At 46.9% G+C, this 288,358-nt stretch overlaps 1 protein-coding gene across 6 annotated transcripts; it reads left to right on the forward strand.

Annotated features, from left to right (window-relative positions):
* The first annotated feature begins 69,884 nt into the window (after nucleotides 1-69,884).
* On the forward strand, nucleotides 69,885-213,111 carry Arnt2 (aryl hydrocarbon receptor nuclear translocator 2). 6 transcript variants are annotated; one of them, XM_041650193.1, is made up of 20 exons: nucleotides 100,374-100,423; nucleotides 100,518-100,580; nucleotides 108,070-108,184; nucleotides 114,764-114,811; nucleotides 121,392-121,605; nucleotides 124,800-125,013; nucleotides 154,138-154,240; nucleotides 159,149-159,214; nucleotides 159,886-159,971; nucleotides 174,285-174,361; nucleotides 175,995-176,129; nucleotides 177,929-178,003; nucleotides 185,233-185,384; nucleotides 191,785-191,857; nucleotides 192,670-192,793; nucleotides 195,586-195,685; nucleotides 197,897-198,035; nucleotides 198,894-199,044; nucleotides 208,209-208,345; nucleotides 210,229-213,111. In XM_041650193.1, exons 3-20 carry the CDS (start codon nucleotides 108,072-108,074, stop codon nucleotides 210,325-210,327), a joined length of 2,106 nt encoding a protein of 701 aa, XP_041506127.1. In that variant the 5' UTR covers nucleotides 100,374-100,423; nucleotides 100,518-100,580; nucleotides 108,070-108,071; the 3' UTR covers nucleotides 210,328-213,111. The 6 variants fall into 6 exon arrangements, with proteins under 6 accessions (XP_041506154.1, XP_041506109.1, XP_041506127.1 ...); XM_041650220.1 differs by lacking the exons at nucleotides 100,374-100,423; nucleotides 100,518-100,580 and adding an exon at nucleotides 69,885-70,119 and having other exon boundaries at nucleotides 208,209-208,377; XM_041650175.1 differs by lacking the exons at nucleotides 100,374-100,423; nucleotides 100,518-100,580 and adding an exon at nucleotides 69,887-70,119.
* The last annotated feature ends 75,247 nt before the right edge of the window (nucleotides 213,112-288,358 follow it).

Genomic DNA, 288,358 nt, shown 5'->3' on the forward strand with positions numbered 1-288,358 from the left:
TAATGCAGTTCAGGAAGACAACACCTCCCTGTCTCCCAACCTGGAGTCCTTTCCAGTCTTCTCTCCCTTCTTGCCTTTGCCTATCAATATGTTTCGAAGGCGCTTAGTTTTCCAAGCAGCAGAAAAAAACCCCTTAGTGCCCAAGTCAGAGAATGCTACTGATTGGCACAGAGATCAGTGGTGGTTTTCATTCCCTTCTAAATGGTTCAGAGCATCCTAAAGGTCACCAGATCCTTCTCCACCCTCTTGTCTTATGCCCCTCCCTCATTCCCACTTCCCCAGCCTATTTGACAGCTGGTAAAGCAATTCCCCTGTCCTCCAGTTTGTTCTCCTCTCTGAGGTTTCCTATTCAGAATGCTCTTCCTCTAGAGAGCCACAAAGCCCGTTCCCTTCCTCACCCAGATGTCACATGACATCCATGATGGTTCTCTTCTACGCAGTCACCCTGTTCTACCTCATCCACCTCACTAGCCTTGCTCCACAGCCCTTCCTGTGTCAAGGGGCACGCTTGCTCATTCACTCTGGTTCTGTCTACCTCGTAAGCAGGTATGCCGGCAAGGGCAGAGATACCAGTCTGATTCTATATCATCAGTGTTGGGTCTGAGGGGAGACCACAAATGTCCCAATGCCGAACACAGCTGTTTCCCAAGGACAGGTGAGGCTCCTAACCCAGGGAAAGCTGAACTTTGGACTTCTCTCCTGTTCGACCGTGTTAGAGCACAGAGCAGCTACAGTGGCCCCATAGAGGCAGGATGAGACAGCCACTTCAGAAAAGAGCTCTCTTTCTCAGCTCATGAGTGGCTTGGTGACCGCACGTTGGATAATCCTGTCTACGCACTGCTTTGAGCCAGTCTTCTACTGTCTTGGTCTCAGTGTTTGCACTGTAGTGGGGTCCAGGCCGTTCTGAGCTTCCTGTTAGTGCTGACTTTCCGTTCCTCCATCCCTGGATGGGGGACAGAGAGGAGGTGGAGGGGCAAGAGACTGCTTTTGAGGGAAGCTTTGGCAAATACCCAGCTGCTGGCTGTTGTTTAGTTCAAGTTGCCATCTCCGCCTCTGTTCTGGGCTCCCTGCCTCTGCCGATGACATAGCATGGCCGCTGTGGGGTCAGCTCCTCCTTCTGCTCATTCCACGGGCTTCAGGGCCACAGTTTCCTGGCTGATTCATGGGCTCCCTTTCAGGAGGCTAGACAGCAGCGAGAAGCAGGCATTGCTGACAGCCCATCCCTCCTCTTTGCTCTTTGGGAGAGCTGATGGATGATACAGCCAGGAAAGGAGACAGTCAAGGGAAAGAGATGGCTGCTGCCTGCTGGACCAGTCTCGTGTGTGCAGGGCTCACTCCCACGCATCCTAGGTACTTCAGCTATCAGCTTACAAGAGGGTAGAGTGGGTGGCAACTGGCACCCGTCTTCAGATGAGGAAACAGAGGCAGAGGTCGGTTAAGTGGCTTAACCAAGGTCTCAAGGCTTCAGTTTCAAGTCCCAGGACTAGTGCTCTAGACTTCTGAGTTCTTGTCTGACAGTTTCTACCGCGTCTTCCTGGAACTCTGTCATACATGGAAACAGAGACTGTTACTGTGTGGTTAAGTAGCACACTCCCTGAGCTAATGCCTCCCTAGGTTCTCTCAAGCTGAGGACTCAGAATATTTAGCTAGCAAGGGAAGACTCAAAAACATAACTGCTTTGAGTCCCTAAGAGCCAACAGCGTAGAGGAGGGAGAAAGATCTGACAGGAGGGGATATATGGAGGCAAACATGAGCTTAGGAACTCTCTCTCATACCAGAAGGGGCATACCATGCCGCCATGGCTGCTACCATTTCCAGTCTTCTGGCTGCACCGTGAGGAGCAGGAACAGAGTGTGAGGCAGAGGACATGGTGTGGGAAGTGCCCATTCACCTGCCCTTGTTACCTTCTCAAGAAGATGGGCTCTTAGTGGTCCATACATCTTGGACTCCCATCTCAGGGTGTGAGAAGAGGAGAGTTGAGCATCGACAGATAGGTGAATTCCTCTGCCTGGGGAAAAGGCGCAGATGCAGTCCGAGGTAGCAGCAGCGAGAGGACAGGGAACAAAGACAGAGAACAAGCTCGCTGGAGAGACGACTGGGAGTTCAGCTCCAAAGGCTTCGGAGTTCTGACTGGAGTAGAGCAGGGAGAACTCTGGAGAGTTGAGACAGTGGCATTTCGGGCCAAAGGAGGTGAGGAGAGAAAGATGCGGCATGATGGGAGCAAGTTCTCAGGAAATCCACAAGTTTTGGGGCAAGTCGTAACATGTCCCCTTCCCTGCAGAGATAACCTTCCCTAATGCTCTACCTTGTCACGAAAACTTCCTGAGATTCTGCTCTGGGGAGGGTCTCACCCTGCCAGCAAGTAGAGGTCATTAGGGGAAGAGGAAGTAGAGGTCATTGGGGGAAGAAGGCAGGAGCAGAGCCCCGAGGCCATGAAATATGCTGAGTGTGAAAATCTGGTATTTGTCATGAATTCTAAATCTGACTCTGCTACCTGCCTGTGAAGAGAGTATGGTCTCTATATTCCTGCCCCAGAGTCTCGGGGTTCTCATCTATAAATTAGGATAGAATGATGTCTTCATTTTAGGGTTGTCATGAGGGTTAAACTGTTTAAAAACAAAACAAACCACCACAACAAAACAGCTCATTTTACTCTATTCAGATGGAAATGAACAAGCAACAAGGCAGTCTACAGTGAGCTGGGTTTCTAACCCACCGGCTTCTACTGCTAGGCCTTGAGATTTCAGCTTTCTAGGCTTTCAAAGCCTGAGATTTATAGCTCGAGGTACTTGAGGCAGAGGCTTATTGCTTTAAGCTTTGAGTACCGATGGTCCAGCACTCAGCAGTTAGTGTAAGAGTTCCTAGCTGCTGGTGTCAAGGCTCTCAGCTCTTAGCCGGAGGCAGATGTCTGGAACCCTTCCGCTGGCGGAGGCCTGCAGTCCTTCCACTTGGATCTTTGTAGTGTTTCCATTGCTACCTTTCCACCCACGGATGCCTGCTCAGCTCCTTCGCCGTCCTTCATCCTCTCCCCAGCTGTCTCCTCTCAGCCGTAGGAGCCCAGGCTTACAGCTGCAGGCACCCTCAGGGCCTTACAACACCAGGAATCACCCTCTTGCCATCATCTATTGCTGTCACCTAAACTGGAAGCCCCAGGGAGGCATTTGTTCTTTGTGCAGCCAGCTCAGTGTATTCTACCTACGATAAGGACAAAAGTCAGCTGTGGATACATGAGACCATTCCAGAGCAGCTTTGCTAAAGATGGGCACAGCAGGTCAACGAGGAGGATGAAAGCCTGAATTGACTCCGAAAGGCCAAGAAGTAGGCTGCTTACATGCCCTCCCCCGAAAAAGGATGGGGTAGAACCATGCACAACTTTCTTGGTTATCAGCCACAAACCTCACATGTGCACAGCTTCCTCTCTGCCAACCACAGGCTTGCTGCTGAGCTACTGGGAGAAGGGCTTCCCAGTGCTCGAGTGGGAATAACTAGGTAACATATGTGGCCACCCAATTCTACTGCAGGCAGGGCTATCTAGAGGTCACCAGGATTTTTTGTGGCTAAGGCATAGTCTCCAGAAGTCAGTGCGAGCCATGTGGAGCACTTGGGACTGGAAAAAGACCTCCTAAGGCAAAGTCCATGACTTCCACAGCAGCCCTAGCCCCTGTGGTCTTTGCAGCCGAAGCAGAATTGTCCTGGAGTGTCCGTGAAATATTCAGAAGTATCCAGAGTGACCAGAATGTCAGGTTGACAATCTGACCGATCATCAAAGTTTGGATGACAGTTTCCTTGCTCAAGGGATCCAAGCACATGGCGAGGAGGGTGATAGCTGTCAATCAAGCAACTAAGTGCCTTATTCCTTTCAGTTTCAATTACCCGGGGGGGGGGGGGCATCAATAACAATTACAACAAAGATTTAATATTTTGTTCAGCAAATTTTGTCCAGCAGTGCTTGTTAAGAAAAAATAATTAAAAAAAAAAAGCGGCTCTGCCAGTGCAAGAAATCCAATTAGGTCAAATCAAACCAAATCAAAATGCCCATCGTTTTATTAAGTAAGATGCTCTCAAGTAGCTGAGTACATGGCGGGGGGACAAGAAAGCAGGGAGCCCATGCAGACCCGAAAACCACTGTTTCTCCTCTGGGAGCCCACTTAAATACCCTGGGGAGGGTCAGGACCTGGCATGCTGGGATTTGGAGTCCAGACCAAAGCAACTCCAAGGCCTGGGGGCTGGGATGGATGCCAGGGGCTGGGGGGGTTATGCTCTCAACTTAACAGTCCTGACCTCTCTCAGCCTAATATCTTTAGTCAGGGCTGGGTCCATCCATCTAACTCAGAAACAGATGATGTATTTTAAGCACCCGAGACTATGCCCTTTATATAGTGAACATAGGACAAACCAGGAACTGAGGTGATTGACAGTTGTTAGGATGATGCTGATGGCGACCATGGAGCTGTGTAAAAAAGGACTTGGCCTTTGATGTAGTGTAACACATAAAGAGAAACATCGATCTCGGTAAAGTTATTTCTACAGAAATATGGAGTGGAGAAGAAAATGATTGAAAACCAAAACCCTTGTCGGAGTGATGGAATTGCAGGGGGATTCTCTAACATGCTTGTCTCTTTGATAAATTGCGTATTTGCAACATTTCATGCTTTGTGCATGTGTGTGTATGTAGAAACGAGTCGGGTGAACATGTTACACTGCAGAGGCGGAGGTCATGCCAAAGAACAGCTTGTGGCAGTCTGCCATGCTGGTCCCAGAAAATTGGCATCAGGACATCAGGCTTGGTGGTAAGCTCCTCTACACAGCTGCAGCCTAAATCGCATGTTTTTGTGCAGTAAGTCCAAAGGAAGAACTGGGCAGTCTTGAGCTTCTGGGAGTGCCTATCTTAGTGATCTTAGTTCTAAGCCACAGTCAGCTCTCCTCTCCTCAGCAAAAACAGAGATTGCACTTGATGTTGTCTCTAGCTAGTGGATTATAATTGTGGTCCTCCCAGGGTCTCTAGCCAGCTGCAGAGCCTTCTTTACTCCTTCTTCCCGTGCCAAATAATAAGACTCCACAGACCTGGATCTTCCAGGGATAGAGCTTCCTGCTGCCCTCTGCTGGTTGTGCAAGGCTTAAGCAAGAAACACCATTTTTTTTCTATTCATTAAATGTACTCATTTATTTTACATCCCAACCACAGTTCCCCCTCCCTCCTCTCCTTCTTCTCCCCACCTTTCCTCCAGCTCCCAATCCACTCCTCCTCTGTTTGTGTTCAGAAACAGGCAGGTCTCCCATGGGTATCAACAGACCATGACTTATTGAATGGGACTAAGCGCCTCCCCTTGTATTAAGGCAACCAGAATGAGGAGTAGGTTTCCAAGAGCCAGTCAAAGTGTTAGGGACAGTCCCTGTTCCCTCTGCTATGAGTCCTACAAGTAGACCAAGCTACACAATTGTCACTCATATGTGGATGGCCTAGGTTGGTCCCATAGAGGCACCCTGGCTGTTGGTCCAGACTCTGTGGGCACCTATGAGCCAAGATTAGTTGTTTCTGTGGGTTCCCTTGTGTTGTCTTTGACCCCCTGGCTCCTACAATCTTTCCTCGCTTTCTTCAGCAGGATTCCTCGAGCTCAGCTAGGTTATAGGTCTGCAACTGTTTCCATCAGTTACTGGATGAAGGCTCTCTGCTCATAATTGGGGTAGCTACTTATCTATGAGTATAGCAGAATATCATTAAGCATCCATTATGTTGACATTTTTTTTTTCTAGTCCTGTTTGGTTTTTTTTTCCCCTAGGTCTTTGGGCCTCTGGGTCCTGTCAGAGATGTGCTCATTCTCATGGGATGGTTCTCAGATTATACCAATCATTGGTTAGCCACTCCCACAATCTCCACTCTAATCCCCTTCTCCTCCGCCCAACCCTCACACTACCCAAAGGCAGGACAGACTGTAGGTCAAAGTTGTATGGCTGGGCTTGTGTTTCAATCCCTCCACTGGAAGTCCCCTGGTCACAGGAGATGGGCAGTTCAAGCTACGCATTCATCTTTGCTAGGAGTCTTAGCTGGGATCATCTTTCACTTGCTTGGTTATAGTTATTCCTAAGATATGTTTTGAGGCTATTGTAAAAGGTATTATTTTCCTTATTTCTTTTTCTGTTTGTTACTCGTATATAGGAAGGCTACTGATTTTTATGAGGTAGTTTTGTATGCTGCTACTTCGCTCTGAGACTTTAAGTACTTTACTGGATATGTGTGGATGAGAGCAGGCATCCTCGTCTTGTTCCTGATTCTAGTGGAAATGCTTTGAGTTTCTATCCATTTAAGTTGATGTTGGTTGTGGGCCAACATCATTGCCTTTATTATGCTGAGGTATGTCCCTTGTATCCCTAGCCCCTCCAGGACTTTTATTATGAAGCATTCTTGAATTTTGTCAAAAGCCTTTTCTGCATCTCCTAATAGGATTATGATGATGTGGGATGTCCTGCTGTATATGTATTGCTTTTATTGGTTGATGAATAAAGCTGTTGCGGCCAATGATTTAGCAGAGTAAAGCCAGGCAGGAAATAGAGAGTAGGCAGAGTCGAAGAGACCATGTAGCTGCCAAAGGAGACAGACTGGATCCTTACCAGTAACCTACAGCCTCATGCCAATACACAGATTAATAGAAATGGCTTAATTCAATATGTAAGAGCTAGCTAGAATACGCCTGAGTCATTGGATGAACAGTGTTGTTATTAATATAGTTTCTGTGTAGTTATTTGGATATGAGCTGCTGGAAATGAATGAGCAGTCTCTGTCTACATTGAGGTTTTTGATTTTCAGTCTGTTTATGTAGTGGATTATTGATTGACATATGTTGAGCCGTCTTTGTACCTCTGGGATGAAGCCTACTCAATCATGGTGGATGATCTTTTTGATGTGTTCTTGGATAGGGTTTGCAAATGTTTTATGAAGAGTTTTGCAATGATATTCATATAGAGAATTGGTCTTTAATTTTCCTTGTTGGGTATTTATGTGGTTTAGGTATTTTTGCCTAAGGTTTTGGCAACCTTACTGATTTTCTTTATTTTGTTGCTTCTTTGTATTGTTTTGTTGTTGTTTTCTAGTTTATTGATTTCTAGTTTATTTCTTCCTGTCTACTCTTTTTGGGTGTCATTTCTTCTTTTTGTTCTAGAACTTTCAGGTTTCCCATTAAGTTGCTAAGTTGATATCACACCAATATTTGAATGTAAGCGGTGAGCGCTATAACTTGCTGCTTAGAACTGCCCTCATGTGTCCCATAGGTTTGGGCATTTCACGTTTTCATTTTCATTCAATTCTAGAAAGTTTTTAATTTCCTTCTTAATTTCTATCTTGATCAATTTTCATTCAGTAATAAGCTGTTCAGTTTCCATGAGTTTGTAAGCTTTCCGTTGTTTCTACTGTTATTGAAATCCAGCTTTAGTCTGTGGTGGTCAGATAAAAGAAAATTGAAATAACATCCTGCATTCAATCTCTTGAGATTTGTTTTGTGTCCCAGAATGTGGTCACAGTTTTGGAGAACGTCCCATAAGCTGCTGAAAAGGGGGTATATTCTTTTATGTTTGGGTGAAATATTTTGTGGATATCTGTTAAGTTCATTTGGTTTATGCTATCGGCGCTAACATTTCTCCATTTAGTTTTCTTAGAGATGACCTGTCTATCGATGAGACTGAAGTATTAAAGTCATCCGCTATCACTGTTCACTGTGTGAGGGCCAATTGCATATTTTAGCAGTAGTAGAGTTTCTTTTGTGCACTCGGGTGCCCTTCTGTCTAGTTTATAGCTGTTTAGAATTAGAATTTCCTCTTGGTGGATGTTTCATTTGATGAGTATGCAGTATCCATCCCCGTCTCTTTTGATCAGGTTTGTTTTGAAGTCTACTCTCTCAGACATTAAAATGGCTACATTTACTTGAAAGATCTTTTTCATCTTTTACCCCGAGGTGATGTCCTACCTTGATATTAAGGTGTGTGTCTCAGATGGAGCAGAAAGATGGATCCTGTTTTTGAATCCAATGTGTTAATCTGTCTTTTTATTGGATTTGAAAACAGGGTCATATTATTTGTAGACTTGGTCTTTTAATAGGTTCCCAGATTTACTGGATGTTTTGTACCTGGATATTTTTAGATTTAACATTTTTTTTTTTTTGCCTGAGGTATTCATTTCTTCTACCTTGTTTTCATTGACTGAGGTTCTCTTTTCCGTGTCTTACACTCTGTTAGTGAGGCTTGCCTGTCTCTGGGGTTTTCGCTTGACTTCCTAAACATTTTTATTTCCAATTTTATCTCAGTTTAGATATTTTCTTTAGTGGTTTTATTTCTACTTTCATGTCTTGAACTGTTTTCATTATTTCATTTCACTCATTGTTTATGTTTTCACAGACTTAAGGAAGACTTAATCAAGGAATTTATTCATAGCCTCTTTAAGTTCCTCAAACAAATTCAGAATACTACCTTGAAGTTCTTGTCTTGTGTTTCAGCTATATAGCATTCCCCAGGGCCTAAGGCAATAGGGTTACTGGCTTTTGGTGAAGACACACTGTCTTGACTGTTAATGTGTGTGATTTTCACTGGTGTCTGTGGTTAGGATGGTCGAGGGGATTCTAGATATTGGCGTCTGGTCTAGTTTTTGTTTTGTGGGTGCTCCATTCCTCGGTTTCTGCTAACCTCTCTGGATCCTAGGAAAGTGTGGTGTCTGCAGTTACCTGTTAGAAAGTGCTTCGGCAGGGCAGTGAGTGGCAGAGAGGAACAGAGAGGAGCTAGGAGAAAAAGCTAAGTCCAGATCTGGTGTGGCTACTGGGGGTCCCAGGCATAAGGTGTTTCTAGGTACCAGGAGGTAATACAAGGAGTGGGAATGGGCTAGAAGGGGGTGCTGAGAGGGTCTGCAGCAATGTTTTGTGGAGTTTTCAGGGGACTGAGGTAGGGTGGGAGGAAAGGCACTAGCAAGCAGGCAGTCTGGGACAGGGCTGGGGATGAGACTAGAGAGATCCTGATGAAGGATCCTTAGTGTTGCTTGCATACATATGCCTTTCAAACTGGCTTCTTGATATCAGATGACCAGTTATGGGCTCGTCCTTGGGGAATGCTGATTCTCCTTCTCTCAGCAGTCAGCAATTGCCAGTAGCTCTTCACCAAGCCCAATTTTTAAAGCCAGCTCAGCTCCAAGGCTCCCTGACCTTGCTGCACGCAGGCTGTTTGGCCATGATTTAGTAATTGCCACACCATTATGTAGTCCTTTCCTCTAGACAGCCCCTACTCTCACTCTTAGGAGTCCCACAAGAAGACCAAGCTATACAACTATAATATATATGCAGAGGGTCTAGGTCAGTCCAATGCACATTCTCTGGTTGCCTGTTCAGTCTATGAGTCCCCATGAGCCCAGGTTAGTGTATTTTGTGGATTTTCTTGGGGTGTCCTTGATCCACCAGGCTCCTACAATCCTTTCTCCCCATCTTCTGCAGGATTCCCCAAACTCTGCCTAATGCTTGGTTGTGGATCTGCATCTATTTCCATAAGTTGTGAGGTGAAGCCTCTCTGAAGACAAATTGCCACCACGGTTTTTGGTGGAGCAACTTCCTGTACCACCCCCATGCTCCCGCAAGGGACCCCAATAAACTCATCAGTTTGCCTCGCTTTCTTTGCTCAGTGCTCTGTCTGGGTCTGAAAGATGTTTGCTCACTTCTCCACGGGAAAAAAATGTATGTAGCACCCACCCTGCCAACCATCCCCTCCCTCCACCCATCTTAATGCACGCACTTGCTCCCCCCCCCCCCCCCCCGTCTCTGCCACTTCGGGCTACAAATCTGTTTGCTGTAGATAAGCACATACCTGTCCCTCAGATTCAATGAGCAGTAACATCTCTCCAGATTTACATTACTGACCTTCTTTTTCTCTTTAACCAGAAAACGCAGAAAGCATATTAGAATCTTTGTGTGCACAGCGTATTAGTTTTGTGTTTGATTCCTGTTTTAGTGCGATTGTCATAATGTATAAGATTTAAATATGGTGACAGCTTGTGCCCCTTTCTACCTCCCAACAGCAGCAATTGAGGCTGTTTAGATACATTTTGCAGACAGGTGTATCTGGCCCTCTCGTACAACTCGACTATAATGGGACCTGGGAAAGAGTAGGGTAATAGAAACATACCAAAGGCCCACATATCTTTCCATGTGCCCCAAATAAGCCATGAGAACCATTCTTTAGGAGATTAGGTTAGGGTTTTTAATCTTAATTTGAGTTGCTGCATTATAATACCTTAATATTGGATAGTTTACCAATAGTATAGACTTATTGGTTCCAGTACAAGCATCCAAAAAGTCAAATATGAAAGCCTCCGTGGGTGGTGTGTGTGCTAAGGATTCATTTCTCTAGGACAGTACCTCCTGTGTCCCCTGTGAGGCAAAAAGGACAGAAGACTTTTCATCCCAATAAGAATATGGAATCCCCATTACTTCCCAATGCCCCTTCCACTTAAACCCAGCACAATGGAAGCTAATTTTGCAGAGATACAGACACTCAAAGGCTCCAAGGTACTACGTGAAGTTGGAGCATGGAGTTGTCTAGATGGTTCTGACTCCACTATGCGTTCCTCTCTATCTTTCCCTAGCAGATCACCCAAGAGATGAGCATGAGATGAAAGGAGGACCCAACCACCTTCAAGATCTGTAATCATTGTGGGAAGAAGAACCTGCAGGCCGTTTCTACCTAGTTTCTGGGCCAGTGGAGCTAAGGGACAATGATCTGCCACCCAGTCCACAGCAACGGCTCTCCCATAGCCGTGGCTGAGCAGCTCTGAGGCTTTAAGGTCTGGACTAGTAAGGATGCCAGGTGTCTTGGTTCTTCTCCATGCTCGCTATCATCACTGGCTGAGCTTATCCCACATCCCGGGGCTCATGGGAGCTGGAATCTTCTCTCTCTGGTTGCTGTCAGCACAGAGCATATCGTGAAAAATCCATGAGTTCTACATGGATGACAGTTTAAGATGCTATAGGGAGCAGTGGGGGGACCCGAGTTCTATTTCCCTGGACCCTGTCTAAACAAGTCATGCTCTCTTGGAATGGTGTGGGATGGTCTCATCCAGACAACACTTGTTATTCAGATAGGTACACCCCACTTCAAAATCTGTTATTGATCATCGCTTATGTGTTAGGTACCACTGGGACCATTGCTAGAACTACCCCTGGCTTTAAAGTGTTAGGGACTGGCTGGAGAGGCAAAGAATTAAATAAATTGTATCAAGAAAGCATTCGGTTCAGATCAAGAAGAATGCATATGGATCAGTGTACCCCCATACTGGCGTATCCCCTCCAAGTCCCTCCAACCTCCCTTTCTTTTTCTTCTTTTTTAAAAACTTGCTTTTAATTATAATTGTTTTCATACAATGTATTTTGATCCCATTCCCCTCCCTCAACTCCTCCCAGATCCTCCCCACCTCCTACCCACCCAACTTTACTTCTTTCTCTTTTCCAAAAATGATCCACTTCTTTTCTTGAGTGTGCTGTCTTTACCTCTGCGCTCTGCGGACCCCACAGGACTTCCCACTTCCTATTGCGCTGCTGCATTCGGTTTTATCCCAACTTGGCTATCAGTGGCCCCAACGGCCCTCAAGTCAGCGGGTGATTTTCCTCTCTTCTTTCTTTTCCTATCAATACTGTTTGAAAAACTCTTACCATCCCACAGTTAATGAACCAGAAATCCAATTAACAATTAGACAGCAGATTTTAGTAGACACTTCTACACACACACACACACACACACACACACAGAGAGAGAGAGAGAGAGAGAGAGAGAGAGAGAGAGACAGAGAGAGACAGAGAGAGACAGAGAGAGAAATAGAGAGAATAACAAACATAAAAATAAGTTTAACATTCTTTGTCAACAGAGAAGTCAAAATCCACAAAGTTTGGTACAACCACGTAGGAGATTGCTAGTTAACCACACAGACCAAGTTATTCATGTAGAGGAATCCTGACTTTATGCCACTAAGACAACTGACTCCAGAGGTCACATGTGTATGCCTATAGACTAGTCCTGTCTATGAGGGCTTATTTAGGGCGGTTTGTGTCTCTGCACTGGGTAAATGGAGGTTGACCGCTAATGAGTATGGCCTTTCCCGGGTAATGAAGATGCGCTGGAATCACCTGGTAGTGATGCTTGCGCAGCTGTGAGCCTACTGCAGCCCACTGAGTTGGGCCAACGCAAGGGTAGATGTCACAGTATGTGGCTTCATAAAGCTACTAGGCACAACAGGGAACAGTGGATAGGACGGTGAGGAGGCAGGCAAGTCACAGAGGGGGGTCTGTGGGAAAACCCTGGGGCCTGTGTGTGTGTGTGACAGTGGCTCCAACAGAATTGTGCCTTGGTAGGGGGTGGTTGCGGGAGGCATGGGAGGTTTAGTAGGGGAGATGAGGATCAGCCTGTGTTGACATGCATCTGCCTGCAGTCACCTGAGTGGCTCCGATGCCGCTCCGTAATTTGGCCTCCACCGCCTCTGCCACAAGCTAAGATGACAGTGCCTCCCAGTCACTGGGAAAGGGGGTCCCCTCCCTAGCTCCTTCTGTCATCAAGTGAGACCATCTGGGCAGTGGCCTAGGTCACAGCTGCTCTCCCTTAGGAAGGATCCCAGTGAGGTTTCGGTTTCATGGGATCTAGCCTTTGATGAATCTGGTCACCCCTGTGCCCAGTGGGAACAACTGACTCTTCTCTGAGATACAGAGTCCTTGCTTTAATTGACCTGCAGCATTGCCTAGAGTGCTGGGCTGTTGGCACTGAATTCCCCTGACGCTGTCCTGGATCAGGTCTATTCTGAACCCTAAAGGCCCAGCTGTTCGTGGCATGAGCTGCCCATGTTCTTCTGCTGGTCCCGTGAGTTGGAGAGCTCCTTGGGGTTCTGACAGTCATGGCTCAGCCCAGGGTGGGCTAGGATAAGTTCACTTTCCAGAGAAGTCCAGCTTCAGGAGTTGTGGTCGTGAAAGAGTCTCTTGGCCCTCAGGAAGGTTTGGGAGATCTTCACGTTCTGATTTGTAGAGACATTCTCCCTCTGGCTCTCCTTGAGGGGTAACTCCATCAGGGCCAGCATGGCACCCCTTCATGAGGAAAGGAATACTGGGCCTGCAGGATGGAAACCATCTCCCCGAGCCAGGAATGCTGTGGCAAAGGATAGGACAAATGCAGTTCTTAGGGGGTCAAGACCATATTCCAGCCTGGCTTGTCACTTCCGTACAGAGTGATGTGCTCAGCGGGCCCAGGTGTGGGTCCCCTATTCTCAGACAGATGCAACCCCTGATAAACAGCAGGTGTCCCAGATTTCATTTCTGCCTCTGTTTTGGGGGAACCCACTGCTAATATCCAGAAGCCAGTGCTGAGTCTGGCGGCAAGGACTCCAGGGTGCAGAACTTCTGCCCCACATGGGGTATGACCTGTCACTGGGTCCTGGTGTGACCAGAAAAAGAGAAAAACAGCAAGTGTTGACCTTCCCTGGCATTCTGCTGCCTCCACAGGCTGCCAAGACCAACGTCCTCAGGAGAGCAGCTGGAGAGAGCAAAGGAGGAGCCCCGACATCTGAAAATCCACCTACCGTGCAGGCTTAAGCCACAAAACATGCAGATGTCGCGGATGTAAGGCAACTGCATGAGGCTCCTGAAGGTTAAACCCAGTCAAGAGACTCCTTCCTTCCACACATCCCAGCCATCCCAGCATGGATCCAAATGTGTAAACACGTGATGTCCCTTCTTCTAAACCATCTCTACTTCCTTTATCAGATGGTATCCATGTGAATCTTCCTGGTTCCTTTCTATCACTTCTCTTAGATTTCAGTGGAGGGAAAGGGAAGAAGAAAAGGAAGGGAGGGAAGAGATGGAAGAAAGGAATGGGGAAGGAAAGAAGGAAAGCTGAGAAGGAGGGATGTGGGTAGTTAGGAACAAGCATGAAGGCAGTGAAAGAACCCAGGAAAAGGGGAAGGAAGCTGCTGAGGCCCACCTGGCAGTCCAGTGTCCTTTTCACTGTGGAATTTATTATATTTCTGTTTTCTTTGTGTAACTTCCTAAGATGATGTTCCCAGGAGGATGGGCTGTTCACTCATCTCAATGAAGGATGAAGGTGAGCCCATCCCCCATCCCTCCTACGGCACATTGTTCCTGCCTCAAGTGCATATGTGTGTGTGGGGGTGGGGCTTCTGTGCCCCATAGCAGACCACAGATAGCGTGGCGAGAGAGTCATCACAAGACTGTGTGGGTGAGTGAAAGAAACAATTTCCACAAGGCTTAGTTTGGTCTAACTAAAAACACGATGATGAGATCTACCATCCCGAGGTGAACGTAGTTATGTTTAGAAGGTTGAAATGGCCTTTCACGGGGTGGGCACCCTTGACTTTTTCTAGCCTAGGAAAGATGTGGCCCCACGCGACAAAGTTTGGGTAGGGCTCACTTATTAATCTTTTTTTTTAATATTTATTTATTTATTATGCATACAATATTCTGTCTGTGTGTACGTCTGCAGGCCAGAAGAGGGCACCAGACCTCATTACAGATGGTTGGGAGCCACCATGTGGTTGCAGGGAATTGAACTCAGGACCTCTGGAAGAGCAGACACTGCTCTTAACCACTGAGCCATCTCTCCAGCCCCCTCACTTATTAATCTTTTGATGACCAATCCAGTAGGAGCTTTAGCTGGAGGGTTCAAAGCCCACCAGCTATGCAGAGTAGGATACAGACGACGGGCTCCACGTAACACTGGTGCCGACGGCTGCAGCCTGGGTAGGACCAAGGGCCTGAGCTATGACTTTGGGCATTGTCTCTAAATGAGTTTGGGTTTAGAAGCCGTGTTTACACTTGTACATCTAAAATATGTTGCTAGAGATAACTTTCCTTCACCCATTCTGGCAGCTTTTGATTTCTTTCCACATACTGGCATCCTGATCCACAAGAGAAGATTGGTTCAAACCCTTCTCAACACTGGGAGGTTTTGGCAAATGATATCGTTATATCAATCTGTCATCAAGTATTCAAATATTCATATAACAACCAGTTGGTGAAAACAGGAACAAGAAACATAGGTTATGCAAATTAGACATTTTGGTCCTTTCAAAATAATTTCCTCTCCATATGGGTCCTGCCATTTTAAGTTCCACCCAAATGATAGAACTTTCCATTGGCTGTGGTGCTATTCACATCTCCGGGTTGCAGAGGCCCGGGAACTATTGAAACAACAACAGGGTCCCTTTGTGCAGGGGGCAGCAGTGCCATGGTAAGAAAATTATTAGCTTTTGAGTGGTTTGTTACCTGATGGTGGATTAGGGCTAGGAGGGAATTTGAATCCTGAACTCCTGAACCAATGTGTATACACTGTTATAATTTATTTTTGAAACAACAGGAAAGGAGTCACACCCTACAACAGGGCTCACATGGGAGGTTTATTGAGAGAGGAGGGAGAAGGGGCAGAAAAGAGGACAGAGAAGAGGGCAGAAAGGGGGGCAGAGACTGGTCCCTGGGGGTGCTGTCAGGACCCCAAGGGCATGCCAGTACAGATGTCTGGATACTAAGAGACATTTTTAGCTCATGTTCTTGTGAGCTTCACCAGCAAAAGCTCATATACTGTCCTGATTTTAGGCCTCCATGTGACAGAGAATATGTGTTCCTGCTGATGGCGGTCCCAATGTGTCACTCTCATGGGCACACTTCCCAGACTTGAAGTCGCTTGACTTGGAGAACCTCTCACCTCTTAATCACCACCTCCCTAGCTCACCTGCCTTTGTTCTAAGCAGCTTGGTCCTGGGACTTGGAGCATGGTCTGATGGCCCGTCTTCCATGGGTATGTGAGATATCATCCACACCCAGGCTCTGGGGATCGTGGAACTGCAGCTCTCCCCTGCATTGGTAGCTTGCCTCTCTCCACCAGGTGGGTCTAAGCAGCTTCCAACTCTATCAGGGCTTTGAGGAGTGAGAGTATGGTGGTGTGCTTGGGCAAATGATGTGTCTCAATGTCAGGGACTGCAGCGGCCTGTTTGTATGAAGGTCAACCAGTGATGTGGGATTCCCCTCTGTAGGCTAGGAATATGTCTTAATCGCCATTGGTTTGTAAAGAAGTTGCTTTGGCCTATGGCAGGGCAAAATGTAGCTAGGCAGGAAAACTAAACTGAATACAGGGAGAAAAAAGGCAGAGTCAGGCAGATGTCATGTAGCCACCCAAGAAGCAAGATGGGACCTCTCTGCTCAGCCTTGTATCTCTCTTTTCTTTCACAGAGTCAGCCATTGGCAGAGCAATAACTCAGCAATATCTTAGGGTCCTACACTGGGGCTCACTGACTAGACCTCTCCATCCCTGTGTTATTCTCCTTTCCCCCACTATGTGCTGCTACTGTCTCCATGTCTTTAGGACTGTCATCTATCTTCCTATCTTTCCTAAGACTGCCACAGCTGTCCTAGGGTCTCCAGCTGCGGCAGGAGCCTAGCACTGAGACTCTCACCGCCTGCGATGACTTTGTGCACTCTCTGTCTTCCTGTAAGTGTTTAGTTATGTGTGTGTCAGCTCTAGAACTGTCAGTCAGTTGCAAACACCTTGGTGAAAGGCACAGGTCTTGCTTCAAAGGGGAGAAGAGCTGGTGTACTCGAAGTCAAATGTGAACGAGTGACGGATAATAACCGTAGCCTGAGAACACAAGTTCAACTTCTCCAAAACAACACAGTATGGCATAGAAACAAAAACATGGGATTTTATTCATTACAGAACAAAGAAAGTCAAAAGCTGAGGCTTTTACCAAGTACAGGTACCAAGAGACCAAGTATGGCGCAGCTGAGAACTCTCTGCTGTAGATTTCAGTTGGTGTCCAATTAAATTCTTAACTTCTGGGTTGTAGACGTGAACGATTTGCTAAGAACACATTCCAAAGGTTTTAGTCATTGCCAGAATGTTAGGCCAGACAAAAAGGTAGATGACAGATGGCTGCCCAATGGCCTAAGAAAACTGGCTCTTGATCGGTAGCATTCTGACCCTCCAAAGCCACGGCCTTCCGATCAGTGGCTCAGCTTTGTGGGTGGCACCTTTCTCCCCAGAGAACATCACTTTACACAATCAGAAGCTCTGTCTTCTATAACTTTGTCTGTGGTCTTCAAGTGTGACTGAGAGCGAAGACCTGCTGAAGCATTCCTTTTGGTGAGCTATACCACCCTCTTGTCTACAGTTTGACCCATGCCTACTTGACTAGACCAACTGTATCCCACCATTCCTGGGATCATGGGTGCAAGTATCAAACCCTCTGACACCAGGTTCTGATCATGGGGCATCATCTCCAGTCAACCACTCTCTCAATTTGCTCAGGTTTAATGGAGCACCGTGTCACAGAGTTCTGTGTAATGATCTGAGCCACAGAGAGGCACAAACAGAGGTGACTGGCTTCAAATGTTCCAAGAGGAGGCTGAATTGTTTAGAAACACATGAGGGGCCTCAGCTGCACAGGTTCCTAGCCCTCCAGCCATCCGGATTTGCAACCCACTCTCACTGCTGCCATGGAACCCTGACTTGAAGTTCACAGAGCCCTTGCGAGGAGTACCAAGGTGTGATCTTGCCATCTATTCAAATGTTGTTTGCTGGATGGAGGGTAAAAATCACTCATCTGCCTGTGAAGGACCAAAGCTAGCCTTCCTCTGCATGGCGTGTGCTGATGATCACAGCCAGCTAGTTGGCTAGTCAGTGTGCTTGGGAATGTATATATGAACCTACTAAAGTATTGATGCAGAGTGTGTGTAACGGTAAGTTCAGTAGAAGAGAGAAAAAGCAGGAAGAGCCCATCAAAGTTACATAGACTGATATTTGTATGCCCCATGAGTATAGGTACATATTCATAGTAGCCAAAAGTGAGAATGGCCCAGGAATCCATTAGGGAAGGAATAACAAGTATCACGTTCCATCAAGTCCATGGAGCATCCCTCATCTGGGAGCACCACTCAGCCCAACAGGAAAGAGGTCTGACAAGAACTATCTCAAGAATGAGCTATGAAGACATGGTGAACTACTCACAAAAGACCTACTACCATGACTAAGTACAACTCACGTGAGCTGCCCGGAATCATCAAGTTCAGGGACTCATAGTGGAAGTGGGGGTGAGGGATGAGGTTTGTTGTTGTTGTTATTGTTGTTTTTATTGTTGTTAAGGGATGCAGAGCTTCAGTGTTATGTGAAAGAGTTCTGGAGATGCATTGTACAACGGTATAGCTGTACTTAATGCGACAGGAAAATCTGCTTACAAATTGGTAAGGAAGACAAGTTTTCTCTTTTTATTGTTTAACCATCATAAAAGAAGTCAAGCAGGCTGTAGAGATATCTGTGGATCATGGCCAGGGTCTGAAGTGTTGAGATTTTAAGAGAAATTTTGAGCACGATTCATTCCAGGTCTTCTGTTTGCGAAGGAATGGGGGGAAACAATGGGGCTTTATATTGCAGCGCAAGGGTCACTGTGTTTGCAAATGGTTGTCTCCAGCTTCTATTTTAAAATGTCTCTCTCTCCACAAGGGATCAACCCACTTACAGATGTAAATATGTATGTAAAGTGAAAATACATAATACATGAATCTGTAGAAATGCTCCCTTTCTGGTGCCTCAGGAAAATGGAAATTCAAACAGAAAGGTCTTCTATCCACACACAGGTCTTCAGTCAGCACATTGGTAAAGCTGCTTGTAGTGATATGTATTGGTAGGTGTATTCTGCTCTCTGAATGAGATTAGGCTGTTACTGTAACTTTGCTCACGGAGCCACCATGACAGCAAGGTTCCTGGCATCACGCCCTGTTGATCCTTGCCTGGGATACATTTGGACAAGTAAATGTGGGTGCTCTTTCTGGGTTTTGCCCTTAAGAGCCTTAGCAGCTTTCTCCCGTCATTATTTTTGAGATCTAGCCTCCCTATAAAGACACTCGGATGAGACAGTTGCATGACGACTTCCTGGAGACGGGCTGGGTAGGGAGGCTCTGACTTGCGCTGACCACCCCAGCCCAGGGAGAGATCAAAAAGACAGATGAATACAGTTACTGAGGGCACAATGAGCTGAAGAGCAGCGCAGCTGAGCCTGGGCAGCTCCTGAGAGTGTGAGGAATATTTTGATCCTTGCCATAGGTGACTAAGTTTTGAGGTGCAGTGGATAGCTATTACATGAAAAACAATTCTGGGGAGCAATTAGTGGTCTCAGTCATGCAAGGCAGGAGCTCCTTTGGACTGGTAGCTTCCTGGCCTAGGCAGAGCCGTCCCGTGCTGGGATAGGCCGCACGTACCAAGATAGTAGTCTAACGTCACCCTGAGCCAGCTGAGGGCCTGAGGCAACTGCCCCCTCACAAGGTGTGTGACATATTCATAAACGGCCACGTACAGGAAGACAGGAACCACCCCGCTTGCCTGGCTCAAATGGACACCTGAAGGGCAAATCTTCTGCTGCCTTTGTGTCTATCCATGGAATACAATAGATACAGACTAGAGAAGGGGACAGGCTTCTGCACTTGGCTCGTAGGGGTTCACTTGGTGTTGTCTCTGTTCTGAGAGTTGGCCAGAGATAGACAAATTTGGGCTGCTTCGGGGGCTAGAAAGATGCTCAGTGGTTAAGAGTACTTGCTGCTCTTTCAGAGAACCTGGGTTTGGTTCCCAGGGCCCACATGCCTACTCACAACCATCTGTAATTAGTTTCAGGGGATCCAATGCCCTCTTCTGACCTCTGAGGGCCACAGACATATGTGGTGTACAAAGGAGCAAACAAACAGAAAATTTAAAAGACTTTTTAAAAAGCATGTTTCAGTATGGTTGGGAGTAACTCAAAGCAGCAGCCAGTATGCAGTGGTTTTCCCTTAGAGTCAGAAAAAGGGATGGCTTTTATCAATGTATTGTGGTTCTTGGAGTGTGGTGGGATTTTGATTCATTTGGCCAATGACTTTTGGGACAGCAAGCCCTAGGGAGTGGTCTTGTCTGCCTCTGTGACAGCCTAACTGAGGAACAGAGTCACACACTCTCTTGTTCTGGTGTTCTCTTGGGTGATCAGAGCTGAGCAGGTGGCAGAGAGATGGCTTGATTGGTACTCTTCGCCCCTGGGCAGAATGACTGGACAAAGGTGGCTGGGTCAGCGGCTGTGTCGAACTGGTTCTGTATTAGTGAGTGCTTGCCCCTCTCCCACACCTAGATAAATTATTGAGACCCTTTAACAAACTCTCATGGCTTCACATAACATTGGCGTTTTCCACCTCTCAGCCAAGAAAAAAAAAAAAAGGAAGCATAATCACGAGAAAGAACAAGAAAAACTATACAGATATTAAAATTCATATTTTTCCTCGCAATAGGCAAATAGAAAATAAACAGACTCCAATTTAGAGAATGCAGAAGGGAAACTTAACAAGGGTGTGTATCTTTATTTTCATAAATGTTCCTTTTCTATCTCCCAAACCACATAAAAACCTGGTTGGGGTAATTGAGGAGATACATCCAGGCAATGGCAGTAATTACCAAGATATGAGTTTTTCCCAAACGAATTTATAGATAAAATATGATTCTAATAAAAAAAACAGAATTATTTTCAGAACTAGTCAAGTAGACCTTACATGCACTTAAATGATAGATATCCAAAAAGAGTCAAGATATTTTTAAGGAAATAAAAATAATGATGGCGGATCTTATGCTCTCAGTATTGATTGAAACCTGCAACAATTAAAATGGTTGATTGAGTTTCAGTAGCAGGCAGAGAGATGGAAAGGACACTACGCGTTTTAACCAAATTAAAATTTGATAGTGATGGCATTTCCCAGCTGTGAATAAAACTAATTTCAAGCAAATAAAGAGAGACGTGCACGTGGGGCACGTTTCAGGTGAAGGAAATATGCGCATGTTGAAATTATTTTTTAAATGAGGCTCACAGGGAAGGGTGTTGCGTGCCATGTGTGTGACTTCTATGGCACCGACCTGCAGGCACTGCCCCCACCAGAGCCTTGACAGCAACTGCAGGGCAACAGTAATGTGCACCAGGGGGAGAATAAATGAATGAGCACGATGCACACTGCCCCAAAGCTTGTGTGACTTCTTCACTGAAGGCCCTGCTGGAAACCACATTTACATTGCATGCAACAAAGGACTAATAGCTTCAGCTCATGAATAAAATTTTAAAATCAACAAAGGGATGATAATCTTCCCCCAATAAAACCGAGATGGTTCTGTCTGCAAAGCGGTTGCAATACAAGCTGGAGGACCTGAATTTGATTCCCGGAGCCCACATTAAAATCAGGTGTAGTAGCATCCAATGGGAAGGCTCAAACAACAGGATGCCCGGAACTCACTGAAGCTCCAGATTTCAGTGAAAGAGTCTGTCAACAGAGAAAAGGAATGAAAGGGAAAGACAGCTCTTACAGAAGCTGTCCAGCTTTTGCTGCTTACGCTGAGTCAGGAAGCCTTCTCTTAAAGAAGCCGCTCCTCTGCTCGCCACCAGCAAACAGAGCCTATCTGGAAAAAAAAATGCAGCTCCCAAGAAGCTGTGCTTAACTTTCTTCTTTTATGTCTAGAATTCCTTCCCAAACTCTCTCAGGTTTTATGTGGATGTAGCTGCCCCACGTTGTGGCGCCATTTTGTAAACAGAAACTGTTTGCTTCCCGACTGCCCAGACCCGAATAATCACACAAATGATAATAATTAAAATGCTGTTTGACCAGTATCTAAGGCGTATTTCTAGCTAGCTCTTACATCTTAAGTTAAGTCATTTCTATTCATCTATGTATCATCACAAGGCTGTGTCCTACTGGTGTCTCTTGTCTCCGCCTACTCTCTCTGTATATCTCTGTTCAGATTTTCTGCCTGGCTTTACTCTGCTAAGCCATTGGCCAAAACAGCTTCTTTATCAATTAATGGTAATAAGACATATCCATAGCATATAGAGGGGAATCCCACATCGGTGTCCTGCTGTAGCTACAGAGCTGAGCAGTTGCTTCAAAGCCTGTGTGGACCATGAGATCTCTGGCTTTTGCAGTTTTCTGAAAGTTGGGCGGTGGGAACTGTGAATCGGTGGGAAGGAGTAGAGACATTGAACGTGAACAGTTGCTAATGGGCTCCCAGAAGGAACAGAAAGAGATGAAGTCATGTTGGGGAATAACAAGATATTCTTAAGCAGATTTTTTTTTCCTTTCTTTAAATGGTGAAGACTTGAGAACCTTCTTATTTTATTGAAAATTAATTTCTCATACATATATATTTCGATTATAGTTTTCCCTTTCCCTACTCCTCCCAGTTCCTCCCCATGTCCCCTTTTCTCTGCATCCACTCTCTTTCTGTGTCTCATTAGAAAAGAATATTCTTCTAAGAGCTAATAACCAAATATGACAATATTATACATAATAAGATAAAGCAAAACTATTATATCAAAGTTGAACAAGGCGAACCAACAGGAGGAAAAGAGCCCTAGAGAAGGCACAAGAATCAAAGACCCACTCATTCTCACACTCAGGTGTCCCATAAAAACACTAGGCTGAAAAGGACCTGGTGCAGAACCTTGCAGGCCCTGCGCTTGCTGCTTCAGCCACTGTGAGTTCATATGCACTTGGCTTAGTTGATTCAGAGAACATTATTCTCCTGATGGCCGCCCTCTGTCTCTTATACTCTTTCTGCTTCTCTTCTTTGGTTTCCCTGAACCCTGAAGGGAGGAATTTGATGGAGATTTCCCACTTAGACTCTATCAGAGTAACATCTGGCTGTGGGTCTCTGAGGAAGCCTCTCTGATGGTAACTGGATAAGTCTCTGACCATATTTATCTTTCTGGGTCTGGGTTACCAGAGGTCAGACAGTTCAGAGACATGGGATTGAAAAAAAATCAATAAAATGATTCCTAATGATATTTTGTTATACTCATAGATCAGTGTCTGACCTAGTCACCAGCAGAGAGGCTTCCTCCGATATCTGAGGGGAGCAGATACAGAGACCCATTGCCAAACATTAGGCGGAGGCCTTCCCAGGGTCCCTTCTCTCGGAGCTCAGGAACCCCATGGAAGAAGCAGGGGAAGAATTGTAGGAGCCCAGAGGGCTCAAAGACACAAGCAGAACAGGGCCCACGGAATCACCTAAGCAGGGCTCATAGTGGCTTACAGACTGAAGTGGCAATCATGGAGCTGCATAGATCTTCTACCCTCTGCAAATACGTTATGGTTGTTAGCTTAGTGTTTGTGTAGGACTCCTAACAGTGGAAGTGGGGATGTCTCTGACTCTCGCTTGCCCTTGCAACCCTGTTCCTATGACTGGGTTGCCTTCCCCAGTTCTGAGAGTTTGTGCCTAGTTTTGTTGTAGAATGCTATATTTTATTCAGTTGATACCCCCAGAAAGTCTGCTTCTTTCTGAAGGGAAACAGAAGAGAAGTAGATCTGGGGGAGAGGAGAGGTGGGAAGGGAAACTGGGAGGAGTGGAGGGAGGAAATGACTTCCACAGGGCTCATGTGCTTGACTATGTGGCCCTTAGATGGGCCTCTATTTTGGAAGGTTGTGAACCCTCCAGTAGGTGGAAGCTCATTGGAAGAAGTCATTGGGGTTGGGCACAAGTTTATAGCCTGGTTCTGCTTGCTGTCCAATACCTGCTTCCTGACCTGTCCACGTGTGAGCAAGAGGTCTCCTGTCCCTGCTGTCACAGCGGAAGCTACTCTTTCCTTTCCTGCCAGGATGGACTGTATCCTCTCAAACTGCAAGCTAAAATAAATCTCTCTTTTCTTAAGTTACTTCTTACAAGCTTTACAAAATCCATTTTTCATAATATGTTCATTTTACATTTCTATTTTGTTATAAACTGGAAAGTGATATTTTATACTATTTGCCTTTGGGGTTAATAGTTTTCTGAGATGAAATTCACATGCCATATAATGTATCTATTTACTTAGTTAAATGTATCATGTAATTAAAGCACAGTCACAGGTGATTATCACTAGGTTCATTTAGAACATTTTAATCATTTCGCCCCTGAACCTGGCTGGGTTGCAGAAGCGACTCCATCTTTACCTCCCCCTCCAAGTCCTAAGCAATAAGTTACCATGTTCTAGCTTCAGAGAGAGCTTTCCACTCAGAGTGGCTTTGCTCCATGGATGACGGGTCTGTTGACTACATATTTACAAGTAGGAACACAGCATATTCTTCTTGCCTTTCTGACGAATTAATTTAACCTTCCTTTCATGAGCTTGACAACCAACGTCTCGGTGACTCCCTGAAAATTGATTTTAATGGGCCCTGCGTATGTTGAAAGTCTATGGAAAGTCTGTGAAAAGTTAGTCTCTACTCCTTGGTGTGGAAAATTGATTCTCACGGTACTGGAATCATTGTTCTTTCCAGTCCAGTGTGGCCTGCAATCTCCTGGTATTGATCATTAATTGAGCTGGACAACTCAGCTGCATTGATGTCTCTTAAGTATTCCAGCTGAGACTAACTACGTCTTATTTGCGCTTGAATGTGAATAGGACGGGCATCGGCATGACCTTCAGAGGCTGCAAAGAGGAGAGGGAAGGCAAGGGAAGGCAGCAGGCGCTGGGAAGGACCATATCCTGTCCACATCGGGGTTTGTGCCTCATGACTGGAAGTGAGCCCTTAAGATACAGAAAAGGTCCTCTGTAGGAGATTCCTGGAGATGACAAACGGAACATCACTATCTTGACAAGTGACACCGTTAGAGAACCAAAGGTAGAGAAGATCGGTGTTTAGGGAAAAATGATTGACAGCTTCAAAATGAACCTGTCCTTTGGCGATAGATCAACATTCTCATTGGAATGAGAAGCACTATAACTCTCATTTCTGTGTTCTCTTCAAATACTTATTTAAAAACTATACTAGCTTTAGAGGTTCTTTAAGGTAGCTAGCCGTCTATCCATCAGTTGTACCCAGATGGGACCAAACACAACTCAAGCTGGCGGTAAGACTCGACAGTGTCATTCACAGAAAGCTGGTTTTTATAGCCATTCAAAAGAGTTCTGGAGATTTTCACCAAGACTTCTTAAAGCCATAAAGACTGGGCAATATGTGGCATTTCTATATTTCCTGCAAGGGAGCCCCCAGTTGGATCATGGCATGAAGCTATGAAGGTAAATCCCGGGTTGCCATGGAAACCCAAGAACGCTGGAGCTACTGGATCTAGAGGACATCTGCCCCAGTAAGCTGATGACACAGAGCGGAGCCAGTCCAGCACAGAGGGCATGCACGCTACAGATGTCACAAATGGAGGACTAGCGCTTCTTCTCAAGGCTGCTAGAGCTTAGGTGATTCTAGCATGAATTCCAGATGCCAGACAGGGAGCTGCAGAATTTGCTCTCTCTGCTGGCTTTGGTTTTAGTCTAGTATTTCCTTGCCGTGGTCCCATCCCTTCCTTTTTTTAATGGAGATGTTTACTCTGTGACATTGTATGTTGGAAGCTTACAACGGGAACTTTTTATTTTACACAGGTCTTCAGTCAAGAGATTGAGTCTTTTGAACACTTTTGGAATTGTTAAGACTTTTGGTCTTTAGCAGATGGGATAAACACATTTTGCAGTGTGAGATGAACGTGAGACTTTAGAGATCGAATGTGGATGTAATGAAGTGAGGGTGATGTTTTGTGTGTTGAGTTGGAGGGGTTGAACTTGGTTGTCTACTTGACAGGATTTAGGATCAGCTGAGAAGCAACCCCCTGGGTATATCTGTGAGGTATTACCAGAGAGGTTTTATGCGATGGAAGATCAGCCTGCCTATGGGTGGAGCATGTCACGGACTGAGGTCCCAGACTCAGTGAAAAGGAGAAAGTGAACTAGTATTCATCTCTACTTTTGGAGTTAGGACACAATGGGAGAAGTCACATGACCTTTCTGCAGCCACAGCTAGGTCTTCTCATGTGTCCTCCCATTCTCTCTCTCTCTCTCTCTCTCTCTCTCTCTCTCTCTCTCTATGACAAACTCTACCCTCAAACCATGATTCTTCCTTCAGTTAACCTGTCAGGTGTGCACACATGAGCACACGCGCACACAACGTGCACACACACATACATATACTCTATAACCGACTCTACACTCAAACCATGATCCTTCCCTTCAATTGACCTGTCAGGTAGTTAGTCACGGTAGTGAGAAAAGTAATTAACTCATTTATCTACATTCTGAGTTCTTGCTACAGTTGATATGACTTATCATGTTCAACATACATGCATTGCCTTCTGTCTATGTGGAGGATAAATCGGTGGGCCTCATGATTCTCAGGTGTCCCCTCCGGATATGGCTATATTTTCAAGGGCAGAGAGACAAACAAAAGAGCTCTCAAAACTGAGAGCTTCTGGTTGCCAGGGGTTCACTCTGCAGGTAGTTTATGTCTGCATACTCCGCGTGCTACCCGTGTCTGCATTTAAAAGGACCAATGGACTTAAAAGAACTGAGCATAGGAAAATGATTGAAAAGAGGAAGGGGACTTGAATTTCTTCAGTTATGCTCTTCATTGTCGTAACTGAACTGTCATTTTCAAAGCTTAAAATTCTGCTGAAGCTAAGGTTTAACAAAACCTTCAAGCTTACTGCTCAGCCCTGTGATGACATGACTCTTATACAGCCGAGCCACTATGTGTTGATGAAATTTTAAATTATCCGCTATGTTTTGTGCTGTATTTTTATTTTATTTTTGTACCCTACCATTTTTTTACTAGTATGATTAATGATGTAGGTCAACTTCAAGAGCAAGAAAAAAAATAACCCTACACTTATTTTCAGATGGCAACCATAGACTTTTGTTTAATTACATTTTTGATACAAATAATTCTTTATTATAACTCATAATAGAAGCTCATAATAACCCAGACATGGTGGCTTATAACTGTAATCCCACCACATAGGACACTGAGGCAGGAGGATTTCCATGAGTTGGAGGACACCTTGAACTACAGAGTGAGATGTCTCAAAAACAAAAATAAGAATGAAATTCGTGATAATTAACATGTATTGAGGAGTGGGTATTTAAGGTGACCTGTTCTGGAGGTCATACTACGCTCTGGACTGTCCCTCAGCAAGGCATCACGGCCCCACCCATTGTCATGGTGCTAAGCCTGCCAATCTGGGTGAGCAATAAAAGATAGCACTGCTGTTTTGCTTCTCTTGTGATAAGGGAGAGGGCCCCTTTGCTACCACATGCCCCCAAGCCCCTTTTATTTCCTCTAGTTTTCTGACCCTGTGGTTTGAGCTATGTGGTTCCTGCAGGACATCCTCCTTGCTTTCTTCTGGGCAGACCTCACTTGACTCAGCCCCACAGAGGGCATCCAAAGCGCTGCAGAGCTCTCTGTAGCCGTGGTACCGGTGGCGGCCTCAAGACGAGGACCATCTGCTGCCTAGTTCTGCACGCTCTGCTTGCGTTACTACAGTGTCGGCAATCATTTGCGGTGCTTTGTCAACTCTTTGGCTGACGATGCGTTTAGAGTCAACCTAACCCTCAATTCCTTTGAATCACACCCTTGGCTAAGATACATGCATTTCTGGATCAAGCAATTAGCTTTTGAACCCACTTGGAAGTGCGTTATCTCTTGAGTGCATTTGTCCTTAGATTTATGCTCTTGGTCCCGTTGGTTGAGGTTATTTTGAGTTTTGCTTTTGGCACCTGTAATGCCTCTAAGGCTGTCAGCATCACATTAAAAGCTAATCTGGAAAATCGTAATAATCCATCCTCATTCTGATCGCTGAAAAAAGACACGGGGTTCTGAATGCCAATGCCAGAGCCCTGGGGCCAATTAGAATGTATTTCCACAAGTGAGCCTGCCATAGAAATGGCCACTGCATACTTTTTGATGTTTTAGCATTATTTAGGATGAGCTGTGTGCTCATTATAGAAAATCACAAAATACAGAAAAATACGAACATAAAATTCAGCTTCCAAAAAAAGAGTTAACGCTGTAGCATCATCATATGAAGTATCTATCTATCTATCTGAATGCATAAATATGTAAGCAAAACCTGCTGAGTTCATTTAATGGGTCTTGTGTATATGTGGTTTCAAGACTACTTTGTATTAGATAACCAGTTAGGGGGCCCATCCCTTGGAGAGGCCAATTCTCCCTCTCTCTGCAGTCATTAGTTGCCTATAGTTCTTTGTCTAGGGGTGGAACCCTATAAGATTTCCCTCTTCCACATTAGCTAGTCTGTTGATATCAGCATTATTTTACAGTCTTGTTTAGGTCACCATAATTTTGAGATATCTTGGAGCTTCCCAGTCACTTCTAGACAACACAGTTTCAGTAAACTACCTGGTCCTCTGGCTCTTACAATCATTCTGACCTCTCTTCAGCAATGTTCCTTGAGCCTTAGATGGAGACATTGTGTTGTAGATATATCCTTTTGTTGTAAAGAGGCCGTTTGTTTCCCAGCTGCCCAGACTCCAGAAATATTCACACAGAAACTATGGTATTTGCAATACTATTTGGCTAATAGCTTAAGCATATTTCTGGCTAACTGTTACATCTTAATTTAGCCCATATCTACTAATCTGTGCATCACCACAAGGTTGTGGCCTACCAGCAAAGTTTCAGTGTGTCTGTCTCCAGCGGAGGCTCCATGGCTTCTCTCTGACTCCACCATTTTTATCCCAGCATTTACCTCAGTCTTTCCCACCTAGCTAAGTTCTGCCTTGCTATAGGTCCAAAGCAGTTCTTTATTAACCAATGGTATTCACAGCATACAGAGGGGAATCCCACATCATTCTTTGGGATGGGCTCCACATGACCCATTGATTTCTACATAATGATCTAAATGGACTCTGTCTGCTGTAAAGAGGAGCTTCTTAGATGAGGGGTGAGAGCTACACTTATCTATGTGCGTGAGGATGAATTTTAAAATGCAGTTGGGATTATTCCTGTCTTAGGGTTTCTATTGCTGTGAAGAGATAACCATGACCAAAACAACTCTTATAAGGAAAACATCCAATTGGGACTGGCTTACAGGTGCGGTTAGTCCATTGTCACCATGGTGGGGAGCATGGCAGCGTGCAGGCAGACATGATGTTGGGGAGGTAGCTGAGAATTTAACATCTGCATCTGAAGGCAGCAGGAAGAACCACTGGGTCTGACTAGAGCTTCTAAAACCTCAAAGCCCATCCCCAGTGAGGTTCACAAGGAAGCAGCTGGCTAGCATATTAGTTCCCATGAATCTGACAGAGCAGACTCCTCATCCGGCTTGGAGATCCCCAAGTCCTCCATAGGGGGCCAGCTGCACCATCATCTCTGCAGTCAGCAGTGGGTCCATTCTGGACTTGACAGACACTGAAGAGGAGACTTGTCCCCTGCTGGTGCCTGTGCCTAACCATGTCTAAATGGGTGTACAGGAAAGAAGTCAACGGAGGTGTGTAGGGACAAGACAGTTTGTCTGGTACCTGAATATACCATCGGTGGCATCTGGACTTTTCAGTCAGGAGTCAATCTATCCTGCTCTCCACCTTTGTCAGCATAAATTTAGCTTCAATTGAGTTTCTGCCACTTGCAGCCCAGAGAGCCCTGACATGGCCATATGTTGTGTGACCTGTGTGGAACCGGATGTTTCAGCTGGTAGGAGGGGAGGGTGGTGGCCCAGCATCTGTAACTGATGGCATCATTCTGCCCACACTGTTAGCTGCCATGAAGCAATAAAACATTTCCTCAGCACTGTTCCCTCCTCACATGCCTCACCCAAACCCCAAATCACTGGTTATGCTGGTGATAAAATAGATAATGCTATTAATTTTAGACAGTCAGTGAGTGCCACCAGCAGAGAGAGAAGCTGCCAACACCAGCAGGGCACGTGTCCAACCAAATTCAAGGACTTGCTTTTCCTTTCCTTATCTCTATAAACACATCCATGCTGCGCACGATAACTGTTAGATATCATACATACTGCCTGGAAGGTCACTTGTAAATTTTTGACTTTCAGGTTGTGTTGAGAACATTCTTCTGGGCCAATAACATTTGAAAATTTAATTCATGATAAATCATGACAATCAATTATATAAATATAATAACATTTTCCCTCCTTTTCAAAAGAATCTGGCAACATGTCACAGAATATTTGATCCCATCTATAACCTCATTGCTGTTAACTGTGAGTATTAGGTGAGCACATTTTGCATCTTAAGATTTAAGGTGAAATTTGATAAATGTAGTAATTTTAATTTGGAAATATGCTATCCTTCAAAAAACAAAGCCTACTCTGTGTATTTGTGTATCTGAGCACACACATGTATGCACACGGAAGTTATAGATGGGACAATGAGTTCAGTACTCAAAATCTCTGATGTCATGTGTTGAATCTGTTTGGCAATGAAGGCCCTGAGCTCCTGACTCGGGTATTAAGAGCCAGTACCTGGCTTTGGAAAAAGCTTTTACAGAATGGAAGTCGACACCCAACTCCATCCTCTGTCAGCCCCCAACATCCAAAATTCTCAGGAAGAGCACAGCTGATGGGGAAGCCTTGTTAGCCAATTATCTTTAAGAGGTGGGTCCAGGTTAAGGTGTGGCTTTCTGGGACCAGGAGAAGATGGGTACATGGCCCAGGTGCTCTCTCTGTGTGATTCCCCCAGGGCACAGCTGAGCTTGGACTTCTCATTCCTGTTTCATGAGTTTTCCCCTTATAATAATGAAAATATAATTGTTTTATCCTTTAGCGAGGCTGGTTATTTCCCGAATCGAGCTAATTTCTACACACAGCTGCAACAAACACCTACGCTGCTCTCTTCAAGCACAGTCTGGAGATAAGGCCCAGACCTCTGCCAACCAAACTACTGCCAAAGCCTTTTTAGAAAGATGACTTAAACTTTGCTGCAATGATGAGCCTGGTAAATTGCTGTAAAGTCCTTGAAGTGATGGTTATTGATCCTCAGCAACATTACAGACAATGTACCAAATTTCAGTTTCTCTCCTTGCATGCCTAATAGGTTCGACTTATGTATTTCATGTCATCATTCTGTCAGGCCTGTTGCACGTTTTGTGCTCACAATGCAGTACTGCTCTAGTTAGTGATTTTCCGTTCCTCACAGTGGATCACTTATCCAGTCATTACCCTGAGTTTCTGATGGAGTTTTCATTGTTTTGCTTTGTATCACTGGGACTGATCCTGTAAACATTGTGTATCATGTGCATATGATGCTGCTATTTGGAGATAGAAGGGATAGATACATAGATAGATGATAGACAAGAGATAATAGATATAGATGATAGATAGATAGATAGATAGATAGATAGATAGATAGATAGATATGTGTGTGCAGGTGCAGCTGCCTGTGCAAACACATGTGGAGGCTAGAGGAGGACTACTAATATCTTCCTCTACTGACTGCTCTTCACTTATTTTTTTTTTTTTTGAGGCTGGGTCTGTCATTGAACCTGGCGCCCCCGTTTCAGCTGGATTGGTTGGCCAGTGAACTTCCCAAGATGTGTGCTAGGCAGGCAGCTCTGCCACAAACCTTCAAGGCCAGCCCTGAAGTCTTCTATTGAATGGACGACCAGCAAATCATTGTAGAGAGGAATCTCTAAGCTCAGTATTATTTTTTCACCTTAGAATTTTTTATTAACTCTTTGAGACTTTTATACACTATTTTTTGGTCATATTCATCCCCTCCCCAGTTTATACCCTTCTCCCACTGACCAAACTCTGTATCCTTAAAATAAATAAAGAAATAAATGCAAGCAAGCCCCTCTAAACCAATTTGAAGCACAGCATTATTTTGTGAAATAGTTGATATTTTATTCATTCAGTAGTGTTTGCCATTTGCCAGATTCTTGCCTGGTCAGTGTGAATACAAAGATGTCTTGACAGCCTCAGTGCAAGTAGGTAGGGGACCAAACTGCTCTGCAAGACCCCTGGTGACTCTGAGAGTAAAGAGTCCTGGGGACAGAAAGGTGGGCTTCCCTGTGTGGGGAACACTCAGTCTGCTGCTTCTTCTCGGGATGGGACTGTCCCTCATCTCCGTGTTCTTGGTGACCAGCAGTAAACATGTCTTTAATATTACAGATGATTCAGTGCACGAGTGGGGCTCAAACTCAGGCCAGAAATAAGAGCTATGAAAATACGGCTTCAGCCCTTCCAGAGAGGAACACGTGGGCTTGTCTGTGGGGCCGCTCACAATGTCCCTGGAGTGTACAGAGCTCTGGACTTCTCTTTGGAATGAGCTCTTTCTATCGCCAACCCAGGGATTAGGATGGTGGCTCTCCAGGTACATGGTGGCAGAGGGTGCCACGTCAAAGGACTGCAATCCTTTTGGCTTGAGCAGCCCTTCATCCTTCATCAGAACATTATAACTTGGAAAGCACTTGAGTTGGGAAGTGGAAAATCAAAGCTGAATGCCTTGTGCCCGCATTGAGGATGATTCATGGTCTTCCATTCTGCTTTTAATTTGAAGTCAGCTTGCCTGCTTTCACACCACCACCATGCTGAAATATTAAGTGTAACTTCATCATCCATTTCTGGCGTTATTGAATAAAGCTGAAGGCTCCACGGCACCTTAGTATGCACGCGATATGGACCGTCTAATGAACGCGGTCTGCGGCATTCATTTTTTAATTAAATCAAGGAAGAACTTGGAACAGATGTGTGTCGTTCAAATGGTCCACTCCAGCTGGGTGCTATGGAAACCCACACTTCAGAAAAGCTTATCTTTTAATTTCCAATTAGAACTAATCTCATTTCTAATTTATTTCCACTTAGACTTTCTACTGAAGTTTCTAATTCTGTGGTCAGTAACACAGAGGCCCAAAGTTGAGATGGAAAAAAATCCCAGAATCCTTAAATTTCAGAGTTAAAAGGATGAGGCCATGACATCATTACATCCTCTGCCTCGTTTCGTAAAGGTGAAAGCTGTAGGGGAGAAGAAATGGACTCAAACTGGACAGTGGTCAGTTCTGCCAGGTCCAGACAATGCTGGGATAGATGTGCTTTAGAAACCAAGCTAGATGTTCAGTCCGAAGGTAAAAGTGAAAAAGAAAAAGCAGACAAACAAAAAACTCAAATTCTGAAACGTTTTGTAGACGATGAGATGTTGGAACAGCTCAAGAAAAATGTTCCTTGAGAAGTCGTTAATTTCCTTCAAGGCCGTTTGTCTTCCCCTTGTAATACTCTCAAGCATGAATTTAATATCTTTGCCCTAAAACAAATAGCTCCTGCAAGGCTCAGAGGACAAGAGGGATGTTACAACTCACCAAGCCCAATAAGATCATTAATTATTTTGCTGGCCATTAAACACTGGTCTTCGGGGATGGTTGAGAAATGATGAGCTGGAGGCTAGAATCTTCAGCACGTCCTGTTGTTCAGCCAGAATCCATTGCCATCCTCAAAATCTGTTACTCATGGGTTAGGTGGGTGCGGGGCCCCCAGAAACTGCTACCAATAAAAAGGGTAGGTGAGTCCTTAGTATCCCTAGTCTTCCCTCTCTCAGAATACAGCTGGGAACTATTTCTTTCTTCTTGACCTTTGTAGGGGGCTCAGCACCCAGGATTTGCCCATGTTTTATTCTTCTAGAAATTTCTCCGGCTTGTCTTGGGTGGGACTCCCATCTCCTGGCCTGACGTTCATTTCAAACTCAAAGATATCTCACCAGATCAGGCCTCACAAAATTTTCCCTTAGAACTCTCTGAGAAACCCCCCAAAGGGTGTCTGTCCCTCCATGCACCACAATGGCCTTTCCCCCCTCCAGTCTGACCTTAAACATCTATTATGGATACACACAGATGCCACAGAGAAATAGCAGAATTGTGCCTGTGACCTGGCTGGCATTTTCCTGCAAGCCAAATGTTAAAACCATAATCCAGAAGATGCCCAATAGTGGCTCCAAAATTTACCCAGGATTGAATAGCTACAGGCACTGTTGGGGTGCAATGGGAAGGAATGGGAGACCACAGAATCCTGGGGAAGCACTCAGCCTCAAACAGTTTTTCCTGTAAGCCTTGTAAGAGTTTCCGCCCCCCCCCCCCCCCGCTTCTTCTTCATAGTTCAATGGCAGCAATAGACATTACAGCAAAGAAGCCAGTTCTCCTCCAATGCAATAAACACCAGAGCTAAGAGCAATGCAAACTCAGATGGGAAAGTTCTGCAGTCAAGGCCGTTTCTGTTCTTGGATTCACGATCAGGGCTCACATTGACCAAAAGGGTCCTCTTCGTTGTCTAGGTTCTCTGCGATTGCAAAGCACCAGTAGAGTTTGGTATCTGATGATGGCTATGAAAGTTATACAATATGGAGTCACTGTCTCACAAAATAGAGTCAAGGGGCCGTAGAAAAAGGCACCCAGACTGTGTACACCTTTAAAAGAGAGAGCTTAGTCCAATCCTAATCATCACGCCAAGACTACAAATTTTACCTAGCAACAAGTGACAGCCACCAATCAGAACTTGCCAGCTCCTGTAAGCCTTTGCAAAGGTCTGTGAACTTTTTCTCAAAGCAGGTTCTGTAACTTATTAATTCAGTGAACCCCTGATCAGTTTCTGTTATCCTCGTATGCACCAGAAACGACTATCCCTATAAGCCCCAAAATGTAATTCTGCATCTTGCATTTTATGCTTTGGCTGGAGACTTAGTTGCTTTGTTTTTATAGCAAGGTGGCAAAACTCAGTTCATCCTTTAAAGGTCATTGAATTCTAGGATGCTTTTTAATTTCTTTATTTCTTCCCTGACCCAGTGGTGATTCAGGTGAGTGTTATTCAGTTTCCATGAGTCTGTAGGCTTTCTGAATTAGTCTTGCTGCTGAATTCTAACTTTAAGGCATGGTGATCCGATGAGATACAGGTGTTTATTTCACTTCTTTTGTATCTATCGAGATTTGCTTTGTGACCATGAATGTGGTCAGTTTTAGAGAGTTCCATGAGGTGCTGAGAAGAAGGTATACCCTTTCGTGCTTGGTGCAATGTTCTATAGATGTCTGTTAAGTCCATTTGAGCCATAACATCTGTTAGTTCTCCTATTTCTCTGTTAATTTTATGTCTGGCAGACCTGTCCATTGGTGAGAGTGGGGTGTTGAAGTCTCCCACTCTTAGTGTTTGGGTTTGATATGATATTTAAGCTTTAGTGACATTTCTCTTACATATGTGAGTGCCCTTATATGTGGGGCATAAATGTTCAGAATTGAGACTTGGTCTTGTTGAATTTTCCCTGTGGTGAATATGAAATCTTCTTCTCTATCTTTATTGATTAATTTTAGTTTGAAGTCTATTCTGTTAGATATTAGGATAGCTATACTGACTTGCTTCTTAGTTCCATTTGATTGGAAAACCTTTCCCCAACCCTTTACTCTGAGGTAATTTCTATCTTTGAGACTGAGGTGTGTTTCTTCTATGCAACAGAAGGACGGAGCCTGTTTTCTTATCCATTCTTTCAGTCTGTGTCTTTTTATAGGTGAAATGAGCCCACTGTTATTAAGGGATATTAATGACCAGGTATTGTTAATCCACAAGGATGACCCCAGTTAAGACTCCTCGCAAAAGTAGAGAGGGTGCCTGAACCGGCAGATTGGTGAATACCCTTCACTGTAGAACCATTATCCCGTAACTGATGGAAGCAGGTGCAGAGATCCACAGTCAAGCAACAGGCAGAGCTTGGCCAATCACAGACTTTGTAATTATTTGTCTTAGATTTCCTGTCATTGCTTAGCTCATCTCTTTAAATGGGCTTGAATGTGATAAACCCTGGTGGTGACCACAGACACTGAACTTTCCAAACCTCTAATTTGTCCATTGAGTTTATGATTTTCAGTCTCCTCTGTGAAAATTGAAATAAAAGCCATCTGCTTTGGAGCTGTCTGTGACATGTGACACCAAGGTATGATACAGTTAGCTCCGCGCCTGCAGGTTCTACCTCTGTGGCTTCAACCAATTGCACATAAAAACAATTTTTAAAAACTCCTACTTCTAATGTAAAAATGATTTCTCTTACTTCCTAAACAACAGAGTAGCAACTACATAAACAGCCTTCACTTCGCATTAACAATCTGAATTAGAGATTCACACGTGGAGGATGCATGTAAGTTCTAGGCATCATTTTGTACAAGGAGAGTGAATATCTTCAGATTTTGGGGTACAGTCTTAGAGATAACACACATGGAGGATGCATGCAAGTTCTAGACACCATTTTGTACAAGGAGCTTGAATATCTTCAGATTTTGGTGTGTGTGTTTGTGTGTGTGCGCGTGTACGTGTGTGTGCAGTGGATGACTATGTTCAACAAATGTTTTTTTCCTTGCAATTTCTGATTTCATTTAAAGATGTTTCCCTAGGTCTGCTTTTGGAGAAATGATGAGCTACACCCACCAGGAACAGTCAGGACTATACATATGACAGTTACTGCTACCCTGCAAAAGTACCCCCAGTGCTCTGAGCAAAACCACAAATGAGCTCACAGCTTTGCTGAGGGCTCCGAGGACCTGCGCTTTGGAATTCTCAAGTCGTCGTCCAGCCAAGGGATGGGGCTTCAGTCACCTTGAGATCGACTAGGAAGACACTGCTTCCCAGCCCATCTGACTGTTGGTGGGTACTAGCTATTGACCACAAGCTATCTCTAGATCCTGCCAGCTGGGCCTCTCCGTAGTGTAGCTCAAGACCAGCTGCTGGCTTCATCAGAGCAGTGAGAACTGGGGGCAGTGCCAGCTTCAAGAGAGGGAAGTCACATTGAAAGTGGCATCACAGTGCTGTGCTCTGGTCTTTAGAAGCCAGGCCAAGCCACACTGTGGAGTTAGTTTTGTGAGGAAGTGAACGCTTGAAGGTAGGAAGCAGGGGTGAGCATCTTGGAGCCCTCTCAGCTTGTGTAAAGAGAACATGACAAAGTATGTATTTCACCCTGAAAAGACAGTGGCAACTTTGTCCTAGAGTAGACATTCCTACTCCAGTTTCCTTTCTGTTCTGTTTTTAAGCTTTAATTGACTGTTTCTTTTTATGCAAGTTGGGGCAAACATGCACAAGTAATATTTTTCACTGTGTATTAATGAATACACCTTTAATAACTAATACCCACGCATAGGCTGAGTGTGGGAACCATTCCATTAAAAGTTCCTGGGTTTCAAACCACATCAGTTCAAGAAGAAATCAACTTCCAGATGCACAAGTGCTCAGCAGGGTCCAGCTCATCTGCTACACATGGGTCTTTATAATCTGATTAAGCCACTCCGGGCTTAGTGAGCCAAGATCCCAGAGCTGGCTCCCTCTCCATTCACTACGCGGAGGTTGTTTGATGTTCTTTTTAAAGCCAATTCATTGACTTTTTAAAATATTTTCATTTAAAAAAATAAATAAGGTTTTAGCCTTTTTGCAAACCACATCAAAATGACACTCTGCTTCGCAACAGGCATGGAAATGTGGGGCTTTCCCGAGCCTCAAGGACTTGAGGGCTCACACTTAGATCTGTATTTTCTTGGGAACTAAATGTCTATTCAAACGCAAAACTAAGAAAGGGCATTCATTAATTAGGCATTTGTAATTTCATTTAGCTGTGCAAATCTCTCTCTATTTGCTAGCTAAAGTTCACAGAGACCAGGGTGAAGTTTTGTTTAGGAGCTGCGTAGGGAAACTAAGCAGAGAGATGATTTGTGTGCAAGTGAGGGGGAATATCCATATTTGGGATGGGTTTTGCTGTACTGGAAGGGAAATTAGGAGACTCGTGAAATATATGGTGAGAGATATTTAATCTGCAGAAAAAGCAGGAATCAATTATGCCACTTCCAATCATTTCAGGAGGATATTTATTCGCACAATTAGGCTTGCACTGTAGACACTGAATAAGCCCAAGAATGACAGATTTATTTCAGATTAAATAGTTGCAAGCTAAAAAGGCATGTTAGAGATTTTGTGTGCGTGTAGTGTATTTGTGTGTCCATATACGCACACAAATGTGTGTGTGCAGAGGCTAAAAGTTACAAGGTGTTTTCATTTGCTGCTCTCCGTCCTGTCTTTTGAGGTGGTATCTCACTGGACCGGTACTGACCAAGTGGTCAGTTAGTTCTAGAGCTCCACCTGTCTCCATCCCTCCAGAGCTGGGATTACAGATGTACTTGTCCTTACCTGACATTTTTACGTGCAGTACCATAGATCTCAACTCAAGTCCTCTGCTGTGAGATTACCCACTGAGACATTTCCCTGGCCCTGAGACGTTCTCAAATGTATGTGTTCTTGATCATCAGATACCTGTGCAACCCATTCTGTCCAGTGCACACATTCGCCCTTTATTCCTCTGTGTGCACGTGCAGGAGTGTGGGCACGAGCATGCGTGATGTGCTTGTGGAGACTGGAGGACAAGCTCTGATAGCAGTCACTGTCATCCACCTCACTCGAGGCAGGGTTTCTCGTTCATCACTGCAGACTGGCTGGCCCATGAGTTCCCAGGTCTCCGCCCATCTCACTGTAGAAGTAGGCTTGCGGACGCTCGCACGCTACCAAGCCCGGCTTTTATGTGGATTCTAGGAACTCAAACTCGGATCCTCACACTTACGCAGCAAGGGCTTCTTAATCTAAACGTGTACCGTGCTGCCCTAGCCGCGCCAATTATGAACTTCGAAGCCCTTTGTGTCCATCTTCCCCTGTCCCATTAGAGCCCTCCCTCTCTTCCTCCCTCCCCTCCGCCGCAGGCATAATCTGCTTCCTTTTTATTTTCCACACATGGGATTATTTAATAGAGTTCTCTCCTGCCGGGCTTCTTCCACCAGCACGCTCACTAGGAGATGCAGCCGTGTTATTGTGTGTGGCCTAGATTTGCTGCTTGTTCGCTGCCGAGTCATTATTTAGGGTATGAATACACAAACCTTGCCCGTCAGTCACCTGGTGGTGAACGCTTGGGTCGTGCTGGCTCTGGAGTAAAAACAGAAGCAGAGTGCGGTTCTGCGGAATGGGCATGCGCGTCCCCTTCTCTCGCGTGAAAAGTGGGAGGGATGACCAGGAAGACCACCTTTAACTGTTTTGTCCCAAGTCCATTTTCTGAGGAGAGAGCATGATTCTACACCTGCATCAGCAGTGGGCGCTGTGCCTCACATCCTGAAAAGGCTCCTGCCTTCCACTAGCACCACCTTGGGGCCTTGAAGGAGCATTTATCCAAACCACAGCCTGCCGGTTTCCTTTTAAGTGGGTAAGACTCAAACACGGAGACATGTGAGCTCTGTCTATTTGCCTGTGTATTGGGAAATAGAGGTACTTTTTTAAATTCATAAAAAAGAACAAAGTCATGGAGTTGGCAAGGAAATAGATACAACTAGAGATCATTATACAGAAAGTGATTTAAGTCGGTCTCAAAAGGGGATAGCATGCGTTTCTTTCATTTGTGGTTCCTAGAGAGACACAAGAGCAGACATGCATATACCAATTTGAAAACAAAGCTAAGCTGTTAAGGGGACAAAGGGAACTAATGGGAGGGGTCAGCAAAAGGAGGGTTGGTGCCATGCAGGGGTGTGTGTGCAACATACAGTAAGCACTAGTCTGAACCCTTCAAACCTCAGAGAAGATTCCTTATAGCTTAAAAGAGTTTTGTCCCTGTGACAAGGGCTGGGGACACTGGGAGTTTGTGCCTTGAAATCAGATTGTCTGATCTGAACTTTAACTGTCACTGGTAACTGTTGCTCAGACTCCTCATTGTAAAACGTGTTAAAGCTAGTTCCAGGACAGGAACCAAAAGCTACAGAGAAACCCTGTCTCAAAAAATAAAAAAAATAAAAATAAAATAAAAATTAAAAAAAAAACTGTCTACCTTATAAGGTTTGGGGAGGTAAACACACTGATGAACATAAGCCATGGTGTGCTGTGCATAAATGTTCCATATATGTAGATGGATCATAATCCCTTCACAGCTCTTAGGAAGAATTTCTTTTAGCATTGATCCTAGGAGTTAAGAGACAGCGTCTCGTAATCATATTTTCATCTTTGCGAACGACTCTTTATTGAATTTCAATAATATATTCGTTATGGAAAATTGGAAATCAGAGCTTTGGCCACATGTCAGGCTGAGCTGTGTGGAGAGAGTCTCCCTACCACAGTAAATGGAAAAGACAGAAGACAAATGAAAAAAACGCACAGCGAAGGCTCTGGAAACGGGGAGCTAGGAAACTTTGATTCATGTTCCTCCTTGGACAATGATCTGTCCTTCCTTCCTCTTTCTTCACCCTGACTTCTGATTTACCCATATACCTATAGACATACTCAAAGCCTTTTTGCATTTTGCAACTGAGTGGCGTTTTGCAGCTGAGGCCCACTATTTACCATTGGAGGGGCTGGCATCAAAAAGCTCCTAGACATGGACATGGGTTTCTGCTTCCACCCTGACTGAGTTCATCTGACAAGGACGCATTCAGGGATTGTCTGCTCAGAAAGGTCATTTTCACCTATTGTTGCTTGTCTAAGGAAGCCTTAGGGAGAGACTATGTGTGAGAGAGCCTTTATGTACCAAACGGTTCTCTACCTCCAGCTGTAAATGCCTCCCCTCAAAAATGGTGGAAGGGGAGTGGCCATGTCTTTGGCTGAGGGCTAGCTGAATTAACTGAGAAAAATCCACTTCCCTACACTGTGTCTCAGAGTGGGCACACACCATAAACATTCTTTGGGTTTTAAAATATTTTCCAAGTGTCCAGAAAATTTATCCAGCCTTAAGCAAAGGTTGCAATAAAGGAATCAGCTTGCCAATCCATGTGACAAAGAGAAAAATCCCTTAATGCGTCAGAGACTAAACACCCATTTCCAGAGTGTGACTTTCCTAAGTCACTGCTGTCACCACTTGCTCTGGGCACAAGGGATGTTTTCTCCCATACTAGGGACTCAGATACTCAGAGGCGTGGAAATATGAAAGATGTGATGGAGATTCCCAGAGGAGGAGGAGGAGAATGGAGTGCACCCCAGCCCTCCTACATCAGGGCTCAGCAGCCTAACGCTAGTGGCAATGTTCGCAGAAGCTTCTGGCTAGAAGACAGGGCCACTCAGTCTTCTGTAGCTGAATGAGTGAACCCGGCTCTTGGCTCCAGAAGATCACAGGAGTGTGGAGAGATCACCATCCTTTACCTCCCCCATCCTCTCTAACAATAGGTGAACGTCACAGAAACATTAAGTCTGTCGCGTGTCCAGTCAAGGATCTGGGTGACAGTTAAGCAGCAAAACACACAGGTGCCAAAAGCTCTTTGTCTGAGCCTCTGAGGCCCTCTTCTCTGCCACGAGCTGTCATAGGGTCCTAGCCCAGTTCTCCGAGCCCCTGCACAAAGCACAAAGCACTAGGCCAACTACATCTAACAACATATAAAGCAGAATCAAGTCAGCTTCAGCAGAGGAATGCAATACTACTTCAGACTATGAAAAATTAATGTAATAAGCCATACTAATAAGATGAAGAGGGAACTCTCATGAGATCATCTCGGTCGATGGAAACTAAAAGGTATTTGGCAAAATGAAATGGTTAACAAACTAGGGGTATTGGATTATTTGTTATATGGATGTCAAGTTTCTTGAGTTCTTTGTGTAATTTGGAGATCAGTCTTCTGTCTGATGTGAGGTTGGTGAAGATCTTTTCCCATTCAATAGGCTGCCTTTTTGTCTTGTTGACAGGGCCCTTTGTTTTACAGAAGCTTCTCAGTTTCAAGAGGTCCCACTTATTAACCGCTGCTCTCAGTGTCTGTGCTACTGGGGTTATATTTAGGAAATGGTCTCCTGTGCCAATGCGTTCAAGTGTACTTCCCACTTTCTCGTCTATGAGGTCCAGTGTGGTTGGTTTCATGTTGAGGTCTTTGATTCATTTGGACTTGAGTTTTGTGCATGGGGATAGATATGAATCTATTTTCACTCATTTACATGTTGATATCCAGTTATGCCAGCATCATTTGTTAAATATGCTCTTTTTCTGTTTTATGTTTTTAACTTCCTTGTCAAAAATCAGGTGTTTGTAGTTGTGTGGATTGATATTCGGTTCTTCAATTCGATTCCCTTGGCCCTCCTGTTTGTTTTTATGCCAATACCATGCTGTTTTCACTACCATAGTTCTTTTTTTTTTTTTCGTTTTTTTTCGAGACAGGGTTTCTCTGTGGCTTTGGAGCCTGTCCTGGAACTAGCTCTGTAGACCAGGCTGGTCTCGAACTCACAGAGATCCGCCTGCCTCTGCCTCCCGAGTGCTGGGATTAAAGGCATGCGCCACCACTGCCCGGCTCACTACCATAGTTCTATAGTAGAATTTGAAGTCAGGGATGATGATGCCTCCAGAAGTTCCTTTATTGTACAGGATTATTTTGACTATCCTGGATTTTTTTTACACAGACAAATCTCAAATGGCTGAAAAACACTTAAGGAAATGCCCAACATCCTTAGCCATCAGAGAAATGCAAATCAAAGCAACTCTGAGATTCCATCTTACACCTCTCAGAATTGCCAAGATCAAAAACACTGATGACAGCTTATGCTGGAGAGGATGTGGGGTAAAGGGAACACTCCTCCATTGTTGGTGGGAGTGCAAGCTGGTCCAGCCCCTTTGGATATCAGTATGGCGATTTCTCAGAAAATTAGGAAGCAATCTACCTCAAGATACAGCAATGCCACTTTGGGGTATACATCCAACGGAAGCTCAATCACATGGCAAGGACATGTGCCCAATTGTGTTCATAGCAGCCTTGTTTGTAATAGAAACTGGAAACAACATAGATGCTCCTCAACCAAAGAACAGATAAAAAAAATATGGTACATTTACACAATGGAGTGTTCCTCAGCAGAAAAAAATAACATCTTGAAATTTGTAGGCAAATGGATGGATCTAGGAAAAAAAAACTATAATGAGTGAGGTAACACAGACCCAGAAAGACACATAAAATATGTACTCATTCAAAAGTGGCTTTTAAACATAAAGCAAAGAAAAACCAGCATATAGGTCACAACCCCAGAGAAACTAGACAACAAAGAGGACCTAAAGAGAGACATACATGGATCTACAAAAGAAGGAGAAAAAGACAAGATCTAAGTAAATTGGGAGTGTGGGAGTCACGAGACAGTGTACAAGGGGAGAGGGGAGAACAAGAAGGGAGAGGACAAAAATGTATAGCTTAATAAAATCAATCAAAGACAACAGACTAGGGGTAGAAGTCGAGCCCATCAACCTGATGACAAACATCTGTAAGAAACACCCACCAATATTCTATTTAACACTATAGGAAAAATTCCCTTTAGCATCAGGAAACAAAGACATGGTTTTGCCACTTTAATATCGGGACAAAAATGGTTTTGGCACTTAAATTCATCATTAGATTGGAAAGTCTAGGCAGGAGAAATTGGCAGAAGAAATGAAAAGCATCCTGCCGAGAAAGGAAAAAAAGCCTCTCCACTTTGTAAGTGATAAATCCTCATGTATATCAAATCTTAAAGAATCCCCAGAAACAACCATTTAGAGGGCAGGGGGAAACTATTAACAAACAAGCCAGCAAGACACCAAGTAAAATCAAATTGTGTTTCTGAATACTTGGAACTTAGCACTTCCTGATTTTAAATTTTGCTACAGAGATACAACAGTCAAGGCAATGTGATGCTGGCGTGTAGATACAGATATAGATCCACAGAACAAAACTGAGTCCAGAATTAGTCCCTCGTGGTTAGAGTCAGCCAGATTTTGGCAAGAGTATCAAGAAAATTCAAGAAGGAAAGAACAGTCTTCCAACAAATGATGCCAGGATAATTGGCGATTGTGTTTGACTCTTGTTCTGTTACAGAATTTGTTACTTTCCTCATTGCTGCAACAAAACACCTGACCAAAAAGCAACTTAAAGGGCTCGGTTCAGCTCACAGTTCAAGAGTACAGTGTCTGGGTAGTGGACAGGTAAAGGCAGCAGGAGCTTCCGGGCATCTGGTCACATTAGGTTCTGGTTAGGGAATCGAGAATGATGGTGATGGCTGTGCTCGGTTAGCTTGATTCCTTTCAAGGACTCCAGAGTCCAAGTCCAGGGAATGGCTCCACCCACTTTTAGAGTAGATCTTCCCACCTTGATGACCCTAATAGAGATAGTCCTAGATCATCCCTCACAGACACACCTCGAGTCTTGTCTTCTAGGGGATTCTAGATCCTGTTCACTCGACAATATCAGAGTTACAAAACACACAAGAAACAAAGGAGGGGTTGGTTCTGCTCATGGGTTCAGAGGTTTCTGTCTGGTGGTCTGGTGGTGTGGTGGTATATTGGTGTGTTGAGAGGTGTGCACTGTAAAGTTCACATCCTGGTAGACACGGAGCAGAGTGGAACGATGGTACAAAAGGCCCAGATCAAGGTAGTGCCCATAAGGACACAATCAGGTGTGTGACCTACTTCCCCCAATCAAGCCCGGCTTGCCACCGACCCTCTACCCCACAGAAAGAGCTGTCTAGTGTTTCATCCATCAATGTATTAAGCTGTTTGTTAGATCAGGGCCCTCATGATCTGTGAGCCTCATCTGCTTCTGGATGAGCTTTACTAAGCTGCTAAGCTGTTTTCAAATCCAATAAAAATGAACCATTACACAGACACACACACACAAATGTGTATATATACAACAAAGAATATAGCCATTCTCTTGTCTCATAGACTATAAAAAATTTCTTCAAATGATCAAGGACTTAAATTATAAGTGATAAAATTATAAAGCTCTCAGAAAAAAAAATCTCTATTTCCTTACCCGAGGCACGGTGACTTAGATATGACATCAGAAAGAGTAATTTAAAAGGTACTTCATTAAGACTAAACCTTTAGTATTTTCCAAAGACTCAATCAAAAGAGTGAAGAGGTGACCTGAAAGGGAAAGAGCTATTTGTAGCTCTCTTTTCAGTGTCTAGTGCTCAGTGTAAATAAGAAATTCTTCTCACCCCTAGTAGCATCACTTAAAATGGGCAAGAGGGTGAAACAGTAGAAACAATCCAAACACTCCTTGTGGCCGTCTGAAAAATAGCCTCTCAGTCATATTCAGGTCAGACACTCAGACAATATTAATAGGATCTCAATCTCTCTTCAGAGAGGAAATTGGTTCCGTTTTAAACCATGAACGATGTTCATTGGGATTCTATCGCTGGAACCTTTTGCTCTTGTTTCCGGCATGTCTAGACTTCCCATTAGAAGCCTTTCCCAGTCCTGAAGGGCATATCAAGTCTGTCCAACCAACCCAAGGTTTTAGAATACTCAGAGACAAAATCTCATCTCAGCTCCAGTCTCTGAAACCATCCTTCTAAATGTCTCCAGATTAATTCTTTCAGAAGGAGACATTTTCATGACACGACTTCCAAAGGAATTGCCATCCTGGCCATTAAGCAATCAGCAATAAAGGATGTTGTTTAGGTTGTGAAGATCATGCCCTGCGTCTCAGGGGACTGGGATGACCCCAGCCATGCTGAAGACTGTCACTGGGAACTCTCACGTAACTTTTTACAGCTCCTCCTTCTCACTGACTGCCCTACCAGGCCAATAGAATTCAGAAAACTCATATTCCACAAGAGCCACCTTAGGTGCTCTCATTTTTGAAGTGTCAAAACACGACTCTCTCCTCTTTGGAAAGGACCCAACTGTGTGGCTTCCCCCTTTTTTTGCTTCCTTACAATGGAGATCCAGGCCTAGTGGAGCTGTTTCTGAGACCCCGTTGTACTTCCAGACTCATGCTTCTGGGACAAAACCCAGTCTTTCTTCTCAGGGAGCTCACAAGGTGCGAGGGGGAGTCCCTCTAAAACAGAGGAGGTCATGGTGAATTGGATCCCTACTGAAGACTGGATGGGTTGCCACGGTCACTGTGCCTGGCATTCTGGAAGCAGAAGGTGGGCATGACAGAGAGCAGTGGACTTGGAGCTGGAGGTTGCTCTCAGATCCAGCTTGGTGGAGAGATGGTCGCTGGTCATTTTGATTCTTCTTTTCCTCATTGGCAACCTGGTGTTAATAAAACTTTATTTAAGAAGTGGGCCTAAGAACAAAGTAAAGGATGTCAAGGTCCTTTTATGGTGCCTATTCAATGCAGTGATACTCTATTTCAATTATGATATACAGAACTCTTTACCTGGGGGAACATTCCTAAGTGACTAGGCGGCAGTGTCTGTACCACACTCACAATAAGAAGCTGCTGAATGTGCCAGGCACCATTGCTGGGTTATCTGTGCTCCTGCAAGCACTTCCTGACTTCTTGCTGCGTGTTAGAAATATATGTAGAAATTGAAGGCAGGGACGACAAACAAGGCGTTAGACGTCCTGTTCGCATGAGAAACAATGAAACGTGGTACCAAGAATGAAATTCACTAGGAGAAAGTCAGGCAACACACCAAAGCATGGAGAGGCTGCCAGTGCCATGTCTAGGCGGGGCTTCTAGAATGTCAGAGCCATATAGGAAATGAGGCCGAAGATGCCACTGTCTGGGGAAGGAAGGATCGAGGCCACTGCAGTATGGCTCATAGGAGATCCCGGAGGCAGGTCCCTCTCACTGGAGAGTCACCAGGTGGAGGCAGAGGAGACAGGAAGATGAGGCTGGGCAGGGGGCAGCCTAGGTCTGGAGGACTCTGGACCCCAACAGGGAGGGGCAGATTCCGTTGGAGCCCATTGAAGGTTGAGAGCAGGGACTGGGCTTGATTTGTTCTTTGAAAAATGTCCCTTTGGTTGTGTGAAGGGAAGGCCAGGACTGAAGAAGGAACTATTGCTGCTAATTGAGGTGGTTTGGAGTCTCGTGGCACAGACAAGGGCCGCGATGGGAGAAAGAAGCTGTCCAGATGGAGTCTTAGCCAAAGGGAGGAGAGAAGAGTGGCGGTCAGAGCAGCTGAGTAGACGACCCTGCAGCGGAGTGAGAAGAGGACCAGCTGGCATAGCGCAGCAACAAGAGGTGGCCATGCAAGGGTTTCTTTTCTGCCCACAAAAAAGTTAAGCCCTCGGATGTAAACGAAGCTATTCGGAAGGGTTGGGGCCACTCAAGTTGGAGACATGAAGCTAGAATCCAATTAATATCCTTTCCTCAGGCTGATAACCTTCTCCACAAACGGAACCACTTGCTCCTCTGCTGTCTCTGTTACAGGTGAGGAAAACAGGCTCAGAGACATTTGAGCTGTTTGGATCAGTTGTGACTCAGGGCCAAAGGACACAATTCATAAAGGAAGTTAGTGTTGGTAGAGGGGGAGAGAGGTTGATCCCATGAAGTCATCGAAGACACCGATGAACGAGACCCCAGGCTGTTTGCTATCCAGACCCCAGAAACAGAAGAGCGCAGGGGGAATAGAACTCAGACACCATAGCTTATACATTCCCATAATTCCTCATTGTTGTCTTCCCTACCATTCCTCCTTTCTACCCATGTTTTCCCCAACCACCAGTCTAAGTGAGGACCTGCTTTCCTGGCTGAGGTCAAAAGGACGAGGAGAAATCACTGTGGGGGTTTCCTCCACAGTCCAAAGTTTTCCTGAACATAGCTGCCTAGAACAGTGTCTTTCCCCTGAAGGCATCCCTCCTGGTAGGCTGTCTGGAAGTAGCGGTGAACTTAGGTGCAGCTTTCTCTAAACCTAGGATTCTATTCTTTATCTGAGTAGAGTTTTAAAGTCAGGAATTGGAAGGAAAAGGCATCTCCTAGACCCTGCAAAACTCCGCTTCATAAAAACTATAGGAGCGAATAGTAGGAGGTGTACGGCTTCTACCCTGCCTGAGCGTTGAAACCTCTCTTTGTGTTTCCCAAAATGTTTTCACTCTGTTCTCACCAGAGAACCTTGGAAACCCACAGCAAGGACATTTTTTTATTAAGTTCTAACTCAGGAGGCTTAATTATTGCCAGGCAGCTTCTCTTCTGACACAGAAACATAATCCTGCTCTCTCCCCTTTTCCCCTCAAGTTCAGGCATTGCACCAGGCTCGTCCTTACACAATATCACAGCAGCTGAGGAGCAAAGGCAGGCTCCCAAGTGCTTTGGTTAGCCCTGCCTCCCAGCCTGCTAAAGTGCCACAGAATTTTCCAGCAATAATCTTTCTTCGTGGCTCAATCTTTCTGAGTCTGGAAGCAGGGAGTGAGGGACCTGAGGCTTGTCAGTCTGACCCAATTCATTTTTTTTTTTTGGTGAGAATTCTCCCATGGGTCAGAGAGGTGGGCAATAGGGAAGCCAGGCCCAAGACAAGAGAAGATGAGCAACAGAGCTGTCTAGATTGTGGAGAGAGATAGGAACAGAACCACAGCTTTACAAAGCCAGGTCAAGGGAGAAAGCTGACTTTTACAAGGACATACAGTCTTTGGAAACCAGGGTCAGGTGCAGCTTCAGGTGTGTGGAGGCTAAATTCTAGTTCTTTCTGACAGAGCTGGAGCCTGAACATCTGATTGATTGACAGCTCTGCCCCGTGTTTCCTGAGGGCGGTAGCGTTAATATTATCAATACCAAAACAAACCTGCTGGGCCTCGCATTTGTGCGGCACTTCAAGGGCCAGCCCTGCTTATTCTTCCTGAACCCACAGTCTGCTGGGTGAAATGAAATGCACAGAGAGGACATGGGGGCTGGAGGGGTGACTCAGTGGTTAGGGCTCTGGCAGAAGGCCTGAGTAATTCCAGCTCCAGGGAGCGCCACACCCTCTTCTGACCTCATTACACACGTATACAACATGGCATCCACACACGCATACCTACAGAATCTTCAGAAAGTCCCAACTAGCACTTAAATAAGAGTAAAAGTAAATCTCTTAAAAAAAGAGAAGAGACATGGATTTCTTTTCCTGTGGTCTATGTAATTTCTAAACCATGAGAAGATGGACCGTTTAGTCATATCATGACATGCAGAGCACAATGCCTGTCTGCGCTCTATGCACTACCATACAGTTCGCGAGCTTCGGGCAAGGGACTGGAGATTGACACACACACAAAGACACAGACAGAGAGACAGAGACACGGACCTCTAGTCACTGGTAAGAAGCCCCCTACTCAGTAGCACCATGGAGGCTTATATACCCAACAGTCAGATGGGCCAACAGGTGAAAACCTTATCCCCTGATCCTCAAGGCCAAGGCAACACGTGCTCGTGAAGCAGAGCTGGTAAACAACTTTGACACAGCTTTCAGTAACTCAAATCAGAAGGAAAGTAAAGATCTCTAGCGGGGAAGAGCAGCTATTGCCACAACTCTATGGTGTTTCAAGGTCCCTGCCAGCAAGCAAGCTACAGCATTCTGCTCACAGACCACAGTTAGTTGTCCTGCCTGCCTGAACGTCAGAGTTTGCCCTGGCAGGACGGCCCAGAAAGCCGGCATTTGAAAGTGCAGCTTTTTTCCTGCTACGGCTGAAAACCGAAAAGCATGCGTTCAGCTTTTCGTCAACACCGTTTAAGTGTTATGTGGCAGGACCTCTTAAAAGAGTTGCAGGGTTTTGCTGCTAAAGCTGAGTCAGGACGTTTGAGGGAAGGCAGCCCATCATGACAGGGAAGGCACGGGGACAGGAGAGGGGTGTGATTGTGACATCATCTCTGCAGACGGAAACAAATACTGGTGTTCAACTCACTTTTTAAAATTCAGTTTGAGCCTCCAGCCCAGGGCACGGTGCTGCCCACACTATGGCAGGTCTTCTCTCCTTGGTTAAATATTTCTAGAATCACCCTCACAGACACACTTAGAAATATATAGTCCGTGGTGACCTTAAATCCTACCAAGGTGACAATAAGGACTGACCATCACGGCAGCAGATTTAAGTTTGTGTGATATCAATGCCAGTATCTATGGCCTTCTAATGTCTGTCCTTCAAATGTTCTGTCTTTTACTTGTCAACTTCTGGGTGGTCAAAACAACTAGCATCAGCCACATGGGGTTTTTGCTGTTTCTGACTTGCCTTGCCCTGTTTGCTTCCCGTCTTATATATCAAAGGTTCTGCTGAGAAAATGACCTCTAACTGTAGGTCGCCTGGAGTTGATGGAGGGCACAGGGCTGAGAATGGGAAGTCTATGGATGGTTTGGAGGTACCACCTGTAACCCCAACACTTGTGAGCGGGAGGACCCCGAGTTCAAGGTCATTTTCAGCTGCTGCCGGTTGAGTCCGAAGGCAGCCCGAGCCACAGGAGACCCCGGCTGGAAAAGGAAAACTCCTGGCACACTATAAAAGGTGGGCTGAAGTCTAGAATTTTCCATGAGGGTTTATTTATTTTGGTCACCTTTTATGTGTTCTGTGTCCTGAGCTCTAGAAATTGGCACCGGTACCTGTTTTCGTTCATAGAGCTCCTCGCTGCAGCGTTCCGGCTTTGATGAAGGCTGCAGCCAGCGAGGGAGCAGCTCACGTGGCGCACAAAAGGTCAGAAAGTGCCCGTGAACGGAGGACTCTGTGTTTACTCTTTTGTCTCATTTTGAATAGTAAGATAAATTTAAGTGTCTTTGGCGTCAACAACCCCAGCCTCTTCAATCAGAAACCAGCACATTGAACACACAGGGCAGCATTAAGCGTTCTCTCCTCTTTGGCTAATTATAAAGCACAGGGCTGAAATCATTCACGTTCATTTACCCAATTTCCTATTGTCAAGCGCTGTGTCTACGCTTGATGTGATTATGTTAATGTGCTAATTAAATTGAATGTTCTTTGTTGAACATTCTGCTCCCAGCAAAACGGGAGACCTCGATGAGAAGTCAGTCTTCCTCCAATGTGGCCTGGAAGAAATAGGGCAAGCAGCCCATGAGAATGGGGAAGGGTGTCTTTGGGGTTGAGTTAACGAAGATAAAATTCAGTTTCAACAGCTGAATGCGTTTATGAGGTTCGTTCAGAAAGAAAAGAAGGGAGTCCGGTTTTGTGGCAAGCCTGGAAGAACTGTCCGCGCGCTTGTACATGGGCCACAGGGGGGCGCCACAGGTACCAAAAGCGGAGTATGGTGAGCTCATTTACGGTACTCAACTCCCTTTGAATAAAGCTGCTATGAACATAGTTGAGAAACGTGTCCTTTAGGTATGATTGAGCATCCTTTGAATACATACTCAAGAGTGGTATATTGATTACCAGTTTTCTGAGGAACCGCCACAGTGGGGCTTCCTGAGTGACTGTACAAGTTTGCACTCCCACGGAGAACGGAGGAGTGTTCCCTTGTTCCACATCCAGCATGAGCGGTCACTTGTGCCTTTGATCCAGGCCGTTCTGACAGGTGTAAGATGGAATCTCAGTCGTTTTGATTTGCATTTCCCTGATGGCTAAGGATGTAGCACAGTTCCTTTAAGCGTTTCTCCATCATCTGAGATTCTTCCTTTGAGAATTCTGTTTAGATCCGTACCCCATTTTTTAATTGGATATTTTGGTTTGTGGATACCTAGTTTCTTGAGTTCCTTATATATGTTGGAAATGAGCCCTCTGTCAGATGTGGGTTGGTGAAGATCGTTTCCCATTCTGTTGCCTGCCGTTGTATGTGTTGTGTCTATTAACGGTGTCCTTTGCCTTACAGAGACTTTTCAGTTGCATGAGGTCCCATTTACTAATTGTCGATCTTAGTGCCTGAACTATTGGTTGGTGCTCTGCTCAAGAAGTTGTCTCCTGTGCCAGTGCATTTGAGATTATTTCCCACTTTCTCTTCTAAGAGGTTCAGTGTATCTGATTTTATGTGAAGGTGTGATAGATAATGCTCTGTTTACATTCTTCTACACGCCAACATCCAGTTAGACCAGTACCATTTGTTGAAGATGCTTATCTTTTTTCCTTTGTATAATTTTGGCTTGTTAAAATCAGGTGTCCGTGGTTGTATGGATGTACATCTGGGTCTTCAATTCCATTGATCCATCTATCTGTTTTTATGACAATACCATGCTCTTTTATTATGATAGCTCTGTAGTAGAGTTTGAAATCAGGGATGGTGATACATCTAGAAGTATGGGGTTTTTTTTCCTTAGATATCCTGAGTTTGTTTTTTTCATATTGAGTATTGTTCTTTCAAGGTCTGTAAGGAATTGTGCTGGGATTTTAATGGGGATTGCAGTTTTGTTTATAATATCCAGAACCTAGAAAAAAACTATATGTCCTTCAGCCAAGAAATGGATTTTTTTTTAAGGTGGTACACAGTGGAGTATTACTCAGCTGTTTAAAACAAGGACACCGGGAAAATTGAAGGCAAATGGATGGAACTAGAAAAAAAAAAAGTAATTCTGAGTTGAGGTAACTCAGACCTAGAAAGACAAGCCTGGTGTGTACTCACTCATAAGTGGATGTTAGCTGTAAAGTAAAGGATAATCATGCTACAGTCCACAGAGACTAGGTAACAAGGAGGATTCATGGAAGGACACCCATACTGTGAAGGGGAAATAGAGATTTCTTGAGTGGACTGAGGGCAGGGTTGGGCGGGAATATGAGCAATCAGGTTAGAGTACAGAAAGGGACTATTGGAAAGAGGGGGGCATCTCTGGGTCAGGTAAAAACCTGGAGCAAGGGGATCTCCCAGGAATCTACAAGATGACCCCAGCTAAGACTTGTAGCAATAGCAGATTGGTAGCCTGAACTGACCATCTCCTGTGACCAGACTGGTGCCTAGCCCAACTGTCTGTCATAAGACAGGCTCCATCCACCAACTGATTGAAATAGATGCAGACTCACAGCCAAACATTAGGTGGAGTTCAGGAAATCTTGTAGCAAAGGGAAGAAAGGATTGCAGGAACCAGAGGGGTCAATCAACTACCCTGGGTTCTGAAGGGCTCAACATAGACAGAACATACAACCAGGGAGCCTACATGGGACTGACCTAGGCGCTCTGTATATATGTGATAGTCCCGTAGCTTGGTCTTCTAGTCTCCCTAACGACGGGAGCAGGGGCTGTCTATGGCTCTTTTACTGGCTTTTGAGACCCTATTCCTCATACTGGGCTGCCTTGCCTAGCCTTAATATAAGGCAAAGTGCTTACTCTTACTGCAACTTGTTAAGCCATGTTTTGTTGATATCCATGGGAGGCCTGCCCTTTTCTAAATTAAATGGAGAAGGAGTGGATTGAGGAACAGAGGGGAGATGGGGATCTGGGAGGAGAGAGGAGGGGAGGGGAAGCTGCAACCAGGATGTTAAATAAAAAAATAAAAATTTATCTTAAAAAAAAGTTTACCTTTGACTAAACTAACTTTGTTCTGTTGATTTCCTGACATAATTTATGTAGACACTTTAGACACAGCCTGGTGTGGCCTCTGTGGAGTCTCAGGTAGAAATTGTTTCTAGGAATCTGCAGCTCACACACACACACACACACACACACACACACACACACTGAAAATGGGATAGAAAGGAAGGCTGAGCTGCTCGCCAGCTTTGCTTCTGTGTTTCCTGCCTGATGCCCAGGTCTTGCCTAAGACAACACAAGGGCTTCTCAAGTCACTTGCTTCAGTTTGCAAACGAAGTGGCATTCCATATTACTGGAAGAGCTCTTTTAGATTTGTTTAGACTCGGATCCGAGTCAACTTTAACTCAGTCTGCGTCTGCATCTCTTCTTCAAGTAGCATTCTCTGGGCTCCCAGAGTGTGGGGGCTGGAGAATGTCCCATGTGAGTATTCTGCTGCTGTCTCTGGAACATTCTGTTGATCTTATGCTTACCTTTTCTTGTATTACACAAAGGGTTATCAAGACTTTCAGTGTAGGTTTTGTACAAAGGATATCAATGGTAACAATTACTGTGACACACACTACTAACCCTCAGCCGCCAGTTTCCAGGGTGTAGACCTCAGACTAGTGTGTGATAACACTTTCCTTGTGGTTGTAAGAGGGCTGGAGCTTAATATGTGCTAAGTAACAGCCGTTAGCAGGTTAAAGTATGTTAACTTGAAAAGCAGTGTGGTGGGGGAGAGTCTTCTGTCTTGTGTTAATTTCATTGGTTAAATAAAGAGACTGCCTTGGTCCTTTAATAGGACATAAAATTAGGTAGGCGAAGTAAACAGAACAGAATGCTGGGAGAAAGAAGCTGAGTCAAGGAGCCGCCATGATTCTCCTACCGGACACAGACGCAGGTTAAGATCTTCCCTGGTAAGACACCTCGTGGTGTTACAGGGATATTAGAAATGGGTTAGATCGATATGTAAGAGCTAGCCAATAAGAGGCTGGAACTAATGGGCCAGGCAGTGTTTAAAAGAATACAGTTTCTGTGTAATTATTTCGGGGCATAAGCTAGCCATGTGGGTGGCCGGGTGCCAGGGACGCAGCTCCGCTGCTCCTAACACAACAGCAGTGATGTCACACAAATTAACTAATTAAGGTAATATATTATACACAGGCTTCGACAAATAAGGGTATTTTGGAATGTCTATTTGACCTTGAGCAAACGGATCACAGAGAGAAAAGTTTAACACAGTGCATGGTTAGTTGAACATCCCTGAGCCCCATCTTAGGAAAAGCTCAGCTATGTTAGTCATGGTTATTAAATAAGGTCACCCCACCAGGAATGAGTTTGGTACACACAATCCCACAGTGTCAAAATCTTGTAGCCACTGTTGCCGTAAGCCCAGACAGATGATCCATGAACTAAGATGTTTGTGTTGTAATAAGAAGCACCATGTCACTACAACACAGCTACCAAAGCGGTGAATGTCTAAACCATGGGCAACCCAAAGTGCTGGGGGAGGCATGGAGCAAGAGCAGCCCTCGTTCACCAGTGGTGGGGATGAGAAATGGTACAAAGGTTTTGGAAGTCAGTGGAGCATCTTTGGAAGAACCTAGATGGACTTCGCTCGACAGCCAGACTCCCTGGCTTACGTTCAAACCCGCTGAAAACTTCTAGCCAAGCAAAAAACCTACACACGGATATTTATAGCCGCTTTATTCCTATCTTCCCGGGCTTGGACGATGTCCCTCTGTGAATGAATAAACTGTGATAAAGCCAGACAATGAAACAGCATTCGGTGCTAAAAGAACTGTTAAGCCATAAAAAGACGTAGAGGAAAATTACATGTGGGTTAGTAACGTGAGAGAAACCAATCTGAACAGCACACAGGATCCCAGTTAGATGGCTGCTGGGACCGTATCTATAATGTTTCTCATTGAAATATCTGTGAGGAGAGAGAAAAGGCCAGTTGTTCTTAGAAGCTGATAGAAGGGCTGATCAGAGGTTCTTAGGGTGAGTGGGTGGAACACAGGATCTGTAGAGCGGGGAAAATATTCCGTGAAGCCAAAATGGTGGATCCACAGCATCCTGTGTTTGTCCAAACAAGAGTGGGCTGTGGATGCCAATGATGTAACAGTGTTGGATCATCATCTGTACCAAATATACTTCCCCATGGAGGATGCTGGCAGTGGGGGGCATGTGGTTGAAGGACAGAGAGTATATGGGGGGTGCCACATTCTTCCCACTCGGCTGTGCTGTGAACTTAAAACTTCCCCAAATATAAAGTCTTTTTAGGAAAAAAAAAAAACAAAAAGCAGAAACATTGCTAGATGAAAGGGGACTGAAAAGAGACAGAGACATGACAGTTAACGTGGCCTGTGGTCCTTGATTTGATCCTGAACCTGAGCTGCTTTTCTCATGAAGGTCACTTTTTAGATAATTAGAAACAAATAAATAAGATTTGGTGGTTGTGTAATTATGTTAAATCAATAATAAGGTCTTAATTTGATAATCAGAATGTGGTTATAGAAGAAAATGCACTTGTTCTTGAGAAGCACACACTGGAGTATTCAGGCAGAAAGGGGTGTGATATCTTCCAAAGGCCAGAAAAACAACACAGACATACACGGAGAAATTATAAGGCAAATGGGATAAGATACTGTTAACTGGGGTATAAGGACTGTGGTAAGTTATTTTTACTGATTATATTTTATAGAAGCTTGCAAAAACTAAAAATGTTTCAAATCTTAAAACAGTATAGAAGCCTGAAGAAACAAAATTACTCCCGAAGGAAGATAGGGCACATAAAGCAGATTTAATTCATTGAAACCATAGACAGAATTATACATTCCCTTATCAACGTTCATTATTGATGTGTGCGAATAAGAAAGTCTTGTTGAAGGGAATCCTTCCTTCTGCCTTTTTCTTTCCTTTTCTTTTTTTCGTTCTGATCCCACTTATCTCCCTGTCCCCTGGCATCCACCCTCTGTCCTTGAACCCAGCCCCCAAAACACCAAACCAAATCTAAAAGAAAAACCCCAAACCAAGCAACACAAAGAAACAAAACAACCAAGTAAAGAAGAAGAATTTTGCCGGGCGATGGTGGCGCACGCCTTTAATCCCAGTACTTGGGAGGCAGAGGTAGGCGGATCTCTGTGAGTTCGAGACCAACCTGGTCTAGAGAGCTAGTTCCAGGACAGGCTCCAAAGCCACAGAGAAACCCTGTCTCGAAAAACCAAAAAAAAAAAAAAAAAAAAAAAGAAGAATTTTGTCAAGGAAGCTGTAGTGTGGCCTTGGGAGTCACACAGTTTACCCTTTAGTCCATCCATCTTGACTTGCAAGTGTTGGTTGCTATGAGTCATTGGTCTGGCTCCAGGCCTCTGGTGTCTGCTACACCACTGTTATTGGGCTCTCTCTAGGGCTCCTCTTAGTTATCCTTTTGTTGTCCTGTGTCATTGAGATCCCGCTGTTTTGGATCTGTAGGTTTGTCCCCTTCGCATGCTTCAAAAGTTCATAGATTTGGTGGATGATGGGGTGAGCCAACTCATAGCCCTGGTTCTGGGCCTGGGTGGTAGCTGAATTTGTCAGCTCACTAGCTTTTTCCCTCATCCTCACTACTGGGGTGAGCTCTCCAGGACTGCCTCCATGAACTCACCCAATGCAGCCTACAGCAAGGAGCTGGACCAGTCCTCCTGCTCTCTGGCCCTTAAATTCCACCATCCCATTCCCTCCAGCACCAACTCTACTGTTTTATCCAGGTAGGGCAGGGCCCTCTCTCCAGATAGGTGTAGGGGCCGGGGATGGGGTGGGGAAGATAGGATTGAGGGGGGCAGGATCAGCTTTCCTGCTCTCATGTCCTCAGGGCTGGTTCACCTGTGTCCCTGACTAGAGGTCAGCTCTAGTGTGCTGCCTAGACAGGAAGCAGAGGCTGCTTTCTCCGGCACTGCAGTCAGTGAGAGTCAGGGCTAGCTCTCCTGGTCTTATGACCCCAGGGCCAGCTCTTTCACCTACCATAACTGCTAACAGGTGAGGGAGGAGGGCATCTTTTCCTCACCCATGCCACCACATGACAGATGAGGGGGGACAGGGTCAACTCCTTTGCTCTCATGCCCTCAGGGATGGCTTACCTGTGTCCCTGACCACAGGGTCAGCTGTAGTGTGCTTCCCAGCTAGGGTGCATGCCCATAGTGAGGAGTGGGGCCATCTTTCTTGAGTGGGGTGGGGGTGAGCTCTCCCCTGAGGGGTAGGGCCAGCTCACCTGCTGCAATATCCAGCCAGCCAGCCCAGGGCCAGTGAAGGGCAGGGATGGCCCAGCAGAACTTGGTTCCCATGGTCCCCATGCTAACACTGGCCATAGATATCACCATAGACCCCAGCTGCAGCAGGGACCATGGACCCAGAATGGTCCTAGCAGCAGCTGAGGCACACGTGCCACCATGGTCCCTCTGGCAGCACACGCCCCTCTGGATCAGCTTGGTCCCAGCAGCAGCATGGTCACTGGGCATCAACATGGTCCCAGGTAGATGGCTAGACCCTGGGCATCCACAGACCTTGCAGTGGCAACTGGAGACATGGTCACCATCACCCCAGACTCCAGCCTTCACAGGGCCAAGCACCCAGACATGGCCCTAAAAAGCGGCCCGTGCCTGGAAGTCTCCATGGTTCCAGGTGGCAGCACCAGCTACCCAAATCAGCATGACCCCAGGTATGGCACAGTTCTCAGACACTCACATGGTCCGAGGTTGGCACATGGCCCTCAGTGACAGCAGGAGCCATAGACATCGACTCAGATCCCCACAGCTATAGGACCACAGACCAAGACATAGCCCTCTGTAGCAGCCCTGGTCCAGGCAATGCCATGGCCCTGGTTGACAGCCCAGGTCACACAGCTCAAGATGTTCCTGGTGGCATCAAGGCCCTTGGCCACTCTTATAGCCACAGGTTGTAACCCAGACCCCAGGCATCTATGTGGCTTTGGCAGCAACATAAGCCATAGATATCAATATAGACCCTGGCTGTGGTAGGACCATGGACCCAGCTGTGGTCCTAGGCAGCAGCGTGGCCCGGATATACCATGGTCCCAGTTCTGCCTGCCTTTTTCTAATCGAGCCATATTTCACACGAGCAATCTCTACAGTAGCAGAGTGCAGAAGCCTGCTGTATTCAAGGGACACCCCCTCCCTTAGTGTGGCTATGTCTGAGGGGCACAGTTGCCTTTTAATTGCTCATTTTTTTCTCGTTATTTATCTCATTTACTAATGATCTAGGGCTTTAAGTCTATTACACAAAAGAATTAAGTATAGCGATAATGCTGTTATTAATTACAACAAGCCCTGTTATTTCCTCTCTTGATTCTTACGCCAGCCCCTGCCTGTCAGGTTCTTATCACAAGAGCATCCACTTCGCTACCGTAGCCGCACAGTGGCCACTTCCGCACAGTGACCCTGTTACCTCCTGTGTCCATTAGTTTATATGTGCGCCTGGTGTGGGATCCTGACCATGGCATTCACTAGCTAGCCATGTGGTCTTCAACCAGCTGACGAATCTCTCAGCTTCTGTTTACCTTTAATTTAAAGTTATTCTTTTCTCTCTCTCTCTCTCTTTTTTTTTTTTTTTTTTTTTTTTTTGGTTTTTCGAGACAGGGTTTCTCTGTGGCTTTGGAGCCTGTCCTGGAACTAGCTCTGTAGACCAGGCTGGTCTTGAACTCACAGAGATCCGCCTGCCTCTGCCTCCCGAGTGCTGGGATTAAAGGCATGCGCCACCATCGCCCGGCTTTAAGTTATTCTTGGAAGCTGGAGAGTACACTAGTGTGAGCCAGTCAAACCACAGATACCTGCTTGGCTGTTCGTCGCTTGGTTCCTCTCTTTACAGAGCTCCCACTGGATCTTATACCAATGACTTTACTCGTTTAACAAGAGAAGTTCCATTTCAGCGTTCTGTGAGAAACAGGGAAGCATGATCATCGGGGGCAGCTCTATTTGCATAAATCAATACTCTGAGATTGAGTGAGCAGGAACATCCAAGCCAGATTGACCTGGGTTCACATATTTAGCTATGCCGCTTATTAGCTTGGCCACGCTTCACCCCTCTGAATATCAGTCGCTGGATAAGGTAGAAATAAAAATAACCGCATTAGAATGTTATAGTCAAGAATGAAGGGTTAAGTAAGATGTGAAATGATTTTGCGATCTTTCGGCCATTTTATAGACATATATATGAAGGTATTGCCTCGTCTAGTTAGGTTTTCATTGCTGAGATAAACACTATGACCGAAGGGCTTACAGGGCTACAGTCCATCAACAGCGCGTGTGCCTAGGCAGACTCGGCTGCAGCTGAAGCAGAGGATACGGAGGAACCCCTCTCTGCTATCTCAAGCACATCAGGGCTCCCTACCTGAGGAAAGCATCACCCACAGGGGGCTGAGCCCTCCCTCAACAATAATTAGTCAAGAAAACGACCCCACAGACTCCCCCCTGCAGGCCACTTTTATGGAGGAATTTTTTCAATTATGGTTCGCTCCTCCCAAATAACTCTTGCTTGTGTTGAGCTGACAGCAAAGCAGGCAGGACATGTATGTTATAGCTATTACACACACGGATACGTTATATGGAAATGCACACACTATAAAGGCGATACAGTGGCTACACAGTGCTGTGATTTAAGTGTGAAATGATCCCCATAAGCTCACGTGTTTGAATAGAGTGTCCCCAGATGGTGGGGCCATTGGTTAAGCGTGTAGAGCCTTTATGGCCCAGCCTCATTTCCAGTTCTCCATTTCCAGAGCTATATGGCCAGCCAGCCTCCTGCTCTTCCCTGCTGCGATCGAATGAACTCCTTTAACCATAGGCCAGAAGAAGCCCTTCCTCCCTTAAATTGCATTGGGCATTTATTTGGTCATTACAGTGGGAAAAATAACTAAAATACACAGTGGGTCCACGAGAACCAGCACTCAAAGAGATAAAGACTCTCTGCGGAGAGCCTGAGTCACACAGGCACTTGGCACAGAGACTTACTTTTGCCCCGTTTTCATCTCTCTAGTAGAAAGCATCAGGCCCCCAGGAACAGACCAGGCTGACCATACACCAGCTGTTTCTACTAGGGGTACCAGAGTGCTTCTGCAGGCTGCTCTGCCCATCACCCTCCAGTGAGAAATTCAAAAGAGATCAGAATGCCCTCTGAAGGCTATAGAGCAACAACCTTCAACCTGGGGGTCATGACCCTCTTGGGGTCTCTAAAGACCCTTTCATAGAGATTGTATATCAGATATCTACATTAGGATTTATAACAGTACAAAATTACAGTTATGAAGGAGCAACAAAAATGATTTTGTTTGTTTTTTGTTTTTCGAGACAGGGTTTCTCTGTAGCTTTGGAGCCTGTCCTGAAACTAGTTTTTGTAGACCAGGCTGGCCTCGAACTCACATAGATCCACCTGCTTCTGCCTCCCAAACAATGGGATTAAAGCCATGTACCACCACCACCCGGCAACGAAAATAATTTTATGGTTGCGGGGGTTTACCATATCATAAAGAAAGTGTATGAAAGGGTCCCAGCATTAGGGACTGTTGTAGAGGATGGTGTGCTTATCCAGATGAGGTCTGAGGCTGAAACTGAGTGGCTGGAGATGACAGAGGGTGCTTTGTGGCTGGGTCACTGCATGCGACAGCCTGTAAGGGGGAACTGGCCACATGTCTTGGGGAGGGGCTCAAGTCCCGGATCCACTGTGTTCTTTGTCATTTCTTTTCCACCGTTCCTTCTGCCTGCTTTCCCATCAGCAGAGGCGTGCCAGAGTCTGCCTCCTCGTTCAGTTTCTGTTTTGTATTATTAATTTTTACCTGTCAATCCCCCTCCAATGCTACTTCACCTGCTTAGGTTTCCTAGGCAATGTTCATTCTGCTTTTGACCCCGAAAGGAAGAGAACAAAAAGGTTATAGAGTTAGTTTCTTCTTTAACAAGTTTCATCTATTTTGCATCGTTTTGAGTTCCCTGCTTTCTGGGAACTTGGGAAGCAGCTCCAGGATCCATCATGGTGATTCATCAAATGGCTCCTTTACTCCCTGGACACTATTAGTAAGTGCTTCTAGAAAGTTCTACTTAGAAACATGCCAAGCCCTAGAAGAAGGGAGAAATGGGCTTCCAAAAATGCTGCTATTAGGGATTCAGAGGTCTTGCACAAACTACATCTTCTGCCAAGCAGGCTGATTAAGAAGTACAGCATCTTGCATACTATTTCCAGGGAAGAAATGGGACAGAGTCAGCAAGAAGCTAATCAAACAACGTTGCACAAAGGGAACACAGGGTATCTCAAGAACATTACAACCAGGGCACACAGTGTCCTTGGAACTGATAGCCTAGCCTCCCCCCTCCCCAGGCGGCAAGAGTTGTGTTCTCAGGATCTGAAGCCACAGCTCCCCCAAGGCCCTAGGCCCCAGGCCATTACCAGCTTGGTCAAGCATGTTTCTGGTTTTAGAGAAGAAGCTGACTTCCTTCTCGAATCATCAGATCCTGGTGTGTGTGCTGGGGGGCGGGGAGCTCCAAGGCCCTGACCTCAGGCTATTAGTAGTTCTGCCAAGCATATTTATGGCTTTGAGAAGGGTTATGTTTCTTCTCCACACACCAGGGCCTCAGGAAAAGCCTTAGTTGATCAGTCCAGCCTTCAGCAAGATTGTCAGCAACTTTCCCTTTCAGAGGTGAGATGAAGCTTTGAGGATGCCACTGACCGATGCCCCTGCCTACTGCGGTGGTCCACTGTTAGCCACGGTCAACCCCACTGTGTTTTCTGACCTTGCCATTAATGGCAAGTCCTTAAACTATGTCCACTTCGAGCTGTTGCAATGCAGAGTTGCAGACAGTAAAAGACATTTGTTCTCAGAGCATTTGGGAGAAAGGATTTGGTTCTATCATCTACCATGTCCACAGTTATTCCAGGAGTCCTGTGACAAGGGGGTGACGGCACACACCATAATGACACTGGGCACAAGAAATCTGAGGATGAGATCATCTTGAAGCATATACGTTCTGGCTTCTTGTCATGGCAAAGGCCAAGGCAAACACAAATGGTTCCCAGGATTTCAGTTGCCAATAATGTATGTGGTCTTTGGGAAGGGGCAAGATGGTCTGAATATTTACAGAAACCGTGAAACACATTGGTTCCAGGAAAGGTAAGGCCAGCAAAAGTGGACGACTCTAAAGGGTTTGTCTTGGGTGCATCTTACCCACCGGACCACTCCTGTGGTCTGGAAGAGTGTATCCACACACATGCTCATAACCCCTACAAGCTCTGTGCTCTCGCCACAGTCCAGTAGGCTGAGGTTTTCATATTCCCTTTCCTATCCCGCTGGACTGCAGTGACATTTATGACTGTGACAAAAAGCCTTAATGCCAACATCCAAAACAAAAGTGAGATGAATATGATTCTATACACAAAAACTGATGTGTAAAATCCATTCATGCGGTGTCAGAAATGATATTCACGGTTAGTGTAGGAAACTGGATTTGAATTTTTTTTTTTCCATCTGTATCCCTTTAGGTGGAGTCTGGGTTGGCTGGCCATTGGTGGAGGCTCTGTCCTTTGGGGAGTTGGATGGAATTGGGTCTGCAGACGTAACCGGCTCTGGCACTTGAATGATGAGGGGTGTGCACACAAATGCAGATGGGGAAGCTGGTGCTGACCCACCTATGTTTGGCTTGATTTGGTATTCTACTGATTGCCGACTTTAGTGTAAGCAGTGGGTAAAAGCTTTGTAAGGGAGGGCCTGATAGCTACTGGAGCTCCTTCTGTGTCTTGCCCCAGGTGCTGAGAGGGTCTGACTGCCCTGGAGTTGTCTGGGGTTCACCTTGGTGTGGCGCTGTGTTCTCCCCACCACGAGGAGCACAGAAATCCACCAGGATTACCAGGGGAGATGGGGGCTGGCTTAGGGAGAAGGTGGTGTTAAACAGGTCAGGGAGTGGCCAACCTGGGTGGCAAGAAGAAATCAAGAAAGATGTGTGGCAAATACAAATTCCTTGAAGACGTCTTGGGAAGGGAGCCTTGTGAAAGACGAAGGTAAGGGATGTGCAATGCTTGAGTGATTGTCCTTTTCCCTGCAACCAACAACTCCTCCCTGACTCAACCACAAAGCGAACATGGTACCAACTTATGTAGCCTCAAACATTTAATCTCCTAATCCATACAGCAAGAAGAATAATGGGGACCTCCATAGAGCCAATCTTACACTGTATCCCAAAGAGTATTGAATGTCCAACTCCCTTAAGCTGCTTTGGCTGTGCTTAAAACAGCCAGATACTCAATACACCAAAACCCAGCCCCCTCCATGACTAGCTGGAGTGTTCTCAAAATGAATTTTCTTACCCAGAAATGTGCTTGGCTTTATCCAACCATGTGTCTCGCAGGAAATCATTGTCACCTGCCCTTTGGTTGTAGACATTTGCATGCTAATGATTAAGCAGTCTCCAGCCAGTCAGTCGGATAATGAACCTGGGCTAGCTGTATTGTATCAGAGTCACCAGTGTGGGTGGCAGCCAAGTGTTGAATATCACTGAGAGAGATTAATTTTTAACCAACCCTATTAATTCTCTTGACACTTGAAAGCAAAGTTACCTCTGTTTATATAATATGAGAAAAGATCAAATACACATATTTGGCATGCGTCACTGAAACACCTAAAGAACCATAGTGAAAAAATAAAATCCGCTCTCCTTTGGGGACTTCCAGTTTGAATGAATGCAATCGGAAAGTAGTTAGCCGTTAAGATCAGCGGTTGAATTGAGTGGATAAAGCGTCTACTGTGCAAGCATGAGAACTGGAGCTTGGGTCCCTAAAGCCCAGCTAAAGCTGTGGGTGGTGGCTCTCATCTTTAATCTCAGTATCCCGACAGCAAGATACGAGGCAGAAGCAAGAGCATCCCCAGAGTTCCGAGAGCCAGCTAACTTGATGCAGGCAGGGGTGACTCTGCCTCGGACATGCCGTGTAAACTACAGGGTGACCAGCTCTTTTTCATGTCACTCTTTGAGTGGAAGAGAGCACGAAACCGCTCTCTAAACATTCCAAGTCTACCTTGAGTTGTGTTCTTCACCACGGGAAAGAAGGCGAACTGGGATCTCAAGACGCAAGGCTAGCCAGAAGAGAAGAAAGGCCAGCCCAGCCGCCATGATGTTCGAGGACCTGGTTCTAGTTTTCCTTGAGTCTTAACTAGATCCCTGCCCTCTGTGTTTTGATTGTTCAACTTTTCTCTGAATGACCTGGGCATTGTAAGCATCTCACTAGGAAGCTCACTACTGAGAGATAGTTTGAAGTAGGACACTTTTATGAACAACAAAACTCCAATCCATTCAAAGATTTTTCAAGATAAATGCTAAGTTCACTTACTTTCTTCTGCCCTTAATAACCATGAATGCGTTTTTCTCCAGATATGGCTACTGATGGACAGGGTCATCATGACGATTTTAAGATTTGTCAGTTGCTGGTTTTAACTTTTTCCTTTCTATTTGCTCTGTGGTGGTTTGAATGAGAGCCGCCCCCTCCCCCCAACACACACAGGAGGTTCATCTGTTTGAACGTCCGGTCCCCAGTTGGTGGCACTCTTTGGAAAAAATCAAGAGGTGTGCCATTATTGAAGGTGTGCCACTGGGAGAAGCCTTTAAGGTTTCAAAAGCCTGGGCCAGTCCCAGTTAGTTCTTTCTGCCTTGTGCTTGGGGATCACATGTAAATTCTCAACTAGTACTCCATAGCCATGTTTGCTTCTCAAGATGACCATGGCCTCTAAGCCTCTGGACCTATGAGCTCCAAATTAAATGCTTTCTTTTATGAGCTACCTTGGTCATGGTGTTTTATAATAGAAAATAACGAAGACGCAATCCATCGCAATCCTAGCTGGGCAACCTTACTTAGCCTCTCTGTAATAATACCAACACATACATCATGCCAACCATATACCAGAGGTTCTCGGCTCCCAGGGTCCTCGGGAAACTCCTCTAGGGTCAGCATTATCATTATCTTTTCTCCACAGAGAAGGGAAACTGAGCTACAGGAAACGACCCACACAGCGGGTCTACTGTGTTTGAGATTTTAACATAGTACTGTGTGGCTCCAGGATCATACTCTGAGAACAGCCAAGTCTGAACTGTTCTAGAGTTGGTGCTCGATATGACAAGGGCCAGCATATAATCCTGCACCCATTGAGGAAGCCAGAGCACAGCAAAGAGCTGTAAATCAGGCGTTAGGGTACCAGTTTCTAGCAAAACTCCCACGAGTTAGACATTTCCAAAAAGTAACGCATAACCACAGCCTTATGAGCCAAAATTGCCTCATCTAGAACCCTAGAACTCAGTCTTAGACACCTGTCTTCCCCCCAGATCTAGGATAATTTTGACCTGCTTTAGAGGAGAGGTTATGTAGAAGGCACAAGGAATAGTTTTACATTCCCTCAATTTGACCTACAGTAAACTATGTGTTTTATATTTAAACTTTATTGCTGTTTCATGGTCTACCAAAGATCCAACTTGGTCAAACTTTCCACCATGTTGTGATTTTTGTCATAGCTACTCCTTAAATATCTGAACAGTTTTGTTATTGCTAACATTCTAAACCCATGTTAAAGGGGTGCAAAGAAGCTTCTAGGTAACAGGAATCCTGTGTGAGGCTCAGGGTTCTTGTCCCTGTAGAACTGCCCTAGGGAGGCTCCTTTTTGGCCCTAAATGAAAAGCAGACCTGGGTCCCTCCATATTTGAGTTTTCTCTCTACTTGTGTGACCAGTCAATCCTTGGAGACTGAGTTCAGAACCTGCAAACCAGGCCCACAGGTTTACTGTGGGTCCATTACCCTTTCCTTCCTCTCCTCCCCAGACCCTTTCTTCTTCTTTCCTCTTCTCCTTTTGTCTCCGCACTCTGCAATAAAGGTTACTATGGTGGCCTCCTGCCTCTCTCCTGGACAGGGACTTGTCACACATCCTCCACCGTGCAATACATCTGCAGCATATTGCCGTCTCTCACGTGCTCATAGCACGTAGATTGTCTCCTTCAGGTTCATCTTCATGATGACTTGGAACAGTAGGCAATGCCGTCCCATTTTATAAGTGATGAAGATGAAGACTTGGCGGGGGGGGAGGTCGATTAGCAAGGTGTCCAGAACAAAAGAATCAGTAACAGTGGAAAACCTGCTTCTCGGGCAGAAAAGGCAAACCTTGCTACATAAGATTAGGTTTTCATCTGCTCCGTCTGTCGAAATCTGTGGTTCTCCCAGAAGAGGAGAGACCTGTTAGAGGGCATAGGCAGGTGCAATGCCTGTCCGGGCAGATTTCGGAGAGGTAGAGTGAAAGACAAGGAGGTGAGAGTGAGCTGGCAGGGGCACAGACATCCTTCTTTCCAGCAAAGAAAACGAAGTAAGAATGGACGAATGAGGAAGAATGAGAGGAATTAAGAAGAAAAGCCTGTCGATCCCAAAACAGATCCTGTGGTGAAGCTTATCCTGAGTCCAGCACACACACTGGTGGGGACGACAGGTCACAGCAAAGGATGGCAAACTCAGCGATAGGTCTCAAGTCCTGTCTGTTTTTCTTTCGGTTTTTGAGACCGAGCCTTCCTCTGTAGCTCAGGCTGGCAGGAACATACTATGTAACCCAGGCTGATGTCAAACTTTCAACACTCTTTCTGCAAGCATTCTCTTAGGACTGAGGTTACAGGCAGGATCCACCACATAGGATCTGATAGTATTATTGGTTTTGAAGTTGATGGAAGCTCCTTTTGTTTTTCTAAGAATATATCCTAAAGGCTTTATTACCTGGTACTGGTAGGGGGTTGGTCGAACATAGAAGTGAGCAATAAATGACTATTAAGGGAATTAAAGATAACCCAAGGTGATCTTGGCTTTCTATCTGCAACATTATAACTCCCCAGTCGCAGAAGTTCCAATCAATCAGTCAATCAGCTGCAGAACCATCAACACAGGTGTGGCTTTTTAAGGGACCATCAGAAATTCTCAAGCCTGAGGTTGGGTTCCTGGTGGCCTGCTGTTTACCCTTTAACTCCTCTTTCCATCAGCAGCCATACACCTTCTTTCAGTCTCTTGCTGACCCCAAGATGAATTTAGAAGGAACTAAACACTCTTCAAATCATTTGATGTCTTGCAGAAGAAGCTCTTTGCGTCTCGAGTCAGGACTCAAAGGATATGAAGCAGAATCAAGTCACAGATTCCTCTTCTCAAGTTGAGAAAGGAATAAATGCTTTGGGATATAGATGTTTATTGGCTGACAAGACCAATGCTGGCCCTTTCTGGAAAACTAGACCCATAATTGTGTGCTATGGGCATGCATTTTAAAAATGTAAATCTCAGCTTCAAGTCTAATGCCTCTTTTGGCATTTGAGAGTTCTGGGTTAAGGTTGAGTGGAATTCCTCAGCCTGCTACTGGTCACAGTCGGCTAACTCTCTTAATTAGCACAGCACCACTGTATTGTATAAGCGCCACCTCTCTGTGCTCTGCAATGACTAACCGCTCCATTCCAGACTGTTTACTTAAGGGGGGGGGCTTTCACCCACAATCAATGTTTCTGGGCATTGAACCTATTTAATTCTGAGAGACAAAGAAAGCTAATGTGGGTCTGGTCCCCTATTCCTCCTCTCCTTCTCCATAGAGTCCATCCTTCTCTGCCCAGTCACCGAATCCTCATGCTGGGGGTGACTCAGCACCAAGTCTCCTCTAGCCATTAAACGGTACAACCTTGATAAATTCACTTCTCTCCTCTGAGTTTATTTCTTCTCTGGAAAGTTAACTGTTGGTACAGGCACTTTCTACCTAAGTGGGTCCGTGTTGGGGAAGATGAAGCACCTCCTAACTTAAGAAATTCACCCCCCAAACCCCAACCCCCAGCACAAGACAGACACCAGACTATAGAAAGCCCAGCTATTGTTCACTTGATAGCTGTCTTTTATTGTAATGGACACTGGCAAGAAGACACGTGGGTGAGATCCAGTATCAGATTTTACAGGGCTAGTGAGATGCTTCTTCATATAAAAAGGCGCTTACCCTGCCTCCAAGCCTTGCTGAATTTGATCCCTGGGACCAGCCTGATGGAAGGGGGAATAGACTACCCCAAGTTGTGCTCTGACCTCCACACAAGTAGCATTGCACTTGTACACACACACACACACACATGCACGGATGGAGTATTTACAGAATAATGTTCAGAAAATGGATAGAGGACAAGAACGTGGCAATAGAAACCTATTGTGCCTGGGTGTGTGTGTATAACAGCTGTGTTTGCTACAATTTTATTCTGGGGGGGGGCCAACTCTTAGGCATATATCTGGGGACAAAATAAGCCTCACGTGACTGAACTTGGTTAGTATGCTGCTACGGATCTGTCAAGGAGGGACACTTGACTACTTTTCAGGTGTGAAGAAAGTTGGAGGAAGGAAAGAACTCAGGGATGATGCTGAGTGTCTTGCATGTGGACCAGAGCTACCCATGGGTAGGGTCCAGACTTTATTTCCCTACCTTAAGAAGCATCATATAGAGATCAGATGAGGTGCTACACACTTGCAATCCAAGCACTCAGGAAGCAGAGGCAGGAGAATTTTACAAGTCCAAGGCTGGCCTTGGCTAAGTAAGGAGAGCCCCCATCTCAAAACAAAACAAGTGTATGGTGTACATTGATTAAGTCCTGGTGGGTATTTGAGAGTGTTCTCTTTGGGGGAATACAGAAGAGAGGCCGAGTCTCATTTGGTTTGCTGTGCGATTTTCAGGACTCTTCAACTTAAACACCCACTGAAGTTTCAGCCCCTGGCTGATATCCCCGTTGGTCTCTCCTTGTTTCTGTCTGGGCCTGGCCTGTCTTGAGTCTGGACGCACAGCGTCCTTGCCTTTCTACTTGACTATATTCTAGTCATTTCCTCAGAGGCAGCTTTCAATGTCACCTCCTCTTTGTCCCTTTCACTCAGCAGTGACCCAGTTTCAGGGGTTCTGTTTAAGCTCCCAGAAGCAGGTGACCCCCAGACAACAGGTGCCTTATAACCCACCTACCCTAAAAGCCCTGCAGGATATGACTCTCTCATGCTCAACACCTAGGTCTGTGCTGGGTGCACAGACCTTTCAATATTTGTCCAATTGATATATTATTAGGGCAGTGGAGACAAACACTGTCCATAGACGAGGTTGGTTTGAAACACATCCCAAGCATTAATTTCCTATCCTGTCCCATGGTTCTTTAGAAATAGTGTGGTATCTTTGGCAGATGGGTCAGTGTTAGAAGCCATACTGTCTTCAGCTGTGACCTGGGAGTGTGGCCAGCCTTCCAATCACACCTTACCAGAGCATCTACTGTGGAACATCCTCTCCAGGAAGCCTAGCGGCTGCCTGGAAAACAAGTTCCCAGCACTTTAATTTCCCCCAGATACTCAGATGGAATCATTAGAAACCTTCTTAAGCCCCCCCCCCCCCCCAGTCTGGAGGTGTGAATAAGGCCCTCGAGAGGACTCAATAATACTGGCAGCGGCCATGTCCTCAAGAAGGCAGAGCTAGACACTGTCATCCTCAAACCCGCTTTGGCTCCTCTCCATTCCTGGGCCAAGCTCCGTGCTGAAGCTGTGTGCGAGTGCCTTAGAGGGACGGTGGCCTCGCACATTTCTGGGCGCCTTCCCGTAGGCCCTCTTCCACAGCCCAGGCTGGGGAGCCCGGGAGCCCAGTGGCGCGGCCTTGGCATGCTAAGTGGCAGTACTGGGCCGCCTTTGTTTCTGAGGCCAGTTATCCTCTGCATTCAAATGGGTCGCTCGCCCACTCGCTCCTCCGCCAGGGGACAGCGCCCCTTGGCGATGTGTCCCCGACACCTGGGGACCCTGCGAAGGCGTATAAGGGGGTGCGCAGAGACCTCCAGCCTGGGCACCTGCGCGGGCTCGAGGGGGTCCCGCTGCCCGCTGGCCCAAGTCTCGCGGTGCTACGGCTCGGACCCGGGAGCCGCGGGCCCGGCACCCCCACCGCACCACAAAGGCTGAACCCGGAGGAGGCCCGGGAAGGGAGGAGGCGCGGGTGCGCGCGGAGGAGCGGGGAGCGCGCGGGGCGCAGCGCGGGCAGGAGCGCGGGGCGCTCTCAGAGCGCGGGAGCGCGGGGAGCACCGCCCGCACCTTCCTTTGTGTGGCGCGGCCGCGGCGGCGCTGGCCCGCCCCGGGTGCCCGTCCCCGCCCCCGCCCGGCGCGCCGGTCCCTCCCGGCAAGATGGCAACCCCGGCCGCCGTCAATCCTCCGGGTGAGTAGCGGCTGAGCGGCAGGCCCAGCCTGAGCCGCGCAGCCCGGGGGTGGGGAGCGGCCGCCGCCCGGCAGCCTCAGCATCAGCACCGGCCGCGGCATCCTCATCCATAAATGGTGCTCAACCTGGTCCCGCCGGCGCCCGCCGCTACCGCGGATGATTCAATGCTCGCCCGCGGGCTCCAGAGCCACAGGAGCTGGTGGATGCCAGGTGTCGCACCGAGCGTGAGAAAAGTTTGGAGCGGGGATTCAACAGGGCAGAACTCCTGGGACTCTTCGCCTGTCGGCCCCGCCTCCCCAGCGCTGGGCTTTGGCGGGGTTTACACCTGGTCACTGTATATCCCAGTCCTTTCTGGACACGAAAAACCTAATTGGTAATAATGTAGACTGGAGCAGCCCTGTCCCTGACCGATTGCCTGCTCTCTCCCAGGGTGCAGCCTGTGACCGCTAGTCTCATGCCGGCGGCTTAGAAAAATGAAAGGAGTTCATGAATGAGTGGGAGTGTTGGGCTGCTGTGGCTGGGGAGCCCTATTTTCGTTGGCAAAGTTCCCTGTGGTTTCATGCGAGCATAGGATATGTGACTGCCCCCCCAAGTTTTAGGTTTTGTTTTGTCTGCTGTGGGCCTGGAGAATCATAGATCACTGTGGCTGAGGTAGGAACAGTCAAAGAACTCAGACCCCAGGAGAGCCCAGTGAAAGAGGTCTTGTGTTGGGGTGCAGACCCGGTGGGGTGAGGAATGTCTTCAAAGTTATGAGTGAAAGATAACTCCATCCAGGGTGGCCGGGAAAGTTGGGGGACATTGGACACTAGCTGGGATCGTGCAGAAGGTACAGTTTGAGAATGCAGAAAGACAGGCAGGCATTGCAGCCCTAAGTCATGAAGTCAGGATGGAGGCCAGTGAGTGAGGTGTGAGAAGGACTTACATTAAGTTCCATGGGTGTGCCCAGGCTCAAGGGGCCTTGAAAGACAAGAGCTGTGACTTCCTCTTCCCACCTTAAGAGAGGGAGCAGAGAAGCCATATGGTCGCTGCTTTCCTGTAAGGTCAATCTGTGAGCTGTGTTGAGGTAACATAAAAGGTAGTGAGACTGCATTGAAAGGAGGCAGAAGAAAGAGGTCAGACTTAGCTGTGGTGGCTCCAACAGAGGAGAATGAAACTACCAGGGGCCAACAGAGTTTGGCCTTCTTTAGATTTGGAGTAAAGGCAAACAGGAAAGAATACACAGAGGCAGGCGCCTGTGGGGGCAAGGAGGTGGGGAACCTTTATAATTCCCAGGAAGGAGGCTGATTAACTGAAGCAGGCCGTCCTAGAAGAGAAGACATGGAGTCCCCCCGTTGGAGCACTGAGTGGGTAGGTGACCAGCTTGGAAGCCCAGCTGCATCATTTTGTTTACCACTGAAGCGCTCTCACCCTGTTCTGCTACCTAGAACTCAATAGCAAATTAATAGATTTAACTGCCATGAGATTAGAAAAAGCAAAGGAAAAAAAAAATGAAGACAGCTGAGCTCAGAATGGGCTTCTGTTGGGAAAAAGAACAAACACTTAGGTGGCTTACATAACTCATCCTCCATGACATCACTGTTGGAAACTGCTCTGTCCATTACATTGCTCTCTATGCTATGTGGGATAAAGACGATACAGTCAGACACCCAGTGCGTGAGAGCCTCAACCTTGGAACGTGGAAGGAGTGTTGACGGTCACTGCCTGGTCAGCTTGATACACTGTGATGTCCAGGTCTTTTCTTAGTAGACATAAATACCAGAGAGCCTGACCCTGGTGAGAGTTTCTCAAAGTGTCTTGCAGTGATTAACTAGTCTATCGCCCACCATCATTTCTTTAGCTGGTCCTCTGTGATGGCTTTTTGGGTCTATAGGGGTCTTGGCCTTGCTCCCTAGAAGGCTTCTGCTTCTTTGGGGCAGAAGAGTTAGTCTCAAGGAATATGGTTAAACATGTGAGTCAAAGAGAGAGATTTCAGATTGTACAAGAAAGTTCTGTTGGGTAGCTGCTCACCCCCGTGAGCAGAAGTCACGTGATGTTTCTTTGGAATTTCTCTTCCCACCTCCACCCTCTCCCGAGATGTTGCTTTGCACAGTAATGAGAGCCTGATAAATACATCTAGATGGATTTAGAGGCAGTACGATTAGTCTCTGATCTGTACTCAGAGGACATGGCCACCTCCCATACCCACCAGCAGACCGCTGCCCTCCAGCTGAACATTTGCAGAGACACTGTGATGTGGTACTTTGGTGTATCCTGGGACCTCAACAATGGCGGATGAAACTAGGTCTTTTCACCTCTAGCATTGCTTCAAACCCTTACTCCGGTCCTTCTCGGCCTCCTGCTTGAGATGTAAGTTAGCATTCTATTCTACCAGTTACCCTCTGGGAACAGAGGTCTCTGGAGGAAGGGGATGACTCCTAGGTATTTCCATAGCTCTGGGTACCTTGCAGCTTCTAAGCCATTCCCACTCTTTTCACTGGTCCCCTACTATTTTAGGGGCTGAATTTCTTCTGTTATTTCTGACCAGGGATGATGTATTCATCTCCTGGAATAGAGAAAGGAGTTCTAGAGCTATGTGTGTGTAGCTTTTAAAGATGATATTCAAGCATTTCTGACTTTATGAACTTGTGCAGGTTTAATTAGCTATGTGCATTCAGGGTGCTTTCTCCTGACAGGGCATAGTCTCAAAGAAGCCTGTGTCGTGAGTCCTTTTTAACTTCAGTGCAAAGAAATCAGGTCCACACTCACTCAGAGCAGTCATTAGCCTCACACATTGACTGGAAATTCTCAGAAATGAGTTTTACAGAATGATTAATAAGACCCGTGATGGTTAAGCTCAATTCTTACAGGGTTAGAATCACCTAGGAGACACTGCTTGGCATATCTGTGAGGGTGTTTCTCAAAAGGCTTAGCTGAGGAGAGAAGACCCATCCTGAAGGTGGCAATGCCATCCTATGGGCAGGGGTCCTGAGCTGAATAAAATGGAAGAAGTGAGCTGGGTACCAGAACCCGTCTCTTTCTGCTTCCTGACTGAAGATGGAACATGACCACCTGTGTCAAGCCCCTGCCCCTGGTCTTCCCCACTGTGATGGGTTGTGTCCCCCCCCTAAACGATGCTTCTGTCACATCTAGAAAGGTGACTAATATAGCTTGTATATGTTAAAGGAATTTAAAGGCATGTTTTAAAGAGATTTAGGGTTTCACTTTTACCACCCCCCTGGATTTAGTCATTATGTCCCTTTGGTATTTTAGGGTGTTATTGAGGACAGAGAGCAGGAAGTTGTTTGGGCAGGTTACTGTGGATGAGGCAGTGTTTGGAATGGTCGGACTTTCTGTTGAATATCTTTGGTGTGTCAAACCCTCTTCAGGATGCAGAGTAACGGATGAGATGAGGAAGAATGTCCCTTGACCTCAGCAAGTTCATAGTCTCAGAAAGGAGCTATATAAACTGGCTAATGTTGTTTATAAAAAGCTGACATAACGGGGTCAGGAAGATGGCACAGTAGACAGGAGTGCGCTTGCTGTGCAAGCTGAACGCCCGAGTTCCAGTGTATAGCATGCATGGGAAAAAGCATGTTGGCAGGGGTGAAGGCTGTGGAGGGGACAAGAAGGACATTGCTGGGGCTTGCTGGCTGCCAACCTAGCTTCAGGGTTAGTGAGAAACTCTGTCTCGAGGGAATAAGGTGGAGAGGATAGGACACTGGAAATCCTCCTGTGACCTCTGAACATTGAATGGATGTGCATGCTCCCATACACATGAACATTCAACAGACACATCAAAAAATTTAAAAAAACACAGTAGAATGAAATGAACGCTGACTCAGTATATATGTATAACAAGGACCCTCTAGTAGCCTCATAGCGAGGTGGCTTCAGAAACCAGGCCTTTTGTAGAGGGACACATTGACTTACAGGAGAAATTCAGAAGGATCGTTTGAACTGGTGTTGGGGGGCTGGGATAGACATATTTGGGAACATACGGGGACTGTCAAGCCATCGTCTCCTTGGTGCCCTTAGGAATCCTGCAGGGCACCCAAGAATATGCAATGGATCGAGAGATTTTGAGAGATGCATGCTGTGCTTATAAAGTGTCCAGCCTCGGGTAAAGTTGGAACACTGAAATAGATGGGCTAGCAAAACGTGTCAATGCTAGGAAGAAACGGTACCCTGAGATAAATAACCAAGGAACTTGAATTAGATGGGACGATTGGTCAAAGCCTTGTGAAGTCGGTGAAGGTCTGTATGAGCCCTTTCAAGAAGGCTTTGAGGGATGAAGAGAAGGGTGCAAAAGAGAACTTGCACCTTCCTGGGCTGACAGGGAGAAGCTCCTACAAAGGGCAGGTGGTAAGAAACATTTAACAGACAGGAGCAACCAGAAAGGACGGTACTGCCAGTCATGAGCAAAGACAAAGGTCGCATGAGAGGCTGAAGGTGTGAGAAGAGGCGGGCTCAGGGAAGGTCATGGATCTTGGTTTCCGGTTCCAGTTTGCTTCGAAAGGTAGTACAAAGCTGTTAAAGGGCATTGAACAGAACAGATGAGAGAGTACAGACAATCAGGTGCTCATCTTAGGTGCTGTGGTAGGCAGGATGAAGTCTTCCGTGAGAGACATGGATAGGAGGTGTGCATGTATACAACAGGAACACTCTGCTGAACAACGCCAGGGCCCCAGTTATGTACTTGTCCTTCTTTGTGGTTGGGCAGGGCATGTTTCTCTTTGGAGCAGAGGCTTCCTGACTTTAGGGAAAGTGTTGGGAGGTTAAGTGATGGGTGAGTCCCAGGCTTCTGTCCTGAGAGCTCGGTGGGTGGAGGTGCCAAGGAGAAGCGAGGTAGCCAATGGGACATCCTGGAGGCTTCCGAAAGAGACATTTGTGTGGAGGGGATCAGTGGAGCTGTCAGAGGGGCCCAGGCATCTGGGCTGAAGACATAAACAGGGATGTTAGGCAAACTAGCACAAGGTGCTTCCCGGGGTTAGAAGGGTCACAGAATACAGAGTATTTGGGCTGAATACGTAATTGTCAATCAGGGCTTCTGGTCACTGTTTTATTATGGCTTTACTGACATGCAGTGTGGTCCAAGTTAAAGGGACACGGCTCCTGCGTCTTTCCCCAAACCACATATTCACTCATTTCCCGTGTGTGTCTATGGTCCAAGACCTGTGCTCGTGTGTGATATAAGGAAGGAGTGAGACAGAGCTTCTAGAAGAATATGCTGTGTGTTAAGGCCCCAAGGTTGCTAGAGCCATGAGCTATTCCTCAGAGGGCACTGATATGAACTGGTCAGGCTGGAAGTTCAGGTCACTACAGGGGCCTTGGTGTTTCAAGGATAAATGCCATTTCCCATTTATCACGATTCTCCTGACAGCGTTGACTGCTGCTGTGTCTGGGCCCCTCTTGGAGTGATGAATTGCTCATCTTTCCTTCCCTGCTCCTGCCCCTCTTCACACCTGGCCATTTCCCTATCACAGCTTTTCCCTCAGCCCTCAGGAGCTCTGTGCCCTCAGGGAAACCCATCTCCAGCGCTTTATCCAGGTGACATATTCATGCCGTGACTTCCTCCAAGGCGTGACTGAGCACCCCTGCTCAGCTGGAATTGAATGGATTATGTGGTTGGATGGATGGTCTCATATCCCTGGTCTGATTGGAAATCCAGAAAGGCAGGAAGTGCACCTGTCCCTATAACCACCAAAGTCTCTGCTGTACTGCTTTTCCTTTATAAAGAGTCATTAGTGAATGGACACCAAGGAATTGTCTTATTCATGTGTGGTTTCTTTACCTGCCTTGAGAGAAAAAAACGCACCTGTATGTCTGGGTCTCTGAGCTCCATAGTCTAGAGCGGACTTTTATTTCTGGTCATTTGGTTTCAGTGTGGACATCCTAGCAGGGTAATCCCTAACCTGACCAGTTCCTCTAGACTTTATATAATAAGGTGAGAAGTTGTGCAGCCCACAGAAACTTACAATTCTTAGTCCAGATGGAGAGGGCGGTGGCTGGAGTGGAAAGATGCTTGGTAAAGCCCCACTGAGGTCCTCTTAAGATCCTTCCTATCTGGGTAAGTAAAGTGGAGCCAAAGGGAGAAGGCGATCTTTCCCACATCAGATACTCAGTGGGACCCTGGGGGATCCACTGTGCCCCTCATTGTCTCTCAGCCTGGTGGGTCATTCTCTTGCCTGGACCTTTGAGTCACCCTAATTGTCACATGGCTGAAGAGAGGCCAGAGAAGCTGCATGGTAATCCCGTGTAACAGGTTGAGATGTAAGAATATTAGCAACTTTTCTCATTGCTGTGATGAAATACCAGACAGAAAGCATTTATTTCGGCTTACGGTTTGAGAGGGTCTACTCTATCATGACAAGGAAGACACGGCTGAGAAGTAGAAGGTTTTTTGCCCTCATCTGGGTAAGACAGCAGAGATGGGATGCCGTTGCCCGGGTGACTTTCTTCTTTTTCCCTTCATGGAGTGATGGCACCCACTTTCAGGGATTGGCCTTCCTCACTCAGTTATCCCTCTACGGAAAGAGCCTAGTAGGCCACCCACATGTGTATCTCACTAATACCCGAGGTGTTTTTAAATTGTGTGTGTGTGTATGCAGGTGTACCTGTGCAATGACATTGTGTGAAGATCAGAGGACGACTCTGTGAAGTTGTCATCTCCTTCACCTCCCTGTGGGTTCCGGGGATCAAACTCAGGTCTCTGGAGTTGCGCAGTACATGCCTATACCCAATGAGCCATCTTCAGCCTGTCTTACATATTTCTTAAACCTAGCAAGTTGACAAAACCAACCATCGTAATGATCTCCTTTCTGTATTTTAGGCCAACAGCAAGAAGTCTAAAGTTAATTTATGTTCCCAATATTTTATTCATAGTTATGCAAAATACATTCCCTTCCTCTTCTTGCACATTCCTGTGAGTCAGATGGACACCTGGGCTCAGAGGTTGCAGGTGCATACTGCATCTCAAATGAGAGCATTTGGAAAGCCTGGAGACATTCTCGCTGGTCCCAGCTCCCAGCATCTCGGATACAGGTTACGATGCTGTTCAGCAGGCTCTCAGGCTCAGGCTGACTGTTTCTTCACACTCACTGGCCACGAGAGAAGTTGATAAAAAGCTCTGACCTATGAGGATAAACTAGTCACAGGCCTCTGGAGGGTGACAGCTGGAAAAAATACAAAAGGTCTCATCATCGCGTGTCATCCATAAAGGGACTGACTTGCAGGAAACATGACAACCTTGAAAGCCAGGAGATACACCTTCCTGTTTTTTTTTTTTTTTTTTTTTTTTTTTTTTAAGATTGGACTTTGCTGTGTTGCTCAGGCTATTCTTAATTTCTCGATCTTCCTGCCTCAGCCTCCTGACTGCTAGGACTCCAGGTGTGTGCCCCCACACCTGACTTTTGATGATGCCTCTGAGATAGTGATGAAAATCCACGCTGGAAGTTCATTTCCGTGTGACAGATACCAGAAGTGCGAGAAGTTTTTCTTATTTTTAGAATGGCATTGGTAATTCTATCGCATCAGCAATCTGAAATGAGGCATAGTCTGGAATCGTTTGCCATAATTTGATATGCCTGATGGATTCCAAGTCCTCCAAAGAATAAAATGAATGAATGTGATCAAGGATCACAGCTGTGCTCTCTCATTTTTTTAAAAAAGCATTTCACACCAGAAAACTTCCAATTCTATTCAGCCAGCTTCCCTGAACACACACCCCCCCCCCCCTTCCCTGAGCAGAGGGCACCGTGCTGGGGGGTAGAGGGCATGAAAGATGCTGATGAAACAGGCTGGCTGCCTGTGGTGTGGACTTAGCTAGTCCCTGCAGCAGGCAGCCTTGGGACAGGTTTATGCAAATTTATGCAAATGATAGTTGTCATTGGTGAGCAGAGGAGATGTGGATTATCCAGATTCTTTCCAGCAGGCATAGGAAGAAAGCTGAAGGAATGGCTTTGGAGTCTCCACGCTGTGGTGGCCAGAGAGAGTGCCTTTTCCTAATCAGTATCCGCAAGGGCGGGTCTGTGTTTCAGCTGCCTGCTGGGTCTGTGGGGTCCCATAGATTCCACAAAGCTTGGGTCTCCCTAGCGTACTCCTCCCCTTGGAATCTCCATGGCTGCTAATGGCACCACGCTCCATTCATTGGTCCAGGCAAGACATTAATTATTTTAATTGCCTATGCACCTAATTAAACAAATATTAATTGAATGCCAACTGTGTGTATTCATCGTGGTGTGCAAACCCAGGCATGGCTTCTTCTTTCCCTGAGCATTGCTGTGTTGCTGGCAAGTTGGCCGTTTACTGAGTGGTCAGATGCACAGGACCCCATTACAAAAGGCCTGGTGAGAGAGGAGTGTCTTTGCTTTCTAGCACAGTGCGAAGCTGTTGGAGTAGGTGTGGCTGGGGTGAGTGATACCCAGGGGTCCCTTCTGAAAAGATCTTTGTGGCAGCTGAGTGAGGAGCATGCGTGGTGGTGGCCACAGGCGAGCCAGGTGAGGAGGTCTGCCGGGAGCTCCTTTGGGGGTCTGGACCAGGTGATGGAGCCTGCAGGTATTTGGGAGAGATCTAGTAGAGCCTGTGGAAGAAACAATGATGAGGAGAGGGTGCAGTGAGCTCCTGGTTTAGCCAGCTAGGAAGTTAGCATCCTTTCCCCCATTGGACCTGAGATTTAGGGTGTTTAAGGGATTCTTGGAGGCTTGGGAGAGGTCCCGAGTCTGGTCTCACTTGTGTGAATGAGGTACCTTGAGCTCAGAGGTGGATCCACCAGAAACCCGAGTTGCTTCATTCCACATCCATCCCACCCACCTTGCGAGCAGGTCTTTTCTCTTTTGTTCTTTCCTTTCCCCCTCTCTTCCTCCCTTCTTCAGTTTCTGCTACATAATTGGTACTTAATAAATGTCTATTGGATGAATGAATGAATTTGGAAAACCTCCTAATTCCCTAAATTTTAAATTTATGAGAAGAGACGTGTCTACTCGAAGGGATTTTTGAGTGGGGTTGGTAACTTCACTCCCTGAGGCCCACAGGCAGTTTTTGGTGCGGCGCAGAGAGCCTTTGAGCTCCCATTTCCGTCCAGTTGCTGATGCTGATAGTTTATGAGTTTCCGCAGCGTTTGAAAGCAAACAGCAGGCAGAATGCAGTTTCTATTTACTTATTTTCCTTACCCCCTTTTATTAAAAATAGATTCTTTTCTCATACAATATATCCTGATTACAGTTTCTGCTCCATCTATGCCTCCCTGTTACTCCCCACCTCCTTACCCCCTCCAGATCCACTCCCTTTCTGTCTCTCGATAGGAAAGAACAGGCTCCTGAGAGATATCAATCAAGTCTGACAAAATAAAATATAATAAAATAAAGCGAAAATCATCCTGTCAGAGTTAGACAAGGCAACCCGACAGAAGAAAGAGAGCCCCAAGAGAAGTCACAAGAAGAGATCCACTCCTTCACACATTCAGGAATCCCAGACGAATACTAAACTGAAAGCTACAGCGTATACGCAGAGGACCTGGTGCAGACCTGAGTAGGCCCTGTGCTTGCTTCAGTCTCCGGATTCATATGAGCTGTGCTCAGTTGATCTAAAGGTCATTGTTCTCCTGGTGTCCTATATCCTCTTTCACTCGTACACCTTTTCCACCTCTTTCTCAGGGTTCTCTGAGCTCTGAGGGAAGAGATTTGATGGAGACATCTCATTTAGAGCTGTATGTTCCAGGGTCTCTATCTCTCTGTGTCCACAGTGTCTGACTGTGGGTCTGTATTTGTTCTCATCGGCTGCAGGAGGAAGCTTCTCTGATGATGGCTGAGTGAGACACTGATGTATGTGTGGGTATAGTAGAATAGATAGAAGTAATTCTATGGTTGCTTGTTTGTTTACTTGTTTGTTTTATAGACCAATAGTATTTGCTTCCACACTAGGTCTCTGGTCTAGTCTCTGGTTCTTAAGCATGTAGCATAATTAATAAAAACCCAGAGACAGATATTGGGGTCAGAAAAGCAAAACAGCCAGCCATTGCTGTCTGAAATGGCGATCCTGCCTCCAGGAAGCTCAGAACGAGACTGTGTCTGAGAGCTGTCTCCTCCCATTTTATATTCTAGGACTGGGATTAAAGGCGTGCACCACTTTCTGCCCAGTTTCTAGGGCAAACTAGTGTGGTTACTGGGATTAAAGGTGTGTGTCACCACTGTCTGGTTTGAAAGGCTGACTGGTGGGGCTGTTTTACTCTCTGATCTTCAGGAAAGCTTTATTTATTGGGATACAAATGAAATATCACTACACAAGCAGTATTGGGTATGGGTTTCATCTTGGAGAGTGGGCCTTAAGTAAAATCAGGCATTGGTTAGTTACTTCCACAAGTTTTTTTTTTAATTGATTTTTATTGAGCTCTACATATTTCTCTGCTCCCTTTCCCTGCCTCTCCCTTCCCCCCTTCAATCCTCTCCCAAGGTCCCCATGCTCCCAGTTTACCCAGGAGATCTTGTCGTTTTCTGCTTCCCTTGTAAATTAGATCTATGTAAGTCTCTCTTGGGGTCCTCATTGTTGTCCAAATTCTCTGGGATTGTGCTTTGTAGACTGGTTTATGTTTATTGTTCTTTGCTTTATGTTTAAAATACTTCCACAAGTTTTATACCACCAATTGCCCTAGCATATTTTGACACAGGACAGATTGTAGATCAAAGGTTTTGTGATTGGGTTGATGTTTACAGATCTTTTGGTAGCGTGCAGAGTACCTTTCTGTACCAAAGAGACTAGAATATAGGAGTAAAGAAAGGTCCTATGTAGGCACCAGTTTGCCCTCTTCTTATTGAGTTGTGGGTGTTGTCTTCAACAATGGGACCTTGCTGTCAGTTTGTGGAGGGCAATCTATTGTCTTAGCAACAGCCTGGGTTGTTTGGAGATTTCCGCAGGACCCTTTCAGCCAGCAACCCAGTCCTGGTACTGGAAGTATCATTTGGTGACATCATCTCCCTCATTATTTAGAGACTTCATTGGGATTGCCTAGATATATTTTAGGAAGTTTCCACTGCACTAGGTGTCCATACTACCCTCAAATGCTTCTCAGTTCTAGCTGTTTCTCCCCAGATTCCCTCCTTCAACCCCCATATACCCTCCCCACCTGCTTTCTCTTGCTCCCATTCCCTTTCTGCCCCCAGACAACCTACAAAATAAATTCTGTTCCCCCCTTCCAGAGAGATCCATCTGTTGCCCCTAGTTCCTTCCTCTATACCTAACCTCTGAGTCTTCGGATTATAGCTTGGTTATCATTTATTTAATGGCTAATATCAGCACATATTAGAAAATAAATACCATATGTATCTTTCTGGATTTGAGTTGTCTTACTCAAGATGACTTTCTAGTTCTGTAGGATGCACTTTCAGACTCAGACCTTCCATGTTCCTTAAGGATGGTGTTTTCCACCATCTGTGGCCCCACTGAGGAATTTGTCTCTCATCTGACTGCTATGTCTTGTCTGGGATCTGTTTTCATGTTTTGCCAGTTGGTCCTTATCACATGAAACTTATTTTCCGATTCTGAGTTTGATCCAGGATTAGAAAAACCCATTAAACTGTGATGTCTCCTTTGATTCTGGAATATCTCAATTGCTTTAATTTTGTCTTTCATAACTTAAAACTCTTTGTCAAATACAGTTATTTTGAGGAATGTCTCTCAGTTGATTCTGTTGGATGTGCCTCTCAATTATAAATTGTGTTTTTTCCTGTCTGTCTATCTATCTATCTATTGCACCTCTTTCTTTCTTTAAATTTTAAGCATCATAAGCAGGAGCACCATACAACTGCTGTTATATCATGAGGTTACTTTTGATAGTTGTTATTAAAAATGAGTCATCAAGGTGTCTATATCAAGGTCACACTGTACCCAGCTAAGTGAGGAAACATGTCCTCTCTTGAGTTCTGCTCACCACTGTAAGAACATACAGAACAGAATACAGGTCTTGGGGGTCTTAACCCAAGAGCTTCAGGGTTGACACTTTTCCTAAACTAAATATCAGCTTCATTTGATAAGCAGGATAATTATAAGTTAACTATGCCAGGATTATCATATCTTTAATAAAGCCAACAGGCGGTTCAAGTGTTTAATTGCCAACTTCCCTGACATACCAATTGAAAGGCTTTTCAGGTAAGCTGCCTGTGTGGAACGCCTGAATGAGCTCTGATTAACAGTAGGATCTACAGTCAAGCAGCAATTATTCTGCTGCCCCATTCTTGGGTGCTGGTGTGCATCCATATTTAGATGCATATTTGTGCTTATTTTGGAAACTTAATTTCCTGCTTCCTCTAATTTCTTCTTAGAAGCAAGCTTGTACTTTACTCTGCTTCATTAAAAAAATAAGTTTGGAGGCTGGAGAGATGTTTCAGCCATTAAGAGCACTGGCTGCTTTTCCAGTGGACCTGGATTTTATTCTCATCATCTACGTGGTAGCTCACAATTCCCTGTGACTCAAATCCCAAGGGATCCAGTGCCCTCTTCTGTCCTCTGTGGGTTCTAGGCATCCCACGTGGCTCTAGGCATTCACAGACATACATGCAGTCAAAACACTCACACATATAAAATAAACGAATAAAACTTTTAAAACTTTGTGGATTTAATTTGCCTGTGGAAATTTACTGAGCTTCCCATTTATAGGATTTTGTCCTAAGTCTCTTCTTTCTCCCCCTCCCTCCCTCTCTTCCTCTCGCTCATTCTTTCCTTTCACCAGGTCACACCCAGCTTTAGCCTGTGTGTTGAAGGCTACTTCTGAGGTCCCGAGTCCATAAAGCAGGGCTGGGAGCAGTGTGAGCTTTGCCTTCCTGACATGTTTCCATGTGCCACTGCGGCCAGTGATGGTGGAGAGAGCACACTTCAGCTCCACACGGGGAGGTGCCAATGGGTCACTCCCTTGCTTCCTAACTTTTGTGGTGGTCACCTCTGGTAGCCCCATTTCACAAATGAGAATATGGACCTTTAGAGGTTAAGACTTGGGACCTGCTGGCTCCCCCATTCAAGGCAAAAGCAGAAGGGAATGACAACTAACAAATTAACTGTACTGAGGAGTCAGGAGTCATGTATCCAGTAGCAAGGAAAGAGTGGGGAGGGTCTGCTTGCAGGGCTGTTCCTGGCTGCAGCTGAGTATCTATGCTCATAGACTGTTTCTCCTCCTCCCTTGAACTTCCCTTTGTTCATCTCTAACCTGAAGATTTGGCCATGAAAGCAAACACCTCTAGTGTGCAAGTCACAGGAAATCTTGGGAGAAAAAGCTGAAGAGTTAAGGCCTTGATGCTCAGGGAATTTGAGTGTGTTTGGAGAGACGAGCGTGGAGGAGCAGATAAGTTTGTGAGCAGAGCAGCTCTGGATGGCAGGGGTGCTTTGCTGCAACCCCGGTGGTCTTAGAAGGAGAGGCCAGGTAAAAAGAGCCCCAGGGTTGCTAATGAGAAGTGTTTGTGTGGGGAAAGCCTGGAATGATGGGGGATTGACAGCAGATAGCTCAAGCACCTCCCCTTCCCCCTCTCCAGCCTACTATCCACCTAGTTCCTTGAGTCTCCTTCCTACTCTGTCATCTCACACCATGGACCATTTTTGGATCTGTCTTTGAGTTCTACTGTTATACTCTCATTTTGGTTAAAAAAATGTTCTTAGAAACATACGATGATACATCATCAATATACAAAATGTTTATATTTATTCCGATAAAAATGACAGACTGTTTCCCTTGAAGTGTCAGTGAGATATGGTAGAGATAAGAGAACCATTTCTGGGATAGACCTCCATTTCTGCTACTTGGGGTAAGCAACTTAATCTTCCTGGGCCTTGTTTTCTGTCCTTACTGTAACGGGGGTGAAGGGCAGTATACATTAACACAGCAGAGAATCTACATGTTGGAGAATTATGAACACACAACATGATGAACATATGTAAGACAGTGCTGGGCACATAGTAAGGATGAGCAATGTGTGTTGCTCTTTCTTAAGAGGCAATGGGAAATGTCCATGTGCACAGAGAGTGTATGGATTGTTTTCCAAGTGCAGATTATTAAACAACTAAAGGTGATGTAAAGAAAACCACTCTGGGGCTAGATACATGGTTAAGAGCACTGGCTGCTCTTGCAGAGAACCTTGGTTAGGTTCCCAGCACCCACGTGGTGCTTCACACCCATAACTCCAATTTCAGGGCATTGAATGCTCTCTCTTACCTCCTGGGTGCCAGGCACATATGGTACTCATACACTTATGCAGGTAAAACACTCAAACACATAGAATAAAATAAATCTAAATTTTTTTTTTGAAAGACAGACACTCGTTTACCAGGCTGATGTTAAATAAAGCTTTCTCACATTAAGATGGAGTGGGTAGCTGGGTGGTGGTGGTGCATGCCTTTAATCCCAGCACTAGGGAGCAGAGGCAGGAGGATCTCTGTGAGTTCGAGGCCAGCCTGGTCTACATGAGCTAGTTCCAGAATAGGCTCCAAAGCAACAAAGAGAAACCCTGTCTCAAAAAAAAAAAAAAAAAAAAAAAAAAAAAAAAAAAAAAAAAAACTAAACTAAACAAAAAAAAGTGTGGGTAACCAGAGTGGGTAACCGTCCTGGCCATCAGCTATTTTTGGCATAGATGGACACCTGAACCTTCATTATCCAGGTTGCCAAATTTGGGAATGTCTTTTTGTGGGGGATGCCACCTTTTCAGGAGCAGGCTTGGGTAGGTGACCTACTGTGCACTCTTGTGTTGGCAGTTTAGGATCTTTTGAAGTATCTTCAGTTGGCTTTTTGGCAGTATTCACAGATGTGCAGTCTGAGCCTTCTGTCCATCTGCTCAAGAAGAGATCTACGGATCAAAGAACTTCTCTGTTGCCTTGCAGCCTCTGGTAACACTAATGTAGATTAGGGGTCTTCAGAATTCTCTTCCCTCCGAGGGACCCCCTCACCCCTGAACACTAGGAGAATTTAATCTGGAATCTTCTCTTTGTCCTTGGGGTGGGCACTTGCAATCTAGAAGTTTCAATTTTCAGTTCAAATAATGGAAAATAAATAAACCCCTCTTATTATTTTTTTGCAATATTTGTGTCTGGAATCCTGGATTGAGTGTCACAGTCCACTTTTTCTTTCATTTTTTCCCCTACCTTACGCCTTGATCACTTCTGGGAGATATATATATATATATATATATATATATATATATATATGTGTGTGTGTGTGTGTGTGTGTGTGTGTGTGTATATATGTGTGTATATATATATATATATATATATGTATATTATGACTTCCTATTCTTTCTGCCCAGGGACTAGGGCCAGCTCACTGGCATTTTCAATTAGAATTCCTTTCCTGTTGCTAATTGGGTGCTGGATAGGAGACATGAAGTCATGTGTTTTCTGTTATTGTCAACGAGGGGAAAGGTGACTTTGAAAGGAAGCACTTGGATGATTTTGTTCTTTAAAAAGAGATTTATTAATTGGATGGAACAACAAAATTCAGTGCTGTCGTGAGTATAGTATTTATACTGGAAAAGAGTGATTTAAATTGAAGGTAAGAGTCTGTCGAGCCAGGCAAACACAAGGGACGGCGCAGTTACAGTATTAAGCAGGTAAAAGGTCATTTTATCCTATATTTATTGGTCTTGAACAACGTCGTATGGTTGTGATGTTTGGCGACAGTTGAGTGCACACCACATCTAATTGCTTCATTTTACCCATCAAATTAAACCACCCTTTGACCCTTTGAGCACACAGTCTCATCTTTGGGGAAGGTACACATTTTCCCTGGGGTCATTTGTGCCACCTTGAGCCTTGGATAGCTTATAGAACTTAGAAACAAGCTTTAGTCCTTTCTCTCAAGACTGACTGTCACTTAATTCAGGTGAGTTTTCAGGAATTTGTAACTGAAGAAAATAAGTGTAGTAAATCAGTGGTGTTAGATACCAGACACTTGATGACTCAGAAAGCATGATGAAGGAAATTACAGGGTGTCGCTCAGTTGGTCGTACTTGCCCCACGTGCACTAAACCCTGTGTTCTGGCACACGATTGTGATCTGAACACGCTAAGGAGACAGAGACAGGAGGACCAGAAAGCCAAGGACGACTTACGCTACCCTGGGAGACCTGAGACCAGGTCAGACAAACAAACCAAATAACAAACAGAAGAAAAAAAAAAAACTACAAAGAATCCAGCACAGTGGCGGAGTTAGAAATGATGAAAAGAATGCTTCAGGTAATTGCAGTGTTCATGTGGCTTTGAGCTTTAGTTTGTATGATGTGTGATGGTTGGGATAATCTCAGTGAGGGATTGACTGCATCAGGCTGGCCTGTGGGCACTCCTGAGTGGGGAGAATTGTCTTACTTAAGTTAGTGGATGTGGGAACACCCAGCCTGCTGTGAGTGACACCATTCCTGGGCAGAGTGCTGAAAACGGTATGCGTGGAGAAGTCATACAGAACCGCTAGCCGGCAAGCATGCATTCATTTCTCTCTTTTTTGGCATGGCTATGGCTAGCTGTTTGAAGTTCCTGACTGAACTTCCCCACAGTGATGGGCTGTAACCGGGGATTATAAACTCAAAAAATCCCTTTTGTCTCTTAAGGAAATTTTATCACATCGGCAGAAATGAAACTAAAACAGCTTCTGGAACGACAATAAATCCTCAGCGACATAAATAACGAAGACATCGGAACCCAAATCAAATGTAGTGAAAGCATCAGACACAGAGAAGAGCCGCAGCAACAGGGAACAAGTCTGGGGGACTGGGGTAGAGTAGCCAGCCACTTCTCAACAACCACAATGGAAGCCAAGGATGACTGTGCTGAAGACCAAACCTGGGACAGGACAGACCTCTGCCACTAGCCTGCATTTTCCACCCCTGTGCATAGATAATTTGTCTTTCAGGAACGAGAAGGAAGTAAAAACTTTCAGAACATTAAGAGAGCCAAGGGCCCTGGCTAAATGAAATCCTAACGGGTCTCCTTGTAGAAGATGAAAAGTGACTTCGTTGGGAATTTTCAGATACAAGGAGGAGGGATGGGCTAAGAAAATGGGGAACACGAGAATAAAGATCAACGTCCTTTGACTCTCAATAACAACGACATGCGCTGTGTGGCGTGGCCAGAGGGAAAGCCGCGTGGTTCTGGACTCCTACCTTTTGCTGTAGTGTGCATAATAATATTTCTAGAATAATCAATAGTGCATATAAATCACCTTAAATTAGTAGGACAAAGAAGTCATAGACTGAAGTCTGGAACTCCCTGTCCTCAACACAGCATGAACAATTCAGGAAAAAAAAAAAGACTTGGGAAACGAGGTAGCAAATGAGAACCGATGGGAATGAGTCTGATATGTAAATAGTCGCTACAAATGAATTAAAATTTATGCATTAGGAAGAAAAAAATGACAGATTAAAAATAGATTCAATTGTGGTTGGTAAGAGATATTTAAAATATATTTTGAGTTGCACTTCTGACTTCAGTTGTATAGGCATTTTATTTATTATGGAGGAAATTTGATGTGTCCTCATTTTTTTCATAAGTTATATTTTAAAGATTCATTTAGGCCAAGTTAAATGGCAATGGGGAAAGTATTTTAGAACTACATGGTAGTTAAAATCAATCTTTCACATATATGTGTGTATACAAGTATGTATGTGTGAGCGTGTATGTAAAACAACTACAGGAAGACAGATCACAAGGGAACATTTTTGAAATACAGAAATAGACAATTCAAAAGCAACAAAAGGTATAGTTCATAAAATCCCACTTAGATCCAGTAGTAAGTGAAGGCGTGGAAGATGAAACAAGTGTGTTGGGGGGTCCTCTTGGCAGTGACTCAGCAGCATGGTGACCTTGGCATGCTAGGGAATTCTGCCTGTTTGCTGGTGGTGGGACGCAGACCCCTGCCTTGCTTTGGTGGTGGTACATGTACAAACATGATTCAGGTGTCAGGTGTGCCCATTGGCTCTCAGGCTTGCATCCCAGATCCAAGTAATCTCTCAGGAAAGTGTTTTGCAGCGTCATTTACAAAGGCAGAAGGAGTCTTAACAGTTACAAGTAACTGAATCCGGGTGTCCAGTGAGGACAAAACAGCCCCACAAGGGCTTGGATTTTAAAAGGGAGATTTATGCTTACTTTTATTCTACGTATGTGTCTCTGTGTGTAAATGTCACATGTGTGAGGGCCTCTGCAGAGGCCAGAAGAGGGTGTCTGGTTTCCTGGAGCTGGAGTTACAGGTGGTGGCGATATGGGTGCTGTGAACCAAACTCAGATCTCTGGAAGAGCAGGAAGCTCTCTTAAACCAACTAAGCCATGTCTCCAGCCTCTACAATATTTCTTTTAAAAATTGAGACTGTAATTTCACCATTTACCCCCTTCTCTTTTCTCCCTTCAAAGCCTCCCGCGTACCTCATCTTTCTCTCTTTCAAGTGCATCGTTTCTTTAGAGCACTTTTTTGAGACAAGGGCTGTGCTGCTCTGGCTGTCTCGGGTTCCTGTGTTGAAGTGGTCCACTGGCATCCCGAGTATCTGGGTCTATAGCCTTGCATCCCTGCACCTGGCTTATCTGTACAATAGTCTTTAATGGCTTGCCAATTAAACATTAAGGCAGTCTCATTTTATTTTTATTGATGGAGAAAATTCCTTATGATTTATTAACTTAAAGCAAGGAAATCATATACGATAATTCTAATTGTACTGTAATTCTAGGCATTCACTTGCATGGAGACGTTGTCTTTTTCTGGGTGTCTGCTTGTGTAATGTGTGCGTGATTGCCAGCGTGTGCATGCATGGAGGCCAGAGGTCGATGTTGAATGTCTTCCTCTGTCATTCCCCATCTTATTTTTTTAATCATGGTCTCTCCCTGAACGTGTAGAATGCCTTTTCGGCTAGGCTGGCTAGTGAGCTCCTAGGATCTAGCTGTCCCTGTCTTCTTCCCCCTCATGCTATGCATAGGCAACACGACAGCCATCGATTATGTGGGTGCAGAAGATCTGAACTCACGACCTCATGCTGTGCGGTAAGCACTGTGCCCACTGAGCCAACTCCCTGGGCCTGAAAAGTCAAACTTTTGTGTACAACTTTTTGTCTGTTTAGAATTCCTAGCATTTTTGATCCTGCACCTTCTGATAAAATGAAACATATTTAAAGAGACTGTAATCCTAAGGTTGTGTTTGCATTTTGTGTTCTGTGCCTAGAAGGCACGGTCTTTTGCTTTAGACGTGTGTGTTGGTTTGCCTGGATTGTTCACGGGGCCACGTGTGACTTCACACATGTTTATAGGCCTTGTACTTTGACTTCTTTACCTGTAAAATGTCAACAATGATCCCTTGCTCACAGGAGAGCTGCGTGGGTCAATGAGATGATGCACGTGGCTTGTTTAGTTCAGCACCTTGCAGAGTCCGTGGCCAGGAATATGGCTACCATCGTCACCACTGCCCTTATCTGAGACCGTTTCACAAGTGGTTAAACACTCCCCCCCCTTCATGTGATCTGAACAGTGGCCATCCTGAGGACATCACTAAGGACACTTATGTCATTCTGAGTCACAGTACTGGCTATGCCAATGTCCTTTTCCATCCACTGTTAGGCTGAACCCTTGTCTGTTATTTAGGCTGTGGGTGTCTTTCCCAGTGTGAACGGCAGTTTTCTCACAGATGGCTTTGCTTTCTGAGTTACTAAGAACCAATAGGATCTGAAACTATTAAGTGAAAATTTCCAGAATCATCAACTTAATAGATTTACTATGATATAGTTATTGCTGATCTCTGCCTGGCCCGATTTATAGGTTGAACTTATCATGGGTATTGTAATGTAGGAAAAAATAACCTATCCAGAGTTGGGTGCTCTGTATCCTTCTGTGACCGCACTGGGGGTGTTGAACAGATGCCCTGTGGGCCAGGTGGTACTGCTGTTTAGTCCTGGAATAAAAGACACATGATAATATTGTATGGCTAAAACTATCACTAAGATATATGCTAATATCTGAGATATTAGTGAGATTTCTATCCATACTAATAGTAATATTCTGAAAATATTGTAGAAGCAGTTCATGTTTATTGAATATGTGAGTTTAGGTCTCTCTCTGTGTCTCTCTATGAGAGAGAGAGAGAGAGAGAGAGAGAGAGAGAGAGAGAACATGAATATTATAATCTTCCAGTATCCTATCTCTAAAAAAAAAAAAAGCCCATTTTAAACTAGATTAAATAAACCATAAAACTTGGTGCTTAGAGAGGCATTTGGCTCTGCCCACCTTCCTCATGTTAGTTTTATTCCCTGGCAGGTCCCCCTAGGTTGTGGCCCAGTTACATCTCATCATTGGGAATTCCAGCAGAGATCCTAGATAGGAGGGCCAACTGACATCCCTAAGCTAGTCTTTGGTCAAAAGTTACGTTCTCTGAGTGGTTAGATTTGGGGGTGCACTGGGAAGATCTCCTGGGTGCAGATGTATCTGGATCCCAAGGACCAAGAGAAAGAAGGGGCATGTGTCAATCAAATAAGGATCTCAGTGTTGTTACCAGAAGAAAGGAGGGCACAGGACCGGCAGTCCAGCTGGGGTCTACCCTTGTTGGCGAGGTGCTTCTGTGTGTCACATGTTTGGGCTGCTTATTGGTTTGCATACAGCTTTTGCAGAGTCTTCTTTATTGAGGAGACAGCCTCTATATCTTCATTGTCAACCTGACTGTGTTTAGACTCACTATAAAAACACCTCTAGAGGGGCCGCGGGAGGGAAAAAAAAAAATAAAAAAAATAAAAAATAAAAAAAAAAAAAACACCTCTAGAGAAGTGGGAGGGTGTTAACCGAAAATGCAGGTCCCATCTGGAATGTCATCACCTCATTCTAGGAGCTGGGGTCCTGGACTGTGTAAGAGGAGACAGCGAGCCGAACACCAGTCGTTCATCTCTCTTGCTGCTTCCTCTGTGAACACCATGGGACCGGCTGTCTCACACCCCTGCCACCCTGGGCACCGTGCCTTCCCTGCCATTTTGAACTACACCTCCAAATTTTGAGCCAAAACAAACTGTATCCTCCTTAGGTTGCTTTAGCTAATAATTTTTATCCCCAGCAAGGAAATGGCCAATTTGAGCCGTGCTCAAGAGGCTCGCTGCTTTGGCAATGTGGTCCCAGTGGCATCCTCACCATAGTCTGGGTTGAGCCCTTTCCTCAACAAGAAGGTATCTCCTCTCTCTGAGCACCTTTACGGGCCAGTGTGGAAGTGATGTTCCATGCTCTCCCATGCCCTTACTAACAATGTCATTGACACCATCTGATGAGGCCCAAGTGTAGGCGCAATGTATAGTCTACCTGTGGAAGGAGCCAGCCTCGTACCCAACAATCTGGGCAAGATAGCAAAGAACCTAGATGAGGTCTCAGCATTCCTGGCCTATGTTCCTTAGAGAAGCCTATAGGTTCTCAGCTTTGCCTTCCAAGGTCTTTGAAGTGGATCTCTTAATTTAACAAGGGTGAATCCTGCCCCCTGCAGGAGAGAGGAAGAACAATGTCAAAGGCAGCAGAGACCATGAGCCCTTTAACACACAGCTCCCAACATCCATTCCCTCTCTCTCGTCGTCATCCTCTCAACTGCCCTCTGGATCTAGAATCAGATGAAAACATTTTGCAGTGTGCAATGAGCTAGATCACCAACGCTGGGGGGAGTGACACATACTTTATGCCACTCGGAGATCCTTCATTCCTAGCATACTCTTTCTGTAGTTTCCTTTTCAGCTAGGGAAACATCAGAAAGTAGCAGGGGATGGGCAGCTTTGTAGAACAGAGGAACAGTGTAGATGGACACTGCGTAGCTGAAGTGTGCGCTATTCAGTATGTGCTATTAAATATGTATTTGGTCTTCCTGTTTCCTTTGGCATCTTTAGAGGGGTAAAGGTGTCCTTTGTATGCCAATTATAGGACAAGTGGCTGGGACTCTGGTAACTCCAGAATGAGAACTGTTTACCAGGTAGACCTTGGCAGGAGAGTTTAAGTCCCATCTCTGACCCCTGGAGAGGGTTCCAGTTTGTTCTCCTGTTGCTATGATAAACACCAGGACGAAAAGCAATTTAGGGGAGGACTAGGTTTACTTACGCTTACACTGCCATCACAGCGGGAAGTCAGGGCAGGAACCCTGAGCAGGAACAAGGGGGGGGGGTGGCTGTTCAGGCTCACTCGCTGGCTTATGCTCAGTGAGCTTTCTTACATAGCCCAGGATCCCCTGCCTAGGGATGGTGCTGCCCATAGTGACAGGGGACCTTCGTTTCAATCGTCAGTCAAACATGCTTCACATATGTGGCGGCAGCCTGTCTGATCTGGGCAGTCCCCTTCGGGTTGAGACTTTCAAGTGATTCTAAACTGTTGAATTGGCAACTTAAACTAACCAGGATGGAAGCAAAGAGGGACTCGAGATGGAGTTCATCCCAAACAGCCAGGGACTTCATCAGTTATGCCGGAGTCATGGGGATTATGTGCACAGGTTTGGGAGCTTCCTAGTCGGTGGCATGTGGAGGTACTAGGAATGTAGTGTGTTGGGGTGGGACAGGGAATTACTCTAACCCCCTCCTCCGTGCCTGTCATCTGCCGAAGCCAGTGTAGATGCATTTGTCCATCTTCACTCTGTGGGATCCTGCCCTGGCTTGAGTTCCTCTGACTTCCTTCAGTGATGAACAACAATGCGAGCGTGTAAACCAAATAAATGCTTTCCTCCCCAACTTGCTTTTGGCCATGGTGTTTGGTCACAGCAACAGAAACCCTACGGAAGACAATGGTGCTGGAGGGCATGGTGACAGGTGGCTTCACTGTGATGGAAGAATACAGCTGGACTTCGAATCTGGCATCGAGGTGGTGGAAAAGGCTGCAAATTTTAGATAGGAATCTTAGCCTGAGTTATAAAAACTTCAGGTCTGACCCCAGTCATCCACTTCTTCCAGTGAGGCCCCCACATCCTACAGGTTCCACACCCTCTGAAGACAGTACTGCAAACAAGAGACCAAGTATTCGAACTCAGGAGTCTGTGGGGGATATTTGACATCAAAATACAAGAGCAGAAATTGAGCCGTAGCCAACAGAGCCCATTTGGTCTATGATGCGCAGGTTCGAATACCTTAACCGCGCAAACAAGAGAAGCCATTCTAAGGCTTCGTGTGTAAACAGTTTTTACTATTTTGCATGTTTTATATTTGTAGAGTAATTCGCTGCTTAAAATGTAGCACAAAATGGTTTTGTGGAATGATGGATGAATGTAGTTATCAAGGAGTATATTCAACAAGGAAACCGCTTTGCTTCATAAGACTTCCTAAAGAGAATTTTGTATTATGGAGAGATATGTGATTTACTTAATCAATTGTTGTGTAAACAGGGGAAAATGTTAATTTTTTTTTCCTTTTTAGAAAAGACATTCTCTGAGAAGAATCGTGCTTATGATATGATAGGCTGTTTTTCTGGCTTTACACTATCTCTGCATTGAAGCCTTTCTCTAGGTGAATAATGAGAGAATAGCGAATTTGCCTTTCCTACTGTCTTGCTATGCAAATGTCTTTTATTGACACGCATCTTTCCCTGGAGTTGAACAGCGGCAGGCAGCTGTGTGGCCAACTTGAAGCCATAGGTAAAGGTTAGAGGGACGGACGAGGCAGAGGAGAGTGACCCAGGCAGGAAGGACTACAGGAAGGACCTGCAGAGTTTGTGTTCATTCCTTGGTGCTTTTGTCGGAGGGAATAGAAAAGCCATGCCCAGGAATCAGAGAGCCAGAGGGACAAAGATGTCAGAACATGGAAGTGAGGCATGGAGCGGAGGACCGAGAGAAATGGAGCAGGCGGCTCAGGGGTAGAGGCAACAGTATCAAGAGAGCAGCAGGATGTGAAGGGGTGGAGAGGGATGGAGGAGGAGGGGGTAGGACAAGACGAGGAGCAAGGGAACAGACTGAGTAGGCTTAAGAAGGGGATCCGTTCCAGCTCATTCATGACTGTTCTCACGGCTGAGACAAGACATTGTCAAAAGCAGCTTAGGGAGAGGAGGAGTTGTCTTGGCTCTGCTGTCCCTAATGGTAGCAAAGGTGACAGAAGAAGTGGATTGAACTGTAGGGCAAGAACGGAAGCCCTGTGTCTGCACTCAGGAAGCAGAGAGAGGAGTACCGGAGCTTCCTTTTTCTTCTTTTTTATTCAGGACACAACAGCAGCCCATGGGGTCCCACGTTTGGGGGTGGGTCTATCCTTCCTCTCTGGAAACACCTTCGCAGACATGCCCAGACTGAGACTCTCAGGTGGTGTCAGTCTAATCAAGTTGACCGTGGTGATCAACCGTTACAAAGGATGAAAAGATTGCCTGGGTGGAGATTTTTTTTTGTCTTGGTTCGGGTTTCTATTGCTGCAATGAAACACCAGGACAAAAAGTCAGTTGAGAAGGAAAGGGTTTATTTGACTTACACTTCAGCATTGCTGTTCAGCACCGAAGGAAGTCAGGACAGGAACTCAAACAGGGCAGGATCCCGGAGGCAAGAGCTGATGCAGAGGCCACGGAGGGGAGCTGCTTACTGGCTTATTTCCTGTGACTTGCTCAGCCAGTTTTCTTATATCACCCAGGACTACCAGCTCAGGGATGGCACCACCCACCCATCCATCCGTGAGCTGGACCCTTCCCCATTGATTGCTAATTGAGAAAATCCCTTATAGCTGAATCTCATGGAGGCATTTCCTCAGCTGAGACTCCTTCCTCAATGATGACTTTGGCTTATTTCAGTTTGACCCACAAAACCAGCCAGTACATTTTCCGTGGACTTTTCTGAAGTCCTGGTAGAAGGCAGGTGGGGGTGGAGGAGCAGACGGACCTATGTCCAGAGCCATCCAAACGCAGAAGACTTATATTAACTTGTAATTGTGTGTGTGCACCCATGTGCTGGCGGAGATCAGAAGAGGGTGTCAGATCTCCAGGAGCTGGAGTTAGACAGATGTGACCATCTGACATGACCAGGTCCTCTGCAAAGGCAGTAAGCTCTGTTAACTCCTGGGCCATCCTCTCCAGGCCCCATCTTTTATTTCTCCCAAGTCCTGCTCCTGAGAAGTGGCGCCTGGATTTGTAAGTCCAGGTGAAGGATGGAGCCAGGCAAATCTTTGTTGTCTCACGCCCACTGTTCTCTCTGATGTTCTACTCCCAAGGAGTTCACAATGCCACAGTGTTCACCCATACAGTCCATGACCTGCGTGTCCATGTGATCTAAGCTACACAACCCTGGGCCTCCACTCTCCTCATCCTCCAGTTTCTCTGAATGTTGGTCCAGGACTCCCCACCACCCCTTCCCAAGGTCCATTAGCCCTGACTTCTCATTCCATTCTGGTTTGTGGAGGTTGAGTGGATGGAATTTGGTTGGTTGCTTGCTTTTGTTCTTACTGTTTAGTTAACCCTCTTCCCCAGGGCTCTAATATTTAAGGCACAGTGAATCCTGCTGAGGAAAGCCATCCATTACCTGGCCGGTTGCTGCTTCCAGAGAGGCAGGGGCCGCTGAACCTACACAGTCCTTTCAGGGGCCTCCTTTTGTCCTGGAACCTCAGGGCAAAAACCTGCTTTTTCAGCTTGGCAACTTCGCTCTGGTTATCAACAGCAGCCACCCTCCCCGCTGGGCATTTCTGACCACAAAACCCCGTAAAGTTGGACTGAGTCACGTAGTCACTTCTAGAATGTGTGTGGCACACTTTTCTGGTACCCTTACTGTTGTCCTGACTTCTAATTGGTAACAGCATCTCCTTGACCTTAACGAATGGATCTCCTGGTCTCCTGGAGCCTCATTTCCCTCATCTTGAGAGTCTTTCCTTCCCATTCCTTCTGGTTCCTGATTATTTGGGTTGTGGACAGGTCAGACTGTTTATCACACACAGTTACTACAATATGTCTTAATCAGAATATACCAAACACCATTTCCCCTAGAACACGGGAATAACACTGCTGTTTTCACAACGCCGTGTAAGGGCTCCTGAGTCTGCTCAGTCTTGGCACCTCTCTTTAGAACTCAATAGACACTTTGTCTTTCAATTCTGACTTGCCCCTTCCCAGCACACCCTCTTCCTGGTGGGTGTTAGCTCAGCCGCGGGAGGCTGCATGATCTCTTACCTACTGGTTCCTGTGACACTCCCCCTGCCTCCAGCTTCCAGCATCCTGGTGCTCACATTTATCTCCAGCCCCACCCTTTGCCTTGTGTCCTGATGACAAGAATATTGCATCCTATGCATTAAGAACGTGGAGATAATAGAGAGTAAGTGGAAGTAAAACTCATATGTAATCTTAACATTAATATGTTAGCTTTGTTCCATCTGTAGTGTACTGCACAGGCTTGCACACACATACGAGGAGGAGGGGGGAAAAGGGGGGAGGGAGAGAGAGAGAACGAGAGAGAGAGAGAGAGAGAGAGAGAAAATATATTTTTCTCCTTGCACGAGCACATATTGAATGTGCATTGAATTAATTCAGTTTGACTTAACTGCTGGTAGCGGAACCTCCAAGTCAATGTGACTGTGATCCAGGCTGAAGCCAGATGTGACAGGACTGAATGTCAATGTGACGTTTGAATAAGCATGAGTATTGCTACTATTTCTATTGTCACTTATTAGTGGAACTCACATTGCAGAAATTATATTTCTGTGTAAACAACAGTGGTCTTTGGCACTGCCCTGTTAGATGTTCTTATTGCTGAGTAAGATACAAGCTGTGATGTTTAGCAGGTGTGTGTTTGCTGCTGAGTGTTATGATGAAACGGGGCAAATTGGAGCCACTTTATAGTTCCCTAATATATTCTGCTTTTCTGTCTCTCTCTGTCGTCTCAATAATTCCCGTGCTGACAACGATTTATTATAGGTGTGGTGATTTTGGAGGTTTCACTCCTTGAGAATCTTTGGCAGAACAAGCATGACAAATGATTGCTAGTTTATCCTGTGAAAGACATGGAAAGGTGCATTCTTTTTGTTTTGTTTTTTTGTTTTTCGAGACAGGGTTTCTTTGTAGCTTTGGGGCCTGTCCTGGAACTAACTCTTATAGACCAGGCTGGCCTCGAACTCAGATCTGCCTACCTCTGCCTCCCTAGTGCTGGGATTAAAGGCGTGTGCCATCATTGCCTGGCAGAGAGACATACTCTCTAAGCAAACAAACAAGGGAATGAGAGCCTAAAGATTGTTTATTATTAAGGTACTTTATAAAATAATTCCATATAGATATGTAATTTCTTTTATTCTGCTTTACATTATTATCTATGGTTTTAGATACACCTTTGCTTAAAAACGACATAACAGCCTGTGATGGTAACAAGCTTATTCTTTCTCTCAATAGTTGTACTTTTTTTTTTTTTTTTTCCGAGACAGGGTTTCTCTGTGGCTTTGGAGCCTGTCCTGGAACTAGCTCTGTAGACCAGGCTGGTCTCAAACTCAGAGATCCGCCTGCCTCTGCCTCCCGAGTGCTGGGATTAAAGGCATGCGCCACCACCGCCCGGCTGTACTGTTTCCTTGATGTTCATTTTTTTTCTGTGTTGGTATGTACATGTGCATATGCATCTGAGTGCCCTTGAAGGCCAGAAAAGTGCATCCGCTGGCTTGAAGCTGGAGTTCCACGTGGTTGTGAGTTGCCTGATGTGGGTGCTGGGAACTGAGCTCCTACTCTCTCTCCAGAAGCAACACATGCTCTTACCTCCTGCTCCATCACCCCTGTCCCATGGGTGTGAATACAGAAATGGGAGCATGTTTGTGCCATGTTGTAGTACATGTGAAGACATTTATCCCAGTTCCAGTTCCTTCCTTCCAGACGACTCTAACTTGTGTGCAGTTGACAAAAATACTACACAGCACAGGTCTTATTCCCATCAGCCCCACCCCACCCCCACCCAATGATGTCACTTCTTGACACTAGATCCCACCTCCTAAAGACTTCACCGTTTCCCAGACCTCACAGACTAGAGATGAGCTCAGAGCTCAGAGGGACAGCCTGGAGGGGAGGGACCCTGGTGAGCGAGTGGAAATAACTGTGGCTGGAGTCTCCGTGAAGATAAAGGACAGGAGAAAGGAAGTGTGTTCCCCTCTTTTTAAATGAAAGAGAACAAAACCTAGAATCACATTATAGACCCTTTGGGCACATTCAACACTCAAAGCAAGACTCGGAAGCTAAAGCTGCCCAGTCGTATTTGGGCAGATAGAGTGGTTGAAGGTGAATCTGGTGGATCCTTGACAAACACACTCACCTAGGACTTTGCATCCTGTTCTTATTACTTACTCTAATACTTGCCTATAAGATTATTCTTTGAATCGTGATAACCACGGAATGACTTTCATCTGTCTGGCTATTCCCTGATTTATTAGCTTTTCTCTTTATGTCAGGCACGCTCACTCATTTGGTATCTGGTCGGCCTTAGACTTTCTCTGGACAGGCAAAGTGTGGACGCTGTCATTCCTTCTGTTCTCCTCACCCCTCCATGTTTGTCAGCATTGTGAGGAAACCTCCACATTAGGGAACTGGTCTCTTGTGATTCTTCAGGGAGTCTCCTCAGGTATTTGAGGATGGCTTCATTTTCTCCTCTTCCTCAAAGACTAACTCTAGGCTGACAGACTCTGCCTCACGTATGTTCTGTTCCTCACAGCATCTGAACTTTGTCTCCTTTGAGGTTCTTAAACTTCCAAGTATGAGAAGCAGAGCTTTCTCCTTTGCTAGGTCTCCCACCAGCTCCCCCGCACTCTGTGCTTTCTCCTCCCTTCCTGGCCAGACTGCCTAGGCCTAGGCCTTGGTAAACCTCAGCCTGGGTTTTAGCCAGGTCGGAGCCCCTCTGGCAACAATCTGTCCTGTATACTTTAAACCTTCCCCACCAGGTGTCCTGGCCTGTCTTCTACATGGCCAATAACCCCAGCTTTTCTCTGAAGGTCCCTGGCTGTTGGGAGGTCTGGTGTGCCTCAGGAGTAAGACCCTTTGTGGGAAGATGCCCCGTTTTGCTCAGACCTGTGGCTTTTGTTTAGTGTCTCTGATCCTCTTTCTGCACCTCTGCTGCTGAAAATAATAAGAAGTCTAAATGTGCATTGAGTGAGAGACTTTGGATCATCAAACCCCTTCCCCCCTCAAGGCTCAGGGATCTACGGAGAAGAGATGTTGGGAAAACTGTAAGAGCTGGAGAAAAGGAAACAGCTAGAGGAAATAGCTTCTTCCAGACAGATAGGACTGATGCACATAGGAGCCCAAAGGATTATGACCGCACACACAAGTCCTGCACAGGTTCACACCAGACGAAGTCCCACACGGAGAAGGGACAATGGACACAAAGCCCCACCCCTAACCAAGAAGCCATTTGCAATTGATAACCTGTTAGGAAAGAGAGAATCAGTTTTCTCCAGTGGAGTGTTACCAGATATATCAACCATACTCTACGGCAGGCCTGTTGCCCAAGAGTAGCTTGTCTAAGACATAACAGACTTCGCGTGTGTGTGTGTTTTGTTTCATTTTGGTATTTTTGTCTTATTGTTTTGGTTTTCATTTTTTAATTTTATTTTTGGAGAGAGAATGAGCATTAAATTGTGTGGGTAGAGAGGTGGGGAGGATCTGAGGATATGGGAGAGGAGAAAAACATGATTAGAATATATCATATGTAGCAAATTTTCAAAAATGAAAAGCATAGAGTTTAGCAGAGAGACCCTGGCATTCAGCCAGAAGGAAGGTAAAAGAAGCTAGTTTATGGGCATGAACACTGTTGAGAACCTGTATACTGACATCAGTATTTCAGAGCACAGTGGGGCTTGGGGAGATGCCACCATTGCCTGCTGAGGAGGGAGGGTCTCTCCCCAGTCTGCACAGCTTGTTTCCTGTCCCCAAGGCTAAGACCTGCTTGCTAGGAGAGGCCAGTGTCCAGTCTGGGATGATTGCTGCCAGAGAAATCAGGGCTTTACTTCTGCCTGCTCTCCTGGCCTCAGTCACAACCCCTCCATTTCTGCCCTACAGCAGAGCCTGGCTCAACTGCCTGTGGATGAGTATGTCTTACAAAGGGCCCCAAAGCTGGTTAAATCCTGACAAAACCTGGTTGCAGAGCCCTGTACGCCCGGCTAACATTCTTTTTTCTTTGCACTGTGCTGCAAACATCCCACCCTGAGGAGGGCCTGCAGGAATCGTGAGCTCTGCCTTCTACTGGGAAGAGGAAGGGACCCTCCCTTCCCCACTCTCAAGAAAAATCCTTCCTAGTCTCTCACTGAAATGTTTTGGTAACAGGCGAGAGATCCTTCCTTTATGTGTCGCAGCTGCACAAGAAATCCAAGTATCCAGTTTTTCAGAACCTAAGCAGTTAACGCTGGAAATTTGTGCCGCAAATAAATTGATCAGTATGCAAGACAGTTGTCACGGCTGAATCATGGTCCACAGTTAAGGTAAACAGATCTGTGATGACATTTTCTGAGCAGAATACAAATGCAGCGCGGTTGCTCCCAGAGGTTTCTGACATTTTTTTTCCTACCCGGGCAGCACATTCTCCTAAGAAGGTGTTGTTCACAAGGAAGAAAGGTCTTTGTTCAACCCTCTGCGAAGGTAGGGCTGGAGCGTTTGATGTGCTATCTGTGATGAGTGTCGCTCTGGGAAAGATGGGTGTGGAGGGAGCATTTTCTTTGCTTAGCATCCTCCTTCCTCTTCTCCACCCGTGGGGAGAGCCTTTGGGCTGTTTATATATTTGAGTGATCATGAAGATAAGTCCATGTGTTTGTACTGTGAAAGTTTGCATGTGGTTGGTTTTCTCCGTGTGAAGATCAAGGGCTGTTTTCTCCTATGTGGGTTTCCATGGATAGGGAGGAGGAGAACAGAATGCCTTTTTTGCATCCCTCCTCTTCCTTTCATCTTAATACTCTCAAGTTTCACATCTTCCCAGGCCATCCCTGCCTGCTCTGTTTTATAGGAATCCAACACAGCATAGCTGGATCTGAAGTGATCCAGCCTGTAGCTAGATGCTGCACCGTGGGTGCAGGGTCTTGCTGCACACAAGACGCTGTATGTCTTGTGGTGAAGCCTGCATCCCTTAGTCCAGGCTGATGTTCTGATGTGTGTATAGCTTAGCATGACTATCTAGGAGCTAGCAAGCAGGCATTTACCTCTTTGTAGAGGGGGACAGCGTTCCCGGGGGGGGGGATCTTTGCAGGTGGAGTGGGGGCTGATATTTTTGTTTCCTATTGGCCGTCAGTTGCAATGAGTAACCCTGAACACAGACAAGAGTGTCACATTGGACTTGGGGGGGGGGGGGGGATAAAATGAATCTGTTGAGAATGGCAATTTGGGGTCAAAGACTTCCAGAATGTTCCAGTGATTAAAAGTGACCCAGAAGGCGTACCCTTCCAAGGTGACTGATATGGGGTATGCTTGGACATTGTGGGGCATTCAGGAAAGAACTTCTGCTGTGCCTCTGTAGTCCGTGGATAGGGTTTTCCTAGGGGTAGCCTCCTTCAGGAAGCCTTCTGGAACCTTCCCTGGCATCCCCAGAGCACAGGACCTCCTGTCTTTCACTACCAGCAGCACTCAGTGTGAAATGCCCAGCTGGTTTCATGCTCAGTCTCAACGGGGCCTTTAAAAAAATCTCTGGCTGCCGTTTGGCTCCTAGCACAGACTGTGGCTCAAAATAGGCGTTGCAAATGGTGCTTATAATCCAGACAGACAGCAGCCTGAGCAAAGGACAGGCACCTGGTTAGTCTGGTTTCTTAGCGGGAGTGTGGCTGGAGAAACTGAACGCAGTGCCAGCTTCTGTGGGGCCTGTGTCCTCCGAGTTGACAGACACTTGTCCTTTGCAACAGGTCCCATCACAAGCTCCTGTGACAGAGGCCATGCAAACTTCCAGCCATCCCAGACGTGTTTTCTTCCTTCTTCAGAATTTTTTCCCCATTCAGTGTAGGAGGATCAGGTGACCAAGGTTTTTTTGGGTTTTCCGTTTTTGAGCCTTGAAGCTGACACACCATTATTTTGAGACAGTGACATCATCATCTTTCCTCTTTGAGGCTCTGCCATCCCAGCCCTGGTAGCTCACCTGGACTGCTGTGACCTTCATTCTTTCTCAGGAGGAATACAGGTAGACTGGGAGCAAAGCTACGCCAGGGAGGGAGGGGCTAGTTGGAAACAGGCCTTCTTGAGACTTGGCCCTGCAGCTGAATCTGAACAACTAGGGAATTAGCTGAGCGAGGAGATGGATGAGAGTTTTCCTCACACAAGGATGGAGTGTGTGCGATGGGCCTGGGGTGGGAGAGAATATGGTATGGTACCAGGATGGCCAGGGAGATTGACTGGAGCCAGAATGACAGGCAGCAGAGGGGGCAGCAGCCTGAACAAGTTGGCAATGGCAGGGACTCCACACAGTCAGTGGCAAGAGTAAAGAGAAGTTGAGAATGAGAGCAGAGTGATTGGCCTTATCCTATCTGATGGAGTGGGCACAGATAAGAGGACCAGGGCACAGCAGGTGGCCGTGGTGTTACCAGTTGGACCAACAGCAGAAGGTAGACAGACTTGCAGCCGGGACAGCAGGCTTGGGAATCTGCAGGGTGGTGGTGGTGTTACACACCTGGAGGAGGTCACTGAGGGGAAACATGGATAGAAGGGGCTGCCCAGGGTGCCCTGGAGTCCTGGTGAAGAGCAGCAGCTGGCAGGATGCAGGATGGATGCCTGAGTAAGGCTGGAGAACCAATCCCACAGAGAGGGTAGGAGCTAGAGAGTCATGGTTGGCCATAACCAGCTGTGGCCGCTGTATGTGCAACCCCAGACCTCTGGTGGGGTCGTAAGAGCAAGTCTAAGAGAAGAAGGGCAGGCGAGTGGGAGGAGCAGAGAGGCAGCCATATGTAGGGGCTTCACCCCTGCTTTAAACTTTCCCTCACACAATGGAAACCCCTGAATCTGTTTCAAGGTTTGCAATTGGCCTGTGGCGTTGTTATCATGGAATGCATCTGAGTTTTTGTGCAGCCCCAGACTCCCTCCTTGCTGACTGTGGCAAACTCCCATCAGTATGTGTGAGGCTCATATCCTTGCTGAAGCTGACCAGGCGCTGCTTGATCTGCCTATAGGGAATGGGGATTGAGAGCAGGATGAAGGATGCATCCAAAATTTCTGAGTTCCCTCATCAGCATACATCAACCCTCTGAAAAAGTACCGGACTGTAGGAACCTGCCAAGCCAGGAATGAGAGCCGGTACCATGTTTCCAAGGGAGAAACTATGACTGTACCAGGTCCAAGCCAAGGTTTGCAGTGTGTGTGTACATATGTACATGTGTGTGTACACGTCTCCCATTAGTATCTCCCTTGATCCCTCAACTAGTGTGCACATTGCATCTGTATGGTTTGTGTGGCGTGTATGAGTGTGGTATTCATACGTGCTTCTGTGTGTGTGTGTGTGTGTGTGTGTGTGTGTGTGTGTGAGAGAGAGAGAGAGAGAGAGAGAGAGAGAGAGAGAGAGACGCCTGGAGGGGAGAGGTGAAGAGTGCTGGTTTCACGGAAAGTGGGGGCTCACTGCTTCACACACCTCCACTGGAGGATACCGTGCCTGGTCGGCTGACCCGTCCCTCAGATGTAGCTAGGTGCCAACTGGCACAGAGAGGGGCTGCACCCGCTCTGCCCAGGAGGAAGCCCACCACAGGCAGTCCAGGCTCATGCGGTCCCCGTTCTCGTGCTTTGGTGACAGCCGTCCCAGGTGAGCGCTTTGGGAGGAACACGGGTCCCAAAAACGTAGCCTTCCCTGCACATCTGTGAGACAGGACCAGAAAGACAAGAATCCCAGAAGTGCAGGGAAGAGCCTCATGGTAAGATAATTGTTGGCACCTGTGGGTGTGTCTAACTGAATAAGCACGCTTACTCTGTGCCTGGTGCCACATCTGAGTGCCGTGCCCACACATCAGTGTCTCTGAGCCTCATGACTTCAGACATGCGCACGATCACTCCCACTTTTCAGATAGCAGAGCAAGGCACGGACAAGTGATTTGCTCAAAGGTTATGAAACATTCCCACTCGTGTGTGTGTGTGTGTGTGTGTGTGTGTGTGTGTGTGTGTGTGTGTAAGACAGATGCACAGAGAAAGAGCTCTATTGAAAGACATTCTTTTCCTGGGGAAAAATGAGATGGGAAATTTCTTCTGGTAGATATTATACATGCTTTTCTGTCCTCACAGCAGCTCCAGGATGTAGGTATTTGCCCGACTTTGTAGCTTGGTGAGTTAAGTCACTCCCCATAACCCTGCAACTCAGCTGAGCGACCCCAAACCATGGCATTTCCTGTGTGCCACACACCCTCTACTGGGACCATGGTTTAGAACCTCAGTGTCTGTTCATCTCTTGGGGTAGCTGGGTGGGGTCTGCCAGCGCACCCCACTTCTGCCTGGGCACATTGAGGAAGACAGTCCTGTAGTGCGTGGCTAAAACCTGAGCAGGCTCTGATACCCTCCAGCTTTGTGGCCTGGCACCTGCCTCTCCCTACCGAGTTGTTCTCCAGCCTGCAACAAGGGATGCCTTTGTATCTACTTCATGGGTGGATGGAAGTCAAGTTCATGACAGGAAGGTGGACGGGTTCCAGAAAGACAGTACCTAATAGAAATCTTGAACAAAATTCTGTCATTGTTACCAAGCCAATCTGCTCATCATTGGACATGCCTGTTGGAAAGGCCGCCCTTCCTCAGCCTCGGACCCATGCATGCATTGCTCCAGTTCACTGACTACACGACAGTCTTTTCTGTGTTCCTCGTGAAAGTTTGAACATTTGCTAGTCTGTTTGTGACGTCCAATTGACGCATAGTAAACTAATGCTAAAATAGCACACAGTGAGGTTGCGAGAATGGCTCAGCTGGTCAAGTGCTTGCTATACACACGCATGATGGCCTGGGTTCAGGTGCTCGGAACTACCCATGGAAAAAGCCAGGCATGGGGTGCCTGTCTGTAGTCCCAGCAGCAGGGAGAGAGACAGGAGGATCCCTGGGTCTCGCTGCCAGCAGCTTAGCTGAATCAGTGAGCTCCGGGTTCAGCGAGAGATTGTTTCAAAAATTCAGGTGGCAAACAGTGGAGGAGGACACCTAACCAATGTAAAGCTCTGGCTCCTACGCACATATGCATACGGGCACTATCACATGTACACACACACACACCACACTGCACACCACGCACTCCCTCAGTCCCCAGATTCTCTTGTGGGGCCTGGATACTTAAATGTCTCCATTTGGGCTGTGGCATTGTCTTCCTGGAAGGCCGTCTTCATGGACCCCAGTTGCAGAGTGTGGTGGTGGCCACTCTGATCTTACTGGCTCTGAGGGATGATTTCTTTCCCATGCAATTGGCTCACCAGGGTCCCTTTCTCCTTAATTAAGTGTGAAATTCAGAAACCCTGGAGCAAATCGACAGTGTTCCACAGGGTGACTCTGCTTGTTAGTATTTGGGCATCTTGGCTGTACCAGGCCATGGCTCAGACCTGGCCAGGAACATTTCTGTAGCATCTTCCAGAAGAACCCTGCCATCTTTGCGTGCTTATATATCAGTTAAAGGGAACAGCGGCCAGGTTTGAGAAAGCAGGCAGGCAGTTACCTTTCCAAGGGAGGTACCAGCAGACCACATGGGTGTACCCAGTCAGAAGAGAGAGACCTGCTTTCTGTTTTGTTGGAATCTATTAAAAGTGTCTCCTAAAAACTGACTTGGGAAACAGTTAACCTTTAACATGAAGGCAAGCCTCAAGGATTGCATCTTTCATTTTGCTGATTGGAGGTCTAAAACTGTATTATGGTTACTAACATGGCACTGGATTAAAATGGAATTATCTTCCCCTTAACTAAATTGTGAAATGTTGACACGGGACATGTGTCACATGACACAAAGAATGCCTGTGTCCAACCAGCACCTCTTCCCAGTTAAGTTCCAGTACACGCTAAGCTGTTCACCAACACAGCGTTCATGGCTTTAGTTTTGTTGTTTGGATGCCCATTGTTTGGCTTGTTGCATACATTAGTCTTCATTTTAAAAAATGACTTCACAAGACAGATATTTTGAGCATGTCATTGGTACTGTGATCGGTAGTGGCCCAGTTGTTCTGGTAGCTGGCACCTGTCTGAGCAGCTATTTGGAACTGTTTGACTGTAAATCAACTTGGTCCTCCTCAACCCTTTGTCGGTCATTGTTACTGAAATGCTTTCAGTAGGAAGAAACTAGAGAGGAAAAGGAAGAAGGGAGGGAGGGAGAGATCCTGGATTGTGGGATGGACATGCTGTGGTCAACAGGATACTTGTGCAAAGCCATCTCATTGTCTTTGCCTTGTGTCCCTTACAGACAAGAATGGATCTTCAAAATTACCTCCCCGACTTTGTCTTGCCAGCCAGGGTTTGGGGGGGCTTTCGCTTTCTGCAAGTTGGATCACAATTGGCAATTTTGTTTTCCTAAAATAAACTTTAGTGATTATCATGTACCATTTGCTGTACCAGGTATTGGCTTTCAGTTACCACATCCCTCCTACTCTGAGCTGGGAGTAGCTGGCCTGGAGAAGCAATGGACCTTGTGAGGTTTGCAGATGACGGCCATGATCACTTCCACTCTGATATTTGCTTGACTCACAAGCTTTGAGGTTGTTGGCTTTAAAATGCTGAAACCAGTGTTGCCTGGAGCCCTAGCATAGCAGGCAATAGGTGTTTCCCAGAATCCCGGACATTTATTATCTACTGTGTACCTTCTTCACATAGGATTTCTCAGTATGTCTGTAATGGGCATTGGCATTTTTAAATAAAGGAGATGGATGCTCAGCTTTTCCCAACGTGCTTCCTCTGGAGCCCTCCATCCTGGGAACTTAGCAGGGATGACTACTCTGGAGAACTTGCTTCAGGATGTCGTGACCTGCCGCTTCACCTTGTCTGCCACAGACCATCCTGGCCTCCACACCTTGAGACTCAATAGAAGCTGGGGAGTTCAGCTGCTATTTCAGAAAGACATATGATACCTTGTCAGAAGCAAGCTTGTCAGGGTGTCCCTGTGCCTTGCCACCTCACAGTCACCAACCCAGGAACTGCCCAAGTGAGGGATTTTTCCTGTGTATTTTCCCAATATGTGCACTCAAGACCACCGCGGTCCTCAAAACTTTGCAAGCACAGCGGAGGGGCTGATTTAAGGTTGTTATCGGTGTCTTTCAAGATTTCAAAAGTTTGGGGGTAGGATGGCTCTCAGATGTGTTTTTTAGCCTCTGGGATGTCTGCCACATGACTTCCTGGTTTCTGTAGAGAAAAGCAGTGATAACCCCAGGATGCGTGCAGCAGCGGCCCCAGTGGCCATCCCTTCTGTCCTCAGAGGAGCCCAGTGCCATGTGATCCCCCACTGTCCTGCTGAAGTTTATCTCTATAGACTGCTATGTCCCTTCTGCCCCCAGAGAAGACTGAGCTAAGAGTGAGCGAGAACAGCAGAAAACATTCCAGGGAAAATGAACATTGTCAGCGAGGCTGCTCCAAGAGTTTCTCTTGATAGGGACTTGATCGTCAGTGCAGGGTGCTGACAGCCCAAGGAGTGTGAAGAAGAAACTCCTTGACAGGGTGACTGATTTGAAGTCAAGGATGTTTAACTTGGTGTTAAAGAGATTCCAGAGATGTCTGGCTTATTAGAAACAATATGTTAACCATGATGAATAGGGGGAAAAAATTACTCCCTTCTAAGTTGGTATTTGTTCCTGTAAAAGCCTGGCTAAGGAGAGATCTGGGTGCCTCTGCGTGATGCAACCTCATGATGAAGCCTAATGGGAGACTCTCAAGTACCCCTGACTTCATGGGGTCTGACAGTCAGGGTTTTTCTGAGTCCTCCCTGAGGGTGGGGACTGGGCTCTGTGTGGAAGTGAAGGTGGAGGTGAGAGGTCGGAGGGTACTGCTGCAGAGGTGAAAAACTGAGGCTCCGGAGCCTAGGACAGGCCCAGACAAGTGACTGGCAGTGAGCAAGGTGGCCAAGGACTTCCTCCCAAGGGTGGGCTTTCATGGGTGAAGTGTGACAGTTTCCTTGCTTGTTATTGGGTTTTTATGTCATTTACAAAAACATCTTGTTTCTGTTGACATCCAGAAATGGCTTCAGACATCCCTGGATCTGTGACCTTGCCTGTTGCCCCCATGGCGGCCGCTGGACAGGTGAGGATGACAGGAGCCATGCCTGCCCGAGGAGGAAAGCGGAGATCCGGGTAAGCAGACCCAGCACTTCCAGGAACTGGCCTTAGTGAAAGTTGAGCAATGCTCTTGACCTGTTAGAAAAGTATTGTTCCCCCCTCCCTCTCCTAGAGAGTAAAAGCTCAGCAGTTTGCATCCTGTTTAGATTTTGCAAGCGTCCTAACTATGCACACGATTCGCTTCTACGTGTTCTGGGTCCTGGCACCCAGCTGGGGATTTCTGTTGCCTCTCCTTGTAGGGAGAGTGTGCTGTGGGGTCCTACTGGGCCCGGCTCTCAGAAGGGAGGAGTTCAGTCTCAACTGCCAGAACATTCCAGCCTCATTTGGCAGTGCCAGCCCCAGGAACTGTAAATGATCTAATGGGGCCCTCGAACCTTTTTCCCTCCGATGCTCATCTTTCCTAGGAATATGCAGGAATTCCTTTGGCAAGGAGCCGGCACCTGAATGCCAACCAGATAAGTTGAATATGGCTCAGACAATAAAGAGAATAAGTATTAAGTTATGTTGACGAGACTGGTTCTGGTAGGTCACAGACCACTTTGGAGCAGATGAAACCAAAACCGGCACCTACTTATGCTGAATGATATTAGCGGCTGTACCCAGATCCCAAATCAAATCAACCAAAGGAAAAACATTAACTGGTATTTTCCAGCTCAGTGTATTACTCAACCCAGTTCCCCATTGATCCTTTTTTTTTAAATTTCAGTTTAATAATAAATGAACTGCCTCATGATGTTGCTCCGTTTCTGGTCACACACTCCGCCCATGATTCGCCTATTCGGTGGGAACAGAACACAGAACAGAATAGAACCTTCCATAGCCCTAAGACTGCAGCCTGGACGCACGTTGAAATGGTCCAGCATTTTAATCCCAAGAGCCTCTTCCAAACCCTGTGATGCTTAAAAAAAAAAAAAGCACAGAGGCAAGGGGACAGGCGCACACCAGGGTCTGGGGTGGAGGATGAGACACCATGGTGTTATAATGCCAGCTAACGAGAAGGACCGCTGTGTGTGCTGGGGTCTTTGGGAAAGGGCATGGGAGGAGCATGGTCCCTGTGAGCATTCAGAGGGCTGAGAATCTTCGCATGGTGGCAAGGCCAGGCCTTGATCCTGCACACTCTCTCAGGCAGTCCGTGTTCTGTCTGCTGCTGCTGGGTCTCCCCTCAGAGGGCACCACCTGATCAAGGCTGCAGCTTGCCTCTAAGGGCTTCATGGACAGCCGCCTGCTCTCTGAGCCAACATTCTTGCTAAATGTGGACTGAGTTCTGCCGTATGGCTCGATAAAAGAATATGTATGGTGTTAAAATATTAATTTTTTCAATAAAAATTCCAGATTACTTCCAATGTTACTATCTTAACTCACGTTCTTTAGAGAGAGAAGCTCCATTGTTCCTTCAAGTCTTTTTCCAGAAGAGACCAGAGTGTGCCCTGCAACTCTAGGTTGGTCCAAGTCTAAGCAAACATACTTTGTCCCAACCCCATGCTGAAGACCCACGGGCCCTCCTTGTGCTGGGGGTTTGGGGAGCCTCTGTCTCCTCATGATGTGGGCTGGTGTGCATCCCCAGCAGCTTTCCGCCTTGGCCTGCAGGGTCCTAACCCAATCCTGGAGAACAGCCTGCTTTCTGCATTGCACTAGGGATGATGACAAGCCTGGATTTCCCCACGGCTGTCCTGTGTCCTGTGTCGCCACACAGGCTGTTTCCCTTCCTTCTCTGTTGGAGGGAGGGCATCATAGAAAATTCCAAAAATACCAGTGATGATCACCAGGGGGCAACTCCCTGCCTCTCAAAATCACTCTCCAGGTCATAATCAGGTAGTTCCTGAAACACAGTATTCCAAATCCCAAGGGGGAAACTCCCTATTTCTCAAGATTGTTCTCTAGATTACAATCTAACTTTATCTTCAGCTAGTTACTGAAACAACAGTCACTGAACCAGCTAATTCTAGATTTCTGATTCTCTTCCTGCTTAGATTTTTGGCTCTATTTTTTCCTGCTGGGGCGGGGGTTCTGGATTGATCCAGGTCTTTCACTGCCATAAGATGAAGGTGGGGCTCTCTGAGGGCAGACCAAGGAACTGGACCTTCACCAGGAAGCCCGGCACCTGTTTGCTCCTTGTCCTTTCCTCTTGTCAGGTGGTGGGCATAACACGCCCCATGACTTAGAGATTCGCCCTACTCTAAGGTTTCCGTAGTCATTCTTACATCTTGCATTTTTAAAATTTTCTTCACTTAATAATGACCCCTTCCATTGCGAGAGGCCGGCGGAGGCTGTGTGCATCAACAGGCAGATGCTCCACCCAGGCCTTGTGCTGTGGCTCGTACTGACTGTTGTCTGCCGTCACTATCAGCAGTGTGGTGTCTCCAACTGCTCCTTCTGTTAAGATCGTGGGACACCCCTGAAGAGAGTCAAAGAGAGGGAAATGGAAGAGGATGGGGTGTCAGGAGGGAAAAAGCAGCCTTAGTGTGCTCTGTCCCCATTCCTTTCCAAGTCCTTGCTCTCCCACCCCACCGACGGTCATGCTCCTGGAGGTTAGTGTGCCAAGTGCTGGGGACAGCTGTGCACACCTCTCTTGTGCTGCATTGCCTCTTAGAGCTGACCCCTAGAGGACTTTGGCTCTTCCCGGATGTGTGCCTGGCCCTGTGCTGGGAGTCCTCCCTGGCTGCTCTTTCTTCCCAGTCACTAACAGGCTTAGCAGTGAGAATCTCCACAGGGCACTGCTCTCTGCCTGGCAGCTAGGACTCTAGGTAAAAGAAGGTTCAGAGGTTTCAGATTCTTTCCAAAGTAGATCCACACGTGTGGGAGAAATGAGTTGAAGCAAGTCACCTGACACACATTCTTCTCGTGACCTCCCCCTAAACTCAGCAAGGGGTAAGGGAGGCTCCCTCCGGGCGAACTTTCAGGTACTTTCATCCTCAGGGAGGAAGTGGCAATGATGAGAAGTGATAAGCTGAGCCTACTCCAAAGCTACCCACTGGGATGGAGGGAGGGTGGGGGCCGCAGGCAGGGATGGGCAAGAATGTAGCCGCTCCTGCCACTGCTTGGCAGACCACCACTCCTTAGAGGCTGGGGGACAGGGGGCTCCAGAGTTTAGGACCAGCCTGGGCTACATAGTGAGACACACACACACTCTTAAAAATTAAAAAAGAATGGAGAGAGAAGGAGGACACACACACACACACACACACAGAGAGAGAGAGAGAGAGAGAGAGAGAGAGAGAGAGAGAGAGAGAGAGAGAGATTGATGTTTAAATGTGCAGTTAGGCTGTAAGGGAGCCAGAAGGGAGAACATTTTCAGACACACTGTCACTTTGCTGTGTTCTGGGGACCCATGGCCAGGCCCAGGATTGTTAATGGTAGCCACTATTTGACCAGCCACGCTAGAATGACCTTCCTCCTCCTTGTCCGCTACAGCAGAAGCACATGCTGTGCGAAAGCTCACGTTTGCTGCTGCACCGTTATCCTTAGAAAGCATTGCTAGCGAGAGCCTCATTGCCTCCCTTTCACACAAGTTATGCTCAGAAACGCCCATCCAAGGTTCTTATCCTGGGTCACTGGTAGGGAAGTGGGGTCAAGTGTGTTCCTGGCTCACCCTTTGAAGACTGGGATCACCCATCCACCGTGCTGTGTGTTTCAGAGTGAATCCAAGCAGGCTTAAAGTCGTATTTTGATTTCTTTTATTATCCAGATGTTTCAGAATAATAGCGAAACATAAAAGACATAAAAGAAAGGATGATTTACTTCCCCTTTTTATAGCAGAAGTAGGCGCGGCCTCTTGCGGTCATATTTAAAGTTGGACATGGTGGCAGAGACCCGAAGGTGCTCCTGGGGCAAGTGTTGTTTGAGGTCTTTTGTTTAGTCAGGAGCAGTGGTGTGTGTGTGTGTGTGTGTGTGTGTGTGTGTGTGTGTGTGTGTGAATTCCTGAGAGGGCTAGTGAGACTGTGTAGAATGAATGATCTTGAAGACCTCAGCAATCATGTGGGGTCCTGATTTATCTCCTGGGATGGGCCCACTTTATGCTTTTCCAGATTACTAAGCATGATCTGCCAAGTGAGTCCATGCATGCACAAGCGGCAGGTGCAGTTTCCCTCCATGCTGCATGTGACTGCATGCACACTCACAGGTGGTGGGTGCAGTTTCTCTCCCTGCTGCATGTATGTGATCGCACATATGAGAGCCATAATTTCTTGGTATTTTTATATATATATAAATCATGACTCAAGTTCCCAATGAACTCCAATAAACTCGGGGTCTAGACTAGGCTTTTTTCTTCTACCCTCTGCTAGCCTGATCTGCAGCTCACCCGGCCAAGCTGTGGCCCTTTACTTCCCTGTTTATCTGCTCCATAGGGGGTTGGCTATCAGTTGAGACTGTTTCAGCACTGAAGCTGTGGATCCCAAGAATGCCCTGTCCTTGGTCACCCCAAACGTCTCATTGGTCTTTAGGCTCTGAGTGAGGGCTGGTTAGTTAGCTGCGTTTTGTAGGAGTGTGATGATCACAGTCTTATCAAAGTACCTTGAGGTGGCTCAGTGGGACAGGCACTTGCTTCCAAGCCTGACGACCTAAGTTAGATAAGTGGATTCGCAAGGTAGAAGGAAAGAGTCCTCGACCTCCACAGGCAAGCACAAGAATACAAGCACAAACACACACACACTGTTATAGGAGCTTTGATATCAGATTGAACGGAATAGAATTTTAAAGAGAATTTATGCATCTCACACCCACATTTGATAAATATTTGCACAATTCTTCGGAATATATGGTGGGTTTGGTTTTATGTAGGCAAAGAATTTGATCTTTCGCTTTATGAGCACTAGGTGGCAGTGTGGTTCTGCAAAATTCAACCGGCCTCAGTTTGGTGGTTATTTCCCCACACGGAATTTTCCAGGAAGGTGAGAAGATAGTTCAGTAATTATACCGGGCACTAATGAGTTCTCTTCGTTTGGAATCCCACATTCAGCCCCATTTGTCCTATACACAGCTCTGCAGTCCAGTGCTGGACTTCCGGAAGGATGCTGTGGGGACCTTGAATGTCTGTGTCCCTGGTGGCATGTGTGTGGTCCTCCTCCTTCTTTTTGACCAATCTCCTTCTCTCTCTGTACAGAGGCATTTTTGTGATCACAAAACTGCCATTCCTTCCATCTCTTATTCTTAGTGTTAGGACAACTGGCTTTTGAAGACTAAAGATCCCATCAGGCAATGCTGGGCAAAATCACGTCAGCTCAGACTGCATCGTACTTAACCCAGGACAAAGACGTGCAAAAACTGCCTTGTCCTCCGAACCTCTCTCCCTTCATTTTGCCATATCTGACCCGTAGTTCCTAGGTCCCCCAAGTGGTTTCAAAGCCTAGAGGTCACCATACATCTTATTGGGGCCCGTCTTGGGATTTGCTTTCAAGGATAGCTCTTCATGTGTAACGTGACTGCTTTCTGGTGACCTAGGTGCCCTGTACCTTCCCCTGGGTCACCTATTACAGACTAGGGAATGAGGGTCACCTCCCCTACGAGAAGCAGAAGCGCCGATATCTATAACTGTGGTCTTCTGGCACACCCTCCAACTCTTTCTTTATTGTTTGAACAGAATCTCACTGTGTCTCCCAGCACACTCCATGCTCATAAAAAGCTGCTAAAACATGAGATTCTTCAGACATAGCTGCAACTACCCTCCCCCTTCTTGCTTGGGTCATGAGGGTAGGCCTCACCAAGTCCTTCAGACAGACCGAGATTAAGCAGGACACTTCAGGACCCGAGATGCCATCTCAAGACATTTACTAGAGGTGTCTCATTTTCTTCCTCAAAAACTCCGAGTACTCTGATCATAGTTAAGTTCCCTCTCTGCCCTAACATCTTCCAGCCTACTTATTTGCTGACGTGGGAGGAATATGGGGTTTTGAGAAGGAACGTTTGGTATGTTAGTTAAGCATGAATTCCCCTACTTTGTCTGATGTTTACAAGGGGAGCCCCAGTAAAGAAGAGGTCTGAAGAATAATTCGGCGAGCAGACAGCCACTTGCTTGAGTGCTTTTGATATCAAATGGCCATTTCCTTCTCCACAGCCTCCTATTTGGTCCTGGGTGTGACAGAATGATTGTCTGGAATGACTTTTGCCCTGAGGTTCATGGAGACTCACCAAGTCACAAGCAGTATTCCCAGACAAGGTCACCGGATTTCTTCATCACTCTTTGGACTTCCTGGATTCTGAGTCCCTTGAGCAATATACCATGCATTTTAGAAATGAAGTGTTTATATGGAATACATGATGTGGAGGGGACCATGTGCCCCAAAGATGTTGGGAGACAAAAAACATTGATGTTTTCTCCCAACGTGGACTGGGCTGTCCTTTGATGATCTGAGAAGCGTTCTAGGGGGACAAGGTGACTTGAGCATTTCCCACTTCTGACCAGAAAACTAACCACGCACATACTGTGATTTGTGTTTTTTTCTCCTTCCTGAGACTGCAGGGTTACCGTCTTAGCAAATGTCGGTAGCATTGCACAGTGATGTGATGGGATGAGGGTTCCCCTGCTCCCACAGCTCATGATACTAATTACAGTCTAAAAGTCATAACCACTGCTCACTTGTGACTTTGGCCTTTCAGAATGGACTTCGATGATGAAGATGGTGAAGGTCCCAGTAAATTTTCGAGGTGAGTTTACTTTGCCTTTCTTAAGCCAGTAGCCAGCAGTCACATGACTGGCATGCATAGGTACTTAGTGCCTCTTGTCATTGAGAAAACCATTGTATTTTGACCATCTTGTGTATGCCTGGCTTGGTGCCAGCATTTGGCCTAGTGGTAGGCAGTTATTAGCAATCCTGATATGTCAAGCCTGTCCTGGTGTTCTATGCTTGAAATCTCAGCACGTGGGAGTATGGGGCAGGCAGAGAGCAAATTCAAGACAAACCTGAGCTGTCTAGCAAGACCCTGTCTTCAAAAGGCATAGCAAAAGAAGAGGGGAGTGATGCCTAGTTCTTAATTCTGTTTGCTTTTACATTTAACAATGGTCACTAACTTTAATGGGCTCCCTGAAACAAACAAGCGAAAAAACATAAGGCTTAAGTTTAAAGATTATCAACCTTCTCTAAAAAGAATCATTTTTTTTTCTAGTAAAGAAAATTAGGAGAAATACAAGGAACGTGTAGCCTGTTTGAGGTTGGCTTCAAGATCTTCACACTCAAGCTACGGAGTGTATGACAGTGTCTTCAGCTGCTCTGTGGGGCGGGCCACCGTCTAGCCCACCTTCAGGGAAAGCTCCCAGGTCACCTGTACTGGGGGTGCAAGGGAGAATCATGACTTCTGATTCTCTCCATCTGTTTCATTTGAGGCACTGTGGGACACTTGGAAGATGTTATTCTCCCATTCTTATACTCCCATCTGTGCCATCTTCTTCCGGCAGGGCTTGCCTTGCTGCCCCCCTCACTCCGACCTCCTCCGAGGTTACTGCTGATCATAGAAAATGCATGGCAGGTGATAGGTGTATTCATACTCCACCTTTGGACTGACAGCCTTGGTTGTTTGAAGCGGTTTTGAGGAGTGTGATGTCCACACAGTTCACTGGGCTGGCTCTCTACTTTTCTCCATGCAGATCGTTTGGGTTCTTTTTTACCCATAACCAAAATGGTAGCTGTGGATTAAGCAGTGTTCTCTACCAATGCAGGAGGGACCCATGCCTCGTTTCTGTAGGGATTCCCAGAATCTTCTAGTCTACAGTAAATATCTCCTCACCCCCATAAACTTTTACCCTTGAGATCAAGCTCATCCATCCATTCCACAGCTTCCTCTTCAACTGAAGCATGAGATGAGAACACGTTTTTTTAACCCATTAATGACCTTGAAGTTTCCTATCAAAACAACACGTGAGCTTCACCAACAAAACTGGATTATCTCTTCCCGTGTAGACTGGACCCACTTTAAATGCCCTGGTATCTAAAGTTCTGTCTTAATAGCAAGGAGTGATCTCTTCCTGGAAAGGAGCAAACCTCAGAAATGTCCTTTTTTCCTCTCTGTCAAAGCTTGCCCTGGCCACTCACAACCTTTCTGTAGACAGAAACAATGACACTGAGTCCTCTGTGTCAAAGTTCCCCCTCAAGACTGCATACCATAGCGTGTGAACCTCAGGAAATAATGCCTCTGGGGCTCAGGACAAAAAGAAGAGAAACATGGAGTGGCATTTGCTTGATATGACATATCAGTGTCAGTGTCGATGAAACAGCAGAGGGACACAGAGCTCACGGGGCCCGCGTGTGAGGCGGCAGCCACCCCATGCTGTGTAACGCCCTGAACCTGCCAGTGAGTCACTTTTTACCCAGTCAAGTTCAGACCTTGGCTTCTCTCAACCCCATCCTTTCCTCTGGGCCTTAAAAACAAGAGGGAGATGGAATGTACTTCCAACATGTGCTGTTACTTATGCGGCTGGGTTCATGGGACCCCAGAGGCCACTGACTTAAACAACAGGGCATTTGAAATAATCCACGGCTGATGGACCTGTGGGTACATCTGAGTCGCTCGGAGTTGGGGAGACAAGCAAGTCCCCTCCCCTACCTTCCACTTAACCATCCAGGGGGAAGGTGGATGTTTGCTGCCAGCCTTGGTAAGGTACACTCTAAGACCTCTCTCCCATGCTTGCAATCAGTCCCCAGCTGTGCCCTGGAAAGCATGGAGACTATGATGCAAGCCAGTTCCCATCCTTATTAGTTGATTCATCATCTGGGCAGAGGCAGCATCATAATCTCTGTCCCCCGATGGGAGTCTAGTGAGAATTCCCTGCTTTTCTCAAGGAATGGAAGTATGGGGCTTGGCTTCCTTCCCCCAGCATAGCCTAAGGAAACAGCCTCCACTTACCAGCACTGGGCTTGACTCCTGTTTTCCTCTTAAATTCCATTATCAACTCACAGGGATTCCGCTATCTGCCTCTAGAAGACTCTGATCACACCCCAGAGGAAAACATCTACCTCCTTAAAGGACACCAGGACCTGGTGCCCTTCCTCCCTCAAAGGGTCAGCATCCCGTATTACAAGTGATGCCCCAGCCTTCTCATAACACTGGGCAACACACAGTGGCATCCTTCTTGAATGTTCCAAGTTGTTCCTGTGCTGTGGCTGGCATCAGCTGCCACTAGCAGCAAGTGGCATCTCAGGTATTACTTCAGCATAGGGACAGCTGACATTCCCAAGCTATCATCAGAAGTCAAGGTTACATACCACGGTCTCCATGTGCCTTATACTTGTAGGGCCTGCTTATACTCCCATGAACCCCTCCCCCCATGCCAGGTGAGGCAATGAGAGGCACTCAGTCTTAGCCCGTGACTACGTGGCTCCTCTCAATCCTGCCGTCAGCGTCTTGGGTTCTGGGGTTGGGTTCCTACATGTATTCATTGAGACTTCGGTTTAGGGAGCCCTCTTTGTCACATATTCTCACACCATCCCATATGACCTTTTACCTTTAGGTCACAAAAGAGCAATGCAGAGATTGTATCGGCCTCTCCTGGTGGTCAGTGGGAGACTTTACAAAGTGCCTCCCCTTTTGTATGTTAATCAAGATGGGTGGTGGATGTCTCACTGCTGAGTGAGCTGGTGAAGAAACCCAAGTTACCACACACCTAGCAGTACCTCTGTCTTTGTCCCCGATTTCCTGGCTTGTCCTCTAAGGCAAAGCCCTAGGTTGTCTTGGTCCAGCAGAGAGGTGTCACCTCCTCCTGCTCTGTCCTCATGACAGAGCCCTTGACCCTTCTCCTTCATACATAGAGAAAGATTTCCTTACTGCTGCTGCCTGGCCCCTGTCAGTTATGGATGCTCATAGACACCACAGTCCCAGGCATAACAGATTAATCCCATTGTCCCTTTCCCTTGGGGAATAAGATGAACTTGGGTCAGTAGACAGGGCCTTGGGATGTGTCATTCTCTTCTCACAAGGTGGCATTCCCTCACCTCTGCATCCTTGAGGGCTTCAAAATGAAATCATACGGCATCAATGCATATCACTTGTTTCTCAGATCTTGTTGCCGGGCAACCGGCCGTTCTCAGTTCTTTTTGGCATACTGCTAAGTAGCTCAGGCTTATTTAATAAAACCTAAGGTTATTGTATCATTCCCTGCACTGGTCAGTGAATGGAATTTTCAGCTTTTAGATCTTACCTTGTTTATCCTTTACACCTCAGCCCACAAATTGAATTTATCTATGGATCGATCAGAGAACCTCACAAAGCCCACTCCCAATGTTTATAGAGAAAATTAGTCCACGGTAATAAGGTCCCATTGGTTACCACAGACACTACCTCAAAGCTTTAGACTTAACTCTAGGTTTGGGAGCCACCGCTGAGGACTTTAAGCGTCAGACAGAACTGTCAGTCTGGTGACAATCCAAGGTCTGAGATGGCGAGAAAGCAAAGGTGGGAGGAGGCTTCACCACATGGGGCGGGTGGTGTCAGCCACAGTGGGCAGTGAGCATGGGCATGGGGAGAGGAGGAGACTCAAGAGGTTTTTGTAGGAGTTTTGGCCACAGGTGGACATTCATGGTGAAGGAGCCCTCGTTCAGCATGGCCCTGAGATAAGTCAGAGTAGGCATAGTGTTCCTATGATTCAGAGAGGTGCTGAGTGGCAGCATCTGTGTTGGAATGGAGAAGGGGATTCAGGGAGAAGTGGATGGGGCTGGCAGGATATCCCAAATCCCGAAGGTCAGACTGAGAGACTCCAGGTCAATTCGACTCCAGATGGGGCAGGCAGATTCCCCTTGGATATTGCACCGCATGGAGAAGAAAGCCTGTCTCACTGGAAGATGCAGGCAGGTGCTGTGGAGGGAGGGACTTCTGGGTCCTGCCTGAGTCATCTTCTCCCATAAGTGCCCGAGCTTCCTGTCTGGCCTCCTCTTCCTTCATCAGCTCTCCGAGTACCACCTTCTCTGGGTGGCCCGGGAAGTGTGAGCTGGCAAGGTAGGAGTATGCGCCTCTGGGAGCTCGCCCTGCCTTGGGTCTCGTGAGCAAATGTCCAGCTGAAGAGTGTGGTCTGCACCACGTGACATGCTCCGTGGCTGTGGAATGAGAGTAGAGGGTCTCTAGTCTCTCTACGGCAAGATTCTGGCCTGTGCTCAAGAGCTAGAAGTTCTTTGACCAAATTCCTGCTTGCATCCCTTCCTTCCTCTGGTTTGTAGGTGTCCCACCTCAACCTCTTCTTATTGGTTGGTCCTTTCTCCCCTACTTAGCAAACTCTGCCCATTTCTGCCTGGAGGATGTAGACTTTCCCGACACGGAGGGTCTTTGCCGTGCACGCGAGCATTGGTGCTTCGCTGGCTGGTTTACATCTTTTTCCAGTTAGTACCTGGGAGGTGGGGTTGGCCCCAGGAATCTGCTGACTGGTCTTAACCTGTCTTCCTCCCCTATCCTACAAAGCTCATCCACCTGTGAACCTCTAAAACATCAGGGCCCATTGACCTGGCTTCCGTTAGATTTCTCACTGTGTTCTGGCCTGCTCCCCAGCCTCCAAGTTCCTCAACTTCCCCTCGCACCAGGTCTGCCCATCCTACAGGAATGTCTCTTCCTCTCTTGATGCATCCTCCCCATCCTAAGTCTTCCTTTGGACCCTCCAGATGGACCCTATCTCCAGAACACTCTTCCTTTTCCTATTGCCACATACGTCTATCTCTGCGCACGGCCCCCAGCCTCTTCTAGCCCCCCCCACACACACACACACTTCTGTGTCTTTTTCTCTCCTGCTGTGCACAGTGCACCTTCCAACGTAATGCCCTGGCTGCTTGAAGACCACATTGAGCTTCCTTGTTTTCTCTGTCATCCTCTCCCCATGGGGGGCTGTCTCGGGACTCCTTGCACGGAGGATCTGCTCCAGAAGGCTCACAGCAGGCCACCACGGGGACCGCTGCTGGGTACACGCAGCATGCACATTTCAGCACACACACCATCAGGCCCTTGGGCCCGATTGCCATGCCGCTCTGCTTCCTGGAAGGATGGGGTGTGATGCTGATGCCTACATGCAGTGTGTGGAGCAGCCTTGCCTGGGGATCTTCCTTTTACTGTTAGCGCCACTCTCCTGCCCAGAGAAGCCACCAAGTCCTCCCGCCCTTGCAGCAGTACACATGGGGCGTACTTTTAGACACGATTTCATCCCAGGGAACAGCTTTTTCTCTTAAGTTGAATGGGGATGGCTGTTACTCTCTTTTTGCGCCTAAAGGTAATAAATAACTCGAGACAGAAATAGTCTCCCAGCCCTTCTGTTAGACTTTCATTGTAAGCCTCCCCGAGACGGTGTTAGGTAATCCCCCCCAGTTATTTTTTTTAATTGGTTATTGGTTAATAAGGGGTCACACCTGTTCTGTTACTATGCCACGCTGCGGGGGAAATGTACTGGGTGTAGAACAAAGGCGCGTTCACAGCTTTATTGGAAGTGAATCTACATCATCAACAGTCTCCTTAATGATACAGAGTGTGGTTAGGCTTGTGACAGGGTTAGGTACTGCAAGCCTATTTTCAGCCGAGGATTTTGTTAAGGAGAAAAGCATGCGATACAGCCCCTGATGCACATCTCAGCCTGGAGTGGCTGCCTTTGGCCAGATTAGAATACTTACAGCAGTCTTGGTTGCCTAAGCATCCAGCACATCCCTACATCACAGGCGGATGCTGAGGTGCTGTGCAATATACCGAGTGCTGTATGGAAAGTGAAAGCAGCTTGACTGTGGGTATTTGTCATGGTCGGTGCGCTCTAGTCTTTTGAGGCACAGTGTTTATGGAATAGACTATCATCATCAAAAAACGAAAGGGGCATAAGTTGGAGGCTCTCTTATAGTGTTTCATACCATGAAGTATATCAAATCACACGTGTAAGCAGTCAGGAACTGCCTTTGCAGGTGTGAGCCCAGACCTTTATTTTAAAGATCACTCAGAAAGATGCACACAGAAAGCCTGCTAGGATGCTTTGGTCTTCCATGGTTCCTGGTCTTAATTTTGGATGTCTAGGAAAAATTTATAGATATGTGGGCAATTTAGGAAGTGCAATTACATATTTAGAGAAGGAGGCCACAGAGGTCCATGCTCCCCACACATAGACAAGAGCTTACAGAGGTGTCAGGGCTCGGCTTCAACCCACAAGGACCAAAGCACTTAAGCCCTTATGAGTTAGACCTAGGAATCTGGCCATCTGATGTTAGCAGTGTGTTATTTTACTGCTGACCCTGGTCTGATCCTTCTCTTTTTCCCTCCCCCTGACCTCTTGCTTTCTGGGAAGAGAGAACCACAGTGAGATTGAGCGGCGCAGGCGGAACAAGATGACTCAGTATATCACGGAGCTCTCCGACATGGTTCCCACCTGCAGTGCCCTGGCTCGGAAGCCAGACAAGCTCACCATACTGCGCATGGCGGTTTCACACATGAAGTCCATGAGGGGCACCGGGAACAAATCCACTGACGGCGCGTACAAGCCTTCCTTCCTCACTGAGCAGGTGCCCCAGCGTTACCCTTCTGGTGTTGTGGCCAAAGTGGGGGAGCATCTTAGGGTCACAAAGCCTGAGATAAATTCCATGGGAATGTGGAGTTCAGGATTGGGGGGAGGGGTGAAAGCCAGAATGTGCGCTTCCATTCTTCAAGCAAGAAATGCTCTTCAAGAGTGCCCGATCCTTTCTGTTTTCTGCTCTTTTATCTCCCATATGCCTCGGTGAGGGGTGGTGACAAAACGGTGTGGATGAGGATGCCGACGCAGGAGAGTGGCACTGACGTCATAATTCCTGCATGTGAGGGTAACGAGAGCACAGTCGTGCCATGAAAGCCACCGAGCGTCATGATGGCTACAGGGCCATCGCAGCCAGCACCGGCAGGCATTCGTAGTCCCGGTCCGAGTCCCATCTCTCTCTGCTGTTCTTTTAGTTTAGCCGTAAAGCCACGGTTCTTCATCACCGTTTGAGAGGTGAAGTCGTCAAAGCTGGGATTTCCCCCGATCAGTTGGCTTACAGAAGGACCTGAAGACCTGCTATTCTAGGGGGTTCCCTTACGCCATGCTTTTTCTACCATGCTAACTGGGGGAAAGAAATGGGTGAAATAGCAAGACAGCATTAGTAAACAGATCTGCATGAGCCAGGTGGCTTGTGATCCAAAGTCTTTGTCCTTCACACGGTGGTCACAGCGAGCATCAGCTAGTGCTAAAAGCCTTAGCTGACTTGTCTAGCTGTACATGAAAGCTTTGGCTCTCTAGTTTCCATAACTTTCCTAAGGTAAATGAGCCAATGGGATTCCGTAGAAAGAGGCGAGATGACACGGTTGTCGAGAGTATTCATTTGGAAGTGCCAAGGGTTCCATGGGTGGCATCTTGGGTAATGGACTGTTTAATAAGGCAGAAAGTGAGGCTCAAAGGAAACGGAGCGGAAGCGACTGGGCTGCACCAGGGACTGTGCTCAGGACAGAGGCTGTGACGGAGCCACAGAATGGGCACTAAGAAGTCAGCCGGGGACTCTTAAGGGGTGCACAGTGTGTACAGAGGGAGGAGTGGAGAAGGCGTGAGGGACCATTAGCTGTGTGGCACAGAGCATCTGTCCACATTGTGGCTACAGGTCTAGAAGAACGAGGATGATAAACCAATGCCATTGTCCTCTGTTCGGTGCAGGTGTTTTGGTGGCAGATACTTCACCTACTCTGACCCCTTTGAAATCCTCCCAGGGTTCCCTTGATCCCTCGGCGTTGAGGGTTTCAGGAAGAAGGTAGTGGTCATATTTGGTCTTAGAGGTGTGGAGCATGGTGGCCCAGGTACAGGCTTCCATCCTCATTCCCACCTCAAAAGATGAAAACCGTGCTAGCCCCCCCCCCGTCCCCCAGCTCTGTGGATGTAATGGGGAAGGCATCCCCGTGTAGACTGCTTAGCATGGGGATGTTGCTGTAACCAATGGTGAACAGAGAGACAGGACTTGCTGGAAATTCATTTAAGTACCACTAGCACTAGGATCAGTACAGAGAGTTTCTCCAAATTCCTTTAATCCTTACAAAAAGGACTCTACGCATCTATAGGGGACGGCAGAGAGAGGGCAACCACGCATTCGTGTGCCCTCTCCATGCCACTCTCGGTCACACGTCCATTTACAGAGCCCTGTAAACACTTACTGTGTCAGCCCTGTAAACACTTACTGTGTCAGCCCTGCACACCAGAAGCTCATTAAACCTCCAAAAATTTCACTGAAAGTAAACTTGATGAACTATCAGAAGCCCGAGCCAATAAGTATCACGCCAGAGTTGTAAAGCTAAGTGGATGGGCATGGATGGAATCCTTCCTACTCCCAAAACCCATACTGTCTTACTGGGGGAAGGAGGAAAGGCCATGTATGAGTCATGAGATGCTGATCCTCAGGGGAGAGGATGGGAAGAGATGGGTGGGGGTGGCTCCATCCCATCAGATCTTTGCTGTCCTTGCAAACTGGGTTAAAATATGCATGCGTAAACAAAGCCACGCAGCCTCATCCGGTGACAGAATTCTTTCTCCCTCCCAGACATCTTATCCCATGTTTTTTAAGGATCTTCTTTGTTGGGAAGATCTTTCTGACATGGTGAATGAGAATGCTGATGTTCTTAGAACTGCGGAAGCATCTAAGAGACACAGGAAGCAGATGTGTGCATGGGAAATTGACAGAGCGAGCGTTGGGTTGGAAAATGTTTGCACTGTCAGCATCCACCTTGGTATCCCAGACTGAGTGCATTTGAGTCAGTCCCAAGCCAGTGACTGCACACAAGCCACAGAGTTCCCAGACTGTGCCTCCAGAAGTTACGGTCTTCTAGGGACTTGGGCTCTTAGACCCTCTTGACCACTAAGAGGTCACTCTGATTGACCAAATGTTCCAGATTCTATCCTTGGCTTCCTCTCAGCTGCCCCTGATATCGGGTGGTAACCATTCATCGTGAGGTTCTGTTTAAACATTTGAGTCTGGGGTGGGGAATGCTGGCTTACTGCTGATCCCAAAGGATGATTTTGTTCGTTTGGGGCCTGGATGGTGTGTGAGAAAGTTGGAGTGGTGGGAACAGACTCTAGTGGAGGGTTAGCTCCACACCTCCTGCAGGCCAGGAACCCAGGTTCTTTATTTAGCTTGGTGTGACAGGCTATGGATAGTTACCGCTGAGCTGCCTTTAGGCATGGTTGTCGCAGTTTAGCAAAGTTTACCTCATTTGTGGCCCCCTGGGGTGACAGCAGGGCTTCGGGAACAAGAGGGCAGTATCCCCACACAGTGGGAAGCCTCATGGTCTGTTTCTCTTTTCTCCCCATCTCATTCTCCTTCCTTCCTGCCATCTTCTGTGCAGTACAACTGGGTTCTGGGCCCTTCGGCAGTGTCACAGCTAACTGAAGTTTCAGTACATGAGGAAAGTATCTCAGGGAACTGGCAGCTCAGCCCCTCTTGATCGTCATTGCCTGGTCTCTCATCTCTCCATGCTAGAGATCTCCCCCAGTCATTCTCTCTAAGAGAAGACAGTGTGTTTTAGGGGCAGTGCAAGTTTTGGGTCTTTCTCTAGAAAATAAACTAGTCAGGTGAAATGACGTTCATTGACACAACCACACACATGCCAGAATGAATAGGTACACAAAGGAAGCTGAGGTTGCTATAGTTAAAAGATAATTGACCCGGATCTGTCAATACATTTGCTGACCATGACTTTTTCTCCCCAGGAACTGAAGCATCTCATTCTTGAAGCCGCTGATGGATTTCTGTTTGTGGTGGCAGCTGAGACAGGAAGAGTAATCTATGTGTCTGATTCTGTCACTCCTGTTCTGAACCAGCCACAGTCAGAATGGTTTGGGAGCACCCTCTATGAACAGGTACACCCTGATGACGTGGAGAAGTTGAGAGAGCAGCTGTGCACTTCAGAAAACTCCATGACAGGTAAGAGTAACTATTGCATGTGGGTGGCCATTTGACCTTGAAAATTGTTTATCCCATAAACACTTTAGAAAGCTGGAAGTCACAAAATATCCTAAAGGTGAGGTGATACATTTTATTAAGTTTGTGTAAGGGCTTCCTTCAAATTTTTAGAGTCACTTTTTTTGGTTTTTGAAATTTTTCCTGTAATTAGTGCATGCACCCAGTAGGAGGTGTTCTTGCTACATTAGTGAGACCCATAGGATCTCTATGTCTCAGTATGATACCCATCACTTACAACCTAGGCCTTAGCCACCTGAAATACAGTTCCTTATTGAAACATCTAAGTAAATCATTCTGCCATAACATAACAGACACGTTCTTCAAAAATCACCTCTGTATACAAACACATGCAATCGGATGTGTAGAATTCACTGGGGGAAGTGGATTGGAAGTAAAACACTCCATAGCAGATAAAAGTGGGAACCTACTGAACCGGCATGGCTTTAGGTGACAAATGAAAGGTCACAAATATTAAGCATGGTTCTTGGCCTGGAAAATGATTTTTGGTTGGGGAAACAAAGTCTCAGGAAGTTTTGTCACTTGTGTGTTTTTGTGGAATGCTTCAGTGACAGTCACGTGACATCAGATGGAGGGTTCTATCACCAAATCCAGAGAACTCAGGGTGAGCTGACGTTACTGGTAGATGTCTGGAGTGTGTGAGAGATATGGCTCTCTGTGTGGCTTGCTTCAGCCAGGTGCAGTTTTCTGTATTCATCTACTATTTCTCATGGATAAGCAAACACAAAACTCTAATTTTCTCTGGTTGTTGCCGAAGGTATCAAATTGGAGCAAATATATTTGATAACAAAATTATAGATTTGTTCTATCAAAATATTAGCCTTCTCTATAGCATGCATCTGTGCTGTATTCCTCCCTGACTGCACTGTACGCTGCTGGGGTTCTCACGTTCATGACTAGTGCAATGCAAAATTTGATGTCTTGCATGTCACAGCCTAGTGAATAAGTGAGCTGCTGTTTGCTCACTGTAGTCGGCCTAGGTCCCTGTGACATTTGTGTCACAGACTGGGTGAACTCAAACTGCAGGAACTGACTTTCTCTCACAGTGTGGAGACTGGGAATTTCAACCCCCTAGTCCACTTCATCTGCAACAAAGCACTGTGAGCCACTAGCTTTAAATCCATACATTGAGCCGGAGAGATGGCTCAGTGGCTAAGATCTCTTGCTGCTGCTCCAGAGGACCTGAGTTCAGTTCCCAGTACTCACAATGGGTAGCTTACAAGTGCCTTTAACCCCAACCCCAGGGGGATCCAGGACCCTTTTCTGGCCTTTGAAGACAACTGATCTCACATTGACATATCCACACACATAAAAATGAAAGTTTTGTGTCTCTCTCTCCGTGTGTGTGTGTGTGTACCCACACACTAAATCTCTATCAATACATAGTGTCTCACAGTTTTAGAGATTAGGAAGTCTAAAAATCAAGCTATATGTGTCTGGTGATGGGCCACTTTCTGGGACTTTCTAGCTGTGTCCTCTCAGGATAGGAAGGATGGCACAGTCACAAGGTTTTGTCCTCATGACCTTGGGGATTAGGATAGCAACCAGGGAAGTTGGAATCAAGCATTTCATTCATTTTAATCCAGGACCATGGTATCAGCAGGGCTGTGTCTCTTGAGACCTCTCGTTAGTTTCCAGATGCTTCCCTTTGAATCTTCCATGACCTTTTTCCTGTGTTCATGCCTGATATTTCCCCTGCTCTTGAAGTACAGTCATATCAGCTGTCTTGTCTAATTACCTCTTTACAGGCCCTACTCCAAAAACAGTCATGTTGTAAGGTTCTGGGAGTTAAGTCCTCAACCTATGAATTTTTGAGGGAGGCTCACAATTCCACCCATAATCCTTAGAGTCAAATCCAGTCTGGTGGTATCCAAACTGGCAGGAGTTGAGCTGTTTCTGAGGGAGGGTGGTCATTTTCTCAGTGCTGGTGATTAGTGGGGGGTGATTTCACGTGGAGACAGAGTGTGTCTTAACCATCTCTGCACCCCTATAAAAGAACAAGGCAAGCTCAGCCTTAGAAAGATGCTGCTGCTCCCTCGCTGGACTGGTCTTACTACACAGAACATAAAGCTCAACACTTGGGAACTGTGAGGTCAGCCAGGAAGTGTTGGTTTTAAAGTTGAAATCACCTCCTCTGGAAAGAGCTGGTCCCCCCCGCCACACACACACACACACCCCAGACTTTCTGTATTTGGCCACCAGATGTGGCTTCTTCAAACTCTTCAGGAGACCTAGCTGGGGCAGATGACTGGGGAAGTGGTGGCCAAGCGCAGGGCAGGTTCTGTTCAAGGGTGTTGTTAACTGGCTTTGTTGAGCTAAATCTTTCCATAGCTGGCCAAGTGTGACCAGGGCAGTAAGAAGATCCTGGGAAGCGCAGCAGTAGTGTGGGCCACTGCAGTGATCTGATCTTTCCGTGAATGAGTGCCGGACTCTAATACTACCGAGAGACAATGGCGCCCTCAGATAGCAACGGCAATATCTGACATAGACATAGCCATGGAGAGGGAGTTGGGAGACTTATTTTCACTCTCTAGTCGGTCTTTTCTTAGTGATCTTGGAAGTTCCTTTCTTCTTTGATATTCGTTCTTCTTATCCCCCATCACATGAGATTCCCTAAGGCTCATTCCCGCTGCGATTTTATTCTCTCATCTAAGGTTTCCAAGTAGGACCTAGTCCGCCGGTTAGAAAATTGTAGGAGGAGAGGGACTAAAACAGTCCAGGGCTGTGCTGAAGAACAGTCACCACGGCTCCAAGGTAGTAGTGGCCCCTGTGGAGGAAGGAGGGGCGCGTCCAACTGCCTGTATCCAGGCGCTAGCTGCAATGTTGGCCATTCCGAGCGTCATGTTCATCGACTGGCAGTCTCCGCTGAATGGTGATGCGTTTTTAAATAGACCTCATAAAACCAGGCTCTGTACTGACTGCCTGACATAAACATGAGCCGGGGCTTATGGGAAGCTAACCCTGAACTCCCCCCCGCTTAGGAGCCATGGTTCAGTGCTAACTCATCCAGTATCCACAGTAGCTTTTATGCAGCATAACTACCTGATAATATGAATTGATCTCAAGTCTTTTTTTTTTCCAGCCCTGGCTTTTCTTTGTTTCACGTGGGGCTTTTCAAGTGACTTCACACATTTACACACAGCTCTGGGTTTGAGGCCTCTGGCTGTGCAGTATATATCCGGCAGGATGATTTCTGTCAAAGTCTCTGTGAGCTTTCTAAGCTTGTTCTTTCTTAGCTCTGGTTCTACCCCTTTGCTTTGTCGTGTTCTGACCCATCCTGAGGGCTAAGGAGCCTCAGAGCCAGGTTGAGGCTACCTCTCAGTCCATGGCACTTGGATTCCTGAGCTGATGTAACTTCTGAGGAAGGAAGGACGCTGAGCAGTGAGTGGTGTGTAAGGTGATTCTGATGGCGGAGGGAGTGTTGAGAGCAAGCAGTGCCTTGTGGACAAGGGGCCTGCAGAAATAGCCACTGGAGCTCTGAGTGGTCTGAGTAGTCCCCTCTCAGTGGGGATGGGGGCGGGGAGGGTGTGGAAACGCCCAGGGCATTTCAGGTGACAACAGGCATCTAGCTGTAACTGGATATGCCCAAGCTCTAGGTTCAGAAAGCAAGCAGGGGGCAGCAGAGACACTACCCTGGAGACATGGAGGGAGGGAGCCAATTCTGTCTTCTCGTGATTGAACTCTGGAAAACCCTTAATCCTGGTGAGCAGAAATGGGAGGCACTTTGCCACTGACCCCAGCACCTCACTGGGAGGTTTTGGTTCTCCAGCCAGAAAGAGGATGTGGGAAAGGTTAATCTGTGGGCATTTCAAGAGGAAATCCATTTGGCCCATGTCCCCCGCATTGCCTTGTGCTGAGGGATTTGCAGGGTTCTCTTGCATTCAGGTAATTAGGTCAGCATTTTGAGTCAGTATAGGGAATAACTTTGAAAACATCTGATCAGTGGTAGAAGTGGGTGAAACAGGTAAACTACCTTACTTCTTCCTTCTTTCCTTTTTTCCTTCCTCTTTCCCTTTTTCCATGACCATTCATCCATTAATTCAGTCACCTGTCTTGTACAGTTGTGGACAGGTCACGTGGGATGCAACCTCTCTAGCTCCTCACCCTATAAGACACTCCCCGCTTCTGTCTGTGGATCAGCCCCCATTTCCCAACTGTTGCAGCCTGGATTCTTTGTGATAATTTGGGGAGAACCCAAGCTGGGGTGGTCCCCAAGGTTTTAGCTGGAAAGCCCCAGTATGTGAGTCACTCATCCCAATCAGCTGTGATTAAGCTTTTCCTATCTCCCTTGGAGCTTTGCTGAAGTCCAGGGATGCTTTGACTCTTGGATCACAGTATTTGGCCAGCCTCCAGTCTGGGCACAGATAGCTTCTCCAAGAGCCCGCCACCAGGGAGCCATATCCAGCCAGCTGTGCTTATAGCCTCTCATCGGGCATTTTCCATGAGAGCTTCAAGATGCCACCTACACTCAAGAGTCTCTTCGCCTGTCTGGGAGAGAAGACACTTGTGGGACTCTGGGGATGCTTGGTGACTTTCATTTTCTCATCCAACCCTAACAGTGAAAATATTAATACCTATAATTAATCCACTTACATTTCTTGGCCTTTTTTACCCCTGTAGAGACTAACCACACACACTACCAGCTTCCATCCCTTGCAGATATCTGGCAGATACCCTCGCCCAGGGTTTGGCCAGGGAGCCTGGCCCAGGTGATGACTTGAGGCACAAAGGCAGAGACGGCCTCTCCTCAGCGTCACTTCAAGTCCTGAGCATAGAGATTGCTACCAGTATCTCTGCAGCACCAGCAATTGGAGCAGTCCAGGGCCAGGCATGCATAGCGTTGAAGGCTCAGGGGCTCATGAGAGGTGGGTAGTGTCAGAGTTGTGTGATTAGAGCGGACAGTCTGGGTGTCTCACCTCCTTGCCCTCAAAGGTCCTCGTCTCCAGCAGAGGTTCCCTGTCAGCTATGTGAACATCAGGTTTCAAAACCTGCTGGAAATGAGAATCTCAGCTCACCCTGGACCCACTAAATCAGAAGCTAGGATGAAGCAGTCTGTCTAGCCATGTCCCCAGTCCTTGAGATGCACTCTGAACTTTGAGATTTACCAACTTAGTGACGCCATCTTGGGACTTTTTTTTTTTTAATTCCTCTGATTGGGTCTTTATTCTTGATCTTGTTAGGCTTTTTGACCTGTTTAAGTTCCACCTTGGAAGGGTAGGAGAATCTGTCAAGTTTCTTATTAATTATGGAACTCTGTTCACGTTGATCCGTACTGGTCGGGTTGATCTTGGTGAGATTTAGACAGAGTGTTCTGTGGTCTGTCAGCACCTGAATCTAAGAGCTGCTTGAAACATGAACTCCTCAAAGGCCTGCGTTTTCATCAGACTCTTGCACAGCAAAAACGGGGAGGGTGTATTCTGGCTCATGGTTTTGGGGGTCCAGCCCATAGTTTCAGGGCCTGTGATTGGCTGGATCCATTGCTTTGAGACTAAGGCAGAGAGACTACCATGTGACAGAGACTGCCACCTTGGAGTGGCCAGGAAGCAGAAAGAGGAAGAGGGAGAGATGGAGGACAGGCAGCAGCCAGGGACAAGATATGTTTTTCCATAGCGTTCTTGCAATGACACACTCCCCAGCTAGTCTCTACCTTCCATAGTTGTACACTCCCCTGATTATCTACTCAGATTCTTGAGCCGGTGATAGATCAATCCATGAGGGAATCTTCACTGATGAAGGCAGATTTCCCCCAAAACCCACTCACACTCTGTAGTTCTCTGGTTTGAACAGTAGATACACTAAACTAACATCAGTCCCGTTGGAAGGAAACTGAAGGGTTTAGTGAAGAGGTGAAAGGGTGCTTGTCGTAGCTAGGGTCAGGAGCAGCCTTTGCATGCATACTTGGTGTGAGGTAATGGTCCGCCCTGGCAACTCACACAGGTTCTCTTGTTAAGCCCAGCTCTTCGAGGATGCGGCCAGGACTTCTCACCGTCAGCAACCTGCCTCACTGTGAGATAGGAGAGAACTTCAGGGATACCCACACTGCCACACTGGGAGTACAAGGCCAGGTGCTCTCCAAAGAGCAGCCTGAGACAGGGTGGTCATGGGATGAGTGGGCCTGGGAAAATAGTGGCCGTTGTCCCCGTTCCGTCTCAGCCCACCCAAGGCAGCTGGGCTCCCTTGGTCACACTTCACAAGAGAGGGCAAGACAGATTATGTGGAACTGAGCCGTGCACTTGGGTTCTGTAGGGGAAGAATGTGAGGCAGATAATTGGTCCCACAGGAGTTCTGTGAACTATGCAGTCCACCCTGTGGTATCAGTACAGGAAGAAGATGGTGTATTTCCAACTGTCAGTCACGAAGGTAACTTCATGAAAACCATATTTTCAAATACATCGTTTATTTTCTTTGGAATGCCCCAGCTTAGTCTTTGGACTAATGCCAAAACCTGAAACCCTAAAGCACACTCAGCAGGCCATTTCTTGCCATATTAGGTAACACAGAAGTTAAAAAAAAAAACAATTCCGGATTTTATCTCCACTATTAACACTGTTATTGAGTTTCTGTTGTTTGAAGGGGAAAATGTAACATCTTAATGGTTAGAAAAGCGTGCACATTTGAGTGAAGCCCTTGGAAATTGCCCAGCTATGTAGTAAACATGTAAGCAGCAGAGAAAGTGCTCGGAGTTGGGCTGTCAGAGGTGCGCAGTGAGCACACATAAGCGTAGAGCCGAGCACACACAGCGAGGTGCTCTGCCTCTCCACGCAGACACTCCCGCTGGAAACCACAGTGCTTTCCATCCCAGATGTTTCTCTGGAGCGGGTTCAGTTCCTTTTCTCCTTGTTAAATATTTACACAACCTGCCTTGTTTGGCTTCGTGAATACATCGCATGCTGATGCCCCTGGAACTGTTTGTTTTTCGCTCCTATTTTATCTTGAAAGCTATTTCATGAATCCGGACAGAGCTCCAGCCTGAGCTGCCCGGGATCATTATCGTGGCGGTGGCACAACAAATGAAGAAGCCGGAGCAGTGTTTCTGCACACGCTGCAGACTCCAGCTGAGCTGTTTTCCTAGCACGCTGCCAGAAGTCCCACGAGATGATCCAGTGGGGCTCAGGCACAGGACCAAAGAGGAGATGAGGAGGAGTCATGGGGACGTGGAGAGGCAGTTAGGGAAGGTGGGGGGTCCTGCCCTTGGTTAGCTGGCCCTGGTGACATTTGCAGCCCATGAATCTTTACCTTGAAAACTAACTCAGACACACTTTCTCATCTGTAGATACAGATCTCCTAAGGACCAACCCAGAGCATTCCGAGAGCTGATCTGTGGGGGACAGCATAATGATTGTTTGGAAACTAGTATTTCATTCATTTCTTAATAATTGAGAATGACACAGAGCCACTAATGTAGATGGGTGGCCTTCCAAATGTCCCTGCTCACCCTGCTTAATTTCTTTTGTCCCCTGAAAGTGTCTTTGTCAGCACAGGCCTGGAAGGAGTACAGGGAGAAAAGCCGGACTTCTCATCCTCTTAGTCCCATTTATTCAGTCTTCCATCAAGTACCAACTTTATCAAGATACTATGCTAAGTGCTGGGGATATGGTAACAAATTAAACCAAAGTAACCAGGCTCTTGTGGTCTTTACACAGCTTAGGGGAAAACAGGCACCAGAGAAAGATCATGTTTAGTTCATGTAACATGGTGGGACATAGGACAAAGTCCTAAAGGGCAGTGAAAGCCAGGGATGTGGCATTGGACTGGTCCAGTCAGGTTGGGGAAGGCTGTGGGGTGAGCGAGTGCTGCTTGGTAAGAGATGGCAAGGGTGAACCAGGTAAGGTTGTCAGTGGAGTGAGGGTGGCTCTTTTTCCCCCAGAGTCTTCGAGTTGAAGGGTTTCTGGCCAAAGGGAACCTGTGCCCCTGTTATATGTGAGAAGCTCACTGTGGCCACAGCGTGGAGGATGGGCATGGGAAGACAGACTGGCTGTGTGTGGGAGGCAGAGTTCATCTCAGGAGGATATAGAGGTTTCATCTCGGGAGGACGTGGGGGGTGTCTCAGAAGATGGAAGGAATCAGCCCACGCAGGTGTGGAAGCCGTCTAGGTAAGAGAGATGATGCAGGCCGGGGCTAGGTGGTGATGTTTTCCATTGGCTGCTATAATGAGTAGCCACAAACTGGGACAGTTTAAACAAAAGAACTTCTTTTCTTACAGCTCTAGAGACCAGAATTCTGGAACCCTAGTGTGAAACTGAACTGGTTCCTTCTGTGGGCTCGGGGTGAAAATACGTTCTAAGCCTCCTTCCTGCCTCTCCTTATAGATGCCTCTTGTTCCGTTCCTCCCTCATTACTTGGTGTCTGTGTCTAAATTCACCTCTTATCAGGACACCAGTTATATTGGACTAACACCTGCCTTCATCCAGTGTGACCTCATTATATCTAAAAAGACCTTATTTTCAAAGAAGGCCCACGGATTCTGTAAGGATGTACATTTGAGGAGTACAACATTAAATCAAAGTCCAGGGAACAAAGTGGAGATAGAAGGAAGTGGTTATATCCAAGAGAATTATAGGCATACACAAACCAATCAGAGAGGCTGGTGAATCTGAGGTTCAAGGCCAGCCTGCTCTACAGAGCAAATTCCAGGACAGCTGGGACTATACAGAGAGACCCTAGCTTGAAAAACAAAAGCAACAAACAAGAACAATCAGAGGAGTAGACACAATGGCTCTAGTTCTTTCTGTAACCAGATAGGATGGCCCTTGTCAACTTTGAGTTGTCCTATGTGCTCATGGATAAATTGTTTCTACCACAAGGAAGTTTGGCCATAGATGAGTTGGAAACCCCCATTCATGTCCCTGAGCTCTTCTTGAGTCCAGTCATAGAACTTATCCCTCCCCCTCTGGTGAGTTTGAGGTTAATGATGGTCCCCTAGACTCAACCTAGCGTCTTTGCCTGCTTCAGCTACTGTAATGTGACCTGCTCAGAAGTAAGCATTTTCAGGGCTGTAAATGCTGTAACTATGACCCACCCTGCCTTGTGAGTCGATAGTTGTCAAAATTCTAAGATTCTAAGATTCTAAGTCATAGAGGTGGCATGTAACCCCCTGCTTGCCTCATAACATCTTGGCATTGAGCCCATTCAGCTGGGGACGTGATGTAGATTGAGCCATGCTCCCCCATCCCTCTGCTGTTTCTCACTTGATCCTTCTTCATTGCTTTCCAGCCAGACCACGTAACTGCAGTGAGTTTAAGTCTTTGCTAGGTGAGATAAAGAGTATATTTCTACCTACCCTTACACTTAGATCTGCTAGGGCCGGAATCCAGGTCCTGTCAGAGCCAAGCAGCCAGTCTACCTTGTCATTATCGTGCTCATGTTTCATATCTGCCTGAATTCTGAGTTTCTGTCTTGCTTCGTTTGCCTTCCTTTGTTCTGACGCAATTCACTACCTGACGCGTGAGCCTAGCCAGCTTCCCCCACTGCATTGGCAGAAGCACATCCAGACACGTGCATGCCTGGTGCCGCCTATGGGGACAGAAGAGGGACTTAGATCCCCTGACTGACGTGAGCCACTACGAGAGTGCTGAGATCTGAGCCCAGGTCCTCTGCAAGAGCAGTAAGTGTTCTTAACCACTTAGCCTCCACTCCAGTCCCAAAATCTGAATTTTTAAAAATCTATGGCTCCAACACGATCCAGAGGTTAGGCACTGCCACATCCTAAAACGATGTCTGGGAACAACAGCAACAGAAGAATTAAAGGAAAGACCCCACAAGTGCGGTCTAATCTTGTGGAACATTTAAGATTAAAAGGCTGCTTTTGATTTTACTTCACCGACAGGCAGAATGATAAAGATGCGTAGCATGATGGAGACCACTCAGCATCAACACTTTAAACACCCTGTTTATCTCCATTTCTTAAGTATCTTTCATCTCAGCCTTGATACTGAAACCAGGGAGTCCACAGTCCACTCCACTCCGGCCCCTCCAAAAAAAAAAAAAGAAAGAGAAACTATGACAAAAATAGTCCAGGAATAGTATTGTTTTTAGGAAGATATAATTATTTTGAGTTGTTTGGAACGTTTTGAGACACACTGAATCATTGCTTCCTGGTGTTGCGATTTAGATCTTGGTAAAAACCTCACGTGATGGTCAGACTTTGGCGAAGCCTTCGGTTAAAAATAGCTTGATTGCAAAACCCCCGCATGCTTGAGAAAATTAAAATAGTCCCCCCCTCCAGCTTCACCACAGAATGACACACATCTCCCCAAGAGGTGGCATGACCTGAACCTAAGGCACACACAGTTGAGTGGAAATTCATGCACAAGTTCGGTCCTTCCTCTTCGCTGCCTTTTCGCTGGATGCTAATTGAAGAAAGCGTCTGCATCCAGTTTCCCCTTTATTTTTGTAAATTCTTTGCTTCCACCCAGACAAAAAGCCTCCTCTGCCAGTTGCGTGCTTGGGCATGGGTCCAATGGAAAGATGCATGGATGGCTTGCCATTTTCCCCTTCGAGTGATGACATAAATTACTCAGGGAGCTATTTACAACGTTGTTCTTTAACTTTGACCCAGTGCACATGTTCTGCGGCCTGAGCATCACTAGAGCTCTACACAGTGAGGTTGTGGGGGCCGACCCCGTCTGTCGTTCATCTCCCTCTGTGACTTGCTTGTCATGGGGCCACGTGGCTGTGAATGTAGGTAGCAGTAAAGTCAGTGGCCTCGGGAGAGAGCCGTTTCTACTTGAGCACAGTAGTACTTGTACTCAGCATGCTGTGTACTGCGGTCCGTGACTGTCCCTCTCTCAAGCAGCACAGCTTGTATTGGGTTGGGAGAGCTGTAGGCTTGCAGGCCATCAGTGAGGTAATGGCGGGGACCACAGAGACAAATTCTGTTCTGGAAATCTAGGTTTCACCCCTGCCTGCTGGATGACCTTGGCCAAGGTTAGGATTCTCCCCTCTAGCCTCTATTTTCTCCTCGGTGTGTTGTGAGGATGGTGCTCAGGCCATTCCTGCTATTCCTCAGCCACCACCTTTCCCCCCTAATCTTTGGTACCCCGTACCTTTGTATTTGGTGGAGTTGCCTAGACACACAGTTATGTGAACACTATTGAGGGAGAAAGGGAAAGGTCTTCAGGAGAGGTCTGGTCTGTAGGAATGGGGCTCAGGAGTATAAATTGCACATAACTGTCCCATCTAGTGTATACTTGGCTTTTTCTTTGGGGCCACCAACCAGCTCCCAAAAATGACATGGAGACTTATTAGTCATGAATGCTCGGCCAAGATTAGCCTCATTTCTGGCTAGCTCTTTAGTTAACCTGTTTCTTTAATCTACTTTTTGCCTCAGGGCTTTTTACTTTTCTTTCCCTTCTGTGTATCTTTCACTGCTTCTTGTGTCTGGCTGCCTGGTGGCTGTTTGGCTTATCCCAGGTGTGTCCCCTTCTTGTTCTCCTCGCAGACCCAGATTTTTTTCCTCTTATTTATTCTCTCTGCGTGCCAGCCCCACCTGTCCTTTCTCTGCCTAGCTATTGTCCGCTATATTGTCAAAACTCTTTATTAGACCAATCAGGTGCCGTGGGCAGGCAAGGTGAAACAGAGGTAGCACATCTTTACATAATTAAACAGGCAGCATAAACAAAAGTAACACACCTTTGCAAAGTTAAAATAATATTCTGCAGCATAAACAAAAGTAACACACTTTTGCAAAGTTAAAATAATATTCTGCAGCATAAACAAATGTAGCACATCTTTGCCTAGTTAAAGTAATATTCCATGACCCTCTGGAGCAAGGACGTAGTCTTTGACCCATTCTATCCTAAGCAGTCTCTGACCACAGGCTTTGAGAGGGGAAACTTCAGGCCAAGTGATTTCTAGGACAGAAGATGCATGGGGAGCCCGTAACAAGTAGAGGAAAGACTCTCCTGTCCTCCTGGGACAAGAGGCCCAGGGGAGCCTCTGTGAGCCATCTGAAGAGTCCTTCAAAGTAAGGAAACCCCAAGGCAAAGGTGGTGAGTCCCAAGGTTATTGGACCACTAGAGCAGCTGAGGTTTGCTCAGGATAGTCAGAGTGAGTGTCAGGTTTGCTAAGTCTGGAAGTAAAGTCATGGGGCTTAGGTCCCCACTCTTCTTGGGACTCTCGACATTTTGGTTTATGACTGAGTCTAGTCCCCGAGACTTAGTTCCTGCTTTTCATAAGCGAGGAAGGCCTCTTTATTATAGGCCCCTCTGTCTTTTCTTCTACAAATTATTAAATACATGTCTCTGATGGAAATGGAGAATGCAGCCAAACATGAAACAGACATGGTCATCCACAATAGAACCCCCAGTGTGGCTAGGACATGGACAGATGGCTCCTTTGGGAAACCACATTGGAAAGGCTCTTTGTCCTCAGAGGAAAGTGGGGGAAAAGACAGAAACCGGGCCCCAGCTCCTGTGTTGGAGGCTGTGGAGGGGCGGTGACTCAGAAAGATCTGAGACCGTGTTAACCTGGAGGTTCACAATTCACAGGCTTGGGCTTGTGGGGTTAACGAGTCTGAGGAGGGAAGGCTGCCATGGGTGGGATGCCGTTAAAGGCCAACTAGAGAAACCTTTTGCGTTTAAGATTTACTCATAGTGCAAGATGCAGTCCCTGGAAGGATGTTAGCATGGTCTGAATTTTTATCAACAGCGGCTGTTCCGGGTGCTGGGTCGGAAATGTGGTTTTGAAATCTAAGAATAAGAACTAATATTTATGTACTATTAGGAGCGCTTTGCAAAGTGACCCCGTGAATACTTTTCCTTAAATCCTCCAGGCAGGCTTTAAACAGGGCATTCTTTGGCATGTGCTGTTCAGTTGCAGCCCCATGGCTGGGGCCCATCCCCTCCTTCCCTGGACCACTTTTGTACATCAGTTACATATGTGCATCATGTCTCTCAGACCTTCTGTTTATCCTTGATGGCTGAAGTTGGGAGAATCGGTCTTTGGCTTCTTCCAAGTCTTTCCCTGTCCCTTATGCCTCACAGGTATGTGAGAGGTGTTTGATGGAGTTTGATGGCCTTGGAAGGGAGAGTAGACCCACTTCCTGACACATGTGCCCCATCATTTCCTTTCTCTCCTATACTGAATCTCTTTCCCTTTTCATTCAAGCTAAGTTTCTAATATTTAATAAGATTAACATTTTTTAAAATCTGGGAGTAGGTATCAAGGGGCGTCAACACCAGGCAAGATGTATACTTTGCTCCTGGTCATTTGCAGGAACACTCCTCTCTCACTGAAGCCCTGCCCTTGGAAGCAACTAAAAGAACCTTTCCCTCTTCACCTTGGCAGGTCAGCTGGCCCCCTCTGCCTTGAGCCCTGGACCCCCAAGGCCTCTGCTTCCTGACTCCCTGTTCTCCATCTCCTGCTTGGAGAGTGGACCCTTCTGTTAGACTCCTTTGCTTCCTTCCCTGCAGGCGATTCCTTCTTGCAGTCACTTGGTGTCCTCTGAAGTCAGGGACCACGGTGGGGATGCCCTACATAGAGGTCTGTGGTCGTGTGTAGCCTACACACATCCTCCTATGGACCTGACATCACCCTAGATAGCTTATTAAATCTAATACAATGTAAATGCTGTATGAGTTCAGATTACAAACGTCCCTCAGATGTCCACTGTTGCACTGTGGGAAACTGGTAGAACATTTCAGAACTGGGGCGTAGTGGGAAGTCTTCAGATCATTAAGGACACACGAACGAAGATGGGGGAAAGCAGGCCCTCTCTTTCTCCTGCTAGCCACCAAGTGAGCATGTTTCTTCCACATGCACTCCTGCGATGATGGGCTACCTCACCACAGGACCAAACAGTGTGACCTACTGATGGGAGAAGCAACTCCAAAACGACGGCCTTGAATAACCTCATCTTTTAAGTTGATGAACTCCGGAGTATTTGCTACAGTGACAGGCAGCTGACCCACAGTGTGTGAACACTTGGTCCATATCCCAGTACACTGTTTTTGTTGTTATTGTTGGGTTTTGGTTTTTGTTTTTTTGCTTAAATTCTTCAGTATCTGTCTGATCTAATTGCCTCCCACTGTTCTTCCTGAGTCTAGAATTTCCTGGAACTTTGATATATTTTTATTTTAGTCATCTCATTAGCAATTTGTGAAGGAAAGGAGTCCAGACCTGAAGTTGCCTTTTTCAACCGCTGGCTGTAGCATTCCAGCCTCCTGCTGTCCATCACGCCAGACTGTCTTCAGCCCGGGATGGACAATCATTTACCCTTGAAATGAAAACCCTCAAGGCTCACATTTCTGGCATTTTTGTAGCATGATTCCCCAAGAGGAATTTATTTCTCTAAATCGCACTCCGACATACTCTAAACAAGATGAGGGATTTGTACTCTTGTCTGCAGATTAAACAGCAGAGGTGCCAGCCGCGTGGGGGGGGGGGGGGCTGTGAGTGATGAGTCCGTAATGAAGAGCAGAGCAGCAGGCTGCGGCGGGAGGCGCCCTGTAATTCCATATTATGATTGGAATTCAAATGCAGGAAAGAGTTTTGGAGTTCTCCCGAGAGTCGAGGGGCCCCCAGCTGCTGCGGTGGTTAGAGGTGGCATGGTCTGTTCCCTTGGTGCTCTCTGACCCATGGTAGAGATGTCCCCCCCCCCAACCTTAGTCTGTCCTTTGTTTATGAGAGGATTGCTCTCTTGCTCCCTGCAGAATGCCACTGCCCTGTTTTAACCATCTACTGCCTGCCCCTTGCTAATTAACACCTCATTAGCGCCTTCACCAGCAGGAAGGTGGGGGACAGAGGGCCAGTAAGCCAAACCAGACAGCTTGGCAGGCAAGCTCCTTCTGAGTGTCAGTGGGACAGGGGCCCATCTGGGACTGTTTGCCAGTCCCCATCGGGTCTCACCAGTGCCCTTCTTTGTTACCCTTACAGACTGGGGCTAAAATCCCAGCACCACAGCCCCGTGTTCAGAAAAGCAAGAGAGGGATGGGGCGTGGTTCTCCACAACCTGCTCGGAATGTGGACAGTTCCACCTGTGAACCATGGCAGTGCATTGCTCTGCTGAGTGGCTGGGACCGTGGCTACCAGTCTCCCCTTCTCCCCAGCAGACATTTCGTCTAGCTTGGTGTTCGTCAGGGCACTCATGTCTCCAAATGGCGTGTGCTTGTTCCAAGTATTAGACGGCTAGTATTGGCTATGAATGCGTGAGTTGCAGAGTTCTGCTTCTCAAATCGACCTTATCGATGTGTGTGTTGAAGAGCAGTTTGTCCTAATTTTCCCAGGAAGTTCTGAGAAAATAGAAGTTTTACTCAGGTCATGGCGCTCTGGCCTTTGAACGCAATCTCTTGTTGACAATAGGAAGGTTGAATGGGGCCCATCAGAAGCACAGGCCTGTGTGGACCAGGGGGAAGAGAGGGAGAGACAGAGGAAGGGGGCGAAAGAGAAGGGAAGCAGAAAAGTTAACTACATCCCTCACCCATTTTAATTCCCCAAGATAGTGTTTTCTCTGGCTGTCCTGGAGCTCACTCTGTAGACCAGGCTGGCCTTGACCCCAGATCCACCTGCCTCTGCCTTCCAAGTGCTGTAATTAAAGACGTGCATCACAACTGCCTCACTTAATTTCTTCTATGACTTGATTTTCTCATCAGGGAAAATACCTGATAAAAGCAACTTAAAGGAAGAAGGGTTTGTTTGGGCTCCTGGCTTAGGGAGGGTCAGGTACGTCAGAGAAGGAGGGCGTGCATGGGGATGTGAAGCAGCTGGTTCCCCTGTTCAGTGGGAAAATCGTTCTGAACGTGCCATGCACAACGCCTGTCTGTGCTCTATGCGCTACCATACATGTAGTTTGCGAGCTTTGGGCAAGGGGCTGGAGATTGAAACAGACAGAGAGAGACACAGCCCTCTAAGTCATTGGTAAGAAGCCCATTCTTCAATAGCACCACAGAGGCTTATATATGCAACAGTCAGGTGGGCCAACAGGTGAAAACCTCATGCTCTGATCCTCAAGGCAACGCAACACGTGCTCGTGAAGCAGAGCTGGTAAACAACTTTGACACAGCTTTCAGTAACTCAAATCAGAAGGAAAGTAAAGATCTCTAGCAGGGAAGAGCAGCTGGAGGCCAGGATTCCAAATGGTCCCAACATGAACCGGACCATGGGATATACTGTACATAACCTGTCATTCTCTGGGTGCTATGATCTTTCCTGTTTGGATACCACACAAAGGCAGGCTAAGGGAGCTGCATCTGGGGCTTGGTGACCCACGTATCACAAGGGACCCATGTTTGGTGCCTTGTGGTCGTTAAAAGTAAAGTCAGGAGCTTAGCTTTTATATGCTGCTCAGGACTTCCGCTGAGCAGGGAAGATGAGGGTTGAGACCTGTCCTCAGAGGCTGGTGTCGTAAATCTTTTATTTATTTATTATGTATACAATATTCTGTCTGTGTGTATGTCTGCAGGCCAGAAGAGGGCACCAGACCCATTACAGATGGTTGTGAGCCACCATGTGGTTGCTGGGAATTGAACTCAGGACCTTTGGAAGAGCAGGCAATGCTCATAACCACTGAGCCATCTCTCCAGCCCCTGGTGTCTTAAATCTTTAGAAGTCCCTTAGAAAAATGGGAACACAAAGACAAATGGGCACCCACAGGAGCATGTTAGGAATTGTGATTCGGTGGCCGTGTAGCCTCCCAAAGAGATGCTGTGTTTCCAGATAGAGCTATTGGAAGCCTACAGTGATGAGGCACCTCGTCCCAGGGACACAAACCTGCATCCCCGCCCCCCCCCGTTATCTGTGTTTTTAATCTAGGAAAGGAGGCAAGCCATTCACCCAAGTAGCAGTACTGTCGAATACCATGCAGAAGCCCCTAAAATTCCAACTTGGGTGCTGCCAATAGGATCTGTGGGTAGCTCCAGAGTGACCCCAGACAACAGCCACAGCAAGGAAATAAGCACCTTAGTCCACAGCTGCGCAGAACCTAATCCTGCCAAGAAACTGAATGGGTAGAAGTGCATGCTTCTCCAGGCACAAGCGCAGCTCAGGCTGTACCTTGATTCTGACTTTCTGAGGTCCTCACACTGGCTACCCTAAGGTTGAGAGTAGAGAAGTGTTTGAGAGCTGATAAAGCTTGGCTGTGTTGGTGAGGACACGATAAATAAGGGCCCTTCTTCCAGAGCAAGGATCTTAGAGAAAAAGGAGAGGCTGTCTTCTTAGGATTTCAGCATCGTGTTCTTTTCTACACGTCTGCTGCAAGCTGAACCTCCGAATGGGGTTCGTGCGGGGTTCCTAATGAGCGCTGGCCTGCGAGGAGTTCAGGCCAAAAGAATATCAGGTACAGCCAAACAGCTCCATCTGGGCCACAGAAAACATTTCTGTGAGGACTGGCGCTTTCTGACTGCTCATGAGTGTTAGCCACCCCCCACCCCCACCCCCACCCCGCTGAACTGAACTCGCATGAACTTGAACCCTCAGTGATCAAGTCCAGCTGCATTCTCTTCCCTCCCGGGAGCAGGTACTGCATTGATGGCATACTTAGCTTTTAGGAGCTTTTATAGCAATGCCCTCTTATCCCTACAAATAAACCAAAGCCCTGTCTATGAGCAGACAGGCTTGAGTGAGAGCCAGGAGGCTGCCTGAGCTGCTTAGCGTCCTTGAGGTGGGGCTCCTTTCTGACTTGGATTCTTCCTTTGCCTACCACCTTGCCCAGGGTGACTGGGTGGGCTATCTGTTGCTCATAGTACCATACTTTGAGAATGAAATCTAACTGCCAGTAAAATAACCAAGAGTCTGGACAGCTTCCAGTTTTGAGAGAACGGTTCTTTCTATAACTCCACCCAAACGGACGTGTAAACCTCCACCTCCCTGACCCCACTCTTCTAGGAACTGCTGAGACAGACTAGAGTGATCCAAATGACTGTTAAGTCAAAAGGAAAAAATAAAAATGCAATAAACAAATACACAGGAAGAACTGCCAAACCAAACCAGAGCCAGATTTCCCGAGTCTGGGTCTACTGATTCTGCAGCAAGCATGGTTTAGCTGCAGGTCCCTGAAGATAGCTGATTTCCTATCCCCCCCCCCCCCCCGCCCATCCATCTGCTTCTGTATGAAGGGTGCAGCGCACAACGCCTGTCTGCGCTCTTTGCGCTACCATACAGTTCGCGAGCTTTGGGGAAGGGGCTAGAGGTTGAAACATAATAGAGAAAGAGAGAGACAGCCCTCTAGTCACTGGTAAGAAGCCCCTTATTCAATAGCATCACGGAGGCTTATATACCCAATAGTCAGGTGGGCCAACAGGTGAAAACCTCATCCTCTGATCCTCAAGGCAACGCAACATGTGCTCGTGAAGCAGAGCTGGTAAACAACTTTGACACAGCTTTCAGTAACTCAAATCAGAAGGAAAGTAAAGATCTCTGGCAGGGAAGAGCAGCTGGAGGCCAGGACTCCAAATGGTCCCAACAAATGGGTACTTTCTCATCTTCAGCCATGGGGCATGAAGAGCTGATGGAGGGGTTGGACTGTGTGGTTAGTAGCCCAACTCCCTACTCCTCAGCCATGGAACCATCTTTCTTGAGTTATTAAGTATGTCTGGACTTCAGTTTCTTCATAGGAAAATAAAGCCGACTGGTATGAGCCAGGAGGGATTGTTGAGAGTATCCGCCTAGGGACAGGAGATGGGGAACTGCACTGCTCAGACCATAGTCACAATAGTAAGCTACAGAGAATTCATCTCTTTCCCTTTCCCTCTGTGTTTCCACAGTTTCTGGTCTGTGAGCGGTAAGGTATTTTTTTTTTTCTCTAAGGCTGACTTCTAAATGTCCTTCTCCATGCTTTTTCTAGTTTGCTTTCTGTGGCTGTGATCAGACACTATTACCAAAATCAGCTTAGGAGAGAAAGGGGTTTATTTCATCTTGCAATTCCCAGGTTATAACCCTTCATTGAGGGAAGCCAGGGCAGGAACTCGAGGCAAGAACTCGAGGTGCTAGGAGGGATGCTTCCTGGTGCCTCCTGGTTGCTGAGAAGTCAGGAACTTAGCTTTCATAGGCCCCTTAGAGCTGCTGGAGAACGTTACTTCCTAGCTCGCTCGCTCTCCGGCTCATGCTCAGCTTTTTCTCATATAGCTCAAGTCCGTCTGCCCAGGGATGGCGATGCCCACAGTGGAGTTGGGCTCTTCCACATCTATCCCCGACCAAGATAATCGCTTACAGATAATCCAGTCTGGCTAATCTGTCCATTGAGACTCCTTCAGAAGACTTTAGGCTGTGTCATCTTGACAGCTGACGCTAACTAGGATAGTATTCATCCCAGGTAGAGATGAATACTACCTGAACTACTTCCTAAGTTTATTCTATAGATCACACAAAATTACATGTGTAGACATTTATTGTGTGATATTTGGCCTTGTGTAGACTGTGGTTAATTCTCTAGTTCTTTTCTGTTAAAGGCCACTGACTTAGTCCCTGTTCTCTTGCTGTGAAGAGACAGCATGACCTAGGTAACTCTAAAAGAAATCATTTAATTGGGCACTTGCTTACAGTTTCAGAGGGTTAGTCCGTCCTTATCATGGTAGGAAGCAGATAGGCATGATGCTGAAGGAGTGGTTGAAAAGCTTTATGTCCTGATCCATAGACAGTAGGGAGAGAGGGAGATAGATCGATAGATAGATAGATAGATAGATAGATATAGAGAGATAGACAAACAGACAGAGAGATAGACAGATAAATAGACAGACAGACAGACAGATAGATAGACAGACAGATAGATTGATAGATGATAGGTTGATAGATACTGGGTGTATTAGGATTTTTATTGCTGTGAAGATACATCATAAATAGATAAATAGAAAAATAGAAAACATTTAATTCGGGTGGCTTACAGTTCCAAGGCTTAGTCCATGACCATAATAGCGGGAAACATGGAGGCTCTCAGGAAGACATGATGCTGGAGGGGAAACCGAAGAGTTCTACATCCAGATCCTCAGGCAACAGGAAGAGAAAATGACACTGGGCCCGACTTGAGCATTTGGAACCTCAAAGCCAACCCCCAGTGACACACTTCCTCCAACACCTCCTAATAGTGCCTCTCCCTATGAGCCTGAGGAGGCCATTGTCATTCGAGTCACCACATTAGGCTTGGCATCGGCTTTTGAAACTTCAAATCCCACCCCAAGTGGCACACCTCCTTTGCTCCAACAAGGCCATGCCCCCTTTCACATTCTGCATTTTCACTGCCCTTTCGATGTTGTAAACCCAGTTTTCCCATGAGGCATTGCTACTGCAAGCATCATGCTCAGACCCCAAAGTAAAAGAGATGGAATATAGTGGTCATGCTTACATTTTGTCTAAGGAGGACTCTGATTGGCCTGCTTAGAATAGCAGTCTTAGAACCAGTCACTGTGACGGAAGGTGGGCAAGGTGCTTAGGTATTGACAGGAGTGAGCCCAGCTTGCATCAGGTGCTATCCCATGGCCAGTCTCTGTGGTCAGGGTGGCCAGCTCTTGTAAGAAAATGGCAACTCCTTGTTCCGTGTTCATAATAAATGAAAGTGAGCCCAAGCAGCATTCTAAAGAAGCTTTGCAGTGCCTGATAGACAGGATAGCTGTCTCCACGCAGCTCAGCTGCCCATCCATGCTCTCTGCCTTTGCCTTGGAGAGAAGCTGGTTTAGCTAGAACTAGAGAACTGATCGACACATCACCCCGAACAGCTGCCATGCGCTATGAAATTTGAGGAATTTGTGTGATCTGAATGTTGCAGTCTACCTAGTTCCCTCTCTGTGAGCATTGAGATAGGGCCTGATGGGGTTAGTAGCTGTCAGCTGTTTTTATGTCACCGCGATCAGAATACTCAACAGAAAAAACTCAAGGAAGTGTGAAGTGTTCGCTTTATCTCAATTTCAGAAAGTTTAGTCCATGCTGGCCTGGTCCATCAGCTGGATATCAGTGGCATCAGGACTATGTGCCAGAGACAGCTGCTTAATCTCACCGTGGACAGACAACAGAGCCATGCAGGACTGGGGACTGGGTACCACTTCAAGGGCCACCCCTAGTGGCCCACTTCCCCCCAGTGAAGCTCCATGGCCTTAGAGGTTCCAGACCTTCCCCAACAGGGTCAGTTTCAGAATAAGCATTCAACACATAGGATTGTGGGGGATATTTGAGGGACAGACCCCAAGGCTCTGATGAGAGAAATTGATAGGAACCTGCTTGCCTCTTTCTCCTCATGGAGATGCAGTGGTAAGATGGCATCTATGAAGAACAGGCCTTCATCAGACACCAAATCTGCCACTGCCTTGCTCTTGAACTTCTCAGCCTCTAGAACTATGAATCATAAAGTTGACTGCTTACAAATTACCCTGCCCAAGACAGGCATTTTTGTTACAGCAACCCAGAGCCTTAAAACTCACCTTTAGGGGTAGAGGGCCCTGTTCTCTGTGCTCTCTCAGGCTAATTGCACTCAGCTTGAATTTCTCTGCTGGGTCAGGGTGTTTTGTCCTGTGTGTACAGCTGCTAGGATGGTGGGGGTCAACCTTTGGAGAAAAGGAACACATTGTCACTGAAACCCCAATGGAGGCGTCTTCAACCCCAGGGTCCCCATTTCAGGGGGGCCACACATTTTTGGAACCACATCAAATACCACCCTGTTGTGGGGGCCATTACTTTGTTTTGTCACAAATTTTTTTTTTCTTGTTTTTCTCCCTTGCTATCTTGGTTTTTCTTTTAAAACCACGATAAGATGTTTCTGGTTTTCTCAAGGTTCTTTTGATGAAATATTTCCAATTTATATTTGTATTTCTCTTGTAGCCCGGGGAGCATTTTTATGTGCACAGAGTCTTCTTTTGTAATCTTATCCAAGACAAACTTCTGATTCTTCTTTTTCAAAAAGTCACTACTAAGAAAAATAAAACTTAAAAGCCAGCTTTCCAAAAATGTTATGGAAGGGGCATATGCTCCCAGGAAAAGGCCCTCTGCTCTGGAGTCTTTAAAATGTCTCTCAGTCAAGGGTCAGATGATGGATATCTTTGCGGACTATGTAGTCTCTGCCATGGTCACTCAACTTGGTCGTTGTAGTTTGCTTGTAGCCATGGATCAGAAACAAGTGAGTGGGCAGGAATGTTTTTCATTAAAACTTTATTAACAAAAGCAGATGGTGGGCCAGATTTCAGCTACCCCAGTTCTTGAGCATTTCCCTCTTTTCAACTGTCTGAAGAAAAGTATAGTTCAAAACTTTAAAGTGGATGGGTATCATTTTTAGCTCCGTTTCATGGGTGTGGCAGTTTGAATGAAAATGGGGCTCATAGTCTCATAGGGATAGCACTATTAGGGGGTGTGGCCTCATTGTAGGTGTGCTCTTATTAAAGGGAAGTGTGTCACTGGGGATGGACATTGGTGTTTCAAATGTTCAAGCCAGACCCCATGTCACCTGAGGATCTGGATGTAGAATTCTAAGCAACCTCTCCAGCATGATGTCTGCCTGCATGCCTCTATGCTTCCCACCATAGTGATAGTGAACTTCTAAACCATAGGCCAGTCCCAATTAAATATTTTCCTTTATAAGAGTTGCCATGGTCATGGTGTCTCTTCACAGCAATAGAACGCAAATTGAACACTGAAGAGTTGGGAATGAAACTCAGCACGATCTATGGAGGTTTGGGATGATTGAGGTTAAGTGTAATGAAACATATACATAAGAATATGTACGTTTGTACATATACATCATATGCAAACACATATGCACATGTGTAGATATGCGTGTATACATTACGTAAACGCATATGTATGCCCACACATGTGTACATATATACAAACACACGCATATATACACAGATATGCACATATGCATGTCAACGCACACATATATATACACACAGATACAAGTACACATACATATACACACATGAACACATACAGATATACATACAGATATACAAACATGTGTCCATGCACACATGTACACACATGCAAATACATTCACACATGTACATATACACAAGACTATGTATGTGTATGTGTGCATACATACTGACCAACATGAAAACATGCATGTGTGCATATATATTTACCTCAGCAGCCTTACCATGTGGAAAACTTGGGAACAGCTTAAATGTTCAACGGTAAATTCTCCATGTAAAATAGTATTATAAAACCATGAAAATGAGATTTGTTATAAAATCTTTTATTAGTTTATGCTAACTGACATGAAGTGGGAAAATGTACCCACGAGACCTCAGCAAATTAAAATAAAGAGCAAGTATGTAGAGAAAAAGACTGACAGCAAGTACACCCACATGGAAAGTGTGTTTTTTCTCTGTAGAAGATTGTGTGGGATCTCACTTGATGGGTGTATGTATATATGGGTATGGGTGTGTGTGGGTGGGGGCATTTTTCTCCAGTGATCATGTTACTTACAGAAGAGAAAAGCGTCTCCGGAGAAAAATGCTAGACCAAGTTTATATAGCTCTCAGCCTGAGGCCAAGCTCTTCACATTCTGAGGCTGGCCTTGATGTCCTGTCTCCCAGAGAAGCCAGGGGCAGGGGCTGGACCACTCCAGAGGCCTTGGGAGATGCATCCCATTGTGACTTTTTGGCCCATGAGGCTGTTGTCCTCTCTTGGGCTCACAAATTGCTGCCTAGAACCTTCTAGCACTATGCTCTCCAGCCCCCTAGTAGACCCCTTTCGTCTTCTTCACATAACCCTGTAGAGATAGGTGACCCTATTTTCTAGCCAGAGAAACTGAGGCTCAGAAAGTAAGTGTCCTGTTCAAACTCCCAGAGCTGCTGTGTGGAGCAGCTGTGTCTTGGACCCTTCTGCCACTCCAGCGTTCTCACTCACTGCCAGCTCTCTGCATAACAGATCCAGGAAGATAGCCGTTTCCAGATGTATTGGAAAGTGCTTGGGGCCTCTGTGGTAAAGTCAGCTGTTGCCTTACTTGAGCCATCCTGGCTTAGCTGACTGGGTGCCAGGGCCACAGAGAAGATCCTTGTGTCTGAACTGGGAAATGGGTGCCCGTAGGACTAGATGCTCACAGAGTTCAAAGAACAGGGAACTGGCATGCATCAGTTACTTTACTCATCTCTATGACAAAAGTGTTTAACAGAAGCAGTGTCATGGAGGAAGTGCTTATGTTAGTTCACAGTTTGAGTCCATCACAGAGGGCAAGTCCTGGTGGGGTTCATGGTGATAGAAGCATGTGGTCTAGCTTCTTACATAATGGCCAGACCAGCTGAGAGTCAGACCTGAGACTCTCAAGACTGGCCTCCAGTGGCCTAGGCCCCGTGTCCCAAAGATTTCATAACATTCCCAAACAGCACTGCTGGCTGGGGAGCAAGGGTTCAAACCCAAAAGCCTGTGAAGGACATTTCACACTCAAATCATAACACAGGAGAACCATATTGAGGGCCATAAGAGGCTGCAAAACAGTGGCCCCGTGATGATACTGAGAGAAAATTTCGCATAAGAAGTAATAGGTGTCATGGCAAAGGAGGGGCCTCCTGGAGGAGATCAGAAGACGCTGAATGGAGGAGAGTGAATACTGGAGGGGGGGGTAGCATATGGACTCTGAGACCCCAAGGTATGATGGCCAGTCTTGAAGTGAGGAGAAAGAAAGATTGGCCAGGTTCTGAAGTGTGAGGGATGGTTTAGAATGTGGCTTCATCACTGAATGCTTGCCGAGCACATGCTAAATCCTGGACTCTGTCCCCAGCATCTCTAAAACAAAGGAAACAGAGAGAAAGAGAGCAAGCTCGTTCTGTTCCTGGGACTAATGTTTGGACAGAAGAGGTCAGCCTGGTTCTTACTGAGACACTGGCTGAGGGAATCTCTGTGAAGGACTGACTGTTCACAAGACTGCTTGTTCCAGAGCAAGCCTTTAGAGGGCACTGGGAGACCCTATGGGAAGGAGAGAAGGGGGCATGGACTAAGCATGAAGAAGCTAGGAGGTGACTAGGGGGTCCAGTCAATGAGAACAAGATGGAAGGCAAAACGTGGGATGAGCCAGAGACACCAGTGTGAGGAAGAACGCATCTTCCCACCTTGGGCTGGGGATGTTGCCCAGCAGTGGAGTGCTTATCTGGCATGAGGGAGGCTCTGGGTTCAGTCCCCAGAACTTCGAGAAAACAAGTCGTCCTGTCCGTGAGGAGGAGGATGGGGTAGAGAAGGCGTGTTGGAAGAAGTCAACATTGGCCTCAACTAACTGCTGCCAGGCATCTCGTGGGATTCGCCTGGGACATCCAAACCAGCCAGCCCCAAGGCTTTTGTGGGTCGGAAGGAGTTAAACATTAGCATGGTCTCTATGCTCATTCCTTCTGAAGTCCCATCGGGAGCCAGCCCTTGCCCAGGGCCTGTGAGCAGAGCTGTATTCATATCATCTCGCATCGGGATGCAGGGCACAGTGCCAGGGTTGGCCACCTGTCCTCACGCATCTCCACTGCTCCGTTTGGCAGATCCAGTTCACACACCCTCTCAGGAACACACCTACGAGACAGTCGAGCGTGCTCGCATTCCTGAGGAGCCTGGAGTGGGGGCTCTCTGGGCCCGAGGAAACCCAAGAAGCACGTGGAGAAACAAACGGTGGGGCGGCCGTCTCTCAGGGTCCCCACGGCAGCTCGTGGAGATGTGTTTGCTCCTTTCCTCATGTTGCAGCACGAGCAGGCTTCGCAGCTGGGATTTATTTTCAGAGCACTTTGGAATTCGACAGACCCGCCTGCATGCTGCCTCCCAGCTGAACCCTTTTGCCATTTGGTTGATGATAAAGCGGGTGATGGTTTACACTGAGAGAGCTGTAAAAGATGCTGTCTGTGAACAAGACAGACAGGTGTCAAAACCGGAGTAGCAGACAGTGCAGTCAGCAGAGCCCCAGGTCGGCTCTGCAAAGTCGCCGGGCTTTTAAATCCAGTGTCCCCTCCAGAGGGAGCTGAAGTCTGTGTGCGCACCTTGCTTGGCGCTGTCCCTCAGCAGCGGATAAGATGGCGATTCTGGTGTCGGTGGAGAGCATGCACCTACAGAGCTGTGCTCCATGTCTGCAGAGAAGGGGCCAAGTCCCAGATTATTACAGGGGTGAGGAGGGCAAGCTGATCAGGCCCAGTTCAGAGCCATATTTGCCAAAGGGTACTAATAAGTACCAGAGAGCCAGCTCAGGAAAGCTCAGCTTGCTGCAGGAGTGCAGTCCAGAGAGGTGACTGCCCTTGCTGCACATTCTCCTCCCCCTCCATCTCCTTCCTCCATTAGCTCAGCAGGCCCAAACTGGGAAAGGATATTCCTCAACTCCCTTCTCTTTCTAAGGAGAGGGACTCACTTAAGTGACCCCAAAGGAGGGGCCTCTCAGGCTGCTTTCTTTGAGTGTGTCCTTCACTAGCGTTTATCTCTGAAAGTCTTTTTTTTTTTCTGTCCTACTCCGTTGCTTTCCCTTTGGGTCCATCCTCTCTCACACCCCAGAAGTAACGGCCTTTCCTGTACTTAGGTCAGGGAATTGTTAGTGCTGAGTGAGTGTGATCCCCGAGGTAACAAGTTGGTGTCGTGATGTAATTCTTGGAGTTCGTCTAGGAGAGGGGCTGCTCAGGGCCAGGAGCCCACTGGGGAGCCGTGAACTCACCAGGTAACCAGGTCCCAGCAGAGCCATGGAGGGTCATGAGATGAGCAGAGACCAGGCTATATACTTTCATACTGGGGTATAGGGTGTGGATTTTGGAGACCATTGGTGGGGAGCATGAGACATTGCCAAGAAAAGGTATGGCAGTTTAAGACTACCATGTTGACTGTCCATCACTCGGCTTGGTTTCTTTCTCATTGAACCTTAGTTTAGGCTGATAGCCATCAAGGCCCAACAGTCTGTCTCCATCTCCTAATACCCTTAGGATTACAAACATATAGTCAGGCCCAGCTAGTTTACATGGGCACTAAGGTCTGGATTGGGGTTCTCACACTTACACAGCAAGTATTCTCTTCCCCCTGAGCCATCTCTCCAGTCTGTCATGCTCATCCATGGAGGATTTGAGCAACTGAGTCATGGGGATGAAGGCCATGGGGAAAGGGCAGCTTTGGAAGGAGGATGCATTTGTTTGCATCTGTGATGCCAAATAGACCGCTGGACACATTGAAGCATCTAAAGGGGGTCTGGCCGCCTGGTGTTTGTCGAATATGCTGAGAAAGACTCTGTTTGTGATGTAAGAACAGCAGTGGCGTTCTGCAGGGAAGGAAGAGGGAGTACTGAATTCTGAATCCAACAGAGAAAAACAGAAATGTAGAGCCAGAGAAAGAGCGAGGACTCATTGGGTGGGGAATTACTAAGAATAAACATTAAGGTATAGGGAATTCTTGCTAGAACCACTCAGCAAGAGTGCTTACTGAATGCAGGCCACAGTGATAAGATGGTAGCGGAGGCCAGGTACTGAGGGTAGAGATTTTGCCCAAAAGTGTTACTCAGCTTCCCACTACTATGATAAAATACCTGGCATAATTAGTGAAGATAAAATGTTTGCTTTGACTCATGGTGTTGGAGGTTCCAGTCAGAGAATGGTAGTTTGGAGCTCTAATGGGGTGCGGATGACAGAGGCGGGGGATGTACTGCAGGGCAAACCTGCCTAACTCATCAGCTAGGTCACACAAGGAAGAAGAGATCATGCAGACTTGTAACACTGATTTACCTCAAGGAATCCTTCCAGAACTGTACCTTCAGGCCAGAAGGGGAAAACCAAAGCTAATCCCATTTTAAGAGAGATTCAGAGCCCCTAGAGAGTGTCTTTGACCTCTGGAGATGGGCGTCATGAGGTCACCAGTATGCAGGAGGGATTAGGAAAATGTCACTAAAGATCTCTCAAGAGAAATGGGAACAAGAAGGTCCAAGACCCAGCACCAAGAGAGGGTAAGGGACGGGGAAGAGGAGGCTCCCCCACAAATGGAAAGTCTTGGTGTTCCAGGGCAAGAATATTATCAGGGTCATGTTGAAGAGAGGGACAAAGAGAAAACAGGCCAAGGCCTATTTTTTAGAATTGGCATGGAGATTTCCCTGTGGCCTGGACTAGATGGTATCTATGGAGCTGTAGGGTGACGGCAGGTTGTAGGGGTGCCCCACTGCGAGGAGACCAACTTACAGACCATGATAGAACAATCCACCTGCCGCTGAAGAGAGAAGGTAGGACCTTCTGGGTCACTGAAGGTTTCTATTTGCTCTCTTCCATGATGAAAGAGCTGTAACGTTGTTTATATCCCGGAGGCTGTAGACAGCAGGGAATGGAGACTTTGGGACTGGCTGAGTGGGAAGGGCTCAAGGGCTAGAACAGATCTCGTCAGTGTATGAGATGTACGTGGAGATTCCAACAATACGTCTTCCTCTAAAGCCATAGCTCCACCAGCAGAGGACTTGACAGGACTGCCATGGGAGAAGACACTAGGTCACCAGCATCCAGAGGTGACCTCTAAGAGCTTGGCATGAATAAACTGCCCAAGGGGTGTATTGCAGGACGACAAGAAAAGATAGAAGAGATGATGGAGCCCCTAAAGAGAAAAGGGACTCAGGGGGAAAGAGCAGAGATGCCAGAAAGGAGTGAAAAGTCCGGGTTGGGAAGGCTGTTTGGTTAAGACAATTCTTCCCTACACACCCCTAACTTACCTGGGCACTCACTATATAAACCAGGCTGCTCTTTAACATTCAAGATCCGTCCATGCCTCTGCCTTCTGAGTTCTGGCATTAAAGATGAGTCCCCCCCCCATGCCTAGCTTGGTGGGGTTTTGTTTTGTTTTCTTTTTAAGAGAGCCATGTATAGTTTGCAGAGTTCAGCAAAGCAGCCAGATCAAATAAAGGAAAGATGTGTTTTGGATTCAGCAGTGGGGAAGTTTTCAGTGACCTTGGCAAAGGCCGTTTTCATGGGGCTGGGGAGAAGGTGGCCAGACTGCAGTGGCTTGAGGCTCAGGAACCCAACAATACAGCTGACAAGTAGAGACGGCACCGGGGAAAACAAGGCCTTGTGAACCGTGTGGATTCCAGCTCTCCGTGCACACGGGGGAAGCCAAGAAAATAGTCTGTTCGGCCTTGTCCAGCCTGTCCCCGTGTGGCAGAGCTTGGGTGAATTGGCCACCGCTCCCCAACCGTAATCTCCACAAGAGGCTCACGCCCTACTCTGCTTCCCTCTCCCGCAGGCCGCATCTTGGACCTGAAGACGGGGACGGTGAAGAAGGAGGGACAGCAGTCGTCAATGCGCATGTGCATGGGCTCGCGGCGCTCCTTCATCTGCAGGATGAGGTTTGTGGGTTAGCAGAGACCAAAGCCAGGGGTGGGGGCATTCGCTCGAGCCCATGCTCTCAGCCTCAGGCAAGGCTGCCTCCTATCCCTCCTCGTAGTTCACTCTTTTCCACCCATGCCCTTTGCGCACCTGTGTGTGCTGTGTTTTTCTTCTCTCTCTTCCTTGTTCTTTTAATTTTCGTTTTTGTCCTTTTATGGATTCCTAGTCAAGGCTAGAATTTGCTCTACAGACCAGGCTGCCCTCTAACTCTCGAAGACTAGCATTCACCCTTGATCCTCCTGTCTCAGACTCCTGAGGGCTGGGATTACAAGCTTGAGCCACCTTTGCCCAGATAAGTTAAAACTTTTTTTCACTTCCTTGACTTTCAATAGAATGTTATTGTATATAGTTATTGCTTGAATTCATGGAAGACTGGGCCCAGGATTCCTCACCACCAGCAAAATCTGAAAGGGAATAAGAGGCACGGGGGGGGGGGGGGGATTGTTAGATTGTTTAGGTTCTTTGTGGACAAAAAAAAAGTCAAGGAAGCTTCTTGTATCATTAAGGTGATAATAGGGGATGAGATATGCAATATACTTGCAGATATACAGCCATGTATAAGGTATAAAATAATGAGAGAGGTCAGATATGAAGCTATGCTATGTCTTGACCTGTTGGAATAATGGGGTGCCATTACTATGATAGGAAAAAGGCTGGAAACTCCTTTAGCGTGAAGGGAAGTAGTCATCCTTTTCAGACTGAGGTGCCAAGCAGACAACTGATGGAAAAGATAAGGGGCCAATCGGGTGTATAAGTCTAGACCCCAGAGGAAGAACTGATGGAAAAGATAAGGGGCCAATCGGGTGTATAACTCTAGACCCCAGAGGAACAACTGAAGAAGGGCTCAGGGATCAATGCTGAGGTGGCAGCCGAGCTGAGAAAAAAAGTCACCTGAAGGCAATGGAGCAAGGACATCAGAGGACAGCGCATGGGGCCCTGCTCCCCCAATGCTGGAAAGCTCAATTGAGCATCCAGGCAGGCAAGAGCGAAGCAGAGAGAGCGAAGGAAGTATCCGAAATGCCACTACTGAGTCCCAAATGCAAGGTCTGAGGCTCCAAGGCTACTCCTCAGAGTGAGAAGCGGAAACTGGAGCTAAAGGCAGGCAAACAAGGCAGACTCTGTCTCTTCCGCCCAGCCCATCCTGAGATGCATTTCCCCCGGGACTGCCTTCAGATACCTCTCCTGACCAGTGTGGAATTCTGCGTCCATCTTGGTTCAGCACAGCATTGCCTGCACCGTCAGCCTTACGCTGTGTGATCCCACTGAGCTGCCCGCCCCAAACCAAGCACAGCAGAGCCACTGGCTAATGTCACTTTTACTCGGTTGTCTGCTGCCAGAAGTGACTTAACACTTGTACATCTTGTGGGCACTCTAACATTTCAAGGAGAAAATGCTTTAAGATGAATATTTATCTTTCCTGATTCAACGTCAATCTATTCCTTATGCCTGGAAAGATAGCTCTGTTATTAAAAAAAAAAAAAGTCAGGCATGTCAAGCATGGTGGTGTGTGCACTTGTAATCCCAGTGATGGGACGGGTGGCGACAGGCAGACTCCTAGGTCTTGCTACCTACTGGCCAAATCCTAAATGAGAGACCGTGTCTCCGAAAAACAAATGCATGGCATTTAAGGAAGACCAGCTAAGGTTGTCCTCTGGCCTCCATACAGACATTTACATACATGTGAACACATGTGCTGTATATATGCGCACACACAGACACACACAGAGAGAGAGAGAGAGAGATGTACAAACCTATGTATCACCAAAGTCTCCTGCTCCTTACGCCTAGGTGGGCCTACAGAACCCCCTTTTACAAAACATCACTTTAGGGGTCCGGTGAGAGATGTGGTTTCTCTGCATCTGCTGCTCTCCAGGCTGAGTGCTGGGCCTCTTCCAGAAAGCCCTGACAAGGTGCCAGGAAGGCGCTGGAGTGACAATGTGTAAATCATCTCTTTGCCTTAGGATGGAGTCTCGCCGGCTGCCTGCTTGATGTCACCACTGAGCTGGACATTGTGCACAGCATCCAGCCAGAAACAAAATAGTCTCAGCTAACGTCACAGCGGGGTCCTCTTATCCTAGCTTGGGGACAGTTAGTGAAGCCAGCTGATATGAATTCTTAATTAATCCTGTGGATGGACTGCTCGGAGGCATAGCACAGCATTTCGATTAGCCGTTACAGTGCCACTGTCACTACCCAGATTAGCCCGTCTTTCCGAGCCCAGGCATGCCTCCAGAGAATGTACTCAGAGCTGCCCACCAGAGTAGGAACCTGTGCTACCTGGACTGGCTTGAAAGATGTGCAGTAGTTTGTTCTGCCTGGAGCATGACGTCATCAACAAAGCAGCGCAGTTTCCTTGAGACACTGGGCCCCGGCTAGCAGAAGGTGCAGAGGGCCCTATTGGCATCTCTGCGTGGCAATGTCACAGATTGATCCTACTATGGAAATTGCTCTGGTGCTGGCAGCCCTCCAAGGTCTCAGAACATAATTGGACTCTTTCGTTTTCTTTCTTTCTTTTCTTTTTTTTTTTTTTTTTTTTGCATGTTGCAAATGAAGACATCCAGCTTGGCGCTTGTCATGAATGTTGGGAAATGGAAATGCACTTTGGGCCTGCCAAGTGGTGGCCAGACCTTGATACCTGGGGATGCTGAGAGAGTCACTGAGAAGTGATCAGGGAGGTCCTGCCATTGTGGAGAGTGCTTCATCCCCTGGGTCCCATAGAGGGACCCCCCAGGCAGACCTGATTCTTTTGCCTCTGGATTCCTTGTCTCCACCCTCCCCTTGCCTTTGCAATCAGCAGGCTTCCAGCTGTGTGGTTGTTCCTAGAGCCTGCCCTGGTCAGGGAGGGGCGTCCACAGTGTGATGCTCAAGCCTGGGAAGATGCTTCTGTTCCGCAGCTGTCAGCATCTGTTTCGAGTTGGTGTCTCTGCTTGGGCCTGCAAAGACACGGCTGTCATCATCACCCTCCTCCTTTCTGCAAAGCCACAGGTTCCACTGAAATGATCTGTTGGGGCCAAGGATAGCTGGCCTTCTCCTTCAGCGTTCCTACAACTCTCTAGTGCAAAGATGGACTGTGATATGTTTCTCGTGCATGTGAAACACTGGCCAAATTTCCTTTGTAGGGCAACCAGTGAAAAGCAGGCGAGCCCACGCCTGCCCTTTGGAAGGACATTAGCCATGGGACACAGCAGTTGAGAACCACCTGCTTGATAGCAGGGTTACCCTTCAGCGTGAGGGGCAACAGAAAGTGAAAGGAGGGGAGGAATTTTACAAGGTGCTGGTCCTAGGTAACTTTGTATCACTTGGCGTTTGCCAGCAGCCAGTGGTGGCAAGCAGGAGCAGCAGCGGGAGGCACCTGTTAGTGTGATGGGTTCTGTACAGGTCTTGGGTAAAAGGATCCTTAGTCCTGCAAGGGTGAAGGCTTGTGTGCTGGTCAAAGATATTGAGAGTCCTCAGCTCCTGACTACAGCTGGCATTACAGTCTCCAGGCTGTTGAGGTATCATATTCTTCAGCTGTGATAACAGCCAGTGTTACAGCTCCCAGGCAGGCGATGCTGAGACTCTTGACCCTAAAAGCTTGACTACTATAGAATTCTTCCAACAACAAGGCCTATGGTTTCTCTTTGACTCTGCAGGCTTCTTGCCGTCTGCTGTCAAGCAGCTGTCCATCCTGCCCCATGCAGTTCAGCCTGCTTAGCTAGGGCTGGCCCTACTGCACTCCCGCCTCTGCCTTCACCATTCCTGTGCTCTCTCTGCTACTTCTGTTTTGTGTGTTACCAGCTCAAGCTCTAATAATAAAAAAGTAATTAAGACAACAACAAAGCAAAGTTAATTAAGAAAAGATTGCTCCAGAAAATCTTCTCACTGGGCTTGATTGTCATAGCAGGAGAGGCAGCACAGCAGAGTGTTCCCCAGATGGGGGACACAAAGTGAGCTGAAGAGGCAGCTTAAAAGGGGCATTTGCATCAGTCACAGCAATCTGTGCATGCAAACGCGGGCTAGTGTTTGCCCCCCGTTACAGTTCTAGTCTTCTGCTCCCCTCCTGGCTTAGGTAGAAATTGTTGTAGGATTAACTTGAGTTAACCCAGGCGTCTAAGAGTTTAAAATTCCAGGAAGAAACTATTTCAGATAGCTCTGGTTCAGGCTACACCTTCAAGAGTAGTTTTTACAAGGTGTCTATGAAGAGTTCAGAGGAGCCTGTGCTCACGTAAGGGTTCTTTCACTGACTGTTTGACTAATATTCCTTTTGCTCAAGGTAGTCAGAGATGCAAGAGGAAGTTCAATGGCCGTGCACACACCCCCATGTTTAATTTCCCCCTCCCCCGTACCTCAACATCCTTATTGATAAGAAAGGGAATGTCAGAAAGATTGCTGGCAAATTAAAAGAACCCATTGTATGTGCTGCTAATATGGCTTAGTCAAGTCCTTGCCTTATGAGACCTGGGTTTGACCTCCAGAGTCCATGTGAACAGAACCGGGTGTGGTGGCACACTTTAGTAATCCTAGCATCAGAGATGCAAGACCTGGAGGATCCGTGAGGCACAGCCACCACCAGCCTCACGTGGCAAGCTGCAGACCAGTGAGCAACATTATCTCCAAAGAAACAGATGGAATAGCATCTGAGGTATCCTCTGGCTTCCACATGTACACGCAGAACATGCACTTGTACAGACATAGACACACGTTGCACCTGCACACACTTGAACACACACAATGAGCTTACACTAATAATGATTTTTTTTTTAAAGCACTTAACACTTGCCTAATGCTTCAGGGTGAGGTGCGTTCCCCTTGTCTGTGTTAGAAGCACCATGAGTTTCGTGTATTTACTGCAGCCTCACTGGTCCTAATAATAATGTGTTGACTCTTAGGTGTGGAAATGCTCCCCTAGACCACCTGCCTTTGAACAGAATAACCACCATGCGGAAAAGATTCAGGTGGGCATTCTTTTCTGTGATGCACACGGGGACTAAGCTAGTAGATGCCATGATGGCCCCACACTGGGGAATAATTTAGCTTGAAGAGGGGTGGAAAGTGGAGGCCCAGGAGGCAGTGGCTGGGATGAGAACCGGGAGTTGGGTAGAATTTATGTGTGACTTTCAGGTCAGGATGGTGGGAAATTGAGATTTAAAACCATAAAGGAAACAAGGGAGAAGGTAGCTTAGATACCCAAGGGGTTGCCAGCATCTTGCCTTGTTCCCATATTGTTGTAATAGGGGCGGCGGGCCGCTTCCTACCACCCGGCTAGCTTTACCCGAAATAATTACACAGAAACTGTATTCTTTTAAACACTGCCTGGCCCATTAGTTCCAGCCTCTTATTGGCTAGCTCTTACATATCGATCCAACCCATTTCTAATATCCCTGTAACACCATGAAGTGTCTTACCAGGAAAGATCTTAACCTGCATCTGTGTCCAGTAGGAGAATCATGGCGACTCCTTGACTCAGCTTCTTTCTCCCAGCATTCTGTTTACTCCGCCTACCTAATTTTATGTCCTATTAAAGGGCCAAGGCAGTCTCTTTATTTAACCAATGAAATTAACACAAAACAGAAGACTCTCCCCCTCTCCATATCGTGAAGACAGCCTCACGTGTGTCCTTTCTCAGGAATGGCCTTGGCCCTGTGAAAGAAGGAGAAGCCCAGTATGCCGTGGTCCACTGCACAGGTTACATCAAGGCGTGGCCGCCAGCAGGTGAGCAGAACTCCTGACAGATTTCTGAGAATGCGGATGCCTTCACCTTCAACTGTTGTACGGGCTTCAGAGTATTCTTGGAGGCCAGGTGGTGATGGGGTACACACCTTTAATCCCAGCACTCGGGAGGCAGAAGCAGGCAGATCTCAGTGAGTTCAACGTCAGCCTGGTCTACAAAGGGAGTTCCAGGACATCCAGGAATACTACATAAAGAAACCCTATCTCAAAAAACAAGCAAACAAACAAATAAAACCCAAAGAGTATTCTTGGAGAAAAAACAAGAGAGTATCACCATTTTCTTTGTGGTTAGAATGTCGTTTTTACTAGAGAAAGCCCCACTATCTGAAATAGGTTTCCAAAAAGTGGAATTGGTGGAGCCTTTGCATCATCAACCTCTGCAAAGATAGTGTGGAGATTTGAAATGAGAGTTTCAGCATGTTCCCACAGATGCACACGTCAAAGTCACAGAGAGATGACAGATTATAATAACCATTGGCCAGGAAAAGGAGAAACGAAACCATCATATCTTGCTGGTGGGAAAGTAAAATAGCATAGCCACTTGGAAAAAACAGTCTCAAAATGTTAAGCATGCAGTTACTATATGACTTCACAATTTGACTCCTAAATACCAACCCAACAGAATTGAAGACCTAGGTCTACAAAGGAATTTGAACACAAATATTTATTCAAAATGGACAAAGTGTTAAAAACAACCCGAATATACACGAAGTGGTAGATAGATGAACAAAATTTCATGTATCTGTATAGGGATTACTAAATCACCAGAGTATTGCTGTGTGGCATAGAAATCCCACAAAGAAAAGTACATAAAGACTGTGGCCATAATACAGTTTAAGAACATAGATCAATAACCAGCCTAGTGCTTGGAATAAATGAAAACAGCACGTTGGCCATTGGCAAGCAAATGAAAACAAAGAACTGTAGGATAAAAGGGGTTTGAACTAGATGTTATAGCACTGGTTCTACTGGGCAGGGAGCTGGATTACGCTCACTCTGAACTGGATTTTTGTCTTGGAGGGGTTTGTACAAGGCACCTTGCTGGCCAGTGCAGGCATCTACAGGGGCCCTTCCTTCACTGACTGACACTGCCTGCCTCACAGGGAGAGTGACACGTTGCTGCCTGTTGCCCAGCAGATTGTACCTCTGATCTGGCATGTTGATTTTCAGCCATACCATGGGTTGTCTGGAAGTAAGATAATTTCTCCGTACTGTTTAAGGTTTTTCAAAGGATGAGGTTTTTTTTTTTATGTCTGTGAATATCACCAGTACCTTTCCAGAATTCTGAAATGCACGCATAATTGTAAGAATAATAACTGTTTTCTGAGTGTTCCCCATGCCAGACATTAGAACGATCGCAAGAGTAATATGGTATTGGCAAAGTCTGCACACCTGCAATTCAAAACTGTACAATCTAAACACTCCACACTGACTTTTTATGTATGTATACACATGTATTCACACACACGTGTGTGTATACATGTATATATATGTATGTATATATGTATGTATGTATGCACAACCTGTCAGTTAAAAAGATTTTTTTCCTTAAAACATTTTCTTGGGCTTTGTTGGATTGCTATCACAAAATATTACAGACTGGATAATTTGTAATGAAAAGAAATTTCTTACAGTTATAAGAGTGGAGACTTCAGGGCTAAGGGGTTGCATTGGGCAAGGGTCTTCTGGTTGTGTGTCAGATTATGACAGTGGGTGTCATCTGGGGAGAAAACTGACACCTGGAACCTATGAGCTTAGGTCTCTCTCCTTTTATTTTTTGAGATATGGTCTTCTTACTATATATCCTGGCTGGCTTGGAACTCATGATGTAAACCAGGCTGATCTTGAACTCACAGAGATTCACCTGCTTCTGCCTCACAAGTACTGGGATTAGAGTGTGCCAACACACACAGCCTCTCCTTCTTAAGGAGCCACTAACATCATCATGAGGTCACTATAGGATCTGAATCAACTCTCATCCCCTCCAAGAGGCCCCATCTCCAAATACCATCAACATATGAATTTGGGGTTTCAAGTTTCTAATTCATAAAATTTTGGTAACATTTTTTCCTAATGTGTATGGCAGTTTTGTGTGTGTGTCTGTGCACCATGTACAGGCTGTGCCTGCAAGAGGTAGATCCCCAGGGACTGGAGTTACAGATGGTGTGAGCCACCATATTGGGAGTCCAATGCAGGTCCTCTAGATGGACAGCCAAAGCTCTTCATTGCTGTACTATCTTTCCTGTGCCCTAAAAGATATCTTTAAAACATGGGAAGTGCAACTTATTAAATTGTCAGTATGCTGTTTGCCAAAGGTCTGAATCAGAACCAAGAACAGGGATTGAGAAGGCCTCCACCCCTCAGTTTAGGAGACCCGCTCCCTCAGTTCTGATAGTGCTACAGAACCAGCTAGACCCCGGGAATACAGAGTTCCCAGCAGCGGAAGAATTAGCAAGAAGCAGTGCAGTAATAGTACGAGGCCTTTCGTAAACGGCATGGCTGATCCCATCTGCTGCTGTTCCTAGGAGCCTCAGATAGTGCTTGAGAAAGTAGGTTTGTAGTAGGAGATTGTTCCAGGAGGTGGAAATAAGAGCAGACAATTGTGGTGCTGAGAGGGAGCCAGGCAGCAGTGTCTCCATTATCCAGTAAGTATGGTAACCTGTGTGTGGCCATTGTTTTGCCAGTCTCTCAGGGCTACACCCCAGGCCCATTCTTCTAGGAGTCCTCAGATAAATGGGGAGACCATGTGTCCAGAAGTGATAGGAAAGTGTTTTATAAGACAGTCATCCTTGGGGATAGACGAGTCCCTAAGCCAACTGAGGTTAGAAGAGTTGCCCTGAAGAATGCCCATACCCAGGCTTCATCAGTAGTTCAAAACCTTCTTGGGATCCATGCCAATGAATGCCTCGATTCCTACTGAATCTTTCTCTGCTTTAAGTTAGTTCATCATGCTTACTATACCAGGCAAATTCCTCTTCTGGTTCTGTGCTCAATACTCTGCTTTTCTGCCCCTTTTGGGGGGTTCCACACCCATGGTTTCACATGACGAATGCCATTAGCATGGTAAAACTCTCTCAGCCTCTGTGAGAAAAGAGGCTGTGGCCCAAGAGGCAGGCGACGGTGGCATTCAGAGGATGAGCTCCCCTGGAGCTGCAAGGGTCTAGAACTGTTGCTGTTTGCTTGTGCGGGGGCAGGAGGACTTATTCTTCATCTTAAATACTGGTCCTTGAAACTGCCACTTAAGGAATGGCTGAAGGAGCCAGGGTGTTCCACTTAGAGAAAATGAGACATGATTGCTGTCTTCAAGTATTTGAGGGGGTGTCACATTGAAGGAGGAATTAGTCTCAGGGTAGTTCCAGGAGGCACAACTAGGAGCAAAAGAGGAAAGTTACAGACGTGAGAAGCGAGCCAAGGGCATGAACGGGCATTAAAAATGCAAGATAGACACATTAAGCTATGGAAAAAAACAGTTTTTATGGTTAACCAGAGCTGCACTTTAAAACAACTGGATACCGTTTTCTCTTAACCTCCTAATGGACCAAAGAGGGAAACGGCAAATGATGTCCAGTGTTGGGAAAGAAAAGATGCTTTCTATGGCGCCGGTAGGAATGCAAATTAGTGCAGTGCTTGAGCAGAAGAACGGGGCGCTATGTGTCAAACATTTGACAGTGTGCGATTTATGATCCGGCACTCAGATTCATGGGAATTTACTCTAAAAATTGACTAGAAATGTCTGTAGACTGTGTGCTTTAGCACAGTTTAGCAATCATGAAAGCGCCCAGTGAATCTGAATGTCACTGGCAGAGAATTGGCTAAAATTCTGTGGAATCTATACACACCAGCACGGTGGACAGACACCAGTGAGAACATGAGCTAATCAAGAATGAAATAAACTATGAATAATTGGTTTGAAATGGTTATAAGACATATATATCTTGATTCTTAAATTATAAATGAATAAAAGATAGGTGTATGTTAAAACTGGAATATTAATTGCTTATTTCTGTGTTTGGATTGTCGGAGCTTTTTCTTCTCTGTTCATGTCTGCATTTCCCCAAAGTTTAACCTGACTTTAATAACCAGAGAAAATGATGTTTTGAGACATCAATCTGAAATTTCAGAGGAGGTATCCAAGATGATTAGATCGTGTGGTTTACAGTGAAGTTAAAGCATGTCATTATCTGCCTTCTTGGTCTGTTCTTCTCCTGGGTGCATATATGAAGACAGGGGTTCCGGAGAAGAAGGCCATCTTCCTGTATCATGACTCACACACGCCTATGGGGGACCTAGCTGCCCCTGCTGCCTTGTTCCAGCAGCTGGATACTGGACTTGGCTGTCGATACTGATTCTTGATTAATGGCTGCATTCTTCACACATAAAACACCAATTCTACCTTACTGTTGGCATCCTGCAAGACCCAAGGGCATATGTTGTGTTCCTGTTCTCATCCCCATACATCATTCAGATAGCAAACATTATATTCATGAAGACAGGTTGAGTAGGTGGATGGATGGGTGGGTGGGTGGGAGAGTGGATAGTGAAAAAAAGAAGGGCTCTTGTTTTAGAAAAAAAAGAGAAAAATCATGACTCTACAGGAATTGAAGGAATTTCTAAGTTTATAGAAGTCAGTGTTTATGGAGCTCTTTTAAGACACTTAAAGACAGTGTGAGGTCTAGATGAGTGGCTAAATTAAGTCATGACTCTTTTACATTTTCCTAATGGAACTGGGGTACTAGATTAGCAAACAGCTCCTGGTAAGGAGTATTAGCTACAATGCTGGCCCTGCTTGCTCAAACTCCTCAATCATTAACAATGACTAAGTTACAGAAAAGATTTATGATGGCTAGCTAAAGTCACTATAAATATCAGAACCCAACCTCCAGAAAAGGTTAGCAGCCAGGATGGACTTTGCAGTGCAAACCAGAGCTGTGTGGACAGAGTTCTTGACAGCCACTCATAACACGTGCACTTGGGCCTGGGTCAGTTAACTGTATAATGGTGAATCTTTCTTCTTCCTTCTGCCCATGCTATACAAACCTCAAAGTAGATTCTGGTATATTCCAGAAGCCCTTTCTGTTATATAGCAGCCTTCCTGATTAGCCTAACAACGTTTTACACTGTACTGGTCCAGTATTTGGAGTTGGACTATCAGGCACTGAGTTCCTTTTTCCCATTGTTCCCATCGTGCGGTTGTTTAGTTTGTCACAAACCACTCAAAGCCGGGTACGTTTTATACATTGGGGGTGTGCTCAGAGTCTAAAGGACACTAAATTTCCAGAAGTGTGACTTATTTTCTCCCATTGTCACCACCCAGCGCCTTGCTTTTCATAGAGGGCTCACTGTCAAGCAGGGTCATTTCTAAAGTGGAGGCATGGCTCACCACCTAGTCCATGTAGAATGCCTGGTTACCTAGCAGAATGGCTGCCCAAGAGAGCCGAGGTCTGGCCCAGGTTAGGGAGTTTGACATCAGAGTTGATGACTTACCCCTGGGGCAATCCAGAGCTGGAAAGAGCTTGTGTTGGCACTAAGCACTTTCCTCACGGATGAGGTGGGTGTCTTTTTCTCACTTCATTGCTGACTTTCAGTAAGCTGTGGCCACAGCATGCCACAGGCTTGAGGTTATTTTGCAGTTCTGGCCAGAAGCCTCTGGGGTCAGGCTCATACTTCACCCGACAACTCGGCCCCGCCATGAGCTCATCCCCAACAGCTCTGGGCTTCTGGCAGTTTCCTTGTTGAATGCTCTGTTTGTTTTTCTACCATGTGAGAGTCTCCAAAAGTTGCGTGTTGGATTTGAGGCCACTAAATCACAGGCAGTGGCTGTACCCCTATGCTCCCCAGCCCCCAGCCATCCTGCCTTATCATGTGACATACTCAGGATCTCTTTAGATGTCAAAGCCACCATGTTAGCTTCTGAGATGGAGAATGACAGTCACAGTCTTCTGGCTTTTCATTCTCAGGCAGGAGGAAGTGACTCTTCTTGTTCCCTCCATAAATGTTTTCTGAGCTCCCACTGCAGATCAGGTTTTTCAATAGTGGCTCCCTTCACTGGGAAGAGACTGCCAAGGGTTGGCTCAATGGAAACCCCTTGTCCTGCTTCACGTATTTAATTTTCATAAGAACCATGGCAAGGTGCAGGTACTATTATTTCCTCCTTTCTGGACACCTAAAGACAGCAATGTGAAGCAGTTAGCTTAGCACCCATGGCTAGTAAAGGAGTAAGGACAGGGATGCTGTGACCGGGGTTGTGGGTGGGGCACCAGGGAGCAGCATCAGATCTTGGGGATGGAATGCTGATCCTGAGAGTTTGGAGCCTTCCCTGCTTTCCGTGTGTCAGGTTGTGAAGGGTGTTCTGTGAACTACGTAGAACTTGCTTGAAGGCAGAGTGAAGACTAGTGCTCGTGTCTCTCACCCCTGAGAGACACGAGGGCAGGGACATGCGAGGGAGCTAGGACAAAGCAGGTTACATGGGGCAGGGGTGGCAGTGGGCAAGGTCCACGTGAGGCAGGTGAGAAAGCTACAGCCCGCCCTCAGGAGGTCTGACTGCAGAGTCTGTCTGCTTGTGTCATCATTACGTCATCATTAGGCTTCGCTTGCTTCCCTTACTCCAAAAATAGCACACAGATCACGTTGCGATCTTGACTAGAATTTGAATGTCAACTATTTGGTCATTGTTATATTGCAGCACCTATTAATGTGCTGTTATCTATCATCTGTCATCTATGAGATCTGTCTCAAATCTGTCAATAATCCATCTTCTATCATCTATCCAAACTGCTATCTATGTAGCTACACGTTCTTGTGCATGTTGGCACACACCTTTAATTCCAGTAAGTTCTAGGCCAGCCAGAGTCATACAGTGAGGTTCTATCTCAAAAGGAAAAATTTAATATAAAAAGAAAGATAAAAGAAGACATAAAGGTACTATGGGAAGGAAGTTCAAGAGGAGTTGGGGGTGAATAAAATCAAAATACATTGTATACATGTGTGAAATTCTCAAAGAGTAAAGTACATTTTAAAAATTGTTATCCTCTGGGGCTGGAGAGATGGCTCAGAGGTTAGGAGCACTGGCTGTTCTTCCAAAGGTTCTGAGTTCAATTCTCAGCAACCACATGATGGCTCGCAACCATCTATAATGAGATCTAATGCCCTCTTCTGGCATTCTGTCAGAATACTGTATACATAATAAGTAAATAAATCTTTTTTTTAGAAAAAATCACCTATCACCTATCATTCATCTGTCACCAACCTATCTATCAAATCTATTGGCTGTCATCTCTCTCATCTATTCCTCTCTCAAATCTGTTATCATCTATCAAAGCCTCACCTACCTTCCATCATCTCCCTTTCTACCACTTGCATGTTATGTTCAGTTGGCCGGGTAGTAAGCAGATCTCATTGGTCCATCCTGTTTCCCTATACCAGAACTCTGACATTATTTGACCCGTTCCTCCATGTCAAGATGAGGCTCCAAATAACATGCATCTGGAAGGGTGAGCAAGCACCACACTCCTGAATCCTCCCCACTTGAGAATTTTCCCACTGTCCTGTGCAAAAAGAGTTCTTAAGGTCAGAAGGTGTCCATGAAGACATTTCCCCGGCATCTTTGGCAGTTAGCTTCTACCTTCCGACATACAGATGGCTAAGTCTGCCTTGGTTTTCCTTTTAGAATCTTCCCCCTCTCCAGTTAGAACACGCGTAGACTATTTCCCAAAGTCCTTGAGCTCAAATTTTTGTTCAGATACTCCAGTGAGGTTCATTTTAATAACTAGACCAATTCAACGTGTGTTGCAGGCTGGAACTCTCTCTGCAGGTTCCAGAGTCGCCCCTGTGTCTCGGGCGCTCTGTTCATGCCTCAAGTCCCACACTCGTTTCCTGGGTCGACTTTGGCCCCCACTTAGAATTTTGCTCCTCATATTCATTTCTTTAGAATTTCTTGACCTGATTTTCTATTCATGGCTACCATTTCCGTTTTTAGCTTTTGTAATGTGACAAGTGTGCTTTTCATTGAAACTCGGTCTTGTCTTCCTGCAGCCATCACCTCCTCCAGATCCCGTGAGGATTGGCTTTAGATGTTTTTTCCTTATCTTTTATAAAGCAACTGAAACTATTTGCTCTGGTTCCTTCCCTTAATGTCCTCTTTCCCCCACACTTCTGATTTCCATGCGCCTCAACATGGCTGAGTCGCTATGCAGTGGTCCATTCTGACACCTGAGAGTTGCTCTATCATCCATTGCAAAGGTTCTGGAAAGATCTGAGAGTCCTTGACAAGGACAGAAGAGGGATGTTTGGCTTCGCGGCAGTCTTCACAACACCTAAACCAAGTTTCGCTTGCCTGTTTCCAGGGCTGTGGCCGGAGTGGCAGGTTACAAGTCACAAATAGCCCCAGTGAGAATCTTGGAAATCTTCAGCCATGCAGTTTCCGAGGAGTCTCTGACTCTTCCCTGGGACTTGCCCCTCTTCTGGCCTTATCTCAAGCAGATCTTACTCTGAGCTTTAACTCTCTGATGCAAACCTTCCCAATCTTCAGGCATTTACAGGGATGAAGGCTATGTTGTGTCCTTCCTCAAGCCCACCTGGCCTGATCCATGCATCCCCCAAACAACTCCACCCTTGCAAACCTTCCCCAGTTTCTGGCTCTGAGATACACTTCAGATCCCACGTCAGGCCTTGGCACCTTTTATTGTAAAATGGAAGGGACAGGTAGGTTCAAAAGCACCAGTACCACCGTGGCTTCACTTTGCCAACTGGAAAATCGGCTTTGAGGATTACCAAGCAAGATTCCTGAAATACAAAACACCTGCAGGCCAACATTCTTTTCAAAATGCCTACCAAGATAAAAAGTCCCTAGACCACAACAAAAGGATTCCATGCAATCCACTGAGAAACCTCACATTCTGCATTTCTCTCCTGGCCAATTGTGCAGTCTCTGAGAAGCCTACAGTGATGAAACCTCTTTATCTTTATTGAGACTGCTTCCCAAATGTGTTTTTGCAAAAGTAAATTTTTTCCCTAAAATTTACAAATGTTCCTCAGGGAAGGCATTGGCGGCGTGCCGTGCGTGAGCAAGTGCCCTGAATCGAAGACAGTTGTTCCCCTTCTGCCTTTTGTTTTGGTGGAACGCACAAAATATGTCTTAATTCGTAGGAGGAGGTGAAGGCCAGGGACAGCCTCTTTCCAGAGAGACTGCAAAACAGTCCCACTTTGCATGTCTCTGCCCTGGGTTCCTGTAATCTTTGGTGAAGAATGAAGAAGCCTCCTTGGCCGGTGTGCCCCTGCAGACCTTCCCTTCCCAACAGCAGTTTCCAGTTCCATCTCATTTGCATTGTTTATAGTCTCCAGATTTATTTCTGGCTGACAGGAGGGAAGAGGCTATCCAAGGAGGGCGAGGTAATTTAATATGGGGTGAAATGAGCTTGTGAGGCTGATTAGGGAATCGCTAAAACCTGTTAGAATAGCTGGAATTAGTCTGTTCCTATTAAAAACCGCTTTGCAGTTCCTGCCAGGAAGCACTCCCTCCTGAATCCTCTCCACCCACTCTGGCACCAGCGGTGGCCCTGTGGCCCTCCTCCAGGCCCTGTTTCGTTCCCTGTGACACTGTTAAGCACATGGCTTCGGAAGGAGCTGAATTTGTTTTCTCCATCAGCTGGTGAGCTCCAAAGACTAAAAACAGGCTTCTCCCTCCTCTGCAGCAGAGGGCCAGGCCCCTACCTGGTACTTGTACCTAGATGATGTCACAGCCAGAGAGCCTGGGGCAGCATCATGGGCCAGCACGCGCCTTCCGTCCTAAGGAAGGATGGTCTCAAGTCCTTCTGAATCATCGTTGAGCCCTGCATCTAGGCAGAGATCAGCACAAGGAATGCTAGCTCAGCCCCAGGATGACCCTACCTCCTATGTCAGTGCTGAGGGCAGCATAGCTGAGGTGGTCCTGGTGGCATTAAAAACAAGCCATAGGGAGCAGATCCCCTTTCCCTGGGAATGGAGTTTTGCTTTTCAAGTCCAAATCTAACAGCAGACCACTCAATAGCAGCCGCCCAGCCTAGCCAGCGAAGGTGCTTCTCTGCCTCCTAGTTTGATAGCCACACACTGGTTACGGAATGTGGTGTCTCCGCTTAATGTTCGGGCTAAGCCTCTGCTGCCACCAGGCATATTGCCGCTCCTCTGCTAACCGAAGGGCGGGGCCCTAAGTCGGGGTATCACTATGCCACACCCACGATTCTGTGTGGCAAGAGAGCACAGAGCATCACAAGAAGACTTCTCAGGAGTGGGAAGCCTAAGGACCAAAGCATCATGGGTTAGCCTATTTAAAATCAAAATGTACATTCTTCCTGCCTCAGCCTCCCAAGGGTTGGGGTTACAAGCTTGGCCACCACCCTACCCACCTTATTTTGTGTCTTTTTAGAAAAATTATGAAAACGTAGAACGTGTTCATTAATAAAACTTTGGAAGATACGGGAAACCATTCAAGATAGAGGAAAATTCGCTCATAAGCCCATTATAAATGTGTTTAAGGTTCAAATTAAACAGTAGCAGTACCCCTTTCTGCCCCGGACTTTTTGCTGGAGGTCAAGCGCCCTATCTTCTAGTGTTGTTCTCTTTTTAGAAAACATAGTTTATATGAGTTCATTCTTTTACATGCCGTTTAATCAGCCATTCATTCTCCAGCGGGGAGCGTGACTCTCATCTCCAGTCTGGAATCTGGTGTAGGGCTCGCGAAGTGTACGCACTGCAGAGGATTCTCTGTCCATGAATTCTGACGTTTCTGAAGCTCAAGCCCAGAAGTAGTGCAAAGATGATGATTTAGATTGGCAGAGCTACCACAGAAGTACCCTGCAGAGGAGGATAAGAGTGTTCCTTTCCTTGCCTGCTAGCATCTCTAGATGTGTCCATCATCCCGTAAGCCGTATCTGTCTGATATCTGGTGTGAACTCAGAAGAGATGTGACCTTCTCAATCATGTTCTTTAATGGGAAATTCCATTTGGGGGCAGACAACGTTGTGGGTCTTTCCCTCTGAACTGCTTGTTTCTAGCATGCACTCTCGTCCCAGGATGCTTTGTGCCTTTCCTGATTTCTTCTTGGCGGTCTCGATACTATTGTATCTGGACGGCTATGTGTGTTGCTAACATTGCCTTCTAACCTGGGTTTCTTTGACTCTCCTCTATGCGGTTTTCCAGCCCCCTGAATGTTTTGGCTGCTTAGAAACAAAACTATGCTTGTGTCTTTCTTCTGTGGGGTATGCAGAGCTGTAACTCAAAGATGTCCCCAGGCTTCTCCAAGTATAAAGAGTTTCAACAGCCTGGGTGGAGGATGCTGTGCTGTTGATTTTTTTGTTTCTCTTTTGACTTTTTTTTTCTCCACAAAGATTCTCTGGCAGCTGATCCTTTATTTTTTTTTCTCTTTGCATGTGTTACTTTACTGCTGACCTGATCCAATCACAAACCATCATTTCATCTTGTATGGTCTATAAAGGTAAACTGTAGGACCTGCCAGTATCGTGTCTATCCTTGCCGAGTGGTGGTGGTGCACACCTTTAATTCCAGTATTCGGGAGGCAGAGACAGGTGAATCTCTGTGAGTTGGAGGCCAACCTGAAATACAAGAGCTAGTTCCAGGACAGGCTCCAAAGCTACCAAGAAACCCTGTCTCAGATAAAAATAAACACCTTGCCCTGTGCTTTGGGAGGACGCATCAATATTTCGAAGACATCATTTCTCCTGAAAGTAAATTATAAATTTAACCAAGCCTATTAACTATATCATCAAACTATTTTATGAAGTTAGGTAAGTTGACATTAAGTTTCTTTCATGTGGAAAAACACATTTAAGAGTAGCCAAGAAAACCCTACAGGGGATGTACCGGAAGACATTAGAACACAGGGCAGTGCCTGTAGTTCAGGTAGCATGGCACTGGGGCTGGGCCGGATTAGTGACTGGTGGAATAGAAAAGAAAGTCCATAATTAGACCCAATCATCGGGACTTGTCACAGGATGGAAGTGGTATTTCAGATCATTGTACTCTAAACAAATATCAGTGGGACAACTGAAGAGTCGCATAATTGAAGACAAACATGGGTATCTATCTTATACCCTGCGCAAGAGTAATTGAGTGTCTGAGCAGCTAAATGTAAATGTTGAGGCCAGGAAAGAACCAGGGGAAAGCAAGGAGACGCCATTTTAATCTCTGTAGGAGAAAGGGCTTTCTAACGGTGGCTCGGACACATCATCATAAGCAAAGGTAGAAGACAGAGGACCACGTGGGAGAACATACTTATAGCATCTTTCTCTGCAGAGACAGCTCTTTTCAAGTGAGACCCCACGTGATAGTGTGAAGCTATAATCCTATCTCCCAGGAGGTGGAGACGGAAGGATAAGAAGTTCAAAGTCATCCTTGGCTACATGCGATGTTCAAAACCATCCTGGGATATAGCAAACATGTCTCATAAACAACATTGGAGAACAGGTCACCAAAATCCCAACAGAACAGTGGGGAAGAACCTGAACAGAAAATTCATTAAAACTCCAAATGCAAAAGCTGTTCCAAACATAAAGTGGTGTTCAAACGTAACAATGATGACTGAAATGCAAATTACCACATCTATTCTCACCTGTCAAACTGACAAAAACTGACGGCACATTCTGTTGGCCAAGAACATGGAGGAACAGACTTTCAGACATCAGTGGCTGGAATGCAAACGGGTACAGCCCGTCTGGAGGGAAATTTAGCAAAACAGAAAGAATATCTATAGTTGACTCAGCATTCCTGATGGAGGAAGGTCATTGGCCAATAAAGAAACTGCTTGGCCCTGTGGGTGGAGTAAACAGAACAAAATGCTGGGAGGAACAGGAAGTGAGCGCAGAGACTCCACAGCTCTCTCGGGAGCAGACGCCTCAGAGAGAGACGCCATGCTCCTGGCTCCTGGGCAGACGCACGCTATGAAGCTCCGACCCAGGATGGACTAGGCTAGAATCTTCCCGGTAAGACCGGTTCTCACAGATTATTAGAGATGGGTTGATCGGGATAACAGAATTAGCCAGTAAGGGCTAGGGCTAAAGGGCCAAGCAGTGATTAAAAGAATACAATGTCTGTGTGTTGTTATTTCGGAGCATAAGATAGCCATGTGGGCGGCCGGGTGTGGGGGACGCAGCCCTGCCGCCCCATATTACTACACATTCCCATTTCTAGATAACTGGTACCCTACAGGTACAACTCCAATGATAAAAAAAAATAATACATGCTAGAATGTTCATTGTTTCTAATTCCACAACACTTGAGAACACCTCACCATTCACACACGAGAGATGGTTGGGTAAACATGGCGAATCAACACAATTAAGTGCTGTGCAGTCCTGAGAATGAACTGGGGAAGAGCTAGCTCTGTGGACAAATCTGAAGGGTTCCTAAGATGTACTGTGTATGTCTGTATACCTGTATGTTCATGTCTATGCAGGTACATGTTTGTGTGCATATATGTACGTATATGTATGTGGAGGCCAAAGGGCAGCCTCAGGTGTTGTTCCTTGGGTATCATTTACCCTGTTTGTATGTTTGCTTGTTTGTGAAAGAGTCTCTCAGTGGCCCTGGAACTCACCAAGTAATCTAAGCTGGCTTGTTGGCAAGCCCCAGAGATCTGCTCATTTTTGCCCCTTCAGTGTTGGGATCACAAGTTTGCACCAACAGATGTGGTGGCGTATGATTTTAATTTCAACATTCAAGAAGCGGAGGCAAGAAAGATCTCTGTAACTTTGAGGCCAGCCTGGTTTATGCAAGCTTCAGGACAGCCAAGGCTGCATAGTGAGACCTTGCTTTAAACAAACAAGCAAATAAAAACCAACAACAAGAACAAAAAAATGGCCAACAAGTGCACGCCACTTCTGATGGTCTTTGGTTCCTTGTCAAGGGAAAGGTGAATTGTTTGCAATGTCAACAAGACCCACTTAGTCTTCCTATTGGTGTTTCACTCAACTCCCTCAGCGAGATTGTGCATACGTAGAGATGAGTGACTTCCATCTTACCTTCCGTCACTGCCTCTGTGCCATCCACAGATGCAGAGGGTGATGGACCATGACATCATCAGGCACTGTCAGGCAGGGAGGCACAGGAAGTGGTGTGGGGCTGCTGAGCAGCTGGCTAGCTTCCCAGCTGAGTGACAGCAATGGATCTGTAGTCTCCATTGCATGAATGAAATCATGGGTGCTGGAGCAATGGATCTGTAGTCTCCATTGCATGAATGAAATCATGGGTGCTTTCCCCACTTAGTAACTTTGGGCTTGTTGATGATGCTGGCATGTCTCATTTCAGGAATGACCATCCCCGAAGAGGACGCTGATGTAGGGCAAGGCAGTAAATATTGCCTTGTGGCCATCGGGAGGCTCCAGGTAGGCAAAAAGCCTGTCGTTTTCATCTCCAATGAGGGCTTGTTACTGTGAGAAACAAGAGACTGAGTTTGGGTGCCTCTTCATTTGGAAGTACCATGTACTCAGTATTTGTGGGGTTATGTGCCTCACTCTGGGTAAGGATAAGGCTGAGCCTGGAGATAAGGGTACCATGAAGGATACACCACAGAGGCCTTACTGTGCTGAGGGTTAGCAGACCTCTCTCCCACCTACAGGTTACTGCAGAAGTGAGTTCCTCCAGAAGTCACATCCTTGATAACCACCTTTAAGGTCTCCCACGGGCCTTGTGGGACAAAGTCCAAACTCATCATTCCCTCCTCCTCTCCTTCCCTTCTTCTTATCTCACCACATCCTCTTACCAAACCACACTGTTCCCTTCCCATGACGCCACCACTTGGTTCCCCACCTCCACATGAGTATTTTCGAGCTGTTTCTTCTACCTTGCGTTTTAGTTGCCGTCCTGCTTTCAGCATTCCTTCAGTGTACTTCCTGCCTTCACAACCCTTGAGACCCTAACTCAGTACCAATCTCCTTAGTTCACACTAGACGATGCCGCTCCCTCACAACACACAGTTCCCACCTCAACTTCGTTTGCCTGACAAGGGCCTCTGGGGTAGGGGCCCTGTCCTGTTAAAAGTGAATTCACTTGAGGCTGGAGAGATGGTTCAGTGTTAAGAGAGTTGGAATATTCTTCCAGAGGACCTAGGTTTGATTCCTAGCACCCACATGACAACTCACAACTGTCTGCAACTCCAATCCCAAGGGGAATTGATGCCCTCTTCCTCAGGCACCAAGCACAAAGGTATACATGCAGGCCAAACACTCATACACATTAAGTAAATAAATAAAACTTAAACGTTTAAATTTACCTGGTATCTGCTGTACAGTAGCTACTCAGTCAACTGGCTCATTCATTCTTTTTTTTTTTTTTTTTTTTTTTTTTTTTTGGTTTTTTCAAGACAGGGTTTCTCTGTGGCTTTGGAGCCTGTCCTGGAACTAGCTCTGTAGACCAGGCTGGTCTCGAACTCACAGAGATCCGCCTGTCTCTGCCTCCCGAGTGCTGGGATTAAAGGCGTGCGCCACCATCGCCCGGCCTTGGCTCCTTCATTCTTGCTTTGACATTCACGGTATTTTCCAAACTGAAGAAGGAAGGCATGGTTGAAATAATCCAGAAGGCTCGTGTTTCACATCTTTGGTCTCCTAAGTCTGACCATTTTCGAACAAATGAATAAGCGGTTCATTCACTTAAAACAAACACTGGGTCTTCACTGGGGTGTAAAACAAGAATGGTTGGGTGAATTCAGTCCAGAAATACGTACCTTTTGAGTCTCTACACCAGTTACAGAGAGGAAGAAGAGAGAGGGAGAAAGTGGCAGCACTGAGCACCCAGCCATCCCCCAGCATAGTGGGCAGTATCTCTTTTGGCATCACAATTATAAATTATTCTAATTATCCATTATTTCCACTGACTAATAAGGGAACGAGTGCTCAGAAATGTAAAGAAAGTGGCCAAGCATTGGTTAAATCCCCCACGCTCATCTTTCCAGTGGCACAGAAGGATTTGTGTATGAGCTTCAAGGTCTTCACCTGCGCCGTTATCCACCCTCTGTTCCAGGTGACCAGCTCTCCTGTGTGCATGGACATGAGCGGCATGTCTGTGCCCACAGAGTTCTTGTCCCGGCATAACTCCGATGGGGTCATCACATTTGTGGACCCAAGATGCATCAGTGTGATTGGCTACCAACCCCAGGTCAGTGACTAGCCCTGAGCTACCAAAAGCTGGTGGAAGATTTAGCTTCTCTCAAAATGTGTGCATCTTCCTTGTTCAAGGTTCAGCGCCATGACCTCTTGGAGAAGTCACGTCAGGGTCTAGATTCTCTGTTTGTCTAGACTGACACCCTTCCCAAGGAAAACTGTTCATCGTAAGACAGCACTACATTAAGTGGACTGCTTGTCTCCAGTCCTAGCCTTTCTGTGGCTCTCACTGAGCTTTCACAAAGGAGGGGGAGTTGAGTCTGTGTCACAATGCCCCAGGGATGTTGCTTCATCCTTTGGAGAAACCTTTCAACTTGAGGCATAGTTTCAAGCCTTTGCTCCAGATCCTTCCTGAAAAATTAGTGGCATGGGAAATGCAGGAGCCACCCAGGTGAAGCTGAGGAACCTCAATCACTTGTAGTGAAAAGCTGTGTCCTAAACCTAAGGATCTCTACCAGAGGAGACACTTAGGGACAAGTGTGGGAGGATGGAGATGTTACCAAATGAGCACTGATTTCCTAGGTGTGATCATGTTTTGGCTTTGTAGTATGCTGACATTTATTATATTAATGATAAAAGACTTTGTGAAGTGTTATAAGATCTACAACTTATTGTCAGTTGATCTAGCTAACGCACACACACACACAAAACTCCCAGCTGCATTTGCGTATGGACATCTATGAAGAAAAAGAAAGAAAATATTAGTAGCATATTAACAATTAAATCAATATAATGAACCTGCAAGTATTTATTATATATCCTTTTACCCTTTCTATAGTTTCTTAAATAAAAAAAGATCATTAAAAAAGAAGGGTTCTTTGTTCTAAGAAACAGACTTTGGGAAGCTTTGAGATGTGTTAACATGATTTATTTTAATTGTTTGTGTAATTTTTTATTTGCTTGACTTTTTATCCATGCTGGAATCAGCCCTGTGTGTAGATTTTAGAACTAGGAACAGTCCTAACCAGAAACATTATAGAGACTGTCTATAATTCTGAAGCTAAGTTCATGCGAACTGCGACCTCACCTCTCAGATAGAATAAGGGAAACGCTGATGGCCCTTACATTTCTGGACAGATCGGCGCATCCTGCAGCAGCAGCTTCCCGAGCGTCTGTGTGCTCCTGGGTGGGACATAGGTGCTGCCCCTGACCGCTGAGTCAGCTCCCTTCAAGCATCTCATGCTGATGCAGGTCCCCATCCTCGAGCTCACATCTTTTGCTGTTTAAGACACTTCCCTAGAGCGTGCTCAAGTTGCCCTTTGATGGTTTTTTGTTTTTTTGTTGTTTTTTTTTTTTTGTATTCTGCTCCCATTCACTAAACACTCGAGTTGGAGATGAAGACTGGATCTTTGGAATCACACCTGGGCTAGTGAAGGTCAATAAGGAACAGGCTTGAGGCAAGCCCAGCTATTGTGGCCTCGTTCAGCCACTCCTTTCCATTCTTACACAGTTTTAGTTTTCGTGGGCAGCATTGTCTGTTCTTGAGCTTACTTTGGATGTTTTTTTAAAAATATGTTGATTGCAGTTTGCCTCTTCCAGGCAAACAGAAAGAAAGCCGCGTTGTGAAGTTGCTGATCTGGCGCCCAAGCAAAATTAGAAACCAGTGAGGACTGAGCCAGGGCAGTTTTAGAATGGATGCAGAGAGGAGGAAGGGCCGTTCTATGTTTAACTTTACGGTGGGCAGGCAAGAGGAGGTGGGCTCGCAGGGATATAAGCAATACCTTTGTCTCCGGGGTGGGGGGTAAGAGGTGGAGAGTGGTCTTTGGGGTTATTGAAACTATCTGTCCCCTTTAGGACCTTCTGGGAAAGGATATTTTGGAATTCTGCCACCCTGAGGATCAGAGCCACCTCCGGGAGAGCTTCCAGCAGGTATTGCCCATGGCTGTTGCTGCTGCTGCTGCCTAGCGACCTACCTGGCGGTGAGGCAATGGCAAGAGGAATGGAGGCTACTGTGGGCTACCAAGCTGGGAGTGCCCTCCTATAATGTCACCCACCCACTCTGGGCAAGAGTTCAGGCAAAGGGAGTGAGATACACGAGGAAGTCATTGTCATTGTTATATGGCAGGAAAGGAGGGCAGGTTCTGAAGAGTGTCCCCAAGCACCAAGTCTAGAGAGGGTAACTGGGGAGAAGAGCCAGCTCACAGCTGACATGAGTTGTCAAGGGACAGTACAGAAGACATGGGAGATCATGCCAGAAGGAGGGGCCAAACCAGGCAGGCAGACATGCCGGTGTGGCCTGCCTGCTAGGAGGGTCCTCAGAAGTTCCTGGGTCTGACAAGGAGGAAGTAGCAGGCGGTGAGACCAGCCAGGTTGGGTCATCTCCCAGGTCACGTGATGGTAAGTAGCAATTGTTCTGAATGTGTAAGCAGAACAAAGCTCTGAAGGGCCGCTTGGGAAGCCCAGGGACACGGACAGACACACACACACACACACACACACACACACACACACAAAAGAAATGAAAGATAAGCCAGATCTTTAAAATGAGCGATGGGTCTCAAAGCTGTGCAAAACCTTTGAGAGTCAGACATGGAAGGCAACTTAAGGAGAGAATCACTCAGATGGGGAGAGTGGGGGAGAGGCAGCCTGGCAGAATGGTCACCATAAGAATGGCACCGTGTGCATCATTTCTGTAACCAACACCCCTAGCATGAGTCCCAGGAGGAAGGTGGCAGGAGTTAGGAGAGGCTCACTGAAGCAAAGGGACAGAGCGTCACACTTCAGCAAGTTAGAGCTAATTCAGAAGGAGGGCTGTTGGCTCCTGAACTGGCCTGGGGAGAGGGGAGAACTCCCTCGGGCAGACTCTGACGTACTGGGGGGGGGGGGGGTGTTGTTAAAAATGAACATAAGAGACCTTCCTCTGAGTCACTTTTCAAGAGGGAGGAATCTGCTATCATCTGGAGGATGGGCTTACCTTGCTTGGCATTTTGGCTTGCAAGTTTCTCAGTCTCAGCCTGGGGAGGCCTCCTCATCTGCAGAAACCTGGGCCTCTGGTTTCACACCTACGTGGCTGACACTGGGGGGAGGGGCTTCCTCCTTGACCTCAGTTCCGTTCTGACATCACCCCTTCCCACTCCGGTTTCCTTTCCTTTCCCTAGCCCTGCCTGGTCGGCTGCTTCACACTCTTCTGCAGCCGGGAGGACATCAGCCAGAGAACTTCTTCCTCCTAACCTCGACTGCAGGGTGGCCCCAGCCCACTTGTCCTCTGGCTTTCTGCCTGCCTCCTTCCAGGCAGCTCTTCACCTGTCATCCGAGGGGCCAGGGTCCTCCACACCCAGCACACGGCAGCCCCTCCCTCACACCACTCCCAGCCAGTTGCCCAGGACAAAGCTCAGCATCCCTTAGGCACAGACCGCATGGCAGGTCCTCCTAGAACAAGACACCATGATGTCTCCCTGCTTCCTCCTGTCATCCCTGCCCCCTCCTAACTGACTGAGCAATTGTTCCCTGTCTCTCTCTCTCTCTCTCTCTCTCTCTCTCTCTCTCTCTCTGTTGTCCTTTCACTCCAAGCCTTTGTAAAAAAACAAACTGGGTTTAGTCACACAGTTCATTAAAACTTGCCAGCCATGGTCCACGCACCTAGAGTTAAAATGTGTTTCTTCCCATGGTTTCAGGCTCATTCCATGCTTCTTTGGACATGATTCCTCAGTCTCACTGGCTTCCCTTTACTTCTTGAACATTCTCTTTTCCGTCTTCTGGCTATGACTTAGCCATTCCCTGGCTGGAATATGACCCCCTGCTCTTCACATGGCTGACAGCTCTCAACCCGTGTCATCTGTGAGATCTTTCCAGCAGCTAAGAAAGAGGTCTGTCTGATCTTCCTGTACCCCTCGTTTCTCCTTTACCACGTGCTGTTTCTTCTATTGATTTCCTCTTTTTTCATCTCTTTCACTGGAACTTGGCTTGACTGTGGGCAGACCCCTATGCCCGTACTTGTGAGCATCATCTCCGTGAGGGCGGATTTGAACCAAGCTGCCTAAGCAGATCAGCTGACTCCCATTTGGGGACAGTGTGAAGTCAGAATGGGGGAGACTTTACCAGGATGTTTTGTGCCACGTTTACTAAGTGTGCAGAAGTGACGGTAACTTGCCTAGCCAGCTTTGGGCTCTGCGGGTTTCATCTTTCTGGGTATATGGATGTGAGTCTCTCATGGTGATGGATCTGTCATCCTGTTTCCAATGACTACGCAGATCCTTCTTCACGCGTTTTTCCATGGAACCCCCAACCCTATCCCATAAATACTGTCCTCATGTTTTTCCTAGTAGACAATGGGACTAAGAGTATCATCCACTCCCACTGCCATCATGATGAAGCATGTCTAAACAGAAAGAGTGGGTGTGGAGTAGAATCCTGCTCTAAGTTTCTCTCTTCTGTTTGACCTCTTGGCAAACTGACTGAAAAGCGGATTCTGGGAGTGGATTCACTTTCCCGCCCCCTGGGAAGGTACACTAACACCACACTAAATTCAGAACTTGTGTGTGTGTGCTCTATGGGCTTCCTGTCTGGGCAGTTCAGTGCTTTGTTTCAAACCAAAGTTCAAGGGCTGACTCAGCTTTCTCAAGAACAAACCACTTCCCTTTATCAACATTGGTCCCCCTTCATTGTTGGTGGCCAGTGCCCAAAGAACACAAACTTGGGCCAAGTCTGGGTGTGCCTTGGGATGTCTTAATGGCTATACAGTCACTGCCCGTGTGTCCTGGACCTGAGCCAGGGCTTCCCCTTCTGATGCCACAGCCTTGGTTTCCCTTTCACTCAGGGATGAGGTAGCAGGTCTCAATACAAGTTATTGAAGCTGGCTACCAGGGTGAGATGTTCAACTCCTTTTGTTCCCAAACCTGTGAGGTTCCCGTGGCATCTGTAGTTTACACCATCAAATGTGACAGGATAGAGTGGAGCCCGGGTGAGATGGGAGTGGATGCTCTGGAGGCCCGGGTCTTGCTGTTATGACCCAGGGCAGGATGGATGGCAGGCGATGGTGATGATGATGGTTTATGGTCCTCACTCATGATGATAGTGTTGATCTTAATGGTAGTAATAGTGATAACGGTAATAATGGTAATGACTAGGATGGTGCTGATGGTTGTACTAGTAATGGCTTTGACTGTGGTAACTATAGATGATTATGATGATGATAATGGTGGTGATTGTGGCGATGGTGGTGATGGCAATAACTGTGATGGTGATAACAGTGATTACAGTGATGATGATGATGACAGTAGTGGTTGTAATGATGTTGATGATGGTAGTGGTCATGTTATGAGGATGATGGCAATAATTGTGATTGTCATAGTGATGGTAATTAGTGTGATGATATTGACAATGATTGTGAAGTGATGGTAATAGTAACGATTGTAAGGGTGATGGCTGTAGTAGTAACGATGGTGGTGGGTGATAATGGGGATAGTAATTGTGGTATTATGAGTAGTCATGGCCCCCATAGGCTCATATATTTGAATGCTTGGTCATTAGACAGTAGTGCTACTTGACATGGATTAGGAGGTGTGGCCTTGTTGGAATACGTGTGGCCTATTGGAGAAAATTTGTCACTGAGGGTAGCCTTTGGAGTTTCAAATGCTCAAGACAGGCCCAGCAATCAGTCAAAATCTCTCTCTCTCTCTCTCTCTCTCTCCCTCCCTCCCTCTCCCCCTCTCCCTCTCACTCTCACTCTCTCTCCCTCTTTCTCCTGCTGCCTGTGAATCCAGAGGCAGAACTCTCATCTCCTCTCCAGCACCATATGTGCCTGCTTGCCAACATGCGTCATGCCAAGATGACAATGGTCTAAACCTCTGAGTTGAGACTATAAGCCAGCCCCAATTAAATATTTTCCCTTATAAGAGTTGCCATGGTTAGGGTATCTCTTTAGAGGAACAGAACATTTACAAAGACAGTGAGGATGGTGGTGGTTAAGGTGATGGCAGTGGTTGTAACAGTGATGATGATGGTGATGATGATGATGATGATGACGACGACGACGATGATGACAATGATACCCGTGAAAGCTTCTTTTCTGAAGAGCCGAACTGAGCTAGGTTTTATGGTCTTTGCAGTCTCTTGTACTACTAGCCCCACATTTGAGTGAAGCACACCATGGTGGTCACTCTGGAACATAAACTAGCCCGGCTCGCATGCATAGTTCAGTCCCCAACACTACTCAGCTTTCTTGCCTGTACATGGTTATCACGCTGTGCTCTCCACAAAGAGAGCCCTCAGTCTTATTTGCCAGCATCATGCCTACCCTCCATTTCCCTCTGGAACTCTTCATTCAGGTCAGGACCTCAACAGCAGGCCAACTCTTGGCTCTCCTGGTGAGCCCCTGACATTTCATTGTGGGATTTTAGTAGATTCTATGGGTTATGGCTCTCCATGTCTCCCTCGCCCCTGCTGGGTGACAGGTACTTTGGAACAGAACATTCACTGAGGCAATGGGGACTCAACACAGGGTGTTAAGGTTGGTAAACCAAGGATTCAGATCATGCCCATGTTTTTTCCCTGCCTGTGGTTCCAAAGCCTCAGCAGCCCATCTTTCTAACGCAGTATCCTGCTGTGTGGCCTCATGGAATGGAGGGGCAGGGCTGTCAACGTTCTTCCTCTCTTCTCTACCCTCACCCCCTTAGCTTTATACAAGTAGGATCTACTGACACCCTTCAGATCTTCCTGTGGGAAGAAACAGAAAGCACACACCCTCTACACACTCAGGACAGAGGACAGAGGTCTATGCATGCATGCTATAGGCACCAAGGGAGCCCTCAAGCTGCTGACCTGAGAGGATGTGGCTTTGGTTTCTGGCTCCTGTGAGGGAAGAGTCACATCTCTGTTAGAAGGCTGTGATGGTCTGAATAAGAATAGCCCCCAAAGGCTCATGCATTTGAATGATTCATCATCAGGGAGCTGTACTACTGGAAAAGGATTAGGAGGTGTGGCCTTGCTGGATGTGTGCCACTGGGTGTCTTAGTTGGGGTTTCTATTGCTGTGAACAGACAACATGACCACAGCACCTTTTATAAAGAAAAAGCATTTAATTGGGGTGACTTACATTTTCAGAGGGTTATAGTCCATTATCATCATGGTAGGACAGGGTAGCATGCATGCACACATGGTGCGGGAGAAGGAGCTGGAAATCCTACATCAGGGCTTACAGGCAACAGGAAGTGGTCTGTCTTACTGGGTGTAGCTTGAGCACAAGAAACCCGAAAGCCCACACACACACACAGTAACACACTTCCTCCAACAAGGCTATGCCTCCTGTTAGTGCCATTTCCTTTCAAACCACCACATTGGAGGTAGGCTTTGAGGTTTCAAAAGCTTCTCTCTCTCTCTCTCTCTCTCTCTCTCTCTCTCTCTCTCTCCCTCCCTCTCTCTCTCTCTCTCTCTCTCTTTCTCCTCACCCCTCTCTCCTCTCCTCTCTGCTTGTAGATCAGAATGTAACTCTCAGCTACTCTCCAGCACCATGAGTATCTGCTGCCATGCTCTCTGCCATGCTGATAAACGATTAAGCCTCTGAACATGCAGGTCCCTCGCATGTGCCTTACCAAGACCCATGGTGTCCCTTCACAGCAGTAGAACAGTGACTGAGACAGGGACCAGCTGTCTGTGAGGCAGCATCCTCTGAGAAGGGCAGCTTTACCTCACCCCCCCCCCCAGCCAGCCTCCTCTGGGTGCTGACAAGGAAAACCGCTGCCTCTTCCAGCTTTCTGTCTGGTTTTTGGATCACTCATATGTTCCCCAAGAGGGTCTTGTCTGATACTGTGCAGTGTGGTTGTGCCTGGTTTTCTCCAGGGACCTTGTGGAAGAAGTCAGCTAGCTGCTTCTGCTCAAGTCTGAGATGACCAGGGCCACGAAGTCAGCTTGTGAGGTGTGCAGTAGGTGCTGCTCTGTGCCAGGCACTGGGCTCGACTGTGTGAGCCTCAATCACATGTCTGCAGGCTGTGTACAGTATGGGAGAGACTGCAAACCCCCAATGGGAAGCAGGATGCAGACACAGTGCTCTTAGGAGGACTCTGACCTTGCCTAGTTCTAGAATCCGGCTCTGCTGTTGTCAGCAATCCGACTGCATTCAGACCCAGGAAGACTGCAGACTTCACATTCCCAGGACCTGAGGGCTGTGCGTGCCTACAAAAGGGACTTCTGCTTGCCTTATCTTGTCCTTGGGGACTGTCACGTCCAGGCGAGGTCTGTTTGTCTTTCTGATAGCTTCTCTATCACCCACTTCTTTCTCTTCTGTGAGAGCAACACCTGGCTACCTCCTTTGTATACCTTTGTGTTGTGTGAATGAATAGAGAGAAAAAACAAGCGGTCTCCAGAGAGATAAGCTTGAAACCGTGGCTCTAAGATCACAGTTCTTGTCCCCTCTTTACCACCAAAGCTGTCTGGTCTTGGAGAACTTAATTCTTTTGCATCCTGGTATTGCCATATGTAAACAGTGAAGCCACCTATCCAGACCCTGCTGGGCTGCATTACAGGGTGTCCATGAAAGTGCGTTGGAAACCGTGCCACAACATGAAAGTAGTGGCAGATCAATACGTGCTCATAAATAATGCATACAGATTTATCATTTTATTTCACCTCCTTCCTGAGAGTTTATTTGATCTATTTTACAATGTCAAACAGAGGTTAAAATTGTATGTGAATTAAGTCCATGATGCATTGTTGCTGCACGCTTCAGTGAGACAGTTACTCCAGAGTGTTAGCATCCAGCCCAGTCATGCCCAAGGCAAGAAAGAGAGGAGGGAGGGAAGGAAGGAGGGAGGGAGAGAGGGAGGGAGGGAGGGAAGAGGAGGGAGAAGGGGAAGGGAAGGGAAGAGAAGGAAGAAAGGAAGAAAGAAACACAACTCTTAAGGTGTTCTCACAATCTGATTTGTATCTACTAAATTAGAAGAAGCATTGGCTGTTATTGAATGACCCAAGGGCAGCGCCCTCTCTGTTTCAAGGGGAAGCAGACAGAAGTGAGAGCTTAACTGCTCCCCATCACTCTTTCTCTCCCCCCCCCCACTGTTGCTGGCCGCAGCACCCCACTCTGAGGTCCTGCTGACTTCTCAGCAGCTGGCCACCCATTCCCTCTTCCTCCTCCTGCTGACTTCCTTGTCCAAATGTTTTTGCAGGTGGTTAAACTGAAGGGCCAAGTGCTGTCGGTCATGTATCGGTTCCGCACCAAGAACCGGGAGTGGCTGTTGATCCGTACCAGCAGCTTCACCTTCCAGAACCCCTATTCCGATGAGATTGAGTATGTCATCTGCACCAACACCAATGTCAAGTACGTGCTCCGTCCCCTCTTGGGCTGATTATTCACGTATGAGTCGCATCCTGACCGGCTTTGTTGGAGGCTCCCTCCCCCCCCGTCCCCCCCCCCCCCCGCAGGCTGTAGCTGCAGCCTGAAACCCCTGCAGGGCGGAGGAGGAAAAAAAGGGGAGACTCTGGGTTCCTGTGACTGTGGGGTGCATGCATCCATTCCGTATTCAGGCCAAGAGCTCTGCCTGTGCCTGCCTCCACATGCTATGGTGCTAGCCACTCCTGGTCCTGCTGATGCTAATGAGTAGAAGCTTTTGGAAGCTCTGGCCAAGGCCAGGCAGCCTGTTGTATCAGGGAGCACTACCACATAAGCCCGGAAGCCCCCCTCGCTGTTCCGGGCCCAGGACCCCTGCTTCTGTACACATTCCCTATCCCTGGAGTTGGCAGGTAGACCTGAGTTCTCTCTTGACTCTGCTGGTTCCTAGCTTTATGAGCTCGCATAAATCGCTTCCTCTTTCCCCCTTCACTTCCTCGTCTGTGACATGGAGTGATTTTCCTCTTTTTCTCTGTGTAACTTTAGAGCTCACAGGTTTGGCCAGGCTCTGACTCAGCTACCTGGTGCTGGGATCACACGAACAATGCTGAACCTGGATCGTTTACAGGCATGCTTGGGGTAGCAAGCACAGCTTGTCATGCTCCACTGACTATGTCATCTCCCCAACCCATGCCCCCTCCTTTCCAGAGTTAAGCTTAGATCTGTGGGACAGACTTGTGGACACGGTGTCTCCTATATGCTCTAGGGAACATGCCTCCTCAGATCAAATATAGAAGAAATACAGATGAAGCTGATTTTAGATACTTCCATTTATATACTATTTTGAGACTTTTATTTTTTTTGGAGAGATGGTTTACTTTGTAGCCCTGGTTAACCTAGAACTCACTATATAGACAAAGCTGGCCTGGAAGTCTCAGAGGTCTACCTGCTTCTCCGTTTTCCATAATTTGACTTTACTGTATTGTGAAAGCGCTGCACGTTTAAGGGAAACCACGCTTTGAACTTGAATCTGCTCCTCCCCTGTGCTAGCAATGTGCTGAAGAGAAAGCTCCCAGGATGCTAAGCTGTGGCAGTGCGCGGCAGCTCCATGTAGCCACACACGTATGAGAAAAAAAACAGCCATCACTCTCCGTGTGTTGCTAAGCTTGGTGCTGTGAGTTAGGGGCACTGGTGCTTGTTTTCAATACCACACCCATGCTGGATTCATCAGGTGTGACCCTGGTGTGAGCTAGGGGGCAACCGTACCCAGCAAGGAACCATGTGGACACAAAGGTGTCCCAGTGAATTAAAGCACATGGAAGCCACGTCTAGGGTGACAAAGAATGTATAATGAGACTGGCATACTGTCCTTGTGTCTGCCACTCACGGTCACTGGACCTCCCAAACTCCATTTCCCAGGTTCAGTCGGGGATGGTCCTGAGCCCACGGCCTTCTTGGCCTCATCTCCTGAAGCAGGGGATCCTACTAAGAAGGTGCCTGACCCTCCATCAGAGCATTCATTTCCACCAGGCCTTGCCGGGCCATTGCTACCATTCAGCTCATCCCAGCCCCTTGCACCCTGGCTCTCATGCTGGTCCGGCAGCTGCCGCACGCCATCCAGAGCACACAACTCTTGCTCCCAGGAACTCCCCCCCAACTGTCTGCTGGACCAGCTCTCGTTCGAGACATTTTCTCCCTTTCTGTACTTGGTACAGCTGGGTTCTTCTTCTACCCCATCTGCTGGTCAAACCTGTAAATGGAACAGAAGAAAGATGAGAAGCCGTGGATCCAGATGGGCAAAAAGATGATCTTATCTCAATTTTCTATGTCCTCTTCTGTCTTGGGTTTTTGATCGAAATGAGGGAATCCCATTTCTCCCCATCAATGCCACAGTGTGGTAGAGGGGTGCTCTTTACCTGGGAACCAGAAAGGCACCCTTGAGTGACACACCCGTATCTGATTCTAGGTCTCATGAAGCTAAGGAAGGCTGACAGATAGGAGCAGGAGGGCCCAGGTGCTGCTGAGTTCCAGGTGTAGAGTGACAGGCTTCTTGGGTACCCACAATCTGAGGGCTCGAGGTCCTTGCCAGAGAGAGGGATAAGAGGTACGGTGCCAGCCCTGACCTGCTTAGCACCTGTGTGAGCCAGATCTCCGCCGTTAGGCTTGTCTCTCCCAATATGGCCTCACACCTGCCAATTCAGGCTGCCAAGAAGTCATAGAAATAGACAAACACGCCAACTGCTCAGAGTCCTGCACACTGTTCCAGAATCTCCCCGCTTTGGATGCCAACAGGTTGGCTGGTTGTTAGGGAAAGCCACCTCCTCTCTGGATTCTGCCTCCTTCTCTGGCCCTCATCCCTTTTCGTTCCTTCGTAACTCATGGTTGTGTGCACAGGCCTATACAGAGCAGGGGCCCTGAGGCTGCCTACTCCCTATGGGTGACGCTGCTCCCTGGGCTTTGAGAATGCCATCTGCACCACACTGTCAACCCTAAGTCCTCCCTGTTGATGAAGCTTGTTCCTCTCTCACGTCAGAGCCACCCCATCTACAGTAGCAGCCCTGAGTCTTGGCCGGGCACCCAGCAGCCTTCTAGATTTGGATGAGAAGAACAGACTGACGCTCCTTGTCTGGAGGGGAGGTTCGGCACCTTTAAGTGTTCATCATTCTCCTCTTCCAGTGTTTGTTAACCTTCTGCTGTCAGAGTCACAACTAATGAAGCTGGATCTTCCTGATCACCATGACCAGACATGGCCTGTGCAAGTCAAGATGGCTACATCACTGTTCTTAAGGGGAACCTGGTCCCAGGAAACCTAAGGCTCAGGCTTCAAAACCATGAGAACATGGGGGAGACAGTTGACAGTGGATAGTTACAGAAGAAGAAGACAAACCAGTCCCCCAGGGCCTGCGGAAACACCCCCGGGAGGCAGCCTTGTCATGAGGCCCAGAAGCAAAGTCACTCCCCTCTGCAAGCCAGCCCCACTTGAGAGGGTTGGCCTTCTTTTCCGAAAGCCAGGCAGTTTTGAAAAGAAAGAAAAGCATTTCGTTCAGGGGTGGACTATCTTGCCTCCTCAGGCCGCTCATTCTCAGTAGCTCCTGGAGGATGCGCAGATCAGAAAGCCCCTGAGATTGATACCTGTAGCATCAAGAGCAGCAGCAGTTTTCTAAGGTAGGTGAGGTGTTCAGTAGTAAGGCTGCAAAGCTCACTGCAGACGGTAGAGGGCAGTGCTAGCCACACGTGCGAATAGACGAGCTTTCTTGAATTTGTGAGGTCAGCCTTGCCAGCTGTAGGGCAGCTAATTAGGAATGATCCTCCAATGCCCCGTGCTTTGTGGGAGGAGCGGGGAGTTGCTTGCCCGGTAACCTTCAGCTGAGAGCATCCAAAAGCAACTTCCTGAAGAAGTTAAGCAAGCGCTGGGTGTTTAGCATTTATGCTAAGCTGCTGAAAAGGCTCTTTGTCACCTCTGACTTCTTCCTGGCCCAGAAAAACAGGCTGATGCAACACACTGACTGGGTACACATCTCCGAACAGTGCCAGGTCTTGGTGTTAGGGAGCAGATACTCTGAAAGACCAGTCGTAGGCTAACTAGGTGCCAATCATGTCCATCTTTTTCACATTGGCTCAGCCTAGCTCCTGAACTTTCATTTCCTACCTTTCTTCAGGGAACTCACATGCAATTCTCCTTAGGCCAAGCCTCTGTTATTAAAATAGCACAATCTGGGGTGGTCTCAGGTTTTCAGGACACAGGTTCCTAGTGTGTGTATACATGCACATGAACATGTGTGCACTCGTGTGTGTAGATGCCTGGGTACAGATGTATGTGTCCTTATGTGTGCATGAATCTATGCATGTGTGCAGGTATATACAGCTATGTGAGTACGAACACGGGTTCTTAAAGTCCCACTAGGCCCAAGGTTCAGCTAGCCAATAATCACACATACTCGGCTCCTTCTGTAGCAGTTACCTTCTTGGTAGTAGGTGGAGAATAGATTGTATGCAATCTCTGAAGGAGTTAGAATATAAACTGTAACCCCAGAGCCTAAGGAGCAGGGCCAGGAGTGTGTGCTGGGAGCAAAGACACCGTCCTCTTTTGTCTTCCCTGCTGGAGCTGTCTTTCTGCAAACCAGGCAACAACTGCCGGTCAGTGAGGGGCTGAGGCTCTTCCCATCATAGGCTCTGAACCTTTCCTTACCCTTGGAGGAGAACATGAGAACCAGAGCTGCAGGTGCTGCCTGGGATCCTAGCCCATGTCCTTCTCTGCCGCTGTAGAGGCCTTGGTGGCCTCTCAGGGGACAGTCACCTTCATCGGGCTGCTGTCGAGCCAACCCACAAGGTCAAGGGGCACTTTCTCTGAACTGATACAGGGTCATATCATTTCCTATCCAGATTGAGTCAATGCCAGGTGTCCAGAGTCCCCCCAGGAGCCCTGGGACGTGGAGGGTGTTTATTCTGGGCTGGGCAGAGGGGAAAGTACAAGGTCCACAGCCCTGCCAAACTGAATTAGAATCCCTTCTGTGCCACGTTCTGTCTGGGGACACCAATTAAACTGGCCGAGCCTCATCTCCTCTATCTGATAATTGATTGTCTTATACCGTAAAGATGTAAAGTGTTGGCGGAGTACTGGTGATCTGACTTACGTTCTGATATTAGCAGCCTGCCAGTGAGCCATCATACTTCCCCGAGATGCAGGGAACAGGAAACAAAGTAGATAATGGAGTAAGAACAAGGAAGTGCGGTGATGCTTCTTTTATAGTTAAGATTATATTGATTCTTTTTAAAAAATTGAAAGGGTCTCGTGTTGCCTGGACTGGCCTTGAATATGACCTTGAATTGCTGATTCTCCTGCAGATTCTGGGATTACAGGCATGGGTCTCCATAACTGCCTGTGTGTGGCACTGGGAATTGAACTCCCAGTTTCATGCATGCTAGGCAAGTGCTCTACCAACTCTGTTGCATCCTAACCCTCTTTTAAAATTTTTTGAAATCTCAATTTGTTTTGAAAATTACTCTTGGTGCTCCATTCTGCTGATGGGCTTCCACTGCCTGGGGAACATCACACACTTCTAGTCCCATCCTTGCCTTTGCTCCTAGGCTCTTGTACCATCCTGAGATGGCAAATCCTTCACTTCCTTAGAACCCCAGTCTTTTCCTCTGTCTTCCCCTGGCACTCAGTTCCACCAGAGCAAGAATCTGGGGGTTTCTGAATGAATCATCAGAACTGGTCTTTGGCTATGGGGGTTTGCTTTGCCTTAGCCTAGTTCACTGAATGGACATCTCAGTTTGATTCCGTAGCAGCTGCTCAGCAGGTTCTCCAGCAGAGCCTCTTCCCTGGGGTCTCCAGAACTGAGTTCCTTGCTCTCTACCTTGCTTGTAGCATCTGAGTTAGGGGCTTCACTGTTCCCTGAAAGCAATTCTGTCTCCCTACTTTAAAACTTGAAAGTGCTGGGTGTTTCCCAGCACTCCAACATGACAGCCTGGCAGAGCAGGAGGTGCCAACCGCCTCGAGAACCAACCCTGAAGTCAGACCCTGCTCTGCTGTAGCCGAACATCTCTGACCTACCCCGAGCCTTCAGCTCCAGCTTCTCGACTTTAGCATGTGGATAAAATAACCCCCATGAGAATCTGGTGCGAGGCCGGATGAAGAAGAAGACATGCACCCTGATGGCCAAGTGTGCACACTACAACCAGCGGCTTTGTTAGGGGCTGAAACCAACTGCTTTCCTGAATTTTGCTTTTAAAACAATTTTAGTACTATCCTTTTTACCTTGCATGAGACAAAAGTCATTAGATGAAACCTACTGTTTGAGCCAGGCGTGATGGCGCCTCTCTATCCTACTAGAAGTGAAAACCCTGAAGCAGGAGGATCAAGAGTTCCAGGCCAGGCCAGCAAGACCCTGTCTCCAAAATATTCGAAGGCGGAAGAGATGGCTCAGTGGAAAAACCACAGGACAATCATGAGAGCCTGAGTTAGGATCCCCAGCATCCATGTAAACAGCTCATTGTAACCCTGGAGCTGCTGGGGCCGCGACAGATAGATGCCTGGAGCTCATTGGCCAGCCAGTCTAGCCAATTGGTGGGCTCTGGGCTCAGCGAAGGATCCTGCCTCAAAGGATAAGGTGGGAACCAACTGAGGAGGACTCCTGATGCCAGCCTCTGGTTTCTACACGCGCACAGAACACACATGCGCATGCCCACACCCACACACTCTTCACCTTACCATTTTAACAGCTCATGGAGATGCCTAAGTCTGAAATGCAGGGGATGAAATAAAATAGAAGCGGAAAGACTTTTAAGGGATCTGTTGAGCATGGGCTACGAGGCGACTTTGAGGAGTGTGATTTCTGCCTCTCGGTTTCCGGTTCCCTCACACTGCCCTGACTTTATTCTTTCGCAGGCAGCTTCAACAGCAGCAGGCAGAACTGGAGGTACACCAGCGAGATGGGCTGTCGTCATACGACTTATCTCAGGTGAATTTCTGGGAAGCTCTTCTTCTCTGTTTGGCCCTATCTCGCCCCAGAATCCCCACCCTAAACTAAAGCTAAACTCGCTCCCTATATCCCAAGGCACTCTGTTCCGTCCGATCTCCGAGGTACTAATAGTATTTTCTATCCCTGGTGCCCACTGTGGCTCTTCCTTCCGGAAGTGAGCCGCAAGGAGCAGAAAGTCGGGAGAGTGCAGATGGTGAGCCGTGGTCTGCCAACACTGAGTATCTTTAGGGGACAGAGGAAAATTCCGGTGTGGCCTGTCTTCACAGGTGCAGAAGCCAGCAAGAGCGGGCTTTGGACTTGGCTTCCCTGGCTTCCCAGTATCTCTCTCACCTTTGCTCCCACACCTGTTCTGCTTTAATGTTTCTCTTCCTGTCATACTCCGTGTCTCTCCTTTCCTTCTCTCATCTCCTCTCGCCCCTCTTCTCTCCTCCTCTCTCTGGTCCTGCTTCTGACAGCTGGCCATCAGAGAAACTGACATGGGTCAGTACCTAACTTATTCCCAAATTAACCTTTAGGCTGTCTTCCTGATGTTTATAGTAGGTTGGCTCTTTTTCATTTACCACTGAAAAAGTCTCTGTGACTCTGGCATTTTTCCTATAACCCCTAATTCACACTTCCCAACCCAGGTGCCCTTGATCTTCAGGGATAAGCTACCAACCTTGCAAAAATAGTCAAGTCTTGAACACTAGCCCTTCCACCCAAAGGGAATAAGCAGGGGACAGCATGTGACTCGTGGGAAGTACCCTCTGTGCCTTATGTGTGGATTGCTATTGTGTTTTATGTGCCCACAGGTCCCTGTACCCAACCTACCTGCCAGTGTTCATGAGGCGGGGAAGTCTGTGGAAAAGGCAGATGCCATCTTCTCCCAAGAGAGAGACCCTCGTTTCGCTGAGATGTTTGCGGGCATCAGTGCATGTAAGTGGCAGGCAGTGCTACGCCGTGAGGCTGCAGGGTTACAGTTGCGTTCAGACCATCTGGAGATAGCCACCCTAGAGATAAGGGCAGGAAAAGCGACTTTTGTATGACGGCCATAGGACATAGGAAGAAGCCTGTACAGGAGTCAGGACAGAGTCTCTGTATTCCTGTCCTTGCCTCTTCCTTCCTGATCACCTGTGACACTCAGCCTCAGGCCACGGCATCTCATCCCTAAAATGTAAAAGGTCAGAGCACACAAAGTCTAATCCATTACACAATGCCTTAGTCACTAGACTTCACCACTGTAACCAAATACCCAAGAAAACAACTTAAAGGGAAAATGGTTGTTTTGACTCTCAGTTAGAAAAGAAACTTAGAAAAAAATCACCAAAATTTCAGAAGGAAAATAAAGTAAGATGGCAAGAAAACATGAATATCGAAAATGATAAGTCAAGATAATATTCAAGGACGACAGATGAGTAACCCCCAATTAACATGCTGTCACAATCCAGCATAATCAAAACAAAATGAGATGAACTATTGAGCCCTCAGGGGCGAGTGATGAAGATGCTTTCAAATTCAGTGGGGAAGTACAGTGTCACCAGAGAAAGACTTCAGAATGTCCCTGCGGGCAGAGGACAGACAGCCTGAACTGACTATAAATCTCATGAACTTTGAAATACAGAAAGGCCAAAATAATCACAAGCACAGGAAGAAACTAATTTAAAAAAAAAAAAAACCAAAGTAGAACTCAGAAAGCCTTTCCTCATTTTTAACAAATCAGGTCAATGAAAATAATAAAACAGAAAGATTTAGAAGACTAAATAATATATATACACTAATATATATTGTTTAATATGTGATATATTCATGTTTATGTATTATTAAATGACATACATTAATAACACATATGTTAATGTGTACACATGTATGATTATATGTGTAAATATACACATATAAACATATATCGGTACATGTATAAGTACTGTACTCTACCAGAGTCCCAGAGCATAGAAGAACAATGTGTCCACTATTTACCACCAAAGCACATGAGAAAAAAAGTAGCTTGCTTAAAGTCGTGCTGTGTGCAGTGGTAGCTGATTTGTCTGTCTGTCTGTCTGACTGACTGACTGTCGCTTGTTTTGTGTGGTGCTGGAGAATGTTGGGCAAGAGCTCTACCACTCAGCTAACCCTCCAGCCTCTGTGAACTGTTTATAGAAGAGGGTGGCCTGAGTCTTCGTTACCCTGTCCATTTTCACTTTCTCTCCTCCCCATTCAAGTCTTGCTCGTCATGCCCCACCCGTAAGGCCCTGTGATGAGGCTGCAGATTGAGTTCCTGCCCCTTCAGGATGCCCCATGGTTCCAATCTAACAATGGCTTGCTTTAGAGCCCCACACAGAGATGGTAGTAGGCTATTTGGCTCCTGTGTGGTCTCCTAGCCCCAGGGCCATGAGCTTAATCACCTACTTCCCATTGCTACTCCAGCTGCCCAGGAAGCTGGGCTCAGGGAGGGCACACATGCTGAATCGTCACTGTCATGCATCCAGGCTGGGTGTCCTTCCTCTTGGTGCCTTGAGAGTGACAGTATGATTGGGACATATCGGCATCATGATGCTCTAGCCCAATGGTTCTCAACCTTCCTAATACTGTGACCCTTTACTACCATTCCTCATGTTATGGTGCCCACCATAGGAAAATGATTTCGTTGCTACTTTGTAACTGAATTTGCTACTGTTATGGATCATAATGTAAATATCCGATATTCAGGATATCAGATATTGAATGTAATGTAACTATCTGATAAACCCTGTGGGCGTCAAGACCCCCAGGTTGAGAACTGCTGCTCCAGGGCCTCAGGAGCATCATGGAGCCAAGGTAGGGGTGCTCTCTGGTTGACACTTGGCTGTCTAGAGGCCACATCCTTTCCTGCTTCTCACATCACCACCGAGAGCCCCTTCCTTCCCATAAGAGCTCTAGACAAGCCTGGCTGTGACCTGAGCCCAGTCCTCTCAGCCTGTCCCTGCAGGTGACATGCTTGAGCAGTCTTACGCCTCTCTGGCAGAGCAGTGGACTTGGTGACTCAGCCTAGCCTGGGTCTGAGTGTTGCCAGAGCCCCTAGTGGAAAGCCAGACAGCACCACCCAGCTGTCCTGGCCAGTCAGTCTGCGGTATCCCTCAGTACCTGCTGATCAGGTCGGGGAAGGGGCCCTGGACTGGGATTCAAGTTGGGTCCTTCCTTGGTGTCCCGTGACCTGGGAGAGGCAGGGCCTCAGTTTTTCCATCTGTAAAGATGGAAGCAAACGTGTAAGCTGTTTCTGGTTTCCCAGCAATGCCCTCAGCAAACATCTGACATGTGTTAACACAGAGAATCCTCACCACAGTCCTGTGCCATAGACTCTGCAGTTATCTTCTTCAGGTGAAGAAACTGAGGCAGGGGCAAGTCCAAAGAGCATCCCAGGTAGCAGTTGTAACACAAAAGGCAGAGCTGAGGTCCAAGGTCAGGCAGCTGAGGTTACCCAGGGTGTCCTCACATTTTCGCCCATTCCCTATTGTGTGCTCCCCCCCCCCCCGTGAAATTGGGAATACTGAATATAGCAGTGCCTTCCCCACTCTCAATGGCTTGTCAGGTGACTGGGCCACCCTAGGAGTTAGGAGAGACCACCTAAGAGGGGACATGCAAGGGTGAAGGTGAGGAGGCCATCCTCTGTGGACCTCCTAAGTTCCCGTGCCCCTGCATGGCCCGCAGCACAAGGGTGCGGGAACCTTCACCTGCAACTCCTATGGTTTTCCTAGCGGAAAAGAAGATGATGAGCTCAGCTTCGGCATCCGGCAGCCAGCAGATCTACTCCCAAGGAAGTCCATTCCCTGCCGGGCACTCAGGCAAGGCCTTCAGGTAGGTGCCAGGGAGGGGAATGGTAGGAAGGAAAGCCTGAATGTCAGCCTTGGTTCTGCGAGCTGAGTAGGGACTGGTCATTGCTGTGCTGTGGGGTGGAGCCAGGATGGAGACTCTGGACTGCTGGCTCTGTCCATCAGTCCCTCCATAAGCACTGAGTGTCCGTGACTCTCAGACACCAAAGGTATCAGCCTCTCTATGATCCTGGGAGGGGAGGAGTCAAGATCAAGGTAGGGCTGTTGAGAAAGTAACCAGAACTGCCCTTTTCTCTGATTTTGCTGAGACCATGGCCGAGTGCAAGGAGAAAAGATGGTCTGTCGTATCTGAGCCTCAGCCTCAAGGGCCATCCAAGGCACCAAGCAAAGCAGGGTGCCTAGCTTAGCATCAGGGCATGCTGCAGCTTACTGAGGAAGCTTGACATCACCACTGAGGACCAGGCCGGCCTCCAGTTTCTCCGAGGAAATGCAAGCATGAACCCAGGATTTTTACCAAAGGACAGGCCAGCAATCCTCAGGGAAGACATTCTCCTATGCCCCACCAGCTACCTCTAAGATCCCTGGAAGCCTCGCATACCCCAGACCCAGCAAGGTGGCGTTTTCCCTACCTCCCAGTTGAGCTTGGCCCAATTCTGACAGGGCTTCAGGGACCCTGCAGGGACCGGGGTTGGGCATGCAAATTCAGTGCCCAGAAACTACATTGGCTACAATGGGATAGGAATCTCCCTTTCTTGCTGTTCTAAGAACAGACTTCCTACATCAGCAGCAGGTGTGACCAGAGGCCCTAGGGAGGCTGGGCACAAAGGCCAGTGCTTGGTCCCAAAAAGCCCAGGCAGAGTTACAGCTGTTCCTCCTTAGCATCCCAGGGAGGGCTATGCAGGCTGAGGCATGTATTGGAGGAGCACCACATGGAACAAGAACAAGAAAATGTCCTTTGATAGAAAGGGAGCTGCAGAGGAAATGTGTATATATGATAGTACCATGGTGAGATCCATTACTTGGGAGCTAGGCATGATTGCCGTCATCTATAAACCCAGCACTCAAGAGTCTGAGGCAGAAAATCGCCATGAATTCATGGCCAGTATTAATTATACTTTGTATAATTAATATAACTGATTTTTTAAAAGAAAACCAAATCAAAAATAAAATATCCTCTGCAGGGCATAGTGGCATACATCCTTTATGCCAGCACTTGGGCTAAAAATGCCTTCTGGCAGAGGCAGGCAGATCTCCATGAGTTCCAGGACAGCCAAAGCCACTTAGTAAGAAAAATCCTGTCTCAAACAACAAACAAACAAAAAAGCAAAAAGAAAATACCCTCTGAACTGGAACATCCTGGGGGAAGTGGGAAAGAGCTAGTGCGTTGTTAGGTCAACCCAGCTAGAAAGACAGACGTGATGTTTGAACAGCCAAAGTTGCTTTCCAATCTGCAAGGAGTCCGAGAAAATGGGAAAAGGCTTGAATACACTCTCTTTCTTTCAAAATCCACCTAAAAACCTAAAATTAGGCACAGCCCACCTCACTCAGTATATCCACAGGCCCCCAGCACAGACGCAGGTAGGGCCTGGAGCAGTATAAGTCTTTCTCCAGACTTTTCCATTTTCAATGGGCTTACCGTCCACATCGCCCAAAACACTCCTGGAAGAAGGACCTGGCGATATAGTGAAGATGGTGTCAGAGCATCCTCTCCAGGCACACAGAGAGCTAGGAACTGCGATCCATAGCGCAGGTGCCCTAAGTGCAGCAAGTGAAGTCACCTGAGGGCCAAAGAGGTGAGCATGCCTGACCGAGCCCCTCGCAGCGGCCTTCCATGCCTGACCGAGCCCCTCGCAGCGGCCTTCCAGTCCCAGGTCTGTCTCAGTATTGAAACTGACAGCCTGCTGCCTATGTGCAGAGTCTGGAAGCTTCCTCAGGGCCCCAAAGGGACAAATTAACCAGAGCAAGGAGAGCAGGTAGCCGGGAGTCTGATTTGTATTCTGAGACTCGTGTCTCTTCTTGGAATGAAATCTTTTATAGAGATCTGGGGGTGAGCAGTGAAAGACAGTGGTAGGAAAATCCAAAAGCTGACAGACCCTGGGGGAGGAGGCTGAGAACAGAAACCAGCAAGGACCCCTGGGCAGTGTACGAGGAGGAAGGAGAGCAGGTGTGGAATCTTTTGACAGAGACTCAGGAAAGCCGGCCATTTTCTGGGAATAAATGTATCTCCTTCTCCTAGCTCTTCTGTAGTCCATGTGCCTGGAGTGAATGACATCCAGTCCTCCTCCTCTACGGGCCAGAACATATCCCAGATCTCCCGGCAGCTGAACCAAGGCCAGGTGGCATGGACAGGCAGCCGTCCACCCTTCCCAGGGCAGGTATGAATGCCTATGAGGCACGACCCTGGGTGCTCAGAGTGATAGAACACATACCTTCTGCTATTTGGAGTCCCAACTCTGAGGGTAGGTCAGTGCTCCCAGCTAGAACAGCCAGTTCCTCGTGAGTCCCTGCCATCCCGTGGAGCACTTTGAGAGCTGGGTCCCCAGGGATTTCTGATCAACACCCCTTCTCACAACTTTCTCTTAAGAAAGAGAGCAAGAAAGAAAATCAGCCTACTAATCATAATCCCAGAGAACCGAGACAACAACGAGGACCCTAAGAGAGACATACATAGATCAAATTGACATGGGAAGTAGAAAAAGACAATATCTCCTGAGTAAATTGGGAGTGTGGGGACCTTGGGAGAGGGTTGAAGGGGAAGGGAGAGGCAGGGAGGGGAGCAGAGAAAGATGTACAGCTCAATAAAAATCAATAAAACGAGAGAGAGAGAGAGAGAGAGAGAGAGAGAAAGAAAATCAGGCACCCAAAGCTTCTCCAGAAAAAATAAGCCCCCCATCACTTTGGAGCTCTGGTAGCTACTGTGCCAAGAGGGCCTATAAATACCCAACCTGGTTCCCTGGAAGGTTCTAGAATGATAGGTCTTATTCAGATGAGGGGGGACTTTATAAGCTGAACTTGGAGAAGCCAGGCCATTGTAGTCCTCAAGGTAATGTTAACCAGCTCCACCCCACGTCTCCAGGGCTAGGATGCTGGCTGGCCGATACACACTGAGCTTATCCCAGGCCAGTGAAGGGAACCAGGGCCTGCTGTTCCTGAAGGGACCTCAAGGGTGGGGCTCATGGGAGGCGGGTTGGTCCTGCCTCTTTCTGTCCTAACCAGAACAAATCCTACCCCAGCCCAGCAAGACGCAGTCATCTGCCTTCGGGATTGGATCGGGCCACCCCTACCCTGCTGACCCTTCTTCTTATAGTCCTCTCTCCAGTCCGGCGGCCTCCTCGCCGAGTGGAAACGCCTACCCCAGTCTGGCCAACAGGACTCCGGGGTTCGGTAGGTGGGGAACGAAGGAAAGAACTCGTGTTCTGAGCATCCTGTGTCCAGGAGCTGAACCAGGGCTTCTTCCAGAGTATAGGGCAGGGTCCCAAGCTCTCAGGATATGGGGCAGGGCCCCTGAAGTGCCCAGCTCCTCTCCTTTCTGGCTACAATCAAGAGGGCCTTGGGTGTCCTAAGTGTTGGAAGTATACCACCTTGACACTGTGGTTCAGCATGGCTATTGCAAGGCAGAAATGGTACCCTTCTTCTCTGTGTTATGATGTGACTCCGCTGCTAGTTTAACCCTACGTGGCCCAAGGCAGAGACTTTCACATCCCAGAAGTAAACCGTTCTCCATTCTCCATTCAGAAACCCAGAGAAGCCAGGGATGGATGGCTAAGTCAGCAAACCCAGAAAGTTCCCTTTCTTAATACTGCAAGGTGTATGCTATGTTCCTCTCATTCTGAGACAAGATATCTGTCAGAGGTCACTGCAGGCCAGGATGGTTTATGTTGGCTCATAATTTGAGGGTCCGTCCATCATCACAGGGGAAGGGTCACACTGTCGCTGCAGCTGGGCATCGGGAGACCAGTGCCGGTGCTCAGCTCACTCTTTACTGCGTATCTAGTATTTCCTTCATATTTATTTTTATTTCCCCAGCCCATGGGTAGTGGTACCCCACAGGGAGGATGAATCTTCCAAACTCAATTAATCCAGCCTCTAAACTCCCGCACACACACACCCAGAGGTTTGTCTCCTGGGTGATTCTAGATCCTAAAAACTTCATGTCATCTGTCACTAGGGGACCCTACCTCCTGTGAATGTTTCCTTGCTCTGTGAGAAAGGCTCAGGCTGTTAAAGGTGTTGTGGCTGTGGCTGTGTCTTCTGCCTCTGTCTCAGGCACTTCTGCCAGTTGCTCTTGGTGTGTTTGATACGTACTCTCATCTCTCCCATGGCCAGGGTCACACTCCACAGAAGGGGTGGCCCTGCCTGATCCCTCGTGGTACCGTCACTGGGTGACATCCAAGAGAGAGGCATGTAGGGATTTTCTTTGCAAACCGTCAAGTGAGCAGGAAGCCAAGCCTAAACCTCCCAGTTTCACTTGCCAAGTTCAGAGCTTCCGTTTAAGTGGCTCACCTGTCGATCTTATGGGAAAGTGGCCCATAAGACTGAGAACTGGGGACCATGGGAGAGGGGAGAAGGGGAAAGGAGAGGGAGCTAGGGGAGGGGAGAAAAATATATAGCTCAATAAAAACAATAAAAGAGAGAGAGAGAGAAATCTGCTGTGGAGCAGGATGCAGGAATAGTATGTCTGAGAGCCTGACTGTGAGGATGACCAGGGGAGGCAATGGGAATAGAGCAAGGGAGCTGAGGAGGGGGAAGGAGCCCAGCAGAGACCCCCTCCGGAGCCATCAGTGGCTGTGGAGAATGCTACCTTGAGAAGGTGGCTGTGAATTCCTGCTAATGGAGGCCTCAGCCTCCACTGGCCAGGACATCAAGAAGCAGGGTCCTACTGGGGGTGGGGCAACCTTGGTCAAGGTCAGAAGAGAGAGAGTATAATTAGAAAGAGGACCTGGGGGAGAGGTTCACTGTCAACCTCAGGGGGTGCAGGGGAAAGGAGAGAAGAAATAGAGCAGTCTCCATTAATGGTCAGTTTCATCAATTATTAAATAAAGATGAAACAGTTAAAACAGTATGCATATTTCAGTGAACGCCCGGCTCAATCCTGCCTGTGGATGAAAGATATCACTCTGCCTGGGGGCCTCCAGGCACCACACACATATAACCCTGGTGTTCATTGGGGCGCTGACAGCAGCACCTTGCAGCATTCCAGGGGAAATGGGGTGTAGCCCCCTCTTTTCAGATGTCCAGGTTTAATCTTGCCTTAGTTCTCAAGGCTGCGTCAAAGCAAGTATAGTCCTTGGGAACTGGAGAAAAGTTCCCTATGCTGGTCCTAAACGGACACAGATAAGTCCTAGAGCTTCTGGGGTGAAAAGGAGGTGTCCCCTGCCCATTAGAAGCAGCTTCCTTCCCGTCTTCTGATACCCCCACCATTTTTAAGAATGTCTGAGCATAGTCCCCAAAGGATCAGGGACAGATCTGTGTCCCAAATGCTATTGAGATTTAAACCAACTACCTGCATCATCTCTCTTGGGAGTAAGTCATAAATGTTGGATGCAAGTTCCTGCTGGGAACATCTCAGGAGTGTTTCTTTACCTTAACAGAAGATGGCTTCTTTAGCCAGGTGGTGGTGGTGCGCGCCTTTAATCCCAGCATTAGGGAGGCAGAGGTAGGTGGATCTCTGTGAGTTCAAGGCCAGCCTGCCTGGTCTACAAGTTAGTTCCAGGACAGGCTCCAAACCCTGTCTCAGGAAGAAAAAAAGAAAAGAATAAGGTTTCTTTACAAGGAAGACAGAAGGAGGGACAGAAAAAAGGAGGGAAGGAGGAAAGGAAGGAGGGGGCTGGTAGACAGGCAAGCAAACCTGAACTGGTGGGTTAGTTGGTTCAGAGAAGACGCCTGCTTATATGAAAGGCTTTGGCCTTTTTTTTTTCTTTCTCTTTTAAATTGCCATTCAAGGTTAAAAATGTAAGCAGCCAGAGACTCCCACCCAGGGAATTTCTTTCTGCCTCAGGAATTATCTCCATACCCACAGGAATAGGGCTCTGTAGTAAGCGAACAGAGAGGAACTGAGGATAGTTGCTATGTCATGCTACAGGGTCGGCAGCACAGGAATCCTGAGAGGAGAAAGAGCATAGAGTCCCAGCCTGGCTCGCATTGCGTTTCCCAGCTATGGAGTTGGACATTTAGTTTTCGAACAGAGGCTCTGCCACTGCTCTCATCTCATTCTTCCTCTCTGCCCCAAATTCCTGTACCACCACAGATTTTCCCCAGTAGAGAGAGGAGAAAATAAAGTAAGCTTGGAGGCACCAGGAGTGAGAGCAGAACTTAAAGGAGGCGGCCATTAAGACCCTGCTGGGGACAGAGTTAGGTACCTTGTCTCCATCTTTCTACACCCAGGAGGCATCTGGACAGGGTTAGGTCTCTAAGGAATTTATCCTGGGTGCTAGGAAAGCCAGGGAAAGAACTGTGATGGTGCCATGTCTGAGTCTTTCATGATCCTGGCAGGCATCCAGGAAAGTGAAAAGAAGAAAGAATGGGGAGGGGGTTCTGGGGTGTATGAATGAATGCCTTGTTAGAGAAAGGTTTGGGGGTATGTAACCAAGGGCCCTAGCTGCATTGGGGTGCTAAGCAACCACATGGGCACCGCCGCTTCAGTGGTCACGTGGCTTTTGTTGGCTCACAACTTGGCTGATCACACACAGGGTCCCACATGCTCATTTATCACAGGACACGAGTCTTCATGGAATCGGTGCATCACACAGACTAGGTGTGGACAAGGATCGGCAGCTGTCTCCCGGGATAAGTCCCAGTTGGCAGCTATGCCAATGCATGGTCTTATTTGCCTCCATATAAATTCTGCTGATATTCTGTAAAGCATGAATTATTTTGGGTGCTAAAAACCAAAGCCCAAGAGTTGAGAATTGGTATTGGTGTAGTATGCTTTCCCTGTTTCTGGGGATACCTAAGTCAGCACGGACGATTTCCCAGCCAAGGAGGGTCGTGACTACAAGTTGTCTTGATTGGTAGAGATCAAATTTTATCCCCATTTTTTTCCCCTCAATTTAAAAAGCACCTGAATTTGGTTAGCAGAGGTGTGGCAGGAAACAGGAACACGTGAAATTAAGAGTGAGTGACATGTAATCACGAACACAGGACCCATCTTGTACATTGGCATGGAGTTGCATGCACAGAAGAAAGGTGTAGGCAGAAAAGAGTAGACAATATTATGGTCTCATTTCAATGCGGGGGAGTTCATGCCTTGCCACAAAGAAATCTGATTTTAACCAGGAACACCAAAAGATGTCACCTGGGCGTTATTTTGATTTTCCATAGCTTTTGGTCCTTGGTTTTCTAGCTGCTGATGGAGCAAAAGCCCATGAAAGACCTGGGAGGGAGGGAGGGAGGGGCTTGTGTTCAGCGTACTATGGTGGCACGTGAGAGGAGGAATGTTCTATGATAACATGGGGGTCCTAGCTTCACATGAGGATGGTACGGCCTGAGACCAGAGGCTCTGTCATGTCCCAAGTTGGCAAACACGCAGAAAGCATCTTGTTTAGAACAGTTCACTTAGATTTAAAGTCCCTTCAGCCTTTATGTGGCAACTATATCCAGTTTAAAAAAAAAAAAAAAGCAACTACTTGGGAACTTTAGGATCATACACCCTGCTGGCCAAAGGCAGTGTTAATGCCCTCTGTTTTGGTCCAGGGTCTGTGGGCCAATTTTGCTAGTCTTCTTGATTTATTTCTCTCCTCCTTTCCATCCACAGCCTCTCTGGCTCCAAGGGACTGGCAGTGGTGATGCAAATGAATAGCCCTGCTGCCCAGGGAGAAAAGGGGAGTTAAACTTAATGTCATTAGACCATTGGCCCTTATCCCCGAGGGAGAGAGTCTGGGAGAGGAAGGAAGGAGAGATGTGCTTTTCCTATGAAGGCAGGTTTCAAAGGATGGGAAGAGAAGCCTTGAGGTCAAATCTTCCCACCAGGAATCTAAGCCATGAGTAACCACTGGGGGTTTGGCCACCAGAATGGGCTTACCTGAGTCCTGGAATATGGTCATCTATCTTGTCCCCAGAGGAGTGGCTTTAAAGTCTGTTTGTGGTCACCCCATGTCACAGAGAACCTAGGTTCCCTTTTGTGCTTTCTTAGTCCCCTTTGTAAAATTATTTAAAAGCTGACCGAGACGGTCTCTAAAATTCTAATAAAATGATTCTCGAGCTTCCTTCTCGGCTGGAATTTTAGAGAAAAACAACATGACAGACAAATGGTAAATCCTAGCATGTCTCCAGAGGAGGGAGATGGAAAAGGGAGAAATTCCTGCCTTTGGGTTAAGGTCAGCAGTGGAGGCCTGCAAGCACCGTCTCAGGAGGGACACTGAGAAAGTTCAGAGCATTGGCCAAGTGTGCTTAGGGATTTAGATGGAATTCAAAGAGGAAGGTTCTTGAGTTAGAACTTAGAAAGTCAGGCTTAACCGTAAATATCTGTAAGCCAGGCTTCTAGAGGGTGTGACTCCATTATTTCACTGAGGGGATAATTATTCCTCCCATCTCTTTAGCATAGTCCTCAAAAGAGTCTGCTTTCCTGATCACCTGGCCAGGCTCTTGATAGGCCCAGTTTGTGTCAAGTCCTTCACTGCTTGTTCCTAGAAATATGACTAGGAGAGTGAGAGAATGAAGAAAAGACAGACAGACAGACAGACAGGAAAGCCGGGTTCAGTGACCCATGTGTTTACTCTGGTAGTGCATACCTACTAGACAGCAACCCAGAAATTCAGGGTGTTTATCAGGTTAGCTGGTCTTGGTACATCTCTGCACCCACTTGCACAGCAGAAACTGGGGCCAGTTCAGTATCTCAAAGCTGGGCAATGAAGCCTGGATTTAGAGCTAAGATAAAACAAGTTGGTGACTGTCAGGGAATGTACAACGTGAGTCCCCAAATTGGTTAATTGCTCTGTCTCAATCTGGTCATTGATGTACAGTGTTTCTTGTAGAAACATAGGAAGCCAAACCCACAGAGAGTATTGCTCAAGATGCCAAAACAAGCAGGGAATCCCCTCCCTCCCTTGCTCCACCATTACTTATATGCGGCCTGAATTGCTTAGAAGTGTGCTTGCAGAGACAGTGGCTTAGCAAGCCCCAGCATGTCCACGTCTTGCCTCTGCATCTGCTTTTCAATTTTAGGCTGAGAAAGTTCCAGCTATTCAAACATGATGACACAAGTCTAGACAGGTGACACCAGATCAAATCAGGCCACAGCAGAAGACACCAGTGCCCCCTGGACAAGCCTCTTTTGGAAGGAACCGGGAATTCCCTTCTCTGCCCCCACCACATGCCCCACCCGGTCCAGGTTGAGTGGAGGCTGGAGAAGAATGGAATTTATCATTCCAAAAACATCTGAGGTGTCTTCCACTGAGAAATGGAACGCAAGCCTGCCTTTCCCTCCCCTAACATTGCCCCAAATCTCAGCTGTATACATTTTTAGCCTACAAATCTGGAGAAATTATGCACATACCTGACCCTACTAATCAATGTTCAAAGGTGAGCCCCCTGCCAGAGGACTGAAAAGTTCGTGTCCTTGTCTGCCTGCTCAGGAGATAGGTAGGAAGCAGCTGCCTCCTTCAAAACACTTTCATTTTACCCAGCAGGAGTCCTCGGCTTTCACACTACTGAGGGGCTGGGCTAATCCCCGTTGGGGCGGGATGTCTGCTTACAAGGATGTTTATCAGTCTCCCCGTCTGTTTATCCGCCTGCATCCTGCTGTCTGTGAGAATGAGAAGGGCCAGCGGTTCCCTTCTCTGAGAACCATTCCACCAAACCCGACAGCGCAGCACGTTCTGACTTCACAGGAATCCCAGGGCAATTTCTAGTCAGTGCAGCCTCCCAGGAAAAATGTTAGTAAGCCAGAATGAAGTGTATCATTAAGTTTCAACTAACAAGATACAAGGTATCAGCCTTGCCTTCATCCCACAGGACCAGAGCCTGCCCTAGGGGTCTGCAAGTTCACCCAGCTGCCTCAGATGGGAGGTGTAGTGCTTTAGACACCTGGCCTAGCAGGACGCTGACCCATCTATCCAGGGCCAGCAGCAGCTGGATATCACGGCAGTATGACTGGAACGCAGCTCATGACATTTGACGACCACTGGTTATTCCAGAAAGGAGTTCTTTGTGTCCCTTGGGAACAGGCCACATGCTGACCATTCACAAAGCAGGTGGTGAGGTTTAGGCGAAGGCCCCACAATGCTCCCTCAGCCAGGAGAGGCCATGCTGAAGATCATGCTTATTTTGTAGTTAGAGGAGTTACTAGTCCCATTCTAGAACGACAGAAACACCTTAGGGGCCTCTTTAGTCTCCTTCACTAGGCTGGTACCTTTACCCCTCATTCAGGTCACACTGGCTTCCTCCAGGAAGACTGGTTTAGGTGGGACCTATTCTTACACCCCATGGTAGCCTATGTTCCCCTCAGAAGAGCTGTAGCTGTGTCGACCTCTGAACCCTTTGGCACCCTCAGCAGATGAAGCCGATCCCCATACTATCTGATGGCTTAGACGGAAGCTGTATTTATCTGATGGATGCAAGCAGGCTCCGTGTCAGGAGGATCTAAGTTCAGCCTCCAGGTTTATATAATAAATGAACAGGACAGATCTGTTGATATCATCGAGCCCTCAGCTTCCTTATCTGAAGAAACACAGATAATAAACTCACCTCTTAGACTTGGAAATGAACTGAAATAATGTCCCCAGGACAAGCTTACCATGTTGTACGCAGCTCTCATCGCTTCAGAACACTGTCATTTCCTTCCTTCAGCGTTCCATTTCATTCCCAAAACAGCATCATTAATTGATTTTTTTTCCTTGTTGCAAATATTTAACAGCATTTACCGTCTCAGAAGGCTAAAACATTTTATCTTGAAATACATTATCTGTAATTAATAGAACCACGTGCCCCCAGGTATGAATAATCAGCTAATCATCTCCGGGCCTCTCCGGCTTCTCCTCACGCTACCTCCGATTATCCCTGAGGTACAACTGAGGAAACTTCATCATGCATCGTGTGTCATCTGGAGGCTTCAGATGCAAAGAGGACTAACACAGCATGTCCACATTCTCCCCTTTCCCTCCCTCCCTCCCTCCCCTACCTCCTTCCTCACTTCCTCTCCTCTCTCTTCCCGCCTTCCTTTATCTCTTCTTTCCTCCTGTCTCCTTGCCCTCCTTCCTATGTCTTCACTCCCTTCTTTAAGAACTTACTGAAGCTATCTCTATTCCAAGTACCATCTCGGAGCAGCCTGGCACACCCAGGCCTTGTTACTCCACCTAGGGTGTCGGTATACTATGAAGGACACTGTGTAAAAGGGGGTGCAGGTGCTGCGGGCAAACAGAGAAGGCCAAACTGAAACTAGAGCCTGGGCTCACATTTCCATAAGAAGTGACCATGAGATGACCAAGAAAATGCAGGAGCAAGGCCAGTCAAGGGAGCAAGTGGCAGGGTCAGCGAGCTGACCCAGTGGGTCCAAGCCCAGTGACCTGAGTTTGATGATTGCCTTAGCCGGCTGTGGAAGCTGAACACTGACTCCCAAGAGTTACGTACTGACCTCCACGTGTGCATCCGCGCACACACCATACGTGCACATGCCAAGGAATTCTATTTGCTTAAAAAGGAAAGAACACGAGGGCATGAAGACCAGGAAAGTGACAGAACGTGACATCCAAGTTCTGCCAAGTGAATAGGATCAGAGGGTAGGGTTACCAAGACATGGAGAGAGAGACGTGAGGCCGGAGGAGAAGAATGAAGCCACATTTGAGGAACCCTCTGCCATCTGTAGGCAATTTCTCTGTCCCAGGAGGGTGGTAGCAGAGCCCTGTGGATCTGGGAGTGAATGGCAGGGGGACTCAGAACACAGTAGGGACAGTGAGCTTACAGGATGGGCACTCTGGTGAGATAAGCCAAGGCCCGAGCAGGGACTGTGCAAAAGACCCTGTGATGAACTCCATGGGAGAGAGACCGGAAGTGAAAAGCCCTGTCTACAGGCCATGAGAGGAGGTGGCTGCTGTAAGGATAAGGATGGACACCTGATCTTGTCTTTTGTATTTTACATGCACACTTCACACGTGTGCGAATGTGCATGTGCATGCACACGCGTGTACATGTGTGCACACACATACACTCAATATTCTTTTTAATATATGTGTGTGTGTGTATATATATACACATATATATGTGTATTTGCCAAAATAGTTTAGACAGAATTCTTGTTCCTTCTATTTTCTGTTTTGAGGCCACCATGAGCAGTCATGGGCATAGAAGGCTCTGAGGATTGGAGCTCCTGTCACCTGACAGGCACATTCTAGCAGAAGCTACTTTTCCTGGCCGACCCTTCACATTTCACAGTGCTTCCTTGATTCTTCTCCACTCAGCTTATTCTGACAGAGAAAGGAGGAAGCCAGGGAAAAAAAAAAAAAGCCTGTTTGGGTGTGACGTGCCTCTCAGGAGTGTGGAGCCCTCGAGTGGCACTAGGATGGGGGAAAGTGACAGAATATGACAGTCAGTGTCGTGTCCATTGGATGTTTCAGCTGAGAGTGGACAGAGTGGCGGGCAATTCCAGGGCCGGCCCTCGGAGGTCTGGTCTCAGTGGCAGAGCCAGCACCACGGACAGCAGAGCGGTGAGCAGCACTCCCACCAGCAGCCTGGCCAGACTGAAGTGTTCCAGGTAAATCCAGCGAGCAGCGCCTTCTCGTAGGTGTAGGTACCTGCGCCTTCTCTGCTTCCTTATGCCCCTCTCTGCACCTCTGCCTGCCCTACCCGGTAGCCAGCAAGAGATCCCACCCAGCCTGTAATATGGGAAGCCCACAAGTAGAAGGTCCTCCACTGCTCGGTCAAAGCCTGAGGGTACAAAGAAGATGCAGACAGGCCTTCAGCCTTTCAGATATACCCACAGAGGGGAGGCTGCCTCCTGAGCCGCACCCCAAAGTTTCCCAGGAGGGATGTATGGAGCCAAAGACGGTAGGACTCTGGAGCAGGGTCCATGTCCCTTTAAGGGCTTGAGGACCTCGATGCTCACCATGGCAGTGTGTACAACTTCCAAGAGCTGCAGTCCCTAGGGGTTAGACTGCTTCAGCCTATCTCCTCTCCACTATGGCAACCAGGAGACGGGACTCCCTTTCCCAGACCCTCAACCCATGACAGCTGGAGCAATGCTCAGCTCTCTAGACCTGGTTGTATACCGGCTAAGGATCCCAGGCTGCTTCCACACTGCCGCTACTGGAGACATGCCTTGCTGTTCTCAATTCCCAGCACAGACCAACCTCACCGTGCTGATGACAAGGCCATGGGGTAGCTAATCACACAGGGCTCAGCCTCCCATGTTTCTCCCCTCAGTTAGAGTTGGGGCTACCCACCCAGCCTCCTAACAGCCACCTAGGCTCTTCTGTGGAGCCCCCAGAGTGCCACCTGCCCTGTGCAGCAAGGCTCCAGGCAAGAGCCAAGTTGTAGGAGGCTCAGGCCACACTCTTCCTGCTCAAGGTTCAATGTCCCATTCATACACACACACACACACACACACACACATTCACACACACACATTCACACACACACACATTCTCACACACATTCACACACACACACACACACACACACACCCATTTCACTCTCACCTGGTCAAGTGTCATCCTCACAGACCCAGATCTAGATCTAGGTGTCACTCAGATCCACAGGGTCGTACCCCCTTCCCAGCACAGGTGCCTTTCCCAGGCCTCCCTTTGACTTCCTTCCCATTGTAAAGACCAGCCCTCACCCACTGTTCCTCTCACACAGCGACCCTGAAAGGCACAATTTCCAACAGTGTGTCTCTTCAAGGTCACGCTGCCAAAAAGAATTTCTTGGTCAATAATTTTGTGAGACACCCGTTAAAGCAACTTATTCGGTTTCCTTCTTGCAGGATTTACCAGAGCCTTTATGATACCAGCGAGGACTGGGTCTCTAGACAGTAGGAAAGCATGCTTTGTTTCCCAAGCACGTTTGACCGCAGAATTAATTCTTTTCCCACCATTATTCTATGGGCTGGGAATTGGACAAAAGCCCAGTGGAACTTTTGCCCTAAGGAACTGAAACTCCCCAGTGTTTTCAGGACAGGTAGTCTAAGGTCTAGCCAACTAGGACTAGATAAAGTAACCAACCTTTCACTCGGGGATAGCACCACCAACCCTAACTGGTCCCTGCACCCAGGTCCTACCTGCTCAGGCTCCTGCTTGGTTGACAGTCACATAACTGTTCAGTCTGTCTTACTGCTCTAGGCCTTACTTGCCCAGATGGGCTCTTTCCACCGGTGGGCTTAGCTTTAGAATAAAGGCTATGACCTGGCAGTGTTTACCTTCAGCATGACCACCCCCAGGAGAGCAGCTCCCAAGGGGGCTCAGGTATTGAGGATCTCTGAAGCCCAAAATTATTTGATCCTGGATACCAAGCTATGCAAAGGAACACTTGCTCACTAGAGAGATGGCCAAGGGGATCAGTAACAGGGCTGGACTCCGGGACAAGGGCAGGCTCCGGGTGAGGCTGCTGACTGTTGGGGCTTTCTGTTCTTTTCCTCTCCAGGACATGCTGCCTATGCCGGGGGACCCGACACAGGGGACTGGCAACTATAACATCGAGGACTTTGCTGACCTGGGCATGTTCCCTCCATTCTCTGAGTAGCTTCAGGCAAAGCCAGGCTCCTACTGCCCAGGCTCTGTTCTTGTCATGGCATAGATGCTCATGTCCAAAGGGACCACCCCTACCCACCCAGCTTGCCCTGCTGGAGAGTCCCCAGAAGCCACCCTGACTTCCCGTCTCCCTGGATATGGCATCATCTGTCTGGCTCTAACCCACAGGCCTGGCTTCTTGGGTTTGGGATCTTTGTATTTATTGTACTTTATCTGTGTGCTCGGAACGGGGCCTCCGGGGTCCTTAAATTCCATTGTGAATAATCTCCTCATGGACAGTGTGCACCCACCAAGTTTGCTCAGCATCCGCAACGGCTGCAGCACCAGCAGGTCTGCCTGGTGCAGAGGCTGGGTTTCTTTCTGCCTTTTCACAGCTGCTGCCTGAGGGCTTCAGGTCGGGCTGATAGGCAGTAACCTCCACATCCTGTGCTGGAGCCAGGAGCACTGGGACTTGAGACTTTGTCCACGCGCTGTCCTGGATAGCCTGGGGCCGGGTGTGTTTTGTGCAGCGAGAATCAAAGTTGTGACCTGGTGGATGTACTGTGGCGTGTTGGCGTGTGTGGCCAGTGAGTGGGAGAAGCTGTCCCCAGTCAGCTGCATTTCAGAGGGCAGCTTGACGGGGGTCTGGGAGCTGGGCTGACAGGCCAACCCTCCAGCACTGTCCCCAGGAGTCAGGGCTGGGGAACTGTTCACTCTGTAAGTCAGTTCTTAGGTCCTCTGACCCTTTTACAGACAGCCTCCACGTCAAGCTTTTAGCCCTTCCTTCTTGCAACCTTAGCTCTCACTCTTCCCTACTAGGCCTGAGGGACAATGTCCTGATTCCACAGAGGTCATTGCATTCTCCCTGCTCTGTAGTAGAGCTGAGCTGTTTCCTGCCCAACACCTCCAGGAAGTCACACCTGGCCCTCTGTACAGGGTTACACCTCTCAGTGTCCCTGACACCTTCTGCTCAGTAACCGAGGAAGATGGGGCCACATTGTGGGTGGGGAAGGGTGCTCTGAGTTCCTTGAGTCTTGGTTCTCAGCAGACAGAAAAGCCAGGTGTACCTCAGAAGGGACACAGACAGGCCTTGGAGGCCGGGGACCCAGCTCTGGGCACATTCTTACAGTGGTCTTACGGTGGAACTACGAGCTAACCGCTAGAAACTTCTGCCTGGCTTATCTCTGACACCAAAGTCCCTGTGTCAGTCAGGTTTGACAGAGCTTCAGACTCCACCCCAATTTCAGATCCCGCCGCTCCTCCCCCATCCCATGTGCCATGGCGAGTGCTGCCCGCCTCCCTTCACTTAATCGAGCCCCATCTTAAGTAATCCATGGCCGTGGATCAGCCCACTAATGCCCAGGTGTGAGAGAAGCCACCAAGGCCTGCCTACTCAGGCCCTGGGGCCCTCCTGAGCTCTTTCAGAAACGTGGAGGCTAAGCTCTCAGACCAGCCCTACCTTGCTGCCTGGCTCCTGGGATGCTGGGAGTACATAGGTTCCAGGACTCATGAGAGCAGAATGAACATGTGGATTAAAGGCTCCAGAGACTGCCAGTGCATCCCAACCTCAGCATTGCCTGCCATCCAGGGCATATTTGGGTTTTTACAGGATTCACCTGCAATCTCTACTTCACTCAGCAGAATGCCCTTGGTGATCCCTGTCCCTGACAAACTCTGGCCCCAGAGGTCCTCAGACAGCTTGAGCCCTTCCATGAAGAGTAATAACACAGCCTGAGGTTCACCCCAGCCTCAGAATCCCACATAGGTCTCCTATGTATGCTGTCTGGTGCACCTTCTGTCCCCAGCAGCCTGGAGCTGGCCTCAGGTGGTGAGCATAAGTTAGAAAAGAGAAAAAGGCCCAAAGCTAAGTTCAAGAGTGGAGAATCCTTTTCAGGGATGACAACAGCATGGCCTTTAGCTTGTAAGTTAAGAGGTGTAGGAGCTGTGGGTTTGGTTTTTTTACTGCCTCTGGAGGGAAGTTGGGGCTTTTCTTGGGTATGTGACACAGTTTATATAGGCTGTCACTCCCCGGTGTGAGCTCACCTGCTTTGTGATGGCTATGGCCTATCACACAAGCAAAAACAAGTCATTTGCTAACCAACAGAAACAAGGCCAAATTGCAACCCTCTCTGTAAGTGGCCGTGGGTTGCTATGTCCTAACTTGCCAGTCCACCCAACCCTATCCTGCCAAGCTGATGCTCACCTGAAGTGCCACCACCGGGGAAACTGAAGCAGGAAAGGTCGTGAGCTTAGGAGTTCAAGATCTACCTGGGTGACATCATGCAACCAATCTCAAAAATATATAGCTGAGTAACTTGGCCACATTCCATGTACTGAGGCGTCACCAGCTACCTGGCTGCTCGCTTCCTCCATTGCCTAGAATCCGAGACAACTTTGAAGAGAGAGCTCACAGGGCATGAGCACACTTTCACATGTGACAAGCCATGCCTTGTACCCTGAGCAGGGGTTTGCTGAGGCAACCTGCACAGCCTTGTGGATATTGGCTGTAGCAACACGGAGCTGTGCACAGGCCATGGGGGGCCCAGCAGTTTGCTTTGTCTAACCACCATCTGTGTCCTTAAAGAGGAAATTCACAAGCAGGCTTCCGTGGACAGCAAGCACTTATTCATCTCTCATTTAGCCTTCTTCTTATGGACGTGAACTGTGCCGTGGGTAAATCATTTGTATTTCTTGAGCGTTCTGTATGACTAACAGGTATTAAAGTCACTGGGTATATGTGTAACTAATGTAACTGCCTTTTAAATTTTCATTACAATAAAAAATGACTTTGCTCTGAGCGGCGAGTGCCTCGGGACCAGCCTGGTAATTGATCAACTTGAGGCACCTGCCCCCAGGAGTCTGGGAGACGCCACCTCCAGCCAATCAAGGACACGCAGTGCAGGCATGCTAAGGAGCCACACTTTGCAGGTTCTAGCTACTTAGGACAGGAAAGGAAACAAATGGTTCCTGTGCAGTATTCTCAATTTGTGTGACTCCCTTGATAAACCTCTACCTCCAAAATAATATTTGCATCATGATTCATAACAGTAACAAAATTATTGTTATAAAGTAACAACAAAAATGATCGTCACATGAGGGGCTGTATTAAAGGGTCCCAGCATTACGAAGATTGAAAACCACTGGTCTTGAAACTCAGTGTAAGGCAAGGCTCTCTAGAAAATTGGACTTCACAGACACTAAAAGTATTTGTTTTTCCAAAGACTTTCAAGAGAATGCCTGCGAGAGAGGAAGCCTGAGTCACACATCTGAGGAAGACTTGTGTCCAGGAACTTCTGGGTACAAGAGGCTACTCCTGCCACTCACGACAGAAATCTGAGTTCCAACGAGAAGAGCTGAACCATAGCACATCAGTGGTTTTCCCGAGAATTCACAGACAGGCTGCTAAGTGTGGCACATGCCTACAGTTCCAGCTTTAGGCAGGCTGAGGCAGTGGGATTGCCTGAGTGAGCGCAGGAGTTCCAGACCAGCCTAGGTAACACGGTGAGAAGCTATCTCAAATGCATGCATTCACATACAAAGCAGATACAGATATGGCATTTCTGGTTAATATCTTTAGTTCTAGAGAAATTCTAAAAATCACAAATGTTGTTTAGAATAAGGGGGGAAAAACCCTCATTCATAAGAAAATAGTATGGTCGGGTCACATGGAGGTTCCTTACTGTGCTTTTTGTTGGTATTAGTTTTGGTTTTGATTGTTTGTATGTTTTTTTCAAGACAAGGATTCTCTGTGTAGCCCTGGCTGTCCTGGACTGATCTACCTGGCTCTGCTTCCCAAAGGTGTGTGGCACCAATGCCTGGCTTCCTACAAAGTTTTTTTCTTTTTTCTTTTTTTTTTTTTTTGGTTTTTCGAGACAGGGTTTCTCTGTGGTTTTGGAGCCTGTCCTGGAACTAGCTCTTGTAGACCAGGCTGGTCTCGAACTCACAGAGATCCGCCTGCCTCTGCCTCCCAAGTACTGGGATTAAAGGCGTGTGCCACCACCGCTCGGCTCCTACAAAGTTTTAACAGGACTTTTTCTTATTTTCTTTCTATCTTTTATTTTTTTATTTTTTATTTTTTATTTATTTATTTTTTATTTTTTGAGACAGGGTTTCTTTGTAGCTTTGGAGCCTGTCATGGAACTTGCTCTGTAGACCAGGCTGGCCTTGAACTCAAAGAGATCTACCTGTCTCTGTCTCCAGAGTGCTGAGGTTAAAGGTGTGTGCCACCACTGCCAGGCTTGATAAAATAATAAAACGCCCTGACGAAAGCAACTTGAGGGAAAAGGGGTTTATTTTAGTTCCCAGCTCTAGAAAGTATTCATCACGGTCGAGAAGTCAAGGAAGCCTGAGCTTGAAGCAGCTGGCCACATCATCCATCCACAATCAGGAAACAGGGATGAAGCAGCTGGTCACAACATCCACAGTCAGGAAACAGAGAAGAAGGCAGGGTAGTCTTCAGCTCACTTGCTACATTATATACACAGCCCAGATCCCCTATCCAGAAAATGGTCCTGTCCACAATGAAGATGAGTCTTCCCACGTCAGCAATCCTACTCATGATACCCCCCCCCAAACACACACACACATACACACACATACAAAGAATACCAAAGGACCATCTGCCTGGGATTCTAGTCTGTCAAGTAGAAAATTAATGCTAACCATCACAGACCTATTTTCTAAAGAGTACACGTTGCTTATAAAATAATAAAAATTATTTTTAAAAAACAAATTATCCACTAGAGGAAGAAGAAAACAAGTTATTTGTCACCTGTTTCCTGAAAAATCCTGAAATCCTTAGGGGTTTAGCCTGGGAAGGGGATAGCAGGGAAGTGTCTATGACCAGCCTACCCTGTCTGCACAAGTGGATGGGAAGCTGGGGGACTGCAGAGCAGGGACACAGCAGGAGGAGACAGCAAAGCCAAATTCTTGCAAGGACCTGGGCCGACACCTTAGCTGTGTTCCTTCCATTGCTGATAAACTGTGAACCGAAGCAGACTCTTTACTTAATTATTTTCCTAATGGTGCCCGTAAGTGATGTGGAGAGGACAGAAAATTATTGAGAATTAAACTGTGAATAAGTGGCTTTCACTTGTAATCCCTGCACAAGGGAGGTGGAGATAGCCAGATCCCTGGGGCTCAACAGCCAAAAATAAAAAAGATGACTCGTGAGGAGCATCCAAGGTGAATCTCTGCCTTCGCATTCCCATGCATGCGCATGTACTTGCACACATCTGACCACATACAAATTCATTATCAAGAAGCGAGTGGAGGGAGGGAGGATCAAGTTGAAAAGTGAGGGTGCCTTGCTGCTCAGAATTCAGAGAGGGGGTGGGGAAAGCTGTGGTATGTGTTAGGCTGCTACCCAGAGATCACCATCATCTCCCTGTCTCCCCTCAACTTCCACCGGGGAAATTAAGGCACGTCTTTAGTTGCTACGTGGAAGGTCACTTTGCCTGTTGACCTTCTCCAGCATGTTATTTCTGTAAACAGTTATGCGACACCTACCACCTGTTAGGCATGGTGCTGGTGTTTTGTTAACATAAAGAAAACCTAGGTTTCCTGGGCATAAAGAGTCACCCATCCCCAGGGAAAGAGATGAGCAAGCAGAACACAAATTTCTGGAATGTGCTAAGAGCCTAGGAATAAGATACCCAGTGGGCACCAACAGAAAAGTGGGCTGCTTTCAGGAAAGGCTGAGGTGATTAGCAAGACTTAACCACTGGCAAAGCACCCTGCCCTTGACTTGACCTCTGGACCAGGGCTTGAAATCCCACCAATCCCTGATCTTGCCCCAGAATCAGACCACAAAAATCCACCAATCCCAAGCCACCCTGAAAAGCTCTGCCCACCTCCCCACACGAGAAACCCTACACAAGCCCTGTTCAGTTTGCTGCTGTTTCTCACCTGAGATAGCCAGCCTCCTGGATTCTTCCCAGCAAATCTCTTGACAGAGGTTTGTTGTGTGATGTGACATTTTTGCAAGAGTCGAGCCCAGCTGTAACAACTTTTGCTGGAGCCGGAGCCGGAACCGGAGCTGGAGTGGGGCAGAATGGTAACTAGGGAAACTTTTTTACTGGGGAAACTTTCCCCAGTCAAAGCAGAGTTGTTACCCTCCAGGGGACCTGAGCAGAGCTGTAACACTTCTCCAGAGTAGAGTTGTAGCAACTTCTGGGGGAAACATTCCCCTGTGGGAGCAGAGTTGTTACACTTGCATTGGGGAAACTTTTCCCTGGAGCAGAGCTGTAAACTGCTAGCTTACAGTGACTTTGCGGTATTCCTTGGCTCCTGACTGCCAGGATCCCTTCCCATCTAAGCTGCAATGCTTACAATAGTGTCTTTGCTGGTTCACAGCTTCTGAGCTCAGTTCTTCCAGGGAACACTTAAAGCATTCCCATCTCAAATCCCAAGACTCTAATAAATTACGCCACAGGTGCAGTCTCCCTGCAGGACACTAAATTAGAATGCCTGGCACGCGTCCTGCGTCCTGCCGTTGGTTCTTTAGATACAACCTCCCAGCCCCTGATTCCTCCCACATTTTTACTAAAAGTCAAATACATAAATGAAAAAAAAATTAAGTAGTTTGCTAATGAGCGAAGAACACATTTCACCATCGTAATCTGTTAGCCTGTGAGCAATTTCTTCTCCCCTGACTCCTCAAAGGAAGAAGAAATTTCTGCTCATTTTTCTCATGAAATCTCTACATCCTTAAATGGTCACCATGTTTCTCTTGCTGCCATGTTTGCATTTAAGGTGGGTCCACAGACCTGAGCCTTGTCATCATGATGGCGAAATGTGTCCTTTGCTTCCTGGGGGGAAAGTTCACAGAGCTACTTGATCATCAAGGATCATCAAGAGCCAAGTAAGTACTAAAGCTTAGTCATTATAGGTCCGCCTTCCATGGCAGAATAAAGGTCCATTGGAGACATGCAGGCTCTGTCTTCAGGTGAGGAAGCATTGAGTTAAGGGTCCAAATAGCTTGCGACCAGCTACCATGGTAGAAGACATTAGGAGAAAAAAAAGTTACTTCTGGTGAAAGTTGACTCTGGACTTTGGTTGATGAGTTTATGTTCATCATAATTCAGAATCCATGGTATTCAACTCCTGTCCTTTTTTTGTTTTGTTTTGTTTGTTTTTATTGTTTGTGTATTTTGTTTTGTTTTTTGAGACAGGGTTTCGCTGTAGTTTTAGAGCCTGTCCTGGAACTAGCCCTTGTAGACCCAGGCTGGCCTTGAACTCATAGAGATCCGCCTGCCTCTGCCTCCCAAGTGCTGGGATTAAAGGCGTGCGCCACCACCGCCCAACAACTCCTTTCCTTTAAACGATCAGTAACTCATTGCACTCTAGAGGGTCTCCCACTGTTTCTTCACGGCCCATGTCTAGAGCGAGCCCGTATTGACTGATGGCAAACTAGTGACTTTCAGGTGCGTCTCAGCTGCCTCAACCCTTTGCTGGCTATAAGCCTGTCTTGTCTTTTATTCCCGTTTCAAGCTGTGATGTGGAGGCTGAGAGCTGAGGTGGACACATGGCTGGCATTTGGTTGTAGCAGAAACAGGTTGGAATCAAGGGCAGGCCGGGAGAAGAAGGCAAGGCCAGGATCAGAAAGATGTGGAAAACAAGCATCTCAGCCGGGGATCCTGGGGCTTTGTACCTTAGTTTTATTGGAGAGCTGTCCAGACAGCCGGTCTTGCTTTTGTGTATTGATGATGGAGGGGAAATGAGGTCCTGTACAGAGGGGCAGAGGGTGGCATTTCATCTAAATGGATCCTCCATGTCAGTGAAGATTCTGGGTGAGGAACAGACAAGATTGACAAGCATGGGGAAAGAGTGATTCCCGGCCGCCATGAGGCAGCTATGGAGTCTTGGGGCCAGCTCATGAAATGAAGGTATGTCTCAGGCAAATGGCCTGAAGATGAAGAAATGGAAGAGGCAGAAATGTAGCTGTAGCCAAGATAGAAATGCTGGATCTCACTGTGTCCTGAGCACAAGGATCAGTCACAGACTGACCTGTAATCCAAGGGACCATTGCCCTCAGTGTTATGGTGGATATAAACGAGGTAGTTGGGGTTAAGAGCAAGCAGCCTGGCTAAGGAAATCAGAGAAAGCAGAGATTCTGCCAACTATTGTTACCCTATTAGGAAGAACATGTCAGGCCCTTGGGACATTTTCCTATGATGGACACATTTAATCTTTCCTTTAAGAAAAATGACTGTTTCTGTACTATTCTGATACTAAAGATGTGGACAAGACTTTGAACTCAAAGAAACCTGTTTTTTCCAAGAGCTGGGAGGAGCAGCCTGTCTTTGTTTACCTGGGACTTTCCACGCTTCGCAGCAGAAGCCCCACGTTCCAGGAAATGCCTTTAGTCCTGAGAAACTAGGACATTTGGTCACCCAGCCCAGGACCCCAGGATTTGTTGGCAAGAAAGGCAGGGTCCTGGAGAGGAGGAAGTAGACAAGATTTTGCAAGCCCTCAGAAGGCAGGAGCTGGCATGAATCTCAGCAACAGCTGAGACCAGGTTCTCAGATGAGGAAGAAGTCTAGAAGTTCAAAAGAGTTTTTTTTTCCTTCCCGAAAGCCTTAGCAAGAGAGAAAAGCTGAAGCCTGGGGAGATGGCTCAATAGGTTAGGAGGTGCCTGTCACTCAGGTGTGAAGACCAGCGATCCAGTCTCCAGAGACCATATAAATGCAGGGAGGTCTCGATGGCCAGCCGATAATCCCAGCCCTCGGGAAGTGGAGAGACCCACAGAGCAAGCTGGCTGGTGAGCTCCAGGTCCAGGGAGCGATCTCGCCTCCTCATGAGGTGAAAATCAAAGAAGACAGCTGACATCAGCCTCTGGCCCCCGTTCACACATGTGTGCACACTTGCATACACAGACGAACATGTATAGACACACACAGACCACAGCTTCACCCAGACAAGACCTAGATGAGCAAGACCCTGATACAGAAACCGAGGGACCGTTTCCATTCCATACAGCTCGCTAGACAGGTGGAGAATGGCCTTTACACGTTTACATGGAGAAGCCTGACCCAGTCAGAGTTGCCTGCTCTGCCTGAGTCCGCGCCACAGCAGCAGCGGCGACCGAGAGCTCATTTGGTAACTCAGATCCTAGAGGAATAGCAGACTTCGAGCCAGACCTCTGCAGACAACACTCTCTCTCCCTTGAGGAGAAACCAGCGCATGATCTTTGCTGAGCCTGAAGTCTAAGCTACCATGCCACACTCACACATACGTGTGTGCTCTTGCATGACTCACAGGATCCTTGCTGAGCATGAAGTCTAAACTACCATGCCACACTCACACATACGTGTGTGCTCTTGCATGACTCACAGGATCCTTGCTGAGCATGAAGTCTAAACTACCATGCCACACTCACACATACGTGTGTGCTCTTGCATGACTCACAGGATCCTTGCTGAGCATGAAGTCTAAGCTACCATGCCACACTCACACATACGTGTGTGCTCTTGCATGACTCACAGGATCCTTGCTGAGCATGAAGTGTAAGCTACCATGCCACACTCACACATACGTGTGTGCTCTTGCATGACTCACAGGATCCTTGCTGAGCATGAAGTCTAAGTCATCATGCCATGGTCACATGTTGCTTAATTCACAATAAACAGGATACAGAACCTGCCTAACTGTCCCACCAGACAAATAAAGAAGATGAAATAGAGTTTCATCCAGCATAGAACAAGACTATGTCATCTGGTGTGAAATAGATAGGAGTGGAGATAGCATTAATTTAAGCCAGTCTCAGGCAAGTATTGCACATTTTTCTCTCATCTGCAGAAGCTAAATTTAAATACATATATATGCAAATATATACATATGTCACGTGAATGTAGAAGGGATGCTTTTTAAATATACTAATTCTTTGAGAATTGTATATATGCCTATAATATATTTTGATTCAATTTGCTGTCCCAATTCTCCTAACTCCTCCTAGGCCCACCTACCAGAGTCACACACTTAGAGAAACTGACTTTTCCCCTCCCGGGCATCAGTTGTCAATATCTCCTCAGCTGGGGGCTTGCCCGTGTGTTCCCGCTCTGTGCCGGAATGTTGACTGGCTCCATTCTGTGCAGATCCTGTGTGGGTCTTATGCAGGCAGCCATCCTGTCATGTCCAGAAGACAGCGTTTGGTCTGGTCTTCTCTGACCTCTGACTCTTACAATCTGTCCACCCCCTCTTCCAAGTTGTACCCTCTGCTTTCAGGGAATTTCTGTGATACAGCTGTGTGGTTTGTGGCTCAGTACTCCCCCGACACCTTCCCTGCACTTTAGCCGGTCGTGAGCTCCTCGCTAACTTTCTCAGAGAGCTGCACGAAAGTATGGCTACAGGAATATTTCTTGAGAGGGGTAGCCCGGTACTATGTCCATTTAGCTGCCAACATCATTTCTCCATGTCCTGTACAAAAGTGTGTCACCATAGGGTCTTACCGTCAGATTCCGGTGGGCAGTCAAGAGCCTCTGTTGACTTGGGGGTCTCTGAGATACCCCAACCAACAATTCGAGTGGAGGTATCCCATAACTGGCACTGAGCTTTGGATTTGGCCACCTGTGGCTTATGGAAGTTGTGTCATCCCCTCTGTAGGGTAGCTCCTATTAAACTCTTTATAAGAAAAGAAAAAAAGGAGACAGTTGTGAGCTACCATGTGTGTACTGGGAATCAACCTGGGTCCTCTGCAAGAGCAACAAGTGCTCTTAACCACTGAGCCATCTCTTCAGCCCTGAAACACATTCTTCCATCCCAGCACTAGGAGGCAGACAGAGGCGGATCTCTGTGAGTTCAAGACCAGCCTGTGGCTTTTTCAAACACCCTTAGCATTTTCCTCCCAGACACATACTCCTCTTCCACTCTACCCTCTCATTCCTCTCTCCACTATAAACACCCATGCCTGTTATTCCCCTTTGACCAGAAGGGCTACTTCTAGGGAGCAGAAAGAGGGATAAAAGCGGGAGAGGTGGGCCAAGAAACCATAATGGAGAAAGAAATACCATGTTTTCTCATGGGGAATCTAGGTGTGTGTGTGTGTGTGTGTGTGTGTGTGTGTGTGTGTATGTGTGTGTGTGTGTAAATGATTCCAGAGTTCTGAGAAGGAGAGAGTTTGCACCCTTCTCCACCTGTGTGCCCAGGGGGTCATCTTAGAGCAGCAGCTGGTGTCTTCCTCCCCTCCAGCTGCCGTCTAGCAGGTCAGCACAAGCTGGGCAGCTTCAGACAAAGCAAACATATTCTTCCACTATTCTGGGGAACAGAGGCCGGAAGCCCAGGCACTGCAGGGTTGATTCAGACTGCAAGCTCCTGGTCTCTTTCAGCTTCTTATAGCAGCAAGGCATGTGGCAACACACCTCTAACCTCTGCCCACTTCCCATCACCTCTCTCTTGCCTCCGTGTCTCATCTTCTGAGGACATTAGCAGCTCAGCATAGGAGTCTCCCATAAACCTGGGGACAATGACATCTCAAGGCCTCTGTTAGATCTACACAAACATGCTTCCATATACACACATGCATCAGCCGTTGACAGCTAGACAGACTTGGCGGAACAGTCCTAGTACATGGGGAAAGGGTGATGGGAGACTTCTCGAGGTACATACATCCCCTACAGGGAAATGCAGGTCTCCAAAGGCTCTGCCTCAGAAGTATAGAGCAAGTGAAGGTAACCTTGCTTACGATGGTGAAGCTGTTTGCAAAGATTGACATGTTTGGTGTCCCAGCAAACTTTCACAGAAGAAAAAGTTTCTCTTGGGAGCTTGATGGAATTACTTATTTCCCATCTATTTAGAAATAAAGTTTAAGCAAAGTGTAGTGGCACACACCTTTAATCCCAGCACCCATGAGGCAGATGGATCTCTATGAGTTTGAGGTTAGTGTGGTCTACAGAGAGAGTTACAGGACAGCTAGATAGTGAAACCCTGTCTAATAAAAAAAAGAAAGGAAGGAAGTCAGGAAGAAAGGAAGGTTAAAAGAAGTAAAAACAAATACACGTGTGTGTATGTATGTATTGGGTTTTGTCGTTGTTGTCTTTTTGGGAGACTCCTCAGGTCACTTCCTGTATCAATAGCTAGTCCGAAAATGCACAGATACTCCTTGACTTCCAGGGACTTAAAATAAGCCTGCTAGTTGAGATATGATGAATAAAAATGTGTTTAATAAATTTAACCTACTGAACATCATAGCATGACATACCCGCCTTAAGGACGCTCAGGACACTGCTAGAGTTTGGCAAAGTCGTGTAACACAAAGCTCACTTTATAATAAAGTGCAGTCTATTGAATGGTGTCCTCAGAGTGAGGAAAGGGGTGGCTAAATGGGCACATAGCATCAATATATGGTTTCCGGAAAAGTACATCTTCTTTCCAATGTATATGGCTTTTGTACCATCTGAGAGCTGAAAACTGGCAAGTCAAATCATTGCAAGTTTGAGGACTGTCTAGCCAGTGATCCCAACTTCTCTCCACAAGGATGGTCATTCATGAGTTCCACAGCCAGGCTCAGCCTCATGGGATGAGCCTGTGGTGTCCCACAGTTGTCATACAAAGCCAAAATTAAACTTGTATACTGCCCTTCACTACATGGTCATATGAGCCCAGTGATGTAGCGTTGTAGGCTGGGATGGAGTCACAGGAGGCTTGGAGAAGATCATTGCAAGTTTCTGACTTTCTCTAAGTACAGGATTTTCTCTAAGTACAAGTCATGGAAACTAATATGTATATCCAGCAAAACGTGTTCACCCATACCCAGAATTTATTTTGCAAAAATTATTCAGTCCAAGAAAAAAAGCTTAAGAAATATCTTTAGTAACTTACATAATGAAGAAAATTTTAGTATGAAGCTATGGATATTTTACTCTCTTCCCTACTTTTTCCTGTCTCACTCTACTTAAGTAGCAGGAATAGGCTCTATCTACCCCTAGCAGACAGTAGAATAAACAGGAGTTGATTTAAGTGTTCAGTGGCTTTTAGCCATGCCCCTTTTTTACCAATGATGAGCCAAAATTGCTGTCTATCAATTACCCCTGAGTTGGGACATTCCATCCTGGGAGAACGTTCACTAAGATTTGAGACGTTCTAAAGGAATGCTGTTAGGACTCAGGAAGTAAACAACTCACAAATCTCAGTAATTCCCTAAAACTTAGCAGATATACAAGATCTCCCCTACTCAAGGTTATAAAGGCAGTAAGCCCTGCTGAGGAGACTCAGATCAGCACAACTGTGTAGAAGAGACTCCTTGACTTATTAAGCTTCTGGCAAGTCCTGCAGAGGTCCCCAGGGTGCCATCTTTAATGAATCTTCACCCATGCTGGGCAAGGCTTTCAGTGATACAACTGCACTTAACTCATTCCTGCTTCTTTAAGCGGCCCCTTTCCCATACTTCTCTAAGCAATCCTAATATACTTATTGCTTCACAAGCTGGATTTCAGTTGTATCTTTGCATTGCTCTGCCATCAGTTCCCTGGCTGGGGTGAATAGACCTTCCTGTTACATCTCTGTATGACTGGTGTCACAAATACATATGCCCAATACTGATCCTGCAAGGTTATTTATTGAACCTGATTCTCCCCTATTGCCTAGAAGTATAGACATCACACATGTTTACTCATATGTTCCCGAAGATGCTTGTGTGAACTGACTGCATGACAGTTGTATAAAAGTGTAAGGCTGGGGGAGAAGGTAGGGTCAAGCATGAGGACCTAGGTTCAAATCCCCAGAACCTGAATAAATAACCAGGGGATGAAAACAGTCAGATCCTAGGAGGTTGCTGGCCAGCCCACCTTGTTGAAGCAGCTGGCTGTGACGCTGGCATCAGGGCATTTGATAACCTCGTTTGGCTTTCATGGGCACCCACATTGACACTCTCTCTATCTCTCTCTCTATCTCTCTCTCTATCTCTCATACATACATACACACACACACACACATGCACACACCTTAAAAATCCTTTTTAAATACAAATCAGACTGGCCTGTATTTCTTACTTTATACTTCCCTACGTGAGAGTCTGCAATTATTTGATGGCGTTCAGAACCTTCCTTTAAGGCCCCACTGGACTCCAACTTGGGTGCCAGGGAGTCCTTTCCTCCTGACCCTCACTTGGCCACTCTGCAGACTGCCTGTCTCTTGCTTCCTTTGTCTCTGCCCCTGCAGTAGCTTTTACATCTGAGACTCAAAGCCTTAGTTAAGGACACTATAGCTCCAGTGACCTCACCCTCCAGAGAGCTACCTCTGATGACAGCCTTGTTTGGTGGGCTGCTTTTGCTCTGAACTCCCTCACACTGTGGTTCTGATATAGGGCTGTTGCTACTTAACGTTGAAACAACCCCTGAATATTTTTCATGACAAGCTATCCTGAGGGACAGTGACAGTGTCCAATTTACCTTGCTTAATCAAAGTCTCATAAGCACCCAGTAGGAGAAATGGATTAAAATGACTATTAGGAATCTTCATCTCTATCCCGTGCTTGTTTAAACAAGCCCTGGTGTCTGGAAGGCAGTAGAGAGAGCCCGCAGCTTGTGAAATCCCTTCCACAGTAGCTGAACCGCTAAGTTGTCCGGTCTCGAACTCCTGAAACCACCAGCGAAGGGCCAGTGTGACAGAAACTGGTGTCGGCTACTCATCACCGATGTTTTTCAGCCAAACGGGCTTCTTGATTAATAGTTTTGTAAACCATTAAACAGAAATAGAAAAACAAGTTAATGTGTCGTCCTCTGCTTCCCGAATCCCTACAAATCATCATCTGTAACACATTGTCATTTTGGCATGTGGCAGCGTTTCCTCTTGGCCCAACCCTCTGGAATTGTGCCGTTTGAGGGACTAGAAATAAAGAGTGCAATATGTCACAGGTCTTGGGGAAGGCTCACACCCTGGATGGCCACCATCTGCCTGAGTGCTTGGGAGCACCGTTTGTTTAATGTCCTTTATTTCCTGCCCTCAGATAGTTTTGAAATGGATGATTAAAAACAGAGAGGAACTGGAGAGATGGCTAAGCAATTAAGAGTATTCATTGCTCTTGTCGAGGCTCCAGGTTTGATTCCCAGCACCTACATGGCAGTCTCCAGCCACCCATAATTCCAGTTCCAGGGGATCCAGAACCACTGGAGGCACCAAAGATGCATGTGATGGCCAGATGTGCATGTAAACAAAACATTCGTACATATAAAACTTAAAAAGAAAGAAATTTCACTGTCAAGTTTTGGACATGACAGTCAATTTCTTATAATGTAATGCTACCTTATAATGTAATTGCAGCATCTTAGTGTGGTAGCAATCACCATTCTCATTGTATAGAAGTGAGAAAGGAGCTTCATCTTACCTAGCCAAATGGCTAGCAAGTGACAGAGCCGGGATTTGAACACCGTGCTCTGGCTTCAGAGTCCATACTCCTCTGTTCAGTGCTCACCTTCTCTCACCCTGACTCTTGACCCGTGAGTCCTCTGACTGATGGAATCCCATCACCCAGAGACCTCTGACAACCATCTCCCTTCCCACTGGGCTCCTGTTAAAGCGATAGTCCTCCCTACAATAGCCTTCTCCAGCTCTGCGCAGTAGCTGTATGCACAGTCTTCCTCCAAACTGCCTGTTGCTCCAACCACAGAGCCTAGCTCTCACCCTGAGACCTCACGTGACTATTCTTCCACAAGGAAGCAATAAGGTTTTGAAGATGTCTTTGGCCTTGGGCTATAACCAAGGTTCAGAAGGGAGCCTGGGAGTCTGATCATGAGTGTAAGAAGTGTGTGTCAGGGGGTGCACAGCATCCCAGCCATGCTTGTTCATGTAAAATTTGTCTTGAACAAGTGTCCAAATTCCCCATGAGGCAAGTCCTTCTCACGTGGGACTGAACCTGGATCTTCTTTTCTTTTCGAGACTAGAAGAATGATTAGTCATGGGCCTGTGAGATGACTCAGTGGCTGACAAAGTACTTGTCGTGCAGGCCTCGTGACATAAGTTTGGGCCCCAGAACCCATGTAAAAAGTCAAACTTGGCAGCATGTACCTGTAATCCTGAGATCTCTACAGCAGGTTGGGAGGCCCAGGCAAGTGAGTCACCCGGAAGCTTGAGGGGAGGGACAGCTAGGCTGAAGTACATAGCATCACAAAAACGTGAAAGACCCTGCACCCACAGGTGGGAGAAGAGGACTCCCAAAGGTGATCATCTGATGTCCACATGTGCACCAGGACTCACACACAGGATCCTCCCTTCCTCTCTCTTACCTCTCAAATTTATATTTTTTTAAAGAAATGAAGAATGGCCACTCTAATTAAGTGGTCTGGTGTGGAATTTCCCTCTGTATGCTGTGATTACCATCAATGAATAAAGAAACTGCTTTGGGCCTATAACAAGGCAGAATTTAGCTAGGTGGGGAAAACTAAACTGAATGCTGGGAGAAAGAAGGCAGAGTAAGAGAAGCCATGGAGCTGCCACCAGAGACAGATGGGCTGAAACCTTGCTAGTAGGCCACGACCTGTGGTGATGCACAGATTAATGGGGATGGGCTAAATTAAGATATAAGAGTTAGCCAATAAGAAGAGAGAGAGGACAGAGAAAGGAGAGAAACCATAGCTGAGTTTGTAATCTTGTGGCAGTCCACATTACAAGCTGTCCTTGCTGGATGTAGCTCACAGGCTATGGGTTGGTCATGGATGGTCGAAAGTCAGCATTCTTGAGTCTGTGAAAGTGTTGCTGCTATTCACCTCTAGAATAACTCCATTTTCCCAATTTTCCCAGAATAAAACTCCACTCCCATTAACGATTTTAATAGTTTGAAAACTGCTCTTGGACCTGCAATGTGCCTCAGTGGATAAAGGAAATCGGAGTACAAACCTGAACACTTGAGTTTAATTCCTGGGTTTTACATTAAGGTAGGAAAGAACTGGCTCAAAGTTGTCCTCTTTACATGAACAGCGTGGAACATATATACCTCTCCACACCTCACATGCAAAAGAACATGCATATGCACACAATAATATATTTTTCTTTTTAAATTGAAAATATATACATGTATATAAATATATATTTTTAATTAAATATATTCACAAATATATAAAACTATATGTGTATATATTTAATTTGAATATTTAATATATATATACTCTTAGTTTGACATTCACAAGAGATCACAAGATTTAGGTCTTTGATCTAAAATGTTTACCAGCCTCCATTGTCAGCTAGGATGTGAGAGATTGGTCCTTGTAATAGCTGGAGCTTCTTGACCCAAACTCAAATCTGGGCCATCTGGGACTTAAGGCCAAGATGACTCCTCTGGAAACACTGTATATCCGGGCTCAGTGGCTTCTTCCCTACAGTTCCATTCCTGTTTTCAGTCCACCCTTGGCCGGGGGCCAGAGCCCGGTCACTTCCGTTTGCATCTGAACTTTGTGGTGTCAGCCCTTGGAGAGTTTGGCCTGCAGAAGAGGAAGGTCTGACGATTACCCTTCAGCCTTGACTCACTTTTGCCAAAGGGCAAATGTCCAGTAGCTTGATTTCCTAAGAGGGCTCAGTCGAATCCCGAGGACTTGGGGGACAGCGGCAACTCCACAGGAAATGACGCAGTTGGGGAGCTGGATGGAACCAAGAGAAGGGATGGGCGATAGAGGGGACCTGCCAAAGGTGGAGAGGAGGCCACACAAGGGTGGCTAGAACACCTGCCTTGCAATGAGAGCCTCTGTCCACAACACATCTCTCTAATTCCATTCCTGTCTGGAACTGTGATGAGCAAAACAAACAGACAAACAAACAAACAAACAAAAATCTCTTTTGGATTAACACTAAAGTGGGTTTTAAATATTTTAAGTCATCTGCTTCAAGTTGTTGTCTTAATCTGGGAGGGGAAGCTTTGGGTTCTGCTAAATATTGTTCTTCCAGATCCCCTGTTTGTCTTAGGAAAGTCCCGGGGCTCTTGTTCTCATTTGCGTGTTGGCTCGTTTAGCTCGGCTTCTCGGGTGAACTCGGCCCTGCCCATTTTACACGCTGCCTGGGAAAAGGAAGACCACACTGTTGGAGCGTCAATAGCTGAAGTGTCCAGAGCTGGGGGAGGTCAGTGCCTCTGCACTGAGTGGTGGTGGTGGTGGTGGGGGATTGCAGAATACTTGAGAGTCAAGCCTTATTGCTCCAGAAGACATCCAGGGTACTTGCTATGAATCACGAGGCTGTAGAAGGAAGGAGATAAGTTACCACATGATCATAACTCCAAGGAACATGTATTGGCTCCGCTGTAAACACAGCAGGTCTGCAGATCCCGAGAGATGGAGGAGGGGGTGGCAGAACCATTGTTCTTCCTATACAGGCTGTATTCACATCGTTACTATTTTAAAAAATAATGTTTATTATCACACCATAAATCAGAAAACAGAAAAAAGGCACATTAAAATTATCTATAACCCCCAAATTAAAAAGAGTCACCAGATGATTCAGAAACTCTGCTTCTGGGATTCATCCAAAAGAACTACAAGTAGGACTCAGATAGACACATACGCATCCATGTTAACGCTGTGTTTCTCATAAGAACCGAACGGGGGCAACGAACCAAGTATCTACAGCAAATGAAACCGCGGACACATGCGATAGCAGCCTTTTGAAGGAAAGGGATGCTCCACGTGCTGCAGTGCCGATGAACCTTGAAGACACTGCGCTATGTGTAACAAACACATACAAATAAAAGCCGGATAGAGGATAGAAAGAACAGAAGGGAGCATTTTCAGGTTCTTTATTATAAAGACGCACTTGAACTCTAGATTGTAGAAATCCCTAGCTGAGCAAGCGCATACCTCTTAGTGGTCTATTGTGCGTTGGCCCTCCCCTGAAGCCCTCCCTCCCCCTGATGACCCTGGAGGAGTACAGTGTTGATGCCAGTAGAACCTAACTTGACTCGGGTTTCAAAGATTGCCTGAGCCCAGGCACTGACTGAGGGTAGAGAATAAGGATAGATAGCATGAGAAACAAAGACATCATAAGTCTCGAAGATGTGGCTGACCACCCTACATGAGCAGAGGGGCAAGACTGAGTTACAGAGCTGCTGATGTCTGCCTTTGTTCCTCCCAGTCCTTCCTCCCTGTAGAGTCTGCTTCCTGGAGATAGAGACGGAATTAGATCTCTAGGATGGGAATCCACCATCTTCTCAGACTGGCTGCTCTAAGTAAAGCACATTCTGAAGATTTAATTCCTGGCTCTGCTCACCCGAGTCTGACTGTGACAGCTTGATCACATTCTGCTTACAAGACCATGTATTGTATGATTCTTCACAAGGGATCCGGAGCGATCAAATTCTAGAGACAGAAGGTGGGACTCTTGCTTCTAGGCTCTCAGAGGAGGAGGCAGGGACAAGTTGTTGCTTAATGGAAGGGAGTTTCATTTGGGTGAATGGAAGCATTCTAGTGATGGGTGCAGGTCGTGTTTGCACAGCCATGGGGATGCTCTTAGTGACACCAAATGATACCTTAAAATAGAAAATGTTACATTTTATTTCATATCCTATCACAAAAATGTGCCCATTAACAAAAGAGTTCTATAATTTACAACCCAAAAATGGATGAGGTAGGGCAGGAAACTAAACTCAGTGGGTGAAACACAAGAAGAAGATATGAGAGGAAGAGGGGGGTTTATTGAGAAGAGGGGGCTCCACTGGGAGAAAGGATGGGAGAAGGGAATGGGGAAGAAAGTTACCGTAATTTCTTATATGAAGGTAGGAAATCACTACGTAATTTATAACTCTTAAAAGAAAAATATTGTTGAAAGAAATTATAGAAGATTTAAATCAATCAAGAGACAACCATGTTTATGGATTAGAAGACCCACTGTTATTTAGATGACAACACAGATCAAACTGACCTGTGTGCCTGGTGTATTGCACAGGGCTGTTACACACATGAACTCACAGTGGTTATCACTATATGCATAAGATCAAAGATTAAAGCATCCGGAATCGCAGCGTGGAAGGGAGAGGGGCTCATGAAGCTCCGCCCCTAGCTGAGGAACTAGTGGTAACTGATGGTTGCTCATAGAACGATTGTGCTCCTGGAGAGACACATGCTCCAGTAGCTGGCCCTACCCCATACCCATAGAGCAAAGCACAGGGAGTTGAGGGTGGGGAGGGGAAAATAAAGAAGGAATCAGAAGGGTGGGATTAAGGATGGATTTGACCAAAAGACATTATGTGCATCTATAAATTCTCAAACAAGAAAAAGATTTTTTAAAGCAAAACAAGAAAACAATTCAGTATGATGCCTGAATATCGCAGCTGACTCCTTTGCAGAAATCAACAAATGAATTCTAAAGCTGGCACAGAAATTCAAAGGACCCAAAGTAGGAAGAATGTCTTTAAAACAGACCGTGCTGGCAGGCTCAAACTTTCCGATCTGAAGCCCGCTCCAGGGCTACAGTAATCCAAGTTTGGAAATGGAATAGGATAAACACATAGATGAACGGACAAGAACAGAGATGAGAAGAAACCAATCCGGGAGAGAAAGAATGGGCTTCCCGACAAATCGTAAAGGAACAGCTGGACACCCACAGGTAAAAGGAAAAGAAAATACCATTTCTCAGCAAAATTTACCAGAGCCTGCCAAGCGACTCAGCAGATAGCCAAGCCTGATGACCTGAGTTTTAATCTCCAGGCTCATAGGATGGATAGGAAGGAAAGAGAAAAGCAACACCCATCTCTCTCTCTCTCTCTCTCTCTCTCTCTCTCTCTCTCATACACACACACACCACGCCCATATGCCTGCTTGTACACACACACTAAAAAATAAATGTAATTTTGAAAAGTTTATTAAAGACCTAAAAGCAAAAACCAAATCTGTTTAATGCTGCTGAGAGTGGTCGATGGCAAACACTTAAAAAAAGATCCAATAGTTCTTCAAATCACATAGTTAATGTATGATGGAGAAAATCAAACAGGCATCCTCACTAAATAGATCAATAAATAAGCAAACAAACAAATAAACCTTGTATAAGAATGCTCATAGCGGCATTATTTACTATGCCAAAACTGCTCACAAACTAATAAACAGACGAATAAATCTGCACAATATATATTTATGCATAGAAATAATACTATCCTAATACACACTACACCACATCCAGACCTTGGAAATACTTAACGAAGTGATAGCAACTTGCCAGATCTTCTATCCTTTGACACAAAGATGTAAAGTACCCGGTCCTTGTCCAGGGCTCAGGACTAGGTAGGAAGAAGTGAGGAGTGACTGATAAAGGCTCACAGCTTCCTTGGAAGCATCAAAAACTTTCTAAAACTGATTATGGGGATGGTGTCAAACCCTAGGATTATACTAAAACTATTCTGTGTGTTAAGTGTATGAGTTGGGGCATATGGATTACATCATAAAGCACTTGGGACAAAGCCTTAGTTTATGCCCACCCTTTGATTATGGTGAATAATGCTGCCAGGGTCACAGTCTACAGATATCTGTTTGAAACCCTGATTTTATTTATTTATTTATTTTTACCGTATCCAGAATCACATAGTAATCCTGTTGGGGATTTTTATTTTGGAAGGATCGATGCACTATCCACTTGTTTTTCTATATCTATTTCACTGTTAATATTCTGGGCTGTGTCTTTAAAGCCTCCTTCTCCATATATTTATACATATAAAAATATACTTAGGGTTTTATATTTCATAGTCTGCATTTTTATTCAGCCATGTCATTAGTCTTCATATAGTTATTTCCAATTATTTTTATCAGGTTACCTTTCATGAATGGATTCATTTAATCAATGCTCAGTGGTTGGACTTTCTTTTTAATGTTCTAATTTATTCTTTGAGAGTGTCATACATATAAACAATATATTTTGATTACAATTACCTTTCTTCCTTCTCCAACTCCTCCTGGACTTCCAACCATGTTCCTCTCCCAATTGCCCATTAAGTTCTAGTAACACACTGAGTCTAATCAGTATTGTCCTTGTGTGCTCGGATGTGGGGCACCCACTGGAGTATGGGAAACCTGTCAAGGACTATCCCTGAGGAAACTGACTGTCAGGAGTCATTAATGATAAATAATTCCTCAGCTCAGAGTGGACCCTTCCGTGCCCCTCCTCATCCAGGCTGGACTGTTGATTGGCTTGATCTTATACAGGTCTTATGAAGGTTACCGGAGTTAATAAATATAGTGTCCCTGTTATATCTGGAAGACATTATTTCTTAGGTGCTCTCCCCATATGACTGAACTTTTGTTTACAGAAACCGCCACTGCTACGTAATATGTTGTGTGGGGGTCTCTGCAAACAGCGCAGCCAACAGAGTGTCAATCATGAGAGGCAAGAGGGAAGTCAGGGAACATGACTCAGTAGCCAGTGTTGGTTCAAACTTCAAGAGTCTGACACAAGGTAGTTTATTTCAAGCATATCTAAGCGCAGCACAATTTGGGAATAATTTTCCTGATAATGATTAACTTAACCCTGTGTGCACGACAAACTTTAAGACAAGAATACATGGACACTCTTGCAAAACACAAATGACATTTTCCATAAAGTTAGATTCTGTAGATTAGCTGGGGGGAAAGGCTCAAAGTAAACAAGGCTCCTGATAAGGGTCTGGGGGAGGATGGAGCTTAGATTGACTGAGATAAACATGTTCAAGATAAGGGTCTTGGGGAGCCAGTGTGTCCTGCCCATATAGATAGCACAAAAGTCACCAGACTATTCAGCCACATCCATTCATGCCCAGCCTCCTGGGTGGAATACATCTCTCCTTTGAATAGGTAACCCTGTGTCTTTGACGTTTCTGGTTTCTCTACTCCTTATCTGTAAGAACAAGGACCTACCTGCCTCCTACAAAGATGATTGTCTTTTCCAGAGGGCTTCTTAGCCAACCATAATTGTTTCTTGGAGTGAACTCCAGAATCAAGGTATTATGATAAAATTATATGCACATTTAGTGATTTTTGACATGTACTGCCAAATTGTTTTTTAAAAAGGATATTCCTGGCAGATGAAGAGGTAGCTAACAGTGTTCGCCATTAGGTGAATGCAAATCAAAATTACGAGATGCCACCAGAATGACAATCTCCTGCCTCAGTGCCGCTGGCCGTCACGGGTGGATTCACTGCCAAGGGTCTCAGCTTTCAGGCTTTTAAGCCACATCAGCAACTTTCCTGGGTCTCCTGCTCCGTGTGGGGCTTCTCGGCCTCCATAATGCAGGAGTCAGAATTGTATGACAGAAGATAGATAGATCTATGGATGTATAGATCTAGTATGGGAGTATACCTCCTACTGACTATCCTCCTCTGGAAAACTCTACCTAGCCTCTGACTTTCCTTAGCTTTTGCTCATGGAGGCCAAAAAGCAACCTCACTTTCTCCACTCCATTTTCATTCCTCAACTCCTGGTCCACCAACAACTAGTCTGTTTCTACAGTGATGTAAGTCAGACACTTGCGCTGTCCCTAGGGACCTGGTAATAGCCCTGCTGTTTGCCATTCCCTCCTTTTTTTACATGTTGCCCTGGATGTTGGGGCTGGGATGGGAGAAGGGCGCTGTGAGGATTCAAAGGTTGCTTTAGTGTTGGGAGCAGTGAGCCCCCAGATCCTGACTTTCTTGTAATCCCCTGATCTGAGTGTCTACAGCTGCTCTGAGCACGAGACCTTCAGGAGTTCCTGATGGCAGGAGAGTGGTTTCTGGTGCTTTTGGCTGGGGCGTGGCTATCTCTATATAATCTGCCCCTGAACACAATAAAGGGGGCATTCTTGGGGAATTCAAGGATGACCCGTGTCGCTGTCTCTCTGTCTGTGTGTGTCTGTGTATTTTAACCTCCAGCTCCCTTGCCCGAAGCTCGCAAACTGGGTGCCAGCGCACAGAGCGCAGACACGGGGGTGCGGTGCGCAGCACTTTAGGGGATTCAGAGCCACCATATCATCTTCAGGTTCCAGTGCTGTGTGTAGGCATTTGCCAGCTGTCATGCCTGCTGTCCCCTGGTAGGGATTACCACCTCAAAGCAGGAGTGAGGACTGACTCTCCCGAGAGAAATCCGGCCCATTCTGTGAATGGAAGCACACTGAAGGCGGGTGTTGGCATACCTTCAATCTCCCAGCAGTATCAGCATCACCTGGGGACTTGTTAAAAGCAGCCCACCTAAGACCTTCTGAGTCAGCAACAGTGATCTGTGTTTTAACTCAGTTAATAGAATATTTGCCTGATATGCATGAGGCCTTGATTTAACCGGCAGTACCACACAGACTGGGCATGGTGACACAGGCTTATGAGCTCAACATGTGGGAGATCAGGGGGGTCAGAAGTTCAAAGCCAACCGTGACTACATTGGCTGTTCAAGGTCAGCCTGGACTATCTAAAACCCGATCCAAAGGGGGGAGAAATAGCAAGAAAATTTCATGATTTTTTTTTGCATATGTGGGTGTGCCTGAGTGTGTATATGTGTGCTCTATGTGTGTGCAGATGCCCAAGGAGACCAGAAGAATGTGCCAGATCACGAGAACTGGAGTTCATGTGGGCGCTGAGAACCAAATCTAGGTCCTTTGCAAGAGCAGCCAGTGCTCTAAACAACTGAGCCATCTCTCTAGCCCCTGTATAGTCATTATTTTAAAATTATATATTATAGAAACACAGAATTAGCTAAACATTCTATTAAAAATAAAAGTAATAAGCATTCAAAACTCACCACATCCATAATAGCATATTGAGCTGGCATCAGGCTCTTGAAATTGCATCTGCCTACTGGGTGAGAGCAATGCATGGTGTTTGACTCCTGATGGCCTCTTGTCCGCCCTGGGCAGTGAAGACATAGGAGCAGTTTGAAGGCAGCCACTGATGGGATATTTACAACGTGGGCATCAGTTAGTGCTGTAGACCACAGCTTTTCATCCCTCAGCTTCTCGCTCCACTAGAGAGTTTTTTTCCAGCTTCCTTCTGCTTGATGAGGCTCTGGAAGTCGTGATTTGATGCACCCAGGGTATAGAACTTAAAAGAATCCTCAGGCAGTTGTGATTCGCAGCAGGGACTGGGCATCACTGTGTTAAGGAAGGGCCAGCTTGCAGAAGGCCCATAGAAACACGCTGTATGGCAAAAGGAAGATATGGGAAAGTAGTTCCAGAAGTTCTCAAAATCAGTCATCTCAGCCAGGTGGTGGTGGCGCATGTTCTCCGGAGGCAGGAGGGTCTCTGTGAGTTCAAGGCTAGCCAGGTCCACAGAGTGAGTCCAGGACAATCACAACTGTTACACAGAGAAACCCTGTCTCAATATATATATAATCTCAGTGAGATCAGGAAAAGCAACAAATAAGTGTCAAATGGCAAGGAGGGAACACGGTGGCCAACTGAGTTCACACCCTATTCCCACCACACCCACGGGCCACTCAGTGCCAACCATCAGCCACACGTGGGAAGGAGTCCCAGGCCTGCCAGAGCCTCTGATTTCTTCCAGCTAAGCTAAAACACACTGGACCTTGCCAGTCTTCAGGAAATCATACAGGCCAAACAAAACCACTGTGTCCGGCATCAACCGGGAAGCAGCTAGCTGGACTCATCCACCAGCATGAGGGTCTCACTGGGACACATGGAAACATGGCCCTAGGAGCAGCAGAGACTCTACACGAGAAAGCTGTGGAGTGTGGGCCTGCACAACTACCGGGTCCTCCTCATGGCCTAGGCTACATGTAGGTGGATGTCAGGGGGTCCAAAGAAGGTGGTGACATTTTTGATTTCTCCTCATATCATACTGTGAGCTCTAGACACAGTTTAGCAATTTTTTGGAATTTTTCCCCACTAGGGCATTGACCAAAGACCTGACAAGAGCAGCTTAAGGGAGGATGACTTTATTTTGGTGGCGACTTGAGGAGACATAGTCCATCATGGTGAGGAAAACATGGCCTTAGGAGCAGAACATAAGGATTCCTGCTTAGAGGACCCACAAGTAGGGAAGAGAAAATGCCAGTTCTCAGTATGCTTTTGCCCCCCCCCATGCACATATGCACGTGAATGCACACAAATGCACGCACGCACATGCATACACATGCACACTCACACATGCACATACATGCACACGTGCATACACACACGCATGCACACTCACACATGCACATGCACATACATGCACACATCTTTTTAAGATTTCTTTTTAATTATGGCAGGTCAGTATATTCACATGAGTGCAGGTGCCCATGGATGCCAGAAGAGTAGGCGTCCAGTGTCCTGGATTTGGAGCTACGGGCAGCTGTGAGCCACCTAATGTGGGTGCTGGGAGCCAAATTAGGTCTTCTGCAAGAGAAATGAACACTCTTACCCGCCAAGCCATCTCCGAGTCAACCTCTCCCCCTTTTTATTTCAGCCCAAGATGGTGCTGCCCACGTTCAGGGTGTTTCCCTCACCCCTGCTGGCTAGTTTTATGTCAACTTGTCACAAGCTAGAGTCATTTGGGAAAGAGGGACTCTCTCAGTCTAGAGCAAGTTATAGACTTGCCCTATAGGGGCATTTTCTTCATTCACATGTCTAGGTATTCCTCAATCACGATTAACTATCACACACGATTAACTATTCACAATTGATGTGAGAAGGCCCAGTCCACTGTAGGTTGCACCATCTCTGGCCAGGGTGTCCTAGGTGGTATAGGAAAACAGGCTGAGTGAGCCGGTAAGCAGTGTTCCTCATTGTCTCTGCCCATTTCTGTCTGCAGACTCTGGCCCTGAGTTCCTCTTCCCTCAGTGATTCTGTGTGATTTGAAAGCTGTAAGTGGAAGGCAGCCTTCCCTTCCCCAAGCTGCTTTTAGCAGTAGTGTTTATCCCTGCAAAAGAAGCTCTAAGACACCACCTCAGTTAATCTTCCCTAGAAACACCCGCAGAGATCCTCCCAAGGTGTGGTTCACTCATGTCTAGGTATTCCTCAATCACGATTAACTATCACACACGAGAAAATTGGGTTCTCTAAAGGGCAAAATGAATAACAAGACCTTGTGACAATTCCTATCCCAGGAGATTTTGTGGACTGACATTTATTTATGTGGTTTTTTAGTTATTTTTGAGTGTGTACGTGTGTGTGTGTGTGCGTGTGTGTGTGATATATATACACAAGTGTGTGCCAGTAAGCATGCATACTTAGGCCAGCACAAGATGTCAGGCTATCTCTTTCTACTTTAAATTTTGAAATAAGGCCCCTCGTTGAAGCTGCTCCTTCCTGTTTCATCTAGGCTCATTGGCCAGAAGGCTCCTGGGATCGCCTGTCTCTGCCCCACAATGCTTAGGCTATGCGCACATATGATCCTGTCTGGCTTTTCTGTGGTTTCTGGAGATTCAAACTCCGGTGCTTTTGCTTGCACAGCAAGCACTTTTACCCTCTCAATCACCTCCCTAGCTTACTGTGTGATGACATTAAAAAGCTGAGCACTGTGTGTAGAAATACGTGGTCCTCCACACTCACACACATGTCTGAGGTCAGAGGAACAGATTGGCCAGGCATCGCGACCACCAGATAAGACCTCTGACATGCCACCAATCCTGATCTTGAGTTTTCACTGCTCAGGTTCCCACATGGTCTAGTTCCTCTCAGCAACCCCAGCCCAGTAAAACTGAGAGCTTCTCCACACAGGAGCTTGTCTAGATGAGCGTTCACAGCAGCGCTATTCATCTTTGTCCGAGAGGAGGAACACCCAGGTGTATTCCCTATTTGTCCTGTCTCTGTGATAAAATATCCTGATCAAAGAAACAAAAGAGAAATGGTTTATTCTGGCTTCTGATTTGAGGGGTAGTCCATCATTGTGCTGAGGAAACGTGGGAAGCCTGGGGCTTGTATCTGCCATCGAGAAGCAAAGTGACAATGCTAGCCCTCGTTCATGTGTCTCCGTATTCAGTCCAGGACCCCAGGCAATGGAATGACACCACCCGGAGTTAAAGGAGGCCTTTCTGCCCCAATTAACCTAATCTAGGTAATCTCCCACAGGCATGCCCAGAGATTTGTTTCTAGATCCTGTCTGGTTGACAACATTAACCATGGCAACTCTATCCCTTGTCAAATGACGTGCACACTTTAAGCCATAACCTTCCTCTCTTTGTCGCTATAGTCTTAGGGCCATTTTATACTGCAAAAAATGCATTTGGTCCAAGACAAAAAGACTCCATAGACTGTAACAGATACTAAACTATTTAAGAGTATCAGTGCTGAGTTTTTTCTGAGATTCAGGAAATCTCTGTGAGTCACTACATAAGCAAAGAACAAGTTACATGGACTGGAAAGATGGTTCAGCAGGTAAAAGCATTTTCTATACAAGATACCCACTCTCATATGACTTCTGCATCCATGTGCACACATGCACATATTTATTCACGCAACATATACATACATTACTTTTAACATATAATGGCATTGAGTAAACTTTCCCATCTACAAGGGAAGAACAGGGTCCCAGAAAGAAGGATCAGATCTGTGTTAAACCCAGAAGGGCACGCATCCTGTGGTTCCATGTCAGGCATTTGGAGTTCATGATAGAATCGTCTGGGTTCCTTTCTCATTCAGCTCTTCGGCCTGTAGCACACAGGGTCTTTCCTTGGGGCCAACTCCACTCCAAGTTTGAAGCTTCCCTTTGTGGATGTCCCATGGTCCTGCCATTTCCAACGCTCAGTGGCTCTTTAAAACTGTGGAGTAAGATTCCACAATCCCCTTAATCATTCATGCCTACAAAACCAGGGCAAAGAGAAGCTGGCAAAGTAAGACAATGAAGATGACAAGGGTGTCGCCTGGCCTACTTGAAACATAGTTGCATCCTGCTTGAAACATAGTTGTGTCTGGCTTGAAACATAGTTGCATCCTGCTTGAAACATAGTTGCATCTGGCTAGAAACATAGTTGCATCCTGCTTGAAACATAGTTGCATCATCAGCCTCTGTGTGCTGACCTAGAGCACATTTCCAGGGACAGGGGTTTTGAAGGTCAGGGAACCCATTAAGCAACAACCTGAGTTTAGCATTTTCACAAGGCAAAGCCTTGATGGGTACAGTCTTATCCTCACAATATCTTTCCAGCGCTCCCAAACACTACAGTTCTCTTTAATATTTCTAATACTTTTAACAATTACAAATGTGTCATCACCTGCACCCTCCTTGTCTGAAACTTTAAACTGCACACACCTTCTTTCCCTCCTGTCCTTCCCTCTCCAGTTTTTACTGTCTCTCACTGTAAACCTGTGTGTAAGCAGTGAGCAGCAACCATGCCACAGCTTAGATACGCTCCTGTCTGAAACTTCCTCCTCCAAGTGAGTTAGATCATTGCCTTCAAATTCAGCCTGACTCCAGCTCTCAGGACACAGAGAGCAGCCAGAGTCTTTGCCAGGATGTCTGTCACACAAGTGGCTCCTTGCCTAGTTCTACAGAGTTCTTGCTCCCCACCAAACCTCATGAGTCTCACTGTCAGCATTGTCTTTTAGAATTCTTGCCTTCTAAGTTCCTATCAGAATTGCCTAATAGGCTCTCCTGGAAGCATTCAGGGACTTTTCCAGCCCAAAGTCTCCAATGCTTATGCATTTCTTCTCTCCACCAGTTCCAAAAGCCTAAGAATCACAAGGTAAGATTTATCCCAGTAACAGTCCCTCTTCTTGGTACCAATTTTCTGTATTTTTTGTTGTCTTTCACAAGTGTGCCTAGAACCTTATCGCCTAGTGATTCTAAACCCTGCTGTTTATGAGAATAACCATCACATCAGATGACCATCAACTAATAAATGGAAAATTAAAATATAGTATAAGACACCTGATCAGTCATCCTCATCAACTTAGACCATGAAACCCAATATGGATAAGTTCAACAGAATTGCAATATACGGGCTGCCCATGCATGCTTCAGCATTGCCAGGGCTTACATTTCATTCAGTTTCATATCTGTACAATGGGACGTTCTGAAGTCATTAAGAAAGAGTTATCAACCCCCCCCCCCAATACACCATAAATGTACCTGCAAAACACTGCAGTAAGTGAAAGAAGCCAGATAGGAAGCAGTGACGTTTCTTGCATGGTAAGATTCCATTTATAGGAAGATTCATAACAGAAACATAAACTAGATGAGTGAGTGGTCACTTGGATCTGGGATGAAATGAAGAAGGAGTGCCTGCTAACAAATGGGTCAGGAGTTCTTTGAGCATTAAAAACAAACAAACAAACTGGAATTATACAACAATGGTGATGTACAGCCATCCTTGTCTTAGTTACATTTCTATTACTATGATAAAACACATGACCAAGGAAGGCAACACACAAAACAAAGTTGCTATCAGAGGCTTAACATCCATGCTGTCAGAGCAAGGACATGGAAGCAGGAACAGCTGAAAACTTACCTCCCGATCCCTAAGTAGAAGGCAAAGGGATGCTGGGTGGTGGTGTTGCATGCTGTTAATCCCAGCACTTGGGAGGCAGAGGCAGGCAGATCTCTGTGAGTTTGAGGCCAGCCTGGTCTACAGCGTGAGTTCCAGGGCAGGTTCAAAAGCTATACCGAGAAACCCTGTCTCGAAAAACAAAACAAAACAAAAAATAAAAATGAAAAACAAAAAAGAAGGCAAAGGGAGAGACACTGGGGATGGTGTAGGTCTTTTGAAACCTCACAGCCCACCCCCAGTATCTTACCTCCAACAAGGCCACAACTCCTAATCCTTTCCAAATAGTTCCACCAACATGGGAACTAAGTATTCAAATATATGCACATGTGAGGGCCATTTTCATTCAAACCAACATACTCCTTGACTTACGCTGTAAGCTCAAAGTTAATTATTTAAAAATTATACACATATATCTAAGGAGACAGCTTGTTCCTTGGCGAGACATATGTAAACATCCTCTGTATCTCATTGTGGAATGAATCAGGACAGGAAGCTGTGTGCTGACAGTCCCCATGATGACAATTGGCCTTGCAGAAGCCAGACCCAGACCTTTACTAATATTTACTTTCTCACAGCCAAGGAAAAGAAAGGCCTGAGATGTGCTGGTTGGAATCAGAGCGCCATGGGAACAGAAGATATGAAAATAGAGAGGGGAGGCCCCAGAATAGGTCTTCATATTTAGTAGCCAGCATAGCCATTTGGGGGGAAACTGGGGGGGGGGCAAATCTTCCCAATCTCCCCCCCCCCCCCCCCAGAGAGGTTCCTGCTTTGTTCTTTCTTGGCCAAGAATCCCATGCTTCTGAACCCTAATGCAAGCCTCAAGCACCATGTCCAAAAATCAACACATTTAATTTCTCCAAGTCATGAAGAAACTTATTTTTAGTTTATGGAGCTGGTCCCATGGAGAGGAAGTTGGTAGCAGTATGGGAGAAAAAAAAATGATACTTAGCCCAACCACTGGCATCCCCCCCCCCCCCCCCCCGACTCAGTTCTCAATGGAAGGGCAGAGGTGGGAAAATAGATATCCCCAAGACCCTGGGAAGAAGCTCTTTTAGTTGACGACGCCTCTTCAACAAGTGTAGGCAGGGGCTGGGTGCTCCCCTGACCCACAGAAGGAAGATTTGTCAGTCAGCATGCGGTTCAGACTACAGAAGTTGCTCTGTGAGCTGCAGCTACAGGAAGTGAATGCAGGGCATTGGTTACTAAAGCTTTCTGAAGGCTAAAGCAGGAGAAGGGGGAACCGTGAGGTTTGCAAGAGACTGGAGCTCTGGGAACTTGTGCCCCCAGAGAAAGCGCTAACAAGGAAAATGACTATAGCCTGGGAGTCCCTCATTAGGAGGAAGGGGCTGGGGGCCCTCTGCTCACACTGTGGCACTGGGGAAGCTGCGTGTTAATCCTCTTCCTGCTGTTGTGGGGGCCAGGATGCCAGATGACCTCTGTCACCCCAGCACCGCCTAAGCCAGCTCACCACCAAGCACCACGCTATTCAAACAGCCATTGTCTCCACTGATTGTCTCCCGTGGCTGGAGCTGAAGCCCACCTCCTGCAATGCTGTTAAAAGCTGAGGAAGGCTTCCTTTGTCCCTCCCTGCCTTCCCAGCCCCTGACCACGGCCCCAGGGCACACTCTAACCAGCCTGCAAACTCTAAGCAGAGGGCAGGGCCCCAGCCTCCTTCCGTGCAGAATGGAGCAGAGGGGCTGGAAGAGGGGCATCAAGGGACAAATGACTAGGATGGCCAGGGCAGCGGAGCCTTTGTGGCTGCTGTAGCTAAAGAGGGGAAGAAAGTTAACTCATTTCCATCCTACACAGAGTTTGAGCTTGTGAAAAATTGGCCTTCTCGAATACAGACAGACTTCCTTGTCTTTCGTACTCACTCACTGTTCATACTCATCCGCCAGGTCATCCGCTAAGATAGGGACTGGTGAATGTCACTAATGCTTGTACCACTTCCCTCTTACACCCTACTGAACTCCAGGGTCTTCCTGGGCTTCTAGAACTCCGATGGTCATTTTTCCTGCAGAGATTGAAGCCAATGTGAAGGCAGGGAGTGGGGGAGGCTCTGGTCCAAGCAGACAAAAAGATGCTCCCCGGAGACACTATCAGAGACCACCAGCCTGCTGCTGGAACCCCTCCAATTTTGTCATTACTCCTGGCTCACTGTCCCCAGAGGGGAGGACAAAAACTGAGTTCACATTGTTATTTTTTTCTTAAAAGGCAGAAGCATACCTTTTATTTGAGGAAATGAGCTTTTTCCCTGGCACGAAGTTCTAAAAAGGTTTGGTCATATGGAGCTTTTCTTGTTTCTATGACATCGCAGAAGCGTCTCCTACTTCTTCCCATCAAAGTCAGAGCAGTCAGCATGCCCACTTCGGGCAGAGGTGGCAGAGAAAAGCCACACAGCCAGTGAGATTATGTGTGATGACCGCCATGGCCCCTGGTTACATCAAGAACTGGGTATGTAGAGGTGTGCTTTGGCAAGCAGATCTTAGCACCCAGAAGCCTCTGCTCCGTGGAATCACCTGGAAGAAGCTGCCGAGATGGGAGGAAGGAAGGAGGGCTAGAGAAGGCAATAGCTCTGCTCGCAGTGGAATGAAGAAAGACCAGCGGTCATGGACAAGGAGCTCCCTCCCCATACGAGCAAAACTTTGTCCTTCAAAAGCACTCACCCTGCTTTTGGGGAAAAGGCCTTGGGCTTCGAGGGAGACCCACATGAGAGTCAAATAGGGTGATGCTAAGGAAAGTAAAGGTCCTTGGAGAGCTAGCTCTGCAGGCCAGAGTCACCCCTATCAGTGGCACATTACAGGAATCAGAGGTGTGACTTCCAGGAAGAAGACTTCCATTGAACCAGAGTGCATCTTGCTGAGCTCTCCCTGGGCTGGGCAGGGTAGGCAATGGGAACAAGGAAAGGGCCAAGGCTGGGTCCCACAGGGAAAGCAAAAGATGTGATCTGAAGTGAAAGGCACCAGTGACATGCAAGCAAGAATGAGGCAGTCGGAAAGATGAAAGAGAAGGTTAGGACTGTTGGGAGCAGTGAGCCCCCAGATCCTGAATTTCTTGTAAACAACTTGTCTTCCCCTGATCTGAGTGCCTACAGCTACTCGGAGCACGAGACCTTCAGGAGTTCCTGATGGCAGGGGAATGGTTTCTGGTGCGTTTGGCTGGGGCGTGGCTATCACTATATAATCTGCCCCTGAACACAATAAAGGGAGATTCTTGGGGCTTTGGTATCAGTGTTAGAAGGTCTGTGCGTCTCTGTCTGTCTCTGCATCTGTATTCTCAACCTCCAGCCCCCTTTCCCGAAGCTCGCAAACTGGGTTCTAGCGCACAGAGCGCAAACACGGGGGTGTGGTGCGCAGCAAGGACCAGTGGGAAGAAAGCGTGTACAAAGACAGAGAGGCAGACATATTCGTCTCTTGACCGCGACGGAAATATCTGAGCAGAAAATCTTGGCATGGAGGGTGTGAAGGCATGTGCCTCACATAATGGTGTCCAGGAACAGGGGAGAGAAAATGCTGACACTCTCCTTTCCTACCTTTTATTCCATCCAGTCATCTAGACTTCCAGAGTAGGTTTTCCAACCCTGTAGTTAATCCTCTCTGGAAACACCCTCAGACACGCAGAGAGTGCGCTCTTCATGGATCTCTTAGGTGCCTCACAAGCTGACGAAGCTGATGATAACCATTTTCAATCTTGGGATACTTCTCTGAGTTGGTTCCCACACTAGCCCTTCCTCCTGAGTGCCTCATGGGTGTGCTTGGTTAGCTGGTGACAGGAGCAGCTTTGTGGGGACAGATTCCCACAAGTAGTTATCCGGGTTAGTGTTGGGCTGACTAAAGTGTCCTAGACAGGGGCAGCTACATGCTTCTCACGTGTGAATGACTGGCTAGAACTCAAAAGGTGGACAGGACCAGAAGCAGAAGAGAAACGATTCACATATGTGAGAAGCAAGGGGAACTGGGAAGCCACTGGGAGAACGTCTCTGACTTGTTTTATTCTAGACGCCATGCACCTTCACGGGCTTTTCCCAGCCTGAAGAGCCAGAGGCTGGTCACCAACCCTCTGATGACCTGTGTTGTGGCGAGTGGCCAGTGTAATCATGATGTAGACTCATCAAGGTCAGGGAGTCATAGTTGAGCAGCACAGCATGGGATCTTGGTGGGAGACGTTCAGTAAGTTACGAAGTCAGAATTCACCAAAGGTCAAGTTGATTGTCTCATGTATGACATAGATACGCCAACTAAAACATTTCATAATCATGGTTGTCAAATGTTATTTTGCCGTCTGGAGTTACCACCAACTTGGAAGACCTTGATGGCATCTTCTTCCAAAACCAGAAGTTAAACAGCTTTCTGAGAGCACGTGAGTGGTCAGCGGGGAAGAAGGCTCTCCCAAAGGCGTAAACTGCGGATGGGAATGAACCATTTGGCTGGGAGCTACGGCAAAGTCATGAGCAGCATGAACTGGGGAGACACAGAGAAACCACATCTAGGCAGATCACTGCTCAGGAGGGCTGCACCCTTGGGACCCACCCTTTTCTGAGCTGCTTAGAGGATTAGGGATGGGAGTCTGTAGAATGCCTTACCCAGGTCAAAAGAAGACAGTACAGAGTCTGAGAGGAGAAGAAAGGGGTGGAGGAACACCTCCCCCCCCCCCCTTTTCCAATTCCTGCATCAGTCCTGTAACAGCTCCTGGCTTCTCAGTCCCAGAGTCACCACAGAATTCCAAGTCCAAGGACAACATCCAGGTGCTGCAGGGTAGATACCACTGAAAGATGTACTCCTGGGTTCTAAAGGAAGATCTGGGTACCATAAGGCTGAATAACCCGGGAATAAGGCATGTCCAGAGAATCAGTTACTTCATGTCTTTCCAAAGACGGGGGATGAAGGACTCCAAGAGGTGCTTCAGAGGGGAAAATAAAAACCCAGCAAACTATTTTTTAAAAAAGAAATAAGCAAAACAATCCATCATACATATGCAGATGTTCAATGCCATCCTTAAATTTTTATTTTAAAAAGTATTGTAATACAATTTTCTACCTTTCATGTCAACAAAGTTTGAAGGCGTAAATATTCTCAGGAAATAATTATAGATGGGCACAAAGTGGATGGTGTAATAGATTATTATTGCAGCATTATTTATAGTGCTGGAAAAAGTAACATATACACCTTACAGCAGAATGATGTTAAATAAATTATGTCATTTATAAACTCGCACTATAGAATACTGCTTAGGTATTTTAATGATCCTCGAAAAGAATATCTGAATCATAAAAATATTTGTAGAATATTTCCTAATAAAGTGTAAAAAGAAAAGGTAAAACTATATGCATTCAATCCAATCTTGTTCCTATTAAACATGTACATTAAATATACCCATATATGCCTACTTAGGAATGAGATACTGTAAAAAGATATTTAAAGTGTTAGTAACTAAGCCACACCCCAAACCAATTTAATCATAATAATGGATGAATGGACACGTCAGTATTTAAAGCACCCTAGTGGATTACAATGGCGAGCTGCCTTGCGGTCAACATTCCAAGCACGCCCACCTTATTCTGCGTACCTCCTCTCTCCCCCACCACAAAACTGTGGAGTTCATTTTGTGCCTGCCAATTGATTTCTTTGGACCTCGAAAACAAAATGGAGCACTCTAGGAAGCACAGTGCATGTTTTCAGACCTGGGGTGTCCGTGAATTCTGAAGCCAGCCTGATTTTACTTAAGGGGGCCACCCATACGTATCGGGTGGAATTAAAAAATAAGAATATACCTCGGTTTATCACATCATGCTTTCTAAGAAGGAGTCATAGAAAAGCAGATGGTCCCCAGGGAAGAAGGACCACGAGGGTATATAAAGAAGTACAGGGATGTGGACTGTTAGTGACTGAAAAATTCCATCATCTGCCCAATTTACTGATTGAATGAATGACTATGCAGGCCCAAAACTGTGAGCTTATTTCCTCCTTGTCTAAAGGTCAGAGTTTTAGCTTGTTCAAAGCTATTGACAACAAGCGTGGCTACACACTCTGACTTAGGGTGTGGTTGCTTTGTGTTTTGGACATTAAGATGGCCCACACCTGTAGATCCACTCCAACCTGACCAATGGTCAGGATATTCTAGCACACATTGTTCCTTCTTTTGAAATAGGAGGCTTGACCTTGGGAGTGGCTGCCTTCAGGTTATGTGATTTAGGGTGGGTTCACTGCTTAAACAACAGAATGCTTTTCTCGGGAATTAACGACACGGTGGTTCAAAGTATTAAAACAAGTAACTGTTCTAGTTGTCCTTTGTATCACGTTAAAGCCGTCTTTTGTCTTTTTCCCCTTGTTGTACTGGGGTATAAAAGTGTACGGAAAATTAAACTTAGAAGGATTTCCGTACTCACTGGAACTCCCTCCCAGTGCCATCCTATGCTTGTTGTATTATTTTCACTTGCGTCTTTGTTCTCTTTATTTTTCTAATCCCCAAGACCCTACCTTGGTAAGTGGCATTTTTGTCAAAGCTGCTCTCTGACAAATAACCTCTTTCAGAAATTCCCTCACCAACACACCCCAAAATAATGTCTAATGAACCACCTGGGCACCCCTTAGTTCAAGTTGGCCTGGAAAATTAGCCTTCAAAGATTCCGTCTGGTTCCACAGAAGTGCTATGGCTGCAGGTGTTTTCAGATGTCAAAATGGTGTCAGGTACCTTAATGACCTTGCTGTTGGAAAAACAATGGGTGGAAGCTCTTTTAACGGGGGAGAGCTGCCTGGATTCCAGACCTTTCTGACCTCAACCTGTTTGGGTCCAGGTGAGTCTCTCTCTCTCTCTCTCTCTCTCTCTCTCTCTCTCTCTCTCTGTCTCTCTCTCTCTCTTTCTGCATCCAGGGTATGTCTGAGATTTCTGCCTGTTGCTGGATGTGGTTCCTGAAAAAGGCTGAGGCTCTCTGTTCTGACATCAGTGTTACGGCCCCATGGGGACTGCCCTGTCCCCGGCCTATTCTTGGGTCTTCGCCAGCTCCAAGAGGCAGGTGTCAGGCTCTGTCTTCAGCCTTCACATTTCTACCATGAAACAGTAATGGGAGTTTCTCAGACTTCCCAGTGGCCACGTGTGGATCTCTACCAGGACACACACCATGAAACACGGTTGGCAGCAAATCCTTGTCCTATGCCAAGAGAAGGTGACTGAAGTGTCTGGAGGTATACCTAGAGTGTCAAGAGGCCTGGGGCTTCTGGAGAACCCCAGAGGACAGCATGGGAGTGGTCCCAGTGCACTGGATGGAAAGGGTAGCCCCAGTCAGCATCAGCATCCCCAAGAGAAATGGGTTGTAAATATTCTTCAACCTTGACTACCTGCAGAACTGGAGATGCCGAGAGCTTCTCTTGGTTTCAGCCCTCCAGCTAGTTCTGTGAGTGCAGGAGCCCTGTGTCTCCATCCTGTGCCTTTAAAGCCGTCTGGGGAATTGTGTAAAAAGCCTTTACAGGGTAACTCAAATTCAGAGTGCCCTAGGGAAGCCCAGTCATGGGATTTTTCTTAAGGTCTCAGAAAGGGTACTAACTGGATTTGAGATCTACACTTTGAAAAGACAGGAGACTTCAACCAGCAGCTTAACAGATGTAGAATACACACACCATGTACAGGCGTCGCACACTACACTCATTACATACTATACACACCACACGGTATGCGCACACCATATGTACACGACACGTCGTGCGCACAGACACACACGACAGAGCCCGTGTTGACTCCCCATCCAGCTGGGATGAGTTGCCGAAACTTCAGTGTGTATAACATGATTGAACTTTCCTCTTTCGCTAGTGACCTTTGGATAGATTGAATTATTTCCTTAGGAAAGTAAAGAAAATGCCTCAATTGTTTCTGACAAGCTCGCTTCATCTTCGGGACTACTTTGCCAAACAGCACTTATCTGATCTGGAAGTCCCAAACCTCCTATAGATGGTTGTCTATTGATCTGAAGAGACACCGCGAGATGTTGGGAGAGCCCAGGATTGAAGAGGGAAATGTTCCCTACTGGAACTGAGGAATATCTTACTCTTCACCCAGAGCAGCTCCTCCTGTTTTACAGGGGGATGCTGGGACTTGTAAGTGCCTCTGTTGGATCCTAACTCAGCTGCAAACAAAGCCAAATTTTGCTGCCATCTTTAAATGTGTTTTGGTAAGACCATCCTGAGTGGGCAGTAAGCACTGTGTTGGCACTTTTCCTGAGTGTCACCAGATCAGTGTTTTAATGTGTCAGCATGACAAAGGCTGACTATGGTTCAACTATGTATTAGCTGTAGAATTACTTAACTGTGCCTCAGTTGTTTTATTGGTAACAAGGAACCCCCCACCACCCTCCAGAGTCTCCAAAGACATTTTTATCTTCTCACTGCATTTTGAACAAGGCCAGCCCTCTCAGGCAGTGACAGTTATTCTCATGGACTGGGAGGCAGTCCATGCTGTCATCTGGACCTAAATTTCCTTCGCCTTGGCCCTGCACTCTCTGCACTACGTCCCGTGCCTGTGATGGGAGGGAATGAGCCTCATATTCCATGGGGAATGCTTTTCAGTAGATAGTGACATTTGGGGACCTAGAAGGAGGAGGACAAGTAGGAGGGGGAGGAGGAGGATGATGAGTACAAGGAGGAAGACTCTTGAAAGAAAAGTTTCTGGGGATTTGGAACATGTTTCGTTCACGAGAGCTGTCTTGCCTTGTTGATGATGCTGCATGGGACAATGACCTTGTTCAGGGATAACTAGGACACAGATTTCCTAATCCATCATCAGACACCTGGCACAGCCCACTGTCACCCCTGCTTTCTCTTGACATGCTGTGCGACCTCCAATTAAATCCAGTTTTATACCCTAGATTATGTCCCCTTGCCTGATGGGCACTAAATGGCTTCTGCTGGAACTCAAACATTGTGGCTTCCTAGATTCCCCACAACGGCTGGCAGTGAAGGCTTTTTCTATGACCATTGCATTAGATGGACAAGGAAGTTTTTGCCTAAGGCTATGGATTAAACCACAGAAGGGGTTCCAGGAACATACCTCCCTCTGGTCTTCTCCCCTGGAAAGCCCATTGTCCTGCATTGTCACCAGGGTGATCCAGCTCTACCATCCTTACTTTCCCTTCAATGTCCTTGATATTCATTTGGGCTTGTTCCCCAGCTCTTTATTTTCTACAAAAGTATCCTTTCTCCTGCCTCCCCAGGGATCTAATTGAAAGCTATGTATTTGCTGTTATTTTAAGCAATGAAATCTTCATTAAAATATCAACTATATTGTTAAAAATATAATATATAACAAAGAAGCATTTCAATTTAGAGACAAAAAAATTTAACAAATGGTTTCTGAACAGATATCTGAGTCAAACTTCTGAACCTTACTGATAATTACAGATGAAATTCCAGTCATTTGCCACATCAATGCCCACCTTAGAAGCGCATATAAAATTCATGAACATATACACAAGCACATGGTAGATATGGAGAAGGGAGGTTTGGTGTGGGAGAATGGTCTGTATTCTGTCAATTATATTTTAAATAAATGCTGATTGGCCAATAGCCAGGCAGGAAGTATAGGTGGAACAACCAGACAGGAAGTAGAGGCAGGTCAATGAGAACAGGAGAATTCTGGGAAGAAGGAAGCCCATTCCTCTGCAATCCTGACCAGCCACAGAAGAAGCAAGATGTGATTGCCTTGCTGAAAAATGTACTGAGCCATGTGGCTAACATAGACAAGAATAATGAGCTAATATAAGTTGTAAGAGTTAATAAGAAGCCTGAGCTAATGGGCCAATCAGTTTATAACCTAATGTAGATCTCTGTGTGATTTATTTGGGACTTAATGATTGATTGTGGGAACCAGACAGGACAGAAAACCTCAACAACAGAGGTTTGCAAAACCATGTCTGAGATCAAGTGATTCAGGTTGAGATGACAATGGCTTCAAATGGGTTCCCCAGCTCCCACTTCCAGGAAACAAAACAGATATTTATCATAGGGCACAATCTCAAAGGGAATGACTCAGGGTGATGTGAAGTTCTAGAACCTTGGCAGAGCAGAGGAGCTGTGCTGCTCCCGAGAAAGCTGGCCCGTAGAGGAGAGTGAGGGATACAGGCTTGAGTGAGCCGTGACTCACCCTGGGAGCTCCTCACGGTGCTCAGCCCACCCATCTCTATCCACAGGCTGAAGAACACGCTGGATGCTGTCTGCAACCCTCCAACTCACAGCCCTTCTTCTCTCTAGCCCTCAGGACAAAGCCACGGGGCTGGGCTATTACTTGGATTATGTTGGGATGTTTGTCTTGTCTTTTCATCATTCTTTTTTTTTAATATTTATTTATTACGTATACAATATTCTGTTTGTGTGTATGCCCGAAGGCCAGAAGAGGGCACCAGACCCCATTACAGATGGTTGTAAGCCACCATGTGGTTGCTGGGAATTGAACTCAGGACCTTTGGAAGAGCAGGCAATGCTCTTAACCTCTGAGCCATCTCTCCAGCCCCGTCTTTTCATCATTCTGTGTCTCAAATTTCCCAGCTCACAATTCGTCTTCCCATGGCTTTGGAACAGCACGCCATTCTCCCCTTGCCCTCACCTCTACTCACGCGCTGGACTCTCACCACACACTAACAGGAAGAGGAAATCAATTTACATATCGGGTTGAACTTCCCCGGTCTTGGTTAATTGTCAGCTGTGCCACATGTAAGCCAGGAGTGTGTGTTGTGGTCGTTACCACCAGAGCTGCAGGGAGAACCAGACGAAGGCAGAGCCAATGAAGTCAAAAGGGGGGGGAGTCAGGCAAGAGCTGAGTCCAGAAGCAGGACAGTTGCTCAGTCTGGAATTACCCAGCAAGTCAGAAGGGCCAAGGGCCAGAACAGAGCTGGGGGTGGGAAAGTGGGCCAAGTGTGGTGTTGTTCTTTCTCGCGCGGCTCTTACACAAACATAAAATAACAGCAGTGGAAATGAGGGTGGGGAGGGGAGAATCGCCACAGTCCTCCCCACTAAACTCATCAGATGCTTTTATTTTTTCCAAGTCATTTTTCCAGGCCTCGGTGACATTTATGCAAAAATGTTACGCTGTGTGGTAAACACAGCTCGGGCCCCCATCCAAGGTTCCAAATTCAGCTGTTCTGCCTTAAGCTCACGGACAGAGCACGCTCGCATGTTGTGATACACTCTTCATCAGCTTAATAGCTGCACAGCATCTCCCTGGGTGTTGTTCCCCATGCCACCAACAATGGGTGAGTGTACCAGTTTCCAGGAACTTGCGTGCTTTGGGTCATCATTAGTATCTGAATTGTTTACGCATCTGTTAAACATTGACGCTGGCGATGGGGGCTTTGCATTTTCTCGTTAAGTAGGAGGAACAACCTTGCGTCAATTCTTTTGTTTACCAGTCCTGGCTCCTCCTGCCCTGTGTTAATCTCCCCGGTTTCTCTGGTTTTCCTGGACCCGCGTACTCTTCGCGTAGGTGAATCTGGGTTTGCTCAAGACTTAAGTTTGGAGTTTTAACTCCAAGGCAAGTCGGTCACCTTATCTTCTGCACGGTTTGGCAACTGCCCACACTGGGCTTGGTGCAATTGTGATCGCCTGTCTTCGCCTCCAGCTGTCACAAATTTCCTGTCACCATGGACTGTACTCTGGAATCATGAGCCAAAAATTAAACTTTTCCTCTCTTAAGTTGCTTTTGTCTGGTATTTTGTCTCATTGATGAGAAAATTAACACACTGCGCTAGAATAGATTTTCTACTTATTACTAATAAATCCTTCCCACTCTTCTGGTGGGCCTTCTTTCCCTTTTCTCCTATATAGTGGCAGCAATATCATGTCAAATGATGTCACAGTTTAAGCACTTAAACCCTGCGTGGGGCTGAGCACATGCATTTGAGAAAAGGAGAAGCCCATATTGTTTTTGCTTGGTCGGAAACGTGGTCCAGGGCTTTGTGTGTGCCAGACAAGCTCTTTACCACAGAGTCCCATCATCCCAGAGAGTAGCCTATTGGTTAAGACTTCATGGTATCCGATCTTTACCCAGTGCTGCCTGGACTCAGATGGTAGCAGCTTAGTTTCCTGCTCTGAAAAGCTGAGATAACCGCTCCCTGCCCTGCTGTGGCTGTGAGGCTGAAACGAGACCATCAACACAAGACTCACAGAATAGGGCTTGATCTATAGCTATGAAGTGCTAGCTTCTCCTGGGGGTAGTGGAGGCAGCAGTACTCTCTACCAACATCCTCCGACGCTGGGCATCTATTCTATCACGGTGAGTCAGTGACTTACCGCTGAGACAAACTACCTGCCCAAAGCAAGCTAAGCGAGGAAGAGTTTGCTCTTTAGCTTGGTTTCCGAGGGCAGTCCATTACGGCAGCAGCTTAGTTAGGGCTGCTGCTCACATATCCTCCATATGAGGAAGCAGAATTGGAGAGTACAAGCTCTCAGCACACTTTCTCCTTTCCAGTCTGACTAGGACTCCATCCTAAGGAATGGTACCACTTACCATTAAGGTGGATCTTCTCACTGCAACAAATCTAGTCTAGACAATTTCTCCCAGGCATGGCCAGAAGCTTGTCTCCTCGGTGATTCTAGCTAGGTCTCATTGAGATGAAAGTATCAACCATCCCAGACAGGACTATAATAGGGACCGGTCATCCTCGTTTGTCTAACTCATCATGATTTAACACTGAAGGTTCCATGTCCTAGGAATCCCTCAGTCCCAGACGCATTAGAACAGTTAGACACCCAAGTACAGCTAGAGTTTTAGCTGATCTCGTTGAATCATCCCACCACCTCTTTGCTTTACACAAACAAGCATGGGGAATGCCACACAATTAAAAAAATGTGCCAGGTAACACCAGAGGTGAAAGGCAAGGCCAGCTCACCCAGCGCTGAAGCCGTATTTTCCGAAGGAACTCCTGGATTCCTCCTGGAGGCTGACTCATGGTCTCTTGATACCATCATTGTTTTTAATTGTTATAAAACTTACCATTTTGGCTGCTTTTACGTATACATTTCAGTAGCTGTAAGTCCATTCACAATATTGTGCAACCAACATCATCCGTTTCCTGAGTTCTTTTCACAACCTGAGGACGTCACTGGCCTGTGATGACACAAGAGTCGGTAAGGAGTGAGTAGCTTCGGCCACACACACATCACCGCTCCTCTCTGCTTCTAAATTTGTCCACAAAGCACCAGCAAGCCGAGGTCATGCCGAAGAAGTCAATATTGTGATTAAGAATGAAAGAGAAATGAGCCCGAACTGTGGCTAGGCAAACACCACTGCCCAGGACCCCATGGGGCCTGGCTCTGGGAAACACTCCTTCTGTAACCATTTACAACTGAAGCCAAGTGGACTCATGATTGTTTATTTCCAGTTCAGACAGAATTCTAAACACGTGGCCCACCGGACCCATGCAACAGGTCTCCTCTTTCAGCTCTTCTAAGATTCTAATTCCCCCCTCGCCTCCCCCTGACCGCTAGGTCTAGTCTCAGGTCCTTTGTAGATTGCAGATGCTCAGAAAGTAGAAACACTGCCTCTCCATGCCTGTTCTTGACCATGTAAGCCTCAGTGAAGAGTGTATGGCTTAGCAGCTTGATTCTGTGCAATCATCAGCACAGAAACATAGAGGAAATAACTATCGGGAATAATATGTTATATAGCGCTTTGTACCTGATGTTGAGCTGAACTCTGCATCAGATTCCCCCCACAGCCTCAGGTGTCAGATACTTGTTCTGTCTCCTTGTGGGGGTCCTGCATGTCTGCTAATGCAAACTAGAGTCACATTTCCTCATTGAAAAGCTGGAGCAAATTCACAGGAGAGGGGTGAAGTCAGAAAGAGAGCAAGAGGAAGGGCTGGTCTGCAGAGGGTGGAGTTGGGAAGGTTAGGTGTAGGACCCTGAAAGGTGGGTACAGAGCACCCCATCACAGAGCAGCGGTACTGGCAGCAGCTGGGCCACAGGAGCAAGAAATACACCTGCAGTTTCTGCTCTGGGGAAAGCAGTGACTTGCAAGCTAGACTGAATCCCTGCAGTGTGGCTGCGATTCTGGGAGAGGATGCTACACAATCAGAACGCACCATTACCCAGAGGGACACAGAGGGGGGGATAAAGGACAAGAAACTTCCAGAAGAGAATTTCCTGTTTATCACCATAGCATACACAAGAAGTGCCTGGCATGGTGACTTTAACCAGGGTAATTTACAAACAGCGTGGCATCTGCGACCTCCTGGGTTTTCCCTGCTGCTTAACCAGTTTACTAGTGATGAGTCATCGGATCTGACCTCACTCTGCCATCAAGGGCTCATCTCCTAAGGAAGCTTGTACTCACTGCCAGCCGCTCGTCGATGTTTGTGTCTTGTTTATTCTCTTTCTCTGTGGATTGTGGTTTTCCGGGAGAGAGTCAATTCTGCTTTAGCAGAAAATGGAAAACCCAGTTGTTCAAATAGATGGCAAAGCCCATTTCCTCTTTCTCTTTTTGAAGGAGGCTGTTTTCAAAATGAGCTTTTCAGTCACCTGCAAGGAGCGAGCGTCATGCTTGAAACTCGAGACTTCTCAAATCCACGCCTCACGAGCATCAGGGGATGCTTGCATGTATTTGCTTTCAGTCTTGATGATGTCAATCTTCTATGCTGTTGGGGGAGGCTGTTCATTCGTTCCCAGCTGTTTAACCCCGAAATAATCACACAGAAGCTATATTATTTAAATCACTGCTTGGCCAATCATTTAAGCGTATTGCGAGCTAGCGGCCTCCCATGACACTACGCCGTTGAGTGCAAGCTCACCAGAGAATGACTGCAAGCCAGTGGGTGGGCATGGCTGTTCACTGATGGCTGTGCTCTTGCAAGTGGGCACCACTGCTCATTTGGCCCTGTATACAAACCTTTGCTCAGATGTAGTAGAGTGTTCATTGCCTTCCAGGCACCCTTCCCCATGCCGTTAGCACAATGTTGGCTTCAAGAAGACCTTGCTCTCATCACTTCAACACTCTGCATCCTCCCCAGCTCCTCTCAGTCTAACCCCTTTCTCCTGAGAACCTGCATAAGCCCCTCCCTCAGACAGGTGAACATCCTTAGATAGGCTTCCTCTGGTTGTACTGCGTAGCATCCTTCTGTGCTTAGGAATGTGCTCAGACAAGCAATCCGACATTCTGTCTTACCCTCCCTGGTTTTCCAGGGCCTCAGTGCAGGCTCTGTAAACACACATAAAAGCAAATACCTAAGAGTGGAAAGAGCCAACCTTCAAGGCCACATTCTCTATGAAGGCATCCCTGTGAGAAACACACACACACACACTGTGCCTCTTTGAAGGTTTCCCTGGCTATGGCTCTGCTTGGCACTTAGGAAATGCTCATAGGATGCAAGTTGGCAGGAAACTGAATTGTTTGCCCACCGTAGTGCAGAGCTACCCCTCCTCAACACTCTGAGCTCAGGAGAGTTGTTTTCCTTCTGTTGGAAACACAGGAGTCTGAAAATTCTGGGTGGAACATGGATTCCCATGCAGAATCATCAGTGGGGAGTCTTTCATCTTCCTTTGAGAGGAGAGGCTCGTGGAGCAAATGGCGTTTGTTCCTACTTTGAGCGTCATAGAAATTCAAACAGGTAGGATGCAAACATTGTAAGGACCTATCTGGAAGATGAAATAGTTATCCTTTGCTGATAATTTTTAATTATAAATATATAATTTCTATACAAGTGAAAACACAGCGTTTGTTTTTCTGAGTTTGGTTTATTTTGCTTGACGTGATAGTCTTAATTTTTTTCCTGAAAATGACATTTTGTTTTCTTCACGGCTGAATAGCCTTCCATTGTGTATGTAGGCCACATTTCCACTATCCAGTCATCTGCTAGACATCAAGGCTTCCGTATCTTGGCTTTTGTGAACAGAGGAGTAGTAAATGGATGTGCCAATGGCTCTGTGCTGTGTTAATTTATGTCTTCGGGTTTCTGCCCAGAAATGCTATCACAGAGTCATACGGTAGCTCTCTTTTTAGTTTTTGAGGACCCTCTACACCGATTTTCAAAGTAGCTACCTCAGCTCACCTTTCTACCAAAAGTGAACAGGGATTCCCCTCTCCTCATCTCCTCACCAGCATTTATTGTAGTTTGTTTTCTTGATGATAGCCATTCTGACTAGAATAAGCTGTGATCTCAGCCAGGCAGTGGTGGTGGCATATGTCTTTAATCCTAGCACTCAGCAGGCAGAGGAAGTTGGATCTCTGAGTTCCAGGCCAGCCTGGACTACATAGTTAAGTTCCAGGACAGCCAAGGCTGTTACACAGAGAAACTCTGTATCAAAAAACCATGGGGGGAAAAAAAGAGAAGAAAAGAAAAGAAAAGAAAAGAGGATGTAATCTCAATGACTAAGGATACTGAACATTTTGAGTTGAGCCTGTTTCTGTAGTTATTGTTTGTTTTGTAGGATGAGAGTTAGATGGACCAGTCTTTAAGGCCATCTCTCTTCTAGATGGAGAGACAGAGGCCTACCCAGAGGAGTTCATCAAGACTAATTGATGACTGATGGAGCGGTCTCACTTGTGTTTCTCTTGAGTACAGCTGTTGTGATGCATGTAGATCCTAAAACAGCAAGGTTTGGTGATTGGGCCAGACATGCAGGGAGGTGAGAGGCTTCATGAACAAGCGTTGGAGCAGAACATTGCTTTGCCCTTCTGCAGCTGAGCTGTCCACACTCTGAGCAGGGTATCCTGGGACCTGAGAAGTGCTCAGCTCTGAGTAGTCCCTGGGCCTGATCCTCACTTTCTTTTCTTGCCGTATTTATGCATCATATACTGGAAGAATGTTTAAATTATTAAGGCAGTAAGTCTTAGCCTGTGGGTCGTGACCCCCTATGGAGGTCAAACAATCTTTTCACAGGATCGCCTAAGACCATCAGAAAATACAGATATTTAAATTACAATCATAACAAGAGCAATAATTATAGTTATTATGAAGTAATAACTAAAATAATTTAATAGCTGGGGTCATGAGGAACTGTATTAAAGGGTCACAGTACAAGGAAGGTCATCTGAAAGGAGGGAGCCTCAATTAAGAAAAATGTGTCCCTAAGATCACTCTGTAAGGCATTTTCTTAATTAGTGATTAATTAATTAGTGATTGATGTGGGAGGACCCAGCCCATTGTGGGTAGTGCCCTCCATCCCTGGGCTGGTGGTCCTGGGTTTTATAAGAAAGCAGGCTGAGCAAGCAGTGAGGAGCAAGCCAGTAAGCAGCACCCCTCCATGGTCTCTGCATCAGCTCCTGCCTTCAGGTTCCAGCCCTGTTGGAGTTCCTGTCCTGACTTCCTTCAGTGATGAACTATGATGTGAATGTGTAAAGCAAAGGAGCCCTCTCCTCCCCAACCTGCTTCTGACTACGGTGTTTTATTGCAGCAATAGAACTCCAAATAAGACACATGGTGACTCTCGTGTTTGGTGATGTGGATTTAGAAAAGCTGGTTGTTTTTTTTTTTTACAGTCACAGCTTATAACAGTGAAAGAACAGAGACAGAAACAGCCTAAAACGAGGTGAGCAACAGGCAGAATTGAGAAGACACCAGGTACTTGTTCCAGTCCTCTGGCAGAACTTAGTTCTCCCAAGAACAGTGAATTACCACCCACAGAGCTCCCGGAGTCTGGGTAACTTCCACTTTCTGAAGCTGAGCATCAGATAAAGAAAAGAGGGTGTGATTAGGGCACCATTTTGAGACAGAGTCTATGTCAGGTTAACCCCTGGTTTGGCTTCTGGTGAGGGCCACCATAGCTGTGTCCCGACATGATAGACCACATGGTTGTGGGAGCATGTGTGAAAGTGAGAGATCACGTGGCAAGAAGGGATGTGAGAGAAATCAGGAGGCAGCCCTTCCCCTTCGATAGCAGCCTGCACTTACAGAAACTGTGAGAACTACTTTTATCTCTTCTGAGCATGATTCTCCTGCTGACCTAATTACTTCCCTCTGGGTCCCCCCCCCCCCCCACACACACCTGCTTAAAGGTCTCAACACCTCTACTTAGGGGAGTAAGATTCCATCTTAGGAAACCTTTGGAGATAAAACACTCAAACCACAGCAATGGTGGCCAAGGCTTTGTTCTTTGTGTCTAGCTGCGTCAGAGATCAAACCGATACAATGTAGCAGGTCTTCCTCGGAAATCAGTGTTAGTTTCAGGCTTCTCGTGTGTTCCAAAGCTTGATACAGAAGCACAGATAATCAGAGGCCATACTCCAGGAGCAAGTTCAGGGTCAGTGTGTGCTTTGGAACACTGAGGGAGAGGGGATGGAGTTTGAACATCCCAAAACCACCGAATAAACTCTTTATGAACCATCTCCAATCCAAAGTAAGATGCAAGGCTCTACCTGAACTTTGAAAAGGTTTCATTACCTTGAGCTGATTAACTTATCTCAAGTCTAGGAAAATATTGGGGTGCTGGGGAAGCCATTCATCTCTGAAGCAAAGACTCTTGGCCTGAGCCTAAAATTAAGCAGCAAATTCAGGACCACAAGCACAGAAATGACATCAGCTCGTGAAAAGTCATGAGAAACAGCGAGGAGACTGTAATTGCTAAAAGCACGGTGGAGGGAACACAGAAATCAAGCAGGAACCTGGCTGGAAGCTTCCTTCCCGCTGCCCAGCCCTCATAGCCCTGGAAAATGCTCTGCAGACTGCTTGGGGAGTAATGCCGTCAACTCAGGTGTGGACCTGGAATGCAACACGACTCACAGTCCAAGCCAGATGTCCCCAGCAGTGTAACAGCAGCGAGTGTGTTAGGGGTTAACAAACTGTTGCCGGTAACACGGCACGAGTATGTGGGTTTGCGTGGGTCCATGAAATGAAGAACCGGAGACTCCTTGAGAATGACCTTAACCTCTGCAGCAGCAGGGGACTCCACCTCTGTGGACTGAACCCCTTTCTCTTAGCCCTTAGGCAGCTTAGCTGGTAGGTTTCCCTGTCTCAGAATAAACTGAATGAAGCCTCCCGACAATACAGTGTCTGGTGCAGATACCTGATTCATGGGGTACCACGGCTTTCCGGGTCCCCTCTGACCAAGTTTTGCACAGACTTTGTATCCATGGGAAACTTTCAGACAAGATTCGCAAAAGGCCACGAAGGATGAATTTAGGCTGGGTGCTAACTTGGGAGCTAGGGCAGGTATGGCCCAGTGGGGGTTCATGACTGGAGGTGGGTAAGGTAGAGGGGTGAGGAGGTGGGCCTGGGGTTGCTTGCTAACCCTCTAGTGCCAGGCTGGCAGAAATTTCTGCCACAACAAATCACTTTTTGCTTGGATTTGAGGCCAACTCTACAGGAAGTAATTCATATCTAGGTAGTGAAAACCCAGTTAAAAACCCTTGACTGGGGAGGCCATAGACCCTAGTAGGGGGGGCTACTACTGTCGTTTTCAAAAGGAAATGATGAGCCTATCAAATTGCTCTCTAAATGGCTATGGTATGGCCCCATGACAAGTGATGCTACCAGCTTTGGCCAGAGACGTTTCTTTCTGCAGTGGGTAGAGTAACTGCCGAGGCTCATGACTGGCCATAGTGATAAGAATAAGTGGCGAACACTCAGCCATAAATGGAACGTCTATCTTACCCCTTCCAAGCCTCAGCTCAGGAAACATCATAGAAGAAGGGGTAGAAAGAATATAAGAGCCAGAGGGATGGGAAGAAGAGCGGTGTGGAACGCTGACTTCTGAGCTTGACACAGCCACTCACTCTTAAACTCAGAGTAATAAGATGGAGCCTACAAACGCGCTGTTGTGGAAAGGGGAGGGGCCCACAAGACTCCTCCCCTCCCTGAGGAGTTATACATAAGCTAATGGTTACTGGGAGAAGGAGAGACATTTTAGCAAACACCACACCCTTGTATATAGGGACGACACAACCTGGACTCGGTAGCTCACTAAAAAAAAAAAAGACGTTTTGTTGGGTAGTTTCCCGTCAACGTGACACTAGCTTCTTCTTAGAAAGAATTTAGAAATTCATCCATAACACTGGGCTACAGGCTGTAGACATGTTTGGCAAATATGTTCTCTGTTGATGATTGGTGTGGGAGGAACTAGCTCACTGTGGGCAGCGCCCCCCCTGGGCAAGCAGTCATGAGTTGAATTAAAAAAGCAAACTGAGGAAGCCAGAGGAGCAAGTCAGGAAGCAGCATTTCTCTGTTGCTCCTGCCGCAGTTTCCGCATCCAGGTTCTTCCTTTGAGTTCCTTCCCCGACTCCCTTTGGTGAAGGCGCGTGACCTAAGAATTGAAAAAAATGAAATTAACCTTTTCCTGCCCACGCTGCTTTTAGCCATGGTGTTTTGTCACAGTATAGACATTAACTAAGGCCGGCATAAAATCAGGAGGGGAGTGAAGAGGTGGGGAGGGAGGCTCACAGAAGGGTTGGGGAGGAGTGTGGGATGAATCCGGTCAAAATACACTGTACACAGATATGAAAATCTCAAAGAAATTAAAATAATATATTTAAGACGATAAACTAGTAGGAAACAGAGGGACAGTTGAGTCATAGTTGGTAATCATTTTTGAAGCTTAATAGTAACATCATGGTTGTCCCCTATGCTGTTTTGGAAATTTTGTTGTAATCGTTGAGACAGCATCTCGCTATACACACTGGCCTAGACCGCACAGAGATCTGCCTGCCTCTCTTTCCCAGGCATTGGGACCTGTACCGTCATGCCCAGCTCAATTGGGAAATTCCTGAGAAAGAATCGCAACAATTTCTCATGATATTACATAGCTACCTCTCTTTACTGGGCTTCAGCTCCTCAGACCATTCCAACTTAATGCACCATGAGTGTAATGACTGAAATCCGGCTCTCGACTCTCGCCCGTTCCTGTCATGTTCTCATCAACTACTCAGCCACGCCAGCTGATATCTCTAAGCCGCTCTCACTTGATCAATTTTCCCACTGAAACAATGGCCTGTTCCACCCTTGCTCCCTGTGGCCAACTTCCTATATAGCAAGAGTCTCCCTCGGTGGCCTCAATGTCCAGCCACCTCATATGACATCATCACAACCTTTTAGAACCCAGTTTTTTTCACATTCGTCCGCTACCCATCTTCAGCAGTTTCTCTCGTAATTATACCAACTCTGAGCTTCAATGCTTCCTGCATCGTGAACACCAAACACAGCGTTCTGCAAAACCTAGCTCTCCCATGTGAACGTATCGGTCTAATTGTAGAAGACGGATCTGAAAACCCACCTCCTTCATAGAAAACCTTCTCCCGCTTCCGCAGCGGCCGTCACTCCCTCTTTTGTGCTGTCGGAGGCATCACTTAGGGTGGCACTTCTCATACCATGCAGCAATTATCTCTTCACATCCCTGCTCGCCTTCCCAGCAGAAGCCGTTTTAATCACAAAGGAGAGATCTCCTGCACATAAAGCAACGTGGAGATAGTATTAAAAATAAATCTGAAGCTGTAAAAGAATAATGGTCTATTTGACTTAATATTAGGGACCCCCCTCCCCGAATTCTAGTTCCATCAGCAATTGAAGATTATGCATCCGGAGAAAGGGAGCTCTCTCTTGAGCAGCTCCCTGGAGGGTCTTTCCTTGTCCTGACCTTTGAACCATTTCCTCCTGAAGTTCTTGCCACTTAGCTCAAGCTGAAGTCCTTTGAATCTCTCAGAAGACTCTCGGTCTTCCCAAGCCAGCTCTTGTGTGCTTCAGTGACACGCCTAGAATTCTTTTGAGAATTCCTCCCTAGGCGTGGCTTTGAGTGGCCAAGCCTCTGGGCATGCTCCATCCTGCCCCAGTCTCTACAGATCCACGGTGCTAGGCTTTTTACCCAGCATAAGGTGTGGCCTGAATTGAAGCAAGGTACGAACAAGGATGAGTAAGGAGACAGGAAGAGAACAGAGGGTGCAACTGGTGTTACCTAACAGCACAGTTTCCCTTAGCCAAGCTCACTGCCCAAGCCCAAGAACAAACGGTGTTCATATCCAGGGACTGGCAAAGGAAGGGCGCATCAGAGAGAGAAACCCCTTTTGAAGCTCCTTCTCCCCAGTCTTAACATTGTCACATCATCTTCAGAAGAATCCCTTCACTCTCGGAAGACATTTAATGTGAGTTTGTCCCTACACCTCCCTGGCTACCCTCAGAACATATTAACTTTTCCTGTCTGTCATTTCCTCTTCACAAAGCATTGTGAAAGTCCCAGAAAAAGTCCCAGATACTGGTCACATTATTCCCCTGATAATATGCTGCTTAACATTTGATAGTAGAGATTTTAATGGAGGTTACGCAAGGAAATTAAATAAAGCTTACCTCAGTAGATTTTCATATGTAAGTTCTCCATTAAATACCACTGATGCTCTTTCTGGTATCATGAAAGATAGGAATGGTCAGAGATCCATTTTTCTGCTTAGAAGAGTTTGGGGGCTGAGTTGGGAATGAGGAGAGGGGTCACATGCAAAGCTTCTTCCCTAGATTTCTCATTCCAAAAGAAAAGACTGGTCAAATGGTGATGGCACATGCCTTTAATCCCAGCACTTGGGAGGCAGAGACAGGCAGGTCTCTGTGAGCTCAAGACCAGCCTGGTCTACAAAGAGAGTTCCAGGACAGCTAGGACTGTTACCCAGAGAAACCCTGTCTCAAAAAATCAAAAAGAAAAAGGGGGGGGGGAGCTGAAAATATTAAAGGGAGTTTATTAATGATTTATTAAAATCATATCAGCATCTCCAAATATTGGGTGTTTGTGATTGAATCTATTGGAAACAGTAGCTGTCTGAGTTAGACTCCTACTGCTTCACACCACAGCCAAGGCAACCTATAGAAGGAAGCATTTGATTTGATTTGATTTGATTTGATTTCAGTTTTCAGATTTTAGAGTTTCAGAGTTATAGTCCATGGTGATAGAGCAAAGGCATAGCGGCAGGAACAGCTGAGCACTTACACCATATTCACAAGTAGGAGACAGGGAGAGCGGAATGTGCAAGGCATGGGCTTTTGAACCCCTCTGTGATACACCTCTTAGCCTGCACAGACAACGCCAGCCTTTCTGCCTCTGTTTTTAGGCAGTGCTAACCACTGAGTTGAGAACATGGCCGGATGAGCTGGGAAGACAGGAAGCTCAGGGTGGGTGGGTGGACTCTCGGAGGGGCTTCAGACCATTCCAGAAGCAATGTCTCCAAAGCAGGCGGAGTAGGAGTTGAAAGATGCAGGGGAAAAAAGCAGGCTGGTGCTCAGGATTTTGATGCTGTGGTTGCCTAGGGAGAGACCCAGGATGGGGGCGCGCATCTGCAGGCCGTCTGTGAAATGAGCTGTGAAAGCAGACTGCAGAGAAACGCATACACACGCATACACGTTCACAGTGTTCCCTTTTACAGCCGGTTTACAGCAGCTTTTGTGAAATAAATCTATTTATTCAGGGATCTGGGGGCTTGAATGTGCAACTGCACAGGCAAATGGAAAGCATGGGGCTGTGCATGGAGAACAGGGATAGTCGGCCACTCTGCAGCAGCAGTGACGTCATTCTCATAAGCCCTGCAGCCCCTAAAATCTGTATCCCTGAGTTATCCTCTTCTCACTATATTCTCGTCAGGGGAAAGCTTCCCAGGCACGTCATATTCTGATAGATCTGTAGGGCCTGAGATTTGACAGGGGATGGGGACCCAGTGTCTCTTGGAACAGCCAATTGACTGGAAAGTTGACTCTAAAGATAGACAGACAGGTAGACAGACAGATAGACAGAGAGGCACACAGACAAGTAGGGAGATGATGCCAAGCAAAGAATTTTCTCCACTTATTCAAAACTCGAGGTTTAATATCATTTCCTATGGTCTCAAAAGGGAGTGGGATGCAAATTTTCTGACCTGTCTCTCTGTGTTAAAGGTCGTTGCCACTCTTTGGGGCATACCAGACTGGATCATTCCCTAATTACTGCCTGATCTGTCAAGTTAACCAAGCTGCCTCTCACTTATTATCGTAGTACCCGTATTTACAGCCTTTGGCGTTCTCTCAGTGCTCTTTAATCGAACCGTGTGTGGGCTCACAATCTACGTCTCTCAACGTACGAGGAACATCAGATGCTCCTGCTCACTGGACCTCCCAGATGGCTAAGGAAGTCATGGACCAGTTGTGTAACGGCAGCCTATGAGAACTATGTGGCCCTTAGGAAGCTAGTAGCTGACGAACATTCTCCCTGAAGCAAAAGTGTTGGGAGACTAGGATGCTGGGCACTGGACTAGAGGCCTATCATTGTCTTAAGTTCAAAGACCTGAGGTTAGATAGGCTATCAAGGCAAGAGCTACCATTGTCCTTCTCTTATCTGCTAAGCAGAGCCACCTCTGGTTTCTTTGTTTCTGATTTTATTGTGTGCGTGTTTGTTTTTGGAGGTGAGGACTAATGTAGGCCAGGCTGACCTCAAACTTGCTGTACTGTTGAAAATGACCCACTGAGTTTTAACTGATCCTCCTACCTCCAATTCCCAAGTGCCGGGAGTACATGCATGCCGCCACACCCAGTCCGTGGGGTGCTAGGGATCGAACACAGGGCTTCCTAAATGCTTCCTAAATGCTACCCAAGCACCGTACAGACTAGACATCTCCAGCCCTCTCCTGGTCTCTTGACTGAAGAGGGAGATGGGAAGGAGGGAGCCTTGTTTGCATCTGGTCCACAAAGCTCCAGTGAGATTCTGCACAGATTCTGATGGTTTTATCTTCTGTGTGGGAATGCATGCCCAATGTAACAGGCTGATTCCTCGGCAGCCCCCAAGACATCCTGACTCTAGACACCTCAGCCAGCTTTTCCAGTCACGGCTAACTTGACACAGCTCTTCCTGCAGCTATAATGTACCATTTTCCTCGCATAGCCATCCCTCACACCTGAGAGAGAGTCCATGCAGAAACTACGTCTCTCTGTGGTTCCCCGTCCAATCCCAGAGAACACAGGGCCTCCTCCCCTTTCCACGAATCCTTTCTTTCTTTGTAAATCATAAGATGCACGCCTAATGTTTGTTGCAGATTTGGAAATTATTTGAATATGGGTGCTAGATTTATTTTAAATGCTTTCTGGATTTCCAGATTACACACTGTGTGGTGCTTCCTTCTGTTGCTTTAATAGTGAATGCCAGACTTAAGTCTTATGCTCCGTAATTAGATAAAGTATCTTTTCTGTAACTATTATTTTTTTTTTACATCCCCATGGCAGTTTCCCCTTCCTCCTCTCAGCCCCCCCCCCCACCTCCCTTCTTCTCAGTTTCTCTTCAGAAAAGGGCAGGCCTCCCATGGATATCAACCAGTCATGGCATATTGTCACAGTGAGACTAGGCATTTCCTCTTTTATTAAGGCTGGGCAAAGCAGCCCAGTGGAAGGAAAGGGTCCCAAAAGCAGGCAACAGAGTCAGAGACAGCCCCTGCGCCCACTGTTAGGAGTCCCACAAGAAGACTAACCTACACAACTGTCGCATATATAGAGAGGGCCTCAGATGGTCCCATGCAGGCTCCCTGATTTTTGGTTCAGTCTCTGTGAGCCCCTATGGCCCAGGTTGGTTGATTCTGTGGGTTTTCTTTTGATGTCCTTGACTCCTCTGGCTCCTACAATCCTTCCTCCCCCTCTTCTACAGGATTCCCCCAAGCTCTGCCTAACGTTTGGCTGTGGATCTCTGCGTTTGTTTCCATCAGTTGCTGGGTGAAGCCTCTCTGACGACCATTGGGCTAGGCGCCAGTCTGAGTATAACAGAGCGTCATTAGGAATCATTTCGTTGACTTCTTTTTCCAGTTGTGTTTGGTTCTATCCCAAGTCTCTGGGCCATCCTATCTCTGGATCCTGGCCCTCCAGCTAGTGTCAGAGGTGAGCTTCCTCTCATGGTACGGGTCTCAAACTAGACCAGTCATTGGTTGGCCAGGCTCACAATTTCTGCATCACCTTTACCCCAGCACTTCCTATAGGCTGGACAAATTGTTGGTCAAAGGTTTTGTGGCTGCGTTGGTGTCCTGGTCACTCCCCTGGAAATATTGCCTGGTTATAGAGATGCCTGGTTCAGGCTCTGTATCCCCCATTGCTAGGTAGGGTCACCCTCATAGATTCCTGAGAGTTTCCATTGCACTAGGATTCTAGCTCGTCCCAGAAATGTCCCCGATTCCATTTATCTCTCCCAGTACTCTCTTCCTCCATCCTACTCCACCTGATCCTTTTTGCTCCCACCCCATGCCCGATTCAGATCCCCCCCTCCACTGACAACGTCTGTTCTCTTCCCCTTTCACAGTGAGATTCATGCACGCGCGCGTGCGCGCACACACACACACACACACACACACACCCTTGGGTCTTCCTTGTAACTTAGCTTCTCTGGGTCTGTGGGTTGTACCCTGGTTCTCAATATAATACCCACTTATAAGTGAGTATATCTTTCTGGGTCTGGGTTACCTCACTCAGGATGGTCTCTTCTAGATCCATCCATTTGCCGGTAAACTTCATGATGTCATTGTATTTAACAGCTGAGTAATGCTCACTGTGTAAACGTACCACATTTTCTTTATCTGTTCTTCAGTTGAGGGACATCTAGGTTGTTTCCAGTTTCTGGCTATTATGAATAAAGCTGCTATCAACACAGTTGAGTGAGTGTCCTTGTGTCAGGATGGAGCATCCTTTGGGTAAATGCCCAGGAGTGTTATAGCTGGTTATTGAGGTAGATTGATTCCCAGAAACCGCCATATTGATTTCCAAAGTGGCTGTATACAATTTCACCCCCACCAGCAATGGAGGAGTCTTCCCCTTGCTCCACATCCTCTCTAGCATGAGCTGTCACTTGTGTTTTTGATATTAGCCATTCTGACAAGTGTAAGAGGGAATATCCAGAGTTGTTTTTGATTTCCCTAATGGCTAAGGATGTTAAACATTTCTTTAAGTGGTGGTCGGCCATCTGAGATTCCAGAGTTGTGAATCTCTGTTTAAGTCAGCACCCCATATTCTAATTGAATTATTTGGTTTGTTGAAATCTAGTTTCTTTCGATTCTTTATACGTTTTGGGTATCAGCTCTCGTCAGATGTGAGGTTGGTGAAGATCTTTTCCCATTCTGTAGGCTTCTGTTTTGTACTACTGTGTCTTTGCCATCCAGAAGGTTTAGATAAACAATCTTGTTTGTTTGTTTGTTTGTTTTTGTTTTTCAAGACAAGGTTTCTCTGTGTAGCTTTGGTGCCTGTCCCGGAACTAGTTCTTGTAGACCAGACTGGCCTCGAACTCTGCCTCCCTAGTGCTGGGATTAAAGGCATGCACCACCCCGCCTAGTGTTTAAGATAAACAATCTTAAAGGAAGACAATGTGTCCTGCAGTTCCCTCACAGAGCCAGGCATGGTTTTGCATACGTCATTCCTCAGCAAAGTCCTTTGTATGTATGCACGTGTGTGCATGCCTGTGAAGGCCAGAGGTCCACCTTTGGGTATCATTCAAACCGTTTTCCACTGTGTTCTCTGAGACAGGGACCGTCACTGGGACCCGATGCTTATGAATTCAAAAAGACCCAGCGTTCTACCTGTCTCCACCTCTCCAGGGCTGGCACTAACATCACGCAACATCGTGCCTAGCATTTACATAGGCCTAGCATTTTCTAAGGCAAGCAGGTTACCAGCTGAATATTTCCCTGACCCTGCAAAGTCCTTTTTAAATGAGTAGCCTCCAATAGCTCACCTGAACCCTCACTGCTGCTTGAAATACGGCCACACACAGAATAGCAGACACCAAGGCAGTATTTGAAGCCTAAGTTTTCCTTGTTAGCCTATTCAATCATTTCTTCCTCCACAATTTTCAGTAAATAATTGCTCACATAACCGACTAGTCAGGTGATAAAGTCCAGGTCCCTCACCGTATGCTCTGTCAGTATTTGGATTTCGAGTGTCCCCAAAGAGCATGTATTACAGACTTGGTCCCCAGAGGGGCACTCTTAGGAAGTGGTGGATCGTTTGAGAGGTGAGCCCTAGCGAGACTCCTTCAGGTCACTGGGGGCTTACCGACATAAGGAACCCCCACTTCCTTGACTGTGAACCCATCACTCCTGCCACGATCTGCTGCCTTATCTCAGAGGTCAATTGATCATGGACAAAACCTCCAAAACTATGGGCCAGAATAGACCTTTCCTCTCTCTAAACTTGGTCTCGGGTGTTTGTTATAGTGACAATATATAAATATAGCCAATTTACGAACTGTCTTCCCCTTTCTCTTCTGGCTTCTACTGCACTGGGCAGGCTAACGCAGCCCTTGGCTAAGCTGCCCCTCCCCTTCCCTGCGCTTGCTCACTTGCACTTCTGTGGCTCTCCTCCTCTTCCCATTCTTATAGTCAGTGCTTCTCAAATCCTCAACTGCCTCTCTCTGGACCCCTCTTCCCACCAGAATTTCTGTCTTCCATCATAGAAAAGAATTGCGCTTTCCAAAGCCATGAAACACAGCCATGTCTCTCCCCTCCTCGGACATAAACACCATCGACGTCTCTAAACCAGGCCTTGTTCTCATGTAATGGAAGCGTGTTTGACCCAGACTGCTACCTCAAACTCAGAACGTGTCATCATTTGGAAGCAGTCGCTGAAGACTTAATTCAGAACAGCTGGGCAAAATCACTGAAGATTTCGTGGCCTGTGCGTGACTGTTGCATACAAATCCATCTTGACAAGACTACAGCCATCTTACCACCATAACAGCCCCCAGACAAATCCTAGTTGGTTTTCTCACAGTTTCTCAGCAAACTGCAAGCAGAGCTTACAATGGAGTGGGCACAGCGTGTTATAGCCACTGACCCTGCCTCCAGAGAGGCACCCAGACCTGACATTAGCTAAAGATGAAGCAGGGACATTTCAGCCTGGTGAAATCAGTTTTGTCCTGATCAGTATGTTACAAGAATAAAGGTCATGAGATGAAGCATGATTCATAAAACCTCAAAGTCAGAAACTGGGGTTCAACCTGAAGATCTGAAAAGCAAAACAATCAGTCACTCCTCTTACCTCGATCTCAGTCCAAAAATGGCGATCCTGCCTCCAGGAATCTCAGAATGAGACTGTCTGTTGAGAGCTGTTTCCTCCCATTTTATAATCCTCCCTGGGGCTGGGATTAAAGGTGTGCACCACCAGCATTAAAGGCATGCACAAACCCGGTTTCTATGGCAACCAGTGTGGCTTCTGGGACTAAAGGTTCATGTTATTATGGCTACTGAGATTAAAGGTGCATGTCATTATGGCTACTGGGATTAAAGTATGTGTCATTATGGCTACTGGGATTAAAGGTACGTGTCATTACGGCTACTGAAATTAAAGGTGTGTGTTACCATAACCTGGTCTGTAAGACTGTCCAGTAGGACTGTTTTAGTCTCAGATCTTCAGGCAGTCTTTATTAAAATACAATTGAATGCCACTACAATGAGAAGATAGCAGCAGAGGGGAACACTGCTTCCACGTACTTCCAAATGTCTCAGGTCCCAGAAGCCAGAATCAGGCAAGAGAACAATCTTTCTTAGAGCCTTATAAGGAAGTGTGGCCCTGATAATTCCTTAACTTCAGGCTTCTAGCTTCAGGGCTTATGACAGAGTCGGTTTATCACCTATCAGGCCACCCAGTTTGTGGTCCTTTCTTACTGTGCAGCAAAGAAATGAATGTAATCCCCTTGACCCTCGTCCTCACCAAAAGCTCAGGTAAATACATTAACCAAGGGTTGGGGTAGCACTCAGTGGATAATGTTTACCAAGCATGTATTAGCCGTGGGTGTGATCCTCAGCAAACCCTGTGTGTGTGCACGCACGCGCGCGCACACACACACACACACACACACACACACACACGTCAACAGCATCTTCATCAAGCCAGTAACACGTCTTGCTCTACAAACATATACCCTACTTGATCTCTGGTCTCATTAAAGTTGACTCGCCATCCAAATGTGTACAGATGAGTTAACGATACAGAATGCATACTGGAGAAGTAATGGGGGGCCAGGCGGGCCTACCACATTCCTGAGTCCGAACGCTTGCTGGGATCTCCTATTCCTGGCGGCATGGCTTTCAGTCTGTTGAACTTGTTCTTTCTAATATGGTGGTATATCTTCTAACACTTAAATCAAGTGTATTGAGCTGTGTAGGTGGCTCTGGCAATAGAGCGTTTGCCTACTTGAGTGAGGCCCTCGGTTCTATTCTCAGCACCACGTGAAACAGGAACGGCGGCCTAAACTTGTAATCTTAAAATTTAGGAGATAGAGATAAGACAATTAGAACTTCAAGGTTAAAGGACACCCTGGGACACGTGACACCCTGTCTCAAAAACATAGTGTCTTTATGTTCCAACTTTTTACATCTGATATATTGACCCTCTCTAACTTGTCAATCATTTTTTTGTTTGTTTTAGGGCAGGCTTTCACAGTGTACCTTGGGCTTGCCTTGAACCTTTGGTCTTCCTGCCTTAGCCCCTGGAGTACCAGGGAAACCAATGTGAGCCTCCACATTCGGATGCGTCCCTCCTCTCCTGCTTCTCTTCCTCCTTTCATCTCCAGTCCCTCTACTTCCCCTTTCTTTACCTCAGAGCCTTCCTTTACCCCTATGATTTCAATCATCGCTTCTTCCATAATTTGCCTATACCTCACACAAATTGTGTGTGGGCTTCCAACCAGCTTGTTCATCAAGGGTCCTGCAGTGGCCTCATATACCGTATTGACTCTAAAACCTATTCTAGGTTTGCCCTACCCATGGGACCATCTCTCCCCAGAAACCGGTAGTACCAATGCTCAAGGTTGTATTTGACTCTCTTCCCCCTTCTCCCAAATCAGCTCTGAACCTTACCAATCTGTCTGACTTAATGTCTGGTATATCTCCCTCAGTCTGTCCTTCCTGTTATCCACTGTCAGTCCGACCCTCACTCTTGCTTCTCTTGGTTTGCCACCTCACCCTCTCATCTGTGATTGTCTCTGTAATCCACCCTTTACATTACTGCTATAGCCTAGTCTCGAAAGGGGCGCGGTCTTCCTCAAGGAGACACCCAGGCAGCTGGACTTGGCCTGGAGGAGCCCACCTGCCGTTTCCTCATTCCTCTGTAACTAACTCCCTGAGGCCTGGCCTGGGGTTACACAGTACCTTCCCCTAAGCGGTCTCTAGAATAGGTTCTTTTGTGTCACTCTTCCTCCCGCCAGCCTTTCCAGATGTTTTTCCCTTAGTTGGTCCTCCCTGCATACTTGCAATGGCCCAGAGAGGCTAGACCTGTACTTAACATGCTATGGCACTTAGGGGAAACCATCAACACTGCAGCTTCTAAGTTTCTCTTGCTTCTCCCAAGTCAGTTGAAATACTATGAGACACCAGGCCACTCCCACCTGTTTGACCATGGAGAATTAGTCAACCTCCCCAGTCTCCAGAGTTCCCAACAGCACTCCCTGGAGAACTTCCTGTATGGCAGCCTCCTAAGGAGTAAGTTACAGAAGTCCCCTGCCCTGCCTAGCACAGAGGCACGCCCCGTGAAGGGGAGTTGCTTTGTACCTCTTGTTGGACACTCTAGATGCTTTGCTCTGCCCTTGGGTGCCTCTGCTGTTGCCTGTCTTTCCAAGATGTGGGGTGGAAGCTTCTCGGCACTGTGTGGCACTCTCCGTGAGCGCCTCTTAGCAGTGACATCTCTGCGCTGGTACAGAGTAGGCATGAATGGTTACCGGGCCACAACTCTGGAGACTGGGGAGGTTGACTAATTCTCCATGGTGAAAAAGAGTCGGAATACATTTGTTTCCAGATTCTGGACCCCATTGGGCTTATGATAGCCCAGGGAGCTCATTTGAGGAAGCACAGCTTCTTGAGTTTGTCAAAGACTTTTTACCAAAGGCTGTGAACAGTGAGCATTTGAACTTGGGGCTAAGCAATTATTCCTGTGGACCACGGGGTTGGAAATGGGTAAGAGTTGATAGGAAGCACTTGGTGACTCCCACGGAGCAGCCTACAAGGGCCTGTGGCAGTGAGGTTCTTAGGAAACACACATTACTAAAGCCTTGCGTCCCTCCTCCAGAGACTGGCTTCGGAAGTTTCGATACACAGAGCCCCTGGGTTGAGGACTCTTGGATACAGGGACAGTAGAGCTAATGAACATGGACCATCCTTCCCTTCTTGTAGCCACTGAGCAACAAGGGTGCAAAGAAGCTTGTGCAGGAGGATGGGCGGGAAGGTGAGGGTGGTCATTGGCTTATGTGATGAGGGCAGGTTCCGGGGGAGACTGAAGCTGAGAGAGAAGAGTTTCTGCAATAATTGGTAACAGGAATAATTGTTTCCAGCAGCAAGGTTTGTTTAGGAGTTCAAAGGTCACACTCTGTAAGACAGAAATGCTTGCGGCTTTCAGCTTGGGGGAGACTACGGACACTTTAGGCTTGTGGTCACCTTTCATTAAAAGCATTCTATGACTATAGGAATTGAAGGCTGTAAGCAGCAGCAGCAGCAGCAGCATCAGCAAAATTAACATATGTAACTAGCTGGCAGAAGATTTGGAACCCATTCCCCACCTGGGCTACAGATAACAAACAGATACAAACATAGGAAAAGCAGTGCCTATAAAAGGTCATGAGCCTCCTGGGCCTGTGTGTGTGTGTGTGTGTGTGTGTGTGTGTGTGTGTTCGCTTTTCTCCACTATTCCTGGGAAGATGTGAACAAACCTCCCCTCACCCCAGAGAGGGAACCAACGGAAGACTAAAAATAAAGAAATTGCCAGAGTCCTACTTGGTGAGTTTTATTGAGGTTACTTATAAGAATATGAGGGAGAGGTTGCTTACAGAAGCAGAAATGATCCAAAGACAGCTGCATCACCAAAGCACACGAACCCCCCTCCCAACACCCCCCATGGTGGTGCTGGCTCACAAAAGCCCAAAACTTGGAGCTTATTGATTGACAACTTAAAGAGCATCTCTTCTGGGCCTCTGCCTCTTCCAGGCAGCTCGCGGCTCTAAGCCTGCTGACCGACCACAGCTTGGTTTGTTTGACAATGCCCCTCAGCAGTTCTTACCATTTATAAACGCTTAGGGAAGGAGGGACCCAGTGGCTCTGGTCAGTTTTAGGGACTTCCTGAAGCCTTTGAGTTTCTTACTTCTCGAGCTTCACAAGGCCCCTTGCAGGAGGGAACGTTCTGGCTCCTTTTAGAACACCCTATATTTTAAGAGCCCCTTGCCCCCAAGTTGGAAGGTTTGGAAGGTTTGTGTGTGGGAGGCAATTGCTCCCTATGAGCTCACAAGCCTGTTCCTAGTCTTGGAAATACCTTACCCTTAATAAATTATCCTCGTTTCTGTTTCTAACTGTCTGTCCCTGGCGTGAGTCACAGTCCTGGAACACAGGAATCTGAAAATTTCATCAGGAGCCCTCCAGACTCAGATCCGTTCCTATAACAAAGGCAAATATCATGCATTAAGATATGTTACGTTAAAATATTACCTCCAACATGGAAGTTCGTTGTTTTCCTTCTGATTAGAGAAGTTAGCAAACGCTTGTTGGGACCTAGCTACTGAAGGTCACCAGGCCTAAGAGGCAGCAGAAAGCAAGCAAGAGAAACCCCACCATGGCATCCTGACCATAACAAGCCCCTTCTGCCGTCACCTGTAGAGAGAACGCAGGCAGAACTGGGAAAGGAACGAATGGCAGGTTTTGGAAGAGCTGTTGGCAGAAAAGCAAGGGTGTCACTGAGAGGGTTGCCAAGCAACAGCAGACTCGGAAGTGGAGAGGTTGCTGAGTGGGCCTTACACTGGAACCCATCCACAGTGTTTGTAGAATCCTCCTGCGTGGTCCTCGGTGTTTCTGGGCGTAGCACTTGGTGAATGCTCTAGAGATACCTCCACACTGCGCCGGGCACTCCTCCCAGACCAGATGGGGCTATTTCTTTCCTAAATAGTCCCGATGTCTCTCTGCTGCCTACAAAATAAGCTGAAGTCCTTGTAGTATGGCACAGAAGGCATGACAAAAATAAAGCTGATTTTTTATTTTCCAACATTCTGCAAGTAACAATGCTCGTGTTAGGAAATCTGGAAAGCAGAAGGGAAGGAAAATGAGAAGTCAACATTCCCCAGGGTCTCAGTACCAAACATTGCTGCCGCTGGTGTGGTTCCATTTGTTCCTCTGTGAGTTTGGGATTATGCCACCTAGGAACCAGGCTGTATCAGGATGCAGCAATAGAATGTCACCAGGGTAAGAGGGCAGGTTTCCTGGGGAGTGTGGAGTTGGAATCTGAACTCCTGTGTTGACAATGGATCCCCTTAGAGGAGGAAATGAACCCCCCTCCAGGCCTTTATAATTTAGCTATAGACTTCGATTTAATATCATTCACCTCTAGCCAACATGTGGCCTTGAACACAGTACAAGACGTATCACCTGCTGGCTCTCCCTCATGCCTATACAATACACCTTTGGATTCTGCACTAGTTTTTGTTTGTCCTCAGAACTGGCCCTGCATCCCCCTAAGCCCCAGCTTGAAAGAATATGTACCAAGGCCCCCAAATACTGACTCACTCTGTCCTCTCAAAGTTCATCCACTCTTACTGCCACTGTGCAAATGACACAATAACCCTGAGGCTGACAGTCTTTCTCCTGCAGACAGACCATGGGTTAGCCCCACCTGGTGACTTTTTATTTTTTTTTAAACTTTGGGTCCCTTTTTTACCTCTGGAAAGTAATATATATATATATATGAACTATGTTCTATTATGTGCCAGAAATTATTTAAGAAAGTGTACAAGAAAGTTAGTCATAGTGATACATGCCGGTCATTCCAGCATTTGTAGGTCAAGGCAGGAAGATCAGGGATTCAAGGTCATCCTCAGCTATGTAGTGGGTCCCTGAGCAGCCTGGGCAACAAAAGGCCTGTCTCCAAATAAAGGAGAAGGGCAGAGGAAGAAAGGGAGGAAGGCTGGGAGAGAGGGAGAGAGAAGGAAAAGGAAATGGCGAGGGGAAGGGAGAATAGATGTATTAAAAAGAAGAAAATAGAGAAGCAACAAAAAGAAAAGGAAAAGTCAATTGTGATTGCCAATGATGGCTCCCACCTGTCTTTAGGAGGGAACGCATTTGGCAGCAAGCCTTGGACCAGCCAAAGTGAGAGGGTCTCTTCTGGAGCACGCAATTCACAGTCTGTGCCTGGGCTTGGGCGAGCAGGGAGAGAATATTTTAATTACCCAGCTTCTCTTGGAATCGAGGTTGAGTGGAAATTTCTCCCTAGTGCTTCTGGTACAGAGGGTTCTGTACGGCAGGACAAAACCGGTTTTCTACTGCTAGTCAAGGAACTGCAACAAAGCTTGGCAGTAAAAATAAGGTGTTCCCTGGAAGGGCTTGGTTAGCGGTCTCCCCATGGGTCCCTCATAAGCCCGGGGAAGAAGGCAATGTTGTCAGGTGTTTCCCTTGGAAGTAGATGTCTGCGCTGGGACCATTGGCAGCTGTGGATATTAACACAACATAGCTCTGCGCCTGCACTCTGCTTTTGAATTGCCTGAACTTCTTCACATCGTGGCAGCTGGAGTGCCCTTGTAGGAAACATAGCAAAAGAGTCAGGAGGAACTTGGAAGTTACCTAAAGACGTAAGCGTGCAGGTTTCCCAGAATCACTTCTGCCATGCCCTGTCAATCAGAGTAGCCATAGGCAGACTTGGGCCTGTGGCAGAGTGCTTGCTCAGCATGCCTAAGACCCCGGGGCTCAGTCTTCTGCCATGGAAAACAAACAAACAAACAAACTGGGATAAGAATGAGAAGCACACTGCTCTTAGCAGTAATTAGTTGGATGTGGTAACATGTCAGAATGCCAGTATCCTGGACACAGAGGCAGGAGGATTGCAGATCAAAAGCTGGCCTTGGTTAAGTCATGAGGCTGCATAGAAACAAAACCCTGTTTCAAATGGGTAGAGGAATAGAATAAAGCACCTAGTGAGGGGACAAGCTCTTCAGGGACAGAGGGAACCAGAGGCTATCTGGTCATCTTCTGCAAACCTGTTTTTCTCTTTTCTCAGCATTGTCTTTGACAATGATTCATTCATAAATACTTGGTTTCAGTTGCCAGATAGTCACTGGGTATACACTGTGAAAATCAGTAGAATATGGTGCTTAGATCAAGGGTGTATCTAGACATTTCCACTTATTAGAGTTGTAACCTTAGAAATTAGTTACTGTCACTATGACAGTTCCTTCATCTACAATTGAAGAAAAATCACAGTACGTGCTTCATCAAGATGGTTGGCAAACAAGCTAAGTCAATCCACGTAAAGTGCCTGAACCAATATCTCATACACAAGCACAATAGTGACTCCAAAGTGTTCGTTTCCGTAATCACCACCAGCCCCACCGTAATCATTGACTTGCAAAACAGAGCACAAAGCATATGTGCAAAGGAATTTTCTGGAAACAGACAAGAGCTCTGTGGTCTGTGCCTGTCTGGTGTGGCCTCACAAGTTTGAAAGGAGGACAGTAGTGGATCCATGGCAAGCCATCTTAATGCTAGGTGCTTGATCCGGTATATATGTTCTATGATCACCCACCCCGCTTATGGCAGGCAAGACAGCCTTGTGCCCAGGTTCACCCAGTTTTGAACTGGCAGAGCTGGGGTTTGAGCCCAAGTTCTCCATCACTGATTGGCCTTTAACTAAAGGTTAAAGGGACTGTTTGTTTCTTTTGATCTTCTCCCCACCCTCCCCCCAAGCCCTACTCTGCCACCCTCTTTTTCTTGTTAAGACCCTGATCTCTCTCACAGAACTCAAGTTTCCTCAGACTTGCTAGGTGGCCATGGGTGGTGACCTTGAACTTCTCACTCCCCTGCCTCTGACTCCTGAAGGCTAGATCACAAGTGTCTGACCAGTCTGTGTGGTTTTGAGGATAGAACTCAGGGTTTCATCCCTGTTAAGCGTGTAGTGCTCCAGCTGAGTTAAACCCCTAGCCTTATAGGTAGGTATTCTTTGTGAACTTTTTAGCATGTACTAGAAATTGGTCACGTGGTGCTGAAGAGCTTGGGCATCGTCATCGGATTACAAGGTGTTTTCTTCCAAGAGGTGTTGCTAGACCTTTTTGAGATGGGGAACCTGGCTTCAGAGAAGTGGTTTTCCTGCCCACCCTAAAAAAATGAGGATTCAATTCCAGGTCTACCGTACTCTCCATGATGGGTTCCCCTACTAAAGCAAGCCTGTCTGGGAAGTTTATTCATGAGAACAGAGCTCATAAAGATGATGAGGTCCCAGAAGGTAGCAGAATGCACACAGCAGAGAAACCACAAGGATGAGGAGGAAGCAGGTTGTGTACCAAGGAGCCAATGACAACATCTGCACCACTATTGGCCAAAGACCGAGGCCAGGAAGAAAACACTAAGCGAAGACCTGTGGAAGCATGTCTGTGGCAGAACGAAGATGATGCGGCCAGCGAAGGGCACGCCCCTCCTGAGGATAGCACAGTGTCATATAGCCACAGGCACAAGGGGAAATGTATGGGTAGCTCAGGAGAGCAGAAGTAGAAACGCTGGAGAAACAAGGCAACAGAGCTCAGGCCCTTAATTAAGGATGTCGTCACCAGAGAAGGGAGGAGACGGAGGGGACACGCCAGTCGCAAAGCTGTCTCTCCTAGAACCCCGAAGCCCATACTCATATTCTTCAGAGAGTCAGACTGACAGGTCACATGATGGGAGATGGCTGAGTGAAGCTGAACTGTGGGGCTCGGCTGAGACATCCCATGACCTGCTGGCTGGCAGCCAGTGATGTCATTCAGCTCAGAGGTCTGAACCCAGTCTGAGGCCACAGTCTGGGGTTAGGAGAGGCTTGGGAGGAGAGGTTGGTTGCCCACGGGAGGGGCTTCATCCTTCTGTTCTCTTCAGGTCCTCAAAGAATTGAATGATCCTGCTCACATCTTCTTTACTAATGGTTACTGATAAAGAATACATGGAGAGAGAGAGACACACACACACAGAAACACCAGAACCAAAGATAGAAAGAGACAGAGAAACAGAGAGAAAGAGAGACCTTTGATGGAGGGCCATGGGCTGTCTTGTTCATTTTTTTAAAAAGAATCTTTAAAGACTCCAGTTTGTTTATTTTGTGGGTGTGGGAGTGCATGTGCCATGGTGCACACATGAGGGGCAGAGAACAACTTTGGGGCGTTGGTTTAGTCCTTCCATTTCATGACGTGGAACCCAGGGGTCAAATGCAGATTGTCAGGCTTGGCCATAAGCCAATCATCTTTACCCACTGAGTCATCTTGACTGCCCTCGTGATCATTTTCTATATTTAGTTCCTGCAGACATTGCTGCATAGGTCTCGGTAACAACATTATATTATTCTTGTGCTAATAGAAAGTGACTTCTTCTGTGGGCTAGTTTTGTTTGTAGTTGATTTTCTTTTTCCTTACAGGGAAGAACACGAATGCTGTTCTTCACTACCACAAATTGTGCAGTTGAGTTTCCTGGATGTGAGGAAATCTCCCACACTATAGCATAGCAGACTGTAGTAGATGGGCCTAAACCCGAGAACCCCATCTTTCTGAACTCGCTATATCCCTGGCAGGTGAACGTTCCTGATTAGTTTGTAAGACAGCGCCCAGCTACACAGCCCACGCTGGTCTTGACCTTGCAACCTTCCTGAATCTGTTTCCTCACACCTGGGTTTAGGTTGTCAACTTTTCAAAGTATACTAAATATACTTAATGACTGGAAAACATCTTTATTTTTGAAATATCTTCTTAATTTGTGTATGATTCGGAACGAAATGAACTTTATTGTCTTCTTAATTACAAAACTAAGAAAATGTTAAAACACAGAATATACAGGTACATATATCAGACCAGTCAGCCAAACCAAACATCCCATAATTCCATTGGCACTTTTATCTATCTATCTATCTATCTATCTATCTATCTATCTATCTATCTATCTTTTATTTTCTGTTTCTTCAGTTCTACAGACTGGACCTAGGACTAGACTCCTGCATGTTTGGCAGGCACTCTATCACTGAGGCACAGTCATTACCAGCCTCTCAGCTCACTCTTTTGAGACAAAATGTCACTCCATAACCCAGCAGGCTTTGAATTTGAGTACCCTTTGCCTTGGCCACCCAAGAAGCTGGACTTGCAGCCTGTGCCGAGGAGCCTGGATTGTTACATTTTGATATGACAGTTCCAGCTTTGGCGGTCCTTATTAGACCATTGTAGGAATGGCTGATTTCTTGCTTCTTTTGATTTTGAAGCCCTCCTTTCCTGTTCTCTTTCAAGTATGTTGCCACAGGCATCCGAGGGTTGAAAGTCCCTGCGAGTTGCTTCTTTTGACCAAATTCCAACCTGAATGACTGGATTACAGATCTGCTATATTTTTTTTAACATCTTGGCATATATCATTTCCGTCCAGAAAGGATTTCCAATGAACACTTTCGGCAGAAAACCATGAAGGTGATCACTCTCTCCGCATCACACCCAGCAGAGTGTTCCTCATTTTATTGGCAGTGTTTGAGTCAATCGACAGATGAAAGTCCATTTATTAAAATAATTTCATTACATTAATTTTGTGTGTGGGAAGGGTGACTATGCCACTGTGCACATGCACGTGTGGGTTCTCCCTTTCTACCTCGTGGGTTGTGGGTCGCGGAGGTTGAACTCTGGTTTTCAGGCTGTATGGTGATCCCCTTTCCCCACTGAGCCATCTCACCATCTCACCAGGCCCCAGATTCATTGAAATTAATCACACTTAATATTTTAATACTTTCCATATATATATGTCTATATGTATGTGTCTATATGTATGTATATTATATATAATATATATTATATATATACTCTGATTTTTGAGACAAGGTTTCTATGTGTAGTCCTAGACATCCTGGAACTCTCTCCATAGACCAAAAGGGCTTCACTATGGAGCCCAAGTGAACCTAAAATTCAATAGGCAGCCCAGGTTGCCCTTAAACTTGAGGCGATTCTCTGAATCTTCTGCCTTGGTCTCCTTAGTGCCAGTATTTTTGTACTTTTTAAAATAAGATGCCTGAGGGCTGGAGAGATGGATCAGTGGTTAGGAGCACTGGCTGCTTTTCCCAAGGGCCTGGGTTCAATTCCCAGCACCCACATGACAGCTTACAACTGTCTGGGACTTCAGTTCCAGGGGATCTAACACACTTACACAGACATATAAGCAGAGAAAACACATAAAAAAACACAAACAAATAAATTTTAAAAATGCCTGTAATCAGTCTGTGTTTCTTTCCACTGAATAAAGGTGTGTGTGTGTGTGTCCATTGGTGTGTAGGGGTACCAAATGACATGGAGGGCTTTTCTCTATCTCCCTCCAACCTTCTTTTCATAGACAATTTTTCTCACTGAACTTGGAGCTCACTGTTTCATCTAGACTGACGAACTAGCACTGCCCAAGCCCCTGTGCCTGTCTCTGCCCACCCCTTGCTGAGGTTACAGAGCTCACCTGGCTCTCTTTGATGGGTGCTGGGAATCAAACCCAGACCCTCACCCTTGCAGAGCTAGCATTTTCCTCTCTGGGCCTGGCCTCCTCGCCCTGACTTTTTAATAGCGAGTTGTGACAGAAGTTTTGCCCAGTTTGTGAAAACACTGGACTAAAAACATAATGTTTATCATGAAAACGACCTTCAAACATTTACAGGCATAGGACAGTATAGGTAAAAACCCCCTGTCCCCGTCAACTCAGTACCCAGACTCAACGGTTATCAGCTCACAGATGATCAGTCTTGTCTCCCATCCATCATCTTCTCTCTCTGACTTCTTCTTGGCAGCTCATCCTCAACATCTTATCGTTTCATCTGCAAATACTTCAGTGTGATGTGACTGAAAACGTGGGCCATCAAATCATCCACGTCTCCACGTTTTCCTCGGGGGTTTCTGCTTGTAGTATTATGCTCCAAAGAATACCAAGGACTGATGACACAATGTAACAGCTAACAGCCCACACTGCTCTTACAAAGGACCTGAATTTCGTTCCCAGCACCATGTCAACTGCTGCTCCATGGCTCACAATCTCTTGTATGTAGCTCCAACTCTAGGCTATCTAACACTTCCGGCCTTTAAGGGCATCTCTGACTCATGTGCACATATGGTTCCCATACACATAGTTTTGGGTTTTTTTATGGCATAAAAGCAGTTTATTGCTGCGGGTGTGGTCACACACATCTTTAATCCTAGCACTCAAGAGGTAGAGGCTGGCAGATCTCAGTGAGTTCAAGGCCAGCTTGGTCCACGTAGTAAGCGCTAGGACAGCTCAGGCTAGTAGAAAGAAACAAACAAGCAGGCAAGCAAGTAAAAAAAAGTAGTTTATTAGAAAAGAAGTCTAACCAAAACAACGAATAGTTCACATTATAAGTTATACTTGTCTAGAACCCCTGTGTCTCTTTTTTTCTGGGCGGAGGCTGGAGAGCAGAGGCTGTCCCCTGGTTTTACAATTCACCTGAGGGAACCAGGGCATGAATACCTAGGAGATTCCAGATGCCTGAGCATAAGTAGGGCACTCTAACAGTGTTGGGGGGGGGGTGGTGGCAGAGGGAGATTTTCTACTCACAGCAGAGGAGACCCAGGTAGGCGCACAGTGTCCTAGCCCAGAAGACTGGGCGATAAAAGTATGATGTCACAATAGCCAGAAGGGTTGGACAGACCCCCGGGGCAAGGAAGATCCCTCATTCCCTCTACATGGGTGGAAGACAGAGGGGAGAGATTGTCCTCAGAGTTCATGAAATCACTGGTGTTAAAGAGGCTGCTACTCTTTCCCTGGAGCTGGTTGCCTTGCATTCTGGGAGGGCTATGGTTGTGATGTAGAGTTGACCCAGGGGACCTCCCTCTTTAGAAGGTCTATAACGTGCCAGGAGATCTCAGACACTTTGTACAGTTTGCTTGATCAACCCTTCTTCAGGTGTAACGCCCCTACTTGCAGGCATCTCCACAGACATAATTTTAAACAAAATTAAAAAAGTATCAGTCATCTTTATCTGCACTTTTTTCAGTTGACTTTGGTTTAATTGGGGCTGGTGATGTAACTGATGAAAGGCTTGAAGCTCGAGCAAGAGAGACTGACTTTGACTCTGCAGCACTCACAGGAAAGCGGAACTCATCATCCCATGGAGCCAATCTGTAAGCTACAGACGGCAAGAAACCCTGCCTCAAAAACCTAAGGTGGAGAGCAATAGGGGAGGACACTTGGACATTGACCTCTGGTCTCCCCATGCATAGACGTCTAGACTTGTACACACGCACACCAACTTTGACCGGTGGATCCCTCAGGACAGAGATTTTTCAAATGCCAGCTGAGTAAGTTTCCGTGTCCTCACAGGTCTGAAACACCAGCTTCCTCCTGGGAGAAAGGCTTTGCCGGAGCAGTTTATGTTTCTCGCTGGTCTTACGCGAGTCTTACTGTTTTGTTTTTTAAGTATACATTTAATATTTATTATTGTAAATTCCCTGGAACAACACTACCTGTCAGTCAATCATCCAACTATTTTAATGCCCTGCTTTCCAAAATTCTGGTTGGAGGGAAGACTTTAAAATCGATGTTCTGATATTTTACATTCGCAAGCTTGGCAGACACAGGCCCACCCCTCCCTATTTTCTGCTCTACGTTACCACTAAGTAAACATTTACTAATTACTTCACCAAACTCAATCCAACTGTGGCACGGCAGCGGAGCAAATTAAAAAGCAATCACCAGAAACTGAATTCCAATCAATTGACAGATTTGCTTTGAGTTCCCGTCATGGGATTAGGATGTGATGCTTTGTCCTTTTGATGTCACGGAGAAGCAAGGGGGACACACCCCCAAAAGAGAAATCCAAAGTCATCTGGTCTGAACACCAGGGAGGCGAGTTTGGTCTGTAAGAAGAGGTGACATCTGGGTAGGACACAGGAAAGGTCTGACGCAGTGGTAGGTCCTGTGTCCAGGATCAGTGTGAAAGGGTTCAGTTGTAGGTCCTGTGTCCAGGATCAGTGTGAAGTGTCACTGGACTTGCCTGGTCTGTTTAGGTGTGTGAATGTGTCACACATGACCACGTGTCAGTGTGTGTTTCTGTCAGTTCTATTGTTTGGAGAAACGGATCTAAAACGGAAGGGAAATGAGATGACCTAGGTCACAGCTACTAATGCCCTTGATGAATCGCCTAATTTCCTGCTTTCTCACTGGCCCATGGACCGTCCAGGGCTGCCCACCCTTGATGTGGCACACCTCCTTTGGGTGGCACCTTAGCAGCCAGCTGTTCTTGTTGCTATGGTGATGTTGATGGCTCCCCAGCCACACACAATCCCTTGGCTTAAGGCTTGTGCCCTCTTGTTGGGGACCTGAATCCTTTTGGGCTGCCCTGGTCACTCACAGAAAACCCAAGCCTCTGTCTGTTCTCTCAGCTCCACAGAAGAAAACAGACCTTCTCCCCCGCCTCTTCCAGCTTGTTTGGTTGCTTGATTCCCACTTGTAGTATGGAGGTAGGGGAGTTCTCTGAGTTTGCACAGGAAGGAGAAATAGGCCCCCAGTCAGAGCACTCTGTTCCTTTCCTTCCTTCTCTAAGCAGCTGGCTGCAGCCCGAGAAAGAGGAAGTAATTCTCCCCATAGTGCCCTGGGGGCAGGAGAGTGGTGGTTCAACCTCTCCCACCCTTCACGGTTTATAGCTTCTTCTCTACCAGTGGCTTGGATAATTGGAAGACCCCCAAACTCTCCATTTTCAGAGAAGCCACAGGCCCTTTCTGCCCATTGGAAACTGTTTCAAGGTAAGAGGAAATTGGATGCTTTTTTTTTTTTTTTTGCACCAATCATTATTGGGATAATAAAACAAAAAAGGCAAAAAGCAGCAGTCATAAAACCTGCCGATGTATCCAAGGTGGGTAGATCAGGTTACTCAAGGACCAGAAGAATCGCCCACTAGGTTTCTGGAACAACTCTGTGAAATATGTCGGGTATTTACTCCCATGGAACCAGATGCCCCACAAAACCAGTGAGCCACTAATACTACCTTCACCATGCAGTTGGCCCCAGACATAAGGATAAAGCTCCAGAAATGACAGGGATTTGAAGGCATAGATATGTCTCAACTTTTGGAAATTGGTCATTAAGTTTACAACAGCCACGGTTCAGCTGATGACATAAAGGGATAGAAACTCTGAGGTTGATTGTTCCCCTGGGGAGGCAAACAAGAGAGGAAATGGGGGAAATAGACCGGAAGAAGGGGTTCAGGGACTCGCCAGCATCATTTGGTAGGGCCCTGAGTGTAGAACTGATGGAATTTAGACCAAAATATCCACAAAGCACCCTTGCTCTAGTGTGTAGCTGGCCTCCCCAGAGCTCCAACCACTGAGGAAGAATGTGGACAGCTGACAGAAGGCCTTTCAGAGGTCCTCCAAGCCCTGAGGTACCAAATCTCAGTTAAGAATTCTCAGTTGGGCCGGGCGGTGGTGGCGCACGCCTTTAATCCCAGCACTCGGGAGGCAGAGGCAGGCGGATCTCTGTGAGTTCGAGACCAGCCTGGTCTACAAGAGCTAGTTCCAGGACAGGCTACAAAACCACAGAGAAACCCTGTCTCGAAAAACCAAAAAAAAAAAAAAAAAAAAAAAAAAGAATTCTCAGTTGTTTGCGTCTGGAAACAACCTAGATGCCCTTCAATGGAAGAATGGATGAAGAAAGTATGGGATATATACATATTAGAGTATTACTCAGCAGTAAAAAACAAGGACTTCTTAAATTTTGCATACAAATGGATGGAAATAGAAAACACTATCCTGAGTGAGGTAAGCCAGACCCAAAAAGAGGAACATGGGATGTACTCACTCATATTTGGTTTCTAGCCATAAATAAAGGACATTGAGCCTATAATTCGCGATCCTGGAGAAGCTAACTAAGAAGGTGAATCCAAAGACAAACATATAGGCATCCTCCTGAATATTAACCTTCATCAGGCAATGAAAGGAGACAGAGACAGAGACCCACATTGGAGCACCGGACAGAAATCTCAAGGTCCAAATCAGGAGCAGAAGGAGAGGGAGCACGAGCAAGGAACTCAGGACCGCGAGGGGTGCACCCACACACTGAGACAATGGGGATGTTCTATCGGGAACTCACCAAGGCCAGCTGGCCTGGGTCTGAAAAAGCATGGGATAAAACCGGACTTGCTGAACATAACGGACAATGAGGACTACTGAGAACTCAAGAACAATGGCAGTTTTTTGATCCTACTGCACGTACTGGCTTTGGGGGAGCCTAGGCAGTTTGGATGCTCACCTTACTAGAACTGGATGGAGGTGGGCGGTCCTTGGACTTCCCACAGGTCAGGGAACCCTGACTGCTCTTCAAGCTGATGAGGGAGGGGGACTTGGTCGGGGGAGGGGGAGGGAAATGGGAGGCGGTAGCGGGGAGGAGGCAGAAATCCTTAATAAATAAATAAATTAAAAAAAAAAAAGAATTCTCAGTCGTGTGTTCCTTTGGCCACACGCCTAGGCTACAGCCTAGAGAAAGAAAGGTGGATAGTTTCCCACAACTGTGTTTCAGCTATCCTGCAATCCCCCCTCCCCCCCCCCCCCCCCCCCCGCGCTGCCACCATTGAAAAAAAAAATCAGTATAGGAATTCCTGGAGGCAGCTGGACGCTGGCAGCAATGGATGGTGGGATTTGCTAAGATGCCAGCACCGGGGCACACAGGCTTTGGAATGGCCGGAGACTGGGCAGAGCATCTTCAAGGCCTCGAAAAAAAGCCCTGCTGACCACACTAGTCCTGGCTCTCCCAGACATTACTAAGTCATGATACTTGTACAAAGATAAGGTCAGAGGCACTGCCTAGGGGTCCTGATGCAAGCCCTGGGACCCTGGAAAGACCAGTGGCATATCTGCTTAAAAGACTTAATCTGGTCACAGCTGCATGGCCAGTATGTGCAAGAGCCATAGCTGCCACTGCCCTGCTGGTACAAAGAGCTGTCAAATTAACTTTAGATCATGAACTGTTCCTGACAGCCCCTCATTCTGTTGAGGTCTTCTTGAGGGGAGCACCTGAGAGATGCTAAAGCCCCTCTCTAAGGCTGGGGTGTCCCATTACCAAGCCCTGCTTCTGATGAACCCTGTATTTGGTCACCAGATGTTAGCCCTCACCCCTGCCAGGCTCCTGTTAAATATAACCCCATGGGTCCACTGCATGAGTGTCTTGAGGTGACCAACCTGGTCCAGTCTGTCAGGCCCGACTGCCAACATGCTCTCTCCACAGCCCATGGCCATGGGCTCTCTACAGGAAAAGAAGTCAAAAATAGAGAAGAAATCTTAGTCCTCCTGGAAGCTATCTGGTTACCCAAGAGTGTATCCATTGCAAAGGACACCTGAAAGGTGATTCTCCCAGAAGCAACAGTATGGCTGACTTAGTTCCTGGGGAAGTGGCCCTACAGCCAGCGGTCCTCTCCAAGTCTTGGTGTCCCTGCTGGAGCCCAGTTTACTGGACTACCTGGAATGCACCCCAGGGTGAGACAGACAGAGAAACAAGACTGGCCACACAGGAAAAGCAAGGATGGTAGATGCTGCCAGATGCAGACAGACCCATCCTTCCCATGAGTCTGAGAAGGCAACCGGTTACACCAAGCCGCTTACTTTGGAGCTGTAGATGCTGCTGAACTCCTCAGGCCCAGGTATTGTGTTCCGAATTTGGAAAGCCTGATTAAAGATACCACTTTTAGTTTGTGCTGTCTGTGCTCAGGTAAACCCCACAAGGGATCCAGGCTTGGGGAAACCGTGTGGGGGGAACATTGGGAGGTGACTTTACTGGAATCTGCCCTACTGTTTCTACCTATAAATATTTGCTGCTGTTTGTAGACACCTTCTCAGCATGGGTGGAAGCCTACCCCACCTGAAAAGAGACTGCTCCAATAGTTACTAAGGAATTTCTACATTTGGATTGCCCCTAGCTCTGGGGTTCAACAAGGGCTTGGCCTTCATGGCCAAAGTGTTTCAAAATCTGACAAACGTATTAAGTATTAATTAGAAATTACACCGTGTATATAGGTCACAAAACTCAGGCCAGATAGAAAGGATGAATAGAACTCTTAAGGAAATTCTGAGCAACTTGGTCCTGGAAACTGGTGGAAAATTGGGTCAAGCTCCTCCCCTTCACTCTTCTCAGAGCCTGATACACTGGGAGGGGCTTACTTCTTTTTAAATTGTGTTAAGGAGACCACCTCCGTCTTCAATAGTATTCTATTGCTGGGAAGAGACACCATGACCATGGCAACTCTTACCAAAGAAAGCATTTAATTGGACCTGGCTTACAGTTCAGAGGTTTAGTCTATTATCATCATGGTGGGGAGCATGGTGGCATACAGGCAGACATGATGCTGGAAAAGTTGAGGGTTCTACATCCAGATCCACAGGCAACAGGAAAAGAATGAGACAGGTAGAAATCTCAGACACAGCTAACAGGAGCTTATAAAATCAAGAGTTGAAGAAAGGTGTTTATTGGGGTGAGGAAACATCCATGCAGAAACACAAAGACAAAGACCCTTGGCAAAGCAGAGGTGGGGGCTCAGAAGGCTGAGAAATCTAGTCTCCTCTAGAGGGTTGGGTTTTTTTTTTTCTTAAAGACTGAAGAGATTTCCTCCCTGATTTAGGGTTGGTCTGTTTGGAGAAAGATAGGATGGTTGGCCCACAACTGTTGTGTAACATAACCTGATCCAACCTGGAACTTGTTGGGCCAGTCCCTCAGCAGAGTGACTGCGGGCAGGAGAAAGACCTTTAAATCTTTAATATGCCAGAGGAGGATAAAGAAGAAGCCAGCCACCTTGGAAGTTCTCCATCTTTATTACCCAGCTGTGGTCCCTTTCTTTCATCTGTCTACCTACCATGTAATCCCACTCCTAG

Source organism: Microtus oregoni, unplaced genomic scaffold (genome assembly GCF_018167655.1).
Source record: "Microtus oregoni isolate MIOR12 unplaced genomic scaffold, Mior012 000000F_ref0000247, whole genome shotgun sequence".
Lineage (NCBI taxonomy): Eukaryota > Metazoa > Chordata > Mammalia > Rodentia > Cricetidae > Microtus > Microtus oregoni.

Coding starts and splice junctions, on each gene's coding strand:
- Arnt2 (XM_041650175.1), top strand. CDS start 70,089: ATGGCAACCCCGGCCGCCGTCAATCCTCCGG. Junction 108,185..114,763: donor GGAGGAAAGCGGAGATCCGG/GTAAGCAGACCC, acceptor TTGGCCTTTCAG/AATGGACTTCGATGATGAAG. Junction 208,346..210,228: donor GCCAGACTGAAGTGTTCCAG/GTAAATCCAGCG, acceptor TTTCCTCTCCAG/GACATGCTGCCTATGCCGGG.